General features: G+C 32.0%; 29 protein-coding genes, 2 long non-coding RNA genes, 1 other non-coding gene and 3 pseudogenes across 58 annotated transcripts; 13 read left to right on the plus strand and 22 right to left on the minus strand.

Annotated features, from left to right (window-relative positions):
- The first annotated feature begins 983 nt into the window (after positions 1 to 983).
- LOC100777802 (myosin-13) lies at positions 984 to 15,877 on the plus strand. The gene is made up of 39 exons (XM_006593877.4): positions 984 to 1,235; positions 3,588 to 3,716; positions 3,998 to 4,141; positions 4,253 to 4,398; positions 4,478 to 4,634; positions 4,801 to 4,859; positions 5,148 to 5,307; positions 5,423 to 5,572; positions 5,651 to 5,787; positions 5,883 to 6,029; positions 6,438 to 6,539; positions 6,613 to 6,670; positions 6,764 to 6,865; positions 6,965 to 7,002; positions 7,220 to 7,346; positions 7,460 to 7,630; positions 7,766 to 7,897; positions 8,019 to 8,128; positions 8,300 to 8,360; positions 8,919 to 9,096; positions 9,894 to 10,099; positions 10,206 to 10,325; positions 10,435 to 10,533; positions 10,643 to 10,864; positions 11,356 to 11,495; positions 12,137 to 12,254; positions 12,344 to 12,394; positions 12,493 to 12,573; positions 12,698 to 12,868; positions 12,996 to 13,151; positions 13,246 to 13,452; positions 13,966 to 14,103; positions 14,185 to 14,255; positions 14,338 to 14,437; positions 14,512 to 14,568; positions 14,652 to 14,708; positions 14,797 to 14,877; positions 15,018 to 15,100; positions 15,195 to 15,877. Exons 1-39 carry the CDS (start codon positions 1,233 to 1,235, stop codon positions 15,316 to 15,318), a joined length of 4,593 nt encoding a protein of 1,530 aa, XP_006593940.1. The 5' UTR covers positions 984 to 1,232; the 3' UTR covers positions 15,319 to 15,877.
- Positions 15,878 to 16,928: 1,051 nt separating this feature from the next.
- LOC100791853 (uncharacterized) lies at positions 16,929 to 20,700 on the minus strand. Its single transcript, NM_001255122.2, has 8 exons — positions 20,426 to 20,700; positions 20,213 to 20,314; positions 20,003 to 20,060; positions 19,791 to 19,891; positions 19,018 to 19,113; positions 18,837 to 18,930; positions 17,598 to 17,835; positions 16,929 to 17,412 (listed from the first exon to the last, which is right to left on the minus strand). The coding sequence occupies exons 1-8, from the start codon at positions 20,516 to 20,518 to the stop codon at positions 17,103 to 17,105; spliced, it is 1,092 nt and encodes a 363-aa protein (NP_001242051.2). The 5' UTR covers positions 20,519 to 20,700; the 3' UTR covers positions 16,929 to 17,102.
- A 1,539-nt stretch (positions 20,701 to 22,239) lies between these two features.
- Positions 22,240 to 26,304, plus strand: LOC102668341 (protein PLASTID MOVEMENT IMPAIRED 1-RELATED 1-like; annotated as a pseudogene).
- LOC100778334 (protein PLASTID MOVEMENT IMPAIRED 1-RELATED 1-like) lies at positions 25,428 to 26,368 on the plus strand (annotated as a pseudogene).
- A 1,110-nt stretch (positions 26,369 to 27,478) lies between these two features.
- On the minus strand, positions 27,479 to 31,237 carry LOC100500110 (PHD finger protein Alfin-like). The gene is made up of 5 exons (NM_001250016.2): positions 31,001 to 31,237; positions 30,803 to 30,835; positions 30,343 to 30,571; positions 28,579 to 28,714; positions 27,479 to 28,338 (listed from the first exon to the last, which is right to left on the minus strand). Exons 1-5 carry the CDS (start codon positions 31,095 to 31,097, stop codon positions 28,078 to 28,080), a joined length of 756 nt encoding a protein of 251 aa, NP_001236945.2. The 5' UTR covers positions 31,098 to 31,237; the 3' UTR covers positions 27,479 to 28,077.
- Positions 31,238 to 34,871: 3,634 nt separating this feature from the next.
- On the minus strand, positions 34,872 to 39,553 carry LOC100792376 (alpha/beta hydrolase domain-containing protein WAV2). Its single transcript, XM_003542301.5, has 8 exons — positions 39,049 to 39,553; positions 38,105 to 38,140; positions 37,918 to 37,996; positions 37,740 to 37,794; positions 37,533 to 37,649; positions 36,218 to 36,382; positions 35,669 to 35,912; positions 34,872 to 35,355 (listed from the first exon to the last, which is right to left on the minus strand). The coding sequence occupies exons 1-8, from the start codon at positions 39,284 to 39,286 to the stop codon at positions 35,339 to 35,341; spliced, it is 951 nt and encodes a 316-aa protein (XP_003542349.1). The 5' UTR covers positions 39,287 to 39,553; the 3' UTR covers positions 34,872 to 35,338.
- Positions 39,554 to 42,339: 2,786 nt separating this feature from the next.
- On the minus strand, positions 42,340 to 47,019 carry NF-YA12 (nuclear transcription factor Y subunit A-12). Of its 6 annotated transcripts, NM_001362826.1 has the most exons (6): positions 46,782 to 46,958; positions 44,822 to 44,883; positions 44,022 to 44,129; positions 43,875 to 43,946; positions 43,580 to 43,756; positions 42,342 to 42,945 (listed from the first exon to the last, which is right to left on the minus strand). In NM_001362826.1, exons 3-6 carry the CDS (start codon positions 44,091 to 44,093, stop codon positions 42,565 to 42,567), a joined length of 702 nt encoding a protein of 233 aa, NP_001349755.1. In that variant the 5' UTR covers positions 44,094 to 44,129; positions 44,822 to 44,883; positions 46,782 to 46,958; the 3' UTR covers positions 42,342 to 42,564. The 6 variants fall into 6 exon arrangements, with proteins under 6 accessions (XP_003542352.1, XP_040863735.1, XP_014620914.1 ...); XM_003542304.5 differs by lacking the exon at positions 44,822 to 44,883 and having other exon boundaries at positions 42,340 to 42,945; positions 46,782 to 47,016; XM_041007801.1 differs by lacking the exon at positions 46,782 to 46,958 and having other exon boundaries at positions 42,340 to 42,945; positions 44,822 to 44,898.
- Positions 47,020 to 53,839: 6,820 nt separating this feature from the next.
- LOC102667966 (stemmadenine O-acetyltransferase) lies at positions 53,840 to 55,174 on the minus strand. Its single transcript, XM_006595277.3, has one exon. It carries the CDS (start codon positions 55,172 to 55,174, stop codon positions 53,840 to 53,842), a length of 1,335 nt encoding a protein of 444 aa, XP_006595340.3.
- Positions 55,175 to 59,026: 3,852 nt separating this feature from the next.
- On the minus strand, positions 59,027 to 65,071 carry LOC100779225 (phospholipid:diacylglycerol acyltransferase 1). 3 transcript variants are annotated; one of them, XM_006593879.4, is made up of 7 exons: positions 64,111 to 65,071; positions 62,932 to 63,154; positions 62,560 to 62,843; positions 61,742 to 62,066; positions 61,051 to 61,310; positions 60,193 to 60,692; positions 59,027 to 59,306 (listed from the first exon to the last, which is right to left on the minus strand). In XM_006593879.4, the coding sequence occupies exons 1-6, from the start codon at positions 64,539 to 64,541 to the stop codon at positions 60,209 to 60,211; spliced, it is 2,007 nt and encodes a 668-aa protein (XP_006593942.1). In that variant the 5' UTR covers positions 64,542 to 65,071; the 3' UTR covers positions 59,027 to 59,306; positions 60,193 to 60,208. The 3 variants fall into 3 exon arrangements, with proteins under 3 accessions (XP_006593942.1, XP_006593943.1, XP_003541296.1); XM_006593880.4 differs by having other exon boundaries at positions 59,027 to 60,038; XM_003541248.5 differs by having other exon boundaries at positions 59,027 to 60,692.
- Positions 65,072 to 67,338: 2,267 nt separating this feature from the next.
- LOC100794109 (protein Brevis radix-like 4) lies at positions 67,339 to 73,007 on the plus strand. The gene is made up of 6 exons (XM_003542305.5): positions 67,339 to 67,731; positions 67,833 to 67,964; positions 68,049 to 68,431; positions 71,097 to 71,232; positions 71,808 to 72,208; positions 72,498 to 73,007. Exons 2-6 carry the CDS (start codon positions 67,863 to 67,865, stop codon positions 72,574 to 72,576), a joined length of 1,101 nt encoding a protein of 366 aa, XP_003542353.1. The 5' UTR covers positions 67,339 to 67,731; positions 67,833 to 67,862; the 3' UTR covers positions 72,577 to 73,007.
- A 6,622-nt stretch (positions 73,008 to 79,629) lies between these two features.
- On the plus strand, positions 79,630 to 81,180 carry LOC100779754 (protein BIG GRAIN 1-like B). The gene has a single exon (XM_003541249.5). It carries the CDS (start codon positions 79,925 to 79,927, stop codon positions 81,089 to 81,091), a length of 1,167 nt encoding a protein of 388 aa, XP_003541297.2. The 5' UTR covers positions 79,630 to 79,924; the 3' UTR covers positions 81,092 to 81,180.
- Positions 81,181 to 86,757: 5,577 nt separating this feature from the next.
- LOC100780292 (vacuolar protein sorting-associated protein 2 homolog 1-like) lies at positions 86,758 to 89,945 on the plus strand (annotated as a pseudogene).
- A 2,544-nt stretch (positions 89,946 to 92,489) lies between these two features.
- LOC102668213 (RING-H2 finger protein ATL52) lies at positions 92,490 to 93,032 on the minus strand. The gene has a single exon (XM_014765432.2). The coding sequence runs from the start codon at positions 93,030 to 93,032 to the stop codon at positions 92,490 to 92,492; it is 543 nt and encodes a 180-aa protein (XP_014620918.1).
- A 5,375-nt stretch (positions 93,033 to 98,407) lies between these two features.
- On the minus strand, positions 98,408 to 100,278 carry LOC100306717 (uncharacterized). 3 transcript variants are annotated; one of them, XM_026124798.2, is made up of 2 exons: positions 99,117 to 100,057; positions 98,408 to 98,982 (listed from the first exon to the last, which is right to left on the minus strand). In XM_026124798.2, exon 2 carries the CDS (start codon positions 98,931 to 98,933, stop codon positions 98,589 to 98,591), a length of 345 nt encoding a protein of 114 aa, XP_025980583.1. In that variant the 5' UTR covers positions 98,934 to 98,982; positions 99,117 to 100,057; the 3' UTR covers positions 98,408 to 98,588.
- A 4,413-nt stretch (positions 100,279 to 104,691) lies between these two features.
- LOC102668350 (uncharacterized) lies at positions 104,692 to 106,357 on the minus strand. The gene is made up of 3 exons (XM_006595279.4): positions 106,343 to 106,357; positions 105,736 to 106,102; positions 104,692 to 105,616 (listed from the first exon to the last, which is right to left on the minus strand). Exons 1-3 carry the CDS (start codon positions 106,355 to 106,357, stop codon positions 105,609 to 105,611), a joined length of 390 nt encoding a protein of 129 aa, XP_006595342.1. The 3' UTR covers positions 104,692 to 105,608.
- Positions 106,358 to 110,109: 3,752 nt separating this feature from the next.
- Positions 110,110 to 110,766, plus strand: LOC100780833 (stress-response A/B barrel domain-containing protein UP3). The gene has a single exon (XM_003541251.5). It carries the CDS (start codon positions 110,110 to 110,112, stop codon positions 110,764 to 110,766), a length of 657 nt encoding a protein of 218 aa, XP_003541299.1.
- A 3,518-nt stretch (positions 110,767 to 114,284) lies between these two features.
- Positions 114,285 to 115,901, minus strand: LOC106795471 (uncharacterized). The gene is made up of 2 exons (XR_001384089.3): positions 115,166 to 115,901; positions 114,285 to 115,077 (listed from the first exon to the last, which is right to left on the minus strand). It is a non-coding gene; the product is annotated as an uncharacterized lncRNA (long non-coding RNA).
- Positions 115,902 to 121,219: 5,318 nt separating this feature from the next.
- On the plus strand, positions 121,220 to 122,876 carry LOC100781908 (transcription factor MYB1). Its single transcript, XM_003541253.5, has 3 exons — positions 121,220 to 121,425; positions 121,528 to 121,657; positions 122,135 to 122,876. Exons 1-3 carry the CDS (start codon positions 121,293 to 121,295, stop codon positions 122,784 to 122,786), a joined length of 915 nt encoding a protein of 304 aa, XP_003541301.1. The 5' UTR covers positions 121,220 to 121,292; the 3' UTR covers positions 122,787 to 122,876.
- A 4,873-nt stretch (positions 122,877 to 127,749) lies between these two features.
- LOC100782982 (uncharacterized) lies at positions 127,750 to 131,578 on the minus strand. Its single transcript, XM_014765561.3, has 12 exons — positions 131,438 to 131,578; positions 131,231 to 131,298; positions 131,048 to 131,103; positions 130,881 to 130,956; positions 130,733 to 130,778; positions 129,535 to 129,648; positions 129,392 to 129,423; positions 129,195 to 129,255; positions 128,871 to 128,962; positions 128,557 to 128,793; positions 128,170 to 128,315; positions 127,750 to 127,996 (listed from the first exon to the last, which is right to left on the minus strand). The coding sequence occupies exons 2-12, from the start codon at positions 131,273 to 131,275 to the stop codon at positions 127,945 to 127,947; spliced, it is 957 nt and encodes a 318-aa protein (XP_014621047.2). The 5' UTR covers positions 131,276 to 131,298; positions 131,438 to 131,578; the 3' UTR covers positions 127,750 to 127,944.
- Positions 131,579 to 133,852: 2,274 nt separating this feature from the next.
- LOC100794645 (mediator of RNA polymerase II transcription subunit 20a) lies at positions 133,853 to 137,072 on the minus strand. Its single transcript, XM_003542306.5, has 5 exons — positions 136,915 to 137,072; positions 136,698 to 136,840; positions 136,448 to 136,626; positions 136,282 to 136,371; positions 133,853 to 134,214 (listed from the first exon to the last, which is right to left on the minus strand). The coding sequence occupies exons 1-5, from the start codon at positions 136,926 to 136,928 to the stop codon at positions 133,984 to 133,986; spliced, it is 657 nt and encodes a 218-aa protein (XP_003542354.1). The 5' UTR covers positions 136,929 to 137,072; the 3' UTR covers positions 133,853 to 133,983.
- A 9,173-nt stretch (positions 137,073 to 146,245) lies between these two features.
- GRF14 (growth-regulating factor) lies at positions 146,246 to 149,385 on the minus strand. Of its 4 annotated transcripts, none has more exons than XM_041008039.1 (5): positions 148,812 to 149,385; positions 148,146 to 148,629; positions 147,207 to 147,695; positions 146,654 to 147,118; positions 146,248 to 146,545 (listed from the first exon to the last, which is right to left on the minus strand). In XM_041008039.1, the coding sequence occupies exons 1-3, from the start codon at positions 148,999 to 149,001 to the stop codon at positions 147,209 to 147,211; spliced, it is 1,161 nt and encodes a 386-aa protein (XP_040863973.1). In that variant the 5' UTR covers positions 149,002 to 149,385; the 3' UTR covers positions 146,248 to 146,545; positions 146,654 to 147,118; positions 147,207 to 147,208. The 4 variants fall into 4 exon arrangements, with proteins under 4 accessions (XP_014620920.1, XP_040863973.1, XP_014620921.1 ...); XM_014765435.3 differs by having other exon boundaries at positions 146,249 to 146,545; positions 147,207 to 147,689; XM_006593881.4 differs by having other exon boundaries at positions 146,251 to 146,545; positions 147,223 to 147,695.
- A 3,424-nt stretch (positions 149,386 to 152,809) lies between these two features.
- Positions 152,810 to 166,117, minus strand: LOC100795172 (uncharacterized). Of its 8 annotated transcripts, XM_006593884.4 has the most exons (20): positions 165,705 to 166,117; positions 164,433 to 164,726; positions 163,939 to 164,127; positions 163,661 to 163,744; positions 163,004 to 163,063; positions 162,009 to 162,053; positions 160,767 to 160,966; positions 159,543 to 160,016; positions 158,904 to 159,030; positions 158,610 to 158,807; positions 158,379 to 158,465; positions 157,805 to 157,867; positions 157,216 to 157,290; positions 157,054 to 157,104; positions 156,476 to 156,553; positions 155,194 to 155,328; positions 154,760 to 154,867; positions 154,070 to 154,135; positions 153,083 to 153,173; positions 152,810 to 152,994 (listed from the first exon to the last, which is right to left on the minus strand). In XM_006593884.4, the coding sequence occupies exons 2-19, from the start codon at positions 164,718 to 164,720 to the stop codon at positions 153,105 to 153,107; spliced, it is 2,397 nt and encodes a 798-aa protein (XP_006593947.1). In that variant the 5' UTR covers positions 164,721 to 164,726; positions 165,705 to 166,117; the 3' UTR covers positions 152,810 to 152,994; positions 153,083 to 153,104. The 8 variants fall into 8 exon arrangements, 7 of the variants coding, with proteins under 7 accessions (XP_006593947.1, XP_006593945.1, XP_003542355.1 ...); XM_006593882.4 differs by having other exon boundaries at positions 152,810 to 153,173; positions 164,433 to 164,720; positions 165,705 to 166,116; XM_003542307.5 differs by having other exon boundaries at positions 152,810 to 153,173; positions 165,705 to 166,116.
- A 5,747-nt stretch (positions 166,118 to 171,864) lies between these two features.
- LOC100796226 (putative 12-oxophytodienoate reductase) lies at positions 171,865 to 177,303 on the plus strand. Its single transcript, NM_001354842.1, has 5 exons — positions 171,865 to 172,042; positions 172,156 to 172,296; positions 173,253 to 173,383; positions 174,902 to 175,084; positions 176,335 to 177,303. The coding sequence occupies exons 1-5, from the start codon at positions 171,963 to 171,965 to the stop codon at positions 176,994 to 176,996; spliced, it is 1,197 nt and encodes a 398-aa protein (NP_001341771.1). The 5' UTR covers positions 171,865 to 171,962; the 3' UTR covers positions 176,997 to 177,303.
- A 3,646-nt stretch (positions 177,304 to 180,949) lies between these two features.
- LOC100796758 (12-oxophytodienoate reductase 3) lies at positions 180,950 to 183,191 on the plus strand. Its single transcript, XM_003542310.4, has 4 exons — positions 180,950 to 181,196; positions 181,280 to 181,410; positions 182,003 to 182,185; positions 182,310 to 183,191. The coding sequence occupies exons 1-4, from the start codon at positions 180,988 to 180,990 to the stop codon at positions 182,951 to 182,953; spliced, it is 1,167 nt and encodes a 388-aa protein (XP_003542358.1). The 5' UTR covers positions 180,950 to 180,987; the 3' UTR covers positions 182,954 to 183,191.
- A 569-nt stretch (positions 183,192 to 183,760) lies between these two features.
- On the minus strand, positions 183,761 to 183,842 carry TRNAS-GCU (transfer RNA serine (anticodon GCU)). Its single transcript has one exon. It is a non-coding gene; the product is annotated as a tRNA-Ser (tRNA).
- Positions 183,843 to 185,369: 1,527 nt separating this feature from the next.
- LOC100784057 (germin-like protein) lies at positions 185,370 to 186,209 on the plus strand. Its single transcript, XM_006595280.3, has 2 exons — positions 185,370 to 185,378; positions 185,457 to 186,209. Exons 1-2 carry the CDS (start codon positions 185,370 to 185,372, stop codon positions 185,985 to 185,987), a joined length of 540 nt encoding a protein of 179 aa, XP_006595343.1. The 3' UTR covers positions 185,988 to 186,209.
- Positions 186,210 to 186,762: 553 nt separating this feature from the next.
- LOC100797284 (O-fucosyltransferase 35) lies at positions 186,763 to 192,645 on the minus strand. The gene is made up of 9 exons (XM_003542311.5): positions 191,959 to 192,645; positions 190,951 to 191,091; positions 190,721 to 190,793; positions 190,556 to 190,626; positions 190,385 to 190,473; positions 189,749 to 189,881; positions 189,088 to 189,320; positions 187,544 to 188,020; positions 186,763 to 187,416 (listed from the first exon to the last, which is right to left on the minus strand). Exons 1-9 carry the CDS (start codon positions 192,427 to 192,429, stop codon positions 187,224 to 187,226), a joined length of 1,881 nt encoding a protein of 626 aa, XP_003542359.1. The 5' UTR covers positions 192,430 to 192,645; the 3' UTR covers positions 186,763 to 187,223.
- Positions 192,646 to 196,139: 3,494 nt separating this feature from the next.
- On the plus strand, positions 196,140 to 200,513 carry LOC100797833 (leucine-rich repeat-containing protein). 4 transcript variants are annotated; one of them, XM_026124811.2, is made up of 6 exons: positions 196,183 to 197,124; positions 197,392 to 197,825; positions 198,153 to 198,314; positions 198,914 to 198,989; positions 199,700 to 199,855; positions 200,011 to 200,513. In XM_026124811.2, the coding sequence occupies exons 1-6, from the start codon at positions 196,798 to 196,800 to the stop codon at positions 200,155 to 200,157; spliced, it is 1,302 nt and encodes a 433-aa protein (XP_025980596.1). In that variant the 5' UTR covers positions 196,183 to 196,797; the 3' UTR covers positions 200,158 to 200,513. The 4 variants fall into 4 exon arrangements, with proteins under 4 accessions (XP_006593442.1, XP_025980596.1, NP_001387196.1 ...); NM_001400267.1 differs by having other exon boundaries at positions 196,573 to 197,124; positions 199,809 to 199,855; positions 200,011 to 200,509; XM_006593379.4 differs by lacking the exon at positions 199,700 to 199,855 and having other exon boundaries at positions 196,140 to 197,124.
- On the minus strand, positions 200,322 to 203,584 carry LOC100784591 (uncharacterized). Its single transcript, XM_006593887.4, has 9 exons — positions 203,399 to 203,584; positions 203,115 to 203,319; positions 202,951 to 203,000; positions 202,693 to 202,729; positions 202,551 to 202,619; positions 202,333 to 202,437; positions 202,095 to 202,248; positions 201,908 to 201,984; positions 200,322 to 201,796 (listed from the first exon to the last, which is right to left on the minus strand). Exons 1-9 carry the CDS (start codon positions 203,470 to 203,472, stop codon positions 201,731 to 201,733), a joined length of 837 nt encoding a protein of 278 aa, XP_006593950.1. The 5' UTR covers positions 203,473 to 203,584; the 3' UTR covers positions 200,322 to 201,730.
- A 1,361-nt stretch (positions 203,585 to 204,945) lies between these two features.
- Positions 204,946 to 205,870, minus strand: LOC100306012 (uncharacterized). Its single transcript, NM_001249339.2, has one exon. It carries the CDS (start codon positions 205,853 to 205,855, stop codon positions 205,223 to 205,225), a length of 633 nt encoding a protein of 210 aa, NP_001236268.1. The 5' UTR covers positions 205,856 to 205,870; the 3' UTR covers positions 204,946 to 205,222.
- A 926-nt stretch (positions 205,871 to 206,796) lies between these two features.
- On the minus strand, positions 206,797 to 209,714 carry LOC100798363 (uncharacterized). 5 transcript variants are annotated; one of them, XM_006593888.4, is made up of 6 exons: positions 209,558 to 209,714; positions 209,330 to 209,479; positions 208,325 to 208,477; positions 207,937 to 208,112; positions 207,600 to 207,729; positions 206,797 to 207,114 (listed from the first exon to the last, which is right to left on the minus strand). In XM_006593888.4, exons 2-5 carry the CDS (start codon positions 209,465 to 209,467, stop codon positions 207,627 to 207,629), a joined length of 570 nt encoding a protein of 189 aa, XP_006593951.1. In that variant the 5' UTR covers positions 209,468 to 209,479; positions 209,558 to 209,714; the 3' UTR covers positions 206,797 to 207,114; positions 207,600 to 207,626. The 5 variants fall into 5 exon arrangements, with proteins under 5 accessions (XP_006593951.1, XP_040863976.1, XP_040863977.1 ...); XM_041008042.1 differs by having other exon boundaries at positions 207,622 to 207,729; positions 209,550 to 209,709; XM_041008043.1 differs by having other exon boundaries at positions 206,797 to 207,123; positions 207,622 to 207,729; positions 209,550 to 209,709.
- A 4,259-nt stretch (positions 209,715 to 213,973) lies between these two features.
- On the minus strand, positions 213,974 to 214,846 carry LOC100785116 (uncharacterized). The gene has a single exon (XM_003541259.5). The coding sequence runs from the start codon at positions 214,844 to 214,846 to the stop codon at positions 213,974 to 213,976; it is 873 nt and encodes a 290-aa protein (XP_003541307.1).
- Positions 214,847 to 222,448: 7,602 nt separating this feature from the next.
- On the minus strand, positions 222,449 to 225,442 carry LOC100798890 (uncharacterized). The gene is made up of 2 exons (XM_006593890.4): positions 224,739 to 225,442; positions 222,449 to 223,087 (listed from the first exon to the last, which is right to left on the minus strand). Exons 1-2 carry the CDS (start codon positions 224,990 to 224,992, stop codon positions 222,637 to 222,639), a joined length of 705 nt encoding a protein of 234 aa, XP_006593953.1. The 5' UTR covers positions 224,993 to 225,442; the 3' UTR covers positions 222,449 to 222,636.
- A 17,523-nt stretch (positions 225,443 to 242,965) lies between these two features.
- LOC100799411 (serine/threonine-protein kinase RIPK) lies at positions 242,966 to 245,423 on the plus strand. The gene is made up of 5 exons (XM_003542314.4): positions 242,966 to 243,569; positions 243,832 to 243,967; positions 244,069 to 244,205; positions 244,318 to 244,441; positions 244,560 to 245,423. Exons 1-5 carry the CDS (start codon positions 243,198 to 243,200, stop codon positions 245,144 to 245,146), a joined length of 1,356 nt encoding a protein of 451 aa, XP_003542362.1. The 5' UTR covers positions 242,966 to 243,197; the 3' UTR covers positions 245,147 to 245,423.
- A 6,140-nt stretch (positions 245,424 to 251,563) lies between these two features.
- On the minus strand, positions 251,564 to 253,442 carry LOC121173299 (uncharacterized). The gene is made up of 2 exons (XR_005887817.1): positions 252,830 to 253,442; positions 251,564 to 252,046 (listed from the first exon to the last, which is right to left on the minus strand). It is a non-coding gene; the product is annotated as an uncharacterized lncRNA (long non-coding RNA).
- Between the last annotated feature and the right edge of the window lie 908 nt (positions 253,443 to 254,350).

The raw sequence follows: 254,350 nt of genomic DNA on the forward strand, positions 1-254,350 counted from the left end.
ACCAATAAATTAATTAACATTTATCGGTTAAAAAAAACTCAAATATTCTCATTCATGGATGGATTGTTAAAGAAAAACGGAAAAAAGGCAATGGTCCCTGGAAAAAGAAATATTGCAGATTAACCGATCGAGCCTATATTGCCATTAAACTCAAACTAAGCAACTGCTAAAACATAATCGATGGTAGTTTCGTGAATAAGACCAAATGAATGCCTTAAGGGACGAGGCAAAATTAAAACCATAATTTTGCCGTCCATTATTAAATATTATTTTCACCGTTTCATTATGTGTTTTCTTGTTATTTTTCAACAATAACGTTCATATATTTATATTTAACGAAAAACATTCATATATTTACAAAATATTTTATCTTTTATTTTTTGCCTCATTTTTTACGATATCCCATTATTCATTACTCTATAGACGTTTTGACAATTAAAGTGAAACTGGTTAAATTTCTTAAACAAAAGTTTTGGATTGAATTTTATAGATGAAAGATGTAGTTAGGAAAATAAATCTTATTAAAAATACCAAACTAAATTTTCAACAAAAAATAATTATCAGCCAAATCAATAAAATTTTCTCACTTAAGATAAAAAAGAAATAGTAGTATTACTTGTTACATTTTTTCATTTTTCTTTTCAATTTCTCACTAAAAACCTAGAGAAACTGCGAAAGACATTATTCATTGATTGGAGAGCAAAAACCGGCAACGTAGTGCAGACCACGAAAATGTCCAGCCTCAGCCTATACCCTCTCTCCTTCTCACTGGTCCCACATCACCATTCAGCCAACAAGAAACCTCAATATTTTAATTTAATTTGAAAATAAAAAAAATGAAAAAGAAAAGACAGAGAGAGAGAAAGAAGGAAAGAGAAGCTAAAACTTGTTCTTCATATATTTGTTAAATTATAATTAAATTTTAATATAATGAATAATTATCGTGTACAGTAGCTGTCCTCTTATTACCTCATTTCTTCAAAAAGGCTTTGAGAAGAGAGAGAGAGAGAGACAGAAAGAAAGCAGACTCAAGTCGCTCGCTCGCTCGCTCAATACCTTTGTTTTCTTCTTCTTTATCGTTTTCTCCAGCTTCTAATTTTAGCCTCTTCTCCCTCAGAATTGTCGCTGAAACTTCAAGCTACCGTTCTCTACTGTCCGATCTGACTCACTGAGTTCCCTTCTCTGCTCGACTCGGATGAGTTAGACCGGAAGATCGCGCCGCATTAATCGCCATGGTAAATTCTCCCTATTCTCTCTCCATCGCTTCGTTGCTTTTCCTCTGACTCCTCGAGCTGCTCCGTTGAATCTGTTCGACTTCGATTTTTTTTTTTTTTTGGAAATTCTTCCGTGTGACTATGATTTGTTTGGCAGATATTGTTTTGTTTCTAGACTAATTTTCTTTTTTTCTCCGCGTTTGGATGCTTCTGATTATTATTTTTTAATTTCTCGAGGTGAAAGTTATGTTAGTCGATCCACGCATTACTAATAAAAAGATCTTGTGAAATGGAGTTTGGCAAATATGAATGGTTGATGAATAAGATTGGGGTAATTTTGGTTAGGAAGTGTACATATTTGATAGCTTAGTTGCCTGAAGATACTATTTGATTAATTTAGTTATAGAGTTTTACGACATAGATTGGTCATTGGAGGGAAGTTGAATACTAAGAAAAATAAAAGTATTCGTTATTCAGCAAATGCTATTGAATATGTATAGATAGCTAGCTAGCTTAGCTAGGATGATTTGGTATCAAGGGAAGAGCAACCGTAATAAAGCCATCCTTGCGAGAAGTTGTTCTTTCATTATGGTATTTCAAACTGAAATTGAAAATATATTGACGAAACTCTGAGTTAGGTCCGATGGCATCTCTTTTGGCACTTGACTATTGCTTGACTATCAATGGCTCTGCTAGTTCAAAACTGCATGGTGGTCCAGTTACATGCACGACAACTTTGGTGAATGCCAACACTGTTGCTTGTCTTTGCACATGATACTTGTTGACAAAAAACAAATACAAAATTACATTAACTGATAAGCATCCAAGCACTCGTAGAACCCTCCCTTAAAAACTAGCTATGAAGGGGGAAAACCCTAGCAACTTTAGTACATCACTGAGCATCCTGTGACATGGGACTCAGGCACCCCATAATACCCAAGTCCTTATCATGGCACTGCCACTGAGAGCCAATGACGTCTCGGCAGCTGCACTCTACAATGCTTTACTTTGTCTTTCTGGTCAACCCCTTCGTAGCCTTTTCCAAGACATTAGCAACCTGCTTTGATACCATTTAATTAGCACCCAAACACACTGGCAAATTTTGAAACCCATACCTACGGCTTATGAAGCACGCACATGGTTGAGGTATTGGACATGTTTCCCACACTGAAACCTGTATGACTGGTGTCTAACACTCTTTATTAGTCATCCACTTGAAAAAAATGTGGATGGACACTTCAAGGACATTAGTATTATAAAAAAATATTGTATATATATATATATATTTTCTAAATTCAGAAAATGTCAGTGTAAAAGGTAATATAAAATATTATAAAATAATGTTTCTTAGTATGTTTTTGTGAGGCTCATTATCATAAATGGTTACAAGAATATACAAATCTCGATTATTGTTTTAGATCTTTTGTTATGTTGCTATATATATGTGTGTGTGTGTACTTAGAAAGCCATTTTATATGAGATTGAGGATTAGATATTGAATATTAGATCTTATCATGAATAATTAAGAATTTAAGATTAGTACGTGCAAATCATGTGGGTTTTTTAACAAGTCACAACTTTTTTAAGTGATCATTTGCCTTTAAAGAACTTTTAATTTTGGTAATCTAGATTTGCTTTTCTCACTCATAACAAACTTTCTCACTATACACACACACACACACACAAGAGTTTAATTGTCATGCACTGTTAGTGTAAAAAGTTGTACATAGACAACCAATCAGAAATCACTGCTAGTATGACTTTTAATGTATTTATTATAAAAGTCAACAAACTTACCTTAAATGGATGTTTGTGATTGAATGACAATGTAAAAATTGTTTTACACTATCAGTGCATATGCTATTTTTTCTATATATATTAGCTATGTTGGAGTATGTGTCAATGTTGTGAGCAGTTTACATGTAAAAGTCCATGCTTTTCAACAGTATCTATAATGATTATCATTTTGATAAGCAAGATATAATGACAAAGCCAGACCACAAGTGTGATAATAATTTGCAGTTTATCTTCTTGAAATTATGTAATTGTTTGCAATGATCATTTGCCATTATTTATTTATTTATTTATGGATCTAACATTTGCTACTTTATCTTTTTTTTATTATTTAAATATTTGTTTTTTTAATCGATAATTATTATTCCTGCTGTTAAATTAAAATAAACTAATGAAGTTAAAATGGTAGTATACATCTGTAAACTAAACCCTTATGGTTGGCAATGCCATTTATGGGCAGGAGCACATTTGCTTGCATTCATTTCCTCTTGTTTCTCTTCAACAACTTGGTTACATACAAGTATTGTTTCCCTGATTTAACATTTTTGCTGTGAATGTTCAATATGTTTGTCTTTGCAGTCTGCACCAGTGAATATTATTGTAGGTTCTCATGTCTGGATTGAAGATCCAGCACAAGCATGGATTGATGGAGAAGTTTCTAAAATCAATGGTGAAGAAGTCCATGTTCGCACCACAGATGGAAAAACAGTGAGTCAAACTGTCTGTACTGCATGTTTGTGAGATTGTTTGCATATATTCTTTGTTTTGTGTTATTGCAACTGCTTTTGAAGTACTCCTCTGTGATTCTAACTGTGTTATATCACTTTCAGAAATCTATAAATTTTTTCATATGCTATATGTCTTAACTTACAGAAATTCCAACTTCATTCCTACTTTATTATCTATATCCTTTTTGTTTGACCTGTAATAAAACGAGTTATGCTAGGGCTTACTATCATGATTGGTTAAGTCTGGAGATCTGGTTGCAGGTTGTCAAAAATATCTCAAAGGTTTTTCCCAAGGATAATGAAGCCCCTCCTGGTGGTGTAGATGACATGACAAAATTGTCTTACTTGCATGAACCAGGAGTTCTGCACAATTTGGCAACTAGATATGAACTCAATGAAATCTATGTAAGATTCTAAAATATATATCATTTCATTTTGAACCGAGATTGTTTATGTTAAGCAAGAATTGAAACTTATTAATGATACAATCATGCTACTCCTCCATCATCATTGCAGACATATACTGGAAATATCTTGATTGCAATAAATCCTTTTCAAAGATTACCGCATCTATATGATACTCACATGATGGAACAATACAAAGGAGCTGCATTTGGAGAATTGAGTCCCCATGTTTTTGCAGTTGCAGATGTTGCATACAGGTGACTTATAGATGTCAATGTCATTTTCTGTTTTATTCTTTTTGTACGATTTATTAATGTCTGTGTTTATATACATCAGGGCGATGATTAATGAGGGAAAAAGCAACTCAATCCTGGTTAGTGGTGAGAGTGGGGCTGGAAAGACAGAGACAACAAAAATGCTTATGCGGTATCTTGCATATCTTGGGGGCCGATCTGGAGTAGAAGGAAGGACAGTTGAACAACAAGTTCTAGAAGTATGATATAGTTGCATTTTCTTGTTTTGGTTACCCCTTTTTTTTGTGTCTTACTCCATAACTTTTAGTTCCTTTATATATTTTATTTTATTCTACATTTATAGGGTGTTAAAAAAAGTGTGCAAACTGTTTCCTCATACTTGTTTCGGTGTTAATTACTTTGCAGTCTAATCCAGTTCTTGAAGCATTTGGCAATGCCAAAACAGTTAGAAACAACAACTCAAGGTGAGTGTTGACAGCTGCATGGCATATCAAGTAAAATGAAAATTGTCATAAATTGGTTTAGGCAAAGTGATTGTGACTAAGTTACTTCATAGAGAGAAAGGAAGAAGAAACTGTGATAGACCAGTTCGGTTTGTCATCAGTTAAAGTCTATTAACTCTTATGATTGTGGGTCCTGTTTGTCAGCTATATGTTGAACTAAGCAGTAAAAAAAGATAATATATATTGTTTTCTTGTTCAAACATGATATAACATGGTGCTTGTCATATTCCTCCCAATTTTGAGATGCAGTCGTTTTGGAAAATTTGTTGAGATACAATTTGACAACAAAGGAAGAATCTCTGGGGCAGCTATACGGACATATTTGCTTGAAAGATCCCGTGTCTGTCAACTTTCGGATCCTGAAAGAAATTACCATTGTTTTTACCTTCTCTGTGCAGCACCAGCTGAGGTAAAGTATTCTTTCTTGATATTGAAATGCTCCCTTATCTCTATCACAAAGATAGGCTCCTATATGAAATTATTAATATATTCATATTCGATCATCATGACTCTCTATTTTATAGGAAAAAGAGAAGTATAAGCTGGGAAGTCCTAGCTCCTTTCATTACTTAAATCAATCCAAATGCTATGCGCTGGATGGAGTGGATGATGCTGAAGAATATCTTGCAACTCGAAGGGCAATGGATGTTGTTGGAATCAGTGAGGAGGAGCAGGTTAGCCTTTGTGAATCATATTTGTTAATAAATGGGAGTTTTTAAAAGTTGCTTTAATGATATAGCCCTGTATTTCAGGAGGCTATTTTTAGGGTTATTGCAGCAATTTTGCACCTTGGAAATATTGAATTTGCAAAAGGAGAGGAGATTGACTCTTCTGTCATCAGGGACGAGAAGTCTAGGTTCCATCTTAATGTAACAGCTGAACTTCTAAAGTATGCCCAACATAACCCTTTTATGCATTTCATATGCATTACTGCATTATCATTTCACCAATGTTGAATACATTTTAACATAAAAATTATTGTAGGTGTGATTGTAAGAGCTTGGAAGATGCACTGATCAAGCGTGTGATGGTAACACCGGAGGAGGTTATTACAAGAACCCTTGATCCTGTTGCAGCTCTTGGTAGCAGGGATGCATTAGCTAAAACCATTTATTCCCGTTTGTTTGATTGGTAATGAACCTTTAGCACTGCTTTAATGTATAATATTGCAAGTTCTATATAGATCCTCTCCTGCATTAATGTGTTGAAGGAAAGAAAGGACTATTGAAAAGGTCTATAACTTAAATTTATTATGTAGAAGAACATAAACAATTTATTCTTACTAAAGGAGTTTTTATTCACATTCTAATTTAACACATTTAATTTGACTATAAATTGTGAATTTTATTTTCCAGTTATAAATTACTTTAGAATTATGGTAATCACATTTATAATTGAAAGAACCACATAATAACATTCTGGAATTATTTGTTGTTATCAGTGGTCTCCAGGAACGATATGTGTGATTGGACCAAAATTGTTCTAGATTTCCTTTCTTCAAGGTGTCATATTCTGACAAATTCTCATTATTGCTTCCAGGCTAGTGGAGAAGATTAACAATTCGATTGGTCAAGATCCTAATTCAAAATCTATTATTGGAGTTCTTGATATCTATGGGTTTGAAAGTTTTAAGTTCAATAGGTAAGCTAATGATTTCATCTAGCACTTATGGTTTAGTATTTAGCCTTGGATCTCATAAATTTCTTTTTCTTAGTTTTGAGCAGTTCTGTATTAATTTTACAAATGAGAAGCTGCAACAACATTTTAATCAGGTTTGGTAATTTCTGGTTCAAATTTGTGGTCTGTATTCTATAATTTTTTCCTGGGTAAACGAGATTTTGTTTTTTCCCCCTGAATGACTGCAGCATGTCTTTAAAATGGAACAAGAAGAATACACCAAAGAAGAGATCGATTGGAGTTACATAGAGTTTGTTGATAACCAAGATGTTTTGGATCTAATTGAGAAGGTATTTTACTGTTGCTGCCTTATGACCAATTATACTTCCATTGTTTTCCAACTCAATAAATTCAGCTAATGATGATTTTCATATTCAATCTTTTTGCAGAAACCTGGAGGAATAATTGCACTTCTTGATGAAGCCTGGTATGTGGATGGGAGTGACTTCATTGCTAATTTAACATTGCTTTTAAGTTTTACACTCAATAGAAGCCACTTTCTCTAACTATTGTATTTTCATGCCTGTATGCTATTTCCAATTTGTTTAAAGTAGGATTTAGATAATAATATAAGACTTAATATCAGGCATTGCTTAAACTCTGTAATTTGGTTGGACTCATATTAGCCTCCCTGTGTGACACAGTATGTTTCCAAAGTCTACACATGAAACTTTTTCTCAGAAATTGTACCAGACATTCAAAAACAACAAGCGCTTCATCAAACCTAAACTTTCTCGGACTAGTTTTACAATATCCCATTATGCAGGGGAGGTAAATATATTTGGTGTTTTTCATTACGTCCCTTTTATGATTTTCTACGTATTTTTCAATTGTTACTTGAATGTTTTGCTTCCTTCTTTTTGACTATTTTTTGCTTTGTCCAGGTGACATATCTAGCTGATATGTTTCTTGACAAAAACAAGGATTATGTGGTGGCAGAACATCAGGATCTGCTCATAGCCTCAAAGTGCTCATTTGTGGCTGGTCTATTCCCCCCTTCTCCAGAGGAGTCTTCAAAATCATCAAAGTTCTCTTCAATAGGATCTCGCTTCAAGGTATTTTTAATTCTTACCACTCATTCTTAACTCTATTATAATTTGTTATTAGTCTTTGACATTCCTGTCTCAGATATCTGGCGTTTTGTTTTTATGTTATGCACGTAGTAAATGACACATTTCTGAAACATGTAGCTGCAACTTCAATCTTTGATGGAGACCCTGAATTCAACAGAACCTCACTATATCAGATGTGTGAAGCCGAATAATGTTCTCAAGCCTGCTATTTTTGAAAATCTCAATATTATCCAACAATTGCGCTGTGGTGTGAGTATATCATGGTCTTTCTTTGTCTTCATTGCCTTTATATAATTGTGCAAAGAAGGAAAAATATCTTTGGCACCTGTTGACACTTGATGATTGTTTGTCTAATTGTTATTTGCTTTAGGGTGTTCTTGAGGCAATTAGAATCAGCTGTGCTGGATATCCTACCAGACGGACCTTTTATGAATTTCTTAACAGATTTGGTGTTCTTGCCCCTGAAGTTCTGGACGGAAAGTAAAGCTCATCTCCTTTTTGGGCTGTTTTTTATCTTTAAATTGGACAAGTGCTTTTGGTTTGTATTTCTATGATTCTAGGGAAGTTACTTATTATCCATTGCTTAACTCTTAGCTCTCTTGCATTTTGTCTCCATTTACATGTTAATTGTTTTTACTTTTTCCTTTTCAGCTATGATGACAAGGTTGCGTGCCAAATGATCCTGGATAAAATGGGTATGAAAGGCTATCAGGTGATACTCCTTGGTCCATACAACTTGATCTGTTGACAATGGTGTGTGGGAGGGTCAGTTTTAGGAAAGAGGAACAGTGAGCCATGCCCTACTATTTTCCTAAATAAATGTCACCCTGCATTTGTATACCAATATCTGATTTGGTTTTTAACATGATGGTCAATCCATTGCCAAACATTTGCAGCTTAGATACTTTATCAAAATAGCAAAGAACATGGTTATGGTGGTGAAGCATTAAAATACCCAACTGTCTTAAGTCTTAAGAGGCTTGTGGAGCTTCTGAAACAACTTTATGCTAATTCTTGTAGACTATCCCCGGGAAAAAGTTTATTTGAAGACCAAATAGAAGTATTAGTTTATTGGCATATCTGCTTGTTTGATCCACTCAGTAACTTCTCCACAGTTTGAGTATAACCTGAAGTGACTGCTGAACTTCTTAATTAGAAAATTGCTTTATTTTTTATTTCATGAATATTACCTTTTCAACATGGAAGTCCATCTGTATGAATGGATTTTATAAGCTATGTAATCATACAGAGATTTATGATGGTTTACCAGATAGGCAAGACAAAGGTTTTCTTAAGAGCTGGCCAGATGGCTGAATTGGATGCAAGAAGAGCAGAGGTTCTTGGAAATGCTGCTAGAATCATCCAGAGGCAAGTACGTACCCATATTGCACGCAAGGAGTTCATTGAATTGCGCCGAGCTGCAATTTGCTTGCAATCTAATTTACGAGGTATCCTTATTCCTTAGTTTTATCTAATGTCTTTGGTTTGTTTTTTATTGCTTATTTGTGTGGTAGTTCATTACCATAACTGCATGTTTGGACTAACTACATTTCTAGAACAAAAATGTTTTTTCTTCCCATCCTTCAAAATTTCTCAAGGTAAGATTTTAATAGTAATATTTCTTGAATGCAAATTGAAGCTAATCCAAACATACACATAGACAATCTCTTGTAAGAAAAAGCTGTTGGTATTGATATGTATTATTTAGGAGTGTTTGCTGGCTAGATTCCATTATCTTTTAGTACTAATGGTAGATTGTAGATGGCAATCTACTATTGGTACTGAAAGGTACACATAGCTTTAGCTGGTGATGTCTGATGATATTACCTGAAATTCTTCCTCCATGGATAGGACTTGGATTATCAACTCATAAACTAAAACTGAAGTGAGACTGAATGGTAGTAAAAGGACCCATAGATCTGTCTACAAATCCCAAATCCACCAAATATGAAAGCTACCCATCTTTTCCCTTAAATGAAGTTAGGAACTAAAGGAAATATGATATTCTGACAAACTGGGCTTGCTATCAACATATAAGTCTTGTTTCTTTACTCATGAAACCTATGTTCTATAAATCCCCCTGCTGGTAAACCGTGTTAGTGTTTGTGGCATTCTAAAATTCATGCAGCCTTAAATCAGTTGGGATTTTCTCGTAATGTAGGTTTCTTTCTCATGGTTCGGTCTCATATAAACTACTTATCTTAATCTGATGCTGATTCTTATGGTGCTTTTCAATAACAAATAGGAATATTGTCCCGGAAACTTTATGAGCAGTTGCGACGTGAAGCAGGAGCTGTAAAAATACAAAAGAACTTCAAAGGATACATTGCCAGGAAATCATACTTAACAGGGCGATCATCTGCAGTTATACTGCAAACAGGTTTAAGGGCTATGAAAGCTCGTGATGAATTTAGATTTAGAAAGCAAACGAAGGCTGCAATTTACATCCAGGTGCTCTTGTTGATCTTCTTTGTAGTTAGTCTGTTAATTAAGAAAATGAAATCATGCAACCCTTTTACTTGCCTTACTATAATGATCTCTGTGTTTATCTCTTCAGGCTTATTTGCGTCGGCTAATTGCATATTCATATTATAAAAGATTGCAAAAGGCTGCAGTTGTTACTCAATGTGGTTGGAGGAGAAGGATTGCTAGAAGGGAACTTAGAATGCTTAAAATGGTTTGAATATAATACTTTCTCTGTTATGGTGTTTCTTGTGTAATATGGTGTACTTAATCTTGTTTTATAAAAAGTTGCCTTGGGAGTAATATTTTGTAACTGCATTCAGGCTGCTAGAGAAACAGGGGCCCTCAAAGAAGCTAAGGACAAACTAGAAAAGCGTGTTGAAGAACTTACTTGGCGTTTGCAAATTGAGAAACGTTTGAGAGTAACTTCATTATCATATACTTACTTGAATTTTAATTGCCATGTTAATCGCTGCTATTAATGATGCAACTTTTAATACCATAAACTTGTCTTATTTTAACTTGTTACAGACTGATTTGGAAGAGGAAAAGGCACAAGAAATTGCTAAGTTACAGGAAGCTTTACATGCAATGCAAATACAAGTAGAAGAAGCAAATACCAAGGTCATCAAAGAGCGCGAGGCAGCACGAAAGGCCATTGAAGAAGCACCTCCAGTTGTTAAGGAGACTCCTATTATAATTCAAGATACTGAAAAGATTAATTCATTATTGGCTGAAGTCAATAGTTTGAAGGTAGGGAATTGATCTTATTGACAATACATCAATAATTTCTAAATTCATAGCATTTTCTGATACAAATTAATTTTATGTTTCTTATAAAAAATGTTTAAAGAGGCAAATGGATTTTTTTTTAATATACAAATGCTGCGTACAATATCCCTCCCCCATACCTTCGCATAGCGAAGAGCCTCTGGGCAATGGGGTACGAAGTTTTATACAAATGCTTCTACTTTTTTATTTTTAACCTTTAACTTTGTTTCTATTGGGTCTCTCAAATTAATTTCCACGGAGTCCTTGGTTTTCAATCATCTTTCAAAAGATATTAAAGAAATATGAAAGTAGTTATAATTATATATTTTATGCTGAATTGCTCACAGATCATCCTGCAATCTGAATTCAATTAAAATTGGAGTTATCTTGTGTAATAGTTGTGGGGATATGATACATATTTACAATGAACAATTGTAAATTTATTGAGTACCCTTATTTAATCTCTCACACAGGAATCACTCCTATTGGAAAAAGAGGCTAAAGAAGAGGCCAGAAAAGCTCAGGCTGAGGCTGAAGCTAGAAATAAAGAGATGGTTAAAAAGGTTGAAGATTCTGACCGCAAAGTGGATCAACTTCAAGAATTGGTTCAGAGGTCAGTAATGTTTGAGGAGAAAAAAAGATCTATATAATTATGAACACTTGTTCCATAGTTTTAAATTATTTCATAAGAAACAGTGAACCATTTTCAGTTTCTGATGACATCCCTAATGTATCACATTTTAAAAAATAACTAAATTGTTAGGTATAAAACCATTCAAGTGCTTGCTGCCCCCATTCTTCTATATATATATATATATATATATTGAAATCAAGCACACTATAGGTGAGCCTGTGCATTATCTACACTTCAAGTCTAAAGAGCTCTTGTGTGAGGACTGAGGAGGCATGTTAAGTTGTTAACTATAAGACCATTCATGTTCCTTCACCTACCATTTTAAGCTTTTGAAGTAGTTGGTTTATGATACCTACCCTTAATATATTGAATTTCATATTTAACTTAAATTGACTTTTCAATCCCCCAACCCTGCAATGCATCTAGGAATTAATTATTCCTATCATAGTTTGTCTTCAACTGTTATCAACCATTCTCTTACATCTATACCTGTTTGTAACTGTTTTTTTTATGCTTTTGGATGCGTTATATAGTTATATGTTTCTCCTTTGCCCTTTAATAACCATCTATACCTGCCTTAATATGAAATCTAATCAAAATTTTCAAATTCTATTATGCAGATTGGAGGAAAAGATTTCCAATGCAGAGTCAGAAAATCAAGTTCTTCGCCAGCAAGCACTGGCTGTATCACCAACTGGAAAAACTCTGTCTGCAAGACCAAGGACAGTGATTATTCAGGTAAGAGAATAAAACACAAGGTCATTACTTGACATTATAGTATATGAAGAGAGATTTACAATGAGATTTATTTCATACACAATATGCAGAGGACACCCGAAAATGGGAATGCTCTAAATGGTGAAGCAAAAATTGGATCGGTAAGAACACTTTTATACAAGTTTATATCAACAATTAACTTCATTGTAATGGATGGTTTTGTTTAATTTGTTAAGTTCTCGCCTTCTATATGTTTTAGGATATGACTCTTGCTGTATCCAATGTGCGTGAGCCTGAATCTGAGGGAAAACCACAAAAATCTCTCAATGAGAAGCAGCAAGTGAGTGGCTACATAGATTCATTGAGTAATCTGTTACAGATAGTTAAAATCAAATTTTCAATTTAAATCTCCCTTCCCCCATTTTCTGGTTGATTCCTCTTAAAAATTTCACTTTCTTGTTCAGGAAAACCAGGACTTATTGATCAAGTGCATAACACAAGATTTGGGATTTTCTGGGGGCAAACCTGTTGCTGCATGTGTCATATATAAATGCCTTCTCCACTGGAGGTCATTTGAAGTTGAAAGGACTAGTGTATTCGACCGTATCATTCAAACAATAGCTTCAGCTGTTGAGGTAACTTGACTCTTTTGGATTACTTGTATATTGTTCATGACGTGGTGCTTTTGCATTTAAAAGTAGTTGTGTCAATTTCTCAAATACCAAAAATATGTTACTAACAGTGAATTCTGCACCATTGAAGGCCCAGGATAATACTGATGTTTTAGCCTATTGGTTGTCTAATACATCTACTTTGTTGTTGCTACTCCAACGCACTCTTAAAGCTAGTGGAGCTGCTAGCTTAACACCACAGCGGCGGAGAACAGCATCATCTTCTCTGTTTGGAAGAATGTCTCAAGTATGAAGCAACTGCATATCCTTTCTGAAGAAAACTTTACAGTTTGTGTGGATTTCATTCATCTTACAATTTTGGTTGCCTTTTGCAATTCCAGGGGCTAAGGGCGTCTCCCCAAAGTGCTGGATTGTCATTTCTAAATGGTCGAGGTCTTAATAGACTGGATGATTTACGACAAGTAGAAGCAAAATATCCAGCACTGCTGTTTAAGCAGCAGCTTACTGCCTTCCTTGAAAAAATATATGGAATGATAAGAGACAACCTAAAAAAGGAGATATCTCCATTACTTGGACTTTGTATACAGGTAAATAGATATGTTACATTTTTCTTGGAGGAGTGGGGGCGGGTGGAAATCAAAATTTTGTGAAATTCTCAGTAAGGGGCTTGAGCAGTTAACAAATTATACGTGGATTATAATTTTAATTTTGAGTGAATGATATTTACATTAGTTTTACGAGTCACAAGAATCACAACTAATATGTTCATTTGAATTCAACAAAATATATTTTTTAATAGAATATCAGACATGCAGGACACATTTTAAGGCGGCACTGTTGCCTGTAGCAACTGCTGAAGATTGATAATGAGTAAAGAAAATATTTTCTCCTTTACATGATTGATTAGAAATAAATCCATAGAAAAGAACAGTTTTCATCTGCTAATTGTAAATAAAATAAATTGTTTACAAGCGATCCCTAAATCACTAGTTGATTTTGTGCACGTCCTTCGGTCAAGCTACCCAGTAATTAACAAGGTTAACTCTTTGGGTGTTTTTATTTGTTTATTTATCTTGTTTTTGTGATAAAAACAATTGCAGGCTCCAAGAAACTCGCGTCAAAGTCTAGTAAAAGGACGCGCACAGGCAAATGCAGTTGCTCAGCAAGCCTTAATTGCTCACTGGCAAAGTATTGTGAAAAGCTTAAACAATTATCTAAAGATAATGAAAGCAAACTATGTGAGTTTCACTTTCAATGTCTGTATTTCCATTGTCTGAACATGGATATATGATCTTAACCAATGAAGTCTGGTTTAACAGGCGCCTCCTTTCTTGGTCCGAAAAGTGTTCACTCAAATATTCTCATTCATCAATGTTCAATTATTCAATAGGTAATCTCTCTCCCACCTTGCATTGCATGTCATATTGCGGAATGCAGACCCTTTCATGGACTTAATCTGATAATTACTGCAGTCTTCTGTTGCGTCGGGAGTGTTGTTCGTTCAGCAATGGGGAGTATGTAAAAACAGGTCTGGCTGAATTAGAGCAGTGGTGCATCGAGGCAACAGAGGAGGTGAGCAACAAGCAACTATTCAGATCATTTACTTTTTCCATTTTTAAAATCTTCACCCTGATCTTTCTGAACAGTATACTGGCTCTGCTTGGGAGGAACTGAAACATATCAGGCAGGCTGTTGGATTCCTGGTAAGAGTTACTTTTACACAAATTCAAATTCATTTCGTTATTGATTATCTCTGAAACTTCTGACTCTCATTCTTCAATCTCAGGTGATACATCAAAAACCCAAAAAATCCCTGAATGAAATTACAAAGGAGCTTTGCCCTGTGGGTGCTTCCTTCCTTTCTGCCAACTATTTATGACCTCACACTTCGCACTGATTCTCTTACTAAGTATAATTTTCTTCTGCTACAGGTTCTCAGTATACAACAGTTATACAGGATAAGTACAATGTACTGGGATGACAAATACGGCACTCACAGTGTGTCTACAGACGTAAGTTATCCTTGCTAATTTTTGTGTTACTAATCTGTTTGTAATATTTGTATTGGTTGAGTATGTATATCTTGTGAACAAATCCCAAGGTGGAACACCTGCAATGTGATAAATCTCAAAACATCTCTGATTATATGCAGGTTATAACAAACATGAGAGCTATGATGTCTGAGGACTCTAATAATGCTGTCAGCACTTCTTTCCTATTAGATGATGACTCGAGGTATGCTATCAACTTCAGCAGACAATTTAATGTTTCATTTCTTGTCTTGGTCTTTGCTGTAGCATTCCTTCTTAAACCTTGAATATGGATGCAGCATTCCTTTTTCGGTGGATGACATTTCCAAATCAATGCACCCAGTAGAAGTAGCAGACGTGGATCCTCCTCCGTTGATACGTGAGAACTCAGGGTTTGGGTTCTTACTAGCACGGTCAGAGTGATACAAATACCCAATGAATATTGTCTCTGATGCTCCATCTTGTGGCTATCCCCGGGGTATTGCACCAAGGTGCAGGTGCCAAGCTGTGCATATAATTTCGTTGTTGTCACGTGTATAGTATATTTTAGCCAACTCAGGCTTCTAATATTGGTTTGTTGCCCGGGTTAATTCATTTTTACCCCTCAAGTTTCATCAACACGAGGGGTTTTTTTAAGAAGCCATGTCACTATTGATGTGAGTCATGTGATAAATGGCGGTCATAGGTAAAGGCTGGTGGTGTCCAGGCATTCTGTCACACCTGCCAAGGTTCTTTTTTCGTATGGGTTGGTTTTCAAGTGTTATAGGTGGATGCAATTAGTGACTCCATGTATTTTATAGGTGGGCATATTTGTTTCATGCGATTGCTTTTTTGTATTTACTTGTGCAATATTCTTTCTTTCTTTTTTCAAAATTAAACTTAAGATAGTTTTTTTTTTTTTTTAAATACTGAGTCATAATGGAAGATGACTCAGTGCACCTGTACAGACGTGAGATCATTTATTTGAGTTTCATTTTTTTAAGAGTTAACTGTATCTTGAAATACCATGTTGAAAACTACTGGGAGGACCAGCGTTATGTGAACACCATCAGAAGTAGAAATTTCAACGTGAAATTTACATCTAGAAGTTGCCAGTTTCTATATCTCAGAACGCATTCACTTTCTGCATTTTTCTCCTTGGAAATATTTATTCAAGGTTAATATAAGTAACTGATGATATTGGTTGGTACTGAAAGCCTATTACATATGGAAAGTATGAAGATGTGAAAGAAGCAATGCACAATTAAGTGAATAAGCAAATCCTTTAGTTATAGCTGAAAGCCTTAATGTAGGTTTGTTTTGTGGTTATGACTATTCATTTCAGTCCATGCTTACCTTGCATAATATTTGGAAGGCGATGTTTTATTTTTAATTCCCTTCGTGTTGATGGATTCTTTTGATAGCTTTCCATTAATTCGTACTTTTCATGCTAAATAGTAAATAAGGCTGGTTTTGAAACTCAGTACTAACTATTTTAAGCATTAAATTTCGTCCTTTCCTACATGCCTTTCCTCCAAAAAGAATTTCTACTTTTTCCCCTTTAATCAACTTGTTTGTTAAAACAACGTCAAAAATGTATAAATACCTTGGATACTTAGTCTTTTTCTTTACTCAATCAAAACGCATAAAGACAATCTTCTACTTTATAAATAGTGTATCATTGTAAACCGATTGTAAAAATATTTATCTCTTTTTGTCTTTTTTTTCATCACAATTACATTGACGTGGATCACTATTTTTCACACTCTTTTTTGTCATCAGATAACATTAGTAATAAAAAATAAAAAAGATTCCTTAACCGGAACCTTATCAATTTTTATTGACTCTTGTTACTTTAATTGTTCATTAAAAAATCTATAAAATCTTTTTAAATCTTATAAATTCTTGTAATATAAATTATTAAAAATTCAAACTACAAAATCTTACCTTCCTTTAAAATCTTTTAAAATAAAAAAGATTTTATGTCAAAATAATCTTTTAACCAGTTTCAAGTTTATCAGTATGATTAACTGAGTCATTAATGAAGAGGTGGTAAAGAAAAAACAATTTTGATTTAAGACAACCAAACCCACGTCCCACCCTCTCAGTAAAAACAAATCAACAAATACAATTACAACTTCAGCAAAATACGTGGATATTAGTTGAGCAAGGAGTGACATGTCACAACAACATTGTTTTAACTTGCTATCATTTTCCATCTCTATTGTCTATTGATGATTGGATTGAGCTTCTTCAACAGGTTGCATCTCTGATTTCTTTTTCTCCTTAAGAATTGCCTGCCTAGGCATTACTTCCAACAGAAAACTTCCTCCGTTCCATATTGAGGCCGAAACCTTTAGTATTTGGAAAACTACATGCAATTCATATGACAAGAATATGGGGACAGTAAGAGCCATGGTTGCCACCGTAAATATGCCTTGAAGAAAAATGTACATCAGCATGCGATTTTGATCCCCAAGCAACCCACTTAGGCGCCACCATATGTTGTTTGCTTTCTGAGCCTTTTTTGAGAGTTCCCTACGAAACAATCAAAATCAATATAATGAGAGGTGAAGGGAAGATCTATTCTGCCAATACACATAAAAGCATCTTAAACTTTCAAGGTTTAACCCCCATCAGAACTTCTATATTTGAATAGTATAAGATACTATTTTGTTATGAACTTAGAAGGGTAGAGAAGTATATGCATATTCATTAAGTACCTGTAGGAAGTCATGACTTCAGGATCTCTTAAAAATCTTTGTCTGCGTAAGACGTTGACAATGAGGAAGTATAGAACCTGCCACAAAGTGTAAGCTACCAAGGGTACCAAAAACAGCCATGTCCAGAGATAGGATTTATCTTCGACGTAAGGCCACGTAGGTCTCCTAGCAGTTCCCTCTGGATGCATGGCTTCAAAGGTAGCAGGATTCCACCATCGAATAGTAAAGAAAACCAATCCTGGAAAGAGCAACAGCGTTAAAGGCATATAAAAAGCAAAATGGATACGATAAGAAACATAAAGTTGAGCATACCTCTTAACAATGTGATGTCAATGCAGTCAAACAAAACTACTTTATTGAAGGTGTGACTATACTAAATACTAAAATGGATATAGTAAGAAATATAGGTTTAGCAAATCTATCACAAGTTCAACCCACTGCATGCTTATATTGAACAATATGATATATCTATCAAGAAAATGGGATGAATGTCTAAATGCCTGAACGAGGACAGTGGGACAAAAATAGCACACTATGTCTCACAGGAAGAGGAGATAGAATAGAGTCTAAACAATCTGAAATGGATATTGATTTTATGTGAAGGATGGGATATTATGTGATATGATATTTTTTATATATTGTTTCTTCCTCAAGCTAAAGCTTATTTGGTTTTAAGCTTGTTACAAATGAATCCTTTAAAAATGAGAAGTATAATTTGGGATCCAAAAAGCATGGGGCTAGAAAGGCAACTCAAGGATGCTGTAGAAATCAGATAGATTAGCACTGTTAGAAATATAACTCAGTAAGACAGCTGGAATAATCATCAGCCCAAAGAGTAGGTTGGAGTGTTGCATGATCAAGGAAGAAGAGGCTTCATTGTAATGGTCATTAACAGCAACTTTGGCTAACAGTTATAAACAACAAGAACTGAAACTTCTCCGAATTTGTCAAAAACAGCATGTGGATTTCGGAAGCTTCATAGCAGTGAAAAAATTGGAAATAAAATTAGGTGTGAATGATGTTATATGATATGATGTCATATTTTTCATATATTCTCAAAAACATTCATACCATATACACTGAACATTGTTTTCTAGATAAAAAAGCAGAACCTTACACCCAATATTTGACTATTGAAGGTAGAAGACAACAATTATTGTAGAAGAAGCTTACAATTTCCAAGAATTTCTTTTTCTTGCTGAAAAAAATAGAGAAACTATAAGATGAAGTATAATTTACCAGGTAAAAGATGGATAAGAACACTGACAATTTTGTCAACAGAACTGAAAACCAAGCTGCAGCGCCAAACAATCAAAGCCCATGCTAATGGCCCCTGCAAAAGCTCTTGAATAAGACACAAAATAGACAGATGATTCATTCTTTGCCCAAGGAGTCAAATTACAATAGATAATGCTCTTACCTCAGCAAAAGAAAAGCAAACCATGAAAAGCTTCTCGTTCGATGAGTAAAAAAGAAGATCAACTAAGAATATTGTATTGGCATAATAGCAGAAGTCCTGAAACACGGGCAATCATGTAACTACTTAACTTTCATTGCAGGAAACTCATAAAACAATAATATCAGTACTGTATCTGCATGATATTGAATTAGTGATTAATGGGAACAAAGACACTATTCCAACTATTTTTAATTTTTAATTATTAATGCATGAAAACACAGTTCAAATTGACAATGCCCTTGTCATTACTGATAGAGTTTCCAGGTCTAAAAGATCTGACCAATCAGATTAACGTCATAAAAATTCATCCTTTCTAAATGTTCTCTAACACATCATAACCATGTTGGTAGTTGGCAATTCAATTAAACATTCTTTTCGCTAACTTCTCTATAGTTAAACCACATAAGAAAGAAAAATAAAATGATAAGCAAATATTTCTAATTCAACTAATCCTTCGTCTTAGTATTTAGGAATAACAGTGACACATATTCAATAAGATAGATGTCTATTACTCCTCAACATTGCAGTTGGCAGTTTTTCACCTCTAAGTTTTGACAATTACAGATTATTGATTACAGTGACTAGTAATTACAAAAACCTTGTGAACACTACAACAAAAACTCAAACTCGCCCTAGAAGCAAACATAAGCTTCCAGAATGAAATAATGATTCGATACACCATACAAGTACAGTGCACTTCAGGAACGGAATTTGTGATATGTCTGTCAGCTTACTAGTAGATAGTAATGCCATTTCTTGAACCTATAGTATATCCAACGAAGAGGAACAAAGATGACGTAGAACAAACAATATACATAGGGAATGTCTTGGGGTCCTGCCAAGAAAAAACAAAATGTCAAGAAAAGAAAGAACTATAAATTTATTTAAAGAAAAACATTCCATAACACTGCAAACGCATAAGTGTCAGTTAGACTTATCAACTTACTTGCCCCTAAAAGGAAGCAAAACCCACCAAAACCGAGGACCCCCACGAGATGCGTCACCTGAACATGTATGAAAAAGCATGTTCAGTATTTTGACTATCCAGTGGGTCAAAGTTACCATAATAAATCCATTGAATTGCTAAACACCCACCCAGATAGTAATAATAATTGAAAAAGAAAACATTTTGAAATGGGAAAACGAAAAAACCGACCTTGTTGATGAACCTTTCGTGTTCTTCAGCTTGTTTGGCAATCTTAACGGCCTGTTTGGAAAGCATTTGCTTGGTCTGCACAGCTTGTTTGGACAGCATCTCCTGCGTTGAATCAAACCAAACAAAACCCACATCGTAAAAATCAAGAATGAATCATGTATGGCGTCGAAAATCAAATGAAAAACATAACATGGGTTTTGGTTTTGGTTTTACCTTAGATCTGTCCCTGAACCTCTGTCTGGGCTTTGGAGGGGATTCGTCACCATTGGAATACTCTGATGCTGCATGGTCTTCTGTGTCAGACATTTTTTACTGCCCAGTGATGAACGCGAAGCGATCACAGAGAGAGAGAGAGAGAGAGAGATGGCGGTGTTTTTGTTTTGTTTTGATTGGTGCTATCACAATTCACGACAATCAAATCACAACTCAACCTGGCATTAAAGCTCTAACTCGTAAATGGAACTTTCTGGTTAATCATTTACACACACATCTTTTTTTTTTTTTTTTATGATTTTATATACCTCAACTTGAATAGCCATTACGTCATACGTAGTTTTCTCAGCGTGACACGTGTAAAAGAACTTAATGTTTTTAAATTAAATCATTCACTACTGTTATTAAATTAAATTTTTATAGGATTTTATTATCATGTAATGTGTCAAATTTTAATTTGGAGTTAGATTTGATTATATATAAATTTAAAGATTATAATTTTTATATTGATTATGTATATAATCGAGCTAAATGCAATATGTTTTTTTTAAGGGTTATTTATTTTATACAACTTTTTTTTAAATTAAAATTCTTAAAACTTATTTCTTGTTTTATTTTTTTATTTTTACTAAATATTCCATTAATCCCTTTTTTCCAAGATAATGGTAACTTTGAATTAACGACTAATATTGGTTAATGGTTTATTTTTGTATTTCTATAATGTAAAATTAAATATAAACCATGACTAATAATGAGGATTGATTATATTTATAATCTTTTTTTTCTTCCATCTTATTTTCACTCTTTTTCTTCTCAGTTTTCTCTTTATTCATCGCAACATTTATATTAATTTTTCTCTTTTTATTTATTTCCATCTTCTTTCTAGCTACCATGCATCCAAAAATTGAAGTGTACTGTAAACTTTTTTTCTTCTAATTATGATGCTATGAATATTCTCAGTCATATTCTATACCAAACCAGTATCTATTTTTATTCTTTTCAAGAGCAAAAGGAACGGTGTACGTAGAAGGTAAAAACTATAAACATTGATTTGGTGATGATTCTGGAATATTCAAGTACACCATCGAGGTCACATACCCATTAAATGCATACAATTTTTCCACGCATCCATAATTATTAGAGAAAACTTAATAATTTTTTTACAGAACAGTGTAATCCTTTTTTGACTAAAGAACAGGGTAATTCTTATAAACATAAAATAACTTCTACAATTATCTCATAATTCTTAAAAACAGTTCAAAATAACTTCTACAATTATCTCATAATTCTATTATATTATCATATTTTTTACATTAAAATTGATTTTTTTTTACAATTTATTGTACTTTACATTGATGTATATTGTAGTAATATAAATAAATTGAATTATATATAAAGAAAATTTTACAAATATTACATACATAAAAGTCCAAGAAAAAAAATGATATACAATACTATAATAATTAGTAATCATAGATGTTTCTTAATTGATAAATCAAACAATATTTGAATTTAATGACGATCTTTAGCTTGTCTGTAATACAATTAGATTCCAAATTTATGTTGCTGGCTTTCTTGTTTGTTTTTAACAAAACACAAGATAATTTGAAAAAACAGCAACGAGCAAGTAGAATTTTTGAAATTTGAAGAAACTGGGAATGGATAGCGTAACGCAACGTACACAAATAGAAAGTTTGAAAATAAGAATTGGAAATATGTAAGGGCATAAATTGAAAATAAAAATGAAGGAACAAACGACAACATAGCATTACAACAACAACCTCTTCTCACAATTCCTATGGTATGTTTTCAATTCCTTTCTCGTTTCTTCTTTCCATCCCCACCTCTCAATCTCTCTCCTTTTGGAATCAAATTTGGATTTTATTTTATTATTTTGGTTGCAGAGTTCGAATTTTGAATTTCGCGTCCAACTTCTTTTTGTGATGTTTTCGATCATTTTCTACGCTACCCGGTAATCTATGCATCAACCCATCATTTCCTTGTTCCTTTATGTGTGTGTATATATATATATATATATATATGAAATTCATTAATATGCTATATTTGATTGCATTTTCTTTTTCTGGGTTATGTTCTGTTCCGTGACATTTAAATTAACGTTATTTATTTTGTTTTCTGGTTTTTAGACAAAATATAATGTCGAAAACTGAAGGTGGGCAAAAGAGTGCTGAAGAGGAGAACGACGTGTTATTAAAAGACGTCGAAACCATAACAAAGCTTTGTACAGGGAGAAAAGCTCTTCCATGAATTCATCATCTTCAAAATCTGAGTTAAATGATCTCAAATCAAAGCCTAAAGCTAGCAAAGAAGATACTTTGCGAAAGGATAAGAAGTTCATGTAGAATTGGAAGCCATTGAAGGCACTTTGCCTCACTCGCAATAAGAGGTTTAATTGTAGTTTTTCTGTGCAAGTCCATTTGATTGAAGGGTTGCCTTTGAGTTTCAATGATTTTAGCCTCTGTGTGCATTGGAAGAGGAGGGGTGCACTTTTGGTGACCCCTCCAGCTAAGGTGATTCAAGGTGTGGCTGAGTTTCAAGACATTTTGACTCGCAATTGTTCAATCCATGGAAGTAGGAGTGGACCCCATAATTCTGCTAAATATGAAGCTAAGCATTTTATGCTGCTTCTTTCCTTGGTGCCCCAGGACTTGATTTGGGGAAGCACCGGGTGGATCTCACAAGGTTGCTCCCTCTCACACTGGAAGAGCTTGAATAGGAGAAAAACTCTGGGAAATGGACTACAAGTTTTGTATTATCAGGAACTGCAAGGGGTGCAGTAATGAATGTCAGTTTTGGGTATGTGATTGTTGGTGGATAATACGAGTGCTACCAGAGAAAACCATGGTGCTCCTCCTAATGTGTTCACTGCCAAGGAAAATAGCACATCTTTGATGGACCTAGATATAAATACTAGTCAGTTTGACAAAAGCGTTACACGTACCAGAAGTTTGCCAAGCTTTATTGGTCATAATTATTCATCTCAAATTGTAGAGGAGGTGGGGGATCTTCATGAGGTGTTGCCATCATCAGCATTATCATGAGCCAGCTCAGTAGGCATCTTATAAAAGGCATTCGATGAAGAGAAGAGCTGTAGTCCTCAGCATGGTAAACCTGAACTTGAAGTATTTAAAGAAAATATTGATTTAATCAAACTGGTTGTCTGTGATAGTGAAAAAGAAAAGCCAGAGGAGAATTCAGGTAATGAAGGAAAAACATGCAGTCTGGTGCATGTCAAACCTGAATTAGATGTGTTTCAAGAAATCCTGGAGACAGTTAAGCCAGATGATTATCGCTTACCTGATTCTGGAATAGAAAGTTTCAAAGAGCGTGAAGGTAATGAATTTTCTGTTATTGATCAGGGCATCGAATTTTCACCAAACAAACGTGTTAAACTAGAGGAATCTATCATAAAAGCTGTTGTTGATGCCTGTACTGTTGACAGTACTTGGGCCCTTTATACTGATGGTATTCAAGTATCTGTTAACGACAGTGCTAAACAGCATTCCTAGAATGAACTAAATGATAGTTCTTGGGAAAGCGCTTTGCTACATGAATTTTCTCAAAAAGGATGGCTTATGCACAAAAGAACTTCTACTGCAAGAACTAGAATTAGCTTTAAATAGTGTCTCAGAGTTGGAGACAGTGGCAATGGAATCTCCTAATATCATGGAAGCCAAATCTGAATACAAGTTGAGAAAGTCACATAGTTTAGATGATGTTACAGAATCAGTTGCCAGTGGGTTTTTAAGTATGCTTGGCTTAGATCATAGTCCAATGGGTTTGAGCTTTGAAAGTGAGCCCGAGTCTCCAAGAGAGTGCCTTTTAAGACAATTCAAGAAGGAAGCTCTTTCTGAGGGCTTCTCTTTGTTTGATTTTGGCATGGACAATGATAATGAAGCAGATGATGGCTATGATGCTTCTTTTTGGATCTGATAATTGGGAGTTCTCTACAGGTATTAAGCCATCATCCTCATTGCCAGATCTGCAGAAAGGGCATCTAATTGAGTCTGAGGATGTGAGGAGCCAACAAAAGGTCCAAATGCTAGAAGACTTGAAAACAGAAGCCTTAATGTGTGAATGGGGTTTGATTATAATGGTTTTGGAAATTCAATGTATGTTCTACCCGAAGAGCCTCTACCATTACCTCCTCTGGCAGAAGGGTTAGGTCCTTTTCTTCAGACCAAAGAATGGGGGGTTTCTATGGTCAATGAATCCCTCACTTTTCAGGAATAGTAGAAGTGGTGGGACATTAATCATGCAGGTTTCCAACCCTTTGGTTATGCTGGCTGAAATGGGTTCTGGGATAATGGAGATTTTGCAGTGTTTGGCTTCATTGGGAATTGAAAAGCTTTCCATGCAGGCAAACAAGTTAATACCTCTGGAAGATATCACAGGGAAGACAATGCAACAAATATCAAGGGAAGCAAAGCTAGTCCTGGAAGAAACACACAGGTCTGTCTGTTCCTTTTTTCAGCACTTATCTTGGAAGTAAGATTTTTAAAAGTCATTCCTTTAAATGATTTACTTACTGAATTTTGCTCCACTTTATGCAGACAATACCATTTGCAGCATGATTTGGTGACAGGACAAGATTCTATTTGCACACAAAGTGGCTTGAAAGGAACATTATCTGGTGGACTAGAGTCTGATAAGTTTAGTTCAAGTTCTATTGGTGACCAGAGAGGCTCGGAGTTTGTTTCGTTGGAAGATCTTGCCCCATTAGCTATGGATAAAGTTGAAGCACTTTGACTGGAGGGTTTGAGAATACAATCTGGGATGTTGAATGAGGATGAACCATCAAACATCATTGCACAATCCCTTGGGGGCATTTGTGCTCTCCAAGGCAACAAGGGGGTTAGTATTAGTGGATCCCTTAGCCTGGATGGAGCTGCTGCCTTGCGATTGTAGGGTGAAAAAGACAGCAGCAGTGATGGATAAAGTTGAAGCACTTTGACTGGAGGGTTTGAGAATACAATCTGGGATGTTGAATGAGGATGAACCATCAAACATCATTGCACAATCCCTTGGGGGCATTTGTGCTCTCCAAGGCAACAAGTGGGTTAGTATTAGTGGATCCCTTAGCCTGGATGGAGCTGCTGCCTTGCGATTGTAGGGTGAAAAAGACAGCAGCAGTGATGGTGTTGATGGGATAATTGGCCTTTCATTAACCCTTGACGAATGGATGAGGTTGGATTGTGGTGAGATTGATGATGATATAGACAATATCGGTGAGCATACTTCCAAACTTCTTGCTGCACATCATATCATGGTAACTCTTTTGACTTGATTCGTGGGAGTTCATGGCAAAAGCTCTGGCAGGAAATGTGGTTTGTTGGGAAACAATTTCACAGTAGCTCTAATGGTGCAACTTCGTGATCCTCTAAGAAACTGAGCCAGTTGGAACACCAATGCTTTCTCTTATACAAGTTGAGAGAGTGTTTGTCCCACCAAAGCAAAAGATTGATTGGCTGGTGTCTGAGGCGGGGAACAATAATGATGAGTGTGAAATAGTAGCCAAGGTGGAGTTGAAGGCCAACAAAGAAGATAAAAGTTCTGAAGAGGAGGAGGAGGCTATTCCTCAGTTCAGAATTACAGAAGTACATGTTGCAGGTCTGAAGACTGAACCTCACAAAAAGAAGGTTTGGGGCACTTGAAGATGACGACGACAACAACAGTCTGGTTCCCGCTGGTTGATTGCTAGTGGAATGGGGAAGAACAATAAGGATCCATTGCTGAAGTCAAAGGGTGTGTCTAAATCTAGTGCTAAAATCACCACCGCAAACGTGTAACCTGGTGACACGTTGTGGAGCATATAATCTCGTATTTATGGTACTGGAACAAGATGGAAGGAATTGGTAGTGCTAAATCCATATAAGAAATCCCAATATCATTATACCGAATAAAACTATAAGAGTACGTTGACCGGTAAGTGTAACAGGCGATTCAGTTGTTTGCTATAAAAGGGCTTATCCTTATGAGGCTATGTTTGGAATTGCTTGATTTGGCAATCCGATTCTAATCTCACATTGATCAAACAGGACCTGCTGTTGAATAATTGCAACGTTGTGTGAAAAGTGGAGAAAACAACGTAATGGATTTGACTGTGAAAGCCTTTTCTTGTAGCCATTTGTAACATCACATCGAATAAATTATATTGTAGTCCATGAAAAGGTGAATTTGGTTAGCATGAACAGAACTGGTGTATGTATATTATAACCAGTGTCCTTGTGGCCTCGTCCGTCTAAATGAAAATATTTGGCTTTTGTGGTTCCTTCCTAAAGAACAACGATTTCACAACCATGTTTACGCACTGATGAATTGACAATTCAGACGAGTTTGTTTTGCCCATTATGTATATGCTATAACAAAGAATGATGAGAAGAGAATTAAGGAATACTACCGTTTCAGAAACTGATCATTAAAGTAGGCTAGGGCATGATGCATCAGACTATTCCAACGGATCTCCTGTTCCACCCAACCCTACCATAATATTTTCCATGCAGTGACGGATCCTGATATTTTAAAAATATTTCATATTATTTTTAAAAGTATAAATATACATTATACTTGTTGTCTATGTTTTTATATTTTAAAAATAATTATAATTTTCTCATTTTCAATATTAGCAAAAATCTCTCACTCTAAATAATTTAACAATAATTTATATATTTTTCGATTTTGCATTTGATTTTTGATAATATTCAAGAGGATAACAAATGCAGTAGAAAAGGAATTGAGCATAACAGATAAACCACAATGCACACACTCTACAGAATTCGTTTTCAAATTTCAATTTAATATATAAGCTTCTAACTACCGTTAGAATGAGTCTCACAACAAGGAAAACTAGATTGAGAAGTAAATGCGGGTGAAATCAGTTTTGAAGTGATTTTCATTTTTTTAAAACTGGAAACAGATACAGTCCTTTACATTTTACTAAAAAAGACAAAAAAAATGCAATAATGAGAATTGAAATAAATAAAAAAAAAAAAAACGGCATATGTATTTCATACACACTTTCAATTTATATTAGAATTGAAATTGTAACTATACAATCATTATATTATGGAGGCAAAATACTACACGTAATGGATTAAAAAGGTAGTTGGGACAACTGCCCCCACTCTCTTAAAGGTGGATCCGTCCCTATTTCCATGTTCAAGTGGCTCGGGAGAGTTTAAGGAAGAACTCAGAAGTAGAACTATTTTAGTTTCATACACAACATTAAAAAAAAATCGTCTCTAATTTACACCTTAAGCCAACTCTGCCGTTCTTCCAAAGCTAACACAGATGCCACACTGCTACATTGGGTAGACCATAAATCTGATCAATCCAATGCGTCATGCTAGCAAATACGACATATGTTCAAACATACATGTATGTGTGCACACGTGCACTATCATATGCTACAAATATAAGTATACCAGTCAGGATGAAGATTGGAGACATATCCAGAACCTGCAAACTATAAATATTAAAAAAAAATATATCCACTAAGAAGTTCACAAGACCCAAAGTACTGAATACATATGCCCATCATGGCATGGCACAGGAATCCTAAGCCACTAACAAGTTAGAAGTCCAACATGATTTAGTTACAAGGGGTGAGAACTGTCCCACTCTCAACTATATCAAGGCCGTGCTCTCTTATTGCTGCATGAGGGGCACTTATACTGCTTGATGTGCTCGGCTCTGGCTGGAGTGATCTTCACACACTTGCCATGGAACCACTTCTCACATATGTCACAACAAATCCAGAACTCATCAGACGCATAGTTCTCTCCACATGCCCCACACAAAGTTTCCCCATGCTCCTCGTCATCTTCTTCATCCGGTACCTCTTCCTCCTCGTCCTTTGTTTGCTTTGAATACTTCCCTGATTCAGATCCTCGCTATTTTGTTCCAATAAGGAAACAATCATGCAGAAATGACATGTCAAAGAAGGAAACACAATTATAAGTATGTGGCACCACAACTCTACTAAAAAGCAAGAAGAAAACATTTATAAATTCAAAAAAGTGGAAAAGCTAGAGTATATGATGCATTACTAGAGTCCAAATATTTTCTAATAGAGCAATTATGACCATAAAAAATAATATAAAGGGAGAGTGAAGGTACTAAGATTTTTTTACCCCTTTTGAACCAGATTTTGATTTGTTGCTGGAGTGGTTTGAAATGGATGACTTTTCCTTAGTCTGTTTTTTTGCACTTCCAGTCACAATCTCGAATATTGTTGGTAAATCATTAATCATAGTGAACAGGCGTTTCCTGCAAAGAGAATTGCACGTTATCATAGGCTATGATAAAACACAGGCCATAGTGAACCTTTTATTCTCTGAATGAATCAATTTGTTTTACATTTATTATATCAAACAAATTTTGTATTCCGCCAACTTGTTCATCATCAACATCTGGAAACCAAAAAAACCATACCAAACAGAGACAAAAACATTTATACAGTAATACTTGTTAGCCAAATCCAAAAAATATGGGGGGTTGATATAAATAGAAATTTTATGCCTAACAGCTCATCGTATAGAATCAACTAAACACTGTAAAGGCTTTAACTCCCTTTTTAACCCATAGAGAGAAAAACTTAGAATCCAAAATGCAAATTCTGTATAAGACGACATCGTTCCTTTTTTATAATTACTAGAGCTGCAATCAGGTTGGGTAGCTTTTAGGGTGTTTAGAAGTTAAAACCAATTAAATAGTACTACTATCAGGTTAGGCTGGTTTCGGTTATGCATTTTTCAAGCAGACAACCTGAACCAAACCAAGTGGGTGGTCTCTATCAGGTTAGGTTAGCTCAAGCTGGGTACTCAGGTCTTATACTAGAATAGTGAAAATCTGAAGAAGAAAAAAATTTAAAATTAGAAAACTGAGAAGGCACCCTGGAATGATTCACAGATCTTATTCTTTTCGGGTATCCATCAGTCCAAACTCTTATGAAATCATCTCTTGCATGAAATCACAAACTCTTGGTCTTCTTCCTCCAAAGGAAACATAGAGCCCCACATCATACACAATTGCTGAAACCACTCCTTGGCTTCTCTGGTGATTGTGGGATTTCAAGCTCACTTGCTGAAACCGCCGCTTGGCAAGATCCATCAAACAGTAGAGACAGGTGAAGCCCCCACCCACCCAAACCAAAAAAACCCAACGCACAATGCTTCAAGACACTGATGTGGTGCAGAGATGCGGATGCAGATCTGGAGAAGCCATGGGAATAAGAGCCGGATAAATCCTCAAACTCTTCTGAAGATTGGTTTGGCTCAGGTTCATTGGACTGAAAATTTCAGAACATGATACTTGAACCAAACAAGATCGGATTGATCACCTTGAAACCAAACCGAACTGTCACTCAAACCAATGAGCAGAAACAACTTCAGGAGTTCCTGGACCCACTTACATCCTTAATAATTACACGACAAAGTATGGTCGTCATGAACTATTTATTAAATTGACCGTTAGTGGCATACATGTTGATACAGCACAAATAAAGGAAGAATAAGAAAGACTTTGGCACAAGAATATTGCCTTATGTTTTTCTTGTGCGCTTTACCCTTTTGCATAACAAACAATCTTGATATTCTAACCTACCACAACCAGCAGTAGACAAAGCGATTCGGAAGAAATGAAATACTGCAGAGAAATCCAAATAGCAGGAAAGAAAATCAATTGCTTAATCTTCTCCTCCAAACAATGTTGTTTCGTGTACCAAGATAAAATTATAATGTTTTTTCATTAACTAAATCAAAACAGCAGAGCCACAAATTAAAACAAAAGTTCATTAGTAAATGAAAAACGAAAGGCATCCGAAAAATTTCCCTGTCCAACCTAGAGATCAATTGCAAGAAAAAAACACAATAAAGAGTTAGAAAACAGAATCATACCTGTCAGCTTTATCAAAACCAAATCGTGCCCCAAAGTAGAAAGCCACTGCAAGTAACCATGCATCACTGTGAACGGCAACCAAAGACAGCCAGTCCTTATCCTGCATCCCATCCCTAGCAAAGTTTATGCCCAATGCAGGCTCAGGAAGCTCCGGAGGAACTTCTTCCGCAGGTAAATTAACTTCCCATTGCTCATTAGGGAACCCGTATAAACAAAGGTTATCCTTTTCTGGTGCACAATAAACACAACAGTTAAGGAATGCATCAGCATATTATCACAATGCAGCTCACTTGGATTGTTAAAAGAATTTGAGCATAGCAAACACGAAAAGTAAAATTTTAAAGAGCAAAATATCTTAGACATAGAAGGCGATAAATTATACTAGTAGTTACATTTACAGACTCCAACACAGAGAACAAGGTAACGGAGAATGCAAAGGCAAACAAAATAAATCCTAACCAGGATCGCACTGCTGGAAAAATTCTTCAACATCTGCGAAGAAAGGAAAAGGAAAGTTGGATATTAGAATGTATTAAAAACAGGAACAGGTAATTTTTGCAGAGGAGGCGCTAAAATTAATTGGCAAGAACAAAAGCGAGTGAGACACACTCAGTAGGAGTGTTTGTAAGAAGAAAAAGAGAAGAGTGAGATAGAGACCAGTGGTGAGAGCCTTGATCATGCCGGCTCTACGACCCTTGAAGTCCCGGAAAACCTCTTCCACAGTGCGAGGGTTGTAGTTCACTCCACCGTCCATCACCGACCCCACACCTCAAGACCTTTCTCCTTCTTCAACAATGGAAAATGCACAGACGGAGAGAGAGAGAGAAGTTGTTAGTGAAGATAACCGCGAGAAGAAGAAGAAGAAAGCAGCATTTCTAGTAAGGAGCAGAAAAAGCGAATAGTGTGCGGATATGATAATCAATTCACCCACTCATTATTATTAAATAAATTCAAATACGAACTGCTAAATTATTAAAGTCTATATTTAATTTTGGATGAAATATCGAATACGTACAAGATAACACATCCTTTGTGTTTTCCTTTTCTAATATAAAAAATAAATTAACAAGTATGGCAACAATAATTTTTACATATTATTAAATTTTCAACAAGTAAGCAAGCGATTGAATTGATTGAGTAATATTGAATTTAATTTTTAACGAAAATAATTTTTATTTAAATTTTAATTATTTTTTATGGAACTTTGAATTAATCTGATTTTTTTAAAAAATAAATCAAAAAATTAAAAATAACTTTCAAGAACGACTTCAATCATATGGTACAAAAATATATTCTCATAATTAATAAAAAAAAACTGGTAATTAATAAAATTAAAGAATGGTAGCAGCTTTTTGCACTTGGTGTTGCGGTGCCTTGAGAATTAAATTAACTAATTAACTAAGAGTGTGTTTGAATGAAATAATTTTAAACTTTAAGAATTTCAAATACTTCAATTTAAATTCCTTTATTTTTAAAATTTTGTGTTAGGATACAACCTTTCTCTTCAACAATCATAGAATTACCACCAAATCACTGAATTACCTTCGATTAAACCTCTCGGGCGACAGCCGCGCCTTGGGATCCCTGCACCTCAGTCGGCTCAACGAGAACGCCGCCACGGCTGCCACCCCCGACAACCGTAGAAACATCGAACTCACTATCGACTTGCTCCGTCGCAACAAGCTCCCCTCGCTACCGTACCTCACGCTCGACTCCAACAACGGGAAAAAAACCCCTCCTCCAGAAGAACAGTGACTTCATCCTTTATAATACCTAAACGAAAACACCCTCGGCTTCCCCAATGATCCGAATGGCGAAGACCGCTTGCTCCAGAAACTATTACTCCCTCTCCGGTACCGCCACGGCGACACCGTCGTCGGTTCCATCACCATCCTCTCCTACGCCAGACTTCGTTCAAATCCAAACAAGTAAGACCTCTTCAGCAGAAAATCCCTAAAACAATCCTCTGAGTTAACGTTCACCGAAAAGCATGTTGTTGGAGAGGTCGTTGTCAGAGAGGACAAGGTACTGGAGGTGCTGCCAGGTGCCGTACTCGGGAGAGATCTGGCCAGAGAAGAAGTTGTCGCCAAGGTGAAGGTGACGGAGGAGGAGCATGACAGCGACAGAGAGAGAAATTTCCAAATTCACTCCCATGAAGATAGAATTTGAAATTCTATTTTTTCAACTAACTAAAATCCCTTTTGAAATTCTAAAATTTTAAATTTCTTTTACTAAAATATTCAAACAATTACTTTTAATAAAAAAAGAATTTAATTCCCTATAAAAAAAATACATTACCTAGTTTGTGATGGAAGATAAAGAGAAATGTAAAGCGTACCTATAGGTCAAAGTAAAAGGAGAATCAAGCAGTATACTATGTTGCTTTGGAATCCGGAATTTAGAGGCATTGCTATGTGTCTTGACATGTTACTTTACATTCCCTCTCCCTGGGTTGGGTTCTGTTCCATTTCTCAGACCTTCCTCATGAGTACTAATATTAATATGGGTACCATGTGGTGTGGCCGGGCCAATTGTCAATACAAAAATAAAATTTCATTGCATGGTTCCTTTTGTGGTGCTGTCTCTCCTTTCATTTATGATTGAACTTACATGGGTGAGCAGCAGCACAAATAGCATGAAAAGGAAAGCAGGACAAATTTTTTTTAAAACATTAGCATTATTTCTTCACCAGTCGTATTTTGTCAGTAATTATTTTTATAATATTAATTGTTAATTTATTTTAAAAAAATTAGTAAAAATAATTGAACATTTTGTCCTTTCTTAATCATCCGATCAATCTTATATTAAAAATCATTATTTTTTAATGCTTTTAATACCATTTTTTAATTGAAAATCATGCTTTTCATTTAATCCATCCCTTCTTAATCATGTAATTTTTAATAAATAATAAACAGAAAGAATATGACAGAGATTGTACTGTTAACACTTAACACTTCTCAACACGATAATCGACCAGTGTCATTGATTCTTTACAATCAACTTTCAGGGTATTGCACTTGAACAACCCGAACCTTTTTATCCTCTGCCATTTTTGCACAATTCTTTCTTCCAGAAAAAAGGGGTTTTAAACTTAGATAAGTGAGGATTAGAGCAAGAGATGTCAAAGAAAATTGACGCCATACAGAAAATTAAAGCAAGAGATACCAAAGAAAAAATAGTTAAAACAAACTTTTGTTATGCCAAGTTGGTAGGCTGATATCTGAGTGAAGCGTTCAAACATGGGTTTTAAGCGGGACTCATGTATTTTAACATTTTTTTTTAGAATAATGAAACCTGTACTCTTGATTTCTGTAATAAAAAAAATTATCATTTTTCAATAACATCATCCTTCTTCTTTTTGTTTGACAGAATAACATCCTCCTTAATTCTTCATTTGTTTCTCTTTTTATTTTTATTTCTATCACTCGTTTTGAAAAATTATTAAAATAATATTACTCTTTTTAAATACTCACTTTATTATTTTAATTGAATTAAAATTAAAATAATACTGTTTTGAATTAAAATATAATAAAGAGAAAATAGAATATATTATAAGGATAAATAAAATAAGAAGGAAATAAATTAAAATTTTCACTTATTTGGAAGAGTGAGAAAAACGAAAATAAATAAATTATATTAAAAGAACATTCCTACATTAATTTAAAAATATTATATTTAATCCAAGACAAATAATCTTTTTGCTTCATTATTTTTTTTTAATTTTTCATTATTTAAACTTATTCATTTATTCAACATGCTAAGAAATAAAATAAAAGTCTCAAAAAGGAAAAAACTTCCTTCTTTTTAATTTATTTCTCAAACAAATAATAAAAATTTAATATTTCTATTTTATCTTTCCTTCCACTGATTTCCCCTGAAATAAACAATGGATATATGTCGAATGACTGCTGATAGGAGCAGAGGACAAAGGGAAACTCCTATTCTAAACTACTGAAAATTAAGTGCAAATTTCTCTTTTTCACCCTTATTACACCATTGCCTCCTGTTTATAGCATCTAATATGATAGCATTGTGCAGACAACTAACAGAAAATATCAGAAAATACAAATAACAGAATTATGGCTGACAACATGTCCCCTATTGTCACTAGTCTCTAGCCAACTCAGCAGTCTCTATCGGATTCTGTTAAACAAAATCCTAGGCTTGTGTTGTGCTCCTGCTGTATTTCCTCATTCCTATCAACTGCATAGTATCACTTGCCCGCGTAAGGGAAACGTAACTTCAAAAAGCGTGTAACACTTTTTTCTCTTCACATTTCCTAGGCTCTCATGCATCAACAGCACGGTGCATTATATATCGAGTAATTATCATCAATCTAATTTAAAAGTCCTATGGTTCTAAATAAAAACTCGTCTCTTCAATGTAACCCTTATATATCCGCGGGAGAAAAAATGGTGACAATTTATAAGCAAATTTTAAACTTGCTTGGAAACTATTACACGAGTATTCAACTAATCATGATCCTAACTCAAATATGTCTCAAATCCTCGTGCAAAAAGATCACGCATTAAATTAGACATTCAAACTTTCTATATAAAGAATCAATAAAAGATGACATTAAAGAAAATAGCAATCAACTGAGATGAAATATGTCTCAGCAGCGTGCATTAGTATGAAAGACATGAACCCATTCACTAAGAACATACTACATACACTACATGTATATAATATATAGCTTACGTGAATAATTATTATTCTACATATCATTTTGTCAAATTCGATCAGACACCCAAAATGTAGGTGCCGAACAATATAGGAAAAGGGTAAGCACAAATTGTCTGCGTATCTTCCAAGTTCTGGAAACCACAACCCAACCAAAATTGTTCAATAATATACCTTGACGTGGTGCAGCATGTCCCAGTAGGAAGCATCTTCTCACAGGGTGCTCTTACGGACTGCAACTTCAAAGGGCAGAAACTGTTTGAATCCTTAGTTAGCCAATTAGTATCATTGAAATAATTTAATGCCAGCCAATCACCTCGCCCCAATATCTGGCAGCAGTGTTAAAACAAGTAAGCAAGAGCAACGAAGGAAATTGCTAGCAGTAGTGCTAAAGGGGAAGACAAAAAATCAATTGCAACAATAGATGGATGATGTTAAGAATAAGACAAGAAAGACAAGTCGTAAATTCAGAGCCCTATGAAAAAGAAAAGGACAAAAAAACAAGAACAAGAAAACTTCCACATCTGAAAATACTAAATTGTATATTATTCATACAATTAAGTAAGCAAAAGCAATCCCACATTCTTAAACCATCCATCCTAGTTTTAAAACACAGTATGAACTATGAAAAGAAAAAATTACCATTTGCATTTTGGGATGATCTGTCTTCCTTTTGCTCTGGGGCATGCTGCTCAAGAAACTGCTGAATTGTTCTCCAGTACTGATCACCACCAGCCAGCCAAGTATCCATATGCATGCCAGTAGGAAAATCCACAAAGAGACACTGATTATTTCGAGCAGCTGCCTTAGCATATAGCATTTGCATATGTGATGGGGGGACCATCTCATCTTGCAATCCAGAGAGAAAAAGGATAGGTTGTTTGATCTGCAATGAAATGTTCATAAAAGGTGATGCACAAACACATGAATCCAGCCAGACACATACTTAATTGGTAAGAAACAAAAAAAAAAAAAATCTGCCTTTCTACACATACTGACACACAAGCAATATCCATAGAAAGAGAGACCTTAAAAAGTTTAAAATTAACATCCTTCTTGAAGACAGGATTAAGCCTCGTCGTCAACTATCCAAGTATTAATTGTGAAAAAAAAAATCATTACGCCCAAGTGACATAATTCTAATAGGTGCAAAAACTAGAAGGCGAAACTTAAATTTCCAGCATCCCTCACCTGGCCAACAACATCAATAGTACTCCACGGAGAACGTACAAGAAAATTGAGTACTTTAGGACCATTTGAAGAGCTTCCTCCAATAAACCACTTCAAAAAAGGTAACAAAACTCCAGCCATATCCAATATAGACGTGAATGTATTTTCAAGTATCAGTGCAGCAACCTTAAACACGGAAAGCAGGTCCATGAAGAATGTAGATTAAAGGTACACAAACAAATTTTGCGAAGAATAACAAGATGGAGATGCCTGGCTAAATTTCTAAATAGAAGATTGCAACAGTCTTTCTTTAAGCCAGTAATTTATATTAGTTGCAAAATTATTTTTTCATAAAAAAAGTGTCTGAAGAAGAAAGCTATTAACATGTTGCAGGGTAAAGCCTCTGCCTGAAAACTCACTTAAATTAATTAGTAAATACATCAAAGCAATAAAAGTGAAAATCTCCATACATGAACATAAAAAATCTGAAGTTAAGTTGAAAGGAAAATAAAAGGTTTAGTGACCATTTTCACAGCTCTTCAATTTCACTCAACAACTTTTTGAGCGCATAACAAAAACAATTGAAGCTAAATTTTTATTCAAAAAATAAAATTGAAAAAGATATTTCACCAAACTCTGCCAAAACTGCCCCCTTGTAGCCAGTTTTAAGGAATCTTATTCATGCTTGAGGACCAATAATGGTAGTAAGTCAAATGTGTCATGATAAATATTCCATAACAATACAAAAGGATCTGGTCCCTAAATTATTTCACAACAAATAGCAATAAGCATTACCTTACTATATGTAAACAAAGATATTCCTACTGCTATAAACCTATTCAAGGAAATTACTCATAGGACCACTTGAAAAGCAATACTATAATCATGAATTAACAACCCTATTTCTAACATGCATTTTGATTCCTGGTGTGTACTACGGGGAAGAGCAATAAAATTGACTCAATCATCTAAAACAACATTGAGTCAACAAATTCAATGTTCTTTTCTCACGTGATACCGAGTGTGTTTGGTAAGGCATTTTAGTAGCTTATAAGCTACTTTGACTGGCTTATAAGCTAGTCTGACCAAATTATATGTGGTTGTGCCATACACCTAGTTAATCTAGCAAGCTATAATACATAGCAATACATATATTATTAACATTCTAAAGAAACATTTATCTGCTGACAACTAAAATCTAGCAAGGCTATAATCAATGGCAACAACTGAAATCTAGCAAGCTAAAATCCACAGCAACAACTGAAACAAAAAAACTCATTAAATGTTAGCTAAGAAAAACATGAACATTAAAATATATAGTTTCCAAGGGGGATACCTTGTCAGGGTTATTTTTTGTTAGTACAGCTCCAACTGCACCCCCAAGTGATCGTCCAAACACAACTATTCTAGATGTGTCAATATCAGGCCTTTGGGAAAGATGATCCAATGCAGCCTGGGCACAAGGAGGTAATAAAATTAAAAAAAAATTGCAGAAAAGTTTGACGTCCAAAGTAAGGGAATTACTATTAATCAAAAAGCATACCTGAGCATCCTTAGTTATTCCATGCTGAGAAGGATAGCCATCACTTGCTCCATAACTACATAGTTGACTTATACATTAGTACCAATTCAGTCAAGTGACATATGCATTTTAAAGGCACGAATCTGCGGACAGAGTTACAAGGAAAAATCATGATTAAAGAGCCAGGGCTGATACATACCCTCGGTAAGAAAGCATGAAAACATTGCAATGTAACTGCTGCAACATTATTCGGACCATTTCTAGACGATGAGCAATATCTAAAAGTCAACGGTCAAGGCCTTTAAAAGCAGATTGAACCTACTCAAGTAAAAATATGTGAAATAATGATGATCACAACTTATCCCTAATATCTACAATCAGGATACTTCCAGCATTTTCTTGAAAAAACAAAATGGTCGGACCTGGCAATGGAACATAAGAAAGAACTACATTAGTACGACACCAAAGTACAAAAAATCACTGAATACAAAGAGCATATGTCAAAGAGCAAGTTCATTCATAGCAACCTTAATGAAGATATTGTACTCTCAATTCTCAAATAATAACCCGTCATGATTTGGCTCCTCTAAAGCAAGGGTTGCATTTTAAAAATAAAGTGCACGTACACACACTGATTAGAAAATCAGCAGTAGAGATTGAAAATTTGTAACAACTTTACTTCAGAGTTGCTATGCATGTACTTGAATTTTATTAGGAACATAAATTAGATGTAGTTCTTTAGGTGCTTTTGGTATTGTTCTCTAATCAGAATTGGAGTTTTACCTCGGTAACCCACACAATAAAGGTTCACGTCAAAGGTCAACATAGATTATAGAGATAAAACACTAATTTTGATTAGACAACAACACCATAAGCATCTATAGAACTGTATCTAAGTTTTGTCCTTTTATTAAAATATCATCCTTTGTTTTTTTTAATCAATAGTTGTATCCATACTGAATCCTCTAAAGTGCACTCATTCACCTTAGAAGAGCCAAATCCTAGTGTTTAAATCCGCTTATCATTCTCATAATTTGTCCTCCCTATCAGTAAAACAATGCTGGTAGGTATCAAGACAATAACTTCAAAAAGCACAGTCAAGACAACAATTGGATCAGCATCGTACTAAAAACGATTTAATTCAATTCACAACAAGCATAAAGCATCGAGTCTCACTCAGTCCATAGCAAATAATACCCTAATTTTCTTTACGATCTGCACTTCTCCCATGCGATGCCACATAGTTTATAACGAGTTCAACTTGAAACAAAACCTCAAGTAACAGTAACAGCAAAGTTCATGGTACAAGATCGAGAGAAGGAAATCGAACCTCGGCAATTAGGGAAGAGCTTGATGAACCAAGCGTGAAGGCGAACGCCATCGGAGGATTGGAGCCAGACGTCCTCGTAGATGAGTCTGAGGCGAGAGGGGTTAATGGCGTAGGACTTGGTGATGCCAGGCAACACCGGAACGTAGACCAGCTTCTCCTGAAACGCCACCAGCAATGCCATCCCCGCCACCACCAACCCTCCCACGCCGTACAGCAAGATGTTCACATACGAAACCATTCTCTCTCTTTGATCTTCTTCGCTTTGCCTTCGATTCAATTTCAACTCGCATGCATCACAGTTCACAGAAGAGATTGATTGATTGGGATTTGAGTTTCAAAAAATTGGGGCCGCTTTTTCTTTCTCTTTCTCGGGAAACACCCAGCCAATCGGAATCGATACCAATCAGTTTCCACGTCGCATGCCCATGGATTTTTTATTTATATCATACCATCACCATACATGCATATAATGCCATTAGTTTTACTACAGACCATGTCATCATCATGTGTGTGTATGTATTTTATGGGATGGTTCCTCTCTCTTTTTGACCTTTTTCCTTCTTGCATAATATACTGTCTCCGTTTTTTCTTCTTTTTTAACACTTAAAAATTAGTGTCAGATTTTTTTTTCACTTTGAATTTTTTTATGTATAAAATAAATCAAGGGAAAGTTTGACATGGATAAGTTTTGTCATGTCTCATAATCAAGAATCTGATCATGATTTTTGAATGAAATGTATTTGATTGGTTATTTAAAATCAAAGAATTATATATTTTTATCGATTATTTTAATTATTTATTTCATTATATAATTTAATAAAAAAATAACATAATACTTATATTATAATAAAAAAATTAAATTTAGAAAATTAAAATTTTTATTTCTTGAAAAAGTTTTCATAAAAAATTTATTAAAAAGTTACACATTATGTTTAGTTATTTATTACATTATATAATTTAATAAAAAATAACATAACACTTATATAACAGTAAAAGAAAAATTAAATTTAAAAAAGTAAAATTTTCATTTCTTTGAAAAAAAGTTGTGAAAAATTTATTAAAAACATTATTTTTAAAAAATACATGAAAACCAAAAATTTCTCTCCTAACCAACTTCTCGTAAGAGTTAATTATACTAGTACATTTTATGATTCTAAATTACACGGTACTTGGTAAATTAAACAATTATTTATTTTTTAACAAGTTGTAGATACTAACATTTAATTAATTAAACTTGCATTTAATGGATCCAACTACTTACAAAAAATTCTTACTACAACTTAAAAGTGTGTTTTGCTTAATGTTAATCTCTCTTTTTAAGACATGTTAAACATAAATCTCGTTTTTACGAAGGACATTGTCGCCTTTTTTGCCCATGTTTTTGCATCCTTCAACAACTGACTCTGTTTCTTAGTAAACACTGTAGTTCTTTATGTTTCATATCATCTCCATTTACAACTTTTGAACTTGGGATACTAAACTATTTTCAACGCTTTAAACCCATTGAAGTTCTCTTTTCATTTGCGAAGTTGGACTAAATTTATGATCAAGTTCGGCCGCGAGCGTTGATACCCATATCAACTGCAACATACTGTTACCAGATAAAAATGTGAGAAATAATTGTCTTTTCCGCTACCTTCGAGTCATTTATGAGGTTGATTTTATTTTTTTCTCTACAAAACAAAATAACCTTAAAAAGACGTTTTTTTATTATCAATAAACCGACCAACACAATTGGAATTGAGAAGGGTTGTTGGTGATCTGAATTTCACATCATACAAAATAAAGTAACAAAAGTGTATACAGATTGGGAGTTCCTGGACCTTTCAAATGGCGAAGGATCTCATAATAAGTGAATCACATTTATCATCATCGTCGTAAAAAATGTAAATGTGAATGCATAATTTTAGATAGTACTACTTGTTTTTTAGTTCTGCAAATGCATACAATAAATTAACTTGATAACTACGTCCATATGAATGGACACAATTTGGTAGGTATTGGAATAATTGAGTTGGATTGCCAAACACGTAGTAAAGCAATATAAATACAAAATCTAATTGAACTTTTAATAACTATTAATTATGTTAGAGATTCAAACAACTATTGAGTTTAAGTTTCATGTAGTAGGATCTGTATTCAGTAACTGATGTTACTTCGGGAATGCGGATCTCATCATCGCTGCACAAATCAAAACGCAAGTGGTTAACATTCAAAAATACAGAACATGATATAACATATAAAATATAGTCATACCTTAACAAATATATATAACCTGAAAGTACTTTAGTCTATTATGTCTATTAACTTTAAAAAAATGTAAATATCAATTGCTGGGGTTGACCTTCCTATAAATAAATAATTATTTTATTTTGTCCTTTCATAAATTCATACCATTCATGAGGTTGAATTTTTTTGTTTGTTGTCTTTTCTTTTATCAATAATTGTTTTATCAATTAATTTTATTTAGTTGATAAAAGAAAATTATTTTTATACAAAAAATACTATTTGGTTTCATTTTGAAATGAAAGTAAAACACCATTAGACCTACATTTATTTCAACAAAAAATACTATTTGGTTTCATTTTGAAATGAAAGTAAAACACCATTAGACCTACATTTATTTCAAAACTTTCACCTACCTTTCACCCACACTAAACATCGTTATCCTACCACTTTCATCATCTCTTTTTCAGCTGCAACCACTTTCATCCATGTTTCATCTCTCTAAACCAAACAATACCTAAATTGAGTATAAAAGTGATGAAAGTGTACACAAAACGAAAAAGAGCTTGCTGGAACTTTTTCTTTTACGCAAATGGCTACCTCTCTCATGGCCATAATCAGTTAGATGTTATGCATGACCATTTATGGGCATATTCATTCCGCCAGAGAATGAATTCAAGGCACTGTATAAACTAATGAAGCTTAATAATAATAATAATAATAATAATAATATATTTTTATTTAAAATATTAAATTCTGTTTTACCAACAAAATCACCTTAACTTAAATATTTCATTTTTTCAATTCATTTTCATCTATACCAAACAATCATTTTTCACTATTTTCAATCTCTCTTTAGTCTCTTTCCATCACTCACTTTCAATCCTTCTCATTCATCTATATCAAACACCAGCTTAGTGTATTTGTACGGTAAAACCAACTTCAATGTTCTGTGTTTACTTCATCCAAATACATGTTGACGTCAGTAATGAGCAAATTTTCATTTTCTTCTCTCCGTTTTTGTTTTATAGGAGTTGGACAAAGCAAGGACCATGCACGGACGGATAAAAAGTTAAATTTTCAAGCACAAACTTTCTGGTCCAGTTCAACAACAGAAACAAGAGCAACTTTCAAAATACATGGGAAAGCACTAGCAAAAGTCTGAGTGCTAATGCAGAGTCTTCCAAAAGACAACATTTCCGTAACAACACATGAAACACAGAAAGTAAAGTGACTAAGCCAAGGATGATTTGCCAGACCAGTGAACTTGATTTTGATTGGTTCCACCTCTCACCGGCCAACTGAAGTACATTGCCGAGCTCCACCACCAAAGGTGAGTCCCCCACTGCATTGCGACGATCCACCTATATTAGGAGAGTTCCCCAAGAAGTTGTGCTCAGGCCGCCTGAAACTGACACTGTTACCGGACATACTTGTCAAGCCAGAGATTGCTGTGAATGTGATAGATGCATTTTTTCCAGTTCTTGAGGGATGACTTTCTGCCTCAGATGCATCTTTCTTTTGATAAACATTGACAGGGCCCGGGCCTGAATGGGCATCGGTGACAAGTTCTGCATTAAACTGTTGAAGCTGTTTGGCACTAAGAAAGCGCCCCCCAGTTCCCCTAACCCTTTTCAATGCGTGGCGGTGCCGAGACTCATGAAGATATGGCTGCAATCAATTAGAAAGGGAGGGAAATCAGTGGAGTAACACTATTTCTTTTGGTCCAAAACAGATTCAAGAAAGCAGGCTGTACAGCTTTGCCATATGACTAAATGTAATAATAACATTTCACAGAATAATGCAACATGTAATTGTTATTCTACTGTATCACGGTTCATTTCTAAGTTCAATATTCAGAGTGATTCCTCCAATGCTCCCTTGCAATGATAAATAACACTTCTAGACTGTAGTTAACATGTAATTTAGCTGTATAGGCTTATATTCTAAATTTAATTATTTATCCAAGCGAGAAAGAAAAAAAAATACTCTATAACAGGTAAACAGGTGCATTTTTTTCTCCCATGTCATAGCTCAAATAACTTAAAATTGTATAGTATATAAAAAAACGAAAAATTATATAGAAAATGAAACTACATTTTATATTTTACACCATAGCAGGTAAACAGGTGAAAATATACATATACAACCAACCAAGCCCATCTCTTCCTCCTCACCAACATTCTTTCCAAAGACAACCCCCCCCCCCCCAAAACCACAAAATATAATGCATGACCATACACGAATAAGGTAGGATAAACAGGGTGAATCAAAATAATGTATAACTGTAATTTGTGAAGCATACCTTACGACTTTTGATGAGTTTGTTTTGAGCCTTAAGCTTTGCTCGTGACTGTCGCCTTCTCAGTATACCATGGTATTGTTTGGCATTGACATAAATGGGCCCATCTTCTGCAAGCTCAACTGGTAATGCAATTCTGGTGGATGCTAATCCCAGCATCTGGGGCACCATTTGTTGAGTCTAATAAATTTATAAATACAGCAACACATTAAATTATTATTCCATTAAATGAAAGTATACTAAAATCTCATCCAAATGCAAAGACCATGCACTACAAAATGTACTTGACAAAACTTACAATAGCCTGTGTTCCATAAGCAACTATTGAACTACCAAAATAAGGATCACCACAAGGATAAGAAGTATGAGCCTGAAATGGGATGATAACAACTAGTTAATAACTAAAACTGCAAGCAACAAATCCATAAACAGCAATTTTACATACCAGTGAATGACTACAATAAACTTGAGAACAATTGTACATAGTATCAGGATGACTCAACAAGAATGGCTTCATTTAACCTTTCCACATAGCAAATTTCCAGATCTTGACCTGACAGGAATAGTTTCAAGTTTGACTGGTTTAGAGGTGATGTAAGGTAAAGAATATCAAATTCCTATAAAATACAAAAGAGGAACAACAGCACGAGAAAGAACACATTTACACTCCTAAGGATAGCAACACGACATTTATTTCAAAAAGTTGGGAGAGACGGATGAAATGTTCCAGAAATAAGATATCTATAGGATGGATCAAAGATAGACGCCAAAAAAAGAAAAGAACATATCCAATCTCAAATCAGCTAGTTACCCGGAAGGAAAACAGAAGAGTAGAGTAACCAGTTTATCACATGATTATGTTTTATAAATTACAATTACCAAAGAGTACATGCCATAGAACTTGATGTTTCCATTTTCAATTTTCAGATAGTACTTCCACTCATTTGAATGGAAAATTCACAACTTTAACCAGATTAAAGCCCTTTTATTGTAAAATTTTAGGAGATATTTGTTTGACCAAGAATTTATCATGTAGATAAATCCAAGGCACCTATTTTCTCCATTTGAAAAATAAATAACCTATTACACTATACCATTGCCATAAGTACATTGTTCCTCAATCTACTTAAATCACAGTTATCAACAATACTATTTCAGCTATGGTAGGTAATTTAGAATGTATATCAGACTATTAAAAATGGATAATTCTAAACAAAAAGTATTTTAGGATGAAATATAGCATACCATTCCTTGAGTAGAATGTATACAATATTGCAGCCTTAGTTCCCAAAACCTTCAATTATATCCTACAAAATGAGCATCTAATTAAGCAAACAATTCAGAAGTGCTCAAAGGACATTCTTCTTTAGTGAGTAGTCATATATAAGGAGCTACATAAAAGACTCGAATATATAAAGCATAGACAACTTTCAATCTCCACCTCTTAAATCGAATTTAATATATTCTGTCTGGATCTTGGACAAAAAATGGTAGGAAAAAACATAAGCCTTTAAGAAAATATAGAAGTTTGTTATGACAACAAATTTATGATCTCCCTTTCCAAGTCTTTAATTATTTTAGAATGTAGTGAGGAATACAATACGACAGAAAGATGTCTACTCACAGACGAGACAGGGTACAATATACAAAATACAGCTTTTGAAACTTAAAAGAGTAAGGGTGTTCTCCACGTAATCCATGAACCTGAACCAACTAAATCCAAACAACCAAACAAACTGGTTCAGATTCAAGAGTTGTTTGGGGTCGAACCCAACCTGACCTGTACAAATCCAATGACTTTTTGATTGGGTAATGTTTTTTTTTTTTTAAAACCGGCCAACCAGATGATAAAACCCATTAATGTGCTCCTTATTAATTATTATTATATATATATATATATATATATATATATATATATATATATATTATTAGTATTCACAATTGTTTAGAAAATCTAAAGCAATATTTAAGTTTTAAATTTTTTTGAGTAAGCAGTCACTTTAGTCCCTGAAAATAAAATGTGCTCACATTATTCCCTAAGTCAAAAGATTTTATTTTCTTAAAAAAAATCTCAAAAACTGCAAATCAACAATTATATTATTCCAAAATTCAAAAAATCAAATGGCTTAAGTGATAATATTAACATTCGTTTAGGGACTAAGATTAACCTAAGTTTGAGAACTTATTTCAAGGACTTATTTGACATTTTTCTTAGTTTTAGGGATTGATGTCACAGCACCCACTCTCAGGTACTTACCACCACTTTCAGAGACTAAAGTGCCTGTTTACCCGCCGATCCAATCCAACCCAACTTGTCATTGATCGAGAGTTTAACAGAAAAAAATGTACAAAGCCGACTCACCCAAACCAAAGTATTTTGATCAATTTGGATAATGGGTTTAATCAAATCTGACCCAACCTGTCCAGTGTACACTCTAGCAGAAAAAGAGAGAGGCAAATGACGTACATTGGGCAAGGGGTCTTTTGTTATAGAATACCATATCGGAACCAAAATCAGGCAAATGCTATTCATAAAAAGAAAAATAAATAAATAAAAGACTATTTTGCTAACATGGTAGCACCTCAAAACTAAAACAATCCGAGACAACCAAAAACCCGAAGTAGTAGCATGTTTATGAAGAAAGTCCAAAATAGTTGGATCACATTATAATCCAGAGAATTCCAATGATAAAAATAAAAACAAAAACACAGAATACCAAAAAAAAAAAAAAACCATCAATTCTAAGTTGGTTGAAAAACTCTGCCAGAAAACACAATGCCCCATCAGTGCCATCACAAAACTAACAAACAAACTGAGAAGGTGATAATCATAAGCAAAACAATAGTTTTTCTTTTATTGACAAATGTTAGTATTTAATTGTTAGTTTTTTTTTGTTAGCGGGAAGAATCCATCCCACGACCTTTCCCTCCCTCCCTTCTCCTTTTACCCTTTTACCACCAAGTCAACCTTATAACTCCATAAACAGAACAATAGTAACAGCAACAAGTGTAGCCCAGAACTAGTTTCCAAATATATTAGTGAGTGGTGAACTTAAGAAGAACATAAGGTGAGCTCAAACTCCACATGCAAAAAGTAAACAACAATCTTAAAACTCACCAATAGGATCCCACGGTAAGGTTAGGAGTTGCTACTGGAGACAGGATAATGCAGAATAAATGAGAGAGAGAGAGAGAGAGAGAATACCTTTGGGATTTGATGAGGCATGAAGAAAGAAGCAAAGAGTAGTAATAGAATTGTCGGTTCAACTCGGGCATGTCTCCTCTGATAAGCCTAATGTTTCTCACTCTGGATTCTGGAATCTTCTTCTTCTTCTTCCTCCTCTCACTCTCTCTAATTCTTCATTTCTATGGCTTTGTTGTTGAAGAAGCACGCAGAGTCCATAAATAAATAGTCTCTCACAACACCCGCTCCAATTACGGGGTTTTCTGAGGGGCCCACCTCCACCCTTTCCTCAACCCTTGGGCCTTGGGCCTTCTTCTTCAGCACTTACCTCCCCGCCGCTTTTTACTGTTCACACTCTCCTCACGCGCCCCATATTCCACGTGCTATTTCCAACTCCCTCCACGCGCTACAAACACCCTAATATCAAACCCACTCAATCCAAGATCAATGCACGCCACCTTGGCTTCCACATTATAATCATAGTATAAATTAGTCATTTTAATTTCCAAAATTTCCCGCCACCTCCCACATTTGTGTTTTGGATAGTATACCAGAATTAATTTTTTTTCATAAAATCATAATTTTTTTTATCAACAAGCATTAATTTGTTAATTTTACTATAAATATTATTAGGAAAATTTAAATTCATGATCTTCTTTTTTCCTTTTTATCAGTCAATCTTATATTTTTTTTATAAAATCATGATGATACCATAAAAAAAATAAAATCAACTATTTGTTATTTCAATTGATTATTATTTGTCACCGTGAATCTAGTCCAAAGACACTGTTATGAATGTTGTAAATGACTAATTTGCCCCTTTATATACGCGAGTATTCTTTAACTCACTAATTCGGGTATTCTTCCTCGGAATCTCGGACAAAGATTGTGGGTAAGTGACCCAAACAGTTTTGGTGTTTTTCATTTTTTATACTTGGTTAATGATCAAAGGGATCATTATTGGATGCCACATGGTAATTTATTATTTCTTGTTGAAACTTGAAAGACATATGGTAATTTAGTAATATATGGTGGATCAAGCTTATCTAAAAAAGGACAAAGAAATCTTATATTAGTCCGATCAAGTCTATCCTCATACGATTCTAATGATATTTATTATTTTATTAAGTTAACATTAACGTTTGGTAACGTCACCTTTTCCACGCTTTCACTTCTCGTTGATTTCTTTTTAAAATAAATCACTTTCAATTGGTTGTGGATAAGGTTTCACTATGTAAAAGAGAATCTATCCTAAGGTTTCTATTCTTTAAAATAAAGGAAAGAAAGACCAAGTGCTGAAATGTCGGTAGAATGGAATTAAATAATTTACACCAACGATCTACGAGTAAAATATCATGCAAGGTTACGAATCATTTTCATTTTTAAAAAATGAGCAGAAAATTTCTCATTGCAAAAGTAAAGTTAACGTTCATTTTTTTTTAAAAAAAAAAATCAAGGATAAATACAAGAGAATAAAAAATATAAACCACATGTATGAAGAAAGAATGAGGTAATAAAAAAGTAAAACAGGGTGGGGGTAAGTTGATTCTTGGTTAGCCATAACTGCACAAAGAATGATATCGTTGTGATGGGAAGGCCAGCTAACGGAAAAGAAGGAAGAGATTTTAGATGAATTGTGATTCTTCTGAGGGAATACGATATCTTTTCTTAATTTATGACTTATGAGTTGTAAAGTTTTATCTTTTAATTTTGAGCACATTATCTACTAAATTAATTTGCTTGCTGTTTATCAAAAAATAAATTAATTGTGTAGTTAGACTAATATATTTTAATGGAAACTATCATAGTACCCGTGGCTCCGCACGGGTTACACATGTGGTATAAATATTTTATATGATTGATTTAAAACCAACTAAATAAGGTAAGATAGTTTTGTTGCAAGAATATAGAATAATAATAGAATTGGTAGTTTTCACAAAAATATAAAAGATATCTGTTTTTTCTAAAATAGATTTGAATTACAGTAAATGGATGAAATATGTATAGTGAAGAAAATATATTGATAGAGTGCTTTTGCTGCATCAAATTCCCCTATTTTATACTAAAACAAATCCTTGCTGCTTGAGTCAAAATTTAAAGTTGTTCTACTGCATGAAAATCTGCATTAGAATCAAAAGTTAGATAACTGAATGAGTCATGTACAAGTTCAAAAAAATAATTAATAGACTAATCGTAACTTTTCAAACACTTCTTTAAAAATAAGATTTGTTGTTTTGTTTATAGGTTTCCCATCATTGTCATGGATTAAGATCTTCCATCCTTTCTTTCTTTGGACTCAAAAAAATGCTACATATAATTGCCCGTAAATGAAAACTAGTTTAGGCAAATATAAACTCACATTCTACAATGATTGACCTTGAGATTTATAAATAGTCATAGCATATGATACAATAAGTGAAAACTATCAACAGACAAGTTTGAAAGGTCAAGGCAATTGTGATAAAGTTAATGATATTCGAGGGATGTAAACTAAATTGCCAATATTTTTTTTAGAAATCATCTTCGCTTCAATAATATGATTAACCAACCTATATCAACATTGTAACAGAACCTATCTTCAACAGATACTCTAGAAGATTGTGACATTTGTGTTAATTTTTCACTTTAACAAACAACATTGCTTTGACTTGCACTCAAGCTGGAAAAAAATATGTCTATAATCAATAAGAATCATGCATTCATATTCATGATTGATTTTTTATGACACAAAACATCCAAAATATATACCTATTTTTGAAGTTAATTATCTCAAATATATTTTCATTAATAAACAAATTTGGAACCATACATGGAGTTTTGTATTGTAAGTATGCAAAAAATATAACTTCATATAATATTCCATATGAGGTGAAACCTCCTCAATTAATGTATACAAATATTAATATTAATAATAAAATAGTTTAAATACAACACAAAGTCTAACCTTTTGATTCTTTGATTTTGGCCAGATGTAGCAGCATTACAACTGGTCCACTTTTATGGCTATCTAAATAAGATTTGAGTCTTTGAGCAAATGTCTCTCACAAAGTACATGTCACAGTAGTACCCTTACAGAAACACTCACATTTTCAACAAATAATTTTACATGGATATTGTTTTCACATAACATTATAATGCAACAACTAATATGGCTTACACACACTTTGTCCTTACGAATAAAAACGACTTTCTTCACCTTACTATCAAGATCCCATTGGACAATTTCAACAAGCTCACCAATGGCATCTTGCAAAAGAAAATTAAAATTTATCACACTTTTTCCATTAAAATATTTAAATATTAAAATTGAAAATATGCAAGATTATAAAAATGTATTAGGTAGTCAGGAGAAGTTGTTCGGTTGAGTATATCATCAAAAGCAGTGAAATTATAAACATATTTAGGTATTTCCAGCATATCTTGTTGTGTCACTCTGGTTGCTTTCATGAAGGCCAACCTATACTCATGGTCTGTTGCCCTGTATTGGCCTCTATTAGCATCCACTTCAAAGTTTACCATAATATAACAACTTTCTTCTTTTAGCTCATCTTGCCATTTTTCATAGTCTGCATTCTTCACTTAAGCACTAATTTTATCTTCCTACACAAATAAGGATGTTAGCTATCACCCACCGACGACACTATCGATAAATTTGATAATAAGGATTATACATTTAAGTACGACAAATATGTCCTGCCGTTAAATTTCATTTGTCACCATTAATAAAATAACCTACGTGGTACGGAGAGACAAATTTGTCACTAAGATGATTGTCAACGTGGATTGTCAGCATAGAGACATATTTGTCATAATATTTTTTTGACTTTTCGTTTTCCCACTCTGCTGACAAATACATTCCTGAATGATGAAAATATAAAATTTAGTCCCTGAAAGTATAAAAAGTGCAACAAATATGTCTAATTGTTAATAATAGATTGTGACTAATTATTATTATTATTATGTGTTTATAATTTACTACTCCTATGCATTTAGTATTTATGCAATATATTTTTTTAATTTCTTTTTAATATATATATTTTTATTATTTTGATTTCATTGTCAAACCTTAATCTTTACTGTTAAAAAAACTTTATCTTATATCTTATAATTTTATCAAATTTCTACTAAATTTCTCAAAGTATAAGATATAAGATAGTAGAAATTTGATAAAAAAATTATATCAAATATTGGAGAGAATTAGATTGTGTTAACGAAAAATTCTCTAGCACTTGATGAGATTAAGAGCCATAAGTTCAACCATATAAAATATAATATATAGTAGTAGAATAACAAATCTTGGAGATAATGAATCAAGCATGAACACCCAAAGTACGACTAGTTTTGAACGAAAGTTTTATAGCTTTAATGTGACATATATAAATGGTAGTACTATATACAAGCATTATAGTTGAACTTATGGTTCTTAAATTTCTCAAAGTATAAGATATAAGATAAAGTTTTTTTTAACAGCAAAGATTAAGATTTGACAAGGAAATCAAAATAATAAAAAGATATATATTAAAAAGAAATTTAAAAAATATATTGCATAAGTACAAAACGAATAAGAGCAGTAAACTATAAACATATAATAATAATAATAATAATAATAATAATAATAATAATAATAATAATAATAATAATAATTAGTCACAATCTATTATTAACGTTCGGACATATTTGTCGCACTTTTTATATTTTTAGGGACTAAATTTTGCATTTCATCTTTCAAGGACGCATTTATCAGCAGATGAAAAGACGAAAAGTAAAAAAAAAATTATAACAAATATATCTCTATGCTAACAATCCATGGCAAATATTTTATTAACGGTGACGGGCGAAAGTTAACGGCAAGACATATTTTTCACACTTTTTACACTTTCATGTATTTGTCAATGAATTACACACAAAGTGACTATTTACCCTAATATTTTTTATGAAATTCGAAAACTTACTTACATTTTTAAATACCTATGTCATAACCATAAACGTTATATAAACTTAAGGAAGTATCTTCATGTATATATATGTACAACTTATCGGGATTGGTACTTATTAAGTAATAAAAGAGTTTAATTTAATTGATTGATGAAAATGACTTGAGTTATTATAAATTTTTTATACTTATTTTTTTATTTTTATGGATTAAATATGAAGAAGTGAGAATCGATAAGAATTGTGTTCATCGAGATGTATTTATAAAAGAATGAATGTTGAAGACGTTGTAAAAGAATGAATGTTTTTAATTACCATTCAACATTTTTTAGCCTATGACTTATCCCTGTAATGAAAAAAAAACGTATTTAATTCATAAATATAACGATTTTTTCTTTTATATTTTTAAACACAACAATTAAAAAACTCCCCAAAAATTAATGGCAAATGGTTTTCATGCGTTGTTTTTCAATATTTTGTTAACAACAGTCATAATTTGTTGATTCAGATAAAAACTCCATATTTAAGCTAATACCGTATGTTTTTAAGGTTATCTTCATCATAAATTCAAACAAAAAGGCTTAGTTGTACTTTTGATTATCTTACTGTTGTTATTTCATATATGTGGTCTTTATTTTTTTTCTGCAAATTTGATTCTTTACTATTTTAATTATGTAATTTTGATCTATTCATTAACTTCACATTCAATATTTAATTGAAATACTCATGATAATTTAATAGAATATCACATCAGTGTGAATACAATCAAGTGTCCTGTTGGCATTTCCATTAAATATTGGATGCCACAAATAAAATAGTTGGAATCATATTTGTAAAATAAAAAATAACGATATTGAATTCGTGAAATACTGATACTAGATTGATAAAAATTGTGTTTAAGCCACCAAAATAAGTTGGATAAAGAAGAGTATCTCTAAAACTTTACACACTTTGTAATTTGTTTCTCGCAGGGACCATGGATAGTCAACCAAGGTGTTGGAATCCTAATATAGTGAACTTTTAAATCTTTTTCCTAAAAAAACTTAATTTGTCACTAAATTAGTCCTTTTAATATTCTTTTCTTTTTATCATTTTAGTTTTTTTTACAGGAATTATATATATGAACATCTTAGATCAACGAGGATATGGACCCAAATTTCGAGGAGATTTAGTTTAAGTTGTCCTATACCGAAAGATTTAAGATTAAATTATAATTTTATTCATCCTATTTTTTTAAATTCACACTTTTAGTATTTATATTTTTTAATTGAGACATTTCATATCTCACTTAATTTAGTAGGAACGAAAAAAACAGTGAAGATAAATTTATAAATAGGCTTATTTTTCAAAACAAAAATGTTTGTAATAAAAAAACAGTGGGAGGTGGAAAAATGACCATATCCAAATTTAAAATGAGAAAAGCCATGCGTGATCTAGTTGGCTAGCTGAGACAAAGGGCAGGTATCCCGAAGAACACCATTTGATCATCACAGGTTTTGCAATGAATGATTAGCTTGCCAACAATATACTTATCATAAGCCATTAAAAAAAACATTATTGAACATATAATCATCAAGAGGTAGGCATTTAGGGGTGGATTAGGTTCAAGTTGGTTTAGTAATTCAATCAATTTGAAAGATAAAATTCAGTTTAAAAATTATAAATAAATTTAATCAAAACACTACAAAACCACACACATGATGGTTTCCTTCAATCAAATGCACCTCACGTCATTCATTGTTTTATAAGTTTTATTTTATTGAAAATCTTAGAATTTAGAGTATGTGATCACGAGAAGAAAGACTTAACCTTTTGGTTGTAAAGATTCCGACAACTTAGGCAATTCTAATATACATTCAAATTCAATTATATATATCTTTGATAGATAAGTACAGTAATTTTAATCATTTTCCTGAATTTATATAAATTAAAGTTTGGGATTTTGATCATATATTTACAGCAACTACCCGAATTAATAAACTACATGTAGAATATCTTGCTCTCCTTTTATTGTTATTACAAATCAAAAATATTTTATTTTCATTTTGGGATAATTAAAGAAAGAGAAACAAAAGAAGCGTATTCTTACTACAACTTTCTTTATATATTGGGTTCACACATTTACTTTATTTTGCTGATTAAAATTACTATATGTTTGAAACACTAGGATTAACCAATGAAAATTGGAGGAAGTCCATATCATTTTCCAAGTTAGCTATATGTTTCTCTGCCATTGTCACCCATGCCTCAATTCCCTCTTTTGTTTCCATCAACACTACTGTGTTTGGGATAGTTTCTTTAGTACCTCCTCTTTGAGCCAACCACAAAGGCTTTCCCCTTCCAAAATCCACCTCGTTGAATCCCATATTAGCCCAACTTGTGAACACAAAGGTAATTGGGTTTTTAGTGGCTATACCTTCAAGCATTAGTTGTGCACACTCATCACTCCACAAAAATCTAGGATCATTTTGCACCTTTAGGAACAATTCCTTAGTGAGCTTTCCCAATCCTTCTTTTAAAACCCTAACTAAATCTCTAATATTAGTGTTCTTGTTGACATCCTCCAATAGAACCAATGCTGGCCATAACAAGTTTCCAATAGCACCTTTTGAGAAAGGCTCTCCCATCCTTTTCCTCATGTCCACAACATGCAATGCAACCATTGGTCTTTTTGTGTCACAACATTCCTTTGTGCATGCCAAAATCATATGCTTACACATGAATGAAGACACCGCTTGGTATCTTGTAGGTTTTGTTTCATCACTTGATGACATGGATTCTAGCTTATTGATGGATTTTGAATCAAACAAGAATCTTCTTGTGGTGCACTTTGCTTCCACATTTGAGTCTTTGTTAATATTTAACATGCCGGCACGTACACCAATGGTGTTCCTTGGAGGGAAAAAAGAAGAGGCAGAAATGAAATCTGGCCATGATGATATTTCTTCCTTTGACCCTTTGCAAATGGCAAACCAAGTTTTCAAGAAAGCACTACAAGAATATGCATCTAAGAGGATGTGGAGGTTGCACATTCCAATAGCTATTCCTCCACATTGGAAAAGGTTCACTTGAACAAGTAATTGGGGCAAGACTTCTTGGCAGGGATGGCACTTGTTAGGCTCACATGGAAGTAATTTGTTTAGCAATTCTAATTTTGGTGGGTTTAGGAACTCTTCCATGTTGATATTCACTGAGGCTTCCATGTAAATTGCACCTTCATCATTGCAATAAATGGAGAAGAAATCTCCTCTTCTACCTCCAAGAGGATAGAAAATAGTTAGTGCCTCAGACAGTGATTTCTTCAATTGAGTTGAGACATATGAGAATCCTTTTGCGTTAGTGGTATTATCATAAAAAAGGATTAATGGAAAATAGGTGTTGAGTTGAAACACATCAAACAAACATAATTTATGGGTTTTGAATTCTGTAGAAGTGGACAATGATGGTTTAATGGTTTCTCTTGATGTGATGTTAATTTCCATTCTTAACTACTACAATTACATAAGCTTGATTAAATATGAAGAAGTGAGAACGATAAGAATTGTGTTCATCGAGATGTGTTTATAAAAGAATGAATGTTGAAGACGTTGTAAAAGAATAAATGTTTTTAATTACCATTCAACATTTTTTAGCTATCCCTGTAATGAAAAAAAAAAGTATTTAATTCACAAATATAACGATTTTTTCTTTTATGTTTTTAAACACAACAATTAAAAAACTCTCCAAAAATTAATGGCAAACGGTTTTCGTGCGTTGTTTTTCAACATTTTGTCAACAACAGTCATAAATTGTTGATTAAGAGAAAAAAACAATCATGAATTGTTGTTAATTTGTTATATATATTTATTCGATTTTTTATGAAAAAGAATGGGGAGAAGGGGGGGGTGGGGGCAGTATCTTATCTAACATTGAGTGTCAAAAAAACATGCTTTTTTTTGTTATTGTCTTGAAATGAGACTATCGACTTCTATCTTCTCCCTCCCTTTTGCTACACTATTTTACCCTAATACTTTATACAACTCATTATTTATTTATTTATGTTAAAGAAAATAAAAATGAAAATTAAAAGAAAATATTTTTTTAAAAGTAAATAAATGTTTTAGAGAAAAATAACCACACTCTCAAAATCCTAAGATATCTCAAAGAAAATGGTACCAAGTTACGAGAAGGAGAAAAAATAAAGCATTTGAATATCATCTGTGAGAAAAAAATATCAAACACTAACTAAAACTAACATTTCTTACCAGTTATCCACATGCGTTTTGTGGTAGAGAGCAATGAGAGGAGTGGTTAAGAAGGAGGAGAACAAAAAATAGGAGAGGAAAAAGAGACAACTAGATAGAGAAGAAGTAGAAGAGGAAAAAAGCACAGTATGGGAACTGTAGTAGTGTTCATTTTGACTGCAAAAGTCAATTTTTTTTTTTATCTTTAATCAAATAGAGAAAACTTTTTTTTCTCTCTCAATTTTATCTTCCCCAAAAAAGTGAAAACTTTCTCTCTCTGCCTCTCAATTTTACTATGTAGGTTTTTAGTTCATTGAAAGGAAGATTTTTTTTTTTGAGAAGGTAGTAAAAGACCATTGGGTGGAAATATGGACATGTGGAAGACTACTTCCTTGTTTTATTAGAGGTGGTAGAAAAACATATTTCTACCATTTTTAAGAGATTTTAATAGCTAAAAAAATATTTATCGTTAAATGAGCTAAAATAAAATGCATTAAGCATAGCAATATTTTTCTTCAACAATAAAGCAATATAAAAATTGCCAATATTTGTATTAATGTCAACCAAATTGATGAATCTTTGGTAAAAAAAATCATTTGATAAAGAAGAATATCCAAATTATGGAAGAAGAGACACGAATAATGACAATTAGAAAATGCATCGAATTGAATAATAGTTTTGTCAATCCTTACAATTCAAAGTTGATGATAAAATCAAGCTTATATCAATAGACTTTTGTAATAAATTGAATTTTATGAAGTACTTATTTAAATATGTTGATAAGGAACAAATTCAATTCCGGTTGAAACGATTTTACAATAAGAAATGGGTAAAAAGATGTCTGTTATAGACGTGATCATTTAGTATTGTGAATCATTTTTTATTTACATCATAAATAGTCTCTAGTTCAAAGATTGATGTTCCAAGTTCTTAATCAGTAATCAAATATGTTAAAAAAATTATGAAAGGATTATTCATTTCGTGCACATGAATGGATATGTAAAACCAATGTTTCTAGCTCAAATGAAGGCGATCAAGATGTATTTGGAGAGTATAAATTTGATTTGAGACCAAATTCCTACACATTTATTGTGACAAGCAGAACCAATGGTTCCCAACAACAAAGGTAATTTATTTTGTTCCTTCGAGAACCAACAGTTGCAGTACATGGTGTCAAACAAGTCATACCTGTTATAAGAATAATAGTAAACAACTAAACATCTTGTAAGAAACATTGTCACACAATAAAGAATATGTCGATGATATTAAGAAGATGCAAAATTAGTTTCTGGTCCTTAAAAAAGTTATTTGTTACATTATTGGCATCAACAATGAGTAAGAGGGGTTGCTAGATGCATTAGTCAGATGGTTTCGTACATTCAATATTAAAACAAAATTTTAAAAAAGTTCATAAATGTTTTCTATCTTTATGAATTCTGACTAACTCAGCTAATAGATTAATTATGTTATAAAATAAATAGTATTGTTATATATAACACTAAATTTTTTAATGTATATTTAATGCACATGTAAATTTAAATAATAAATTTTATGATAATTTTGATATAACTCTTACGGATTAATTAATCCGTATGTTTTTTTAATTTATTAATAAATTAATTTTTTAAATAGTAAATGTTTTTTATTTATAAAAATATTATTTTGGTTTTTTTATTTTTTTTAATAAATAGTAATTGTTTTTTTTAATTGTAAATATATTATTTTGTTTTTTTAAATAGTTATTATTTATTTTTTAAATAAAAATAAATTATTTTGAATTATATTTTTAAACAATAATTGTTTTTTTAATTATAAATATATTAATTTTATTTTTGTTTTTAAATAGTTATTGTTTCTTTTTTAACCATCATATTAACATATTTATAATTTAAAAAAATAAAAAATTTAATATTTTTTAATTAAAAAAATAAAAATTCATATAACTCTTACGGATTAATTATATAAATTTTTACACTCATATATAACTCATATGGATTAACTAATCCGTAAAAATTATATGGATTTTTAAATTTTTTAATTAAAAAAATATTAAATTTTTGAATTTTTTAAATTATAAATGTTAATACGATTATTAAAAAAACAATAACTATTTAAAAACAAAAATAAAATTAATACATTTACAATTAAAAAAACAATTACTATTTAAAAACACAATTCAAAACAATCTATTTTATTTAAAAAATAAACAATAATTACTTAAAAAACAAAATAATATATTTATAATTAAAAAAACAATTACTATTTAATAAAAAATAAATACTTAAAAACAAAAATCAAAATAATATTTTTATAAACAAAAAAAACATTTACTATTAAAATAAATAAATAAAATTAATTTATTCATAAATTAAAAAAATATATGAATTAACTAATCTGTATGAATTATATCAAAATTAATTGTTATAAATTTACGTGCACATTAAATATAAATTAAAATTTTTATTGTTACACATAATAATATTATTTATTTTATAACATAATTGATCTATTAACTCAATTGATTAGAACATTACGCTAATAACACGAAAATAATAAGTTTGGCTCATGTCTGGACTATTAATTTTAAATTAATTCGTAAAATATATTTTTAAATTTTATTTTTTTAAAAAAAAACACTTAAAAGATATTTTTGAAATTTTGTTTTAATGCTGGGTGTAGTACCTGGTGCACCTAGGAACATCCATGAGTAAGGTGTAGTATGTGGGTGAACAAACTACAGAGTCTCAGACTTATGAATTTTTATTTTTTTTGAAAGGCTTCAGACTTGTGGAATTATATATAAGACCAAAATCTGAAAATCTTGCCACCAACTTCATCAATAATAATCTATTGTTTACACGATTTACAGTAAATCTATGAGCCATGCATTTATAAACCCATCATAATGGAAATTGGAAGGTACAACGTAATCTAACAAACAATATAACTAACTCAAGTGTTAGGATATAATAATAATAACAACAAATACCACTACGCCACTGTTATTCCTATACTTGAGGCTTGGGCTCGTAATCTGTTCAAAACTTTTGACCGACAAGACAATGTAGTCCGTGCAGCGCATAAAAAATTAGAGTGAAAACGGGAGCAGACTAACACTAATACACTGGACAATAATCAAATCAATGAATAGAATCAACAAAATTCTCGTCAAGCATGAATCATGCACCTAAACTAAGAGCTTGGTATAATTTTTTTCTTGGGGATGGGGGTCGTAAACAGATTCAACACTTTCCCAAAACGATGAAATTCTATAGATAAAATCAGAGTAACAAGCAAGCTCTCACTGCGACTGGTCTATCAGCTACAGATCTCATACCTTCAGCTCCATCTTAAAGCAGAGCAGTTGAAGCAGATAGGATTCTATCAAGTACTGAAGTAATGATGTGAGGATAGTAATCAGGTAAGAAAAATAGCAACGGTAAGTTTCTTGGAGAAATGTTAACACTGAAAACAAGTCAATAAGCCAACTGGCCGACACCATAAATTAAAGCTAAAATATTTTTTTGATCTTGGACCCTTGTTATCTGAAAGTCACATTGGACTCGCAACTAATTCAAATCAAGCCAAATGAACCTGTTTCAGAGGAAAAAGCTCTCCAAGTACTTCTCCCACAAACTAAAATCAACTTTCTTATTTCTCCCATACACCTCAATTTTTGGAAAAGTTAAATGAGAAGTGCATAAGTTGATTTTAACTCGTGATAGAAGCTCAATTCATTTTATCAACCTTTTTTTCCCTACAAGTGTTTATGATGAAGTTTATTCAAACAGGATTTAGACCAACAGACATTGGTAGTTTAAGCTAATAATATTGATTCCACTTTAATGTGATTCCAAAGCCAAAGATTTTATGATACCTATAAACTGGTCTCCATCAGTGTATAAAAACTTAAAATGCTGAGAGCACGGTTTTAAGAATTGAAAAAAAAAAAACTATCACTTGAACTGGCAGATCACGAACAGACTATGTCTCCAGTTGTTCAATCGTGGTTTAACTAAAAATTGAACCACAACCAGTTCAATCTCCAGTACATTTTATAAACATTGGTGGAAAGCCTTGTTTGGACTAGTAATCTAGCCACATGAGATGGAATACAAACATCCTGCGTGAATATCAGAGGCATCAAAATATTTACCCTGATTCAAGCATTTATAATCTAATTTTTCACTTAAGATAGGACAAAGAAGTTGGCCAAGTTAGACTATACTTGGGCCGAGGCCCACAATTAATGCCAAAAGGCCAAGGAGTCAACTTACCAGTTACCATGTGAATCTAGAGCTTCAAATTGATCTTTTCAGACCATTTGAAAATATCAGAGTGCACTCTATCTCCACCCAAGTCCTCACCAGAGGCTCCAGCTGCTACTCGTATAATATCTTCAAGTAAGGCAAAGTTACCCAATATATCAACATGAGCGCCACTCTGGGTTCCCCTACCTTCTAGAAGATTAGCTGGAGGGGCATGATCATACTCCCTTATGAATGTCCGGATTCCTGAAGGATTAAAGCGGGTTTTTCCTCGCCAACCTTTTGCACACATGAAACCAGCACTTAAAACAGGAACAGTTTCATCACCATCAGAACTGTAAACTCCATCCCTTAGACATGTGTACTCATTCCCACCATCTGCTGAGGTGTCAATCTGAAATGGAATGTGGCATTCAGATTGAGGAGTTAACTTGTAGACATAAGCTCTTTCAGTAGGGATCCCAACCCCATACATAGAGTAAATCTCCATATCTGGAGCATTTGGTAATCTGTAGCAGCAGGACAGAATATTAAAAATAACACAAACCACAGGCACGAATAATAGAAGCAACATATTTTCAAACATAGCATGATATGAAATTATTGATAATAGTTAAATCAACAATCTATTAGTTCCACCAATCCAGGTAACAAAATAGTTACACAGTAGCAAAGTGCTATGCAACAGTAGAATTCATTACCCCCCAGCCCCAGGGACCCTATTGAACTAGATTGATGTGCTTGCTTTGTATAATATTAAAAATGCTCAGAAGGCTTTTGATGAACGAAAAATAAATAGCACTCAGTTCAACTTTATCTTTTATAAGGAGTGAACCACAACAACAAAATCGAAGTAAAGAACCTCACCTTGTTTCCAAGGGGTTAGACCAATATTTGTAATGTTTGTATTTCTGATCATCCAAATTACCAGCAATCCCATAAGAAAAATGAGCATCCCCACGCTTCATCATCTTGGGGGCGACAAAATGAAGCAGATCCAAAATTGAATCGGCTGTGTAAGCTTTGTAATCTGTAACAGCTTTGATTCCTTCAACACCCATGTCATGGTACTCTGTCCACACATCACAGTTAGATGTGTTTGCAAGGTTCCTACCCTTAAGAGCACCCTGTCAATTTCAACAACAAACAATACATGAAACTCATAATGCCATTCGTAAAAACAATTGATGCTAATTGCACATGGTTAACAAGTTTCCACAGTTTGAGAATATTGGGAGACAGATACAGAGGAACTTCCATCTGAAAATGCAATAGACTGATAAAGGGCACTTCAACTTGAGGGCAAATGAAGGAACAGATAGAGAGCAATTTTTAAAATAGAAATTGATAAATGATAGAAAGTTATGTAACCATGAATATTCATATACAAACTGAAAGCTCAGCTGTTCAGCTAAATATAAATACTTAAGTTATATATCTGAGTTCTTGATATTTAAAAGGACAAATCAGGTATGTCTACAAATACTATTGTTCCAACATTAAAAAGAAGGATGGAGATTATAAACAAAATGCTCAATGTATATATTAGGAACATTACCCTAAAATCCAACCTCTCAAGCTTGGAGGAGTGTAACTCAGCTATATCTTTCCCAAACGATATGAGTCTCCCATAATTTATATTTTTCATAAACCCAAGATTCTCTTTGCCATTTTGAAATGCACTGTAAGTATCATTGTTCTTGTGCTTCTTCGCACTGCAGTTATAGGATACATCAGCTGACCAATCAAGGCCACCCCATATAGTATCCCCACCTTTTGGTATCATTGACATTGTTGAATCCCACGTTCGGGTCATTCGCATTAGATGCTGTAAAGTTTGAAGACCAAAAACATCCTTATCCAAAAAACCTGGTGCGAAAGTCCTGTATGAGGTTTAGAGATTCATGAATAAGGACTTCATTCTTATAGATTATGTATGTATTCACAGCTAACATGATTCTTTTTATAACAATATCATCAATAGTAATTATAGAAAAATTCACCCAAGCAAAACTTGAGAAAATCCTTATATATGTCAAGGAAACACAATTTTTAGAGATCTTAGAAACAGATCAACAGCATTATAAAATAGTTTTTGGAGGAATGATAGAAGTTTGTATAAAATTAACCGATGATTGACTTATTAAGAATATTGATCAAAACTTGAGCTTTCAAGGGGTAATAGAATACAGACACTAAAATAGAAACTTATTGTTCATTCAAAAGGGACAAAAATTACACAACCACTTCCTACAGATATATAATCTGTAAAACACGTTCCAAAACCTACTTGTCAAGAGACATAGAAGAAACTGTGGGTAAAAAAAAAACATATACAGAACCAAGCATTCAAATTTATAGTGGTGAGAAAAGAACCTGGCAACAGCAATATCCCTGGCTTCTATAGAGAAAAGTCCTGCGACAGATTTTGGAACACCAAGAAAAGGTCCCCCAATGTTCATCACTGCTTTAATATGTTTGGCACACCAATCTGACCCACCCCCTCCACCCATTGGTGCTGGTGCCTCAACCCATTTCATAAAATGCAAAAAGTACAAAACACCCATTGAATGTGGAATAACAACCACCTTATTACCACCATTTGTAGCCACCATGAGCTCTATATTACTTTTCATCCTGCTCAAAGTTCGATCCCTGACCTGATCAAATGAAGGGGAAAAAAAGTCCATCTGAAGGTTTACCAAAAATTAATACAAAAACAAAATACAGGAGGGGGCAGAGATCTACCTCTGTATTTTGAAATGAAATTCTCCAATCATAAGCAGCCATATACATGTTTTTCTCCTCATACCCAATGCGAGCTAAATTAGCAATTAGAACTGCCCAGACAAAATAACCAGGTGCAAAATAATCAGCTGCTACAAGTCCAGACACAGGCCTAACTCTAATGCCTGGACGGTCTAGTCCTGTTTCATTATCTAGTGACATGTGCTCAACCCAGCATAATGGTCTGCAGAAGGTAAAATAAAAATCATATACCATTATAGATAAATTCTATATGAGTCTTTAAACGTCCACAAAACAAGAACTTGATGTAAATATATTTGCCAATAAAATAAATGTGCTGCAAGACAAATGTTGTAATGGCTAAAATCATTGAACATTTGAATTAAACTCCCCAAACTCTGCCAGGCAGATGGACTTCAATAAGTGCCAGTGAAAAAGGTTCAGCCCAAAATCAACTTTTGTGTGTGTGTGTAAAACTTCTGCCTTACAATTAATGATACGAAGGATGGGAAATTCATTCCCTCTACCAAATGAACATAATATTACAAAACATATATATATATATATATATATATATATATATATATATATATATATATATATATATATATATAAAGGAAAAGTACAGATAACAGACATAGAGGAAATGCCTAAAAATGTCATCCTAACACAACAAATAGATAATGGTAGATCGTAATGTTGCTATTTTTACACCATCATGTTTCCTAACAAAAATCAGTAAACTTTGACAGAAGAATACAAGAATGAAAGGTACTTCAGAGAGAATATTGCCTAATTACTTTTCGCTATATCTTTCTGAGTTACAACAAAAGCATTGGCAGTTTTCAGGATCCAGTAAAGAAAGAATAGTACTTTTTTCATTTTACAACATCAAAAAACATGGCAGTTGATAAACAAGTAGTACCATGTCAGTCTCATTCCAACTCAATAGATAGTATATAACTGAATTCATTTCCCAAACACAAACTTACCCGTTGTTGTAAAACTCCACTTACATACTTCCCAATCAAGTAATACAACATTTTCAAACAGCTTTTCGAATTGTGGTAAGTGGAAACCACCATGCAAGCTCTCTTACTCAAAAGACTAATTCAAACAAACAAGCCACTGAAACATATTCAAATCACTATATAGCAGAAAGAGAAAAGGAAAAGGTACCTTTTGTACAATTCCCCAAAGGTGCCACCCCACAACCTCTTCCTGAACAGCCCATCCGCACACTGGCGACCCTCCCAGAGTTCTAACCCGCCGGTGACGATTCCGGGCACGAAAACCACCGGGTGCTTCACCGTCAAGCCCTCCTTCCGCAGCTTCACGCCGGGAGGATCCGGCAACGGCCCCGTTATGGCCTCCGCCACGTACTGAGGGAACGACGCCGGCATTGCATTGTACAGAAAGAGCAAAAACCACCAAATTGAACATATGAGTCCCACGAACCAACAACAGCTATCCACGCACGACCATCTCTTTATTGTTATCTTTTCGCCTTCGATAATCTTCGCCTTAATAACCTTTTTCTTATCCTTCTCTTTCTCCTCATCGTTTCGCACAGGATTCGCAGGGGCCTTTCTGCGTCGTATAAACGACATCGTGTAAAGGTATCAAAAGCGAAAAGAAGCTTTAAATGCTTTGAAAATGAAAATTCATTAATGGAGGACGAGGCTCTGAGCTGGCGGATTCCGTGACAGTGGCGTTTGAGCTTAGAGGCTTGGACGGAACCCTAGCCGCCGGTGACCGGAGAGGGAGAATCGCCGATTAGCCGTGGAAGGATTTGATTAGCTGTCGTCCCGCGGGGGCGTGTGTTTTTGTTTAAGTGTGCGGTGCAGTGCGTGGGTCTCGGACTCAGTGAGGAGAAAGGGATTTCAGATTCGGACACGTGGCGCGATCGTGAGGTTTCTGGATGCGGTGCCAAGTGTTGACGCTGCTCCAGCAATGAGCGGCAAAAAATGGCAACGGTGACGATTCAAGGGGTATGAACATGAACAAGTACGGTACTCAACCATTGCATTCAAAAGATTGAATGGTACTTTGGCTTTTGTGGGGAAGGTTTTCTTGCTTTCTGCTCATTTCCTCCAACTGCTACCAACCTGAAAGCCTCAGTATTTCAAACTGTTTGATACTAGTAGTATATGTGTATCATGAGAATATCCTTCTTTATGCCTGATCCCAAAAATAATACATATATATTATTTCTTTTTACATATACTACTACATTTGTTCATTTTATTATTATTATTTACATTTTTTATCAGTTATTATTTAGATTATAGTAGTCAAATGATTAGTTGTCACGATGGCTCTTAAATTTAGCAATGAAAAAAACCAATTAATATATATTCTATTCACTATACTGGTACAGTCTAAATTATATGTTCATATAATTTAGATGTGCAAAATCATTTTTAAAAGTTTACCCTTTTTTAGTATTGTAAGTATTTTTTTAAAAAAGGATGATTGTCACTTCCTTTCTATTATATCACAATGAAGAATATATTGTATTATTGAAGCTCATATTACTAGGGATTCATTTCAGTTATTTACTCTTGTATTAATTAGTTATTGATATCACCTCTTCATGTTATTCATTTTAGTGATGTTATAACTCAATTACTATTGATTTTAGTCCTATAATATTTATCCCAAAGCTTGTTAATTGTTACCAAAATTTGCAAGTTGTTTGTCAAACAAATTAAGGGGAACATAATTTTGTTACATGATACACAATAAAATCATATTTTTATTGTGATTCAAAGGATAAAGTACTATCCAATAAAATAATACTTTTATTATAATGACCAGGGTAAAAAAAATGTGCTTCAAAAGTATGTTTTTCTATTACATAATACACAGCCAAATCATACTTTTATTATATATATTTGTTTCTCATCCTATACGTTAAAACGAAAGTCTGATTCTATTGTGTATCTAATGGAAATGTACTTTTGTAGAAAGAGTATTTTTGGAAATTAGAATACAAAGTAGGTGGTAAGAATAACAATTTTGGGGTGATAATAGCAAGCCCTTAAATGTTTTTATCTGTGCCAAAAAAAACTTTGTACAAAAAAGATTTCATTTTTTATTTATTTTTCCAATAGTTGTCATTTTCATAACCATTTTTAATGTTTGGGCCTAAATAAATCACTATTTAGTTTTTCTTAACTTTGTCTAGTTTTTAGAATTTAAAAAATAAGGCAAGATAAAATACGATGTTCATGTATAGTTCACATTTTTTCACCACAGTAAAAATATCTTGCGAAAACTGAATCCTGATGCATTTATTTGCTAATATATTTTTAAAATAAATAAGTTAATGGTGATGAAATATTATAGTAATTCTTGAATTAATTGGCAATGTCTTGTTGGGGATCAAGTATTTTACCATTAGAACAAAAGTTATATCAAGATTCTCAAAGTCATAATCAGCTTAAGAAATTGCACCTATTATGCACTGAAGTCGAGAGGTTAAGTTAATCAAATCTTTAAGGTGACACTTGCTGAGTTGAAAAGCCATTTAAAAGCTAAATGTATTTAATGTCTTAAAAACATATAAAATATCCAATACTTATTTAACAAAGCAAGTAAGAGGATTAATGGGGGAGTGCCCTAGGATAATTTTAAATTATTCTTTCATTTAATTAATTTTTTGTAAAATATTATAAATGAAACGTAAGAAAATATGAAAAAAAAATATAACATCCCTTCTACCAAAACATATTGCAGCCAAAAAAATCAAAGGCGAGAAGAGACAGTATAAAGAAATGAAGTGAGACGGGAAGAAGAAGTTGAAGTGGTGCTGATGCAGGGAAAGTTCCAAATCCATCCATTTGTTGCATTTAAACTATTTTTGGCGTACCCCTATTATGATGAGATACTCTTATCTCACTTATAAATGTACTCTTTTATAGTTTGATTTGCCATTAAAAGTAATATTTCCATAAAACACATTCAATGTTGACTTAATTAAGATATACTTAGGGTTCATCGTGTGAAAGTAAAATGTTGTCTGTAAAAGCAAAAGATCCAAAAGATTTCATTAAAAACTGGTTCATATCTAGTTATATAAACATTTATCATATTTATTAATGTGGGACTTTCAATACTAATTGATGCTCTTAGGACAATGGTTTAGTAATTAAAATAAAAAATTATTTATTATATAAATTATAAAAGAGATTATGAACAACACAAATTTTTGTCTTTTAATAAAAATATTTTCTTTAACCAATCCCGTAAGATTCTTCTTCTGTAGTTTCACTTGTTGGGTTGTAATTGGGCCTTCAGTGTATGACGCTCAATGGGCCGAGCCCAAACCGAAGAAAGTGAGGACTAAAGTATCCATGAACACCGAGCAAGCAAGTATACCAAAACTTGAAAACACAGCAAGCGCGAGAGGTGCCACAGCCAGTTAACATCCGGTAACCGGTAAGCCCGGAGTACAAAAAAAAGTGAAATCCAAAGTAGCAGCAGACAGCACTCCTCTAGCACCATTATAGCTTCTACCGAACCAAGCAAAGCAATAAAATCACACCCCTACCTTGCCGCCACCGGAGAATCCACCATTGACTCCGACACCATGCCCCCTCTTCCCACTTTCTGAATTTCATTTTCCACAATCCATTATTATTATAATAACATTCCATTCCTGTCTCCACCAGAGATTCTCTGATCTCGTAATTGAAGTCGCACATTAATTAATGCATTTTGCACCTCGGTTTTCGCGCTTTATTAATCCTTCTTTTTCTTTCCTCACTGTCTCACGGCTTCACGCTCAGCTGCAGTGTAGGAATTCTCGTCTTTCTCTTTCAGATTCTGTAATGCTACTGTAGTGGAATCCGTTTTTTCTTTTAAAAAAAAAATAATTGTTATTTTTTTTTTCGCAGAGATTTTAACTTGATTATTAGGAAGCGAAAATGCTTACGTGCATAGCTCGTCCAAAGAAACCTGATGAGTCGGATCCAAACAACGCGACAAGCGCCGCTAAATCGCAAGCCGTCAAATCTCTCACTTCTCAGGTAGTGTACAAGTAGAAGCCACGAAATTGAATATTGAAAAGTGAAAACGATTGTTAATTTTTGGTTTTTTTATTGTTAATTTAGATAAGGGATATGGCGCTGAAGGCTTCGGGAGCGTACAAGCATTGCGCACCGTGCACGGGGCCAGCGACGCAGGGGCGATTTCGGAGCAACACCACCGAGTCGGACGCGGATTCGGACCGGTTCCGGTGGTCGTACCGGAGAACGGGGAGTTCGAGCTCGACGACGACAAGGACGTGGGGGAAGGAGATGGAGGCGCGGCTGAAGGGGATTTCGAGCGGGGAGGGGACGCCGAACTCCGCCAGCGGGAGGCGGGCGGAGCCGGTGGTGCTGTTTGTTGAAGAGAACGAGCCGAAGGAGTGGGTGGCGCAGGTGGAGCCTGGCGTTTTGATTACGTTCGTTTCGTTGCCACGTGGCGGGAACGATCTGAAGCGCATACGGTTCAGGTACGTACTAGACTGCGTTATGATATGTTTATTGTTATGTTTGGTTACGTTACGGGTTCTCGTCTCGTGCCGTGTTTGTAATGTGGTTGTTTTCGTTGGCGTTGGGGGTTTTGATCGGACGGTGAGTGTGCATGTTGGGTGACGATTGGTTGCTGTTTGGATCGTCTAAACAGTGATGATGACAATGACTGTCTTTTGCTACACCTCTCTAGTAGGGTCGCTTTCGCCTCTGCATACGCTTCTTAGGTATATCTGAAATGAAACGGCTCTGCATACGCTTTCACATCTGGATCTAAAATTACTTACATTAAATTTATTTTTATATGTTGGATTTTATATTTCAAGAAATTTTAAAATTAATTATAAGTCTATAAACTTTTACATTGAATCAAAAAGTTTATATTAAATTTAATTTTATAATTGAAACATTTAAACATAAATTATATTAATTTCCATACTCATTTAAACGCACATACTGAATTTTAGTTAAAAATATACAATAAATTGTTAAATGCATTTTCTAAGAATCCCAAAGAATTAGTCAAGTGGAACACTCGCACTCTTGGTATTTATGATAATTGTCATAACACAACTCTCATCGAATTGGGCCTGTATAACATCCAAAATTAGTCAAGTGTTACATGATAGATTCTCTCCCATCGACTGATCTTTTTCTTAAAATGAGATAAATGTAAATATCTCAAGTGTTCTTTACTTGAAGCTTTCTTTAATTTAATTATACTATACAGATGTAAACAATCGTTTTATAATATTAATTTTCTTAGGATTTATTTATGCATTTTTTTGTGTAATGTTAAATTGTAGAAATAAATTCCTTTAATGATAAATGATATAAAATTTTATTCCTCTGATTTTATGTGTCTCATCGCCTTGCATGCCTAAAATGTAATGTATTATAATAGTAGTTAAAATAAAATAACTACAATATGCAGAGAGATATTAAAACTTTCCTTCTTAATCTGGACAATACAGTGAAATGCCATTAAGTCGTATTAGTGAAATTTCGATTTACTCCTATGGATGATTTTCATGAGTTTTGAGGAGAGCAGTGAGTAATGATGCTATAATTGGCAAAATTGCCGTTTCCAGAAAATCATCCAATTTTTGGAACTTCATGCCATTCACACGGTATTATCTTTTGTTATTAAGTGGGAACGGGTTTGAGCGCTTCAGCTTGATCACAATTATGCATTTATGCTCACTTGTCGCTGCCAATCCAAGTATCCAAAGTCCAAATCCCCCAATGCTATAAATGAAAGCATGATTCCTCTCCGTAAATACTGCTATAATAGAGTAGGTTTGGACCCCACATTCCTCAGTAAAATTTCACGCCCTTGCCAAAAGCAATCAAAAAAGGTGTCCAAAAGAGAACTTATTGTGGCCTGTAAGTGGTGGTGGCCCTGGTGGGTCGTTGTTGATTGTGTTGGTACCTTTAAACCGAGTTTTGTCGAGTGGTCGGAGGAAACTCTTCTGCTTCCTTTTTTTTGTTTTCAAATTTCGTTGTGGCATGCCTGATTCAGTGATTCTTCGTCACCTTCAAACCGAGTCTTCGTCTAATACCAGTATTTTTTGTCTTTTAATCTGCAATATGCTGGGGAATGCTTCCATCATTGTCCACTCCCCAAATATATACATGACAAAAATATGAACCTCTACTCGTGGACACGAAATAATGTTAAAGATAGACAGTATAGGTTAAAGTCTTGTAGATATTCTTTTATCACATTTTTTCTTAAATTATTGTAGGATAGAAACGTGAATGGCACTTGGGTATGTTGGTCCTACTTGGTGACTTGTGATGCAATCCCAACCAATGTGGAATTAGTGTGTGGGTCTATGTACGCATGATTTTCTGTCTCTTTTATTTTGTCTTTTCCACAACCTCAACTCAGAAATTTAAGACATTTATTTATCTCAAGCTAATACAGCATCAAATTTAAAACACATTCAACCATCTAAATCAATTCATTTGACCAAAAAAATAAATCTAAATCAATTCATGTTTTCGTGGGTTTTAGTTGTGTATTTGTCAGTAATTACATTTGGACCCACCTGCTTGCGATTGTCAAGACAAACCACAAATGTAAGGTCAAATTTGGCTGTAGAACAACTTTATTCCACGCACCGAATGACCGGTTTTGCTTTTTATTATTCATATGAGAATTCTTTGTCAAAAAGTAATCAGTTGAGTAACTTAGCATGATGGATTACAGTGTCATAAACCACTAAAATAACTTGCAATTCATCTAAGAAAGCTATTTGGTCAACAAAATAGCATCATAATAACAGCAACAAACTGAAATTAGCTGAGGTTTTAAGCTATAGTCACGCGGACTCATACAGAATATGTTTTAAAACAATCTCGATTATCATTTAGCTTGAAAGAATCATTATTCCACCATTCTACCTGACATCACATACATGAAAAAATAAAAATAAGTTAAAAGAAAACAGGATGGGATGGGAAGGACAAAAGGGACAATTTAGTTTTAACTGTTTTATAATTCTGTTGCATTGCTCTTTTCCAAAATTCAGATGCTAAATGCCAATGGTGCTTTGTTCTAATGCATATAGTTCATATGATGACATCAGGACGACTAGAGAGAAGTGAATTGAATTTTGGTTTATTTTCTATTATGTACAGTCGAGAGATGTTCAATAAATGGCAAGCTCAAAGGTGGTGGGCAGAGAACTACGACAAAGTTATGGAACTTTACAATGTTCAAAGGTTTAACCGCCAAGCATTTCCTCTTCCAACGCCACCAAGATCTGAAGATGAGGTAATTTGGGTAGCTTATACACATGTAAAAACATATACAATTTACTAATTGGCTGCTGCATATTACTCGGGGCAATGCTTAGGCCGTTCAATTCATACAAGTAGGCATATAGAAATGGGGGTCAAATTACAGTATTCTAATTAATTGGGAGTTCATTGATTCAAACCTGTTTATTTAGGGCAGTGATTTTTAGTCCGATTACGCAAAATAAAATAAATCATCTAAGAAGTAAAGCATAAAATTAATCAAGTGTTATTAATTATTTTTTCATAAATTAAAAAACTTTTATCGGTCTCACATTAACATAAACAAGTGGTAATCCAAAACTACCTAATAATTTTTCCTTAAATTTCTCCTTAAATACAGTGAATATACTTTAAAAGTTCAGGTGCTTCACTGTGACAAACTAACAATCCTCCCTTTTGTTCAATGCCTTCTTACTAGCTTTGCCTTTTTCTTCAGAAACAATAATCATTTCAAGCAATAATTCTTTTCTCACTTTTCTCTTAATGACTGAATTCAAAGCTATTGCTTTACTGTTTTTAATTTTTTCATTTTACTTGGATTCATAACAGAGCTCAAAGCTTGAATCAGCTGAAGAAAGCCCCGTAACACCTCCACTGAACAGGGAACGGTTACCTCGTAATATGTACCGTCCAACAGGAATGGGAATGGGATACTCATCCTCAGATTCCTTTGATCATCAGTCAATGCAATCTCGGCATTTCTATGACTCAAATGGTATGAACTCAACACCGAAAGTGTCCACCATTAGTGCGGCCAAAACGGAGATATCATCAATGGATGCTTCTATCAGAAGTAGCTCATCGAGAGAGGCTGATCGCTCCGGTGATTTTTCAATCAGCAATGCTAGTGATTTGGAGACTGAATGGGTTGAACAGGATGAACCTGGGGTTTACATTACGATCAGAGCATTGCCAGGTGGTGCAAGAGAGCTCAAACGAGTCAGGTTCAGGTACTTGCTGCTAATTTTATGACTGGAAAATGCTCTTTAGCAGTTCATTACTATGTCAAATATCTAACCATTTAATACATTACGATTTAATTGGCCTATACTATAGTATAAGAATTAGGAAACAGGCAATGGTCAAATTTTTGTGCTGATTTGTCTATTACTGCCTTCCTCCCATTTTGTTCTCATGAAGATACACACACACACATATATATAGTGCTTGTTTTCATGGTAGAATTTTGATGTAGAAGTCAATGGAATTTATTTCTTGGTGTTCTCATGTGTTACACAGCCGAGAAAAATTTGGGGAGATGCATGCTAGATTATGGTGGGAAGAGAACCGTGCCAGAATACATGAACAATACTTGTGAGTTGTGAGATTTTACAAAGGGGGTGGTTGGTGTTGCTTATTAAATTGTTCCATATTTGTTTTGTTATACTACTACTAAGTCTCTTTATAGCTGTCAGATGAGGTGCTACTTGCACCTCTGCCTTTTTTTGGGCTATTTACATGTGATCGGTTCAGGTTATCTTCTCTTGAATGTGGGTCGTAAATATAGTTTCTAGTAGTTAAAGATACTGGTGGATAAAGAGCAGCAATGATTTACTTAAAAAGCTTAAGAAGTCTGGTGGGTGTAAATTCTATTACTATTCAAATTGGATACAAAAGATGAATCCACTTTCATTATTTTGTTGTTTTTTTCCTACACTTCTAGGTCCAGCACGCATCAGTTATGATGCACAAACATATGAAAAAGCATGTCACCAGGTTTATTTTTATTTGTTCCTGAGTTACACTTTATTTGTTTATTTATTTTCTTTATTCTTTTTGCATGCGTGCCCTAATATCTCTGCTCTTTCCATTCCTAATTCTGTACTCAGAATAAATATCATTGTAGTATTATTTTGCGTCTTGTAGAACGAAATATTTTTTAGGAAATATAAACATAAGCTCCACGCTTCCAGTGGTACTGAATTTATATCGGGCAAAAGGTACGATAATGAGCTCGTTACTTGGTCTCTAATTTCCAAGTCAAGTCCTTGGTTATATGACTGGTTGTGGAATTGAGTTGGTGAAAAATGAGGTTAATTTGAAATATTTTCATTCTACCACCTTTCACGCTATTATCAAATTTTAGAACAGTTGAGAGACAGATCGCCCCTTCAAGGGTTTCTTTTAGTTTTGCTAAGTTTTATGATCTTGTATATGCATTCCCCTATAGCATCTACAAATGGGGAATTGTTTAATGGATTGCTTAATAAAAAATATTATTTTGATGTATTATATGTGATTCTGAGTCTCTTAAAATTAGAGAGTTATTTATATGAATAATTATTGCTCATGAGTTACTTAACTTTTTGTATATATAAGAGAAAAATATAATATTTGTGAGTTAAGTAATTTATTAATAAAAATGTACATTAAAGAGAAAATTAGTTGAGTTGCTTAAATTTAATGTGACCAAAATTGGATTGATTATATCAAAGTCATTGAATATGCTCTTAGGGGACATGCACTTACAATATAAAATGATATTGTGTATACAACTTGTAAGGTTATCAAACTTGAAAGTTTACATGAATTCATGAGAGTTTCATAGATTTGACTCGTAGACTCATAGGAGTCCACTTCATATAAAAATAATAACAAAATATTTATAAATAACTTATCAATTAAACTTTTCAATAATATAACAAAGTCAAATAGTAAATCACAAATTTTATAATATTTAAATAACCAAGTCTAGTAATGCATCACTGTTAGGTAATAACTTATGCTAGGTAATAACTTACCGATGATGTTATAGTAGTAGTAGATAATTTCCATTAAGGATTTAATGTTATTAGAGAACAAAAATTTGATGTTATTAAAGGTGATTTTTTTTTATTCGAGAACAACACACTAAATGAAAATACGTTGAGCACTAAACCCATAGAAAACAATCCAACATGACTTATATTTTAGTTTAATTTTTTTAACTTGCTTATTCGTTGATTCGATGATAAACTTGAGAGTCTATTAAGTTTACTTAGAGTTTTTAGAGTCTACCCAGACTCTACTAAAAAGAAATTTTACACACAGTCAACCCGTAGAGAGTAAGCGGACTAGTAAGCTCGTAAAAATTAGCGAGTTAACTTAGAGAGTTTGATAACCATACTTATAACATTGATTAATAAAATAGTTTTACTAACCCTTATTTTAAGAATAGTGATTAAAAAGTGTGATGAAACTTATTAAAAGTATTTAATTGTTTTCAATACATGCATAAATTTTAATAAAAAAAATATTTCTTGATTTTTTTTAACTATTATACTTAACAAAATCGACAATAAAAAGCCACAAGTGATATAATGAACGGCTAAAATTTTCCCTTTGGGGTCATAAGTGGCCATCTGCAACTAACACCTTTGACCCAAAACTTCCATGGGCTTCAAAGCTTCATAGCCCTTCTATTAAGGTAGTTTGATAGTTTATATAGATATTTTGGACGAAAATATACATTCGGCCCGTGGAACCCAAAACTTATTTCCTTTATGCCAAAAATACAAAATTGTTTTATTTGAAACTTTTCCCTCTCTCCCTGTTTTATTGTGAGACGTCCGATTTCATGAAAAGAAAAATTACCCAATTTAGAATTATTATTTTAATTAGATTTCAGCGCTGTTTTGGTTTCTGCTGGCATTCATAAATGCTGTATTAAATGTTGCTAAGAGATAATCAAACTATTATTTGAAAAATAATCATTTCTTACGGTAAAAGATATACGGAAAGAAGAGAGAAATAAAAGGAGGGAAATTTGGAAAATAAAATCAAGAATTAAAATGACTTAGAAAAAATAGATGTGAAAAGATGAAAGTCTTACTACTAGCACAAAGGAATTCCTAACTTGATAATTTTCATATTTACTTATCTTATAGTCAAGCTCTACATAAACTGATATAAGTGGAATATGTTTTCAATTAAAAATGATGAGTGAAATATATAATATAAACATATTAATTAGTAAACAAAAATAAGGTGAAAATGATGAATAATTTTAAATAGTAAAAACACTTAGAACTATGAAAACCTAAAAATAATGATACACGAATTTATATGAAGCATTTTATATTTGAATAATTTATATTATCTAATTACAATTAATTCATTTTGTACACATTCACACTCCAATTATGTTAATTGATGTAATTTTCGGTCAATTTAGTTGTTAGTTTTTTAAAAAAAATTGATGTAATATAAATGAATATTAAACATTTTAAAGTATATGATTTCTGTGGTACATTTATTTTTGTACGTAGTTTATACTTTTTTATTTTTTTCTATTTTTATATTGCACATATATATATAATAAAATATTATTCAAATCAAACCAAAATAAAAAAAATGTTATTCTTAAGCTTGGTTTATATAATTTTTTGTGTTATAATGAAATTGTAAACACTCTTAAACATAATCTTAAATGTGGGAAAAAAATCTTAAATCATTTTATACATGGCAAGATTATATATGATATAAAAAAATGTAAGTGACACATTTTGTAATACATTTTTATTATTGTAGAGTTCTAAGCTAAAAGATAAGATATATTAAGGTATATTTAATATGGTGGGAATTGAATTTTTATCATTAAAGTTTATGTGGTTTAAATGTAAAGTGAAATATTGCATTTTAATAGATGAAACCTTATTTAAATGGATGCATTGAAAGTTGTTTTATTTCAATTTCTAAGATAACTTATTTATTATAGTTGGGGACAATATTCATTATAAATAGAAAAGAAAATTAGTGAAGAAGATATACATGAAGAGAGGATGTGTGAGAAGAGAGATTGTGAAACCAAGTCACTTTGTTGAAAGAAAAATATCTCTGTGTGAAAGTGTTATCATTTTTTGTAACTATTGAATAGGGTACTCGGGTTTGTAAAATTATATACAATTTATGATGAATTATAATCTTGTAATCAATTTTTTGATAGTGAAATACTTTTAAGATGGTTTCGTGGACGTAGACAAGAGGTGTCCAACCATGCTAAATTTTTGTGTTCGTTATTGTTTTTCCTAAGGTGTAATCTTTGTTGTGTTTTCACAATCCTTTGTGGGTGTGAGTAATTTTGTTTGAGGGAGAGTTGATTACCCAATAGTAGTATCAGAGCTATGATTGAGAGCACATATTGGTTAGAGATACCGTTATTTGATGGAAAAATAAAATTTATGATTTGCCAGAGTACTATTCAAGACCTTTTGGTGCAGTAAGGTATTGATCAAGCATTAGAAGATGAAAGGACGACTTCTATAAATGAAACCGAGTAGGCTAAGATCTAAAGAAAGGTTGTGAACACGATTTGGTTAACCCTTGCTCCCAAGATAAAACACAACGTGTTGAAGGAGACAACATCGAAGGCCTTGTGGGAGAAGCTCGAGAATATCTATGCATCAAAGTTGCTAACCAATCGCCTTTGTTTGAAGATGGAGTTGTATCAACTCAAAATGGAGATGGAAGGAGATCTCCATGACCACATCAACAAGTTCAATCAATTAGTAAGCCAATTGTTGAATGCAGATGATAAACTCTCTGACGAGGAGCAGACATTTTTGTTGTTGTTGGCCTCACTACCAAGGTCCTTCAAAGCTTTGGTTCAAACGTTGCTTGTGGGAAGATCAATTTTGAAGTTGGATGAGGTGACCATCGTTTTTAGAGAAAATGAGAAAACGATGAGAACTAAAAATGTTGATGATGAACACCATGCATTAGCTGTGGTGGAGTTTGAGCGAGAAAGAAATCATTCAAGGAGACATGATAGGCTAAGAGGAAGATCAAAATCGCAATCACGTCTACAATGAGACATGAGTAACATGCAATGTTACTATTGCGGTGAGAATAATCATGTGCAAACGAGATGCAAATAAATGAAGGAGGACTTGAATGAATTAAGATATATGAATAAAGATAACGCCAACCCTAAGCTAATGTAGTAACAAGTGTTGAAAATGAAGATGACTTGTTTTTGGAAACAAACAATGAGGTTGTTAAAACAAAATGGGTGATGGATTTTGTTGCCTCAAAGCACATTTGTAGAAATCGAGAGATTTTTTGCACTTTGAAAACCAATGGAGAATTCAACCATTTCAAGTTAGGGAATGATGGGAAAATGAAGGTTGAAGGCATAGGTAGCGTGAGGATGAAGTTCCATGATGGTGCTATTCGAACTTTCTCAAATGTGAGGTTTGTAACTTGTGTTGTTGTCAATATGATTTATAAGAGGGAGATGACATCACAAGGGTACAAGTATGTTGGTTCAAAGTGGGGATGCAAGGTGTACAAAGGGAGACACTTGATATTACAAAGACATAAAAATAAAGGTAACCTTTGTTATTTGGATGAACAAGTCTTGAAGAGAAACCACAATAGAAAAATGAAGAAGAAAATGAAGTTTTCCAATGTTGTAGAAGTGTTGGGAGATACTTTGGTTGGACGGAGAGTTAGTTCACTTTCAAATTGATCAAAGAATATTTATCTTTTGACTTTAGGGAGAGAATTGTAGTGTTTCAAGCCAAAAGATAAGGTGTATTTAATGCATAGTGAGAATTAAATTTTTACCACTAAGGTTTAAGTGGTTTAAATGTAAAGTGAATGATTACATTTTACTACATGAAATCTTACTTGAATGGATGCATAAAAAATTATTTTGTTTTGGCTTCCAAGATAACTTATCTATTATAGTTAGTTGCAATCTTCATTTTTAATATAGAAGATAATTAGTAGAGAAGATACACATAAAAAGAGAGTGTGTATGAAGAGAGATTGTAAAGTGTGAGAGCGTTATCATTTTTTGTAATTATTAAGTGGAATATTCGAGTTTGTAGAGTGATACACAATTTAGGGTGGGTTAAAATTTTAATAATGAAATGCTTTTGAGACAGTTATGGAGACGTAGGAAAGAGGTGTCGAACCATGTTAAATTTTTGTGTTTGTTATTATTTTTTCTACAAAATAATCTTTGTTGTATTATTATGATCCTTTGTAAGTGTGACTAATTTTATTTTAGAGAATATTGATTACCTAACAATTATATTGAATGAAATATATTGTAAATTAGAAGTGATCATAGATCAATTTGGTTCAGTTTTAAATTATTTTTTATATTAAATTCTTGTTTGATTTGATTTTTCTTAATTTTTTACCATAACCCGAGTTACACTAATACAATGTCATTTGATTTGGTTTGAATTATATTTCAAATAATAAAAAAAATCAAAATATTTTTTTAAAAAAACTCATACAAGTAACTACAATATCATTAAGTTTTCCGTAAAAACGATTACAACTCGCGGTAATAGTTATACAATGGTAGTAGTTAACAACCAGCACCAGCAACAAGCCAACAACTATAATATGTTTTTCAATATCAGTAAGTTTTCCAACAAATAATTACAACCTTCAATTATCTAAATTTTTCACAATGGTTTGGAAAATATTAATTTTAAGAAACTTGAAGAATAATTAAATAATTTATAGGTTCTTATAAGAAATCAGTGTTAAGAATCTTATTTGTTTTAAAAAATAATTTAATAAACTAAAATTTCTATTCGAAATGTCACGTTATAATAGAAATAAAAATGTTAATCATAATTTTTTATTGCTATCCTAATAAAAAATTGAAAACATAAAAAAATGAGGTAAAGTAAATGAGAGTTGTGTTATGTTTTAAAAATACTTAAAAAAGCAAAAAGTCTATTGGAGTGTGATATGAAAAGTCTGAAAAGATCACCCGCACGCGCGGGAGTCCCGTTCCAACTTTTTACACCCTGCTCTCTTCTGCTACACTGCTACGTCCTACTCTACTGCATCTTTTTGCAACCAATTTCTCCTCCAAATCCAACCTTCCTAATTCATTCCCATCAAAATCAAACCCCTTTTAACTCAGGGATAATTATCAATATATACTCTATTTTTTGGGTGTATAGGTACAAAAAAAAAAAAAAAGAAGATAGAAGATAATATAATTATAACATTTTCTGCAGATAAAGTGATAAAACAAAGAAAACACACCGATATACTAAAAAAAACCCAAAGAAACACACCTAATATTGCTAAAGAGGGCGTTAATAACATGTTAAAACTATCACTAAACCTCACTTAAAAGCTTACGAGTATTCTACATGCCCAAGAGTTCAAGACTTGAAGCCCATATCTACAGAGAAGATAGAAGTTGATACTCAATCCTTAACCACTTCACTTCAAAATGTATATGTAACATAATAATTACTCACTCCGAGTTATTCTCAATCCATTCCCTATGGCTCACCGCTGTCACCGTCTCGTATTTCTCACAACTCTTTTCTATTATTATTTATATTATGTATGTTCACCGAAAGCTGTACGTACACTTGTAGTGCCAACGCCTACACATGCTCTTGTACAAACACAATCCCAACCAACCCTGTCATTTGTCATTAAAATTCTCCCCCCTTCAACTCACACGCACATTTCTCTGTTTCAACTTGCATTATTTTCTATTCCCTCCTTCAACCCTTTTGACATTCTCTGCGCGGACAATGCCACAGCCTTTTCTCACTTTACCCTCTTAAACTAAACTCCATTGTCTTCTCTTCTCCCCCCCCATCATCATCATCACCTCTCTTCTCATTTTCACTATAATAAATAACTTCTTCTTCCCATTCTCTCTTCCCCTGTAGTAGCCAACAAACACCCCAAAAATGCACGAGAGATCGATGAAAGAAGCTGCTGGCACGTGCCCACAAAGGAGAAGAACCCCTTCCTTCTCCTCTTCTCTTCTCGACGCCATTTACCGTTCCATCGACGAATCAAAATCCAACCTTCACGACGATCAACAACTGGGTCTCCACCACCACGATCAAACCACACACAGTTTCACCTCTGAAAAAGGTGGCAAAAAAGAAAGAATGAATCTTCGCCGAGCCGTGATGTTGGAAGATTGGATGGAGAAGCACGGTTCCCATTCCCTCAATGCTCAGTTGCTAAACTCGAGTTCAAGCTCCTCAGAATGCAGCTCTGCAGGGGGCATATTCTCCTCTTCAGAAACAGACACAACAACAACCCTAACGTTGAAGAAACAAAGACCAGCAAGGCTCACATCGGAGAAGAAGAAGAAGAAGCAGGACCGTATTATGAGTTCAGAAAAGCAGAACAAAGAAAGTGGTTTTACAAGGACCAAGTTGAGGGCGTTGAAAATTTACGGCGAATTGAACCAGAGAGTGAAGCAACCCATTTCACCGGGGAGTAGAATAGCTAGCTTCCTTAGCTCCATCTTCAACTCACAGAACGTGAAGAAAGCCAAAATGTGTTACGCTGGAGCCGTTGAAGATGTAAGCTTCGAGCACAAATCAAATTCCCCTTGTTTCTCTTCCATCCCCTCTTCCTTTTCTAGAAGGTCTTGCATGAGCAAAACACCCTCTTCGGCTAAAAAATCCAACAACAACGAAGTCAAAAGATCCGTGAGGTTTTACCCCGTTAGCGTAATCCTAGGTGAGGATTCTGAACCACAATCTAGTTATCATAAATGTAACATCATTTACGAGAGTGAACCTAATCTTGGTGTGAGAAGTTCTTCCATAAAGGAGCTGAAGAAGAACACTGCTCGGGGAAATGAAAATGGAGCTGAAGAAGCAGCAGCGCGTGGTTTTGTAAAAGGTTATCGAAATTCTGGTCAGGGTGAATTTGATTTTAGAGGTTTTTATGATGATGATGATGAAGATGATGATGATGATGTGAGTTGTTCAAGTTCAGATTTGTTTGAGCTGGATCATCTTATTGGAGCTGCAAGGTACCAAGAAGAGCTTCCTGTCTATGAAACTACCAATTTGGAAACAAATAAAGCCATTGCTAGTGGTCTATGTTTGTAGTTTAGTTCTTAAAAAAAAAAACAACCATTAATTGTAATTATTTCCATAGTTTGTGGAACTCGTGAATTTAAAAACAATTCATTGTTCTCTTTTTATTTATTGTAAGCTAGCTAGCATTAATTTCATCTTTGCTTCCTAGTTGAGATTATGATATACTACTAGTCTTTATGCATGTTAGGGAGTTAATGCTAAGAATTTTAATTTGGATTGAGTTGGATAATTGATAGATGGAAGCAGTGCAGTAGTAACCTCATGTTCACTAGCACAACTTGTCAAAGCAAGCTAAGACAAACTGAAAAGAGAAAAAGTAAAAGCAGATTCATTTTTTTTTCCTACCCGATGAGAAAAGAAAAGTTGAAAAAGCTTAACACTTTTCCACTGGCTTAGCACATGGCCTCAGTGAGACATGGTAAAAAATCCCCACCACTTTAACGTCATAGAAGATTTAAATAAATGATTACAACCCACAACTTTTTGTGCGTTTGAAATTCGCGATTACAGGGTGATTTTGAACTGATATTCTTGGTTGTAAAGCCAAAATTGAAGCTAATCTGATCAGAACAAACTTTCAAACATACATAGCAAGAAAGGAAACATTTGTGTATACACAGCAGACAAGGTAGGGCCTCTGATTAGAAACTGGGGAAGTCAACATATATGGTAGGAAGATATGATCAAGCATAATAGCATGAATCCAAACCTACTTTTTGACACCGTAGTAGAAAAATTAATAAAAGAAAGTGATAAACCTAATCTCCACAGATGAATGATATGAGACACCATGGCCACTTGGTTGACCAAAACACCATCCCCCAATGACCGACCCTTTTGATCATGTAAAAAGATTAAAAATGAAAAAGAAAACTCATAATTTTATTTAATGCCAAAACATGAGAAAACTGATTAATATATTGAAGGGGATCATAGGATGTCATTTGAGTCCTTGTACATGCCATCATTGCCAAGGTCCTTGTAAATCTTGCATTTCATTAAAGACATGAGCAATTGAGGGTCAGTAATCAATTGTTCAAACGGTGCAACCAACCAATTACAGAGTTGGGATGTTACTCACCAACCAAGCTTTGGTACAACCTGTGCCACGTACTATACGAAGATTATAAATGCGTTGCAAGAGCATGTGAAAGCTCCATCCCATTATATATAGCTTAAGCCAAGGACCACATACCAGCCATATACATGGCTGCCTATACATATATGATTCCTTTGGCATTTTGTTGCCAAAAAATGGGTCCATACTTGAGCAACTTGGTCTATGACTGGTTTTTTTCATGAATATACTGTTGTGTTCTTTTTTTTTTTTTATGAAATTGATACATTGTACCTTTTAAAAATAATGATTAATCTTCGTCGAAAATACAAATTGTTATCATTTGGTTAAGGATATAATTAAGATTGAAATTTTAGATGAGTTGACTAAGAGATACAAGTGGCTATCAGTTATACCAACTAATGTTATGCTTGTATATCTGTATTTTTTTATTTCTTGGACTAATTTTTTTGTTTTGAAATATGGGATAAAACTAAAGAGAAAGAGAGGGAGGAGCAGGATTATGCCTAGAAATTTTTGAGATCTTGAACAGATTTTATACTTGAGTCATATTCGAATTTATAATTCATCAGTTTAGTTTTATTTTTATTCTTCTGACCTTTTGGATTTTATAATTATTAATTAAAGTTCAATAATTAAGCAATTTTAGCATCTCATTCAATGCTACGTAGTATATTCAATCACTGTTTTGTAAGATAGTTGATCTCAAATTATTTGGGAAAAAATTTAAATAATATATATATATATATATATATATATATATATATATATATATATATATATATATATATATATATGTGTGTGTGTGTGTGTGTGTGTGTGTGTGTGTAAAATAACGGTTAAAGAATAGAATAAGTACAATCAGTATGTAAACCACAACATGATATGCTGAGAGGTCAATGCATGCCGCGAAGTAATTTATGTCATTTGACGGGTCTAAAATGTGAGGTTAAATAACTATTTATGCCATAGAATTTTAATAAATTTAGAAAGAAAATAAAGGTTATTCTTTTAAAATGTTCTGTTTTTTTTTATGTAAATGATAATAACAATGAAATTAAAACTTTATACAAACTATTTAAATCTCTGATTACTAGCTCAACTTTCATGGATTAAAAATGTTTTTTACTAACTAGTATTTATTGTAAGAAAAAATTAACCAAAAGGTAACCATGTCGTGAGTAATGTTTTGTTTTTTTTGGCCAATAATTTGGACACCTCTTTGTCAAAGTTAGTTATATTTTTTCATTTAAAACATTTAGGGAGAGAAAATGACACGTCAGGTAACAAAAGTTTTTGAACTCAAAGAATTGAACATTTAGAGATATATACTTATATTTATCTCTCATCTCAAGGAGATCAGATGAGCTGAAATTTAAACCTACGATCTTTCTGGTATGAGACTCTGTCTTATTTTACTCAACTAATTTTTGTGATTTAAAAAACAAATACCCCTTAAATACACATGTTTTTTAAAATTTTAAAACACAATTGTATACGACTAATTACTTAAACTCAATATTGTTTACAATTGTTTGGCACTTCAATTTTACCTTATTCTGCACCAATAAAAATAAATTTTTTTTTTAGCTAGGGTGATTAAGATATTGTATCTCCCCTTTTAAAAATTTATTTTTAATAAATTTTACCTTTCAGTTTGGCGTGCAATTATTAAGGCTAACATTTATATGATTTGACATGTGAAAATAATTGGAATAGTATCAGATCAAGTTTGCTAGAACAATCCAATATTAAGTGAAAGGAATTTAGACATAAAAAACAAAATAATTATTAGTTGGTACAGCAGGGCACCTTGGCTGTGGGCACTGGGCAGTCCTGGTTGCTCAGAAGAAAGGTCGAGTCTGCACTTCAATTCTGTGGTGTAGGAGATAAATTGAACAGAAAGATATAAAAGAGGGATATATATATATATATATATATATATATATATATATATATATATATATATATAAATTTCTGCAAAATAATATAAATATTACTGTTAGACCCTTTACGTCAAACAATATTTTATCAGAGAGGATAGTATTTTATGTGTAAAAAAAATAATCACATAAAAATATTAATTTTACAAATATAATTTTTATTTTATATAATTAAAAATAAAAATTGTTAATTTTTCTACATTACATTCTTGTTATCTGTTGTACTAGTATAGCAACAGTTCTCAACATATATAAGCCGAAATATTATACAATATTCGATTATTTGGTAAGATTAGTTAATAAGTTAACCAATAAAATGACACAAAAAGAGATCTTTAGTTATTTGAGATAAAAATAAATTTTAAATAGACTAACGAAGATAAAAATGAGGAAAAAATATCTTAGTTTTTTAAACAAGTTAAAGTAACTTATGAAAATAAATTAAAAATTACTAAAATAATTTAGTTCATATATCTCTCTCGAAAAAAAGTTAGTTCAGATATTAAAGTAAATTATAAACTACTAAATATGGCCGCATACTAAACAAACTAATAAAGGATAAGGTCTTAGAATTTTATTCGTCAATAAAATTTGTAACGGATAGAAGATGAATAGTTAAATGAATAATTACGAATTATGATTAAAGTACTTTTTAAAAATGTTTCAGTTATTTTAATTTTTTTTAGTATATATATATATATATATATATCCACTTAATAGATATATGTATGAATATGGAAGCAAGCACAAGGTGAATTTTTATCTGACAGGATGAGTAGCAGAAAACTATTATTCATACCTGCCTCGATCCTTTCATTCCCATCGATCGCTCACTCTAAGTAGCAATATATGTTTAGAGACTTTTATTTGAAATAAAAAAAATGATTTTGGTGAAAATAATATTGTTTGAATATTTCAATAGATTAAAAATGAAGATACAATGAAAAAAAACTAGATTATTTTTTATTCATAAAAATTAAATTTGAGTATCACATCAAGTCGCATACAACCAACTCAGTTATACATTTTCAAGAGATTGACAATTTAACTATGAATTAGTGAAATGGTTATGTTGCCAAGAAAATTTAAGATAGTTATGGAATAAGAACTCAAATTTTTAAGAAATTTATGTCTTATTTGTCTATATTATATGATCTTTCTATATAATTTGAAATTTTATATACTTTTATGTTAACTTAATCTAAAATACTATATTATATATATATATATATATATATATATATATATATATATTTAACTATCACTTATTTGATCAGAATAAAATTAGTGAATCATCTAGGTGTGTGCAATATAAAACATATAAAATAAAACATTAAATATTTAAGATGTTTTTTAGAAAACATTATAAAAGAGGCACACAAAAATAATTTAGGTATGTTACACGATTTATATTAAGAATAAATGACATATAAAATTATAATAATTATCTGAATAATTGATTAAAAATAATCTTGATTTAAAATTTAAAGAATAAAAGTTAATTAAAACGTCCTTTAAAAAAATTAAAACGTGACATGTAATATTAATTATTTAAGACAAAATAGATTAAGTAATCAAGTCGTTACAAAGAAAGTAACGTTGTAAAAATTGCAGTGATCCTTAAATTTAATCTCATTCCATATATTGTTAACGTGTCATGCTATCGAATTAATATTCCAAAGAATAAAGTAAACTTTTCCTTACCTATTTTATGAATATCCGTACATTCCATGGTTCACGTGTTCACGTGCGTATGATTTTATTTTTTCTTCTGAAAGTGATTCTTATTTCTTATTCCTGCTTTTTATGGCTTATACCCGAGTAATGTAAAGTTACAATATACAAATCTGAACTCCTAGAAGCAGCTCCTTTCTTAAGACAACTTTGTCCCACGTTGCGTTAAAAAAATAATTATTATATCAATGTTTTCAAAGTTATCTTTTCAACTTTTTTATTTTCCCTTCAAATAGATTGAAAATAAAAGAAGATAAATTTCAGAAAAATCTTTCTTACTTTTTCTCTCCCTATATCCTAACATATAAGAAAGATACAAATACAATGTCACTCATATGTTTTTATCAATTTTTAATAAAGAGAAACAAAAATTAGGATTCACTTTTTCTATTTGCACTGTGATTTGTAGAAACAATTAGACGGGCTAAATTACCGAGAATGAAATAATTATATAATTATTAAAATATGAAAATTACTAAGAAAACTTATGTTCTAAAAAGATGTATTTAATGCAAAATTTAGAAGCTATATATTTACAATCCTGACAAAATGAATTTTGACTATAAAGTAACAGCGATTAAAAGAATGATTAGCAACTTAATGTGACAATCTTATAACTTTTCCTCACACTTCTTCCTCATGATCAAAGGAAAATTACTTAACACACCAATGTATTTGCTTCCGTGCATTCCAACTGCATTAGGCCCAATGGACAGAGGTCCAATGGATTTTATAGGCCCAAAATTGTAAGTAGCGAAGAGGCCCATGGAAGGATGCTTGATAATGTCATGGCATAACGCTTACAGCGCAAGAAAGCATACATACACATCAAATCCCAAACGCAGGACCCAAGCTTCTCAATCTCATCTAATCCGTTTCGTCGCAATTAACATTTATTAGATTCTGTTGATTAAGGCATCATGAGTTTCATCTTTGGAAAGAGGAAAACTCCCGCAGGTTCTTTTGTTCCCTCCTATAATTCAACTATTTCATTACATTCATTCAGAAAAATAAAATAAAAAATTCTAATTTTTTCGTGTTTTTTCTTTCGATTCTGTTGCTTAAATTTTACTTATGTCATTAAAGTTTGCATCTAATATTTTAACATTTTCTTCGGCATAATATCAAGTTTGCTCAAGTTACTCGTCAATTTTATTCATGTGTGAGTACAATGTATTTTTTGACAGCATGAAAAGTAACACGTTGAGGAGTTGTGTTGTAATTTTTGTATCTGTCACAATCAGAATTTTACTGAGCTATTTTCTATATGGCATATTGCCCATTTTATGCAAATGATGAACACCTTTACATAACCTTCATTGTGTACACTTTTAGGTTGACATGATGGTATTCAATGTAATGTTCATATACTGATGCACTCTCTGTTGATATCATTGTACGTGATTGTAATAAAGCTGTGGCTTTCAGAACTTTTGCGGGAAAATAAGAGAATGCTGGACAAATCAGTTAGAGAAATAGAATGAGAGAGACAAGATTTGCAGTCACAGGAGAAGAAACTGATTTTGGAGATAAAGAAAAGTGCCAAACAAGGCCAGATGGTATGGTGATCGTGTTTTGAACTTTTGCTACTATTTGTTGCCTTGTTTGCTTTAGCTTTTGGTTAGAGCACTCCCTATGCTAGCTTAGCTGTTCTTTATTGCATATCTATAATACCCTCCTCTGCCCCCTAAGGTGGAGGGTGAATTTGAGTTTTCTGTTCATCTGTTTTTTCATTAGTCACAGAGGGTATGCTGATGTTGGCTGTTCACTTCTGTTCATATACTTTCTATTTTCACGTACTCACTTTGCTGTGTATGTTACCAACAATATGTGTGGTTGTAAAAGTTGTTCTCCATGTGTTATAATAACAAACACGAACACTGGTATTCACATCAACGACGGGGATTAAACTTCTGTGGTTGTTGCTTACTCTTCAAACAACTGCTTTCCTAATGCTGTTGCAAGCTCAAAAGTCAAAGTATCCACACTTAGCTTCCAAAATGACATCTGTGTATTAAAAAGTTGAAGAGTGAGCCTCAATTCCTTGAGAAAAGCAATGGATGAGAATTGGGAAGTGTTCAAGTTAACATTGCTGTGTTTGATACTAGTTCTATTCTCATCATTCAATAAGTGTGCTCTTTAATTTTCACTTATTTAGTGCGTGTTTGATTTGACGTTGATTAATTGATTCTAAGCCTAAAATTAATTTTGGATACATTTCAACATGTTTGATTTCACATTGGAGAAGAATTTATAATTAATTATGGGTTAAAGCAACTTTGAATAACTTCTGCGCGTTGGATCCAAAGTTTTATATTAAAATTTATTCCTAATTTGATTTTATAATAAAACATCCAAACATAAACCCATCACTTCAAAATCAATTTTAACCCAAATTAATTCCATTCAAAATTAATTTTTCCAACGTACATCCAAACACGCACTTAAACGACTTACAAGCAAATAAAATTGTCATTTTATTACAGCGGCTCTCCACTTGTCTCTTTGTCTTTGGGATGTATCGGAAATTACCATAATGATAAAATGTGAAATTTAACCACATGTGATTCTTGCGGGTGATTGAAACTGGTTTACACATGATAATCTCTTTTCCATTTTGGATATATGCACGCTGTTTAATTCTAGTAATGTAGTTTGGTAAATGTTTTGACCAATGAACTGATTTCTATGGCAAACCTGATTTTGTCAGCAATTCACATCTATGCTTATAATTCTTGATATATGCTTTGCTGATGCCATATTTTATTTCATGTAACGTTTTCCAGGGGGCTGTTAAAGTGATGGCAAAAGATCTTGTTAGAACAAGGCATCAGATTGAAAAGTTTTATAAGCTCAAATCACAGCTCCAGGGTGTATCCCTCAGAATTCAAATATGTGCATGATGGTGTATCTGATCTGTTGGTTTGTTGTAGCATATGATCAATTATATGATTCTTCTAGTTATCATTTTCCTTGGAAACTGATTGGCAGCTATCATTGAATTGCTACAAAAATTTGATCAAAACTATTGCCTTTACTGAGTATATGAATGCTAAAAGCTGGTTTCTAATTTATCACAATTGTTCAGACTTTGAAATCAACACAAGCAATGGGTGAGGCAATGAAAGGTGTGACTAAGGCAATGGGACATATGAATAGGCAGATGAACTTGTCATCATTGCAGAAAATCTTACAAGAATTTGAGACACAGAATGAGAGGATGGAATTGATTACAGAGGTGACGAGAGACGCAATAGATGATGCTTTGGAAGGGGATGAGGAAGAAGAAGAAACAGAAGACCTAGTGAACCAGGTTCTTGATGAGATTGGAATTGACTAAAAGCAAGAGGTATGTATATTAATCCCTTGCTCGTTGCACTTCTTTTTTCAGCTGAAAGCTGTATGTATATGAACTAGTCACCTAACCAGTTCTGATTTGGTATGCAGCTTTTGAATGCACCATCAAATGCTGTTGCTGCCTCAGCTACAAAGACTAAGGTGCCTCAAGTTGGAACTGTTGGGAAGGATGCTGCTGCGATAGATAGCTATTTACAGGCAAGGTTATGCAATTTAAGAAAAATGCAATCTTCATTCTGATATAGGGACTCCAGTTTTACTGGGAAAACTGGAGCTCATTTGTAACATGCAGTGTAACCGTGTAAGTAATGAGCTGTAGAATTCATGATTACGAACAAATTGGATTTTTTTTTTTTTTTTTAATTTGCCTGTTCTTTGTCACTGTTGATTCCCTAAGCTGTGTGTCCTTTTTGGTTACATTTATGGGGCAGAGTATTTTTCTTAAGACTTTGGTAAGTTGTACAAACTCTTCTGATGTTCTAAACTATATGCTTGAATAATGCTTTGTCGAAACAATTTGTATGTGTCAAACTAGTACATTCGCGTAGATATGGAGTAATGTGTTTTTTGTGTGTGTGTATGTTCAATCAAGTCCTGCATATCATGTTCTAAACTAATGCTTGAAACTTGAATAATGCTTTGTCGGAACAAGTTGTGTAATAAACTAGTACATTGTAGATATGTAGAAATGTGTTTTGGTTTTGTGTGTGTGCGCGCAATCAAATCCAGCATATCATCATCATTTTCATGATACTTGTACTCTCCATGTGTTAGATCATTTTGTTGCCTTTAAATTAACTAATATTCAAACATGGTTTATCAAGAACGCTTGATTATTTTGTTCTACTTTTACATTTTGTAGCTAATTAATAATATTGAGAACGTAAGTTAGAAATGTTATCAGTCCATTAATCTATTTATATAAATTGTCAAGCAATAATTGAGTTCTTAATTTGTTAGTGTATTAACTAAATTTACTGCTGGAGAAATGGTGTACCAAAAGCATTTTCGTAATGTAGGTGTGTCCTACTGTCTTCTGATGTGAGTACGAGTAGATGTCTTAATCATGGTTGTCGTTATCTTTTGCGTTTCAAGGCTTTCTTTCTGTAGCAGTAACCTGCTATTTATGTTCAGTTACTTGTCCTTCGTCAAATTTTCAAGTGAGTTTTACATTTTTTTTATTTTAATTTAAACATTTTTTCTCTTTTCTCTTTTAATTTTTTCTCATCTCTCCAACCAAATCATTCCTAACAAAAGGAATTTGTAGGTTTCAATTTTCATTTTTTAATAATATTTTGTACTTTTTGTCATATTTTTTCAACTAAAAAATTTCCCAAAAATTTATTAATGAATTTCACAATAATGTTTCAATATTTTATATTTTATTATTCATCTTATTTTTAACTTAATATACTATTTGATTGTCAATTGTTAAATGAAAGATTTACTTTAAAATTTGAAATACATAAAAATATAATACAATTGTCATACAATGAGTTTTAATCATATAATAATTTTAATATGAAAAGAGATGCACCGCCACAGGTACTGTATGAGATGTGGTCATACACCATTGAAAGATGCAAACGGTGACAGATGCAAATAGAGAGATGATTGTATTAGCAACATTCATATACTGTGTTTACATATCAGCAATTAATTCAAAATAATATTATTATATTTTAAAATTTAATGTTTATACATCAATGATTTTACATATTATTTAATTATAAATTATTATTTAAATTATTTTAAAAAATAATAAATTATTTATATATAATAAATTGTCATCGAATAATTCTATAAAAAGAATTTAACCCCTTTTCTCTTTATCTTATCCTAAAAACAATATACCACATGATCTCACACTTCCATAAGAGGATCGGTTGTTTCACAAAGCAATTCAAAGTATAAGTAAGTCGTATGAATTATTCTTCAATAACATAGAATATTATTTTATTATTTTAAAGGATAGAGGAGCTTCATTTGTTGGATTATAAATGTGAGATAAAATTTCATATCGAAAACAAAGTTAAACATCATAGGAGTGAAAAAAAGACTCATAAACCTCACTTTTAAGATTTTGAATTAAAGTATGTTGTTAAATTTTTTTATATAATTACTCATGATTTATTAGTATAAATCTGTCTCATTTTTACTTACCATTGTCCTAAGAATGCCTTGTTTTTATTCAGTGTGACAAACAAAATTTTAAGGATACAAGACAATTTACATTTGACGTGCTATTCATAGAATAAATGTATAAACCTCGCAATGCTTCAGGTAAGCATAACCAAATTTTCTTTTGCAGATAATAATAATAATAATTTAAAATTTTACATAATTTGGCTTTCTTTCTGATTCCTGACTAGGTAATTTTAGTACCCAAGGCTTGTGCCCTTCGGATTTTACTACATCTCAAATTGTCTCTTGTTTTTCTTTTTTCAAGGGATAAACGCGATGATTTAAAGTTTAAATACACCTCAAAAGCTACAATCCAACAAACAAGAATGATATCGTACCAATCAGAATCGATGGACAAAGCCAGCCAGATAATAAATATAACAGAAAAATAGAAGAAAAAAAAAACACAACACAACAAAGAGAGAGAGAGGTATGGAGACGTGTTGAATCAAATGAATGGCCTATGTTCAACCAATGGATTGCAGAATATCAAAAAAGAGAAAAATGACCTTAATTTAGTTTAAGCCGAAAAATGAAAAATATAACTAGAATAAGAAATAAGAGGTGGAAATTTTTTTTCAGAATTTAATTTCCCTCGTAATAAAATTATTGAAAGATGTGACAAGTTATAATTAAATGAGGACAAAATTCCTTTTAAACTGAGTTTATTTATAAAGTGAATGGTAATCTTAATATGTTAAAATTCAAATTAGATGGTATATATTATTCTTTAATGCTCACTCATCTTAGACAGAAATAGTAGTATGCTGTATTTTAGAAGAAGAAAATCTGTATATTAGATGATAGCAGTATAATTTCACAATAATAGTAAAGAATCAAAATCAAAGTCTTTAAGTATTATTAAATATAGTTTGAGGTCCGTATTAAGGTATGATTATGAATGAATAAATTTAGCAGTAACAAAAATTTAAAGTGAGGAGTGACCTCTTTTGTTACGTAACATCAGAAACAAGGTATCCAAAGTTGGCTGCTTTAGCTCTCTATCTCTCTCTCTCACTCACTCACTCTGTTCCTTATGGAGAAAGTTGTGAAGGACTGAGTGGTCGCAATTCCACGCAACCGTAGGTCCCACATCTCCCATAAATCACATTCATACGGAGACGCCACCACCGGATTCCAGCAACTCCGGACCAGAATGGAAACGGTGGTAGAATTGCCCAACAGGTGTTCGACAAATTGGACAATCGAAATGGGAGTAGAGCCACATGTCTATGCATGGTGCGTGGAACCAGTGCTTGCACCGTGGCAGCTTCCTCACTTCTTCCCCTTCTTCAAAACCCGATAAGCAAACTGGGCATTCATCATCATAATCATAATCACCATCTCCACTTCCTTCTTTTGCTGCTTCTTTCTTGTACTTGAAGCTTGAGAGCAAGTTGAAGTTGTTCCTTTGGCAGTTCTCAATTCTACTACTTTCCATCGCCACCTCCACCAACCCATTTGCCCCTTCAGCCTGTGATTGCATATGGCGCCTTCTACTTCGCTTGATGATGACGAAGTTGTATAGGGCTAATGCCATGGCTGCAACCCCCACCACTACTAACCCATAGTATAGCATGGTTGTGCTGGACTTATCCGAGGAAGAGAGTGAAGGAGGGGGTGACACTATGAAGGGGCCTTGGAAATCACCCATTTCTGGTTTTTTTTTTTTCCGGGGGGGGAGGAAATTAAGACAAGGACAAACTTGGGTCGGCGAATAATCAGAATATGTTGTTGACAACTAGACATCAATCAAAGTAAATCTCATCTATTAGCTAGGGTATGGCTGATACAATTGTAGACATTACTTTTTTTATCAAATTAAATTATTGCAAAGTGGTTAATCTAAATGCCGTGGTGGTTATTGAAGAAGAGAAAATGATATATTATTTTTCAAGATATCAAAATATTTCGTGGAACAATATTTATTCTATTGTTTTGGGAGATGAGAGAAGATGAGGAATGCAGTAAACATATAATATAAATGACTACAGAGATAGTGAACAGAGATGAGCGAGAACCACCAGAAGTCTAGATAAGTCTGCTGTCCCTCTTGAACCTTTTCCCCCGTTGCCTGCGGGTATGGTAATACTCTGTATAGTTACTACTATATGTATTCGGTTTTGTATCCATTGAGAAAGCAGAATTGTATTTTATTCACCAGTGAACTAGGCTACCGTTCTACTAGTTTCCTCCTTGTAATGTCTATTTCCAACATTTTGATAAATATAAGGAAGAGAATTTTCTGTTCTTTCTTTCGTTTCCTTTCCTTTTTTATCTTTTCGTTTTCTATTTCCTTTTTGTTAAGGGACATTGAGTGTAAAAAAGTGCTTTAGGCCCTCAAGATGTGGAATTACAAAGATAACATAAGAGGGCATGTACTTTATTTTCCACATCATTTTTTGGTCAACGAAACTTTCACAGAATTCAATCCTACTCAATTTTTGTATAATTATTATGGACTCTCGCACTTCGTAATTTGATTTCCACATCTTACCATAATTGGAAAATAATCATGTTTCTATTCTTCTAAATATCAAATGATAGATAATTCTGGTATTGCCCTAACCCTAAATCAACCTCTTTTTTTTTCTTAAAATTCAAATACACCCATCCCCTCCCTTGTAACACAACATTCACTTGATCCTCCCTACTGCACAGCCACGAGTCTCTTCTCATCCGTTCATCTTCACCATTCTATAGATCATCTTCTTGGTGGTGTTGCCTCCCACTATTGTTGTCACCATGAGTATCCCTATCTCTCCAAATCATCGAAACAATACACCTCAATCAAACTAATCACAACAACCAAGGAAGAGCTTATTCAAAACAAAATGGAGGATGGTGTATGAAGAAAAAAAAAACAACAAAAGAAAAAGAAGTAAACAGGAGTAAGATTGGAATTTTAATAATTATGATGTGGTAGAAGAAGTTTTGTTGGGTGCTGGAAAAAAAAAATCCTAAAAATTAGGGGGCATAACACCTATATTTCAGCCCAAAAAGAGTGGAACATACGGTCAAAATCCAACCAACGACGGACTAAAACACAAAGTCTTTTACTTCTTGGACCCCTTTTTTGCTTTCTGCACCTCCAAAAGGACTCCACCAGAGTAGTTATTCCGTAGTATGATTTTTTATATTCCACAATAACTGTTCTGAAATAAGTTTTCAGATTAATTATCCTATTTTAAAAACCTATTCTAGAATAACTATTTCGAACTATTTGGGAATATGACTAACACTTTTCATATTCCAGGACAATCCTTTAGATTTAAAGCTCTTCTGAGTTTCCATTCTTCCTCAAGTATGAAGTTATTGTCTAAATTCTCAATACCACCGATAGGCCTAATTGAGAATTACTGTCTAGGTAAAGAACCATCTTATCTAGGTAAAGTTGAGATCAAACTACCATCTCCCCAACCCCAAGCATAACGGTTACCACTCCCTTTGTGCCCCCCGACATTTATAAGCATTCAACCTACATAGAAATTGCACCATGGCTTTTGTAAACGTATGGAGGTTGAACAGTTGCTCGGAAATTCTGCAGACTACAACCTGTAATTTGAGTTGGCCGATGAAAATTATTACCCTGGACGACTTCTCGGTTCTCCATATTGTTTTTAGGCAATGTTCCTGAGTTGCTAAGTCAAACTCCACTACCCCACTACCACAACAATCCATAACACGTCTCAATAATTTCAATTGTAATTTTGAAAAAAAAAATACAATTATTAACAAATTTAATGTTATTAACTAAATTAACTACTATTATATAAATATAAATGTATATGTATTAAATGAGTCCTGTATTAAAACAACATGAAAGGATCAAGCACAACGCAATCTACAGAAAATCAAAAGAAATAATTATGAATGTATGTTTGATTAATTGTAATATTTTACCAAAAATTATAATTCCAGTCATTCCATTAATTGATACAAGGGTTCAAATAAATGAAGAACATTTAATTTATAATAATTAGGGTGTTGGACTTATGTTTCATTTGGACCTACAGTTTTGGCCCATATGGAGATTTTCTCTTTTATTTAGTAACTTTGGATTTTGAGAATACATGTACACTATCACATGAACGTATTGGTAGACCGTTCGTCATTATCGATGGGCACGAAGCTCTCAAAAGTGTGATTAAACTGTCCAAAACCATTTATTGATACTGATGAAGCTACTCGATAGAAGTAGCATAGGATTTTGGACTGTTATCTCTCGTTATTATTATAATTAAAAATCTTACCCAGAACCTAGCCAATAGAGTCCTTGGGGCTGTTAATTCTCGTTATAACTAAGGTATCGCCGACCCAGTGATAATATTACTACTTTATTAGTCATTCCGAATTACAGACACTAATAGCAAGTTAACTTGGTACAAATTTATATTATTATTAATAATTAGTTGTTTAGGTTTTGAATATTTAAGCAAGCATTCACTAGCAATTAGACACATAAAGAGATTGTGATGTACTTTTCTGAAGGGAAAATAAAATTACGGATAAGTTTCGTTACCTGTTGGCAGGTGAAACTTCAATGAGACATGATCTTTTGCACCAAACTATCCAATATAGAATCACTGAAACGCAACTTTGCAACGTTAACGGGTCACCTAACTAAAGTGATGTCAACATTGTAAAGTTGATTTTCTTAAAGTATGCAATTTTCAAAAGTGTGTATGAGTGTCTTTCTGAAGCCACGACCCAATGGAGTTTGGTTTTATAAAAGGCATGAGAGAGAGGGAATAAAAGGATGATCGCATATTAAAAATTATCGTCAAATTATTAAAAAGTGTCATTAGGCCATAATTAAACATTTCCGGCATGGGGCGTGGATTATTATAGTTTGATTGCTGTAATTGGGTCCAACCAATGATGGAGATATCTACAAGTTCCATTATTATTATAAAAAAAAATAGCTTTCATTGGGAAAACTAGAGTTGAGCTCCTTTCCAATCTATTTGCTGGAAATGCAAGGAACAAAGGGAAAGAAAAGCAAAAGTAGATTCCCCCCGCACATGTTATGTACTACACAATGTCTAATTTGTCTTGGCCTGGTTAGGGTTTTTATATGAGATATTCTAGCCCTTGATCATTTTCTCAAACATAGCATACTTGTCATTTGACACTGCTCAATATAAGTACTAGCTAGGGATTATTTTTCTTCTGTTGGCTTATAATCCGGTTGATAATGCTTAACATATTTGAATATTCCAATATATTGCTATAGTAACAATTTCTCCCTCACTTGGTAATGAATCAGCATTTCATCCTTAGAAATGTTTATTTTTCACATAAATTTCTCACAACTTTTACAACGAGGAAACCGAAGAAAAAGGAAAGAGAATTATGAGATAAAATGAAGAGTGTGATAAAGAGATAGCGAAATGATAATAATAATAAAAACTTGTGAAAAATTATTATTATTATATAAACGTTATTCTAGTATCTTTGCTATATAAATGGATAATGAATTACATAAGAACCCATTAGTTCATGACTTCACAATTTGCCATAAGAATTCCACATCTTCATGGACCTCTATAAGAAAGTAACTCTTGCAGACATATTTTCTACAAAGATGTTGTTTCTACAAAAATGTCACATTGTATTTTACAATCTTGAGAGTTGAGAGTAACTACAGCATCTTGTGCGTGAAGCTTTATAATTGTATATGTAATAGAAGAATTAATATGTGACGGTCCAAAAAAGCCCCTGAGGTCATGGACAAATGATAGTCTAACAATTATCACCCTTAAGAAATGATGGTCTAACAATAATAGTTAGGTCTGAGTGAGTTAATTATGAATAGAGAATATTGACAAAGGTATGAATCTACCCAGGAGGAGGAAAAGGTCCACTCCTTCAAAATGCAAAATCTGAACCAGAAAGAAACAGGCCATCGTCAGCAATCACTCATGTGGGCCTCCTCTTCTAAGATCAGGAAATTAGGCTGCCACAAAAATGGGTCCACCAATAAAGACAGATATCTGCGCAATCAGGGAGAGTGAGAGAGAAATAAACCAGGGATAGGGAATTATCAAGTATCAATTAGAAATGTGTCATATGGGACATCTATCTATAATCTATAATAAGAGAATAAAAAGTAGGTTTGAGAAAATTGGAAAGTAAAAAGGAACGAACCTGAGTAGGAAAGGATAAGCATGGAGAAGTTCAGTTTCATCCCAAAAGAGAACCTTTGGGTCCCTTGTCATGTTGTTGGGGGTCACTATTTACACATATCTGCTTATGAGGACTGTAGTGTTTTGTTTTAAGCTGAGATATAGAATAGTACAATACTACTTTTAATTTCCCAGCCAATACCAGCCATTGGGCATAATAAAATAAAATTTTAAAAAAAATTAGTCAAAAGCTCCTCTCATCGCTTATCTGAGATTCTGTTCTTGTGGTGGTGTGTGATGGGGAACTAAAAAATATTTTATCTTATATTCTAAAGCTGCTTTCTTCCATCTGTTTCAGAGCATCTTCACACATATGTATGCAGTTTTCAGTTCTCAGTTGTCACTCCCACAGGGAAACACATGAACAGGAAAACCAGGTGTAGTTTTCTTGGTAAGGAAACTCTGGCTACATGGGCATAGGCCAAAAACAGTATGTGCAACCCCTTCTAACTGTCAGTTCTTAGCTAAAGTAAGAGCTAGCTGGGAACAACATTTTGGTTCAAGATATAAAGAGAATAAAGGTATTATATTATGAGTTTCCATCAAAACTGTCTTTAGCCCCTTTTGACAAGCAGAAACTCAAGAAAAGTTTATCAAAGCTAAAAGCTCTTATCTCTTGTAACACCTAATCGTATCATAGAAAAAAACATTTAAACAAGAAAAGGTCCATCTCATTTTCAAATCCAAAGGGAAAAACAATCACGTTGAATAGGAAAGAAAAATGGGTGGTTCTCATTTACCTTTAGAAAGACAGCAGCATGATTAAGTTAGCACACAAGCATGTTACATTACTATTAGATCCACAGTCACAAGGTTATTATAATAATATTGAGAAGAATTCTGGAAAATCATTTCTTTTTATTTGAAATGTAGTAAACAGTAAGTGATGAGCTAGAGAAAGTTCTGTAATACAAGAGGGCTTTTGCTACAGAACCCAATCTTGTTCTATCCCTCAACACAATTGTTATGTCGTGCATCCCCACCAAGCAAAAAAAAAGGACAGAAAAAAGAAAAAAAGCTCCCTAAAGAGGCCTGTGTCGCTTGTGGCCAGCTTTGCCATCAGATTTCACAGCACCACTTGAATCCCCTTCGGAAGAAACTTCCATGGATTTGGTGAAAGAACTTGAAAGATCCGCATAAAGGTCAACCACTCTTCTGATGTTGTTGTTGAGCTCCCTAATAAGTCCAACGTTTCTGCTGAGGTTGTCAGGGACCTTGGACTCATGATTCTGGTTTATCTCATTGATGAGTACCCGGTTCTGATCCAAGATGTTCTGGACTTGAACAAAGCTTTTCTTAAATGTCAGCAAGATCTTGCTATCAATCTGGGTACCATTGCCAAGACCAGAGAATGTGTCACCCTCCATAATTTTTCTCTTTTAAGGAGTCAAAAGCTTGATCGAGTCAGAACCAGCTCTGCATCATGGTCGAAAAGAAGATGATGAGAAGAAGGAAAGAACAAAAAAGATGTGAAAAATTGAAAGCGTTTGGAGATATTTTTTTAATTTATCCATAATCATATCCTCCTATATGTACCTGCGTGCACTAACCTAAACAGAGAGACAAAACATAAGCAGTTTTGGAATTGTTTAAGGCATTGGGCAGATGAGACAAGCTCTGTAGTAGAAATCATGACCGCCATGAGTTCCTTTTCCAGAGGAATCAGATTATAAACATCAATTATTATTATTGTTATATTTATATTTATTATCATTATAGGTATTTCTACTGTTGCTATTATTACTATTATTATTATTTATATTGATGGGGTAATTTAAAAAAAAAAAATGATGAGATGGGAAAAAGCCGATCCCATTTTTAAAAGGAACCTTTTTTTTAATGTACTCAGGAAATACCTACCTAAAGCACAGAGTTCCAAAGAAGAATCTAAAAGCCACCCCCCACCCCCCAAAAAAAAAAGAGTCAATGATGCAGAGGAGGTGATATTACGAAGTACTATTGCAGAGACAGTACTATTTACCTTTTTCAAGCAAAATTACGGAAAACAAAAAGTAAAAGAAGTAACCGTCCTAATAATGAAGAAAAACAAAATCCCATTTAATAATCTCAGATTGGCAAGAGTTAATAGTACTCAGCAAAATCCGAATTAACGTGTTAATATCAGGAATTAAAATGTTCCAACCCCGCTTCTTGGAAAACTTGCAGCAGCATAGCAAAAATTGCTTTCAGTAGGAAACAGAATTTTGGTCAAATAAAAACATTTGAAGCCCAAGGCATCTCAAAACCAACTAAATGCAATATCTGAGATCTCTTGCGAATATTTCAGAAGAAGAAGAAAGGAGAAGAGGTGATAAAATCAATGTCTCGGTGAAACGGGGATCAAGAAACTAATCATGAAACAGTGGAGGAAACGTTGTCAGATAGAAACAAAGACTAGAGAACAAAATTCACATTTTATGGAAGCATGGCATGGCAAGTTATTTATTTATTTGTTTGTTTTGCCAAATTCATATTAAAAGTTAAATTAAAAAAGTGATTCAAAAGGTGGTGGTGGTGTTGTTGTTAATAATATAATAATTGGTATGAATGGAAAATCGTACCTTGAAAATCTGGAACATTATATGGAGGGAGAAGAGACGGAGATTGAAAGGGGGGAGACGAGGGATTCCCGAGAAGCAGTGAGTAATAAAGATTGGCGATTGAATCGAATCTGCGGAGCAAAGGGGCTGTCCTGTGAATGAATTCAGAGAGAAGAGAGAGAACAGAGAATATGTAGATTTGACAGTCACACTCGGACCCCTTTGTGTCTTAATATTTAGTACTATTCTATAATGAATATCCACCTGTTTTCTCTTTTTTTTCTTTAATAAGATATAGCAGTTTACTAAAAGGTATTTCCAAAATGAAATTTTTTTAAGTGAATTTTTCAAGTTATTTTTTTATAATACTTTTTGATTCCATAATGTTATGTTGTAAAAAATTTATATATAATTTTGTTTTAATGATAAAAGATTCTAAGAAATTTCAATAATTTTTTTTTATTAATTATGATTTAATTGTGGTGTTATTATATGTTCGCAATATTTTAAATTTGTTTTATCCAAGCATATAATAAATAAAAATGTTAATAACAAAATATTTGATACATTATTTTGGAAATTTCTTGAAAATTTTAAAAAAATACGCCTCACTCTATTTGATTGCGTTCCTTTATGGTTTTATAATTTTCAATTAACATCAAATCATCAATCATTGATAGAGTGTGTTAAGAAAAATATGTTTTAGGGTATATTGGGAACAATTATTATGATATTATAAGGAGATGTTTTGTAGGTTTTTTTTAAAACTTTCCCAAGAATCTATGAATCTTATATTGTAAATTTTAAACTTTTACATTCGGTATGCATATTTTAAAGTTGATTCTCAGGAATCCAACACTTCTAATATCGTTTTTTAATTGAATTTCTATTGATTTTTTCACCAAAATATTCTCATGTGAAAGTGTGAGAATTTAATTTTTCCAAGTTAAAAAAAGTTTTAGTGTGATAAAAAATAATTAAAGTTTTTTGTTACTCTTATTATATTATTTAATTTAATAAAAATTTAAAAATTTTGATAGAAATATCATGCTAATATTTTATTTCCAAATATATTATATAAATATTTTCATAAATATTTATGACCAATAAAATAAATTTTAATAATTTATAGGAATCATAATTTTAAGAGTTACAATTTTTAGGAATCACGATCCTCGGGTACAAAATATTTTTTTCCTATACCAAACACTATCTATGTTATAGTTTAGGTTGTACCAAAAAAAAAAAAAAAATCAAAGTTTTAGTTTTTTTTAGTGCAATCAAAGTTTTAGTTGATAACATATTTTTTTTGGGTGAATCTAGTTGATAACATATAATATTGTAAAAATATGTAATATTTTATATTAGTTAGGGTTCTTTAAGTTTCATTGTTCAATATTTATTTATTTTTAGCGAAATAAAATAACACTTAAAGAAATTTAATTTACAAGTCCGTATATATAACGGAGAATATATAGAAAAAAAAATAAAACTTCTTGTATAAATTTGTGTCCTTCGGAAAATTAGTTGTTGATGTTTGACAAAAAGATACCCTGAGCAACGATAAAGAAATTACTCTATTTATCATTTGATGAAGAAAATTCAATGTGGATGAATTCTTATAAATTTTTTAAATATTTAAATTCAATTCATATAAATAAATAAAGAAAATCGCTTTAATCTTTTGGAAGACAAAATAATATGTATAGTGATAATATAAAGATTTTTTTTACCGTTATTCAATCATAATTTTTATGTACCAAAAGTTCATTTATTATTGTAATAATTATATTATAAACAATAGATATTAATATTATTAATTATAAAATGATTTTATCTGATTTAAATGAAATTATTTGAAATGAAAAAATATATGTAATTTAGACAAGATAAATATAATTAATAACAGTTAATTGATTATGTAAAGTTTTATATATATATGAAAATGAAACTCTTTTCAGAATAAAAAATTATATTTATTTTAAAGAAATTTCATTTCATTTGTTGTTTTTTTAATTAAGAAGTATGGGAGAAAAAGTCTTCGTCCGACGGAAGGAACACTCGAACGATATTTTTTGGTTCACGACACGTGGCTGGTTCATGATGTAGAGATTTCCATGATGAACCCTACTTTTGCCAGCAAACCATGTACCAATTCTTTCGTTAATATTGAGAATCAAACATATTATGATGCCCAATGACACGAGTTCAAAATATTGTGTCGGCCGTTTTAATATTTTATTTATTGTATTCTATTGATACTTTTAAAATACTCATTTATAATATGCCAATATCTCGTTGACTTGATTAAATCTAAATTTGATTTTTTAAATAAGATATTATATTTTTTATTATTTATATTAAGAAAAAAATCTTACTAAAAATAATCAAGTCAATTTTTTAAAATATTTTTTATGTTAAATTATTAATATTTTTGTTAAATTATTATCAACAAAAATAATAAACATTTTACATCAATATTTTTTATTCAAATTTACCCTCAAGCACTAAATATTAACAATGTTTTGGTAGCAACAAAGTAACTTATTTATAGTAATTTTTTAACGGTATGTTTGAAATGATAAGAAGAAAGTGAGCGAAAAAAATAAAAGTTTAAAATTTAAATTAAAAAAATAAAATAAACAGTTAAAATTTTCTTCCTAAAGTCAATTTTTCTTTTTTTCAACTATCCTACAGAAGATACAACATTATATTTTCTTTCTTCCCGATTAACTTAACATAAAAAATTGTACTAAATTATGAATTTAAATAGCTTATGGAAGTAAATTATTAATTTTGGTTTAAGGAAAAATAAATAAGAAGAAAGAGTGATGAACTAAAATATTGCCTAACAAATTAACAAAAATGATCGTCATCTATTTTTACAAATTAATAAATATTTTTATTAAAATTCACAATAAAAATATTTTTCTTTAATAACTTTTTAAATGCAAGGTTTAAATTTACTTTTGATGCTCATACTTTTACTGTCATACGATTTTCATCCTTGAAAATTTTTTCTTCTACATTTGATCCCTCACGAACAATTTTGAACCACCGATTATTTGTCCTTAACTTTTAACATAAAAATATTGATATAACATGTTAGTTATACTCACATGATTACATAACAAATAACAAGTAAATGTATAATACATAAGTGACAATGTGCTAATGTCAACACATATCAATATCACGTTAGAACACTGTTATGTAAACATGTGTATCCTCTTGTCAATATATTAGTACTATGCCATCATTAACTTGTTACATTAACAAGTTTTGTAAAAAAAATTGATGACAAACAAAGGATGAATCAAAATTGTTCAATTTTAAAAAAGATTAAATGATGGATCAAAATTATTCAACTTTAAAAAGGACTAAATGTGTGATGGAGGAAAATAAAAAACCAAAATTTCACAATGATAAAACGAGAGCAAAAGTGAATTTCAGCCTAAATGTTATAATATTTAATAGAAATTGTTTTAAACTTGTAACCATTACGTTAAAGATAATAATTAATGAAACTAATTATAAAAAAATAAACTCATTGAAAAATATATGAAACATGTACATATCTGGTTTACAAACAAATACTTTAAACTTTACTTTCTCTTAATTAATCTATTTTTTTTGGTAACACGACGAGTATACAATATCTTAATTAATGTTTAAAATAGTACTACAATCGATTGAATGAATCCATCTCTTAAATTTGGATTCTGACCTAACCGGAAAAAAAATCCTTGATTCTAAATTTATACGAAGAATCATAATCATTCTTCTAGTTCTATTTTCTATTTACTTTCCCTCACCTTTTAAAAATCTCAGAGTACTAGTTGAGAAATGAAAATAAACAAATAAAGCATGATCTGCTCCCTCAGTTTCCCACGGTCGGCTTCGCCGGGGAAGGAGGCACTAGAGCCCAGCGAAAATCACAACATTCCAACATATAATGTCTCTCTCTGACAAGAATCGAATAATTCTGCATTTTGAAATAGAGAGACCATGCCTTCTCTTCCTTCACTTTCCGTTTCAACTTCCATATTTCTCCCGAGTCATGCAACCGGAAATTGAGAGAGGTGCTCAATTCAATTTGTTTTATTTTGAACAACTAATAAATTTGAATATATATTCATTTATTTATTTTTTGAGGATAGTTTGGATATCGAGTATCCATCGACCGTCGTCTTCTATCTTGACTTGTTAATCCTGTCCTGACCTCTGGAAAGTTCTTTAACGTGAGAAATCTTTTTAACACCTCACTAATGTAATAAATACTGATAGCAACAATTTACATAATTTGATAATGATATATTAAATATTTTTTCCGTTGAAATAAATGAGAAATGCTTAAAAGGATATTTAACATGAGAGAGAGAGAGAGAGTATTTAGAAAATATGTTATTTTCAATTTATTTATTTAATTCAGTTACTGGAATCATTGAATTTAAATAATTGATTCGTGTGGTGGGCGTAGTGATGGTGATATGAGGTTTAATAAGATATTTTATGGTTAAGTTGCCTTCTGTAATAATTCCCATAAAAAAACGTTGTGCTTAATAATTGGATGGATACCGTATACTATAATTGTACGAGAAGTGGAAATCCAAACGGGTCAACACGAACGTGATTCTCCATACGGAACGGCGACGTCTAGCAAATGAGAGTTTTGTTTGGGTCTACAAGGAAATCTGGGGGCGAATGAGAGAGGCACACGTAGAGTGATGACTATTCTCCTAAGTGATTCATTGATAATGTGGGTCCCATCTCAGTTGGAGAAGTGTGTCACGCTCACGCCCAAGCCCAAGCCCAAGCCCAACTTGCTAACTGGACACGCTCCCCAACACAACATTCATGCGTCTGCCCCTTCACGCTACCCATTTTCCAAAAATATAGACGCCTTTTACCTTGTTTTTCCATGAATTTGAGTGATAAGTAAAATGTTCTTTTTGTCCTTTTTTTTTTTTAATTTGATAATTTGTTTTTTATAAAAATTATTTTTATCTTTCACTTTTAAAATCAATTCAAAATAGGTTTTTTTTTTTATCAATTTGAAATTAATGGCGTCAACAAGATATTATTATTAACCGTTAAAAGTCAGTCCCAAAATATAATCTCTTCCTCTTCTCCTTCCTCCACTCCCTCTTCCTTTTTCTTCTCAATCAACCCAACAGAGTTATTCCTAAACGAGATTGAACCAGAAGATGATAATGGACAAATCTAAGACCAAATCACAAATTGGAACAATAATTTTTTCACTTCACTATTAAAAACTTAATTGGAGCCACCGTAATATTCATCAGAACCACAATCAAGAACACAAAATTTTCCACTGCCAGAACAAGGAAAACGTAGACAAAACAACATGGTAGCACCAAGTCGGAGGCGGCGGTTCCCCTCTCACTAAACCCAAAACTGCCCCACACCACCACGTTCTCCTCCCCTCTCCATCGTTGTGTCTTATGTCGTCACCAATCGCGCGTCCTGTGTCGTTGTGGATCACACATCTGCAAAAAGACACCCAAAAATTTCAAACCCAAAATCGCAAAGGAAAAGATCAGACCAACACAAATAGACTTACACCAGTGGCGCAACCAAAACGTGATTGAAAAAACAAAGCAGCGACCTGCATACGACGAAAACCCATTCTGACTATAGCGGCGCAATTTGAAGCTCCGACAGTAAGGAAAGGTGCGAGTCCAGAACTGAATTTCATACATTTGCAGAGAATATGGAGTCAAAACCAAAGATGGCGCCTCCTCTTCCTCTTGCGTCAAAGTCACGGCAACCGCGAGATGTGAAAAGGGCGACAAGATGTAAAGGGCGATGGTGATGCAAGGGAGGTAAAAGGAACCACCGGTTAAGGAGAGGTAATTGGAGGATCTGGTGGTGAAGCAAGAGAGAATGTGATTTGGATTTGTGATTTTCAGTGTGGGAGAAAAGAGATTAGGGTTTATGGAGTTATCAAACCTTTTTCCGTATTGTAGCGACCGCTAGTATCTGAATATTAATTAACGTGTCACTCAAGTATAAAAATGAACTTTTAAAAAGATTAATGATCAAATTAAAGAAAATCAAAATAAAAAAATCATTTGACTAAATATATATATATATATATAAGGAGAAAAATACGGCGGAAAATAAATTAAATTAATTAATAATATATATTATTTTTTCAAAATTATTTTTAAAATTATTTGATCTCTTCATTTCATTTTTTTCTACTTAATTACTCCAATCCTAGTCATTTAATGCAAAAGATAATTTAAAAACAGACAAATAAATTTCAAAAAACTATCTTATTTATAGAAATAGAGTTAATAATATGATAAGAAAATAAATGTATAATATAATTATTTTTTCATTTTAATGTTTTATATATATTCTGTAAAAAAATTATATGAATCCAAATATAGAAGCATAGAAGCTTGCATTCTGTTTTTCAGGATATAAGCAAAATTATAAAAACAATACAATTTGAAGCTAGTAACGTTCTTTTCTGTCGATTTTGGAGAAAAAGTTCCGTTAATCATAATTAATTACTTTTTAGGAAGGCTAATAATACAATTTTAGCCTATTCTTTTGAATATAAATTTGTGATTCCAAATAAATTGTAATCAATACTAGAAAGAATATGTTATACAATGTACTGCTAACAATTTTTTTTTTTCTGATTGATCGCGGTTAATATTTATACATCATTTAATTCGTAACTAGCATCGTTTTTATTAATCTCCGTAAAAACAGATAAAGGCAGCGGTTGCAAGATTTGAATGCTACATTGACTTATTGTGGTCACTAATATGATGGAAAAAAAAACTTCGTCATCTCTTGATGTTAGGTTAAATGTAACCCAGAAAATGATATCGATAACGTGAATGTTGTGTAAGTAATGATCGTGCGAACTTAGAAGGGAAGAAAATGGGCAACCATTTAATTTTGACCTTGTTTGTTCTTTATCATCTTTCCATCATATCTGTTTTTTTTATTATTAAAAAAAACATTGGTTAGTTTCATTAGGATTGTCGCATTCAACTAGTCAAATTAATCAAGTTTAGATATTTTATTTGAGATTAAAGTTTATTGATGAGTTTTTAATTTTTTTTTAAAATAAGTACTTTTGAAAAAATATTTTTTAATAAATAGATGGGATTTTCTTCTTGAAATAAGCAAAAAAATTACATATTTTAAGTAAAAATAGTTTAAACAAACACATTAAAAAACATAAAATTACTTATTTTTTTTAAAATAAGTGTTATTTTGAAAAAATAATCTTAGACAAACTTACGCATACAGAAGTGTTTCATAGGCTACATCATTGTTTTTCAGAGTAAAATATTATACTACGAAGATATGGGTTTTTCAATGTTACGCGACTCCTATTTTAATTTCTGCATTTAACGAGATAAATATTGATTTTATATAATTAAAATTTATGAAGAATAATTTTTTTAATATATTATTTAGATTTTATATTTATACTGAATTAAATTATTATAATTTATTCTTAAAAATTATTAAATTTTAATTTATTGATTTAGATTAAAAAAATGGTAGTTTGAAACAGTTAAGAAAAATAAAATGGAAAGACAAGGATGAACGAAGAATAATTCGATATAGTTGAAAGATAATAAAAATAGCAGGAGAATATTTTAAAATATACAATGATATAACTTGTTAACACACTCATACTGCAACAAGGGTATATATGTTAATAAATGCTTGTGAGATTTACTAATCTATACATTATACATGATGACTCTTATTGATCCAATCATTGAATTTCTCTTTTATATACAAGACATATATTATGAGAAAAAACATCTTATATGAGAATGAGAATTAAATGTGAATATATTGAAGTCTCACATCCAACAAAGATAATACCAATATAAATTAAATAAGTGGGGAACAATCCTCATTTTATAAATTAGTTTTGAAGGATTAAGTTAAGCCCAAACCCATATAACTATACATAAAGATCAAAATTTAATATCATGTTACTATTTTAAAGATTATATAACTTTTAAGTATTAATTTTTAACCATTCATATTTGATTATATAATTTAGATTTAATTTTCTTATTTTGATATAAGATAGATTTATCTCACATCAACACGTCTTTTTTTTATATATATAAACAAAGGATGTATCAAAATGAAAGACACGTCAGGCAAAGATGGGTCTTCGAGTGACTGTATGTATATGGAGAATCCAATTATTCAGTGTTTGTACTAGAATTCTTGTATGTTGCTTTCATTTGGTGTGTAACATGATAAGTGTGGATCTAGGATGTGTAATTTTTCTGGCCTTCGCTAACAGGTCACAATATGGCTTAACTGTGCTGATAATTCGTTTGGGCTTTATTATTTGATGTGTAATCCACTTTTCCTTTAGCAGCTTAGGTTTCTCTTGAAAAAAGGGGATCGTACCCAATCGAGAAAGTGACGAGAGGGAGTGTATCTATAAGGGTAATGTATTTAGCAACTGCCAATGTTTAAAGCACAAATAAATAAGAATCTTTTAGAGGCAAATTCTTTTCATACCGTGGCAAAAAGAGATAAAACAATATGTTGTAGTTTATAGTAATGCTTGGTGAAGTTTTATTCCAACAAGTTTTAAAAATAATGTACACCTCTTTCTTTCTCTAGATGTATGATAGCATATTTATGTGTTTGTGAGACATTTTTCTATTTTGGAAGCTGAATTGGATGGGAGTCACAAGCTTAATGGGCTGAATGAGTCTTGACTCTCGAGGGGTGTGGGTGTGTAAATTGGCCAAAGTCAAAGTCAAACAATCAAAGGAGTGATTGATAAGTGTTTTTTGAAAACAGGAGTCCAGAGGGGGGTAGTGACAGTGAGATTTGACCAAGTGTGAAAGGCTGAGAGCAATCTTCCCTTAATTATCTATCTATATATTTATATACAAAAGTTTTGCAATAACTTTTCACTTTTGACATTAATCCACAGAAGATGTCGATCATCGAGCATGTGGTGTTGTTGAAGGTCAAAGACGACGTTGCTCATTCACCTTACAGTGGGGCCATTCTTGCGCGTCCGAACCTCCTCCACCTCCTTCAATTTCACTCACTTCATCCACGCGCTCGAGGAGTGAGGGACGGAAAAGAAAAGAAGATAGATTAATTAATGCACTATTATCATTTACTTAATTAAAAAAACTGATTACAAATGTAAAATAGGAAATGTTTGTTTTTCTTTCCTCTAATTTTTGTTTGCTTGTTATTAGTTTTTCTAAAATTAAAATATATCATTATTTAACTTAGAGTTAGGTTTGATTAACTCAAACTTAACATCCAACTACATTGTGACATATTTTCATTTTAAGAGAAGTGAAAACTTACCAGATTTTTTATAGGCACTGAAATCAAACTTTTCAATTTTTTAAGAACGAAATCCATTGAGTTGAAGTAAGGTCTACAAATTGTAAAAAATATCCTTTCCATTCCACCACTTTTGACTTCAAAACTCTTCCGGGTGGCCGGCTAGATGTTTATACTTCATAATATTAAATGCAAGAAAAAGATCCATAGTGATATAATGCTTATAGCCAATCACAGGGAAGGAAGATCCATATATTATGCAGGACTTCTCTGCTAGCTTGCACTATATATATCGTCGCCAGCGTGTTTGGAAATTCTAAGGAATCAAGTTTAAAAAGTTGAAAAGTAGTCTTAAAATCACACATGTAACGTGTAAAATCAAACACGCTGTAGTAAAATATGCTTAATAGAGTCACAAGCAATGGGCTATGAGACATACGGGATTAGGTGAGAGGAAATTAACGTCTGTGTAATTAAATTGGTCAAACAAACAAAGGAGATAGATAATTGTTTTTGGAAAAACTAGAGTCTAGAGTGAGGTTTGAGAATTTTTTTTGGGAAGGATGAGATCAATCTTCCCTTATCTATCTATTTATATACAAAATGTGTTGCAATAACTCTTCACTTTGTAACATTAATCCACAGCTAGCAACAGAAGATGTCGATCATCGAGCATGTGGTGTTATTCAAGGTCAAAGAAGATGTTGCACCGTCGGAGGCAGATACCATGGTGGAGCGTATCAACTCCCTAGCCTCGCTGGAACAGCTGCTTCACCTTACCGTGGGGCCATTATTTCGCATCCGAACCTCCCCCCCTTCGTTGAAATTCACTCACTTCTTCCACACGCGTTTCAACTCCAAGGACGACCTCCGCTCCTATGTGGCGCACCCAGCCCACGTGGCCGTCGTCAAGGCCAACACGCCCTTGGTCGACGACGCCATGGCCCTTGATTGGCTCGCCGAGGTTCCCGGCGGCACCGTGCCGCCGCCGGGCTCCGCCTTGCGAGTCACGTTCTTCAAGTTGAAGGAGGGTGTTGAAGATCGTGTAAAAGATGAGATTGTGGGGGCCATGAGAGGATTTCAGCGTGAGTTCAAACAGGCCATTCAGCTCACTTGCGGGGGAAATTTCTCTCCCGCGAGAGCCAAAGGGTTCTCCATTGCTTCCCTTGAAGTTTTTCCTGGATTAAGCGAACTAGAGGCAGCGAAGGAGCTAGGGGACTATCATAAGAATGAGAAGATCAAGGAGCATCTCGAGAGTGTGATGGTGCTTGATTATGTGGTACCATCATCATCCAAAGCGCACTCAGCATCTTAATAAGGAGGTTATTTTCATGTAATAATAATCAGTTCCTGTATGAAAACCTGTCTCATTTGCTTTACTACATTGAATAATCAGCATGCTTTATATGGAATGAGACTACTTCACAAAATAATAATGACTGCAAAATTTGGTATATTTGATGGCTTTGCTTTACGTACTAATTGTTTTGTTAAATTTTTATTAAATTGATTTTGTGCTCATTATTCTTTTGGTGTTACCGTGTTAGCTAGCTACTTTCGGTGGCTAGCTATATATATACGTTTAACGTAAATTGAATAGCCTCCTGATTTAATTACACGATTCTTGTGTAAGTAAAAAGGAAAAAAAAAAAAGGACACGTGAGACAAGGAACCAAGCATCGTTACACTAGGATTATGAGAAGATCTGTAGAACATATAAATGCGCAATCATTGTTTTAAAACGTTGAACTGATCTACTATTGCTTGTTATAATAATAATGTGGGAAAGAAATACTAAAGTACCATATATCATGGACAGGTATAAGTAGTCAGTTTTTCAAGTTTTGGTACACAGTTATATATTAATGAATGAAGTATTCCCTGACTACAAGTATGCATGTAGATAATTAACCATTTTCCAAAACAAAAGTCTGTTGTATAAATACCTCTAACTGTTTCTTAGTTGAGGATAGTTTAATTAAGAAATTTGGTAACATATATGTGAAGAAAGCCATTTATGCTTGCTGGTATAATAGATCAGAAGAAACTCGTATTGTGATATTTATGGTGATTTCAATCTTGAAGCAATGTATGGGTATATTCTTAATTTTTACCAGCCGTTGTATACTTATGCTGCAGTACTATGATGTAGTATCAGAAGAAAGTGAGGGAAGCCGTTGCTATGATTTTTCAAACACAGACAAATTCCTAAACAGCTGAACCAAAAATCTGGATCAGATTCACTAAGCGATGGGAAATTCATTTTGTCGGTGGATTGGATGAGGAATCTTGAAGTTGGTGTATTCCAGCCCTTCTCGAGGATGGAATCAATTTGCATGTTTATGCGGGAACTATGATCTTAGGTCAATTTGTTTAAACTTATTTATTAAAATAAACACTTCTTTTAATAAAATAAACAATTTTTTTTGGTTTTGTAGTGTATTTGTCTAAATTATTTCTACTCAAGAAAAATAATTTTCTGCTTATTTTAAAAAACAAATCTTATTTGTTTCTTAAAAAGCGCTTATATAAAAAAACATTTATTTTAAAGTTACTTTTTTTAAGTTTAAACAAACTCATCCCTTATGTATGACTTAGTATGTGTATACTCTTAATTGTATTTAAAATCTGTTGAGAAATCTAATATTTCGTATTTATTCATATTTATAACCTTTCAATGAATGAGTTGACAAATCCTTTTTTGTGGTGTGATGTAATTTCAATGAGTAGGTAACTCGAGATGGGTTCATGCCATGGAATGGTCTGGTCAGAAAGAATTTGCAACTTCACTTGAAGTTCCTTTTGTTGTTGATGGATCAGAAGCCGGATTATTGAAGAGGTATGGACCTCTAACTTTCCTTAAGGTATTTATTTTTCTGTCTTCACCCACATACACATATAGAGACACTTGAGCGGTAAAAACAATCAATAGCATCTTGAATTAGCCATACTTCAATATTACTTTCTGTGTGAAATACCCCAAAACTTCTAAAATGTACATACTCAGCTGTGCTAATTACTCCAATTTTAACATTATATACCAATCATTAAGGGTGATAAAGGTAGAAAAGATAACTAGTGCTTTTAATTCAATGTTAATGATCAGGATAGAATGTTAAAATTAAGGGCGATTCACAATAATGAATAGTATCTATTTTGTGTCTGCTAAGGTGAAATGCAAAATTGTGTTTGTGCAGTGCTAACAGCTAAGTTCAATATTTTCTGTAACAAAAACAGGTCCATGATGCGGGTCACATGGTTCCAATGGACCAGCCCAAGACTGCATTAGAGATGCTGAAGAAGTGAACTAAGGGAATCCTTGCTGAATCTGGAGCTGATAAGGAAAAATTGATTGCTGAGATGTGATCTCTTTTATTACTTATTTAATTAGTATAGAAAAAGGAAACATAATTGATAAAAGAAATTGCAGTGAAGTTTGACCACTAGGTAGTTTGTTGGATGTGATACTACTCCCAAACTCCCACTATTTCTGAAGTGACAGTGTACTCAGAATTACTATCATGGAAGAAAACTACTATTCAAAAGAAATTCCGTATTTTCTGCTTTAGATGCTTACTTTTGTTTCATGTAAGATCAGATTTCTGTGTGCAGTGTGTACTTCTGAATTAGAATTCTTATTTATTGATCATTTATGCTTGCCGTGAAGCATGTTATAATTGAGTTTCACTTATGATATAGTCTTGTGTTGACTCGAGACCATGTATATATATGAAATTCTGAAAGTTGGAAACTAGATATTTAGACAAGCAGTTGAGAATTGGAGCAGCATTCATGCTAAGTTAGGCTAGGAGCAGCCTCTAATTTAAAGGTTGATAGTTGATAACCACGAAAGCAAGATAAAATTGCATTTTTGAAGGGATATCAGATTTTAACTATATCGCAAGATAAATCTGTTTATTATATTTAGATAATTTTGCTGTATATCTTACTCTTATTGGATCTTTTTATTTTTTATTACATTACGTCACATTTATATTTCTCCCCCTTCTTTTTTTTTTCCTCTCTCTATCTCTCTTTTCTCCACTTATAAACCCCAACAAAAGAGATTACATAGTCCAAAATGTTCATTTTCTTTTACACTAACTCTTAGTAGGAAACGGATTAAAATCGTTTACAGTTGTGAAAAAACTGCATTGGTCCTTTAATTTAATTTATAAAATGATAAATATATCTTTAGAATTTAGTTTAATGAATTCTAAGGATGAGATTTAGAACTGCTGCACATTGCAGTTCATTTTTAAACTGCAGAGGTCCCATTCTCTGTAAAAAAAAGAATTTTCTTCCTCTGCTATTCCTTTCCATCTTGTTCGTTCATTTCTCAACTAGTTCATCCTAAGGAAACCAAAACTACTAATATATGAAATGAAGGACACTATATAACTAAAGAGACATATGACGGACCATTTTTAAATATATAAAACTCTATTAGAACTGCTAAAGTGAAGATCCTTATTCTTTGCCTACAAATTTACTTACGTACAATACGAAGGAGGAACTAAAGTTTATTCAGATGCAAACAAACACTAAGCCCAGAATCCACTGATATTATCTATTTATTACTTAAGCAAGTTAAAGGTTTATTACTCACCTGGCCTATGCTAATTACACCCAAACACTCCCCAATCCCTGCCTCAACTATTATTACACAATGGCTGGGAATTCTACAAACCTCAGCATTTGCAGAGAGGTTTACCCGGCTAGAAAACACAATGGAAAGACCAAAACCTGTTTCGGATTTATTGTGTTCCACCTTTCTCTTAACCACCAAGGGAAGAAGAGGAAAAGTAAAGGAAGAGATACAAACAATGACTATTTGTTGAAAATTATATTACTAATTCAAGCAAATGGTGTGCATTCTCAAGTAAACACACAATGATCAACATAACAAGCTTATTACACACCTTTGCTTGGTTGCAGTAGCAGTCCCCTTTCTCCTTTTTTCATATTAGTATAAATTAGAAACATTTTAAATAAATAAGAGCGACTTCAATCTTTATTAATTAAAAAGAGAAGCTGAGTTCCAAGAATAGTAGTTTCATCTGTATGGTCACCCCGGATACATTTTCATCATCATCATCATCATAATAATAGGATTGATGTTCTAGAAGCTGTTCCTCGTTATTAAATTTCACCAATCCATTTCTTTCATAAGTTTCGCTAATATCATCTCTTGTTGTAGAGCATATTGGAACAAGCACCCAATAGGAATGTTACTGGTAGACACATCAATAGTCTTAGTCCAAGAAGACAGCACTTTGTATTCTTTCATCACCCATATTTATGTATAATGGTTCGATCACACAACACATGGACTGAGCGATTCTCCAAGTACACCACCCAAATTACAAAGTTTAAAGTTGAAGTCCTCAAAATCAACTGATAAGGTACCTGACAAAAATAATCTATGTTCTGTTGTCTTCAAAAGAAAAGGCCAACCAATGAATGATACCATTCAAGTACGAACCAACTTCGTGTTAGGAACAGATGTAGACAAATAGCATCTTGCTGACGCTGAGATTAATGTCGAGAATAGGATGCTAAAACCACCACCAAATAGTAATCTGTTGATGGATCATACCCAGAACCTCGAATAAATATGGAGAACCTGAAACTCATAGTGGACGACTGAACAGGTGACCAATATACAAATCTGTGAACATCTGTTGACACTATTGGGGCCAAAAAGAACATACTTGCCTGAGCTGGTGATTTGTGAGACAGAAATGAGATTTTTCTTCAAACCAGGAACATGATAGACATCACTCAGTTAGCATCAGAGATGAGGGAAAGCCATGAGTTACACACGCGTTTGAAACGGAGAAGAGATTTCACCGGCAACCGCAGTAAAATTTCAATTATCAATTCCTCCGGTAGATACACCACGTTGTTCTGCGTTCTCCTTTCTCCCCCTAAGCTACTCTGACTCTGCATTTTAGGGCTCTTAATTTACCATGTTGCATAACTCAGATAGATATAGAGGAGCTATAGGATACAGCAAAGAAAACACAGAAACCGAACGCAATGTGTGAGCAGGCCCACAAGTTGGTCCAAGACAAGTTAAAGGATTACTATTAGTCCCAATAAAATTGCTCAGTCAAAGACAATTCCAAACTATCATTTTTTCACCTCATCCTTCTCACTTCCCCTATCTTTATTCCTCTTCCTCTTTTCCTTTCTTCATTCATTCTTCCTCTTTTTTCTTTTCCTCTGTTCCCACTCTTCACTCTCATACTGTCAGATTTTTTTTTTTCATTTTCGTGATCAAACGGAATCATGATTTTGTTAAAAAAATTTGCACAACAAAATTACGATTTTATTATTTTTTGTATTGTTGTTGCACCACAAAATCACAATTTCCTGATACAACAGACCATGTTGCACAAAAGAGTTGTGATTCCATGGTGCAACAATAACATTAAATACAACGGAATCATGATTTCATTATATATTGTGTACCAGAGTTATATATTGTGTACCGGAGTTATACTTCGTGGTATTGTCATATTTTAATCTTCTTATACAATAGAATCATGATTTGTTTATATAATATTTTTTGGGAAGAGATAACCATGGAATTTTGAGAAATTGTAGGACCAATAACAAAATCTATTGGGACCAATAGGAACTCCTCAAGTTAAACCATAGGATACAGCAAAGGAAAGACAAGGCAATATGTGAGCAGGCCCACAAGTTGGTCCAAGACTAGTTAAACTTATGTTATTTATATCCCACCTTTTAAAAACATACCTCCATTGAAAATGTATTACCCAGAATATCTCCTTGAAACCTGGTTTGGTTTGGCCAGCCGGATCGGTCAGGACCCGGTGGCTTAATTGGATCGATTTTATTATTGGATCCGTCACACAATTGACTCAGGATGATTCGGTCAAACTCGACCAGTTTTTCTTTAAAAAATGAACCACCTTTATAACGTCATTTTGATGTATCATTATTATTAATTGTTATTTTGAATTTTGGAATATGAATGAACTTTTTTTACTCAAATAATGATAATTATATATTTATATATAATAGATATATATAATTTTAAATTTTTAATATATATCGGGTTAAATCAGATTAATTACCAGTCCACTATCTCGACCGAGTCAATTATCCGGATTTTACAACTATGCTGTCTTTTGTGCTATTTGACAAAGGAAACTACATTTTTTAGGGTTTAGGTACAATCATAGCAGAAAAAGAATTGCGAAAAAAAATTAACAGTTGGGTTCTAGATGAATCCATACAACTGTAGAATTTATTTCTATGTGGTACAAAATTAAAATTTAGTTTTTATTCTTCTTTTCTTTTTGTTTGAATAAGGTGAATTGTAACGATGCTATTCTAACTAAGCAATGCCAGAAATCATCTATATTTCAGAGTATTCCAAAACCTTACGATAGTTTCACGCATTTTCGGTAACTCTTCGGCTTCAAGGATAAATTCTCCCCTTTGTGCCTCATAAAAAGAACTAGCATGCCATTTGATGTGAACCATTTTTTCTTGGAATTTATTTCAATCTCAGTAGGTTTTTGAGAGTTACTATCTTATTGATAGACTTTTAATATTAGGATTGCTACGAAGGAAACAATATAAAATCTCAAAAATGCTTTAATCTATATCAGTAAAGCTCTTCTAAGTTATCCCTTCGATGGTTCCTTTCTCCATATAACTAAGTGACTTCACATGGCATGACTTAATTTGCATAAACTTTAACTTGGTGATTACTTAAGGAAATAAATAATGAAAAAGAGAGTTAATTTATGTAAAATGTAAATACAGAAAATTGTACTTTCCATGTTAATGATAATATTTTTTATGATGTTATAATTTATCAAATTTAATTACATATTTTACCACTTAATTATCATAATTTCAAAAATTGTATCACCTAACCTTTTTTCCACACATTTTATCATCTAAGTTTTTTCTTTCCACATTTTACAACCAAGTTTTTAATTATGATGCATTTTACCACTATGTTTGTAACAAAATGTTGTTTTTGCAAGTCATTTTAAGGAACATGTAGGCACTTCGTTACACATTTTAAAAATTGGTAAAATACACGAAAATTAAAAAAAAAAAAAAAAAACATAATGATCTGGTTACGGTGAACTACAAAACAACTGAGGCACCGATGAATCAGGCTTCTCTACTTGTGGTAGCATGTTAATCACTTTTTTTTAGGATCTTTCTCTCTGTACTCTTAGGCTCCAACCAATTTGTTCCTTCGATGGGTTTCAGTTGTCTTATATATATATATATATATTTATATATATGATTAGTATATTTAATTATTTTAGAATCATTGATTTAAATATATATCATCAGTAACTTTTATTTTTATAGTATGTAAAATGTATTTTGATGATAATGCAATTGAGCTGTTATAATGAAGGTACATAAAAATATTATCATGTAACCTGCAAATGTTAAAATTTATGCTGCACAAAATATTTTTTTACAGCCTCCGTTGTTGATCTCATATTTTCAAACAGTGGTTAAATACAAAGAAAATAGTGTTATTTTTTTATTTGTATTTGTAATGCCCAACTAATTTTCAACATTGACGGAATTTTATCTACTTTAGTAAGTATATTAATTATTAATTAAAGTAAATTATTAGTATATTTAACTATTTTAGAATTATTGATTTAAATATTTAATGTAATGAAAAGTAAACCAGTTATAGTTAAAAAGCGGTCATATAATTGATTATGGATATATAGCTGGTTTTTGAATTTTTTTATATATTTAGTACACTTTTACAACCAATTTTATGCATTAATATAACAATCTTATGTTTAATTAAAATTGATTTTAAAAGTCAGAACTGAATTTTTAAAGGCCAAAACAATTATTAATCTAAGATATATAACCAATTATATAATCGATTATAGTTCTATAACTGGTTATATATTTATTTAATTTTCTACTAATAAATATTGTTAATTTAAATAATTAGCTAATATGTATTTTAACTTCTGGTGAAAGTGATATGATATCTCAAGCGGCTTTCAATCCTAAAATAACACAACTTATTTCAATTATAAACTTCACAGATGATAATATAGTAGTTAATTATTGATCAGCCATTATACAATCATTTCGTGATCTACACAATTTAAATCAATAAACCTTGAGAAAATCTATGGAATAATTCCATTCCAAGGAAAATAGATAACTTCCACCAGAATTGCATGCAACAGGGTAGGGGGCCATATCTAACTTTCAATCTCAAATTCTTAATGAATGGCAGTTGAGTTACCAGAATTAGGAGCGGAAGAGCCTGGTGTTTTACAGTTTGAAAGCAACCCTACCAATTAAGTTAAGGCTTTCTTTCTAGGAACTACTAATGTACGTAATCTCGGGGACCCTATTTAACGTAAGATCTTCGTCCCTTCTGCTCACTCATATTCGTTGTTCTGATGAAAACACAATGACACTGCCACACTTGCACCGTCGTTACTGCTTCTCTTCTGTCAAATTATACCCGTTTTTTTCATGCACGTGTTGTATATGCAACACTTTATATTTTTTTTTCTTTTCCCGGTTTTTTAATTTTATTATCATTTATGTACTCGTCGTGTAAAAATATAATGCGATTTTTATCCATATATACTTATGGGTCACATTCAATTATATTAAAACAAACAATGATTAACATTGGACCCCTGACGAGACTTGAGTTGCTTGTACTATATATACTTGGTTAATGGTTAATCATCGGTAAACATAACCAACGACGACCGGGAATTCCTTGCATGCATTCAGATGATAATACAGTATAGTACTCCTTGTATTTTATAATTAATTTAATGATAAATGTCAAGGCTATATATATATTCTTTTAATTTTTATTTAATCTATGTCATTACATATTTATAAAATTTTAACGCCCACTATGCCGTAGTATAAATAGTATAGTTGAAATATATTATTAATTTTTTAATTATGATTTCAAATGATAAGATTTAAGGATAATAAATTTTTTATGAGTACAAATAGTATTTAATGTGTATCATATTATTATAATTTTTATGTTTTTTCTGTTTAATATTATTATATTTAATATAATATATATTTTAGTTTATTAAAATGGATTGATACTGTAAATATTTTTCCAGTGTCATCAAATCATATATATAATCAGGTACTTTTATATTTAGGTGATTTTTAATTTATTGATATTGTAAAAAAATTATAGTGAATAAAAGATAAACATTAAAAACTAATTTACTTTTGACTGCTATTTGTTTAACAAAGTCACATATGGCAAACAGTGGAATAATAACTCTTGAAAGTGGACAATGCAGAGCAGTGTGACGTGCTACAAAAAAAGAAAGAAAATGTGATTAAAAAAACAAATGTGTGAGGAACACGAATGGTTGAAACATCTTCCGGGCCATCTTGGTCACGACCAAAAAAATAAGACTATTGAAAATCTGAAATGTGGTGCACCCCTGTACGTACCCTCATTTGAGAAGCCTGCCGTAATGCTTCACAGATTTGAGGAGGCTGCTGCAACAAACTTTCCAACACCAAAAGCTCGGTGAGAAAGTCAGTTTGAGTGTCAATTTACAATACCTAATTAGGTAGAGGGTGAGAAGAAAATTATCATAATGGTGCTTCCAATTTGGCTTTTCTTTTAATCATGCAGACTAATTAGTTGGATTCTTCATAATATTTTTGTGACGAGAAAAAGACGATAGAATGAGATGCAACATTTACGTATGATTTTTTTTTAAACTTTTAGTCTCTATACCAGATGCTACATTAGACTTTCATAGGTAGATATTCCTTTTATAAGAAGATATAGAGAAGATAAAATAGAATTTTATTCAAACATTCTAAAAGTGTACAAGAGATGTATATACAGAGTACAAAAGAATAATAAAATCTTAAGTTATTTATTAAATTATTTGTAACTTAAATTAAGTTTGAATTTACATGACAACAAACTAAAAGATAAATTAGATTAAATTTTTATATGACATCAAACTAAAAATAAATTTAAATTATCATGTAAGCAATTCCAATACGTAAATAACCCAAACGGTAAGGATGAAATATAATGTTAATTTCGAATTGGGATCAAAATTGTTAGGATCTTTTCATATATATAGGGACTAATTTATAAATGTGTCAAGTATGATTTTTCGAAAGTCGGCTAGAAAGTTAAAAACAGTGAAAAGTGCAGATTTTTCGAAATATTCAACTACCAAAGCAAAACTCGGAGAATCATATATGCGATCCATGGATAGTTTGGAAATGATGTAAGCCAAAGTGCTGTTCATGTTAGTTGTTAGCTAAAATTAAATATAATATATGCATAGGTAAAATGAATGATATATAGATCATGAAATTAGTAAATGAAATTTTCATTTCGCTATGATCATTTTCTCAAAAGAGTAGCAGACTCTCAAAGTTTTCAACACACGTAATTAATGATTTGAGTAATCATTGGGTCCAATTCTAACATTGCTCCGCGAGGACAAATTAAATGAGCCGGCCCAGTTGCATTTGCAACTGAAAGCCTCGAATCGATACATATTTCAACCTGAATGACGTATAATCTTTTTAAAATTATTTGAATCTCTTGTCACTTAGTGTCATTGTAAGAGTTGCGACCATATTAAGTGTGGACCACGTACACCAAAAATATACTATAATAAAGTACGTACGTAATTGCTATATATATAAGTATCCACACTGCAAAACACCCCACAGCTAGCTAGGGGAGAGCCAGTGAGGAGGAATCCAACAACAACCTTATCAGTCGGCACACAACACAAAAGGAGAGAGAGAGAGAGAGAGATGGGGAGAAGCCCTTGTTGTTCAAAGGAGGGTTTGAATAGAGGTGCTTGGACAGCTCATGAAGACAAAATCCTCAGAGAATACATTAGAGTCCATGGTGAAGGAAGATGGAGAAACCTTCCCAAAAGAGCAGGTATTCGTTATGCTACAAGATATGTATCTAATGATATATCTCATTAATTTGTGGTTGTTTCATGCATGCTAATTTTTTGTACATGGCTGGCCATGCATGCAGGTTTGAAAAGATGTGGAAAAAGTTGCAGACTTAGATGGTTGAATTATCTCAGACCAGATATTAAGAGAGGCAATATATCCCCAGATGAAGAAGAGCTCATCATCAGGCTACACAAGCTCCTGGGAAACAGGTCTCCATTTTCCCATCTTAATTAACATTTCTTTCTTCTTATAATAATTCTAAATCCTTCAACACATCTTCCTATTAATACTAAATGTATTTTATATTTCAAAGACATTAAATATATTTATTTATTTTTATAAATTAAAATAATCATGACGACAACTTATTCCAAATAAAGATGAAGTTAAATAATTTTATCGTACTTGATGTACAATTTTCTTACATATGTACTTCAAGATGAATGGTTGCAGGTATTAATTGCACCAATCAAGTACAATATGAGAGTTGTTTAACTTTATCTTTACGCGGGCTAAGCTATACAATCCAACCCCTAAATAATAGGAAAAAATGTAAGAAAATTGGTAGGAGAATATAACATTATTACTCTGGTACGTATGACATGGAGTCACGAGAAGGCCATGGTGTTTGATATAAATAGTAAGATGTTAATAGGTGATAATGAAATGTGTCATTTTCTGTGTAGATGGTCTTTAATAGCTGGGAGGCTTCCAGGACGAACAGACAATGAAATAAAGAATTATTGGAACACCAATTTAGGAAAAAAGGTGAAAGATGGCCACCAAACCACTGCAAACAACACACAGAATCCAATGCCCCATTTGGCCCCCATTCATATGGCCACTTCCTCAATCTCCCTATCTCCTCCTAAACTAGATTCTCGTGTTGTCCGTACAAAGGCTACCAAGTGCTCCAAGGTATTATTCCTAAACCCACCCCCTCACCCATCAATGCCGAACAAGTCCAAGACTGAGGCAGAGGCAGAAGCAAGGCTTGTGGATGGTGTAATTAGTAACCAAATGGAACACACTACATACGACAATGGGTTCCTGTCGTTTCCAGACGAAGAAAAAGAACTCTCAACAGATTTTCTCATAGATTTCAACGTGGGGGATGTTTGCTTGTCTGATCTACTCAACTCAGATTTCTCAAACACGTACAATTTCAGCTGCACTAATGTTAACCACCACGAGCAGTTATCGCCTTGTTCGGACCAACCTGATGCCATGTTCTCAGATGAAGTTCTCAAGGACTGGACACACAGCAATTTTGCAGACGAAGCGAATGCTTCCAACAACCTTCATTCTTTCATTTCGTTTGAGTCTACTGAGGAATGACTAGTGCAATGATAATGACAACAAAAATTGCACGTTTGTACTAATGTCAATATGCCTTCTCCAATAAAATTCGCCAGTTAAGTCTCTTTATTTTTTGAAAAATATTTGATGGACATATAATGTGTTATCTAACACCTAAAAAGAAAGTAAAAAAAACTATAAATATAACAAATTTATGAAGTGATAGAAAAATATAAGAGATATTGATTATGTGTTTAAAACTAAAAGAATGATTAGTGTCCGTTAGAATATATATAGGAGTATTTCTTTCTGTGCTTCAACGTATTTGACGTTTATGTAAAGCTAAATAGCATGGTGGCTGCCAAATAGAACAAACAAATAAATAAAATGTTAATCAGTGCTCACTGATTATAAGTAAAATTGAAAAAAAAAAAGTAAGATAAATTTCTCTGAGATCCATCATCCATCTAAGTTCAGATTCCTACTTCACATGTATGATTTGTAGCCGATTACTGCTTTCTTACTCTCTTTTTCGTGTATAACCTTAGCCAGTAACATTACTACGTTTTCTATTTTTATTTTTTTATCAAATAATCTAAAAATATATCTCACTTTTTATTTTACTTTTATTTTCCTGATGAACCGTACATATTAATAATGAAAATGTGTAGTTTAAAATCTCACATTACACTTCACTATAGATAGTTCTTTTAGTAACTCGATGTCTGGGTATAACTCCACTGTATAACAATTAACAAGTGAAAATTGAAGTACTATAATCAAAATCAGTGCGAAGTACAAGCAAATCCGTGGGCCTCGTTTTCAAATGCAACAGGGCAAACGCATAGGGCATTTTGTCGTATGGAATCTGTTGCATGGGCCAAGGTTCTTTAATTAACATCATGCAACATTAATGACTACTGAGATACGGAATTGTGGGGATGGAAAAAGAACACGTGATGGATGCTCTACATATAGAATCTGATGGTTACCACAAGGTAGGCCATTGACCTGGCCTTCAGTTTTTTTTTCCCACAAATACATGTTTATTTCTAATTTGAGTTCATCATATCAATACTAGATCATGTTCACGTATATAGCCAATAGGGAACTCTACATATATATCAACCTATCATCCCTGAAGTAGATGTACATATTATTATGCTAACACTTTTGTCAGTTTGTGTACTCGTAGAAGTTGATTAATGGAAATGCACACTGGGCGTACTAGATAACATTAGAAGTTAATTAAAGGACTGAATGTGAGAGTTCACATAAATTAATTGAGTGCACTGACTCGCTTGATAATAAATTAGAGACATAAAAACAAAATTTGAAATGATTAATCCTACCAATATTTTATACAGTATTATACAAATTAATTTCATTGAGTATTTAACTAATTTAAATTAAGTCGGATAACATCACTAAAAATAGTATTAATTCCCTCTTTCAAGTTTTACTATTTTTTTAAAACATAATTGCACTTCTAAAGACATTTGAAAGTCTTAATTAGTAAGTTAAAACAAATCTTTGGCAGTTGATTTACCTATTAATTCAGTGCTAATCACCTTCTCATTTTGAACATTAAAATGAAGAATTTTTTTTTTTTTTTGTCAAACTTCATTTTCGCTTATCCCTTTTTCTTGTCTTACCTCAATTCATTGAATTCCAAATCATTTCACTAAATGCATTAAACCAGACAAACAACAACTCTCCCACTTTTCCTCATTTTTAGCTTAGACAGGTATAAGTTCTACTCCCCTCCCTACTTTCCCCTCACAAATAGTAGATATATTGCGCTTGCGAGGGAAAAACGTCTTTTCTATTTCGCTGTAGTCGGATGTTGAAAAACTCTGAAAAAGTAAGCTCCGGGTCAGCTTAATCGAATCATAATCTTCACATATATATATTCTTTGAAGTGACTTGTTTTGAATTAAAAGTGAATTTTGTAAAACACTTATGCATAAAATGTATATTGGCGCAAGAACAAATAAACTTTATGTTGTAAGATCATGAATTTGAAAGTTCAAATATCATGTCCTAAAGACAGGTAGTATTCTCTAATAATCTAAATCGTATAAATTAAATAACATTTCAAGAGAAATATGTATAAATAGATAAAAATCTTGATTATGAGTTATATATCGTTTTTCCCTAATTTCTATTATAATTTAGAACTCTTAGTTATCAATTAATCGTCTAATACTATTTAATTTAATTACAGTTTATGGTCAAGGTATGAAAATATTCTCCCCCTAAATTAGTCTTGCATTGGTCATTTGAAATTCAATTTAGGGTTACTTATGAATGATAGAAATGTTTGTAAAAAGAAAATTCATGTCACCAGTTTGGTTATACAAGCTTTATGAACCATATCATTCTATAGATCAATTATGAGTAGATGATCACTAACAATAATTAACTACAAGTTAGAATGATCAATTCCAATATAGCAGTAAAAAAATATAATCAATTGAATAACATCAAAGAACTTTATTAAAATGAGGAACTAGAGTACATGATACAACTACATCACAATCTGAGCTATAAGAGTTTAGTCCATCATGATCACAATACAACCAAACATCATACAAATAAGCATTAAGGAAGAAAGAGATAAAAAAATCCTTACAAATTAAGACCCAATTGTCCTCTATAACTCTCAAAACCCTTATTGTGTATAACGGAATAAAAAAAACTCTTCTAACAAATGCCCCCAATTTCTATTTATACTACTAAAATTAAAATTGCAGCGTGGAGGTTAGCATGGGTCATGCTGGGTCAGATGTATGACGTTGATTCCAAATTTGTGAAAACTTGTGACGCCGATTCCAAATTTTGGCTCCTGAGTAGCATGGGCCATGTTGCCATGCTCAGGTGTATGACGTTGATTCCCAATTCTGGCTCTGGAATAGCATGGGTCTTGTTGTTAGTAGCACGGTTGAGCTCGGATGTGTGACGCTGAAAAATCAGCATGGCTATGCTAGAATAGTATGGCCTGCAGGTAGGGGTGAGAATAGGCTAGGCCGGCTTACAGGGGCCTACGACCTGGCCTACATAAAGTCTGGCCTGGTCTGACCTATTTAATTAAAAGGCTAGGCTCAGACTTTTTTAAAAGCCTATTAAATTAAATAGGTCAGGCTTAGGCTTATTAAAAAGCCTTATAAGACTGATAGGCCGACCTATATACACACACACACACATATATATATATATATATATATATATATATATATATATATTATATTTTTTGGGTACAATTAATATTATTTTTTAAAAAAACTAGCAGATTTCATTCCTATAATTAAGTAAAATTTTAATTACAAGGTGTGAGTTTCTTTATATTTCTCATTATTTTTATTAGTTTTCTTATTTCTGTTAACAGTTCCTTTTTCTATTCCTATTAGGTTTCCTTTATTCTAGAACAAATAAAAATCATATCCTATCATATTCTACATTCTTATACAAAAATCATATCATATCATATCCTATTACATTCCTATACAAAAATCATATCATATTATATCCTATTACGTTTCTATACAAAAATCATATCCTATCTTATAGTGGATATGGAGGAGCTAATGATGAAATGACGTTACTATTAATTTTATTGGTAGATATTTTATGCACCGGTTCTGTTCAAATAGAATGAAGATGTAGGCTTTATTTTTTTATTGTAATAATTAATATGTTGATTTGATAGACTTGGATGATACTACCTCACATATGAGGTTTTCTTTTGTTTTAGATTATTTTATATCATTTAGTGATTTCTGTTTATATTATTAATATATTTTTAGGACCACCAACTAAATTAACGTTAGATTAAAAATTAAGACAAATTATATATTAAGGTCTTGTTTAGCCTATTATAGAAGGTGTGTTATTTTATTTTATTTTTGGTAAAAACAACTAGGAATATTAAAGATTTAATGTGAAGAAGATTTTTAAATAGACTATCAGGCAAGGCTAGGCTTTTAAAAAGGTCAGGCTGAGCCAAAATAAAAGTCTTTGATAGGTTATAGGCCAGGCTCAGGCCTCAAAAATTAATCATTAATCGTAGGCTAAGCTCAGGCCTTTTAAATCCTGGCCTGGCCTGGCCTATTCCCACCCCTATCTACAGGTACAACATGGCTTATGCTCTTTAAAGATGTGCAAAATTTCCTCTTTTCTCAATTTATCAGCTTTGCTCAGTGGTTCATACTTAACACATATTCATAAGCTCTAATAATAAAATAAAGTTAAAACAAGATAAAATGGGAAAAGCTGGGGTTCAAACACAATCAAATAAAGGTTTATCAAACACCCACATATTTCTAGATTGTGATATCCAAGCAAGATAAAAAGACATTTATTTTAAAAAAATCTTTTTATATACCAAATGCAAATTAACTTGCTAATATTAAAATCTCTTAAAATAAATTATTTTTCAAAAATCACTTTTCTTAAGACACATGCTAAATTATTTCTCAAAAACCACTCTTTTTAAGACATGCTACAATAAACCCTTTTAATAGGTAGTTCACCGTGGATCATAATTTAAAATCATTAATAATATTACAATATAGTCCACACATAAATAATTACATATGAATAAAAACAATTATTCTTAGACTTTTGCACGTGTACTACACCATTTTTGTCTAGATCACATTTTTTTATGGGAGATGATTGTCAGTTAAATAGAATTATTATAATGATAAAACTTTCCATTCAAATATTTAACACAATTACATACTTAATAATTGACTTATTTCATGGATTTATTTTATTTTTCATTCTTAAAACATTTTAGATAACGTTTTAAATAGTAAAAAAATATTTTAATAATAAAAAAACATTATCTAAAATGTTTTAAGGATGAAAAATAAAATAAATTCATTTTATAATATAAAAAAAAAGCCTTAAATTCAGGTAAAGTATTTAAACCATATATTTCTTGTATAAACTTTTCATTTTTTTTTCTCAATCAATCATTAGGTGTAATCGTTGAAGGTTCGACTCATACTAAAAATAGGATTAAGATCACGTCACTGCTGCTACTGCTCTATTATTTTTGTCCGATACATTGCAACAATAACCCAACAGGCACCCCGTTTATATAGTCTCTCTGAAGAGGACGTGGAATACCAGATTCTCAAATATATGCTTCACGAACTTCCTCACTCAAAACAAAAGTCACCCCAGATTCTCACTTGAACGTGACACCACGTAAAACACACAGTTTTATAGGAACTTGACTCCTGAAAAAAATACAGAAAAACTTATTTCTATTTTCCTTTCTGAGTGACGAAAAAAAAACTTCAAACTTATTTTTTTATCCCTTCATTTTTCATTGTTTAAGACAAATTTTTAACAAATTTCGTAAATATGATGTAAATGTAAACTTATCCGAAAACAAAATGCATTGAATTACAAATCAGGCAAATTGTCAATTATGGCGTCTATATCCGGGGTTATAGAAACACGCTTGCTGATCTCCCCAATTGTGCAACAATGTTTTTGAGCGGTATTGATAGCAACCAAATCTTGGGCACAGGCACATTTCATACCCGAGGAAACCTGCAACAAAATTTTAAAATCAGAAACGTACAAGTTTAGCTTATAGAGAAACCAACATTACAATAATCAACCTTATTAACTCATTTAACATACAAAAGGGTAAGATCACTCTAGCAGTATGACTTTTGACGATGTTTAAATTTTATTTTCATGATAAAACATTGGTATTGAGTATTTAAAAAAAGATAGAATAACACTCGGGTCTGCATCCTGTAATTTATCTTGTGAATGCAATACTTACATCATAAAGGGTATCGCCAAGCTTAAGCTTGATTGCACCACTTTTGTATACAAGCATTTTACCCATGAAGCCAGATGATAACTCGTTCAACTCACAGAGCTCCTCCACGTTTTTTGAACCCCCATGAGGTCTAGACTTCACATTAACATCGCTGCTTCCAGCAGTAGCTGATTGTTTAATCATAGGCAATTTTGTAGGCAAATTAATAAAGAACATACTTGCCTCTGGGTTGTGCTCCTACCAACAATTTGTTCAAAACACTATTATAATAAGTAAAAGAAGTTAAATTGATAAATTTAAATTCTTGTACTCACCAAAAGGTCAAGCTCCATTGCTGAATTTGATGCATTTTCATCATAAGCTCTTGGCTCTGCAGCCTCCCCAAATTCTTGGTCATCAAGAAGAGCTATCAGAAAAAAACATGTGAAGTTAAAGTCACTAGCCCACTAGATATTGCAGAGTATACATATTGTATTAGTTTCAAAGTACCAATGAACTAAATTCTCAACTCCAGTGGGAAAAAAAAAAAGTAAACAGCTTAGATTAGAATCAATGAATGTAACTAAATTCGTTACAATTCTGCAAAGGAGCATAACAAGTTTTGTTACTCATTTCCAAGATAGTTCTTTCGAATATACCTGGGTTTCCAGAATAAGGCCTCCTCAAGGGAAGAGTTACTGGATAATTACTGTCATAGTCCTATAGCAAAATCCAACAACCAATACTTTAGAATAAAATAAGCATGAACAATTACATCTCCAATTAAAGACAAACCAAAAAAGATAAAAACATTAGATAAATTAGACAACATATTCGTTTCATTCAGTATACTCACCCATGGCTCTTGGTATTCTTTCTCTTTCGCCCCTGCAGTTAAAGCATCAACAGAATATAGTTAATAGGAGGAAGGATCGTGCAGCGAAGAGCACAACATCTTATAACAGTCTATAAAATGAAAATGTATTGATGGTGGCATACCATTAGATGCTGAACTCTGATTGATGTTGATACTGCTCCCACCCCTGGGAATACCATATGATTTCATAGAAGTTGATTCGCCACCATAACCAAAAGCAATTTGAGAAGCTAACACTGCATGCAATAAATATGAACTATGCCATTTTAGAAAACAGAAAGAATGATGCTATTCTTGCTTTAGTGAAAAGGGAGTCATGTCAAGCTTCATTCTGAGATCTCTTCATAGACAGAAAGATACTACGTATCCAAATTATGCTACTTCGACATTAATTTTAATTAATGAAGTGCAAGGAACTTGACATGTAGAGAACAAACATTTGAGAGAGTCAATGATAACTAATTGATTCTCCAGTAGTTTGGCATGGCATGAAACATATTCTCAATAAACATTCCTATCGGTATCAGAGAAGTTATTTGTAGCAACTTACTTAACCACCAACAACAATAATGAAACCGATTGACAGTAGGTGCACACAACATATGACCTATGACGAAGAGCTATTTAAGGAGTTTAACAGAACAGAAATGTGAGACTGTGAGAGTAGGCAATGGAGAGCGTATAATAATAAGAGAGGAATAGGAACAAAAAAATTGATACTAATTGTAGGGTAAACAGAGGAGTGAGAAAAAACTGACGCTCAAAACTGTATTGTTACCTTTTTTTTTATATAAGCAACTTTATTGTTACCATGATCTAAATAAAATACATAACTAAAGAAGCTAATAAATTTCCTAAAAATCAGAAATAGATAAGCCGAATAACAGACTTAGTCCGCTCCTAATTATGGGCAGGTTATAAAATAAGCACAATACATGCTCAGAGGGTGAATGAGACCTTACAAGTAAGAGCATTTCTCCAATAATTATATACCAAAACTGAGATATTGAATATTTATAAGTATCCCCATCTTTGACAATCTAAATATTCCCCATGTGTTGCACGGGTTACCCACACTAGTATTCTTAACAATGCCCTCGTTGTGCTTCTCTATTTAACACGGTCACATAAAATTTAAACATTTGTGTGCACATTCATTTTGAGGATTTATTTGAGAAGTAAGATCTGTTTTCATGATTCAGTTACCAAGAACAAAAAGATAAAACACCGCTTAAGATGATGAAATCAGAAAATCAATGCTGAAGACATAAAAGTCAAAGAAAGTTGGATCAGAGAATTTCAGCAAGTAACATATTAAACCTTTTTTCTCAACCTTGTACTTTGCCTTCACCGCACTCTCCCTCTCCTACGCACAATAAATAAAAGAACATTTCAATAAGGGAATATAAAGTCAGAGAAAAGTTGAATAAGGGATACCAATCAAATTAAAAGTTAAAACCATATATACATGGAAACGCTTCAGCAGATTCTCCTTAGCAGCATGTTCTGCATCAGCATCAACATCAACATCATCAGCCACTTCACTGCAGAAACAGAATAGTAAGAACTAAGAAGCAGAAGATCATTAAATTAATCTGCATTACACGAACTATTGTCAAACCAAATAATCCATACGCTTTAACTTCTTGCTTTATCACTCGACGAGGTGGAGCTCTTGGTTTAAATTTAAGCTGCAATGGCACAGATTATTTGGCAAGAGAACAACAGTAGATTAAATCATATTACTTTGTGATGGAAAACAAAAATTGTATTGATAATAATGATAAGTAATATATATTGAGCAGATTCAAGGCAAACCTTCCTTGGGACGCCGGCACCGTCCTTTCCAGACTCTGAAGCCATAAGAATCTAATGTTGATCTCAAACTGATAAAGAAAACAAATTCTGAATAAGATATGGCTAAACCATAAAAACAGAGAATGTTGTTCGGTTATTAAATGGAAAAAAAATAGTATGTAGATTTTCTGAAGACACTTTAAAAAGGATCCTTGGATAGATACATACAGAACACAACGTGAGACAGATGATGTTTGATGGAGAGAGGAAGCTATCTGTGTTTGAAAGCAATATTACGAAATACAAACTAATAAGCCGCTCTCGTTGCTTCGCCCCACTACTTAAAAACCTACCCGTCCACAATGAAACTCAACAAATGGAGAAATAGGGATTTTTATTTTGGTTAATGGGAATATTATATTCTGTTATTGAAAAGAAATCTAAATCTGTGCTCTGTATATTATTTATTTATTTTTACAAAATATACTTTATCATTATCTTTTTTATATGTCTTATCTTGATTATCATAACTTGGGACTTGAACTTTTTTTTTTATCATAGCTTGAAATTACAATTAAGTGAATATTTATTATTTATTACAAAAGAATCACAAAATATTTTAATAAGAGTTTAATAATATAATGTAAAATAATTTTAATTTTACATTATTATTCAATATAATCATATGACACTGTATAACTTATTTTCTCTTATGTGAAATGTATTATTCAAATGATTGTAAAATGTATTACTCATGTAATTGTGTTTGCTTCAATTTATTCTTATTGAATAAAATATTTTTCTGTTATAAAATTTTTCGATTTAGTTCCTCTAAAGTGAGGAGAGTGTGCTTTAGAGAATAAAGTACGCGCTGATAACCATTAATTAGAAAATCCAGGGTTATGATTGCTATAAATTTTAGATTTTGTTATACATGTATCTGATTTTATCATAATCTTCAATCATGGATTTTCTAATCAATTATTGTTATTGCGCTTTATCTTCTCTTTTTTTTTTTTTTTTTATAAAGTGAAGTGCACTTCCTCAAACTACTAGTATAATTCTCTTTGTATTAAGAAAAATATTTTTGTGAATATTTGATTTTTTTTAACTGTCTATTGTTTTAATTTTTAAAAAATAACCTTTTATCACAATCTAACTTGTTCATTATAAATAAAAAACATAATTCAAATTTTAATAATATAAAAACATTTATCTTGTACAATAAAGACCAAAATATTAGTTATAAAAGTAAACGTTTATCACATGCAATGCACAACACAGTAGATTAAAATATTATTTTTTAATAAATAATTTTATTTATCAAAGATGATATTAGATATGAATAAATTTAATTTATTTTTATGTATTCGAAAAAAAAATGGTATTGGCAAGAAACTTTATAGTTTACCTATTTTTTATCGTAAAAAAAATCAGAATCATAATAAATCTAAAAAAAGATTAGAAATATCTTTTGAATCATGGAATTAGTTGAATGAATTAAAATATTTTCTTGATATTATAAAATACTTGTAAAAAGTATCAATTTGTTTTATTTCATAATTTCTTGATGGTCTTATAGACTTGATCTATCCACGACTAGATGTGTTAATTAATTTGGACAAATTCAACATATATTCATCTATATATGAATGTTTTAGGCTAGGGAAAGAAAGGCAACAAAACTTTAGATTAAGCCAAAAAAAAAATGAAAAGCGGAAGAATGAAAATGTTATGCTGTGAAGGAATGAAAAAAAAAAATACAAAAAAAAAAAAACATGAACCTGAAACACTCAATTGTGGGTTTTGAAAGCTGACACTTAAAAGTATCGCCTAAGCATTTGCTTATAGCTTATTAAAATAAGCTCAACAAATCTTTTGGATCAGTCCTAAAGATATTTTTATAAACCCTCCGAACCACTCATAGCATAAGATAAGTCTCAATTGAGTTATTAATAAGCTCTTCCAAACGGGGTCTAGTAGGTCTATGAACTTTTACTCAATTTTTAATTTGATTTAACTTTTACAAAATAAACACTTACCAAACATTTGATTTATTGGATTTTCGGGAATGTTATTCCTAAAAAAATATTAGGAGAATGACATTTGGGTATTAAAAAAAATATGTTTAGTTAACAGTTAAAATTGGTTAGAAATCTTTTTTATATTCCTGCAAATATTTAAAATGTGTTTAGTTCACATTATTTTATCTAAGAAATATGTTATATCACAAAAATATCATTATATTAAAAAATTATTATATTTCATATCAACAATCAATTGTTTACAGCTTATCGTGAGTCCATGCATTACAATTACCAAAATCCAATATAAAAACTCATACAACACAATGATTATTAGGCAACAATATATATATATATATATATATATATATATATATATATATATATATATATATATATATATATATATATATATATATATATAAAAATTTCAAGTGTTGTTAGCTTTTTAAGATAGCCTCCTAACACACGCTTATTTAAAATAGAAATATGATTTAACTATAAATGTTACAATAGCAGAAATAAAATCAGAGATAAGTAGACACAGAGTGACATAGTGGGTATTGATAGTGAAGGTATAATAAAAATTTTACACAATAAATATGATTTTATGACCATCTCAGGAAATATTTTTTTATTACTTTCTAACAAACATTATTGAAATATATATTACCATCTCCACACTCACAAGAATCCAATAAGATTTCATAAAATAAATATCCCTTACATACCCTTCAAAGGTCCTAGTTCCTAGTTCCGTAACTGTGCAGATTGAATCAGTTGGGCCAATGCAGCAGCATACTGAACAGCTGTATGCTGAGAGGTATAATTGTCAGAAAGCCCATATTCTGCATAATTTGGTTCTGTATGCATGAACTGACCGGCTAATGATTTTTTAGACACGACTTCTTTCCATATATCAATGAACTCTTCCAAAATTTGCTTGGATTTTTCAACTGACGAGATAGGGAGATACTCAATCTGCAGAAAAAGAACATTGAATATTTAAATTATAACCTCCTCTAGAAGAAAGACAATCTATGTTTTAAAGGAGAAGAGAGAGTGACAACGGTCAAATTTGTAAGGAAAGACTAACCAGATCAAATATAAGGTCTTCTCGTCTTTAAGCAAAGAAGTCATCACATGAGAGAGTTAAATTGTTTTGAATAAAAGTTTTGTATTCATATATATATATATATATATATGAATATATATATGAATAATCTTTTAAACTTTTTAATTCATATATAATAATTAAATTTTCATCGAGTCTAAACACCATGTGGGATAAGGCTTTTTTGTTGTTGTTGAGTCTCAAGTAGAAGTTACATTTATCAAAACATTCTTAACTAAAAGGCACAAAGTAAAAATAATCACATCACATTGAGATACTATTGGGTATATTTTTCATTCTTCATTTACGTTGAGTTAGTTACCAATTTACTATTGCTATTGTAGCCACTCTAACAGAGCATCGTGCACACCATATAAGGTGCACACTTGTCAAGATGGGTTCACAGTATGCACCACCACACACACCACCTCCAAAAGAAAATGTCAAGATGCATCACTCCATTTGAATCCCAGAAATGAATTTCATTCCAATCTGAGTAAAATCTTACAACAAATCTGATGGAGGAAGAATAATCAACACCAGATAACACTGTATTCTCATGATGAACGAGGGGAATGACTAAGTGAACAAACCAATGAAGAAAGTCAACTGGATTTAACTTAAAAAATGAAGCTTTCAACAAGGGGTTATTATTCAAAGGTTTATTATTCGACTCCTTAGATTACATAAAAGAGTAAAAAACTTGGATCAAAAGGAAACCAAAGGATAAATAAATAAATCTTTAGGGTATGTTTGGGAGTAAAAAAAGAGGGGAGAATATTTTATTTTTAAATTAATAATTATAAAATATTTAGATAAAAGATTAAATAATTAAATTTATGTTAATTTATCATTTTATTTCTTTCATTTGGAAAAAAACAAATTAAAGAATATTAATTAGAAATGAAAAATTAATCCTCATTTCCCTCTCCATCCAAAAAATTAAAATCCTAAATATGTTTGGATTAATGAAAGAGGATGGAATAGAGGGAAATGAAATATAATGGCATTACGTTCCATTGTTTGGATTGGTAAAATGAGAATGGAATATAATGAAAAGTAATGGAACCTTTTCCATTGCTTACTTTCATTTTTTCCTGCCAATTTGGGAGGAATGACATGGAACAGGAATTGCTCCATTCATCATAACATATCCAAACCAAACAATGAAACGGAGGTTTTCATCACCTTCAATTTTATTCCATCCCATTTCTTTTCATCAATACAAACATAGCCTTAGTTTCATACATGAGTACTAGACTATTCATGCATTCAATTCTTGAATCACACATATAAAACACCATAAGCTATCTCAATATTCAGGAGATACTCGAAAAAGAGACTAGCTAGACACGAGAAAACAATCATGACAAGTTGCTGTTCTTATAACAGATGACATATGTGATGGGGAAGAAAACAACAGCAATGGATTCTGTACATTTCATTTCCAAAGTTTGATACAGGAATACTCAAAAGATGACACTTATTTAGACCACACATTTCAGTTTAGCACAGAGTATTTAAATAGCCACTATAGCATAACAGAAATCCTCCAATCCGCTATTGTGACTCCATTGCAGTGAGGCTCCCGCAAAAACTGTTATCGCAGCTGCAACAGACATCACAGTTTCGTGACTGGGATGCGAGAAAAGTCACAATGCCCCACTCCCCCATTCTTTTTAATGTTTTCATGCAGTTTATTTTTATCTGCATACAGCCGAACTTTTTAGCCACACATAATTGATTTATTTCAACCACTATGTGACTTTCACTATTTCCCCGCGACTCTATCCACTATATGATATAGCAGATTTTTGGCTTTCCACCATTTTCCACAATCTGCTATTTAATAACATTGGATCACCATACCATAATCACACCAAGAACAAGTAACGAACATGTATTACCACTAACTAGAATTCAGAGTGAGTCACCTCAATCATAATTCCTCTGAGACTCTCCGCTTGACTGGGAACAACTTTAATCACCCTGATCTGAAAGTCACCCAACTTATACAGCACTCCCTGAACCACCACCATCATCACACAGATTGAGCGAGCAAAAACAAAAACACAAAAACAAAAACAGCGGAAAACGGACCTCGAAATGAAGGGCGACTTTGGACTTGTAGGACTGGAGTTTCTCCATGATAAGCAAGATAGAAGAATCGGCCTCGAGAACAATCTTCTGGCCGCGAATGATTAAGTAGTATTTGTTCGGCTGCTCCAGCATCGATATCCCCAGAAAATCGCGAGGAAAATCGATGGTCACCGATTGGTCTGCGAAAGAAAGGGTTTCAGAGAAAACTAAAAACCCCAAAAACACAAAAGCAAAGAGGTGGTAAGGTAACCTCGTAAATTGGGTCTGTAGAAAGTGAGGGAGGCTTTGCATCTTCCTTCTTTGACGCCGTTAAGGCTTTCGACGCACTGCGAGATCTCATTCAGGACTTGGCTGTTCACAACGCTTCCTTGGTTCGGTTGCCAATGCAGAATACTAACAAACCAAATACCATAAATTAAATCACTTTTCAAAAATAACAAACAATTTGGGATTCATTTTGCTCATACCATCTGATGGGCATCCTCGCTTCTCGTTTCAAGCCTTGCTGAATGACTCTGTCTTGTGTTTTGTCTTCCTTTCAATTTCATCTCACAAGACCTTGCACTCTTATGATACCAACTCTATTTATAATTAGGTCATCTTATCAGCGTTGTTCTTTATTTACATTTAATTCAAATTATATATTTTTATCCCTCATCTAAAAAATTAGACATTATTTTTATAATTTTAAAAGACTGAAAACAAAATCAAATTTACATAAGAACTAATTCAAAAAAATCTTACTTTTTAATTAGATTTTTAAAAATCACTAATTTTTTTAAGCATGTTTAATTACTTATTTTTCCCTACCAAAGCTAATAGCAATTGGTGAGGTGGGTCAAACCATAAAAAGGAGACTTACCCCCGTAGGTAGGACTTTTGACTAACATCATCACAGATTTCAATCCGATTATAAGATTGATTTTTTATCTGTGCTTGATCATATTTAAAATTATTCACACGTTACTTTTTCAACCATTCAATACTTCAGAACTATAAGATGGGGACAATTAGATGACATGAATTGTTAGGCATGCGATGCACGTTTGACAACAAAGAGTATTTTTTTTCATCGGAAAATTTCGTTTGAACTCTGAGCAATCAAATAAAATAGTCATCTAATAATTAAATATTTATTTAATTAACGTTTGAAGTGAATGTAGATATCTATTAATTTATAAAGGAAAGAATGGAGTTCATATTTTTTGTTTACTTTATTTCTTTTCTCACACGTGGGTATGTGTAAACACTTTGATTTTGGGTGCACGCTAAACACAACACTTAGGTAATTGATATGAATTAGCAGGAGAAAGACAAACTCATAGGATGGATGAACAAAAATAGAGGATGATGATGACATAACCAACAAGGAGCCACAAAATCAAATGAATCAAGATATGATAAATTGATAAGGGCTAAGGAGAATGTTGAGAGGAGTTCTTGCCGCTGTTGCACGTACTCAAGATTCTGATGCAAATGGTGAGACGGTAGTTTTCTTTTTGAATTGGAATATTGACTTTTAGAAGCTCTTCATTTTTGTTATCCAAATACTATCCTCTGGTTGCCATATATATCTTGCCAACATTAATTAACAAAACTGGTTGTTAAAACATAGTATGTGGGATGTTTAACAAGTGTGTATCACTTAAATATGTTTTTATCTTTGATATATATTAGATTTTTAAATTTAATTTTTGATAAAAAATTTCTTTGAATTAATTTTTAGATATTTAAAAAGTTTTATTTCATATTTATATTGTAAGTTAACTAATGACATGTTCGGTTAATATTTAATAATATAATTTATGATGGTTTACAAACCATCATTATTTGTTTTAAAATAAAATTCTTTCTCTTTTTCGCCTCTCTTTGTAGTCTCCTCCACTCCTCGACCAAATTTAAACGAATATATCTGGTTACTCCTTCTCCAACGTCTTCCTCTAATGGTTGTACGTCTTCTCATGAACTAACTCTTTTTCAATCCCCTACCTAATCCCTTCAATTTACCCATTTCTTTTAATTAATCAGATCTGAGAAATCCTAATTTCTCTAACCCTAACAAAACCCCCGAAATGGAAGCGTACGTTGAAATGGAAGCCGCGAACAACATCCTCAGAGCACAGACCATGGAACTCATCGACCAATAGGTTTCTGGATTCCATTCTCGAGATAACCAATGAGGTCGACGGCAGTGGTGAATCCTTCGAGATTCTGCAGATTGCAATGGCGAGCTCAGTCGACGATAGTGGTGCAACCGTCAGAATCGGGTCGGGCCTCGACGGGCCCCCATGATCTCGATTCGGAGGATCCTGTTGGAGAAATTACTGTACCCGAAATTGGCATCGGAAGAGGAAACACTGCGAGAGTAATCGGAGGAGGAAGAGTTCATCACCGTTCCCGGGTTGAGTAGATCCGAATTGAAATCCTTCATCCTCTAAACCACACAACACAATCACCGCCCCCCTCCTACCTCTGCAACTGCAAGCAGAGAAAGGAAGAAGAAGAAGAACGCAAGCCTATGTCAATGAATGAATGACGGTGAAATAGAAGAACAGAAGATGCTTCTATTGTGTGTATTGAAGTTTCAGTGATTTGGTGCATGGTGGGACTTGTGTCTAATGAGCGTATTCAAGTTATGTCTCAATCAAACAATGGTGGGACTCGTGTGTCAATTATCTATGTTCAAGTGTCAATGATTTCGACTATTTTGATGAATTGGTCTATGTTGTATTATTTTTATTTAATTTTTGTTACAAAAACAACATAAAAGCACAAGTTGTGAATTCTAGCCTTTTATAAGAAAGGGATGATGGGGAGGCACATGAGGTGTTTGATGAAATGATCAACACAAGTTTATTTATTTATTTTAATTGATTTTGACGGCTTTTTAACTGTTACAAAATATAAATTTGATTAAAAAAAATTATTTGATGATTTTTGAGTCGTTACAAATATTTAACGGACATATTATTACTCAAAAGATCTAAAATAAAAAAAATTTAAATATCAGAGAGTCAATTTAAAGAAAAAATTTATCATGTAAAATTCAGATATATACTAAAAATAAAAACATATTTAAACCTTATTGTATTATCATTCATCTTGTTATTAATTGGTCCAACCAATTTATTATGATAATAAATAATTTTATTAAATCAAGGAGTGACAAAGGCTACACATGACATGAGATAATATTAGTGTTTCAAGTTATATGAACAATCCTAGTAAGACTCACTATTAACTGTCTCTTTGTTTGGCAAGGTTTTATTCCCATTGCTCTTCTTTTGTCTTTCTTTTTAGTAACAAGGCTATTTTCCCACCTACTGATGAACCATTGGAAAACAAATAAAGTAGTATAGATATATTGTACTCCCAGTGACCTCATGCAAAAAAGTTATTTCAAATATTACATATATAAATAAATCTAATTAATTTTACTCACATGATATAGTTTTTAAAATACTATTCATTTAATTGTAACTTTATTTTCAAGAGTTTTATTTTATTCATGATATTAAGTTTCAATAAAAGATATTTTAGAAATAGTTTTATTTTTAGTTAAGATTAATAAAATTAAATGATTTCAACTAATTTTTTAAATATTATAAAAATAAATATTTTTACTTATGGGTTCGTAGGGAGTAACTGTACAATGCTGTTCTAAATAAATAAGGTTATTTTATCATAAAATCGATACACTCAATATTTTTAAAAAAAATATGTACATTATCGTAAACAACAAATAAAATGGGTGGCACTTGGGAGGAGAGTCTTTGTAACCCATTCCCATTTTCTTCTCCAGGTCCTAAATTCAGAATAGCGGTCTTCATCACATGAATTTCTAATTTTCTATCACAGAGAGAGGGAGTGCATGAACTGCGTAAAAGAGAGCGAAGAGCCATATAAGTTTGGGGCTTAGTAATGGCATATGATGCAAGGCTGGCGCATTGGGAGAGGGTGTCGTAAATTTGTAGGGACCATCTTGAGAATTTTTTCAATAGCAGATTTCGTGATGACCCAGTGGCAAAGAACCTCATATATTCATTCCTCACGTGCAAGACCTGAATTCAATATTTGCCCAGGCTTACCTGTGTTTGATTAGAGTTATCACATTAAAATTTAAGTGAACTTGATTTTACTGGTACGTGAGGGCATGATCTACTTTTAGTTATTGGGAGAATTTGAGAATACTCTCTTTTAAATTTAGGAAAATAGTTTTCAGGGATTTTTCCTTTTTCTTTTTGGAAGATGGAAGATTGGAACAATTGATCAACCTATTGATATTGAAGGACTCAAATGATTCTTTCAAATGTCTAATTTTAGTCTAATGAACTTCTTAGGTATAATAAGAAGTCTTATCAAATAGAGATTTTTTCTTTCAATTGTTAATACAATAGATAAGGTCTGCTATTATAAAAAGTAGTACATAATTAATTGTGAAATATCGATTATTTGTTGAACCTTATGAATTATGTGAAAGTAAGATACTTCAAATTCACCAATATGAGAGTTTTATAAGATTCTCATTAAGTATAGAAATTTGATAATGCCAATAAAAATTACTTATAGACATTAAACTAAAGGAGATCTTATGATTAATGTGTAAATTAACTAGCGTATAATTATTTTAGCTTTGAGTTTAAGTAATGTATATATAATTGCATTAGTTTTGATGCTCATAATCATCTTATCCAACTTGAACATAATTTATCTTTAGTGAAAAAATAGTGTGATTTAGAACCACTATTTCATCTATGACCCCAATCAATAATTATGTGACACATGGACAATAAAAACATATATTAACTAAATTAAAGATATACTCAACTAATAAAAATTAAGTGTGTTATCCCTTAATTTAAGGAATCTTAATCAATTAAAATATTAAATTATTTGCTTATCACATAATAATTATTGGTTGAAATCATATATGAGTGATGATATTAAATACCTAATAATTTTATAGTATTAACCAATGATTAAAGAGAGACCTCATGACTTATTATTTTAATTAAATCGTGTAGACACTACTTTTGATTTAGATCGTCAATACATTAATGTTAAAAGTTTATTAAAATATGATAGTTAAAAAATTGTTTTAATTATATTTGTCCGGGAGTTGAAAAATAAGAAAACACTCTGAGTAAAGTTTAATCATGTTTGAAAAATAAAATAGTATTATAAATATCAAAACATTTACACAACATTTTTCAGTGCAAAAATAATTAAGAACATTCTTCTAAATTGGCTTTGATATCAAGTTTTCACTCAAATATGACTTTTTTCTCAAAATTATCAAATATGTTACATGAACATGCGTCATCAATGGATAACCGACCATCACACAAATAAATTTAATATCATATTTTAATTAAAAAATTTAAAACTTAAGTTTGTGATTTTTTTTTTCATTTATATCTAATTAATTTTTTTTCATTTCTACATGTGATTGTATTCTGACATATAAAGAAAATGTTTTTTATTCTTTAGTATAGAGAAAATAGAAGAGAAGAAAATTTAGTTTTGTTAAAATAACACTTACCTATTCACAAACCATTTGCTTATCATTATATTTAAAAGGATATAAAGTTAACTAAGACAATTAAATTTTTTTTCCTTCCCAAAAGAAATAATTCTACAAGAGTCAACAGTTTTCTTTTTATCATTTTTTCTTCATACAAATTTTTTTTCATTTTATTTACTTTTATTTTAGCATTCAAACAAAACATTGGAATGAAGAATATAATTTCGATCCATAAAATCTCATATTCCCATATACATCCATAAGTTTGGGATATGGTTATTAGTGAAATCTCAAATAAAGCCCACAACTAGTATTAACGTAAAAGAAAGTTATGTATTGATTTGGAGTACAATGGTTGGTTAAGAAAATGAGAAAGTATAATAATAAAGACGAGTGTTGAGAGTAAGCGTGAGGAATGAATATTGAATGTAATTATAATTTGGAGAGAGATTGTTTGAATGTCGGGTAGTGAGTGGTAACTGAGGGTGTGAGATCAGATGGTTCAATGCAAAGGAAAGGATAATAAGTGTACGTTTAGTTCTGTCCCTACTGATTTATATTTAGTGCTCAAGTCCTTCCAGGCCTGAACCCTGCAAGGCACTACTTACCCTTTTTTTGGACCACTCACTCAGAACTCTTTTTTGTTAAAGCTGACCCAAAGATATGGCTTTCATTTTTCTGACCCACTAGTAAGCAACTCATCACTAATCATCAGAGCCATGCTTCTTCTTTCTTACATCACCCTATGGTAAGAAACCAGAAATTATTGCATGTTCAAAAAATTTGAAGATTATTACCGTTTAATTGATTTGATATTTAGAAATTTTAATTAAGAATTTGAGATTTAATCTTGAGTTTAGACATAGAGTCGCACATTCAGAGTTATTATTTTATCTTAAAATGGATTGACCTCGTATAAGATAGTCTTCTTGGGTATTAAATATAAACTTCAAATACATATTAATTGTACATAAAAAAAAAGCTGATATTATGATCTTGACTAAATTAATTTAATTTTATCAAATTCTTTTGGTAAATTAAAAAGCTTTCCCGCATATCATGTAAAAATTGACTGAAATTATAAATGCATAGATCCTTTTGATGCACACTGAGTTACAATACAAGAAAATGTGTGTATTGTTTGATGAACAATGAAGCAAAAGAATATAAAAATCACCAAATATTTTTATTATTATTAATTATCTTAATGTGATTCATATTAATATTATTATTATCATTATAAAATAAAAAGAGTGCAGAAACGAGATAATGGGGTGGGAGAGAGAGAAAAGAGAATAAAAAAATGGGTATTTTAACCGTTAAAGTAATTTGTATGGAAAACAAAAAATTATCTCGTGACTAATTACGTAATAAATAATCAGAATTTTATTCCCTTCATTAGCATTTAAGTTGTATTGTCTCAGGATATATTTTAAAATCAAATATTAAATAACTAGAATTGTCCAATTCAATAAGACTTTTTTTTTTTCTTTCGAATCAAACGTGTATCCATAATCTTATACTCAAACTATGGAATAATTTGTGGTGGGATGGACTACTATTCCATTTTTCTTTTTTTACTTCAGAGTGAAGAGAATGGTATCCTTCCCCACCTTTCCACGGCATTATTAAAAGGTGAATCTGTGTACTTGCAGAGAATATGCATTATGGTTTATATATACATCCTAAATTTATAGTCTAGGAGGCCAATTTGAGTTTTACCTTACTTCAAAGGTTTATAATAAGAATTTGATGGTAAATCAATTCAACAATGAAATTATTTTAACTTAATTATAAGTTTTGAGTTTAAACATTAAATGCGTATCTATATTAAATATTTGGAATGAAATTTTTTAATCTTTATAATAATTTATTCATGGTTCAAACAAGATTATTTTCTTTAAAAGAATTTTATCATCGGTAAAAGATACATTTGGTACATGTTTGATTCGAAGGTTAAAATGTTATATACATTCCAATATAAATGTAACCAATAAAAATAAGAACTCAGACTGTTGAAAAAAATACTTTTACCTCAAACTTAATTTTGCACCTAATAATCAAACATGCACCTAGTTTTTTTTTTTTTTTTTAAAAAAATGGTTTTCTCTAATCACGTTAAAAGAAAAAGTGATAACCAAAGTCTAATAGAGTTAGCCCTTTTGGTTAGGCAGGTGAATGTCCAATCCTCCCAAGTGCCTCCACTTCCCCTGACCCTACCCATGTGGTAGGACTTTCTTTGATATTATTAAAAAAAAAAAGAATTATAGGATTTGGATAGGGGGAAAGTAGAATATTCTCCTCTTTTCTCTTATTTATCTGTAATGTGTACGAGAAATGGAAAATAGAATAAGAATATTTACATTACACTTTACGCAATACACACGTTCCCATATTTGAAATTAATATGTTTTGACGAGGATAGGATAATTATGTGTGTGTTAGGAGTGATTCACGTAATATATATTATGCCGATCGAGATTTACCGTAAAGATAAAATTATGTTTTTAATTTAAAAGTTAAAACTATTACTTTTATTTTAAAGATTACAAGAATATTAGGTGAGAAACAATTTTATTTGAGTTGAATATGATTATCAAGAATGACAAAATTTTATAAAGTATTTCATGTAATTTTATATCCAATATTCAAATTTAAGATTACTTATTAAATCAGCACAACTTGTTACTAATTTATTTACACGTTGGGTGATTACTTTGCTTATACTTATCTCCTTTTCTCTTCAATTATGGAGTGAGTGATTAATTATATATGTCATTACTCTGTTCCATTCATGTTTAACTTTTTTATTTCTTAAACAAACTAACTAACTAATACAATAGCATTTATCCTTCGTGTTTTGTTCATCTTGGGAGGGGAAGGGGTATCTTCTCTTAGAAATAAAGGTAAGACACTACTATTTGTGTTTTATTTTCTGTTTCTCCTTTTAATAAAACTGACAAGAAATGCGCTGATTTAAATAACACTAAATGTCTTTTTTTATCAATTATGTTTTAGTGTTTTTATTTTAATATATTAAATTTTAAAATTTCACCCTGTTGTTAAAATTTTCATTTTTATCTTTTATGTTTTTAAAAGTTTTATTTTGATAGTTTATTTTATTTTTTGCTAAAACATGTTAATACTTTGTTGATAATTTAAATTTTCAAATAATTAATTATTTAATTTAATTTAATATCCCATCAATTTTTTTTTTATATATCTCGACACTCAAATTCACTTACACTAATAGACTAAATCCTTTCGTGTACAGTACAGTATGATTATGCCCTTCTTCATTACCAGCGTTTCCAAAACTCTAACATTATGAATCGTTATCTCATTTTTAATTTTAAGTTATTTTTACACGACATAGTATTACATTTTAAGTAAATATGTGTGTGAATTATTCCATATTTAAAAGTTATTTAATTTTCATCCAATTTAAAATAAACCTTGGCATATTTGGGAAACTAAGCTCTGGAAACTTTTTTTTTAATTTCAATATTTATATTTGTTTATAAATCTATAGTAACATTGCTATAGTTTAAAAAATCAAAAAAATATTTCAAAGCATTTGTAACATTTTAGTATAAGGGTTTTCTTTATTCAATATTCAAAATAACTATATTTTTCAAGTGGCACTTTTATTATAACTTTTTCACAAATTACGATAAAAACCGCTTTACAATTAAGGATAGAGATTACATTAATTAAGCCTTATTTTAAATGAGCTTGACATTTTCTATAAAATAAAAAACATTGAAATTTATTTTATTTATTTATTTAATATATTTTTTTAACTCTGACTTAATTTTTTTAAAACTTTGATCTTATTTAAAAGTTTGACTCAACCTTTCAGTAGAATAATTTAATATACAAAAAATAAGTTATAAACATTTAAATAGACTATTACAAAAATGATTTAATATCTTATTTACATTTAAAATAATCGACTAGAGTTTCTAAATGAACAAGTAGTAATACGCAAGCCTGATCTTGGTTTGTTTAGATGTTCAATGAATCAATGGTAGCAATAGGGATATAACTTAAATTAAGCCGACTCTAGCTGTTGGCTTGATCTTTAATTATGTCCATTAAAAGGTTTAACATTGAATCATCCTAATTAACAGTATGCGTAAAAAAAACAGTTGACGTGATTATGCAACTAAATAATCGGCTCTGATACCATTAGAGAATGAATAATTAGAGAATAAATAATGTGAGAGACTTTATTCAATCCCAAAAATTAGCTTAATCTGAAATTCTTTTTAGCTGATCCGAGATTTGGATTATTTCTAACAAAAATTAACTCCTAATTAAGTTTAAAAATACAATTTTATTTTTGGTGCAAAGTTTAAAAAGACAATGGGTACTTATAAATTATAGCAACGTATTTTGGAGGGAACCAAAACATATATGGTAAGCATCAGGGGACACGATTTCCCCGAATGTAGTTTTTTACGTAATAGAAAATCTTGGTGTGAGCATCATCTCTGATCTTACTATTTCATTTGGATGTTGTCCACAGAACTGAGGCACATGCACCCAACCTTAATCATTGAAGGCCACTTCTGCTGGACGGTGAAGCATCAAAACAGCAACTAATTCAATAAAACGACGATAACAAAATCATTTTGGGCAATAGCAAAAACATTTTATTTTTGTTGCTATAATCAAACCTTGTTTCTTAATCATGCGTGTCTCCCCTCATTAGTTTTCGTTTAACCTTCAATAATGCTACCAACCATATTCAAAGAGTTTCAGAAGTGACAAACAAGCAAATCCTTTCCCTGGGACCATAAAAAAGCATCCAAAATAATATTGTACTACTCAACAGAGAATGATGAACAAGCAAAAAAGGACGTGTCTTTGAGTGTTAGCTCAAACCACAAAGAACACAAAATGAGAGAGAGAGAGTAGAAACAACATTGAAAGCAAATAGCACACAAACACATTGGATCCCTCCATGGAAACACAAATCAGCTTCAACAACATTTAAAAACAGATGGAAAAAGGGGGAGCAATTAAAGAGAGATCTCACAAATCACAACATGATGTGAACCCCACCATGTAAGTACATTTTTGGCCTTTGATTCAAGTACAAGGACTGAAGGACCCCACTGTTGAAAGCTAAACTCAACCATCTGCAAAAACAAAAAATGCAAGTCATAAACAATTCCCTAGCTACTGATGACCCCATAATGAAAAAGAAAAAAAGGAACAAAGACTTACAGTTATAGTTCATTACCTCGTTGGGTTGTTGAATTGAAAGTTGCAAAATCATGAGTAGAAGTTGGAATGGAAATTGAAAGCTGGGTGGTGGATGATTTATCATCCAAATCAAGCCACGATCCTCTGCTTTTAGGGGGCCATTCATCGAAGAAGCGATGAACGGTTTTCTGAGGTTCTTCTTTCCCAAGTTTCATGAATGTTTCGCACTTGACATCACTGCCTGATATGTAGCAACCTTGATCTTGTTGTGGCTGTTTTGAGTTGTTGCCATTGAGGCTCTGAAGTTGCAAGTAGGAGTACTCGTTGTTGTCATTGGATAAACCAGAGCAGTTCCTCTGTTTCGAAGAGGAAGAGGAGCTTATAGTCAGTGGTGTGAGTTGCCATGAATCTTCCATTGAGGAAGCAGAGAAGCTTCTCATAGTTCCAGAAGGTTCTGTGAAGAAGGCATGCTCGTCCACCTCCTCCTTCAGTCCATACACATACCTGTTCCTTTTTCAAGAAGAACAAAAACAAAATCACTCACAAAACACTCCACTACTTCATCAAGCCAAGCAGGCTTGTTAGTATAAACTTCTCAATAAATACTTTACATGTACGTATTTTATAAATTAAAATTAACTTACATATTTTAACTTTTATAAAAATAAAAACCCTCTTACTTAACTTCTTCAAAAAGTGAAGTAAATTAGTTAGTTTTAATTTATGAAACAAAGAATCATGTTAGTTTAGCTAAAAAATATGAAAGTTATGAGTTATTTTTTTATTAAACTTGGAAAATCAAGTAGAGAACGTGTAACCAAACATGCTAGATAGATGATTGATTTATTTTGCATTTTATGTTCTGCTTCAAGTACTTGTTGAGAAGCAGCTATGTAAAGAAGACCTATGTTATGTAATGTGTAGAGTACAGCTTTTTGTTATCAGAAAAAAAAAAAGAACCTGCAGTCAGTGTTGTTGTTATTCTGAGAGCAAGAAGCAGTGTCGAGAAACAAGGGGGCACTGTTGTCTTGAAATGACAAAGCAGCACCGGAAGAGGGCCTCGAAGAATGATGATAGAGGAAGGAGTGGGAGGAATGTTGCTGAGGGTGAGGGTGATGATGATGATGATGGTAAGTGTCATGAGAGAGAGAATGAGTGGTTGGGGAGAGTGCATGTGCAGGACTGTTTTTGGTGATTGATAAGATTGTTGTTGGGGTTGAGGCATCTGTGTTTGTTGCCACTGCTGCTGTCGTTGGTGTTGTTTTCAAAACTTCCACAGGCTTTCTTGAACGATTTTTCCCTCTGTGCATGTGCCTCTCACAGTACTTTGAATCTGGATACGCCTCCTTTGAGCACCTCCATTTCTTTCCATCTGTTCTTCTACACCTCCCTGGCTCCGGGTCTATTTTCCTCCCCAACCCCATTGGCAAATAGTTCCATCCAACTGCATGCACACCAACACCAAACAAGCACAAAAAAACTCAACTTTAATGTTAAGACCAAGACCATTTTTGTAAAATCATATGAATAATAGTGTATCCGCTAGTTTAGAGTTTGTTACTGATATATTGTATACTAAAAGAAGAATGATATTGATGCAGATAGAAAATGATAAGATGGGCTTACAGTGTTGAGGGTGGTGAGGCAATAGTCTTGAGGAGTCCAAGTGGGTTGTTCTTTTGATGGTGAAGAGAAGGTCAGGGGGGATGGAGATACCTGAAGCCATGTATTTGTAGATGAGAGCTTGGTGTTCAAGCTCTTGCCACTGGGAAGGAGTGAAAGGGAACCTGTTTGTGTTAACGTTCCTTCCATTCATTATCGAGCTGAGGGGAAAGGGAAAGGGAAAGAACAGGGAAAAAACTAAAAAGGAATCAAAGAGCACAAAGGCTGGTGCTGGTGGGTGATAGTAACAAATGAAACAGAAGCTAGCTATTTCAGACACACCTCACAGTGCAGTAGTAAGTTAAAGAGAGGACAGGTTTCAGGCTTAGGCTCAGGGAGAAATGTGAGGAGAGGAGTTTTGAGTGTTATTGCTTCTTGTTTGTTACTTTGGACCCTTGGAGTAGAGTAGGTATATTTATTTCAGGGACCATTGTGTTACAGTAATAAACTAATGGTTCTGATTACATAGCTGCATGCCAATGCACAAATGCACACACTCTTTCTCTCTCTCTCTCTCTCAGCTCCTATTAGTATTATGACTGCACCTCTCTGTTGCTACTGCTTCTGCGAATAAGCTGCCTCTCTGGCAGCCCTTGTCTCTGACATCTTTACGGAAATCCATAAACTAAAGGAGAGAGAAAGAAAAGCTCCTAAAGACAAAAAAGGAAATAGTTATTATTGGTATTATTGTATATGAAACTATTTAAAGAGTTGGTGTTTGAAGCCAATGCCTGGCTGAGAAGATTGTACGGTTGGAGCTTTTACTGCTACTAACTCATTTACTTTTTCTGTTCCTTTACCTCAGACTCAGACTCAGACCCCCTCCCTCTTACAATTTTTGACCTTTTTCCTTTCGAGAAAGAAATGTAGAAAATGAAATATGCACACTTGCACAGTACAGATAAAAAAAACACTAGAATTAGAATCCCCTCCCTGTAAATAATTTTTTTCAATAAAAAGAAAATGAAATTCTTACTAATTTTGCAGGTGTATGGATATTATTTAACTGGGGTTATTTTATTTTGTGTTGTCCTTTTGCTAGTTCCGTTGAAACAAGTTGGACGTTCTGTTAAAGCAAGGGTACTTAGGGAATCCAAGTTTCAAATATTTATTTGTACTTGTAGTGGTTAGTGCTCAGATACTGTGAACTTTATTCAGTGACTTGGTATTAGAACTTGATCCTCCGTTTACCCTGGAAGTTGAAGATCATTCCCATAGAAAATTTACACAGAAAACAAAACACCAAACTTTATGTAGGTCCGTACTCAAAATGAAACGGCCCTCACATGCTTAAATATGCGATATGCCACTTTTTTCTGTTTTATGTAAGACAGAAGAAAATGGCAGAAAGGAGGATTGTTTGAGTTTCATAACCAATGGGAAATTGTAGAAAACACGTGTTAACTATTTGGCTCATCTAGTCTAAGCTAATAAGTACCACTGTGTCGTGATGGTAACTTCTTATTATCAATAGCAGAACACAACACTACAATATGAACATAAATTGCAACGAAAAGCTGGTCAATAGTGTTAGAGTAGCCAACCAAACATGGTCCAAGTCAGAAGGTTTGATGGAGCAAAACCAATTCAACCAAAAAGGGGACACATAACTACGCAAGTAAAACGAGAGACATGGATTGGCACGACCATTTATGTTGTTTGGTTGCATTAAAACCTTTGGAGATATTCATGTGTTGTAAGTTTTGCAGTACAAGTGTGCGGTCTTCACTCTTTAGCACGATTTTTATCCCCCTAGTAAACACAATTGCCTAAACACATTGTCTCTACCTTTGTACAACACTCAACTGCAACCAGCCAAAAGAAAAAAAATATCCTCATTTGTGTCTATCTACTTTTCTCTTTCTTGGACGTTTATTAATTCTCAATTTTACACCATACCTTAATATAACATCTAACTCTTTTACCTTTATTTCGTTTAGATACTCAAACTCTTTGTCAACGTCAATGCTCACAAATTTTAAGTACCTAACTGGTTAACTGACATAAATACACCATGTCGCACTATATAATTTTGTTGATATAAAAGCATGTCGGAATAAAATGATATTGCACAAACCAAAAATATTGTATTTTATGTGCATTGAAACTTGCAAAGTGAAAATTGTGAGGTCATTTCACGTAAAAAAATATTCCCTTCTGATATACAATTATAGTGTATTACTTCTTATACCATGAATGTTATAAAAAGGTAGAATATCCTTTGATAATAGCAGCATATGTTAGCAACAGCATCCATTATCTTCACCAACAGTTGAAGAACGGATTAATATTGAAATTTGAAATTTATAATGTCAGCTAGATGATTCGATCATAACATTTATTAGCAATAGATTTACAAAAATGTTTCAATTTTAATTTTTGTAAACGAGAAAAAGTGGTGCTAGCTAGCAACACCTGTACTGGTTCCATTATTTGTTTCACTTTATGAAAACACAGGGTCTATAAGCATGCCATGTACTTTATATTTTGCACTCATTAAAGTACAAATGCTTAATCAAAGCTCCACAAAACTACCAAGTTACTTAAAACGGTGACACATTTAAGAAGTAAAAGGTCCCAAGCAGGGACACATCAAATGTTTCCATTAATGTAACAGCTAGTAGGGCAAATCCCGGCATCTTTGCTGTAGCATTCTGGTTTTGAATCAAGCAGAACTGCCATATCTTGGACTTCTTGGACCACTGTCTTGCGTCCACACAACCCATGTCCCCAACTTGCAATTGCAACTTGTATCTATGTGTAATGCCAAAACTCATCACAAGTGCAAATTCAAGACGTTAAATTTGAATACAAAACTTATGGTATGGCGTGTCCTTTAAGTTCGAGAAATTAGTGACCATCTCTTCTTCTCTTCTTTTTTAAAGTTTAGTATAATCAAGGGTTAGAAAATATTATAAAGTTTGACATTGTCAGCGATTCACTTTTACACTTATTTTAAATAATCTAGGAAACTCTTTAAGTATTTTAATTTGAAAATTATGTTCATATAAAACAATTTATGACAAGGAACAAGTTCAAAGAAGGTTATATCAACTACCCATTTGCTTTTCAAACATAACTTTTTTTCCCTCTTCAATTACTATTACTATAGTTATGTTTGTATAAAAGTTGAATTCCATTGAACAAATAAGTAAATTTTTTTTGCTCTCACGTTTGCTGCTTTGAAAAGTGAGAAATTGAAGCATAGAATGGAATTTTTAACTTGTGATTAGTTAAAGGCTTTGGTAACAGTTATTATTCAGATATTTTCTCAAAGCAATATATTAAATCTGGTTCATTTCGTAGAAACATTTTGAGAAGTTTACTTTGATTCATTTTTTTAGGATTTCTTTCAATTGTTAGTTGTATTAATTTCTTTTCACAAAAATATCCTTAATTGTATAACAATTTTATCCTGATAAAAAATAATAAATATAATAAATCAATTTCTTAAACCCACTCTCATTAGAATAAGAGATCATTAGCTAAAATTTTTTCTTATTTTTCTTAAATGAAAATGTTAGGTAAAAAGAAATTAAGAAAATAAATTTTAACGGTTTTAAAGATTTGAGAGTTATATAATATATTGAAAATTGAATAATATTAACTAAATTCACTATTTTTTAAAATTCTTGCTAAGTGATTACGAATCCTGTATACACTAGTAATTGATTACCTCAATAGAACCCTCTGCCTTAATTATATATTCAAACGCGTTAAAACTTCTAACAAACTATTAGTGGCACCGACATCTTCGGACAGCGTGAAAGTCAAGCATATTTAGGGGAAGGGCAAGGGGATACATCACTTGCCATCTCTAATATGAAGTTTTTTGCCACAATGCGCAAACACGGACTATATGGAATGAACTCACAAAAACAAACACTTATCAAATCTTTTAAACAAACTAACAAGACCCGAATCCGGATCTTAGTCTTAGGAGCATAAAACATTGGTCGCAATAGATTTAAATTTAGCATAAGATTAATCATCTCTTAGTCTTGTTGCATGGGGGAAAAAATTACATAGAATGAAACCCTTGTAACCCTTTTAGGCTTGAATACAACATTCAAATATATATTTACAGGTACCGCAGACACACAAAGCCTAAGAAAAAAGGGCCCGGGGACCGTTTTGGGGGCAGGGACTGCATAAAGGGGGGAAATTTTAACTCAATTTAGGAAAATTATAAACACTGAACTTGCGTTCAAGCTTGAAACTAAATATAATATTACCATAACGTTTTGCATGGCAGCCCTATTCCTTTTGTAAGAAAGAGAGAACAAGGTCTGTATACACAGAAAAAAGCTGTGTATCCACGAAAAGCTGTTTAGCACAAGGCAACAAAGGGGGGAAATAATACAAAAAACTGAATTAGTAGTCTGAATACAAATACCAAAACAGAAAGATCTCAGTTAATATAGAAAACGCTTTATCATCTAAATAACGCAAATTAGACAAAACCAGCTTAAATTGATTTGAGAATGCAACCATACGATGCATATGTTCAATTGACTTTGAAAATTTTGCTTCTCATTAAACACACTCACATGTGTTCTCACACATACTTATGGGTCAATGCATCTAATAATAATAAAATCAGGTTTGTCATTGCTGGAGACTAGCACAAACCAACTCCCTAAGTGAGTGTGCACTTGAGATGCTAGCCAAATGGTCCAACCATCCAAGTGCACAAAACACTCTTTAGATTTGTACTCAAGGTTTTGAAGAAACCTTATAGTGTCCAACTAGACTTGATGCGGTACATGAAGCTTGCCAGTGCACAATGATTTTGAAGCACCGAAAAAACAAATGATTGAACCAACTTACAGGGTCAACAGTTGAATATAAAGTCAAACCCTCTGCAATACTGCAGCTGATTAGGGAGACCTAGCTAGTCCCTACAATGTGATTATTCCAGTTAAACTCACTTAACAAATTCCACATGTTCTCAGCCTGAAAGGTAGTGTCTGCTTATTTTTTAAAAGACAAGGTTTAGCAAAATACAGCTTAGTGCAATACTTGTGATCCAAGAAATTAATAATCTGGAAGTTTCAATAACATTTACATACTAAGTGCAGATTTTGGAGTAGCACTCAACTACGGGAAATTAGATAATTTGCAAGTCTTCTGATCATTTTGAATTTTTACAAGAAAATTTGACTAAATTTTGCATATATAGTTTAGCACAAGGTATGGTGTAAGCTCAAGAAGAAACAAACCTTCATAAAAGGCCAATCACGATATGGGAATGAGTCAATGAAACTCTCCTTCAGAAGCAATGATACCTGAAGGTACAAACCACCATCTCAGATCTTCCTCATATTTACTAAAATATGTTATATTCAATGCATGCCAATGTTTATAAATGATGGGAAACTTTAATGCATGCCTTTCAGTTACAAATTTTTAAATTATACATAATCTTGTTTCAATTAACTTGAGCAGAAGGCAAAGCCCTGCATCATTATTCTGATAGAAGAGGTTAGGTGACAGATAAAGGTTGAGCATTAGATGCATTATCTATGGAGCACACCTAAGCTTATCTACCTGTCTCTAGATATTCTAGGACTTGGGTCACTCGTATCACTGAACTTGAAATTATCACCAACAAAGTATCATCAGCAAATCAAGGTGGTTATTGGAAACAATTTCACTCTGCTTTATTTGATCAAAGGAAAAATTATAAGTATGAACTGACTTGAATATGACACGTACAAATTTACCATCCATAACAGGGATTAATCACATAATATATAGTTGATCCTTTTTTAGGGGTAAACATAAGACCAAGTCCAAGTTGGTTCTAAATCACAATTCTCAGTCAAATCCTTATTTTCAGAGAGGTTAAAACAATTGAGATAAATATCAAAATGTCTAACTTGATTTGTTGGTGAGACTAAAATACAGACCTTATCGTCATTGGATTGTACATTGGTGATTGTGTGAGAACGGATGTTACAGCAAAGAGAATCCAAGTAAGATCTTAACACTGAAAGGAACCCCTTCGCAGCTTCAATCTGTAGGGAAACTAACACACATGAGAACACACTTAAATGTTGAGACAGTTTGACATTGCCAAGTGTGACAGAAACAACTGAAAAGTAAGAAATATCTGAGGATGCACAACATAATGAACTACTAAGAAACTGGATAAATGTTTATTGCAAAATAAATATTAAATCACTTTGACAAAATACATGTAAGCATGACTAATGTCTGTAATAATCATTAATCAAGATACCAAAGGAGGCCAAAAAGTAAGGAATGAGAGACACAGAGAGCAATAAAGAGGAAATCAGGAACAGTAAAATGGATAATGATGATTTCATTAAAATGAGCTCACCTGCACTTCTGTGCATTCATATACTGGTCTTCTCCTACCCAAGTAACTTTCTCCTACAAGAGTTTCATGATAAGGACGTAAAGAAGAGACTAGCTCTTTCTGTCTTGGCAGTTGGGGAATTGTTGGTGACTTCACCTATTGCAACATAATAGCAATGTGATAAGAAATTAAGAAACCATGTGAGTCTACATTGATGTTAGCAGATAAGCACATGAAAAGCAATTAATTGTGCTGTATGTGAAAATAAATGGCTAGCAGTCTAGAAATCGTAGAAACACAAAACAGCAATTCGAAGGCAGCTCTTTCTGTGATCTTCAAACCTGCAACAAATCATTAGGAACTTCAGATATAAAATATTCAACCCATCTAACCACTTTACCAAATCAATCCTAAGCTTTAACTCTAGCCTCCAAATTCTTAATTCTCTTCCTCTCATGGGTTACACAGTCAGCATATGAAGTATCATTTGACGAATTAATCAAACTTGCAAATTAAATTATCAAATTACAGAAATTGAATGGCCACACTACACAGGCTAAGCAAACACAAACTTAACTCCAAAGCTATAAACCCAAAACTTGAATAATGAGTCTTTTTTTACCAACAGCAGCAATCAAGCCTTCTTCCACTAAGTGGGGTTGCTTAATGGATCAAATGACATAATGGTCTACCATAAATCAAGTCTATAGACAAATTATTGACCTCTAAATCCTTCTCAATGGTTTCACCTATAGTTTTTCTCAATCTCCAACCTTTCCATCTAGCAATTAAGCTACCTCCATTTCTGATTTACTCTCCTTACTAGAGCTTCTACAAATCTTCTCTGCACATGCCCAAACCACCTAAGGTGAATTCTTACCATCTTTTCTACTGTAAGTCCTACCCTGTCTATTTCTCTAATCAACTTGTAAATAGAGAGAGAAAACAACAGACATTTGATGAATTCCATGTATTTGAATTACATGGAAGAGCATATATTCATATTAGGTGTCATAAATACAAGGATAAGTACACATAATTACAAGAATATACTGTTCTCTAATTAACATATATTCTTTCCTATTTACGTTATTACCCAAAATGTTAATTTTCCAACAGATTTATAAAACTTGAATGTAAAAAAAAGGAACCAAAAACATAAAACTTGAATGTATTTCACATGCAAACAGAACAAAACATTACAATACAGTAGAACAAAAATTAACAATAGGCAGAGTAATGCTTTCCTTCATTTGAAGCAATGGCTTTATAATTGTTGAGATAAAAAGGATTTGATTTTTACCAGGTTTCTATCGGCATCAACCAGAATAACATTGGTAAACTTTGACTGAACTTCACTGGTCTTGTTCTTAATACCGACCTATAAATTAATTTTGTAAGCAGTCAGAGACATCACAAATGGTATTATCAATTGAAAGATTAAGTTAAAAAACAGTTGAACTTGAAACCAAATTTAAAACTGCACACTCTTGTAGCAAATCTAATGTTTTTTTCCAATGTATGAAAGATAATACTAAAAGTTAGACCAGCTTCAATGTAATATATCCAATGAGAAATGCTAAGAATACACTCTCTCTTATTGGTTGAAATTTATTGAAAATTAACAAAAATTATGGGTTGCACATTCTATTCAATGATTCTCTCTCCTGATTTTGTAATTTTCAATAAATTTTAACCAATATAAGAGTGTGTTCCTAGAACTCCTCTATATCCAATACCCAAGTAATAAATTGACAAATGCAAGGGCAAGCTCTGAGAGTGTATTTAGAACAAAATATTTTAAAATGCAAAAGCAACCTCATAGCCCTGCTTCAAGCAGATAATATTCCTATAAGTTAAAGCAAAGAACTGAATACTCACTACATAAGGGACAGGTGCATCTAAAAACTCAAGCATGTCATTTGGTAAAACCTGGAAAAACATGTTCTCATCAAATACCATAAGGTACATATACAAATTAATAACATATTAACATGTAAAATTCACATTCACTTTAATAGAGAAAAGAGAAAGAAATCAAACTGGCATTAACAGGCTTTGCCACCGGTAAGGCTGGATTAGCGGAATAACTGATAAAACTGAAGCAGATAGGATTCCCTGATTATGAAAGAAAATTTTAAAAATTATAAATCAAGCCAGAAAAATTATTTCTAATATGTACCAAGGAAAAATATAAATGATTTTTGCACTTAAATTTACCAAATTATTTCCCTAAAGATTGACTGTGAAGCAAAAATGTCCATATTAATCCAGATAATTATAGATATGCATATTTCATTGAGAGTGACTGATTTGTAAAACTAGAGAATAAGAATTCTGTTGCAAGATAATCAAATCATGAACATGACTTTAACATTAAAAATAAGCTGCAAAATGAGTAACATATGCACAAGAACTTGTACCAGGCAAAGAAAACAATGAGAAGAAATAAAAATAAAAATATAACTACTAATGTTCCTAATAGAGCAGGGACCTAACAACAAGGGAACATATATAACCAATGACCATATAACTTTACAGAAGACCATGATGATGATTATAAACAGGATACATTAATCCGTAATCGCTGTCACAAGATCATTGTAAACTTAATTTTAGGTACAAGACATACCAAATTAGAACAGACAACAACTATCTGCTTCTCTAGTAGAACTCCTGCAAAGAATGTTAACACCTGCAGTGTGCAGAAGAACCACACAATCAATCAAACCAACTCATATACAAGCATTATGAAACTATTACACTTCAATCACTGCATTTCAACTTCAGGAAATGCATTATTGTGTCTCTAATTTAGCTTACAGTAGAGGTGATCAAGTAAACAATTTATACAAGATCTTCATCCTGAATATAGAAGCCATGGCGATTAATAAAGAAATAACTCCACAGATAACAGATTTTACATGTAAAAGATGCATCCACAAATTCCTTAAATGCTGAAATCATGATAAACTTAGCACTCATGTTACAGCTTGAGCAGAAGTCCTCCTCCTCCTCCCCCCCACCCCCTCTACCAACTAAAAACCCTCTACCTGCATATAAGCTCAACCTTGAAATGATGCTGCCAAATCTATTGCAGAAAAAATTAATAACACATATACTTGCAAGATCAGGCATGATGATATCAACAATATATGGAAACAAAACAGATTTCATAAAGTCTTAGACATAAGCATAAAACTTACATTTTCAAGTCTCAATGTACCGCACAAGCAAGCTACAGCCCATAAAGATAATGCATTTGCCTCTTCCACCAGAAGAGCAATGTGTGCCTGAGATTAACAAACAACAATGAAGTACTGTATTTACCATAAACATGTGACTATCAAACAAAATGCTCCTAGAATACTGAAATTTCAAATCTAAAGTTCAATGAAAGCAAACTTATCCACTAAAGATTCATTATGACAACATACATCAGCTAATCCCAGACCAGTACTGGACGTTTTCAAATCAACTGTTGAATCAGCAAGACGTAGAACTGTCTCAGCTGATCTGTGATATTCCAAGGGATGCAAGTGCTCCAAAGGATGAAATGTAAGTGATGAGCCCCTGGCAGGGCAACTTAAACGGTAAAACTCGCTTACAATTTGTAGTGGTCCATGGTTATTTTCCTGGGAATTGATAAATTACCGTCAGCTACAAAATATCATCATGAATGACAACTGACAAGTCAAAAAAAGCTATACATGCTTTGTCAAACTACAAACCTTGGCCCACTCAAGAATATCATTTAAGTCATTTAAATCCTCTTGGCCAGAGAAAGATGCTTCCTCTGTCTCATTATCATCAACATCACTCCTAAAATTTCTGTCTTCACAAGGCGAGCCTTGAAAACTGCATAATAAGGCAGAACATACCTTTAAGATGAATCACCTAGTAGAAAGGGACAATTATTTTATTCAGGACAATTGTCCTATATAAGATAACTGCAAAATCACCATAATTTTTTTTAATAAATTTAGAAAATTATTGGAAGGAAATAAATAAGAAATATAATGAAAAAGGAGAAAAAGTTATTCTCTGAAGAAAAAGCAATCAAATGATAAAGGAAAAAAAAGAATCACAAGAACAACACATACAAAGCAAGGACATTAATAAAAAAGAGCACTCCAATCCCTGTGCATGTCTGTCAAGGAGTTCCTACTAAGAAACGTATAAACAAAAATGAAGGGGGCTATGAAAGCAAGCTTTGGATTCAAATGTTTCCTTAAAAGAGAGAGAGATAGACCATTTCACTTCAATGAAAGATCAAACACACTATATATACTAGGGAAAGAGAGTAAACACACCAGAAGTAAAACAAAACTTATTTCTTAACAAAACAACTAAGCTCCAGAGACATGAACCTGCAGGAAGATTCAGAACTTTCATACTGGCAATAGCGCAGAAGGGGCAAAATAGCATTAGGTAAATGTTTGTCTTCTGATTGTTTGTTGGTTGCAAAAGCATCTCCATAGTGATCACTATTTTCGGAATTTGCAGGCCCAGAATCTTCTTTGGCTGTTGTCCTATCATTTACAGGATCAGTAAGCAAAGCATCGTCATAATTGATTCTCTCCTTATATGTCTGCAGCTCCCCATCAACCGTTAGATGCTCTGATTGACCATCATCCACAATATTTTCAGGTGTAGACTTTCTCACTCTTGATTGAGAAATTACTGTATTTCCACCAAGTCTGTCTTCTATTGGTCCATCACTCACCAAAACACTCTCCGAGTAGCCCTGTAGGTTTTCTTCCTTATGGTTACCTTCATCAAATTCTAAATTTAAATCTCCAACACCTTTTGTCAACCGCTCTAGCCTTTCTTGTGTGAAGATGCTACAGAGATATTAGCACAATGAAATAAGCAAAAATCATGAAACCACAACTTCCCATCATGCTAGAAAGTAAACAATTTTAAGTCTCATGCATAAGTAAACATCGTGTGAGCATATACTGTCCATAATCTGATGCTAAAGGGCAGACGAAAGAAAAACAACAAATAAAGCTCCTCTTTTTATAAGTTGAGTACTCATTACACAAGACCAGAAATTTGACACAACAAACTACATCGTGGCTCTTGGGGAAGCTTGTACTTTTTTAATTATGATCAACCAATTTAAACACAGTTAGTATTTCTTTATTTCCTGCAGAAAACTGTGTTAAGATGCATATGTGAGTGTGTGTGCACATGGGTGTGCATATTCTGCCCAAGTAGGCAAGTACATAAGTTGACCGTCTTTTAAATATCTTATTATGAGTGCATTAAACACTCACCTAGTTTTTAATGGATTAATTTGATGAAATGCAAATATTCCTTCTATTATGAGTTTATCTTCACATCAATATGCTTAGTTGAACAGGCTGACAATTCAATTTTGCAAAATACTATCATACATATAATGTTTCAAAGGTACTACGGATTAATACTTAACACTTTTTTACTGTTTTGATGCATACAGGGAGTTCAAAACAGATCTACTGTTTACTGACCATCCCTTAAAAATTAACTACATTAAGTGCACAAAGAAATTGCAAATATCTTCTGCATCTATTTCCATCTGATGACTCTTGATTACAGATACCTACCTATTCAATACACCAAAGTGCAATTCAAAAGCTGGGATCCTTGAAAGAATGCAGTAACATCTCTGAGTGATTAATATATGTCGTCTCAAAGACGAGTAAGAAGGCTGCTTATCAGAAATCAGAGATAGCAATCCAGAGGGCTTTTGCACTAGTTCTTCAACTAAGACACAACACCCATAAAGTGTTGAGTTTTCAGCACCCTTCAAAGGTAAAATAAACAAAAAGAAAAAAGAAAGTAACATTGTGAGGTAACCAATACAATTTCAACATAAAAAATGAACAAGGCATTACTTGGTAGGGTAGATTTGGAAAGAAAACAAAGGAAATGGTTTATGCATATATATATAAAGGCATTATTTGATCCGAGCCTCCTAGGAATTATCCTGGGTTACTTTTTCGTCTGCACTGTAGCATACATACCCCTCCCCACACTAGGTCTTAGACCCCCAATGCACATCAAGAAAAAGGCTATACTCCAAACACATCAACCAATATCCTTTCCTTTCTTTCCAAATTCACTCCACCAAATAGTGCATGCATTATGGTAAGAGAAATGTTAGCAAGACTCTCTCTAACACAGTCTCCATGATTGGCTGAAATTTATTGGAAATCACAATTTTCTGTGGGGACCACTTGTTATTTAATGAATCTCTCTCTTGATTTTGTAGTTTTCAATTAATTCTAACCAACAATTGAGTGTGATAGAAAAAATGCGTTGCTAGCACTCATCTTAAAACCAACAAATAAGTTACACTAGTAGCAAGAAAATTGTATTCTTGCATAAGAGAAATTGAGGGTTTATATCTTGGATGATGTAATGAAAACAGAATTAGCACTAGCCACTAGCAAATGCGAGGTTGATTTTTGCATCATATAAGGAGGTAGACATTATAACCATCATTAATACATAGATCAAGGGGATTAGGTCCAAAACTACTATGAAAGAATCCCTAAAACTGCTCCCGCAAAAAATCTCTTCAGATGGCTTGGTATCAACTAGTGCTCAAACTACTCTTAAGGGTATAATATTGTAACAAGGATAGATCCATCCAGAAGAAAGAGAAATGGAAATATATGTGAAGAGTACATTCCCACATGTAGTTTTAGAATACAATTTGAAAAGTTGCATGTATTCCAAATAACATCCCTAGAATATTTTGATATTACGAAAAACAGCGAAAGCTCACATAATGACCAAAAGAGGAAAATGTAACTGGCAACAAAGTAACAATAAGATTATACCTGTAACCTGAATACAAATGACAGATCCCTTTGTTTAAGGTGTTCCTGCAATTCACAAACAGACCTTTAGTTACCAATATTTAACAACTTAGATATTGATGGGCACCCCATAGTTGGTCCTGATAGACCCCCAGTTCAGGCACCAAAGAGGGACATAAATGACAAGGGTAGGATGGAAATTGAGGTGGAGGAGCCTGTTGGAGAGGGACCCTAATAGAATGAGCAGGTGGCAGCAGATTAGTGGCGAAGGGAGTGAGGGGAGCATGCGGAGTGGAAGGAATATGAGGGATGGAATGGGGGACCAGAGGAGGCATTGAAGCTGTAGGGAATTTCTTGTAGGCTTTTGCCTACGGGTAGAGTAGCATTCTTGCTTCTGAGTTATCTCTAATTTTTTATTTTCTATTCTATCGGTTATTCATATTGTTTCTGTTATGGTAAATACAAAACTGCTCTACACAAGTATACATTTCCCTTTAATCCCAGTGTAAAAACCAGGATCTATCTGATTCTATCAGATATCCTCCAACTGTGTCAAATACAAAGTTTGATAACACTTCAGAGTAAACAAAATCTGATTATAAAGAATTTGGATGCTCCTGAGTTTTAGAGGCCTGAGTCTATTTTCATTTTTTCTCTTTTTTAAGGGGGATCATTCTTTTGGTCCGACCTCCTTTTTTTATTTTGGGCTTTTTAATTTTTCTGGGCCAGTCTCTTTTTTTAGTCTTCAAATTTTCTGTTGGATACAGGCTTCAATACCATATTAGAATTTGCGAGCAGACCCTTGTCCAAGAGTGAAGGAGAGTGTGTATTAGTTGGTTTAACTTGAATGGCCTGTTTGTCTAAAAATGCTTTGATATTGGACTCAGTTAATAATTAGTCAATCATTCAAGAACAGAAGGAAGAATATAATCATGCATTAATCAAATATTAAATTAAGAAAATAATTTGCATAAATTAATATTAATCAAAGCTTAACATTGCAAGGAAAAAAATACCTGCCCAAAAAGAATTTCATTCAACTCACTCATGGAAGGGGTTCTCTCAACAGCACAAACCTAAAATAACATCAAACAAAACTAAAACCTCATTAGAAACACCACATAACTTATTCACATATGAAAATAAATAAATGTAAGACAAGACAGACAAATAGATGCCTGACTCCATAGATTATTTACTGTATAAATACATAAACTACTATTAATGCAAATAATTTAAATACAGGCAATATTGTCACTATTGATCACTCCGATTTGTCAGTTACTATGCTTTAATAACACTGCATACCCACTCTAGGTGAATGGACATAATTTAATATATTACACAAACACAAATGATGTTCTCTTACTCACCCTACCCTGACCCTACCCATTGCCACTTATGTCTTATGCTACACCCCAAGTGAGTAGAAGATGGAACCTCCAACATTGTCAGCAAATGCCCCAGTCTTACAGATGGGGCCAGTGCCAATGAAGCTACAAGCTCATTGACATCTATTTTTATTCTCAATTTCAGGGGAAAAAGAACTCAATGCTTGAAGTCATTTCTGTTTTCATCTACATATAGCTTTTATAATATTAATAATAATGATAATATTTTGACATAGAAAATGAAGGAAAAAAAGATTGAAGTTCATTAAGCATACATCTAACCTCTAAGCCTCCAGGGAAGCAGAAAGAAATAAGATCCTTGCATTTAAGAGGCAGCTGTTTTTCTGGAGGGTAAACAAATAAGACCTGAAAAATTGAATACTGTTCTTGGTCCATATATATATTTCAAGACAACTAATATTAAAGACAGTAGTCAATGAAGTTCTAGTAGTCATTGTAGTAAAACTTGAATGGTAACACAGTTAACATTAGTACTAGTACCATTTGGCAATGAGAATAATAATTATGAAAGTTCAGTATCTGCTACCAAAGATCACAACCTGAGGTTCAATATTGGGTTCTACACGAGATTGATTCTGATAACCGAGTGCACTTCTCAATTTACCAGAGCCTTCAAACTTTCTATCAACATATTGCCTTTGCAGTGCCTGAACATCACAATTAGGAGGAAGTCCAACAACCACCATGCTCTCAAACAGTTGTGAGGGCTCCTTCCAAGACCTATGGTCCTGTGAACTCAGATAAGATGGAGTGTATGAGAACAATCAAGGGACAGTATAGTTCATGAGATGAGATGTGCCCTAAGGCAAGAAGAAAATATATAGATCCTAAAAGCTTATAATGGCATTGAGAGTGGAGAGCTGAAAGTTCAAATATGTAACAGATGCAAGGGCTGAACTTCCAAGGAAGAGGAGCATTCAAAACCAAGTGTTTCAAGATACTACAATAACAATCAACTTAAGCTTTCTTTATAGTTCATACACAAAGGACTAGACATAAATCTGGTACATTGAAGCTGAACATTGTACCATACCATGTACTGCAACTGAAAGTTTGCAGCCCATTGACGCTTCAGACTAGTCAGGATTTCAGGATTATAATTTGTGTTTTCAACATTAGGAGGGTGTGAAAAACCTTTTAACATTTTTGCAACATGATACTGCAGCCTTTGAAGTTGGCTACCAGTGTTATCATCTTTTGATGACATTGGAGAGTTAACAGCAGCTGCAACAGCTCTAACCACATCCTCTCTTGTCTGCATAAAAAATGAAGCACCCCAACTAGGACCAGCTGACCCTTCTTCCTTTGACATTCCAGTCATCTGTGCCTTCAATAACATGGCATTCAATGACGCAAATTATCAAGAATTTCATGTAAGCAACATAAACTCTAATAAAGTATCTCTCAAAACTAGAGCTACATTAAGTCTAAAATCCATTCTGAAAGATGAAAATGGAGGAGAATAATTACAGCCAGGAACAATTATACTGATAAGCCACCAAAAGTTGAAGCTCTTGAGCACCGATTGTAGTATGCTAGCTCACAAAGCATTGTGTGGAAAAAGTAAAACTTTAAATTTATTTGCTATTTGTATCATTTACTACTCTTGTAGAACCGATCAAGTGATTACCACTAGGTCAGAAGCTATAGCAAATGGCAAGAGTGCAACTTTATTTCCTTAAGAATTCTCAGAGCTGCATCCAGTTTAAAGTGCTGCCCCCATTATTGGTGTCATAGGTTGGGATGTTAAGTCCAACAAATATAGTAAGGGGGTGACACTCACCAAATAAAGCCAACAACTCTTAAAAGACTTACTTAACTGATTAAAATTTATGTTAGCAACCTATTTATTGCTAGTAACTGCACCAACTGAACATACGAGACCAAATAAACAGTGAAAGTAGTCTATAATGGGTCCACAACTAATCATGGCATACCCCATTTTTCCCATGTCTCCATACAAGCAAAAGCTGCCACATAACTAAACATAATTTGGATTACTTATAAAATTAACTAAAAAAGATAAATTAAAAAAAAAAACTAAAAAAGAAAAAGCCCAAAGAGGAAGTGACTATCTTATACATCAATTTTCATGATCTTCTGCTCAGTCTGTTACACTAACTGAGAAACATAGAGGAAGAAAACGCGCGAATTGAACGAAACAAAACAAATAAAAAAAATATAATTGAATAGAAGCATAACATACAACTTGGTAACACAATGCCCCAGCATGAAAATAAAAACAAACAAAATGATATGAATTGAAGCGGTAAAAAAAGTTGACATAGAGAAATGGAAGATTGACCTCGAAATAGCAAAAGAAAAGAAGAAGCTGGAAAGCAGAGAGTTGGGGCGGCCGTTAGCGAAGCTTTAGGGTGATGAAGTAGTTCATTCAGGTAGTGTTGGGTTGCGGAGTGAATAATATATTATATTGGATTTGGAACAGAAAGAAGAAAAGGGAAATAAAATAATAAAAGGAAGATTGAAAAGTGGTACAAGGGTGGAACGAAAGGACAGACAAGTTGAGAAAGCAACGAAAAGAGGAAGAGAAAGAGAAGAGAAGAAGGTCAGTTTCTTATTTTGCACGCCTTTCTTTGTTTGCTACCCTCCTCCTTCTCTCTTTGGTTGGTAACAACCAATGCATCCTCTCTTTCCTTTTCTAAAGATATACTATCATAACTCTTCTCTTTGCCTCTCTTTTTTAATAAGTATCTCTCTACCAATATTAACAAATTTCAACCCAAATGACTGAGAGATTATTGCTAACATTCCTCCATTGATTTAGAAATAAGTTATTGGAAGGGAATTTTGAATGTTTTTTTTATTTGAAATAAGTATGGGTAATTTTAAATATATTAATCAACCAATCACAAATATTTGAAAAAAAACTCTAACAAGTATTTCGTAAGATGTTTTTCAACTTAAGCAATATTTCCATATAAAAAGTACCACCAGGAGTTGTGGGACCTAGTAAAGAAATTAAACAATTGCATTTTGACTGGTGTTTCTTGTGAGAAAAAGTGAACCCAATAATGTGAGGTAATTTATGGGACACATTCAATAAATGTTTTAGAAATAGATTATTAAAAACCTTTTTGTTCCATTCTTTTTTATATATAAAACCCCTTTTATTTTTTTAAAAAAATGAAATTTTGTGATGTGTTTGTTTGAGATTTAAAAAAATATAATCATTATCAAATAAAAGATCGTTTCTAATTTTTATAAAATCTGAAATTAAATATATATTTTTAGAAAACTTGATCAAATATGCCCTTATAGTCATAGAAAAGGGCTTTTTTTTTAAAGAAAAAAAACCTGAACCAATATGCTTCTAAATCTCAGGAAAGTTCACCATAATTTACTCATTATCAACTTATGGTTTCGATGAGAGCAACCACAGCACAAGCAAAAGGGACGAGGCCGTTTCTCAGGTGGCAAAGAGGTTGGTCGTTTCCGTGAAAAACTGAGAATGCACTCACAGCATGGAAGGTTGGTGGGGATGATAATAATTCTATTTTCATCTAATTGAAAAACCTTACTCCCTCTTGTCTCAAAAGCAATTGATTCATGGTAACCAATAAAATTAATTAATCGTATCAATTTTAATTAAAAATATTTTTTTAACTTATTTTTTGTTGGAATATATAAAAAATAAAAATAAAATTTATTTAAACTAAAACCTTAATTAAATGAATGATAATTTAAAAATAATAACATTAAAGATAAAATTAATTGAAATTTTCTTATATTTAAAATCAAGTATATTTTTCTTATATTTGAGATGAAAAAAACAACCGGAAAATTAGAGGTAGTTGTAATTGAATGGGTAATGTTAAATGCGAAGACTTTGTTCTCCCCAACCATACCAGATTATCTTTGGTCAAACGTGGAGGATTCAGCAAATAAAAGTTTCATTTTTTTTCTTTCTCTTTATTCAATTTTGGTAAAAGAAGTTTTTGAATTTCATTATTAATAAAAAAAACCATAATACGTGACTATTAATTACTAACAAGGGCAATTATTTTCTTATAGCGTTATTATAATCGTAATTGCCGAAAAGCAAAGTCCAAATTAGTTAGGATTAGTGAATAAAAAGATGGAATGGCTTGAATATGATGAAAGTGACCAAACTATGGGGACTTTTCTTTGCAGTGGTTATGTTGGTAGGGACCCATGGGGATTATCTTTCTTCCATGGCTGATGGCAAACATAATTGCATAATCTGACTAACAAATGTTGGGAAAACCCTGCTTTCATTTGTACTTGTACTGTGCATCTTCAGCTTGCCAGTGTTTTTAATTTTTTACACCACTTCGCTTCAGTGATTTGTTGAATAAAGGAAAAAACTATTCACAAATTTGGTCGGAGGAAAATATTATATGATTTCCAAATTTAAAGGAAGCCAATTTTTTTTTGTCATCCTTCAAATATTTAAAAAATGTTTTCTTTTTAATCTTTTAAAGAGAGGACAGAAATCATTATATTAAAATCCTTCAAAATTATTTTTTTCATTCTTATATCGACTTCTAATTCTAAAAGGCATTTTAAGATTAGACCCCTTATTAAATCATTTAAAAAAACATTTTTTTCTCTTTTGTATTTTTTCTATGATATAATTTCCTAATTATTCCAAGTATCCTGCGTTTACCGAACTAATTGTTATCAAAAGGATCTTTCAATTGTATCAAACCAATAATCTTTCAATTTAATTTAAAGTTTAATAAGCTCGTATTATCAATGTAAATTACAGGATCAACTAACAAAAAAATATTTTTTTTATAACTTTTAAAATAATTATTATAAAAATTAATAAATCAATCATAAATAAAATTTACCGTTAGATAACAATGTATCTTTTGTATACTATTATTATTTTTTTATTTATAGAGCGTTTCACTTTGATATCCTCGTCAAAATTTAGTCGAGAAATTCTACATTTGCAAGGATAGTTCTAAAAAAGTATTTTATCATGGGTCATTATTATTGTACATTAACTTTGGTTTCACAAATATATATATATATATATATATATATATATATATATATATATTTTTTTTTTTTTTTTTTTTTTGTTAGCAACCTTGTACAACATATGATTAAACATTAAATACGACATATCTTTTATAGCAAAGACTAAAGCCTTAATTCACCGCATACATTATGAAAGACTAATCATTTCTACTCGATCAACTCAATTCCCCTTAGTATCAAACATTTAATTTTACTTCCATTCCACTCTCACCCATTTTTTTTTTCATTTTTTGTTACATCATTTGTCATATTTACTAGTTTTTCTTCCTTCTTTTATTTTTTCTATTTATCTCTCTTTTCCTTTCCATTTTACACCCCATTTTTAAAGTGTACATGTAGCATTCTCTTTTTAGAAACTACATATATCGTACAAATTGTTAGATCTACTAGTTACATTCAATTCTAGCTTAATTCCCCCAGTCTATAATGGTTCCAACTTACTACGCTAGAACGAGTAAGAACTTCTGTAAACCTAGTTAGTTACACTAAAGTTGGATTTTGACTAGTATTCTAGCTTCGGAATATGCTAACTACACATGTTGATGGGAGCGTTAGTGATATGTATGATCATAAAAACTTCAGAGAAAAACATGTTTTGATATTGATTATTATCATCAACGGGCGAGAAGATGATATTTAATTAAAGCATTAGTCGAGGCATGCAGCAAAGATTTACGACAAAGTTATCAAATTTGGTCTAGTCATTGACTTGAACGAGGTTTAGTCATTGACTTGGATAAGATAATAAGTCAAGTGATCCAATCAGTAAATTAGTAATTATTCATTTTGAATCAATATATATATTTAAAATTTTAAAATTATACATATATCTATTATATATAAGTATATAACTGACATTATTTGATTAAGAAAAAAATTTATCCATACTCTAAAATCTAAAATATCAATTAAAGTATTAAAGTTGATAACATAAGTTCATAAATAATAATTCAATAACACAATTACATAAGTCTCAAATTTTTTTGGAGCGTTTTTTTTTGTTTACACAAAATGGATTTTAAAAACTGACATGAGTCATTGAGTTTATCCCATACAGGGTCTGGTTGGATTATCTCGGATTAAATATATGACCGATTCAATAATCAAACCGACCAGATTATACTACTAGACCTGGGTTAGACTAGTCTAATGAATCAATCGAGTTTTTAAACTATGGTAGAGAACCTTCATATTTTAGCCAAATGAAAAGTGAAAACCAATTAACAATGCTCTTTCGTTCCATTTTATCAATAAAATGTTTGAAAATATCATTTTAGTTTAGCCTCGTCGTCATCGTAAAAAGCGGCAAGCAACCCCCATACAAATATTGCAAAGATCAATTAAAACTTAACAATTCCACCAATATATATGGTTTTCTAAAATTGTATTTTTTTTTTTTGAGAGAGAGAGACAATTCACCTAAATGTAAACAACATGGTTTTCACATTTTGTTCTCATATATAACTTTTAATATATATATATATATATATATAAGGTGTTATACCTAATAGGTTAATAGTTTAAAGAACTGATAGTATTGTTAGTTTTAACAACCAATATTTTAAAACAGAGTAATCAAAGGCATACACAGATATGAGATTTAACAAGATTTGATAAATGTATTTATATTTTTTTTTGGCGCAGAACGATTATTTCTATTATTGACAAGCAAATAGGATTACATCAGCCACGCTTTGATTTTAATTAGTGTAACACTATTAAGGAGCATTAATGCCGTGTATACAGATGCTATGATGAAACACAATATCTATAGCACTTGAACCAGTTAAGTTTTTTTGTTTTAAAAGTGGGTTGTGAATACTTATGATTAGAACTGTCAAAAACAAGAACAAGTTATTTATGACTTTTTCCTTTCTGTTAAAAAAACTATCAAAATGATTAGAAGAAAGCGTTATTTTAGTGAAAATTGTGGGCGTAAGAGGTAAAGAAATTTTGTATGTGGTTGTAAAAAAAAAGAGGAAATTTTGTATCAATAGTCAAAGATTTTGAGAATATTATTTTAACTATTATGTCTGGCAGAAAAATTATACACACTAAAATGATTTTTAGAATTAAATAAACAATGACCATTGACCCGCCCCCCAAAATAAACTGAGTTGGTCTCATATTATTTGGGTTCACATATGGATGGCTGGAGTCCGAAGTCCAAACCAGTAACTCAAGCCCAATTCTGTATACTTATTTTCAATATTAATTCGCCTATTCCAATATATTTAAAGAACCAAAATGAAGTCTTACCTAGATTTAACTCGCATTATTACATCTGATGTCAACGTATCCGAAGGGGCACAATGCTCTGGTGTATTTAATTTTCTTCAAATGTAAACAAAACATTAGTGTTAAAAAAATTATATTGTTTGATTTGAACGGTAATGTATAATAATTTTTAAAGCATAAATATAGGTAAATAAGTAACATTCAAATTAGAATAGAAGTTGGATCCCGCCAAATAAAGAATCAAAATATAGAAAATATTTTATTAAAATGGTTGTATTGAAAATTATGAGAGGGTATTATCACACTTTTCAATAAAAAAAAATGTACTTTTAACTATTTAGCAACTATCTTTAAGTACTTATTAGTATTTTTCCAAAAAAAAAAGAAGAAGCGACTATATTTTATCATATATAATGAATATTATATTGAATAAATGATAATTATCTTATGATAAAGTTTTTTTTTATACACAATAATTAATTATTATGAGAGGAATGAATGGTGATTAAGTTTACCTTTACCCCGAAACTTAGGAAAGGCAAAAGCCTATATTAGAGCAACAAGTAGAGACTGTTGGTATTGGAAGAGGAAAGTAACAGGAGAAAGAAAAACAGCACCGGTCCATCATAGAATTGACCAGGTGGAAACATGCACGCCAACATCATGCTCCACTACTAGTAGTATGTGATTCTGAACCCATTACCCGTTCCATTTCTTTTTACTTTTAAGCCATCACCGTCCACTCACCCTACGAAGTCCAATTTATTTTAATTTTTTCTTTTACTTTGGATTTAGTTTTTATTTTTTATTTTTTAAAATTCATTATTTATTTTTTTAATTTGATTATCTAATTTTTAAAATTAATTTAATTTGATCTTTATCATCTAAATTAATTTAAGTGATTTTACTTGTCTAAATTTTATCCTATCGTTTAAATATATATTTTATGATAGTTTAAAATTGTCATTAAATATAATTTTTTAATATAATTGGTTCAGTGTAGATGATAATATCAAATTAAATTAATTTTAAACACAAAAAATTAAATTGAATTTAAAAAATAAAAAATAAATTAGTAGAGATAAAGTAATTTAATATAAAATTAATTAAATAAGAGATTGAAGCACGTGTAGAGATAATATTAATCACGTGGAAGGAACAGTCAAAGCAGCAGCATATAAGAATCCTTCAATAATTGAACATCAGGGACTCCCTCTTCTTAAGTTGTTCCTTCACCTTTCTTATATTCAGGAAAGTAAGATCATCTGCATCGCCGACGCTTCCAACAATAACAATGGCCGATAATGCAACAACGCAAGGAAGCAACACCCTATTTTCTCCTTACAAGATGGCCAAATTCAACCTCTCTCATAGGTCGTCACAGTCACACGCACTTTTCATTTAATTCTCTTGATCTTTACAATTTTCTTAAATCTATTCATTTTTACCCACAAACACATGAGCGATCTGACTTGGATTTTGTGCAGGGTGGTGTTGGCTCCTATGACAAGATGCAGAGCGTTGAACTGGATTCCACAGGCAGCGCTTGCTGAATACTACGCTCAAAGATCAACACCAGGTGGATTTCTCATCAGCGAAGGCACCTTGATCTCCCCCACTGCTCCTGGGTACTTTACCAATCTCTTTCCATTATTATTCTTTTCAACAATATCATAATAATATATTATTCATAATTTCATGTGTCTATATGTTTTTTTTTCCATCTCATTTACTTTAACTGTTGGTGGGAATATTATTTGTTTTATGATTTTTAATTATTAAATAAAAAAAATCACTTCATGATTTATAATGTTAAATATGTAATTCACTTTTATTTAAATATTAAAATATTATTGATTGCAAGACTGTGTAAACATTAGTCAATTGATAAAACATTTATTCCTTGTGCTTCAACGCAAAACTGTTTGTTTTTGTACTAAGTCTAAAATGCTCCTCTTTTTTTTTTTTGCCTTAATGAGATTGAACGGTCAAACAACGCGTCCTACGGTGGAACGAGTTCTACGTGGGTGCTGCTCGTGTTTAGTATCTAATATCGATAAATATTAATTATTAATTTTTATTTTTTTAATAAAATGGATTGAGCCCACAACATTTTTCTTATATTTTTTAATCACCCAAAAAAACCTTATATCTCCTGTGTACCATTGACTGCTGCAATTAACAGACTTTTATTTTTGTGTAATTGTTAACGGGCTAAGAAAAAAAAAGTTAAAGATGTATCAAGTAAAAGAAAAAAAAAAGTAGAAGTAAAATTAAATGTATACAAATTGTTTCATGTTGTATGAAAACCGATTTCGTAAGCCATTATTTTTAGGTAATAATTAAAAATAAACAATTTTTTTCATTATTTAAAATTCTTGTAAATTTAATCAAAAAGTATTTTCAATTTTCTAATCATTATTAAAAAATAATGATAAATAAAACCGTTAAAGAAGGAATACATTTTGTACTTATGGAATACTAATTTCTTTGTAATTATTCATCTTCATTTAGTATTTTCTTTAAGGTGTGATTAGTTTGGTCATGGTGGGACTGTTTAGTGGAGTGGTGGTTTGATATACAGGTTTCCCCATGTTCCCGGGATATATTCAGATGAACAAGTGGAGGCGTGGCGAAACATAGTGGATGCCGTGCATGCCAAAGGCAGCATTATCTTCTGTCAACTTTGGCATGTTGGCCGTGCCTCTCATCCAGGTAACTTGCCCCTAGTTCTCATGCACCCAATTTTGTGTTATTCTGGTCCTACTCCTCTAGGCTCTAGACCTAACCATTCCCTTTAAAGAGTAAACTAAGTAACTTTGATAATTGATAAAAAAAATAATCAATCACTAATATCTTGTAGAAAAGCGTCAGTGACACATTCTCAACATTTTTTTTAACATACATTTCGTCAAAAAGTTCATTCAATGAAAAATGAATTGAAACCCATCAAAATTTATAATTTTTAATATATTTTAACCAATAATAAAAAATATGTTAGGAGTGTTAGAGATAGGGGAACAACATAAAGAATGAAGTTTTGTCTTTTTACATGTTCAACTCTTTGAGTGACATTTGTATTTATTGTTGTATTTTAATCTTTATATTTTTACATGTACATTATGCATAATCATGTAGAGGTAAGAAAATTGTTTTAAAGGTAGAAACTTCTTCAATGCATAAAACTTCTTGTTTTAATCGATTACACAAGTGTTTGTAGCTTGCAATGAGATTCTCATTCCAGATACGGGAACCCTTTAATCAATTAAAATGATAATATAATTGATTACTTCTTTGAAACAATCTATTAAATTGACTATTTAATCGGTAGTTATAACTGTTTTCTCTATAAATAACCACATTATGGGCTAACGTTTTTGAAAAAGAAAAAGAAAAAGAGAAAAAATTGAATATTGTGTGCGACTCTTTGTTTTTTTTTTAAGCTCTCATGGTGTTTTTTGTGTGAAAATCTAATTCAGTTTGGATTAGATAACCCAATCATCTTCTCTAGATAGAGAGTAAATCGATGCAAAAATTGGTGTATATCTTTTTGAGAAAGAATTTTAACAATGGATTTTGTGTGAAGGGTAATACAAAGAATTTTAACAATGGATTTTGTGTGAAGGGTGATACTATCTTTGGAACAAAAATTAACTCTGATTATTTTTTTAGTTTGATTTGATTTAGAAATCAATTCACTCTTGTGAGTTCATCATCTTTTTTCAAGGACATTGTCTTATAAAATACTTTTCTAAAGAAAAAATTTAGGTGCAGTTTTTTTTAATCAGCATAGTTTGTTAGTATTGTTAGAAATGTCGGGAGGATTTGACCCACCACCTTTTCCCCTTTCCTTCTCCCTTTAGGTGCAGTTAGAAATGTCACCATTGAACCAATCTTATATCTCCATATAGGTGCAGTTCTTTAAGTATTTTTAATGTCAATCAACAGTTTGTTTTAATGCAAATATACATTACATCATTAGTCATTACTGAGATGAAATTCTAATTTTTATTAAAAAAAGCTCTAAATTTTTTTGAGAAACTGCACTTAAATTGTGTTCCTTACTTAACTCACTCTGCTTAACTTTTAGATTTTGGCATAGCTGATTTTAATGAATTGCACCGAAAATTATGATTTGTTATTTTCTTGATGTTACATTTCCTTTTCAGTTATCTGTTTGTTCAGTGATTCACTCATTTTGCACTTTCATTGATTGCTTTACTTGTGAAACAGTGTATCAACCTGGTGGAGCTCCACCAATTTCGTCCACCAGCAAGCCCATATCGGCGAGGTGGAGGATTCTGCTTCCCGATGGGTCCTATGGTGTGTACCCAGAGCCTCGTGCACTTAGCACTTCTGAGATACCTGAAATAGTGCAGCATTATCGCCAAGCAGCAATTAATGCAATTCGAGCAGGTTAGTTTCTTGAATTCTTACTAAATATTCTGAATTAAGATTATGTTAATGTATGTGTTGAAATGCAAGTGTCTTTAGATTGTCATTATGATATTATGTAAAATGTGTTAGAAAATAAAACAAAAATGAAGGAAAATAAATACGAAGAAGATGCACAGTGTTGAATTAAATAACAAAATAACAGTAGCAAATTAAATTTAATTGACTGCACATGAATAATGCATTATGTAGCAAATTAAATTTAATTGACTGCACATGAATAATGCATTATGACATACGATAAGCACAAGGGAAAATAAATTAGGGAAAGAATTAAATAGCCTGGTTGAAGCGCGTAAACGCTATCCTTAGAGAGAAAACGCCCCCTGCACAAATTCTGATTGCGCTGCGAAAGGATCCCCGAACGAACACCAATGCTCTCATAAAAATAAGGTTTTTATAGGAAAAGAAAGAGACAATCTTTGTTGGGAGTATATTCTTTTTAGAAAAGAGGGAAGAGATATATATATAGACATTTTGCATTAACAAAATATGACCGTTGGAGGTATGACCGTTGAAAAATCAACCTACAGTTATCACAACAAACATAACAAACTAATCGACTCGTTAAAACAAAATTTTAAGAAAATCTAAAATAAATATTTTATTTTATAAAATAGAATTAATATATATTTATAAATTTTAAATTAAAACACAAATATTTACCAACAAAATGTGTACATGATCTGCTTCCATTGCCTGATGTATTTTCCTTGTAACTTCTAAGAAAATTAAAGGAAGAGACATGATGGTGATTATATGCTGCGTTTTTAATTCTCCTTTCGTCTCATTTTTAAGGACTTTATAGTAGATTCCAATTCCAAGTGTAAAGAAAAGTAAAGTTGGCCTATCCACTTTTCTTTTTGTACAATGGTGGCAATACATTATTCAAAATTTCCACCACTAGCTGACTCTACTGGGTTAAGGTTGGCCTGGCAATGCATCTTAGTGTTATGTTCTTAGCACATATAATGTTGCATAACACCAGTTTCAATGCAGCTGGATGGAGATTAATTAGTCTACAGATCTATTGCTGTGGAGTTCTTTAGATTACTAGCTTGTGTTTGTGGGTTTGTTAAATGGAACACAATTCAAACCAGTTTTTAACATTTAGTTTTCAGAAGCTGAAGACAAAAAAAACTTTACCATCATTAGTTGTTGTTTGGCCATTATTAATTACGCATATATGATCGAATGTGACATATATACAGGTTTTGATGGAATCGAGATTCATGGGGCACATGGGTATCTCATTGATCAATTCTTAAAGGATGGAATCAATGATCGAACAGATGAATATGGTGGATCACTAGCAAACCGGTGCAGGTTCCTAATGCAGGTGGTTCAAGCAGTTGTTTCTGCTATTGGTGCGGAAAGAGTTGCTGTCAGAATTTCACCAGCAATTGATCACCTTGATGCCATTGATTCTGACCCACTTAAGCTAGGCTTGGCAGTGGTTGAGAGACTCAACAATTTCCAGAAAGAACTGGGCAGAAAACTCACTTATCTTCATGTTACTCAGCCTCGATACACAGCTTATGGCCAAACCGAGTCAGGTAGACCTGGGAGTGAAGAGGAGGAGGCTCATTTGATGCAGAACTTGAGAAAGGCTTATGAGGGAACATTCATGTGTAGTGGTGGCTTTACTAGGAAGTTGGGAATGGAAGCTGTAGCTGAAGGCCATGCTGACTTGGTATCCTATGGTCGACTTTTCATCTCCAATCCAGACTTGGTTTTAAGGCTTAAGCTTAATGCACCTCTTACCAAGTATAACAGGAAGACATTTTACACCCAGGATCCTGTTATAGGATACACAGATTATCCTTTCCTAAGCAAAGAAAGTGAGACAAAGGAGCCAAGGGCACGCCTTTAACTGTAATGTTCTTTGACTTTTTGAATAGTCATATTGTCGTCATATGTATAATTAATTGGAGTATCCCAATCTCAAGTGAATGTCTTCATTATGAAAATCTTATTGCCTGTATAGTCATCTATATTGCCTGCAAGCTGCATCTCTGTATTTATTGTTGAATTACGTTGTATAATAATTTTAATCCAATATCTGTCTGTCCCTTCTTAATATAGGGGACTATGTTTCTTTTTTTCTTTTTTCAGCAAGAGATTAATGATGTAACCAATGAAACCTGGGAAAATTATAATGCTATATAGCTTCTGTCTCAGTAAAAGCTCGATGCGGTCATGTAATTTTTTTTTGTAGATTCAGGTTATCTATATTTAATATACTTTATTGGTAAAGTAAGTATGTAATAACGTTAAGATCTGAAGTATGGGTGTAAGGAGATTGCACTCAACCCTTGAATTCTCTAACTCAATCGGACCCAATTATATTTTTAGAGAGAGTTAAGTCATTAGGATGAACTGGATTGAATTTTTTTTAATGCACTCAATTAGATTTCTTTTTTCTTTTAAGCAAAGGTAAATTTTATTAATACCACTTAGTTTAGCACAAGAAGTGCCTAACAAAGCCAAAAGCACCTTACATCGGATTGATCAAAATGACAAAAAAATAAAAAAAAATAAAAAAGAGTGCACTTAGTTGGAATTGGGTTGAGTAACATGTCCTTGAGTTTCAAACCGGTTCTAACCCAATCCCAATCCAACCCGATTACATATATACTAAAAAATAATATTTGTCTAATTTTTTCTAGACAAATGTTAATTAATACCTTTTGGATATTGTTTAAATAAATAAAAGGAATTTTTTTTATTGAGATGCATAAAAATACGTTATTCATAACTTTTTTTACACTTCCTTATGATCTTTATGATAAATATTTTCTCCTTTTAATTTCTTAACTAATATCTTAAGGCATGTTAACAGAATCCTTCTTCTTTTAATTTCTCCTATTATTATTTTTCATTCTATGTGTACAATTGAAATAGGATTTCACTGTACACTTGTATACCAACAAATTTTCGTTGTTGGCCCAAGATCCCCGACCACCTCAATCACCATCCAAACTCATTGACAACAACATAGATTCAACAAGAACAACATATTCAATCACAAAACTTGCAACAAAAAATGGGGGCAAGGGGTGTGCGAATCTCAATATGAGCATTGACATTGGTGGATCGTGCACAATGGACGAGAATGGGTCATGCTGCAATGGTTGAGGATGAGGGTGGGGTCACACACAATGGTGGCGGATGAGGGTGGGGGCACGTAAGGTGGTGTGAGTGTTTTGCATTTGGATTGGGGTGGGGGAGACATTCAAACTGAACCAAACTATTCGTAAACTCAGACTTGATCAAAAAAATCAAAAACCGCTTAAACTGCAAAACAAAAAAAAAAAAACACATTTTTTGTGGTTTGATTTGGTTTGTTATAAAAAACTGAAACAAACCAAATAAATTGCATATTATAACTATATTATTTTTTATTGTGATAATTGATGATAAGTATTAAATAATTTATTACTTTTTCTTTGCTTTATAACCAAGATGTATATTTTACTTTCATATGTTAAAAAAGAATGTATTTATATTGTTAAAAAAAATAGTATTAAATATCAAGTGAAACACAAATATGTTACAAAAAAGAGTTAGTGATATTATTTTATATTAATGCTAAATAAAAGTGAAAATAATATTTTTTAACTAAAATATTTTTTAAAAAAATTAATAAAAAATAAGATTCTTTTTTTAAAATAATATAGCATAATAATTATGTAAGTTTAGTTGATAAATTTTAAATTGTGATAATAGAATAAAAAATAAAAAATGGTCAAAATCCCAACCACAAAAGTTTGATTTAGATGTTATATTTAAACCGAACTAAATCCAACTGTAAACTATATTTGAGATTTCAAACGCAACATCTAAATTTGTTTTGTTTTAGATTTGTTTATAATTTAAGTATAATATACTTACTAAAATCTGTACATTTTTGTTTATAACTCTTCGTGGTGCAATTTGTGGGAAATGATGGTTGGAATCTTCCTTTAAACAAGAGTTATTATATAAAATATGTTATGTTTTGCTTGGTTTTGAAATCAGTTTTAACATCTTAATGTGAAATGTTGTATCTTATATTAATTTTAGTTCTCCTCAACTAAGTCCTATAATGTTATAACTAATTATAGTATACATTTAATTTTACAGTTTACTCGTGTGTTCACACGGTTACTGATCTAGTTTTATCTACAAATCGAATCAAATCACACTACAAACACTTTTGAATCTAAGGAGAAGGGATGGAGGTGTAAGTATTTGGTAGGTGGACAAAACAGGAATTCCACAGTGGTTGGTTGTGTCAATAACAATCTTACAAGGAGAATAGATGTTCCATGATTCACAAGATCAAAAAGCCCACAAAATCCAGTGGTTAGGCTGGCCCATGGACAAAAAAATTCTTAGTACATGCAATTATATAAAGCACTCTATTTGTAGTATAAAAAAATGCAATTCAAATCAAATAACAGGAATTTTTTTTATTGAGGTTAAAATAACAGGAAGTTAATTAAAGACCGGTTTGCAAGCAATTCGGTGAGGCATTGCGTCACGAGTTGCCAGAATAGTCACAGTAGACCATAATGTCAATGTCACTGATGGGGAAAATGCATCGGTTGATTTGACCAGAATAATGAATCAGGTCCTTACTGTAATGGAAAATAATGAAGGCACCGGGTGGGAAAAAGACAAAAGTCAAAGGAAGAAAACAGTGGGAAAGAAAAAAGCTGCAGTCACGTGATATATTTTTATTTAAATTTTTTAATTAAACTATTTTTAGTCATTTCAATTTATTAAGTTGGACGGTTAAGATTTTACTCTAACTTTTTTTCCCACCATGATTTTAGTCTAGCTTAAACACCTGCAAAATCCATCTGAATATTAGAACTTAATTTTTGGTTTGATGTATTTTTTGTTTCAACTATATATATTATTCAAGATAAATTGTGCAAGACTAATTATTATAAAAAATGCCGATTCAAATAGAAAGTGAATCTTATCCCCCTCCCTTCTCTATCTATACATAAGTTCACTGCTCTTTTTTTTTTCTCCAACTTTTCCTCTAAAGAAAGAGAAAAAACTAAATCAAATATTGGTGTATTTTTTGTTTAAAAAATTTGATAAAACATTGACGTTAAAAGAATTACTTTTTTGAAGGGTAATGTATAATCATGTTTAAGCATAAACATAGGTATGTACTTAAAAAATTTAAGAAATTAACAATGGATAAGTTATTTACTTTTTAAAGAGATTTTCTTTAAATATATTTGACTCAGCTTCCTATTTTAAAAACAAGGATAAAAAAGAAGAGAAAAAAGTAAAGTCAAACACTATTGTATAATATTTCTTTTCAAATTTTGATTAAAAAACATTTAAAATAATGTATAATAATTTTTAAAGCACAAATATAGGTATGTTTTTAAAATTTAATAAATCTGCTATGTTTAAAATTTCTATTATACTAAAAAAGGTAATTTTCTTATTGAATTTGAATTCAAATTTTTAGCGTAGTTTTTTTTATTTTTTATTCATTTATTAATTAATATCTTAAAAATATTATCAACTAATGACTCTTTTAGGATAGGTATTAGTACGAACCAGGAATTGATCAAGAGTTCCATATAAGGGTAGGTTGAGAGTTCAGGCACGTTTCTTTCAAGCAGTTTTTTGAGGGATGAAACTTATTTTGTCACCCCCAATAACATCATGCATGATGTCATGATAGGCAAAAGAATAGTATTTTGGCATTAATAATACGAAAGATGACATTTTGAACGTGGCAAACCGACCACACGTACGTGGAATACCCACTATGAATCCCATGCATTGCAGTATATATATAACAAAGTTGATTGCATAATTCAACATATCTCCCTCTTCTTAATTCAACAATGGCAGATAACTCAATTAGCTTATTTTCTCCATACAACAAGATGGGCAAATTCAACCTCTCTCATAGGGTGGTATTGGCTCCCATGACCAGATGCAGAGCGCTCAATGGGACTCCACTGGCAGCACATGCTGAATACTACGCTCAGAGATCAACACCGGGTGGATTTCTCATCACTGAAGGCACCTTGATCTCTCCAACTTCTTCTGGGTATTTTATTTCTTATTCCTTTACAGATCCAAGCTGTGATTGATTAGTAATTAAGTGGTGGTTTGATCACATGCATGCTGCAGGTTTCCTCATGTTCCTGGAATATACTCAGATGAACAGGTAGAGGCATGGAGAAATGTAGTGGACGCCGTGCATGCCAACGGCAGCTTTATCTTCTGTCAACTCTGGCATGTTGGCCGTGCATCACATCCAGGTAACAATATTCATCCATGCCCCTTATTCTAACTCTCAATTTAGTGTCCTTTATTTTAGATTAATTTTCACGTAACTCATTTTAATCGTTTATGATAATAATAATAATAACAATTTCATGACTTTTGCATTCTATGAAAAATTGATTATTAAATCTTTGTACATTACACCTTTGCAAAATCCATCTTGAGTCTAAAATTTATTTTAGATTGTTTTTCACATATTTAGTTTCATATTTTAAAAAAATTAAAATTAATTCTGAAATAAAATAACTTTAATTAATTTTTGGATTGGATAAAAAAAATATACTGAATTTTATTTCAAAACCAATTGTAACCAAAATTATACAAATATAGATGATACGGCTTCAAAATCAATTTTATTAAAAAACACATCCAAATCCACAATTAATATAAACCAAACGGGTTGGTGGTGAATTCCATTCTTAATTTTGCACACAAATATGTGCATATATCATATATAACATCCTTAATTATGTTTTTGATATGATATGACATTCAGTTTTCCAGTAATCTGTTTGTTCATGCACTCATCATTTTGCACTTTCATTGATTGCTTCACTTGTGAAACAGTGTATCAGCCTGGTGGGGCTCTACCCTCTTCGTCCACCAGCAAACCCATATCAGACAAGTGGAAAATTCTCATGCCCGATGGCTCCCATGGCATCTATCCAGAGCCTCGTGCACTTACCACTTCTGAGATATCTGAAATAGTGCATCATTATCGCCAAGCAGCTATTAATGCAATTCGAGCAGGTAATTCATTATTACTAGTTAATTTGTTTCACTAACATCTACTAGTACTTTTTTATATTATTTCTTACTATTAAATTATCAAGGCATGCATATACATATATGATGAAATGTGACATATATACAGGTTTTGATGGAATCGAGATTCATGGAGCACATGGGTATCTCATTGATCAATTCTTAAAGGATGCAATCAATGATAGAACAGATGAATACGGTGGACCACTAGAAAACCGGTGCAGGTTCTTAATGGAGGTAGTTGAAGCTGTTGTCTCTGCCATTGGAGCGGAAAGAGTTGCTATCAGAATTTCACCAGCAATTGATTTCAATGACGCCTTTGACTCTGACCCACTTGGGCTAGGCTTAGCAGTGATTGAAAGACTCAACAATTTGCAGAAACAAGTGGGCACAAAACTCGCTTATCTTCATGTTACTCAGCCTCGATTCACACTTTTGGCGCAAACCGAGTCAGTGAGTGAAAAGGAGGAAGCTCATTTCATGCAGAAATGGAGAGAGGCTTATGAGGGAACATTCATGTGTAGTGGAGCTTTTACTAGGGACTCAGGAATGGAAGCTGTAGCTGAAGGCCATGCTGATTTGGTATCCTATGGTCGTCTTTTCATCTCCAATCCAGACTTGGTTTTAAGGCTTAAGCTCAATGCACCTCTTACCAAGTATAACAGGAACACATTTTACACCCAAGATCCTGTTATAGGCTACACAGATTATCCTTTCTTTAATGGAACAACTGAGACAAAATTAAGTAACTAGCTAAGGCCATGCATGCCCTTTAATTTTAATCTCCATATGGCTTTTTGAATAATAATGTTCATAACATTCAAAACTCTTCAGTTGAGTTTATCCTCAGACAAACAAATTAAGTGGTTCATTCACTTGTTAGGGTATTTAGATCTTAGGTTAATTAGTCTCCGGCATTTTGATTTCATTTCAATTTGTATTCAGTCTTTCATTTTGAATAAAATAATATTAAGTTTTTTGCCTTAAAAAATATATAATTAATGGAAATACTCTTGTTTGACTATTGTACATTTCAATTTCTCTCTAAACCACCTGTTATCTTCTTTCAAGCTCTCGTATGAAATTAACTATAGTAAACTGTTAAAAGATTAAATAAAAATTACTATCTTAAAGGAAATTAAATTTAATAATTTTCTATAAAGAATAAAAATATAGAGACAGACAAGTAATGTCTGTCCTTCTGCTGGTACGTATAGTTAGAGTTTTCTAATCTCAACTGAATGTTTTATTATAAAACTTTTCCTTATATACTTAAAATATATTGCCTGACGTAATACTACTTAAACAAATTAATAATCTATAATTGCTGCAAGATGAAATTTTTTATGAAAAAACATTATTAGCAGGTAACAAAATTCTAGTATGAAGTTTTTATTTATTTTGAAAGAGTGACACAAACACTGTATCCTGTTATGGGGTTTTGGAGTTCTTGAATGATTCCGGTGAATAGGGTCACAACGTTTGGTTTTGGACCTTTGGCAGATGCGTAAGATAGCAAAGTAGTTTATTGTACCAATAACAAATAAAAAAAATGCTAAACGTCGCCTGAGAGATTCGAACTCTCGCGGGGAAACCCCATGTACTTAGCAGGCACACGCCTTAACCACTCGGCCAAAGCGACTAACATGTTATTTGAACTTATTCTCATTTAATTATAACTTTAGTCATAATATCTATCAGTCCATTCTTAATATAGTGAACTATCTTTTTCATTTTCAAGCCCGAGATTAATTATATAACAAATGAACCCTTGCAAAAATATGAGGCTATTTGATATTTCTCTGTATATTCTCGACTAAGGCAATCTATTATTTTTTTAGATTCAGATTAATTTAGATTAATTATTTCAATAGATTATAGATCGTTACAAATGAATCTTTTTTACACCATTTATACGTATAAATCGATATAAAAAATCATACTCGTAAATTTAAATGTAATTAAAAAAATGATATTTTAATTTTACAATGATGAAAAATGTTAAATTTTTTAAAAAATAAAAAACATATTGTAGTCTAATAAATATACCTCTCTTTCTAACTAGTCCTAATTGAATGTGGAAAACACTGTGACTTGTCCAAGACATATTAGTGTTATAGTACATGCACTTGTGGTACATGTACTCAGTACTCCACTTTTCCCTAATTAAGAAATAATTTATACATCCTCTACCTCGACGTCCTGATTTTTTATTTGCCTATTCAATCAATTTCTAATGTCAGTTACCGCATTATGATTTTCTTTCTGCTAGACAGTGGAATCACAATTTTTTTTTTAACTCAATGGATTTGAAAAATGTAAGACTTAGGTAAGGAACGTGCATGGCAGCTCATCAGTAATTTGTACACATGAGAAGCATACACCTTTTTCTTGAGAGGTCTATTTTGGGTTCATACATCTTTGACAATTTAGCAGTCATGCAATGGTTCTCTTGGCAATATCTCATAGACACAATCGACAAGGACATTCATGCTATGACAATGAAAGTGATATCAAAGCCACCTTTTTCTTGATTTTGGTAGGGAGTGAATGGCCACTGTTGATTCGTCAATGAGAACCTTATCCTTAGTATTTTTAGCATCCAACAAAATTTTTATGTAGCAGCTAGCTTTGCAATTGTAGGAGGGACCATTGACCAAGAGCAAGAGATGCTAAGATTATTAAATTACATGAAGATCTTTCATTCTTCAGTTGCATGTCAGGGGACACAACAAGTAGACTTTTTTTTGCCAGGTTCCCTAGAAGATGGGGGAATTTAAGGCAACCGCATATATATGTCCTTGCTTAATATCCACGCTAACACGCAAACAAGGCTTGCAGAAGGGATAGCTGTCAAAAAGTCTTTTTATGCCCTTAATTTCTTTCTTTTGCAATGTGGACCATATGTTCTTCATTTCTTACTACATATCCTGTACATATGGATAACCTTTTTTTCCATTCTTACTATAATAACACTGGTTTGGTCGTTTGGTAAGTGGAAAAGTAAAAAAGGAATGTCCTTTCTTGAGTTGGCTCATTTGGATAACATAAAGAGTAAGTGTACAGGATCTCAAATATTACATTTTTACTTTTACCCTTAAACCTCCGGTGCTTCTACTGTTATCTCTATTCCTCCATTACTAAGTTCTGCATAAATATCAATATCACCATGAGCATGGTTGTTCAATGTTCACTTAAGACATATTGAACCAGAATTAAAAAGAACCACATTAACCAGAAAGAGATTTAAGTTTAGGCCAGTACCAATAATCACTCATGCAAGAAGCCTGCAAAGGTCACAGCAGATGATTTTGCTTACAGTGGCCTTGGCATTGCTGGTAACACCTCAAACATTATCAAAGCTGCAGTGACCCCTGCATTTGATGCTCAGTTTGCTGGTCTCAACGGCCTCGGCATTTCCGTGGCATGTTTGGACTTAGCAGCAGGTGGAGTTATACCACTTCACACTCATCCTGGAGCTTCAGAATTACTTGTTGTAATAGAAGGGAGGATCCTGGCTGGATTCATTTCTTCTGCAACACTGTCTACATCAAAACTCTTGGGGGATGTTATGGCATTCCCTCAAGGTTTGCTTCACTTCCAAATCAATGCAGGTAAATCTTCAGCCTTGACAATTGTAAGATTCAGTAGCTCCAATCCTGGTCTACAAATTTTGGACTTTGCGTTGTTCAAAAGTAGTTTCCCCACACCATTGATAGTACAAACCACTTTCATTGATGTTGCTCTGGTGAAGAAGCTTAAGGGTGTTCTTGGAGGCTCAGGCTAAATCATGGGAAGTTATCCATGAAAGAGACTGAACTCAAGCATATTGCCTATTACCTTTAAGTTTATTTATCTCCTTGGTCTACAATTTGGATTTAGTATGCATGTGTAGGTAGGGCTCTTCTTTCTGCAAACTTTGTAGTTGAGTAATTAGACTTAAGCTGATTTGGTTGTTGTTGTTGTTATGTTTATTGTTATCAAGTTTCAGTTGAAGGCAGATGATTTCGTACTTGAGAATATTGAGCTATGAGATGAATTTAATATGTGGTCTTTTCTCGTGTATATTTTGTACGAGTAACGACTGTAAAACATTTTTTCTAGCCCACTTGCAGTTTTAAATTTGCTTTTTCAAAAAATCTATGAATCCCACTTCTTATTAAGTAGGTCTTACAAATATTTTATGCAATAATAAGGAATGTTTTGTTATCGTATTTTTTTTTATAAATTTGATATGAAATGGAGCAGATGTTTGAATTTGACCCAGTTTTTTAAAATAAAACACATGGTATGTCTTCAACTCACAAGGAAAAAAGAAATTCAATAAGCTGTTTATGTTTTTTATGGATACATCACTGTTGAGCACATGGGGTGATGTATTATAAAATAACTCGTATTTTCACCATACTATTATTTGATAAAATTTATATAAAGACGTTACTTCATTTAATGAACTCGATATGAATTTCACACGACAATAAACAATATATTAAAAGAAATATTTTAAAGAGTACATTGCTAGTATTACTCTTCTAAAGAAACCTGTTTGAAAGAACTTCAGATCAATAAAAACTAGATTTCTATTTTTTCATCTTATTGTACAACAAGAATACAACTTATTCAGTTCCATCCCCTTGCTATTAATACAGGTATTGGATAAAATATAATCAATAAAGAAAGAAAAAAAATCATTCAAAAGTGTGGTTAGAGAGATGAGGTTTGCTTAAAAACGCATGGTGTTTAATTTCTATTGTATTGACAGTGGTATATTCTGGCCTGCCCGTGCTTGATCCTTAAATTTTAATATTGTAGCTAGGAATCTCAGTTTCTTGCCCCCACCTTGGTCATTTGTCACCTTATCCCAACAGTCAGACAATCAATAGCACCTTACCAGATAGCCCAGCACATTGCTATCTCCTCAAGGCAGAAGGATTAAAAAAATATCGCAGCACAGCCACAATGTCTTTTGATAGCATTTGCAGTGCCATCATAAGACAGACAATCTTCAGGGGAGTCTCTACTACTATCTTGTTTCACAAATACATCCTGGTAGAGGATTTGCATAAAAACTTTCCTCCAGTTTTGGAAATTCTCCAGTCTCCCTTGGATATGGAGCACCAATCCGGTCTGTGTGAAGCTTTTTTACCTTGGAGCTGAACTTTTTCCATGAAATTTTTCCTTCGTCCAACTGATCAACAAGTTTAACAAAATTCATCCTACATCAACCATTGAAATCAACTATGATGAGAATGAACAGGAATCAGTTAACACAGGTCTAAAATGCATATCAATAAATCATCTTGCTTGAAGTAATGAAGAAGAAATAGGTTACGAATATATTACTTGTCTGGATTGATGGTCTTCATGAAGTTTTCAAAGCGCCTATGACCTTGTACGGCCTTTGCCATATTTCCATCATAAGTGTAAAGAAATACATCACTCTTAAGGGCAACAACATAGTCTATACCAGCCAACATGTTCTGATGATTCTTGAATGAATTCAACTCTTCTTCAGAGGACAGAGAGGAATGAGAGAAAATGTTGGGGAAATCGTCCTCAAGATATTTCATACTTCCTCTTCCATATGCTTCTCCAGCTACTAGATAAATCCTGGTGTGTGATGGAAAATCCAGTGCTCTAAGTAATAGGGAAGTCTCCCTTGGAGTTAACGGACAACCTCCAAGCAATCTCCTCTCGGTCCCATTAATCTCCTTTTCCTTCCAGTGACCCACTTCATATCGCATCTGTCTCAGTTCTTCATCTTCTTCTGCAGTCAAATTGTGACTGCAGCCTGTAAATGCAAGCATATCCTTCTCATATCTATAACAAATTGCGATAGCATAAGGTTAGAGGCATAACATTTATTTAAACTTGACAGAATACGAATATCTTTTATGAGTCGAGAAGTTGAGGTCATCGATTGAGTCCAAAACTAGGGTAACGCTTGGCACTCTTATCCATGAGACAACTTAGGGAATCTGATTCAATCAGACAGTTATTTAAACTATAAGTGCATATCATATGCAAAAATATAGAAGCAGTTCAAAACATCTGATTCAATCTGAAATGCACATTGATGATTAATCAAACAGCCAATAAGCAGCAAAAGAACTGTAGGGTCCAAATCTTCGACTTTCAATAAAAAAAAGAAGTTCAATATGGAAGCAGCTCTAAACGTAAACAAAATCTAGCCATGTCCAAAATTTTCATGATCATAATCAGGAAAACTTTCATGTCAATGGGTCCTTCACCAAGAAACATGCTATTTTACTTTGATCTTATTATAAATCCATGTAGGTTCAAGTGAGAGATCACTTTTCAAGGAAATAATAGATCATTCCATAGGCTCTAAACAGTTAACACTAGATCCAGCTTGGGAAAACCCAACAACAAAAGCTAGCATTTGTAATTGGAGAGCCTAAGGCCTTGTAAACCCCACACTAGAATTTCATTCTTCCAATGTGGGGCTCAAGTCCATACCTGGCAATTGGATCCTAATATTCTACCACTAACCTTTTGACTAGTCCTAGGCAGACATTGCTATGTCAATATCACCATCCATGCTCGTTTGCAACTAAGAGATACGGTGAAAAGCTCTAATACCAATTGATAAGAATCTTGGAAAAACCATACCACAAAAGCTAACCTTTGCAGTTAGAGAATCAGGGGCCTTATAAATCCCACAGAAAAATCTCGCACTTCCAATGTGAGACTCAAATCCCGTGTCTTCCAATTGGATCCTAACCCCCACCCCAACCCTTTCTTTTCCATCTTAAGATTATCTCCCACAAATTCATATGTATGCATAACAACAAAAAGTGAGAGAGAGAGAGAGGCAGAAATAAGATCCAGCCTTATTCGTATCAAAATATTAAATTGTAACTTGCCTCAAATGAAGGGCAAGATAAGGATTTCCATTCTGTTGCATTCTAGATACCAGTGTGTTTCCAAGTTCTTCAACTGGAGCTGAATATTTCAATGCTCTGTAATTTGCACGGCATCTTAGTTTCTGTATGGAACGTGGAATGTCATTGTTATCAAGCCTGGAATCGGTATGAGTGAAATACATCACTTTGTGCTGCTTTAGGAGGGGAAGAACCTCAGTCTTATAATAAGGAACCTGTAAATAAGCATTATGTATATATTCAATTATGGTTATTAGAAACATTATGAAAAAGGCACAAAATGATATGGTGTGCATAAAATAAAAGCATTATGACACAATGAGTATGATGGTACATATAAGGCTATCATTTGATAGTGATACTTTCATATTCTTAAAAACTCAACTGGCTACCTAAAAGACCAGGTGGATGGATGACTGACTTCAATAAAAACTTCGTACCCCATTGCCCAGAGGCTCTTCGCTATGCGAAGGTATGGGGGAGGGATATTGTACGCAGCCTTACCCTTGCATATGCAAAGAGGCTGTTTCCGGATTCGAACCCATGAAACAGCCTCTTTGCATAAGAATGCAGAAATCAATTAATCAGACATATCTTTCCAGATTTGAAAAAGAAGTAATTTGAGAAGACAGGTTATGTTGACCTTTGACCAAGATATTGGAGTTTTTGGGAAAGGCTCAATTCCAGCATAGGCAGGAGGTAATTTCTCAACTATGTGGACATCATTCTTCAGCATATTAATAAAATGCTTCCAATCAAACAAATCCTTGAAGCCACTGCAAATATATTAAAACAAATTAAGTTGTAGATCACAAAAAGTATTCAACAGGAGAATGGAAACCCATCACTTGATAACAGTGATAATTTGAAAAAATGATAGCAAAAGATATAATACATAAATGAGAGATTAGGAAAACCAGACAGATCTTTCTACCAACAGTACCCTTTCCATTAAAGAAATACTTGTGATAATTGTCTAGAAAAAGATGTTGATTGTAGGATTGCAATTGATGGCATACTTCTAAAAAAGATGCTGCAAAAGTACTAAAGGAGTAAAACTATATTCCTACAACATCTGTTGCACATAATTAATCATCCTGCAGTTCTATGCTATGCCATGATTTGAACAAGAATAACACTGTATCTTATATCAATTCATAGAGATAATCACCATTAATTGAAACTGAATATTATTTTAGGCTTGCAAGAAACAAGGACACTGTACATTTGTTAAAAGATCCAATTATCTAATTAGATATTAGGAAAGGGAAAAAAAAACCTGTCATCAGCCCAGTAGGAGGTGTGATCAAGAGAAGGAAGAACAAGTGTAGCCTTCATAATTTTAGCAACAGCAACCATATCACATATCTGCAATGAAATGTAGCGAAATTAGGTTATGCTTGCCACCTAACTTTCTAAAATTTACCATAAAAAATGAACACTGCCAGACCCCAAATCTCATCTGATTCAGGCCACCATTTGCATTTACGAGAATGTAGCCATTGGTCTTTGCATCTAGTTCTGCCAAAAAAGAATGTTGAAATTGAGAAGAGACAAATCTTGGAATAACCCATTGCATGACAAGAGAAAGTTGTTTGATAATAAAACTTCATACTTTTGTGATTACTTGGAAGATCTATGCATTTGGTGAAATTGTCACTGTTGGGTTTGGACCAGATCCCTGAATCCTGAATAAAAAGCAAACTTTCATAAACAAAGAGGCAAAGACGTATCTTTATAGGCCTATAAACAACCATTTTCTTTTCATGGAATATGCTTCATTGTTTTATTTGAGAACCAAACAAAATTAAGTCTAAAAACTTGAGATACACATTTGAGACTTACTTCAGTCATGGCAGTATGGCTCCCATCTCCTGTTGCTACTGTTTTTAATGTTCGTTCAACATCACTTGCTCCCCCCCTATATGCATAACCAAGGGAGCTTTTGTCCATTAGATTTAGACTAGCAATGGAGTCAGATAGTTCCTGATAAAATGGTAAAATAATTTACTATGTAAGATAGGAGATGCAAACACCACCCCACACCCCCAAAAAATATAGTAACACAAAAGAATACATGCACATAGTTTTGAAATCAGATCGTGATATATCTACTTCTTATTCCACCCCAGATATCTACATAGGCTATTTTCACAATTGGTGCAATATGAGTTACTCACTGTCTTCCGTAAACAGCAATAAATTCACACCCTGGTGCACAAGACGAGACTTCCATCAAGTGCATAAACTCAATTAAGTCGTGTAAAACTGTGGGACATAAATGATACAATATTCTGCAACAGTTTAGAAAGTGGGGCATTCCCGCCTCTATTCCAAACAACCCAGTTGCTCAAATAAAACCAGATAGTTCCAAACACAAAATTAAATTACCAAAACTCACTAAAGGACCCCAGTTTTAGAACAAAGCATTAGCACTAGCATGTTCATTCACAAATTAAAAGCCGAATAAGAAATCCCACATTTTGCAAAATTACATTTTTCGCACCTGAGAATTGAAGATTTGTTATAAATAGCGCCAAAATTTCAACAACAGATGTCTAGATCAGATGAAACTAAATCTAGTTTAAGGAACTAACGCAAACTTTCTGCAGCTACAAAAATAGATCCACAAGAAGCATAATAAAATAGACAAAGCCCCCACCTCCAGACAAACTTATGGATAATAATAATAAAAAAAAAAACACTCAGCAACTCCGAAAGTTAAAATTTTGACACCAGTCTTCCAAAAACTTGATGAACCGTTATCTCACTAAGAATCATAACATCATCAATAAATGTCGGTTAACAGTTGCCAGCTGGCAGAGTAAGATACTATGAATCTATGATGCTAACCTTGTTGGATTGAGTTCTTTCAATAGCAGATCCAAGCCAACCGGTGGCACATATCTTGAGAACACCCATGAACAAGCACACCCCACAGAACACTAAGAACATCCAGTGCCCAATTTTCTTCCTTTCCCTCAACCCCAAATCCTCAACGATGGATGCTAGGGGCTTCTTCAGCAACCCCCTCACGTGCACTCTCTGAGTCACGTGATGGTGGCTGTGCTTCCCCACCGGAACTCCCTCCGACGCTTCCTCCGATCTGGGCGAGTTGATTTGAAGCTCAACTTCGCCGGCGCCACTTCCGCCGGCGCCGCCGTGGGAGGTGGTGGCGGCGGTGTTGGCGGCGATGTTGTTGTTGTTACGTTTGAAGGAGTGGGCGCGGCGAGTCATTGGACCCGAGAAACGCGGGCTGTTGACTCGCTGGGAGACCCCATCGGAAGTGTTGTGATGGTGATTTGATTCCGAGAATATCGCCATTAGAGTTACAGTGAAGCTTTTTTCTGCAAAACTTGTATATTTGTACTAGTAATTCATTTTCTTCTCTTTCTCTCTCTCTTCTTTATTACGCGTCCCAAATTCGGGACATATGCACTCCACTGCTTCAAAGATTGTTCCTGGTCCTTTCTTTTCTACTTGTGTTGGAAAAGAAAAATTAAAAATAAAATGTCTCAAACTTGAGGATGGTAATCATTCGTGTTTGTGATAATTGACATGACTTGCTACTTATAATTAAGGAAAGGTGGTAAGTTGTGCATGTCTGTTTTAGGATGTAATTAATAATAGTATAACTTGAGTTTTCACTCTAATTTTTAAAAATATTAGTATAAATAACCAACAAGAATTGGTTTAATTGGTAAAAATCATCTTTCACCAAATATTTTTTTTGGTAAGAATCATGCTAATAATCTTACAAGAACACAATTGGAGTCAACAACAGTTTGAGTGTGTTTGGTAAAATTAATTTAATTGCTCAAATTAACTTATAAGTTAGTAAAAAAAATGGAATAAATTTACCAAGTGACTTATCAAACATACTTTAGATTCTATGATTTAATGTATAAATGCTTTTTTAAAAAAAAAATAGTAAAGAAAGGGAAAAAATGGAAAGAAAGAAAAATAGATAGGAAGTTAAATTATTTGGGAAAACATAAGAGGGGGAAAATGTAAGAGTTATTTTTTCTCTTATTTGATTGTATAAGAAATATGATAGAAAGAAAAAAAAATGTATATACAATGATATAAAATATCTCTAACACGATATTTTCATTTTACAAAAAGCAACCTTCCCAATGCTTTATTTTCAATTACTATTAGGGACGAATAAAAATTATGATGAATAAAAAAAATTCTTTCCATTCTTATTACAAGAGCAACCAAATAGATTTCAAGAGTTTTCATTTCTCTCGTATATATTATTTTCATTTTATGAACAAAGAAACCAAGTGGTAAAGTCTGCCTTGTTCCTGGTTAAGCTTCAAAACTTAATTAACAAAGCCAAACTTTTTTGTGGAAAAAAGTTATAAATAAATCTATGTTAAAATGTTGTATCATTATTCGTATTCACGGAAGAGAGAGGTTTATAAGCTTTACAATGTGAAAGCAAATAATAGATTGACGCACAATTTCACTAGTTAAACTGATTTATTTATTGATATAGTTTTCTAATCGTTGATATTTTCTTTTTGAAAACAGGTCTTTAATAATGTCGGTGAATGAATGAATATTGAATGATATAAAAAATCTAAGAAAATAAGATTTTGGAACCGGAAATGCTACCTGTTATTGACAAGCATTAATGGATTGTTAATCTGATTCTGAAATTATAGTATCGCGTTGTTAGCTGGATATATAAAAAAAGCTTTCACGCACACAAGAAGGATTGGTGTGCGTGAAATAATGGACATGTATTTTGACTGCAGAACAGATATTGACTTAAGCAATCGAGTTCAAAGCAATTTTGAAATTTTTACATGCATTTTTTATAATTACTTTGTGCTTCTTTTAAAAAAATTCAGAATTTTCTTTCTTTCCTTTCAAGATGAATGCACCACAAAAGAGTGTTAATGTGTAATGATCCAGATTCGAAAAGGAATTTTTCACACACTAGAGAGAGTGATTTAGGTATATATATAATTATTCTAAAAAAACAAGAATAATGAATATGCATTATATCTTTTTAAATAGTCAAAACTAAAAAGGGATATATATATATATATATATATATTGTATTTTCAAGATTTATATAGCATAAAAATGTGATTATTATTATCTTAATATATTTGGAGTTACTAAAATAAACCCATACATTAAGTAACATTATTTTGATAAAATTAGTTTCTAAACTAATCAAAATAAATTATAAATTAATATAATAAGTTATCAAACGCACCCTAAATATTCAAACCTATTTCCATCAATTTTTTATAGTAAATACTCGGCTCTCTGAACCCATTCACACTAAGCAAATATTTATCCTATTGATTGTGACTTGTGAATATATATATATATTTTTTTTGCGTACGCATTGGATATGTGTAAAATTGTAATCTCAAAATTTAACTCTTCATCTTGTAAATTATAATTTATAATATAAAATTAAATGAAAATATGTTTGAAATTTCAAATTGAGATAAATGGACATAAATGGTATTTAAGTAATTATCAATATAAACATTAGACTCATATTCGGGTATTGTTGTGTTGACTTTTTTTGTTGAATGTATTATTGTGTTGACTGATATTTTTTAATAGAATATTTGGAGATTATTAATTAAAGAAATGTTCAATGGATTTCATTTCTTAATTTATTGTTAAAACTAGTAATTATTAAATACTTTCATGTATCGTATTAAACACCTTTAATTGTTAAAATAAACATTAAATATTTTTATATTGGAAATATTATAAATAACATTAAATATTCTTTGAATCGATGTCTAAAACACATTCATTAAAATTCATTTACATATTGAATTTAATGATAATGCATCATTCGTTAAGAAAAATTAAGTTTAATATTACTCAAACTAATAATTTATTGATTAAATATTTTTGTATTAAGCATAAATAAATATGCATATTTATATATGATTTATCAATTTTTTTCATTTATTTATTTAAATAATACCTTAAACAAATAAAATTTCCAATAATGGTGTTGCTGGTGTGATTTAATGTGATTTTGACTTTAAAATTAAGTTGAATCAAATAGAGAAATTAAGTGCTGTTTAAATTATTTATGAAATCTAAATCAAATCAATTTTTTTGTAATTTGAAAACTCTACTGGCAAGTATTAAAAAAATTATTATTAACCGGATAAATTTAAATAATAACTAATTCAATCATTAATATTATAAATGGATGATAAAAATTTCAACAATTAAATTTAAAGTAAAATAATAATTATTTTTAATTCGTTGAATAATACTTGAATAATAATCATTTAACTTAATGAGATGAATTCTGTTTGATTTGATTGGGTTTTTGTGTTTTAAATTACAAACCAAATAGAAAAACATAATTTGAAAAATAAAAAGATTTTTAATTTATTTTTGATTTTAAGCTCGGGTTGATTGGATTCTTAACCGTAGTTGACAATGTTTTTTTGTTTATGTTTTATGAAATTGAAAGAATTGTTGTTTTTAGTTTAAATTTTGTTGGGTTAGTTTTATGGGGAAATGGTAGAAAGTAAAGAGAGAATGGCATATGGAAACATTGGAACGTGCGGATTAATTTGACATAATGAAAGGATGAAGGCGTGGCGGGAAAAAAAGCATAGCACATCGAAGGTGTACGGGACAAGTTTCTTTTCTTTCTTTCTCGCTCGGGTGGCCACCAACCAACAAAAACACCCAATCAACACCACTAACCACTCATGACCACCAATAGAAAACGATGATGAAAATGTGTTTGGTTTGATTTCTGAAAACATTTTCAGTGAAAATGAAAACAAGAAACAATTAGAAAATGAAAACAATCAATTTTAGTTTTCACATAAACCTCATTTTGGTTAAAATGAAATTGTGGTGACAATGAATATAGTTTTAAACAAATATAAAAATACAAAAAGACAATAAATCAATATATCATAAATTTTCAGTATTTTTATTTCATGAAAACAGAAAATAAGAAATCAAACCAAACATGATTTTAGAATTTAAATTTTTTGAAAATGAAAACAGTTTTCAGAAAATAAAAACAGAATGAAAATGCAAACCAAACACATCCTAAATTCTCCGGATTCCGATATTGACACTTTTCTCGAACAACCAAACCCTCAATTGTTGCCCTCTCTGCCTCACTACGGATCCAACCCCAAGAGAGGAATTGACCCCACCGCCGTTGATTATTTCGACGCCGCCATATCCTTCAAGCGTGGTAGAATTAACAATGCCACCCACGACGTTGATGATGGTCAACACGCCACCTTTGAACTTCAAAACCCTACTTCTCTCTCCCTGGATCCTGGAGGACCCAGCGCTATTAATAATGATAATCACAGAGGAGAAGAAAAGCAAGGGAAACGGCCACTGTTTCAAATTGATTTTATATCTAAGGCTCTTCTTGAAGCTGAATTAGGTTTAGCGCAGAATTCTGACGATAAGGCCGACATGGAGCCTGAGAACGAGAATGTTGATATGCGCTATGTACCAATGAGCTTTTACCGAAGGAACAGGAACATGGAACGTTTCCGTATGATAGCGAAGAAAAACGCGACTCACTATGCTCGATTCGACTCGGAGGTTGAAGATGAAGGGACATCATCATATCTTAACCCTCGAGGAATTGTTGACGGTTCCGAAACTCCATTTTCGGACGCGATGTAGGCGATCAAGGATCGAGCGATGAAGAAGAAAGTGTGTGACGCCTGGGTTCCCAAGAGGAATCAAAAAGGGGGGGAGAAGGGCTTTTTTTTTGTGCCCTCTCTTCAAGAACTCTGCCTTGAAATGCTTGCGGATAATGCTGATGCAATGGTTTCGCTTGAGGGTGTACCGGATGAGCTGATACGCAAGCTTTGCAACCTGCTCTGTGACTCAAGAAAGATGAACACCCGATTTCTTGAGCTTCTTCTCAGTGGCTCTCCCACGGAGATTCGGTTAAAAGACTGTTCTTGGTTGACGGAGGAGCAGTTTGCCAAATATTTTCAAACGTGTGACACTACAAGATTGGAGGTGTGTTTGTTGTCAAATCAATTTGATACCTGTTTAATGTTTCATACATGACAATGATACTTATATTAGTTATTACTTATTACTATGACATGACAGATTTAACTTTTGTTGTTGAATGTTGAATTCCATTTAGCATCAGTGAGTACATGACAATGATACTTATATTAGTTAATTTTTCTGAAAGATTTGACTAGCAACTCCTTCCAGGTTTTATTTTCAAAAATCTTGTCAATCTGACTTCAGGTTATTTATTTACTTGTGAAGTAGGTGCTGCAGCTTGACCAGTGTGGAAGGTGTATACCTGATTATGCATTACTTGGTACTTTGAGACAGTCACCAAGGTGGTTGCCAAAGTTAATTACACTGTCCCTCAGTGGTGCGTGCCGTCTGTCAGATAAGGGGTTGCATGTGCTAGCTTCTTCTGCCCCAGCACTGAGATCCATTAATCTAAGCCAGTGCTCCCTTCTCTCATCTGCCAGTATTAATATTTTGGCTGATTCATTGGGATCCCTTCTGAAAGAGTTATATCTTGATGATTGTCTTATGATTGATGCTGCACAAATTGTGCCAGGACTGAAGAAACTTAAACATTTAGAGGTGTTGTCATTGGCTGGCATTCAAACTGTCTCTGATGAATTTATCAAGGACTACATCATTGAATGTGGTCACAACATGAAGGAGCTTATTTTAAAAGACTGTCGGTAAGTACCATAATTACTCTATGGACTGTTCATGTCTGTAATTTTCCTGAGAACTGATGCTTTTATCAACTGACTGTATGGTTCAAATAATGTTTGGTTAACCATTGACCACTCTTTGAGCATGGATTAATCGTTATTTCTAATTTTGGTCAACTGTTAATCACTCTTTGAGAATGAGATAACCATTACTTTTTATAACTTTGTTAATTCTTCCTTACTTGGAATTACGTTTGACAGGAAATCTGAAACTCTGATTTCCTCATTATCTTTCATTTCTTAAAATTATTTTTCACTTCAGCTTGTTGATTTATGTTTCTTAACATGCAGAAAATTGACTGATGCATCGATTAAAGGCGTTGCTGAACACTGTCCTGGATTGTGTGCACTTGATCTTATGAACTTGGACAAATTGACAGATTTATCCTTAGGATATCTTACAAATAGTTGTCGAGCACTTCATACATTGAAGCTCTGCCACAATCCATTCAGGTGTTTTCTTGTTTTCTGCTATTTCCTCTGTCTCATCATACATTTGCATATTGCTTGTCCATAATCTGTCTGATCTTTGCAAGAGATGACTCGCTTATAGGAGTTTGTAGCTTTTAAATAAGATGGTTATCTTTGGTTTTGTAATAATATGAATTCTCTGTAGGAATGGTTAATGATTAATTTCCGATCCTTTTTTAACATTGCTTTGATGTATCATGGCTTCCAAGACTCGAGTTAGATTTCTGTTGTCCCTGTCTTCATTAAGATGCATCACATTCTGTAGCTAGGGATAGGGGCTCACATTTCTCCATAACCTATTTGTAGGGTATTTGTTATTTCTTGCCTGAATTGGTATTGGTTTTGTAGCCTTTGAAATGCCTCTGATTGACATTCCTTTCTTGAAGTCTTGGACTATCAATAGTCAAATATGGCCTTTGTATTTGGGGATTTGTGGACATCTATTTATCTCTTATTATTACCATTTATGCATGATACAATCAGCGTGTCCTGTGGAATGGTCATTAAGAGTGCTTGTATTCGTGATTTCTTATAAATTCTCATGGATGAGTAAATTAGACACAACTTTTTCTCCACTTCAGTGATGAAGCAATTGCTGCCTTCTTGGAGATTACTGGAGTGTCCTTGAAAGAACTTTCACTTAATAATATTAAGAAGGTACATTGCTATACTTGCCTGCTGACTTTTCTCTCCATTGGCTCGTGTGTTTGTGGATGCATGCACTGGAAAGGTTCTCTGTGCTCATAAAAGGATTAATTAAATTATTACCATTCTAGTCTAAAAAAAATTAGGTAATGTTTTCAAAGTGCATCTACTTCTCTATTATGTATTCTTTGATTGGTGATAATTTTACTCAAGCAGACATTTCAACATGTAGCTGCAATTTATTTCCTTCAAAAATTAAATTCATAAATAACAAAGTAACACTTGTATGATAATTATAAACAAAATATGAAAGTTCTTTGATGTGAAATGATGCTGTATATTATTTGTCTGGTTCTGTTATGGAATAATATGAAACAAATCTCTGCCCCCGATTGGAGGAAGACATTGCCGCTTCAATTGACACTTGAATATTACTTAACTAATTGAGGTCGCCACTAATCTTTATTCTATTTGGTTTTCAATTAGCTTCTTGGCCGTGATAAAAAACTTCGTACCCTATTGTCCAGAGGCTCTTCGCTATGCGAAGGTATGGGGGAGGGATATTGTACGCAGCCTTACCCTTGCATATGCAAAGAGACTGTTTCCGGATTCGAACCCATGACCAACAAGTCACCAAGGCACAACTTTGGCCGTGATGACAAACAAAATCTTATTTATAATATTTCATTTTCTGACTGGGTGACACATTTGGTTTAATCCAAGTTGGCCACCACACAACCTTATCACTTGCTAGGCATGCAAAAAATTTGCATATTCTAGATCTATCTTGGTGCCGGAATTTGACAGACAATGAGTTGGGTTTCATTGTAGATAGCTGCTTCTCACTGAGGTTGCTTAAAATTTTTGGATGCTCACTGGTAAGTATCTATCATTAAACCGATCTCAAATGCATTATGTGATGAATCTGTTGTGGTCATGGGAAAATATGTAAAATGGTCTGATTCAGAGACTTTATATAAAGAAATTAGATGATTTTGTAGGTAAAGATTTAAAAGGTTACATATTTTTGTAGGTGACAGATGTTTTTCTGAATGGGCACTCAAACCCAGAGATTCAGATCCTTGGATTGAAGATGTCTCCTTTATTGCAAAATGTCAAAGTGCCCGAACCCTGTCAAGGTCCTCTGCGTTATTCACCAGTTTCAGTAGATTTGGTATAAATTAGCATTAATAATATGAAACATATGGCATTACTTATGGTCATTTCTAGTTAAAGCAGACATAACTTTCTGCTAACATGCTGCTAACTCTAGAGGCAAGGAAACCACTGTGTTGCCTGTTTTACCTTCTGTTTTAGTGATGCCATTATGTACAGACTATTTTCTTTTATTAGAGTATTCATATTCATTATGTACAGTGGATATGTATAGAAAATGCAATTTCGTAAGCTGATTGAGGCAGATAATAAAGTTTCTTCCTGAAAGATGGAAGAAAACTTCAGCCCGGTCTCTACAGTGAATTGTTCTATGGAATAGAGATCAAAAAGAAAAATGCATATTTCTGTGCAAGTTCAAAATTGTGCGGTCATTTGGCAATTTCCTCTATTGTTATTTAACTTTGTTTCTGAAGAAGTAATGTTTGGAACATTTTAATCATATGATTGAAAAGAATCAGGACTGGCAAAAAAAATTGGCAGCCTGTGGTGTACCTTGAATTTGATTGCTCCAATCAAACTTTTTTTGTTCTTGAAAACGTATTAGATTTAGTTATAAGTTTTTCGTATTGAATTGAGCGTCTTAGATATCAATAAATTTCAAATTTGTTTTAATTCAAAATAATCTTGCAAAATCAAGGGCAAACATTGTATAGTTTGCAGTTGAACATGAGAGCCGGTTAAGAGTTTGCACGATTCGTTCGCTACATGGGTCAACAAAAGATTCGCAGTCAATCTGTGTGAGCACGTGACTGAAATCCGGAGTCAAAAACCTGTGATTAAGGGCTTGTTTGGGTGTAAGTTTCTCTAAAAACACTTTTAGAAGAAGAAAAAAATGAAATGAACTTCTCCATTAGTTAAAATGAGTTTTTCATTAGCTAATTTGTAAATGTCATCTCATTTTTTAGAGAAGTTATATTGGTGAGTTTCTAAAAATTAACTCATGAAAAACTTATTTTTGCTTATGGAAAAGTTCATCTCATCTTTTTTTTCTTCTTATTTTTTTTTAGAAGTGTTTTTAAAGAAACTTACTACCCAATGTACAAAAGTAAACACCGAATGATTTTGAGTCTCACATTTCTTTTCGTTATTTGAACTCAAGTTCATGCTAAGAAGCTACTTTTTATTAATGTGTTTTATAAAACTAGCTGTCTTTTTTTCCGTCTAATGCTTGTGTTTTATGACTAAGGATGACTTGAAATAACAGCAGATTGTTTTAGTTCATGGTTTTTCCATCTCAGTTTTGTTAAAGACAATATTAATTGATTACTTAAACGTTAAAAAGAGGAGACAAACGGTGGAAAAAGGACAATATTTCTTTGAAAAGAGAAATGAGTAAAAACAGAAATAAGGAACATCGGTATAACAAGGACAATATTTTGTTGAATCTTCTAAACAGATGTATGTCACACGGTAAAGTACAGATTTATGATTGTTGATTGAAGAATCAATTGTTGAAACTGTGATGAAAGCATGCAAGTGTGTAACAAAATATAAAATTGTGAAAATCTCTAGTAGTAAAGGAATTTGGAATTCAGGACTGTTCAGCTATTCTATCGAAGCACAATACCTTTTGTGCACTACATCTGTAAGCAAAGCAAGTATGTTTGACTTTTCAACAACAGGGGGCTTGCCATGTTAACTACCTGAAAAAGTAACAAGAGCGAAGAAAATGTGTGAATTATTATGCATTTTATGAATAACTATAATCCATTTAGAGAACAGGAAATATAGAATGAATAAACATTTTGTATTACCTCAAACCCCAAGTTTTGGTACAATATTTGGGCAGGTTTATTGTTTCTGTCCACATGCACATACACATGTGCCACACCTGCTCAATGAATTCAGAATAGATGGTAAGCGCGGCTTTCTTATTTTAACATGCTATGTAATATCAGACATTAGTTGTAAATGTTACTCTCACATTAATGTTCATATTACCACTAGATTTTGCAGACTCCACAGCAAAATACAACATGTTGCTGGCAATACCCTTGCGACGAACTGATTTGGCAACACACAAGTTTGCAATATAACCATATCTGCTTGATGGTGTTCGTTCGATTTTACAAAAACGAGGAGCATCCACCGGTTCCTGTAGAAATTATTAGTTAGAAATGCATTAAAACCATCAAAGAGGAAGAAAAAAAAACAGTGATATATATTATATATAGCATACCCCAGGAAAGGTCTCCCCTAGCCGCAAATATCGGATATTCAAATCAAGGGTTCCTACAACACTGCTTATTATTGAACGTTTTACATTCTTGTCCTGCTTCCTCACCTGATAAATTTGACACCAGACACCATGAGGGAAAGTAACTAAAGAGATGTTTTATCAAATAATCTTACCTTTGAAATGAATTATATGTCTGAATCTAAGAAGAATGTTTTTACCGTGATGATGCATGTGCTACTCTGACCGTCTTGTTGCTCCTTGCACCGCTTTTTTATCGCATCAAATTCCTATGCAAAAGAAACTCTTGTTAAGATCTTTCCATTACACAAAGTACACAAAGTAATTAGCATCAACTCCTACCTGATCAGCAAAATTCCTCTTGTGATTAACAACATATCTGGATAAAACATAATGAGAATTAGTGGCGCACAGCTTTTCATATATTTTGATTATTATTTTAATAATAAAAATGACACAATCGGTTGATCCAATTAAACCATATTTCTAAATAGTTTCACTTTCATTTTCTTGAATCTTTATCACTATAATGAAACAAATTATTTTAATTAATGATCTCTATTAAAGAAAAAGGAACTAAACTAATGCACCGTGTCATACAGTTTATGTGTTCGACTTGCCCACTCTTCTGCCCTTAGCCACGCTGCTGTCTGCACAATAAGAAGAAATGCGTAAACGTAGAAATAGCGGGAAAATAGCATAATGTATATAATGAATAGAGAAGATTAAAAGTACATAGAAAGAAAAGAAGAAACGAAACTTACCCAATACTCTTCGTGAAGCAGGGCTTGTCGTGCAACGAAATTGCCAAACTCAAATCTATTGTGAGGATCCAATTCGTCATCCGAAGGTTGCAAGCGGCCAAAATTGAGATCGCAGAACCTCACAGTGGAGACAGGTGATGTCAAACTCGGAAGTTGCACCGAAACTTGCTTCTTCTTCTTGGTCAAGAAATCAGTATCGATGGTCCTGACACAACACAAAGAAGCTAATAAGTAAAAGATCATACATTCAACGGTTTAGAAGAAGCAAGAAAAAGAAAACTGACATGGCCAGAGAAGAAATGCGGAAGAACGAACTCTGGAATTGTGGTGCGTGAATTGTGGAAGAAATGGAACGCATTATGATGATTCTTGACCAAGAGGGAGGGAGAGTTTGACACAAGAAGCAAAAAGCACGTGTTGAAACTTGAAACTACACCTATTTTTGTTATGCTTCTGCTCCTTCGTTTTGTTACATATGACATGGGTATTACTACACAGTTTTATTTATTTTAGGAGTACGTAACTAATGGATCCACTGCCTAAGGATTTTCTTATTATCTAATTACAATCAAACGATAAATTTATTCAATTTTATAATAATTATTTTTCATTTTATTGAGCAGAATAATTTATATTTTATAATGTGCCAATTGTTTTTGTTTCATATCGATGATTAATAATCATTGAACAATGTACAGACAAAAAGGAGATTTGTGGTTGGAATTGGTGGATGGCTCAATGGAGTTTGGACTGAATTTCATAGCATTTTGAAAAGAAAGTTGAGCATCGTTGAGTATAATTGAAATCCTTAGATGGAGATCAGCAATTCTATTGAATATGATAATTTGACAACAATATCTTAAGAATATATTTTTTAACACGTTTTTTATTAGTTAAAATTTATTAAATAAGAAGTGTAACTTATACAATTTTTTATTTCTAATAAATTAAAAAAATAACAAAAAGTGTATTAAAAAAATACTAGATATTTCTCGTATAAATTAGATCCACTCTTGCTTATCTTGCTTCTGCAGCCTAACATATGAAAGTTAGAGACGCAGAGAATGAAGTGAGGAAAACAAATAATGGAGAAATGAAGAAAACATTGAGAGAAATAGAGAGGAACGGATAGAGTTCATGCTGGAGAGAATCTAGACTTGTAAGAAAATTCAATATTTATTTTCTTATATAATACTATTCGAATTCAATATTGTTTGGTATACTGTTTAAGAAAAAGTACAAGACTTGAATTTGATGTCTTATTTAAAAATATTAAATGTGCACAATTCAAATTAATCACTCAATAATAATAATTATGTTTATTTATTTATTTATTTTAAATTCATATTATTTGGCGGATTATTTTTAAATCATTAGCTAGAGCAAAGTTTTGTTTGATCACAAATCGATACAAAATATGTCATCATATTATAATTGCAACTTTGGAAGCAAGAAATACTTAAAATTCAAAATCCAAAAGACTCTTAAGTTGTCTTAACAACTTGAGGTGACATAATCAATTTTTCAATACGTTATTCAAACAAAAATTACATTACAACTAACTCAAATTTATCCGAAATCAAATTTGTAAAATAACAGTGATTCAAAATTAATTTTACAAACTCGTACTAAATGTGTAGTGTGTCAGAAACTGTTAGCATGTTTGGTTAAGCGTCTTATAAAACAGATTCACGTCAACTCAGAAGCAACAAAACTCTTGTTTCTGCGTTTTCTCAAAAAAAATTACGCGAAAATCAGAGCATACGCACGTCCCAGACGTGAACACAAATTGCACTGTTGTTAAGAAAGGTATTGTATTTTGTAGGGAAGATCCATTTACTCACTGCATTCAGTAAAAAAACATGGCAAATGGGACTTTGCATATTGTTATTACACAACACGATGGATTTTCGTTAAACAACAGAAATTCCCAGGTAACTCGTACCTTGAATGGCTCACGACATTCAAATTCAATGGCCACACCCACAGTGACCCCAAACAACCAACACCAACAAAAGGAGAACAAATAAAAAAAACAATGATGCAAATATCTGCACTGCACTAGTACGAGGTAGAAGAAAGAAGACACAGTAAAATGTTGAGGAACCTCAGGGTTCAAAATCAGTCTTCACCCACTGCCCATACTTGCTTTTCATTTTCTCATCCAACTCCTTAGCTTTGATTTCTGCCATCTTGGTTGCATTAGCCATGGACTCCTCTTGCACCTCCGCAATTCTTCTACTCCTCTTCCTCGCGGAGGCCGCTTTCTCTGCTTCCAGTTCCTCATAATCCTTCACCCAGCAACTATGCACTGCACAACTCAGCATCAGCACCACACACTGCAGCATGCACATTGCCATCAATGCCCCACACTCCAGCCTCACCAAAACTTTGGCTTCTTTGGGGTCCCTTGGTGACTTCAGAAGGGACATGCTAGCTTTCTCTTTTGTGAACAAGGCTAATATGGTCAGCACTTGTCCTATTAATGAGGCTAGTAGAAGAGAAATGTGGGTGAGGAAACAGAAGTGTGTGAGTTGGGAGTAGAAGCCCACAAAAGATGAGAGGAGTGAGATGCCAGAGACCATTAGGAGAGCCATGCCAAATGATGTTGGGGGCATCTTTAGGAGAATAGTTGGTGCAAATGAGGAAGCAGAAAGTATGAAGATTGAGAAATTCAAACAGCTAAGGAGGAGGTTGGTGAAGGAACATGCCCTTCTGACCTTTGATTTAGAAGAAGCCATTTCTTTATCTGCTTTGCTTTTGGAAGAGGGTGGAGGATTTGAATTTATAAGGAGGTAAATGAATGGTGCCGTTAAGAATGGGTATAACGGCTAGCATAAGAGAGACCCCACTTTCTTTACTGGAGGGTGTGCAATATTCCCTCCGAAGGCATTCAAACCGTCTCGAATAAGGAGAAACTGTGCACTGCAAAACATAAGCTCCTGTCTCTGCCACCTGATGATGATTAGGAATCATACTTGGAGCTATGTGGTAACAGTAACTGGTAGTCTAGTACGCATACGAATGTGACAATAACGTATATATTACGCATAGCATTGCTCCTGACGCAGTTTGATACACGGGAATGTGATAATAACAAAAATACTATTCATAGCTGGCAAGATCAGTATCATGTGTTTTTGGCTCAACGTCCTCGAGTATTACATATTCCATACACATGAAACCAAAAGCTACAAAGATGAAAGAACAATCTAAACGCGCTCATCATGGAAAGTACCCAGCATGCAACAAATGTTCAACTTTCAGGGGCGGATATTTCAACACAAAGAAAATGGGATTATTGAAATGTTTTTAGGATTTGCAGGTATTAGTTTGGCATGCCATAAGTTTCCAACTGATGGTGTGTTTGGAAACTTATTAAAAAGGAAGAAATCACGTGTTAGATGTGAAAGTTATTGCTGTTAACTTCTGAAATTCACATCCGAAATATGAAAAAACACATCCATGAAACCAAACATGCTATAACATTGTCAAAAGAACCTTCTGTGTCCCTGCCCTGCCTCATGCAGTTTGCAATTGGTTTGTACGGCACACGGCACACGGCACATGCCCATCTAAAATCTTCAGTTAGTTAGAAAAGCAAACCACGATCGAGTGTTATATTTATGCAATCAAATTTCCACACACCCCCACACCCTTCTTCTCTCTGGCAAAGCAGGGATATTTGGGGACTTAATCAAGCAATTAGCAACGTCTCAAATCGGGATCTGAAACAAATACTAATTACAGCCACATGTACAAATTAATAAATTATTGCACGGACAAAACAAATTAATAACTCGACACTGTTGAAATAATGTATGCACAAGGCAAATAGCCCTTTGAATACATGAGTAGTAAAACTCCCTATCAGACGCTCCATAATTTTAAATTGGGGGCCATGTCACAATTTTTAATAACCATCGCGGTATCATCTTGACTCCATTTGAGGCAAGGCATTTCAGGCAGGTAGGACACACTTCAAAATTTGACTTACTCCCTGCAGAAACTATACTCAGATTAGGAAAGCCATCAATCTCAACAACTAGTAGTGACTAGTGAGTTTATCATGAAGCTATTTAATTTTGCTGTCACCAAAACAACCAGTGCAAATTTTCATAACAAAATAGTGTTCTGTGCTAATTTTTATTACAAAAATAATCTGAAAAAAAAGGAATGCAGCAAAAGCATAATCTGCAGAAACTTGGAAAAGAGGTTTAATTCTTAATAATTGATAACAATACGTAATTTTTTTTTCTTAAGTACAGTTTTAGATTCAGTGTCCACATAAATTGTCATTGTAGATATTTCTGATCTTAATATATTTTTCTTTATAAATTATAAGAGTAATAAAATGTTAATATATGTTTCTTCATAAATGATATGTTCATCTTTCACCATACATTTATTCCAGTGTCCTGTTTGCTGATGTTACTGTCTGCAACCACTACTTGGAACTTCTTTCAAAAGGGAATGGGGTCATACCTCGTGAACATTATCTTCTTACCCAAATCAAGGAGCATCAGTGTGGGTTAAGATGGCCTCAACTCTATCTAATGATGCTTGTAGCCGTCCTGAGTGCATGTTGAACATTGGCTCATCAGTACCCAATGCCCTGTTATGGATTAAAATTTTAAATAAATCATTCCCGAAACAGAACAAAAATAAAAACTAAAACACAATAAGAATCAGAAATTTAATAGAATAGCTCATCCAAAAATAATTTATCAGAGTATACTTTCTAAACACTGATAAATGTATTTTAGTTTCAAAGCTATTATTCTGATTATTTTTTCACTAAATGCAAAATTACAAAACTTACCCAGTAATTTCAGGAAGAACATAGTCTGCCCTCCATCCAAACCGTAAATCAAAACCGGGAAACAAGCCAACGGAAGTCTTATTTCGGATCCGGGATATACCATCTCCACCCAAACAAGTGGTGAGCTTCCATTTCCAACCAGTAGCATGCATTTGAAAATTGTGTCCTACACCAACCTGCACTGTTTATGTCAGTGTGAATCATTTCAAACGAAATTTTACAGAAAGTGGGAATGAACTTATCATGACATCAATAATAAAAATGTGGGAATCAATATATATAAGCACATGAAAAATGACACATTTAATACTATTTTAAACATTTTTAGCAATGACAAAAATAAATATAACAATAATGTCATGAAAAAGAAGCATAGACACCACTCAACCTGAAGATTAAGAAATTTAGTGATGGGGATCTTTTTTGAAAGAACACGAACATCTTGATGAAGGGGCTCATAGATTATCTTCCACTTCCATTCAGGTGTTAAAGGCTTCAATACAAGCTTTGCTTGATATTCATTGACTGGGGCATTATAGAACTGCACCCAAAAAAAAAAGGATCTCCTGAATAAGTAGTCATCACAGGTAAATAATTGACTAGTAAACAAAAACTCCACAACATTAACCTTTTAATTGACTAGTAGTATCATATGTATTCAAATAGTTAAATTTCATAGAGCATCAATACTACGAATTCTAGAGTTCTTTTGGGCACTTCATGTATGTTCGCAGCAGATGGTTTTAACCATGTAGGCAGGATTAAAAACAATAGTCAACAGCGGCCAAATTAAGGAAAAAAAATAATCTAATTCCCAGACCATGCATGATAAAATAACAAATGAAAATTTAAAAAATAACTAGTTTTCAAACCACTTTACAAACTTAAAAGTCTTAAGCTGTCAGAGAGCATGAATTGAAGTATGGTATTCTTATAGCCCCCCGTTCCAAAATCTAATCTAACAAGGTAATTCTTGGAACATTGATCATAAGGCAACAGACACGAGTAACAAATATGGATCTCCTACCTGATATCTTCATAAACAAAACTAACTGTTACACTAGCAAATTACACAAAAATAAGAATAAATTACAGTCTGCCTCCCTATGGTTTAAAAGAGACAAATTCCCCCTAAGCTTTGCTTTATTAGCCATTAGCATATAACCACCAGTAGGTTTTTCAGTTCAAACTATCCTTCATGATAAAAAAAAAAAAAACTTGACAACATGTATCTCGCTAATTGCTTACCAATTTCAAGCATGTTATATTATATATGTATAGAAACCTTAACTTACATTACATGCAACAAATAGTGAGTATGTAAAGAAAAAAGAAAAAGAGTTAAATTTGAATGGGTATGAAAAGAGTGAGTGTGAGTGGAATGGAAAAGAACCTCCATGTTGAGACCAACTCGAATGCCCTGAAGTTCTTTTCGGAACTTGAGAAATAACTCTGAAGGCATTAAATTGATGTTGTATAGCTCATCCCACGAAGTGGGTTCCTCCCCGTTTGGGTTTGGCACCGATTCCATTTTTGTTCAAACCTGCAAAAACCACTTAATGTTATTTCATCAATAATATTGTTGTAATTTTGATTATCCAAAAGCGGTTTACCCCAAAACCTGCACAGAACTGCACTGCACGGAGATGATGGAAGAGAACCAATTTGGCAAACTCTCGAACTCCCACTGCTACTCAAACCCCTTATTCTTCGTAATTGGATTTCTTTTTGTTTTAGTGAGTTTCACTCACCCTAATTGAATTGCTCCCAAATACCCTTGTGCTGGTTAAATATGAAAAATTAATTTTTTTTCCTCTCGTTAAAAGTACACAAATTAGGGTATTTGGGACACTTTCACTAACAAATGTCATCTGTCCTACACGTGATTATCATATAATTGTGACATGGCAAAAAATTAATTTTTTTATTTGGTTTTTAAATTTCACAATTTATTATTATTTTACTTCCTAAATTTAACTATTCACATTTTGATGGTTGAATTTTACTTTTAAAATATATAAATAATAATAAATAACTTAATTTTAAAAATTAGTATATTTATTTAATTAAGAATAAAATTAAAATGTAAAGAAATAAAAAAAATGAATCATTTTATTCAACTAAATTTGGAGATAAAATTAGATATTTTTATTTTTTCATCTTTTATTGTATTTTCTTTTATTTTGCATATTCCAACATGATTAATATAATGAGTAAATAATATTTTATACTCAATTTTGTATGTCATATATATTATATACTCCAACATAATAAACAACAATTATCTTTTTTATTGAGAATATAATTAATGAATTATATTTTTTACTCAATTTTATAAGTCATATATTTTTAGGACCAAAATAATAATACATAATTAAGTTTATTAACTAAGATGTTACTGGATAATTAAATTTAGGGACTAAATGATAGGAAATTATTAAATTTAAAGATTAAATAGAAAAATCAATCTTTTGACACCTGAACACGTAACAACTCTCACATCATTATAAAAATTATCACATAGGCACAATTGTTAGAGTTAATAGTGAAAACTAACCATAAAACAAAGTTAACAATAGAATTTTAATTTTTCATCGTTGAAAGACCTAACTATTAAACTATTAATGCCTAACAAATTGAACAACCAAAATTGATATTTATCGTTAACAATACTGAATTTTTCCTTTTCTAGTTAATTTCATTTAATTATTTCTTAACGGTAGGAATTGAAGTCTAAATTACTGGTTAAACTAAAACGAAAACTAAAACCTTTAGTAATTACTTATTAACATGTTCAATGACATCAAATTGTTTTTTTAAATCTATACTCATGATATAATTTTTAGAAAATACTTTAAATTTTTAATATATATAATTCTCATGTTTCCTATTTTCAAAAGTTAATTAATTCTTTAAGGTAGGTTCGGTTTAGTACAATAAAGTTTTTTTTTTTCACAATAAAGGAACTTGTTAGTGAATCCGGGACCATTAAGGACAGGTTCTTGCTGCTGCCACTTTCCTGGACAACCACTGTTATCAGCCTCAAGTAGCAGAGAGCTTAGCTTTTAAATGGAGCATTGAAATTGCAGACTATCTTTTAATTTGTTGCAGAATGTTGTTTATGAAACAGATTGCCTAGACCTTACAAATGCATGGAACAAGTCAAAGAACCAGAACTTCTGTTTTGCAGGAATGTTGTGATATGTTAGTGAATCCACATAATTTTTTGTTAGTTCATACAAAGAGAAAAGCAAATTCTATTGCACATATATAGGCTTTCTAGAATAGCTTTTAGTACAGGTGAAAGATACTGGGCGGAGGAAATTCCATCTCAGTTATTTTTTTGATGTACAGCATGATATGGATCTGTTTTTGGATCCAAATAGTTAATGATATGCTATCTTTCACTTAAAATAAGAAGGAACTTGTTCAAAAAATTTTCCCAGAGAAATTTATATTTAGTGTTAAAAAAATTGTTTGATTTTTTTAATGTCTGAAATGCTTTTAATAAAATACCTTTTATGAAAGTTGTTAAAAAAAATTAAAAACAATTTTCCAAATGCCAAAAGAATATACATTTTTCTTCAAATCTAATCGATTTTCTATTTTTTAAGAATCATAGTATTGTTTAATTTTTTTAGCGTCTGAAATGCCTTTTTTTTCGTTAATCACATTCATTTTTTTTATTCCTCAAATTAAAATGCGTACTTTTTACTCATTTAAATTTGAGCATATTTTTTTAATTGCTCCTCTTAAATAAAAAATTAATCTCTCAAATCTTGGTGGACTAAGAAATATATTTACTTGTTGAGAAGCTTTTTAAGGTGCACAAACAGAAGATGTAGTTTTCAGTTGTTTTTTTTTGGCTAAATGTGTTTAAAAAGTAATGTTCTCTTATCCTTTACTATTTTATACTAATATTCCAGTCAAAGACTTTTTTTTTTTAAAAAAAAATTCCTTCTTATTTTAAATAAAAAAAAACATAGTTCGAGCATCATTATCTAGCTAGAGTGAAGGATATCTATACTCTCAAAAAAGAAAATCAAAAGCCATTAACTAGTATTGGGATTTTTGTTAATTTTATATATATATATATATATATATATATATATATATATATATGCATCTGAAACTATGTGCTTGAATTGAAGGTAGCAATCCAGTAAAACTAGCCTATTATTAGCGTTGACTATTGACTAAAAGTATATATTCTTGTTATTAATGATATATTATTTGATTTGACTGATATATTATTTAAGTTAATAGTGATGTATATTAATTTAATAATTAATTAATATATCAATTAAGTCAAAAAATATTTCATTGAAAAGAGTACTTTTTCTCAAAATAAATAAAAATTGATAAATATTTTAAAATAGTCCGATAACATTTTCATAGATATCATAATATAATTGATTAGCACAAATATTATATTTAAAATCATTAATATATTATTAATTAACTTCGATATTGTATCTATTATTTAAAATAAACAGCCTTTTATCACCATAAAACATTTTAGAAAAAGAAAAAAGAAGACATGTCAGATATGGTGATTTTTTTTTTACATTGACATGATGACTTCTTAGATAGGGTTAATTCACTCAACTCTTTAGAATAATCAATGATGTTAATTTATGTGGCTCACTGTAAGTTGCCAACTGAATTGACATCTTGTACATGACAGATGCTTATATGGTACTGTATTTTTTTTTTTCATAAACATTTTTTAAATACATTGTTAATAATCTCGATTATGCAAGCGCTGTAAAAATGAATTTAATGGAAATAATAATACACTTTGCATTAATGCAACAACATCAAACGGTATGAAATTAGGACAGGACTTTTCGTAGAAAGGCATTAGCTTTTCTTTCTTTCTTTTTTTTTTTTTTTTGACAAAGAATTTATTTCCGGGTATATTTTAGAGAACGAATACATTTTTCAACCGTTTGTTAAAAAAGTAATAATCAAAATTACAATAAAATATAAATATATGTATAATAAATTAACCATAAAAGTTGTTACAATTTCAATTTAATTACTAAACATTAACTTAACTCCCTCACTTTAGAAGAGGCCTTTAAAGAAATGAGAAATGTAGTTTGTACAACATTTTTTTTTTATCATTTTTTACAAAAAAGAAGAAGATATAATTAAAGAGAAAAATTGAGTGAAATAAGATATAATTTGTGGTAAAAAGAGACAAATTGACATTATAAAAAGTATTCTTACCAAAACAAATTGTAAAAAAGTATTATAACTCTAAATGAATAAGATGCTTGTGGTATATGCCTTTTGTTTTCCGTTCTCGCAAAAACTCAAGTCAAAAAGCTTCTGACATGAGAGTTTCTTTTGACTATTTCACGAGCTTGGACAAAAAGCTTAATTAGACAAATTTGATAAAATTAAGATTTAAATATAATTTTCATCTTTATTAATAGAATTTTTACTTATTTTGTGTTAAATTTTTAATAAAACAACACTCTTTTTTTTGTCATTGATATTTTATTTTAGTTCCTAATAAATTAATGAATTTTATCTTTAATTTTAATAAATTAATAAATTTTATTTTAATTCTGACTAATAATAAATAATAAAAATTTATCAAGGATTAAACATAAAATTTTTTAATTTAAAAACTAAGAATAAAAAAAATTATTATTTTATTAAAAATTTAATGTAAAATAAAAAATTATTAAAAAATAAACATAAAAATTAAATATTTATTAAATATCAAAACATATGTAAACCTAAAATTAAAAACATATACAAACAACACCAAACACTTCTCGAAAAACCTTATAAAACTAAAAGAAACACATATATAAAATAGGAAAATATTTGATAGACATTCGGAATGCTATTCAACACATATAGAGAGAGAGAGAGAGAATATATATAAATATAATAGAATTTAAGATGTAATAGAAAGAAAAAATAAAAAATATTAATGAAATATTTAAAATTAAAAATAATTCATATATTATTACTAAATCCATTGGATTAAAAGCAAGTTGTGTCTCTAATCTAGGGTCTAGAGCGTTGTTGCAAGCAAAGTAGTCCTTATGGCGTTTCGTTTAGGCACAAACTTTCGAGCCCACACATGCTTCCCATTGATGATGAATTTGGCTTTGTTAGCCCCTCTGAGTATCATGTCAATGGTGGAAACGGCGCGGAAAACAATGCGAGCGAAGAGCGCTTGTTCATTTGGCTGCACTTCCTGCATGAACAAGGCCTCTATGCAATCCCCATACGCTAAAGCGAAGAACTCTCTCACTTCCCACTCTTCCACGCGATAACCCTTGGAGAACGTCACGAACAAAGTCCTATCTTCCGCTGGCCCAATTGACCCAAACCACACAAGCCCATGATGGTAATTATAATTCTCTGATGATGATGATGATGAACTACTTTGTCTTGTTGTTGTCACCACCTTTTGTGCTGCTGCTTCCGCTGAGTTCCTTATCATTGCTTGCTCCATGATGTCAGTGAATGCCCTCACACACACGTCTTGCATCACTTTAGCCACCCCTTGAAGCGCGCTGCTTCGGTTTTCATACACGAATTGAAGACTGATTTCCTTTTCCACCAGGCTCTGGAGAAGGGGAATCTCGCTGCTCTCAGAAGAGAATAAACAAGACATTAATAAGCTATTGTTGATGCAATTCAGGCACATGACTGTTTCATCTGCAACGTCGTTGATCAAGATGTTGGGCAAGGCCAATACCCTCTTCACCACGTTGCGAAACCCCACCCTCTCCAGCCACAGCCACATTGCATGGACTTGCATGGACTCCTCTGGATCGCGGAAAAGGCTCACCACAAGAATCTTGTAGAGTTCTCTGTCCATTCTGTGGAACAGATTGAACTCCTCTTGCGTGACGTAGAAACAAGACCCAAAATCCATATCAAAACAATGCAAACACTATAATATGATCCTAATAAGTATATGCCAATAGTTTGTTTTAGTGTCTTAGTTCGTAGCACTGATATATATAAATACTAGCAGGGAAAAGGCCCTTGGCACTACTTTGTGTGTGAGAACGAATGAAAAGGTATGACCATTGGTCATAAAACATGTGTTAACATGCATGTTTGGTGAGTGGGGTTTATGAGTTATGACACTTAAAAGTTGAAACTCTTGCCTATTTACCCTAATCGGTTTCAAGAAGACCATATGAAGGTTGCCTACCTCAGATCCTCTACGATGTATAGCGAGAAGAATGTGAAGTATAAGCAAGAACAAAGAAAAATGAGACTGAAACCGATAGTTTCTGGGACAGTGTGCCAAGAGCATTCAGAGTGGCACTAATATATGTTTCAGTGCTAAACAATAAAATTAAACGGCTGATTTTAGTATACAGATGTGCAAGCTCAGAATCAGTTACACACGGTTTTGGTCATCATAAGAAGCAGAAAACTAGTTAATTTGGTCAAGGCATTGGTCAAGGAACCTTTTAATTTTATTCATAGTAATCATAACACAGTTTGAATCACAAAATACAAATACTGCATATATTTGGTCTCCAACAAGTCCAAATACTCATAGCAAATTAATCCTACTATATAATTCTATTAATTACTTTTCTTAATACTTTATAAAAAAAGTATTAATTACAAAAATATCTAGGAAGTCATATAATTTTTTTTTATTTTTAAATTACATGATTAAAAGAGTTGAGTTTAATGTTATTGGGACCAATTTTGAATTGCTTATAGATACAAAAACTTTTTACTACATACTTAAAGCACTTGTATACAGTATTACGACCAATCACTTGTTGAGATTAGCATATCTATATTTATATATAAGTCAAATAAATTTGAGAGAAAATATTTAATATTATTAATGTAATATTTATATAAATATATAAATTAATAATTTATTCTTATATAGATCAAATGACACATTGTTTCTAGTTAATGAGTTTTTTAAAAAATTAGTTTATAAGATTATTAAAACAAGCTTCAAATTTATATTAATAAAACATATAGAAAATAATAAATAAATAAGACTTGAAAAAATATTAATATAGAATTAATTCTATTAATATAATATTTATATAAATACAGTAAATAAGTGGATTTTTCATATATAGTATAGTATGACATAATTTTTTATTTAATTAAGATTTTATAAAAAATAATTTGTAAAATATATTTAAATAAATAAAAATCAAATGAGTATTAGTATAATATACAAAATTGATTTTTCATAAAAAAAAATTAGGAGAAAAGGATGGCATGCAAGACCATGAATTCTTCACTAGATCTTGAGATTTAATAGACGAAAATTAATCAATATTTATAAGAAAAATAAACTTAAGAATTATATATATATATATACATATATAGGGAGAGAGATATTGATATAATATTTATAGACATGTATAAATATTTTTTTTCTTATATAGGATATGTTAGATAAAACTAGATAGAAATTAAAAGATGAGCTCAAAGTTAAAAATTAAAAAATTAATTTATTAGATTATAAATGTTCGATAAAATTAATTATTAAAGTGGTTAAAAAGTATAAAATAATCAAAAAATAATAATAAAATTGCAATTATTTAAAAAGGAAATAAGGAAATTTGATAACTATAATGTACATAAAAGAGGAATAAAATAAAAAAAATTATAAATTAATATTTAAAAAATATTATTTTAAGTAATATTTTAAAAAAATATTAGAAATTACTAATAAAAATATGTTTATGAAACTGTTAAATAAGTTTTTACTTAATAAATGAGAAACTAACTGAAATATCTTATGAAATGTAGTATGAAATAATTTTATTTATAAATGAATATTTAAAAATTATAGTTTACGAAATATATTTTAAATATCTTCATATATAGAGAGAGAAAGAATTAAAATATATTTGATGATTAAAATCTTTGTACTTTCTCATGAGTTGATTGTTATGCCACATAATAATTGATCAACTTGTCATACTTTGATCATCAATGTTCTCCAACTTCGTATTTGTAATTGGTTACTATAATTTTTTTAACTCTCAACTGAAAATACTTTAACTACTCCAAAAATATAATTTATCTATTTTTCTATTAAAAAAACATTCTTTTTCTTTCATTCTTATCTAATAGTATTATAAAATTTGCCTAGCTCTTACCACGTGTCCAATGTGTTTAAAAATTATTTTAAATATAACTTTCAAAATAAAATTGTGATACATAACCGTCTATAACTAAATGCCAGCATAAATATATTTATTACTATCATTTTAGTTAAATTCTCTCTCGGCCAACAGTATTAAAGAAACAGCAGGTGTGCAGCAAAGTGAACCTTCAGAAGCATAAGCAATCTAAATCTAACACCTCGGAAATTTCATAGAAACAACGTGCAAGGAAAGAAACAAATCCAACTACGTATTCAACGGAATTAAGAATTGAGTATGCCCCTGCCATTAGTCATATATGGAAAGATAGGATTTAATTCAAAATTAATTGGTTTATTGTTTCTATAATCACATGCATGTTATTTTTTTTATTATAGGAGAAAATCAAGCTTTATCATTATTACTTTAATTCTGTTTAAATTTGTTTTCTTGATTTTGATTAATGGCGGCCGCTTATTGTTAGTACAACAACTATTTAATTTTTACTCTGTACATGTAAAAATATATACACAATATAAACAATTCTTTTCTTTTTATATGGTATCAAATTTGCCTTAGCCTTACAACACCTTAAACACGATTCTTCTATGGCACCCACCACTTCCACTACCACCAATGAGTTAAAAGAACTCATGGAGTTCAACAACAATTTTCAGTTTCCAATCAAGCTTACTGCTACCAATTACCCTGCCTGGTACAAACAGGTTCATGCTTTACTCATTGTTCATGACCTTGAAGGCTATGTTACCGGAAAAAAAAATTTGTCCACCTGCCACCGTTGGTTCTGGCGATGCTGCAGCACCAAATCCTGCATATTCCTTATGGATTCGGCAAGATAAGCTCATTTATCTTGCTTTTCTTGGCTCTTGCGATTCTGAAGCACGATCTGTCATGGCTGTTGCCGACACTTCTTGCGATGCTTGGGTAGCCCTTGCACGTGCATTTTCTAATCGATCTCAATCTAGAATCATGTCTCTCAGAGAATGTCTCAGTTCTATCACCAAAGGCACCTCCTCAATTTTCACTTATCTACTGTCGATTCACAATATTGTTGATGAGTTGGCTCTCATTGGTAATCCAATTGACGACCTTGAAATGGTCATACATACTCTGTATGGTCTAGGACCAACATTTCGAGAGTTCACTGCCTCCATTCGCACTCGTGATTCACCAATTGCCTTCAATAAGTTATATGATAAATTGGTGGATTTCGAGATGTATTTACAGTGTGAAGAACGCCTCTCAACTCCCATCCCCGTCACTGCCAATGTTGTTCAGTGTCATCAACATGGTCAAGGTCGTGGGCACTCTTTCCATGGCCGCCAACACAACCATCATGTTCACAGTTCTGTTTCCTCTTGCAACAAGAAACCAACCAATCCGATCACTTGTCAGTATTGTGAAAAGCCTGGTCACTCAGCAAAACAATGCTATAAATTCATGGTTATCCAAACAAGCCACACCAACCAACTACTAATGTTGCGCAAACAACTTCATCTCACTTACCTCCACCCTCATGGCTCTTTGACTCAGGGGCATCTCGTCACATCGCCAATGATTTGACAAACTTGACTCTCAAGGATGACTACCATGGAAATGACAATCTTCAAGTTACAAACGGTAATCAACTTCCTATTACTTATATTGGCTCCACCAATATTCCCACTAATGGTTCTCCTTTAAGGCTTTCAAATATTCTTTATGTTCCAAATGTCACCCAAAATTTGATATCCGTCTATCAACTGTGCCAAACTAACAAAGTTTCCATTGAATTTTTTCCTAGGCATTTTGAGGTAAAGGACCTATGAACGAGGGAGCTTCTTCTGCAAGGATTGAATGAAGGTAAAGGACCTATGAACGAGGGAGCTTCTTCTGCAAGGATTGAATGAAGACAATGTGTACAAGTTTAACCCAACTGCACCCAACCCATCTGCCTCCTTCATTTGTTCCAATTCATCCATCAAATTATGGCACCAACGACTTGGTCACCCAGCATCCCCTACTCTCCTACATGCACTCCAATCCAACCACATTCCCTTTTCTGGTTCATTAGACAAATGTCCAGATTGTCTTTCCAATAAAAGTCATAAGCTTCCATTTTCTAGGTCCTTTATCTCTAGCTCGTATCCATTAGAAATTGTGTACTCTGATGTTTGGGGGCCTGCTCCAATAAATTCAATTGATGATTTTCGTTATTATGTCATTTTTGTGGATCATTTCTCCAAGTATGTTTGGCTCTATCCATTAAAATTAAAATCTGATATTTCAATAATTTTCCCAGTTTTTAAAAACTTGGTCGAAAGACAATTAAACTCCCAAATCAAAACTCTATACTCTGACAATGGGGTCGAATTTATTAAACTTCGACCATTTTTACAAAATCATGACATCTCTCACATGACAACCCCACCTCATACCCCTAAATATAATGGTGTTTCTGAACGTAAACACCGTCACTTAATTGAGACTGCTCATTGCCTACTACACCATGCATCCCTTCCTCCCATTTTCTGGACCTTTGCCTTCCAAACAACAGCCTATCTAATAAACCACTTACCTATACCAGGCCTCAATATGACCACACCACATCACATTCTATTCAAAACACCTCCAAATTACAACAAACTCAAAATCTTTGGGTGTCTTTGCTTTCCTTGACTGAAACCATGCACAAATAATAAACTTGAACCAAGGTCAGAACCATGTATATTTCTTGGATATAGTCCAACACAAAGTGCCTATATTTGTTTCAATTTTAAAAATAATAAATTTTATCATTCTAGGCACGTTCAATTTGTGGAAGATGTTTATCCATACTCCTCTAAATCAAACATCTCATCCCTTAATTCAAATTAAAATACCCAACCAACCTCCTCCAATTCTCTTCTATTAATTCCATTAATTTTCATTCCTCCCTTTCCAAATGAAAACCCACTTAACATTCCCCAGTCACGTGATTCAACCCTGAGTCAAGTCATTTCTCTCCCCAATAATAACTCATCTCATACCACCACTTACTCACCCAATATTAGCCAACCCATCACAAATGAACAAGTGACTCATATTCATAACCCCACTAACTTCCCTCACTTCACTCAAGCTTCCACCCCACCCACCATTAACTCACCAGATGGCACACCTCAACATCCTGACTTACCCTCTCCCAAACCTGTCCATGTTTCATCTTCATCTCAATCACTTGCAGTGGAATCACTCTCTCGGTCTTCCACGTCAACTATATCTCAACATCCCATGGTCACACGTGGAAAAGGTGGAATATTCAAACCAAAGAAATTATTCTCTTTGAGCAAACATCCAATTCTGCCAGTTGAAGAATCAACTAGTGTATCCAAAGCACTACAATGTCATCAATGGAAGCAAGCCATGTCGGAAGAATTTACCGCTCTCATGAACAATGGTACATGGTCTCTAGTCCCCAGTCAACCTCATTTTAATGTCATTGGAAACAAATGGGTGTTTCGTTTGAAAAGAAATCTAGATGGATTGATTGTTCGTTACAAAGCCCGGCTTGTAGCTAAAGGGTTTCATCAACAACCAGACATTGATTATAAAGACACCATCAGTCCAGTTATCAAACCTCAAACAATCAAAATAGTTTTGTGCATTGGGCTTTCTAAGGGTTGGAACTTAACACAAATGGATGTCAATAATGCCTTTTTACATGGAGCTATATCTGAGGATGTTTACATGTCTCAACCTTCTAGCTCTATTCATCCATATTTTCCAAATCATATATGCAAGCTCCATAAAGCATTATATGGTTTGAAGCAGGCACCTCAGGCATGGTACCAGGAATTAAAGTCCTTTGTTGTTGCCTCTGGATTTTTCAATGTTAAATATGTTTCTTCACTCTTTATTTATAAACAAGATCATGTCATTGCTTATTTTTTAGTCTATGTTGATGATCTTCTTCTTACAGGAAATGATGTCACTTTCCTGGCCAAATTCAAAGCAACTCTTGCTACAAAATTTTCTCTCAAAGATCTTGGGACGCCGAGCCATTTCCTTGGTGTAGAACTTCTTCCTACCGCTAATGGCATGTTCTTATCTCGAGAACACTACATTCGGGATATCTTGCAAAAAGGTAACATGATTGATTCAAAGCCAATTGGAACTCTAATGTCTACTACCTGCTCGCTTAGCTCACACAATGATACACCTAATTGTGATTCATCTTTATTCTGCAGCATCATCGGATCCTTACACTATTCATCCATCACCAGGCTAGATGTTGCATTTGCGGTAAACAAGATGTCGCAATACATGCAGTCACTTACAACTACTCACATGCAGGCACTCAAACGTATCCTACGCTACCTCAAGCATACCATCTCACATGGTCTACAACTTGTTTCAACCAAAAACCTTGATTTCACTGTCTTTTGTGATGCAGATTGGGGTGGTGATACAAATGACAAAAAGTTTACAGGTGTCTATATTGTCTATCTTGATCCAAATGCTATATCTTGGTCTTGCAAGATACAATCCACAATTGCAAGATCCTTAACTGAGGCTGAAAATCGCATCATTGGATTAATGGCTTCTGAACTTCTATGGCTACAACAACTACTATTGGAACTTGGCATCAAATTGACCAAGCAACCAACTATCTTTTCAGACAACATTGGTGCCACATATCTTTGTACGAATCCAATTTTTCACTCAAGGATGAAGCACTTAGCTATTGATTACCATTTTGTTCGTGACATCGTTGTCAAGGGTGAACTCAAAGCGTCTCATGTTCCTTCCAGTCATTAACTAGCAAACTTGCTAACTAAGCTGCTTTTCCGACCACGCCATGAGTTTCTCATCACCAAGATTGACGTCGTTGACTCCTGCTCCATCTTGCAGGGACATATTAGTAATAAATACAAATATAGGATTTGATTCAAAATTAATTGATTTATTGTCCCTATAATCATGTACGTGCTGCTTTCTTATTATAGGAGAAAATCAAGCTCTACCATTATTACTTTAACTCTGTTTCACTGTTTCAATTTATTTCCTTAATTTTGACTAATGGTTGCCGCTTATTATTAGTGCAACAACTATTTAATCTTCAATCTTCAGTCTGTACATGTAAAAATATATACACAATATATATAGTTGTTTTCTTTTTATAGCCATAAATTCGACAATTCAATTGCAAACATGTTTTTATTATCTTCGGATCCTTTTTTTAAATTGTCAACTGCTGACAATGTCTTTCAGTAGCAAACAACAAAAAACAAATCCAATTATGAAATCTTGAGATTCTCTGCAATTCTGATTATTCTCAACCTGTTAAAGTATGTTATCTATGCAAATTGTGATTACTCTCAACTTGATAAGCAGGCTTGCCGCACGAGTAAAAGATAACCAAAGGCTGAGATATAACAATATACAACACTCTAGTCAGGTGGGTACACATAGGACACTGAGAAGTTCACAAAGTACTGTGCCGTTACAAACAAACTCAAATGTGAACTAAACTCGCTAGGCACTGGACACTGGCTATGAACTAAAAGCTTATATTGGTGCCAAAAATTCAGTGCACTTAGTTTCCACTACAAATAGCCAAACCAGATATATCATGAGCCTCAGCAACAGAGTGCAGATCAGTCCAGGAATATGACCTCCAAGGAGGATTTCGTGCGGTTGAAGAAGACGGTTGAGGCAGCGATGACCTATTAATGACGCGCGGATGAAGAGGAGGAAGAGGGCATGGAGGAGATATTGAAGTGGAGCTACTACCCTCTTCACTACAGCTCAGAGTGAGACAAGATGTTCCTCCTCGACCTATGTTTGTGGGTCGCTTTGATATTCCACCAATATTTGCGCAACTGCGACTCCTCTCAATTGAGGAGTTACGAGCTATTAAGTTCTTGCGTTTCTTGGCATAAGGATCCTCTGGCTTCACAATCTCTTCCATAGAACTTGCAGCTGCAGCATCTGCTAAGCTTGTGAAGGACCTGGATTTGCCACTATAGAACTTGGATATGCCTTTCCTGAATTACACATAACAATATTACATTCGTTAATAAAAATGTCACTCATTATAGCCCATTACATACAACTCTTGACATCTTAGGAGTAAGGGTGACAATTGAATTGTGTAGGAGTGCTAATTTTTAATAAATTTATTCATAGAACTTTAGGATTTTCAATAAATTATAGCTATAATGAAGAGTGAATACACAAAAGAATACGTTAAAAGAGTATTTTGGATTCATTAATCCATTATCTTTTTTTTTTGCTGTAGCATTAATCCATTGTCTATCCCCAGTACATACATCATATCTACATTCAATTATTATATAAATAAATCAATGACTAGAAGTAGTTTTAGACTCTTAGGCAATAGGTAGTTAGTGATCCAACCAAACTATGTAGTGGATATCCGCAAGGTACAAAGTCAAAGAGTGAAATGTATTTGGACAAAAGAGTCCAGATGCATCAAAGTATTTCGGAAGAATGAAAAATCGTTGGATAGAAGAAAAAAGAAAAGAAATATCATTGGATAAAGGAAACTTTAAATGCGTCTATAAGAAACCTTAGTTAATTTATCAGAGAGAAGTGATTATTTAGTAAACAAAGTATGATTTTAAATGGTGGTTTATCGGATTGGGACGTGGATGAGTTAAATGGTTTGGGCCTTAAACTGTTCCTATAAGTAACTTAAAAAAAATAAGAAAATAAAATGAATTAAACTTTTCGCATAAGCTAAAATCAACTTATTTTATGCACTCAACCTTTATAAAAAAAAGTCTTTTCTTTTAACTTGACTAAAAGCATAAGTTGATTTAATTTGTGGAGAAGTTCAATACTTTTAAAATTTTTTTATTTTCTTCTCTATAAGTACGACGTTGATAAATTTTTAATGAACTCTAAATGCATTAGTGGTTTATTTTTATCCATCAATTTTATATTAATTAAAAACCCATACAAGTCCATCCATTTGCCATCGCTTAGAAGCCAATATATTATGTTGTATAGTTCATGATCTACTCTACAAATGCATCATTATGTAGTATTGTTTAATTTGTCTTCTCAAAGAAACAAGCTCACCGTACAGCTATATTAGAGATAACAACGCCCTATAATATCTAAACACGAACTTTGCCCTTTTCCCCTTAACGCACCAACATTATATAAGATGCTCTATCTCAACTCACCAATCTTTTGGTGGTGGTGATCCATTATGCTTTTCAATTTCAACACTCCTTTAAGTAGACATGTGGAACTATATATATATATATTCTGTAAACCACTAACCCCAACCACAAAAGCATATCACTAAATTAATTAACGCATTATCTTATCTTAAGTGAAAGAAAATGGAATACAACTGTGTGGATTTTTTCTCAAGATAAATAATAGCCACAAACCCACGACCTAGATGCTCCTTCCCGTAGTGGTTTATCAAGATAAAACAAGCGAACTGAATCATCACCAGTTGACATCGCTGGTAATAGTCCGAATCCTTCAGGGGCAAAACAGTCAATTTATAATCCCCTAATGAACCGATTGATTAAGACAAAAAAAACTGAGCAACATAACAGAGGCCCAAGACCCCAAATCAACGATACTCTATTACCAACGCGAAAAGTTTGAAGCTTTTGGAACACCCAGAAAAGAAAAACAAACAAAAAAACTTACTTGACGGGTAAATCTTCCTCTAGATCGTTGATGGTATCTAAAGGGCCTTTGAAGGAGCTCTGAACCTCAACTTCGCCGGCGTCTTCCCGGTCGGAGGAATCTTCCGACGAGGTGCTGTTCCTTCCGATGGAGGAGTCGGAGCTGGAGTCGGAATCATCCGCCGGAAAATCCCGATCACAGATCGCGACACAGTGGGCGAAGGAGGACCGTCCGATCGTAACTCCTCCTCCGTTATTCTCCATAGCAAACGGCATCGTTTTGGCAGAGACGATAGAAGAATGAAGAAAGGGAAGGGATCAGTGTGAAATGAAATGAAAGACGCAACGCAACAGCAGAGAGGAATGGAATTAGTTTGTGGGGGTATAAATAGCGGGTGTATAGCACATGGATTTCAGATTTTTCTCGCCATTGTCGATCACACATAAAAAAATAGAACAGTGATTGATAAATCAATTTTTTAATCAAAAGTGTTCAATTAAATTTATAAGAAAATAAATAAGGAATAAATAAAACCGTGAAGGACGGTGACATCTTATCCTCACTGAGTTTAATAATAATAATAACAGCATAACAAGTTTCTTCTTCAGACCATATGTTAGTTAAAATGTGCTGTAAAAAAACTATTATTAAATATTTTGTTTTAAACATAATAGAATATATATTGAATAATCCTAAACTAATGTGTTTTAATTCTTCTATAAGATTACTGCATAGAAGATAGAAGATTATCCGTTTGCAAAATAATAAAGCGCACTTATTTTTCTTTTTCTTTGTTTGTTTTTAATTGGATGTTTCTAGTGAGGACCGAGAAATGGTTGACTGTGGACCGTTTGATTAGGGATTGGATATGATCTTCGAAATGGATCAAGTGGATCCCACATTTCTCACCCACCATTTCGTGTTTATTCCCTCCTTTCTGCTTTACCTTTTATTTAAATATTTAATTATAGAATATATTCTCTTAAGCCATTTGCCCTTCTCACTGATTAATGATTATAATTGGTTTTCCCATAAAAATCAACATATTTCGCCTTTATTTAAGTGTTGAGAAATTAAGAATCTGGTAAACTCATTAAACTTTTATCTTGAAAAAAATTGACTTTATGCTTGTATATATTCAAATAAAAGTTGTATTTCAGAATAAAAAAATGTCAGAATAAAAAATAAAATTTGTATTTATTTTATGCAACCGTTAACAAGTGTCCTTACATATTAGTTAAGAAACTTAAAAAGAAAAATTTTCTTACATATTAGAAACTTAAAAGAAAGTTTTTTATTTTTATTGAAATGCTTAAAATTTTATTGTTCATAATTTTTTTTTATAATTTTTATGATAAATATTTTTTATTTTATTTCTTTAATCAAGCTCCAAAACACTGGTTAAGAAGACCATTTCTTTTAACACCTAAGCATCTTATAACTAATATTTATAGGACGAATTAAATAATTCAAAAAAAGTAAACATTTTAATCGTTAATAAAAAACGAAGGAATTTTAATAGTTTTATAATTTATTTTTTTAGAGAAATGATAAACGTCCACTCTATCTTATGGTGGATTAGGGTTGAAGAGAAGAAGAAGAAAAAGAAGATAAAAGTGAGTTGTAAAACACTAAAATGTATAAATATCATAACTTTTTTATGTGTATATAAACAATGTCGACTGCTTGTTATTAACAATGTATACACTGTTTTAGATGAAATATATCCGTATTGCGCAAAAGAGCTTTTATATATATATATATATATATATATATATATAAAGCTTATATTTTAGTTTTTGTCATTCAGATACAAAAGGCATTTCATCTGGTCTTCAATTTTAAAATCTTTAATGATATTTTTAGATAATCTTTAATAATACAAATATACTTGAATTGCACAAATTTTATTGACTGAGCTGGATGTATGTGTAATCTTACAGTAAAAGCATTTTACCAATGCTTTATTTTATTTTTTGTTCAGTATAAGATTGGTAAAATTTTATAGTAAAACTCCATTTGTCTATTTTAGCATTATAATTTATTATAAGGTTGGCATTTATAATAAATAAATTAGGAGTAGTGTGATTGGCGGTAATGACTAATTTTTTGTGGTTGATTTTTATTTTATAAAATTAATAAAAATACGTGGAAAACATCAACAACGAGGAGGGTCGCACGTTGCTGACAGAGGAGTGGGCGGCGGGAACTTGTCCCAAGAGCAGAAACATAAGGATTACGCCACGTGTCTCCCAAAAACATGGATTGTGACACGTTTCGTTACAAACCCATTCTAGATAAGGTCTGCAACTAATTCTCTCTCTCACACCCACACAATTAAATATAATTATACAATTTTATTAGATATTAAAGAAACTTTATTACACTAGGAATAATTAAAGCTCACATTATTTAACTGTTATTATTGTTCTTATTTTCTTTAATTACTTTATAAAAAATAATTAACTAAAGCTATATTATTAAATTTGTAAATATTTATATAATTTTTACAGTTGTCTTTAAAATGATTTGAATTTATCTTCACTTTAAAAAAATATTTTAAAAAAAATTAATATAGTAAATAGTTTGAAAAAAGTATAAAAATAAATTTTAAATTTATATTAAAGCATGCTAATCTTTTTTAACTTTAAATAATCCAGATCTAGTAAACTTCCGCCCTTACATAGAAACGCTGAAGCACGAAAAAATTGTCGGAGGCCCAGACCCTCTCTTTTGCCGTTTATCTATTTGCTGAATGCACTTCTTCCGGGAATATGGCAAATTAAAGTGAGTTTTATTAAGATGAGTGTTTTTTTTATCCGTTATTAAGATGAGTGTAAGTAACTTTTTTTAATTGCTTTTTAAAAATATTTTTATCCATTAAACTTTATATAAGTCTTACAAGTTTAAATATTGATAAATTCAATGAGAAATAAAATTAATAAAGTCAAAAGTTCATCATCAATAATAGTAATAATAACACGAAGCAAAATTTTATTATCCAAATTCCACAGCAATGAATAAAAATTTAGATTATTTATGCCCTTTCTATTTTTTTGTTGGATGTATTTGATGTTTCAACTTTCAACTATTTTTGAATATTACGATGGAATATTAACTATTAAGGGTTATTATGGTTATATTTATATTATTTATGTTTGCCTACATTTTTTGTTTTCGGTAAGTCAATCTGTTGGTCACCCTCTTATAACTTTTTTTTTTCTTTTGTTTTTTGAAAAAATTAAAACAAATCAACCCAATCTAATGATTAAGATTTTCAACCCACTCTAAAAACAGGTTCAATCCAACTAACACAACCTACTCTCTAATAGGTTTGAAAACTAATGGTTAGCATAATAACCCAGTTTGTCATTCATAATTAGTATCCTCTTTTTATATAGAATTAAATTCAAATATTATGAGATATATACCAATTCATATATATTACTTAACCAACTAGGCGACTGTTGCCTAATAATGTCTTCCTTTATACTATCATGTCATTTTGCTTGTAAAATAAAAAGAATTGGCCTTTAGGCTTTAACCATCCCAATATTAAATTCAAGTTGTTTTTATATTATTCATATAATAATTTTATAATATTTTAATATATTATTTATGATATTATTTTTTATATCTTTATTTTTTTTCTTCTGACGTAACTTACCTTTTCATATACTTTTCTTTCTTTTTCCTTTTGTTTAAAATGGAATATAAACGTGTCATATTAAAAGAATATTCGTGCTTAGAAAAAACGTACTCTTGCAGCATTGTCAATAACTCCACCGGGTCCTGTAAAAAATACAAAAAAAGTAGCACCACCACTCCGTCAGGGCATCTTGGCAAGATGTTTTGGGGCCTGACCGCCATAAAGTTCCGTATGGTGTGGAAATTCAACTCATCACATAAAAAATGGCATCCATGGCATATACTATGCACTGCATTAAAAAAAAAAAATCTTCTTTATACTCATTTTCATTTTATTATGGCAATGAGTTGCTTTATTTTAAATTCAAGCGTAAGAGCGTTAATCACTGATATTTGTGGCAATTGACCAAATAAACTAAAAGAACTAAAAAAAACACCAAAATTGTCTCTAAAATGCTGCAAGTCTTTTTTTATACTTTTTTAAATAAAAAAACTAATCAAATTTAAGTGTGAAAATATTATTAAATCAACTGAACTAAAAAGTTAAATAAATACCGTATTACTGATATAAAATGAATCAATGATGATAATTTATTTTTCTTTCATTATTCACAATTATGAAATCATACAAAATTCAGTTAAAACATATTTAGATAATATCACATATATTGATATTTTGATCATACTCTAAAATGTGAAATTATTTATGAATTTCATTTTAGAAAAAATATTTTACATCACATACATTTTTAAAAACATTTATATTACACATTATCAACCAATAAATTATTGGTACAAATGATATTAAATTCGATTTTTTTAAATAAGATATTAGGTTAATTTTTTTTACATGTTGTGAATATTAAAATCTAAAGAAAATTAGGTTCTATTAAAGTTATACGCATTTGTCAAAAAGTTAAATATATAAAGTTATACGTTCAGTTTTTTTATTTTATTTCCCCTTTTTTCAAATCTACTTTTAAATAGTAATAACACTAAGTTTAATAAGAATGATGAGTTCAGATTCTTTAAATAGATTCGAATTACATGGAAAAGAATATATAGATGAATGAGGGATTTCACATAAATATATTGTATTTTTTTATAGGTTTAAATATATATTTTTATTTAATTTTTTATTTATTTTAGTATTTGTAAAATGTATTTTTTTATTTTTTATTCTTAAAAAATTTTAGAAAATATTTTTTTTAGTGTTCAAAGTATTATATAGAGTGTTTTAAAAATAAAAAAATAAATATATTTTATAAGAATGAAAACAAAAAAATTACAAGGACAAAAATAAATAAAAAACACTAAATTGGAGAAAAAAATATTTAAGCTTTTTTATACAAAAAAAACTACATTTAAATCAGCTTATAGTATTTGATTTGAAATAAAAATAAAAATAAACTATTAAAGTATTTCTTTCCAAAATGCGTATTACTTGATTGATACGATAGATTCGTTCATTAATTGCACGAAATGAAGCAGTAACAGTAGAGTTGGCGAAACTACCTCGTCAGGAAGAAGCATCAGTGAGCCCGTGGTTGCCTTTGAGCGTGGCGGAGCAATTCTGAGGAGCACAATTTCACATCAAGTAATAGCAACACTGTTATGGATGAAGTGTAGGACAAACAGCATGGGCACCACCACTTGTCCACTAATTCTGTTATAACAGAAAGACATGCATTCTGTTATTTCTTTTCTTTTATTTGCTCCGTGTTAATGGAAAGACAGAGAAGAATTATGAAAGTACCTGTTAGTGTAGTTTAGTATAGTGTAGCTTAGCCTGGTTCCTAACATCAAGTCTAAATCCAAGTGAGAAAGAGAAGAGAGTAAAATAGTGAATCAGTGATTGATAGCACATACGATTGACGCCGAGCGTGTAGGTGAGAGACCTCCTGTTGGTGGATCTGATGAGTTTATGATTATCTGAGAAGATCCGGAAGCGGTGGCGGATCTCGTCGACGGAGTGTTAGCGCTTGCCGTGCCGGCGAGAGAAGCGGGCCAAGGAGAGAGCGTGGCGGCTCTGTCCGATCACGTCCAGCACCTGCGAGTCCAAGTCCGACGCCAAACGGATAGGGTTGGCGTCGTCGAAGGGGGAGCCCGCGGCGGGGACGGCGGCGACGCAGAACGCGAAGATCAGCAGTGTCAACCGTACCATCTGTTGGCTTCTTCAATTTGATATTTATTTTGCTATCGCTCTATTGGCTGGTTTTAAAGACGACGAGGATTGGCCACAACTTCTATGCGAAATGACCGGATTATCCTTCACTGAATTTCGGCATTGCTTATCTTACATCAGTAACATCGTTCTCGTGAGACACAGGAGGGTAAATTTATTGTACTAGAGTTAAATGCTTCATTATTAAAATGGATATGAACTTGTTTATTTGGATTAAATTATATTTAATCTTAACTTAAAATGTCACCCTTCAAAATACTACTTCCATCATTAAAGTGTGATATTTGAGAAAAAAATTTATTCTAAAATAAATATTTGATTTGATTTTTTAATATAATATTAATTATTACTTCTAATAAATAATAAATGTTTAATTTTTTAATATAATATTAATCTTAAGGTTAGTTTTATAAAATTATTATTATTTCTTATCTATTTATTAATTTTTTTTATTTTTTATAAAATAATTTAAGACGGCATTTATTTTAAGATAGGAAGTATAATGCTTTTTAAGCTTTCTATAATGTATTTCTTTTTAATAATCTTCTTTTTATAATAGACATTAAATATTATTTTTTATTTAATAATTTCTTTATAAATTGTTAAAAAATATATTTATATATAATTTCCTTCTTGGAAATGTCTATTACTAACCGACGGCCAATCTTTATATAATAAATATATTTGCTTTTATTAGTGATTTCTTTATAACTTTCCAAAGAGATTGATAACAATACTAATCTTTATACCGTAAATATTAAACATGTTTATTTTTGTAAAAATAATAGTATGTGATTAAATGATAGTATAAAACTATTTAGACTAGTGAATATCTTTTTCTATTTTCTAGGATATCTTATTTATTTAAAAAAATCATTCTAAAAAAATAAATTTATCTTTTTATTTAATAATTTGTTGGTAAATTACTAAAGAAAATTAACGGAAAGATGTAGTAACATTCTTCTTGAAAATGTCTATCAGCTAACCTCCCTACAAACTTTCATATAGTTACTTATTTTTATGTTTATAAAATATTAAATATTTAAATTTTATTTAATAACTTCTTTATAAATTACTACGTAGATTGATAAAAAAAAAGGTATAACTTTTCTCTTGAAAATTTATATCAACTAATCGCCCTACTAATATTTATATGGTAAATATTAATTATTTTATATTTTAATATATTAAATATATTTGTAATAAATTACTAAAAAATAGAATATATATATATAACTTTCCTTTTGAAAATGTCTATCAACTAACCACGGCACTGCTATCTTTTTTTCTCTCTGGCTATAAGATATTCATAACTTATCAAATGAGTTTACACGCAGTCATTAACATTATAAAAGCTTTTATATTGTTGTTTAATTAAAACATATTTATTGTATAATTTATAAAATAGTTATTATAAAAATTATTAAATGTTGTGCTATGATTTTAATTTTTTTTAACTCATTCAATACGTGAAACTTGTTATATTAAATTTATTTATATAAAATTATGTAATCTTATAAAATAAATTACAAATTCATAAACATTATAAAAAATTGAAAAGTGAATCCCAAAAACATATTCGACATCAAAATTGAGGGGAGATTATCTTATTATCGGATTTGTAATTTATAATGGTTATAATAATCATAGGGCTATTTCATTATGTACTCCCACTATTGCATCGTGCACCTCTTACTGTATTTCAGAAAATTAATTTCGAAATATAAACTCATTCAGAAAATGGACTTTTTAAAATACAAATGGGAGGCACAAGATGTAATAATAGAAGTGCAGGAAACAAATGCCTCAATAAGCTTAGCGGGCCTAGCTATGTATAATGAGCTGGTTAGTTTGACCCAAAATATTTGTTCACTCTATCTCTTTGGGCCGTAAGAATAAACTTGTAGTATCACACGACACCTGCTTTTTACACTCCATATTTGGTAAGTACTCCCCATCCCTCCTTTTTATATTTTTTCAACTAGATTTTTCCTTTTAAACCATTATCGTACTCCTCCCATGTGCTGTTGGTTATGTACCTCCTATCTTCATTATTTTTTAAATCTTAATTTTGAATCATATTTTTGCCCGATATTCATTATATAATATTACATTAAAATAGTGTCATATCATCAAATAATCAATGACAATGACTCAAAAGCACAAGTTTTAATATATTAGGATAAAACACAACTGAAAATTTTATTAAGGTCCAAAAAAGATTTATAAAAAAATCTCCAACATATTTAAGAGAAAAAATAAATCAATATATTTCATTTGTTGTTACACACATTTTAATGTTGATATGGTAAATCGTGCTGGTTGATTCACCAGACAATTACCCAAATGCACTTAGCATGTCTAAGATTTAATCATGTTGGGAATTTTTCATAAAGTAAAGTTGAGTATTGTTGTGACAAGAGGAAGAGGAACACTTGAGTTTAAAGATATGGAAGATCTATTAGATACAAAGCATGTCTAAGATTTAATCATGTTGGGAATTTTTCATAAAGTAAAGTTGAATATTGTTGTGACAAGAGGAAGAGGAACTCTTGAGTTTAAAGATATGGAAGATCTATTAGATACAAGACATGTAAAAGTTTAGACATAAAAGAAAAGAAAAAGAAAAATTAGGAAACTATATATGACCGATATATCGGGATAAAATTTTTAAATAATTAAGAATTATACGTACCTAATATTTTTATTATTAGAAATTGCTTTGATACCTATTTTATTATTATTTTTACAAGCATATTATTTGAGTTGATGGTACAAATATGACGTGTTAGTGTCTATGTCTATACACTATTTCTGACGCCTTGTGACAATGATTCCTCACAGAAGGAGAAATTGCTTCCATTCAAAGAACAAACAGTCTGAAGATGCCAAACCAGAATTCCCATCTCGGTATGAAATTGGATCGTAGAAGATGGCAGAGCTATCAAGCATGAAAAGAGATCACCCCAATCACAAACTAAATTCTATTTTTGATATTCAATGATCTATGCACACGCACAATGAATGTTTTCACCAAAGTCATTTTCTTCACAAAAACAACATATTTGACCACATGATATCAATACTTTTGAGTAAATTAAAATAACTAATATATTCAGTGTTATTTAGAAATATAACAGCTGAGAGATTTAAGAGAACAAACAAACAAAAAAGAGGAAGCCATGTGAACTTGAAATATTCGTATTTTTTGTTGTTTCCAAAGAGAGAAGAAGTGTTAGGGTAAAAAATTGTCCACAATCATTTAATCACAATTTATTATATTTGTTAATTTTTTAATTAATTATCTTAAAATAATTCAAATAATAATTTATAATTGATTAATAATGTAAAATTATTTTATGCTATCATTCTATAAAAATTAAAATCTTTTGAATATTCATATATTATATACGTACTTAGAGTCAAACCTTATCTTATTTAATTAAATAAAAATTGTCCTATAGCTTTTATTTTCCAAGAGGTGGAATGCATTAAAATTTTACAATTTGACTCCAACCCTAACCGTTCTGGAAATGATTGACCAATTATTAAATAGAGTTGTCTTTATTATAGCAAAATCAAAATTCCGCTGTGGATGAGAAGCAAATTTCTGGAGATTTTATTTAATTCAACAAAGAAAAATAGTACAAATCAGCCGTAACTATTAGCTAGACACGATTTATAATTTACAGATAATCAAATTGTTATCTAATCTTTACTAATAAAAAAACTACCGTCGGTCATGTGTTAGTTAGACAATAAATTGAACTCTAGTAAATCATACACTCATGTATAAATGATCAAAATTTAAAGTTAAATTGTACTCAGAAAAAACTATAGACTTGGTTTTTTTTTTATTTATAGTTTTTCTTATAAGAGAAAACTTTAAATTTTATTCTTTACAAGTACATAGAGTTATGTTTTGATCTAAATAGTCAGCACTATTAGTCAGTCACATGGTTGACGGGGTGTTATTAACCCTAGCACAAGAACTTTCTAGCCATGTCAAACAGCAACAAAATTTTGGTTAAGTTAATTTTTTTCCTATTTAGTCTTTTAATTTTTAAAATTGATTTTTTTTAAATATAAATTTTTTCACTGTGTAAAACCATTTAGTGACGATCTTAAACTGTCACAAAGCATAATTTCTTATCATTTAAATCGAAGAATCAAATTGAATAATTTAAAAAGTTTGAGAATTAAATTGAATTTAAAAAATTAATTTAACCCAAGATTTTTTTTAGGTGAAAAACCAATAAAAAAATTAATTATTTTTGGCAGGAGTAATATTTTGTCGTAAATTTTCATGGCAAAATATGTGTTTAAAATTTAGAAAATATTTTTTCTTAAAAATATTTTAAAAAATAGACTCAAAATTAAAATAACAAATCAATGTTTTTAATCCTTTTATGAAAAAGAAAACACAATCACACTTTAGCTCTATATATATCCTAAATATTGAAAATTTAAAAATAAAAAGAGAAAATAAGCAATCAAATGAAGCATTATCTTTTCATTCTGACTGCCCAATTCATTACAAGAAAAAAAGCTCAAATTAACCTAATTGTTTACAGAAACCAAGTTATTCAGTTATTCAGTCGTAAAAAACTCTATCCATGCTCATCCTTGTGCGGAACCATGAATCCATGGTGAAACAGCCGAAATCTTAAGTCGCTGGCCAAACTATACAGAATTATTGCTTTGAATCTTAAATGCCTAACCCACAACTAACATCTTCGGCCCGAAACCAATTCATATTCTACCATATATATGTATCCAATCTGGTAACCTCGCAAAGCTTGTGAACCATAGTGGATCTTGGGACCCTAATTGAATTCGATAAGGCATACGATTTCCGCAAGAAAAAAGTGTTGCTTGATAATTATATATGTCGATTGTCGACTACCTCATGAAAAGTCAAAATGTTAAGCTTTTGTAATGATGGATCGGTATACATGACCTACGTATAGTGCTTTCGACTTTCTAATCGTAATTCGTTTATTATTAAAGAATTTGTGTGATTGTAACCAAATAAATTGTGTGGAGTACGTTTAATCATTATGCATGACCATGGTGATATGGTAACGTTTTAGCTAAATTTGGATTTACAAGGCATTTTTGTTTTTGCGGTTCAAATTCTACCATTCTTTTTTACTAATTTTGGAGCTACATGAGAAAAAGAAAATATGGTTGATAAAATGCATGTGCTCACCTTGACATGTGACAATATGTTTAGAAATTTTGGGACCTTAAACAAAGTTACTAGAAAGACTTGGCTATATATATATATAAGAACAAAGCCAAAGCGTTTCGGACCTTAGTTTTTTTTATATGTGTGAACTTATGAGGATATTTTTTACTAGAAGTTAAAGATTAACCATTCGAGTTATCGATAATTATTTAAATAACTAATATTTCCCTCAAATAAGATCCATTTCGAGGATTGTAGTGATTAATCCTATGCATCCAGCTAAACGAGGGAGAGAGCATCTGTTAAGGGAACTCTAAGTAATAAAAATTAGCATCCTCTGTCCACCGTTCTTAATTAGTTGAGAAGTCTGTACAACCTTATCAAAACTCTTCATATATATCCTGAATTTTTCTCATGATGAGTTGATCACACAACATACTTGTGGTGATTATTTTATTAAAGTTGTAACATGAATAAAGTCTCACTATATTATTTTTTTTATTTAATCATCATAATTAGGATTTTTTACTCTCTAATAAATTTTTAGAGTATTTTTACATATTTCGATCATTTGAATCGATTATGAAAATAATTTTCTATCTAAAGCTTAATCATACTTAAAAAAATTTCATCTAATATGATCAAGGTTACACGCTAATCGCTGTCCTCTTCAAAATAATCATAATTCATAAAGCTCTACAAAAGGTGACGTGATGATGACCAATAAAATCATGCAGTATTGTCCACATAAATTCCAACATCGATATCAAGCTAAAGCTATCGGAAAAAAAATTAAGATCAAAGTTATATTATATATACTTAAAGAAATTAGGTTACCAACATTTATTGGTCAGAGACTTAATGAAAAAGGTTTAAATTCTTTGTTCAATTTTAAGATTAATGATGTGTTTGAAGAAAAATATTATTAGAAAGGTTCCACTTCGCATTCCAATTCAATTTTAAATGGTGAATTTCATTGAATGATGATTTAGTCGTAGGAATTGGGCACTAAACTATTCCATAATTTTGGTGCCAGCGAGTTTTTAATTTTGCTAGGAGTAATTAGGATATGTGGTCCAAGAAAGACAACTACAATAGCATGGAGTACGTTGACACGACCCAGTTCATTTGATCAGATCAAATCAAAACCATAGTGTATTACAAGTCAGCACGCGCAAGAACGCATCCAATTCTTTCTCTCTCGTTTGTCGTTCAAGCTCACTAGTGACAAAATTAATATAATGGGTATGTTTAAGCACGTTATATTATTCTCTGAAATATATTTAAACTTTGTCTTGTTTTTTTATTATTTTATTCTTTCTTTTTTGGTCTTATTTTCAAATTTTAATATGTATTGAATACTTTATGTTTTAAATAAATCAAATGCACCAATTAAATGATGTATTTGTACACAAAAGAATTTTAATTTTTTTTTATCTACTTTTCTTAAATCTTCTAAACATTTTTTCTTTCTATTTTATATTTTTATTGTATTATTTAATTATTTTTATTTTAGATATAATGATATTTAAAAAATATTTTACTTTTCCTTTATATATAATCTTTATTCTGGAGATAATAATATTTTTTTAAACAATTTTTTTTATTCTCTTCATTGTAGACGTAACTGAATTTTTTAAAATAAGATATTTGACTATTATTTATTTTAATGATTAATAATATTTTCATTTAATAATATATTTTAAAAATAAAAGATTGTATTTGTAATTAAATGGATTTATTAATATTCTTTAAATATTATTTTGATTGTAATTAATTTGAAAAATAAAGACTATATATTAAGCTTTGTTAATAGAACAAGCTTACGAACATTGTGTAAGGAATTCACAACTTAAACTTTGAGATGCACTTATAAATATTTTCTCTTGTTAACATTATTAATTATTGTATATATTTTTTTTATCTCATGATTCACATTTGTAATTCTTTTAATATTTAATTTATTTTGTGAAATTAATGTTTTGAAATATATCATTATAAATATTTTATATAATTTCCATTTATATATTTATTGTCATCTTCTATTATATATATATATATATATATATATATATATATATATAAATAAATAAATAAATAATAGAAAATTAGAAAGACTTTAATTTACTTTGTGCAACAACTTTGGCTTTGGCTTTGCCCTGCAGATTTGTGCATTTCTTCAGTCCTACTATATCCAATTCTCAATGGCACTTGCTCTACGATATTCAAAAGATAAAAATTCTCACAATTATGGTTTAACTTGTTTTAACTTTTTGTTTTCATTATAAATGAGCTGAGGATAATAAGAAAGGGCCACAACACAATTAATGACTCACAAAGCCCAACAAGAAAAAGAAAAATTGATTACCTTATAACTAAAATTTAATTAACAAAATATAACATTCAGTTTCTATTTTTTTTCATAAACAAAAACAAAAAAGATTCTACTAACTTTACAATTTTGCAAGAAGTCAGTGGGCTAAGGCTCCTCCACTCTAACACCTACCTACGTCCCTGTCTATAACAAATATTACCTAACTATCGGGAAAAAAAAATCAAGTCAAAATAGGTTTTTGTGTAAGTACCAAGATAAAATGCAATTCACTAAAAATAAGTTAAGAATCTTATTTTTGTCATTCTAGTAAAAATGAGTTAGTATTCTTTAATTATACATGTGTAGTAACAAAAGATCAACGAAAAGAGAGTTAAGAATATAATTTGAGTTCTTACATTAGTTATGGTATAAAAAATTCATAAACAATTTTAGAAAGAATATTGCTATATCTTCTTATAAATATTTCTTTTACCTTATAAAAAATATTTAAAATAAATAAATATATGTAATTTCTTAAAATATAAAACTCATTAGCACATATTTATTATACAAAGTAAAAAGATTAGCAAAAGAATATAATTTAGTAAGAAGATTTAGTGTATATATGGATTACACTTTACAATTTTTTTTCTGAAAATATTAAATATATTTTTTTAATCTGTAAGAATAGAAAATAATATCAAAAAATTTAAAATTTATAATTATTGATGCACATATTTAACCAATTAAGTTAGACTTTTTACATGTGAAACATAATTTTGAGGATGGTAAAATATGATTCGTTAATTTTAATTACAAACATAATTTGAGTGTGAATAAGTTATATACACACTAAAAATTAATCTTATATCAATCTAAAGGGTAGAAATTTATGAGGGAAAAAAAAGGAAATTCTCTCCTGAGGTCATACTGCATTACTGTAGAACCTGCGGTCATCATTTAAAGGTGTAAATTTTTTTGAGTTATATTTCACTTAGTTATTTAAAATAAATAATTTATTTTGGAAGACTGAGATTTGCCGTCAACATAATGACTGCATAGAATCCATTTCCCTCTCTCACGCTTTTTGCTTCAAATTTTCTGATCGATAAAAACGCGTCGTTTGTCCTTTCTACCAAAATCATTCAATTGCGGCTCTGATATTCGAAAAGAATAACGATTGTCTCGCACGCCAGGGGAGGAGATAAAGTGTAAAAAACAGAAATAAAGAAAGATATAATGAATAATAATAAAATAAATAAATATAAAAAATGCAAGAATATTCGAAAAAGAATTTAATTTAAGTTTGATAGACTATTATCTAATTATAAATTATTATATAAGTAAAGATTGCTGCTTTTTTTTTATAAGAATAATGCTATTTAATACTAAATGAATCGATACCAAACTTTGCAAATTTGAATCTTACGGTGGAGGCTAACATCACCATTCAAAAGAGAGAATAAAATGAAATAAAAAAAAAACTTTCAATTGAAATGGAATTCATCTCACTTGTATTCTTTGGCACAATCAATTTTTGTACTGAATGTTATTATTCTTTTAATAGTTACTTATTATATTTAAAATGATTTATAATTAAATAACCATGTTTTTTTATACATACAATATATAAAAATAAAACTCTTGGTTTTATACTCAATCATCGTGATTCTCTAACTGGGGACTGTACTACAGTGTACACTCTCATGCTTGCTTGAGAATTTCTGACAAATAAAACGCGTCGATTGACCTTTCTATCCAAATCTGGAAAAAATAATATTTTAACAATTATAAAAACTATTATTTATCCAACTCAAAGTATTTATCCAAATACCTATTCCTCAAAGTATTTATCCAAATACCCATTTATTAAAACAAGAGAGAAATCGGCAATGGGATTCACAATTTCTTAACTAATTTATTTTAATTTATAGAAGTTGTAACTTTAATTATTTTCATCTTTTCAATTTTTTTTCAAAGTTCCATTGTCACCCAAGACAACAACAATAATTATGATAAACAATTATGACAAAGGTGATATTAACATTTGTAATAATAACATTGATAATAATTTTACTAATTGTGATAATGACACGGGTGGAGATCGATCGAAAATAACACCAATTATAATATCAGAGATAATAATAATATTAAAGGTCATCATAATAATGTTTGTGATTGACAATAAAGATATCAAGGATAATGATGATGATGATCTCTATAGTGTTGACCATGACGGTGATAATAATAATAATGATATTTTTAAAAAAATATATAAGATATCATATAGAGATAATTGGAGGAGATGATATTATGAAAGAGAGAATTTATTTATTTTATTAAAACTATTAAATGAATTTTTAAGATTAAGACAAAAACAATAATTTTTTTGAACTAACAAGTATATTAAAACTCCCAACATGCTATATAAAAATTGTGTTCCAAAAAAGGAAATAAGGAATGGGGAAAACGCGGACTTAACCATCGTCATGCTAAAATCATGGAGAGACCAGGACATCACCTACCCAAACAGACCCATATCTAAAGGATTGGGCGGAGTTGTTCGCACTAATTTTACTAAAATTGCAAATAACTTCTTTGAGTACACAAATACAGAATAAACAGGGTAATACTTGTTAATTGTAACCTGTTAAATCATTAAGACCATTCAATTCAATGGATTGGACACAAAGTTATTACAGGTAACCATCTTAATCTTAATTAATTAGAAATGGATGGTAATTATTTATTTGTGTGATTTTTTTAATTATAAGAATTAATTGATTAGTGTTTCTTTAAGAAAATATTGAAATTTATTAATATTTTTATAAATAGAAGTAATTGTGAAAAGTAGAAATGTCTAAGCTAAAAAAAGTTGTAAATTAAAATAGAAGAGATATGAACAAACTTCTAACAAAATAAACACATTATGAAAAAGGTACGTAACACTTTTGTTTTAGTCATTATCTTATGTTAATATATATGCATGTACTAAGTTTGTTATGGCTAAGTATATGCTATCAGAATTATTTCAATAACTTGTATTTATTGATCATTAATGTATATATCTATACTACTTTAAGTCTTTAATCAAATTTGGAGAAAATATGTACAATTAATAATTATCCATTCCATCTTATAGTCATTCAAAAAGAATATGCACCCCTCCAAACTGGTCAAATTATCATCAATCAAATATTTCATTTAATCTTAATATATTATCATTTCCAATGTTTAGTAAAGTTAATTTTAAATTATAAGTGTGTGATAAAATTAACTGTTAAAATAATTGAAAAGTGTAAATAATAGAAAGAATAATAAAGTTAAAATTTATTTAAAAAGAATAACTAAAAAATTTAATAAATATATTGCGGATAAAAATGAAGAGAATATAAAAAGTTAAAAATTAAAATTTCAAAACTTATTTACCAACCATTAAACAAGTTTTTTGACAATTAAAAAATTAAAAATTAATTGAAATATTTTATCGAATATAGCCTTAATATTTTTTAATTTTATTCATAAAACTTGTAATTTTTATTTAATATAATAAATATTTATTTATTAAAACATTTTCGAAAATGCAAGCAAAAAATATTAAATTATTTTAAATTTATGTTTTTCTTTCTTTATAATTTTTTTCCCTATTACGTGATGTGTTTACATATTCCATGTGAAATTTTTTCCAAGAGAAATAAATTGTTAAACATGCAAGAACATATATAAACGGAGTTGTCTATTTTCTTTAATCTGAAGTATCAACGCTGATAACACAGAGAAGAAACAAACGATGTATTCAGTACTCACACATTGTTCTAAAGGAATGCATATATAAATACCCCATTTGCTATACACTTGAAGGGTCCTTGTTATTTGTGTGCGCTTGTTTCGTTTGTGTTTTGGAGTTTTAAGATATCACGTGAACAAACAAAAACTTGTATTAAAGAAAGAAAAATGTCAACGAAAATCCAGGAAAAAAAATAATTAATGTAGGGTGCTAGCTTTTAGAATTTGGATTTTATGTTCACTGCTCAACCTTAAAAGTTAGTTTATGGAGTGAAAAATTAAAGATTATCCCTTCATTATATGTATTGTTTTGACCCAATCTCTACTTAAGGTCCATCCAAAAACACATTCTCTAATATTTTTTCTAATACTTTTTTTAACAGTAGTATCAGTTAAAATTTATTAAAAATTATAAAATCATATTAAAACTAATTCAATAAAAATTGCAGCAGTTTAATAATTTTAACTACTGATAAAGAATGTGTTTAACAGAATTTAAACAAAAAAAGAAGAAAAGGAAGTAGCAGAGGTTGCAATACACTACACTCGTTTAATGATAATTACTAACTAAAGTTTTATATAAAGATAGAATTTTATTGAATTTTTAATATATTTTTTAAAGAAATCTTCTAATGTTGTACTATTTTATTAATTTAAAGATTCAAAACAAAGATTAAAAAATAATTGACGTAGTTTGGATTTTTCTAAACGTCAGAAAATCTAAAACAAAAATGTTTTAAAGAGAGAAGCACATTAATCGTTCTGAAATTTAGAGCAATTTTTGGAGCTATTTCTGTGCAGAAAATGAAAGAGCGCATTCTCGAAGCCACGAAGGTGCTTAATGCATTCCAAAGCCGAAGAAGTCCTTTTTCCAAATTTATCAGCACAGAATGCTGCAAAGTCAAGCCCAACTTAGACTTGGGATACTCGGTTCCCCATTAATTAATTAATAAAATCAAATAGTAAATGAATAATTATACTACTTCAATTCTTTGGTCTTTTCACTCTCACCAAACAGCAACAACCACCTTTTTCCCTCTCTCTCTCTCTCTCTCTCTCTCTCTCTCTCTCTCTATATATATATATATATATATATCTAAACAAAGATAAAATTATTTCCATTTATGAAAGAAACTAGACAACTAGTAATAAAAAAAGAAAGCAGAGGAAATCAACACGGCTAGAAAAGCCGATCAGTTGAAGATTTTATATCTATGCTACCCCTTTAAAATCTTCAACCACATCATCTCCAATCATTTCCCATCTACTTCTAAACCTTCATCAAACATATCTCTCTTCCTATAGAAACATAGATACTTGTGCAGCATAGGACTTAATAGATTAAAGATAATTCACATGGGATCGAGCTTCTCTAGTTGTTATGAGGGTGAGTCTGTGTCACCTTCTCCGAAGCCAACCAAAGTGGTGGCTACAAAGGGTGGTTCTTCTTCCAACAGGGTCTCTATAACGGACTTGAGTTTCCCTGGCTCAACGCTTTCGGAGGATCTCTCCGTTTCTCTAGTGGGGTCTAACCTGCATGTGTTTTCGCTCTCGGAGCTCAAGATCATCACGCAGAGTTTCTCTTCGAGTAATTTTCTCGGCGAAGGAGGTTTCGGACCCGTGCACAAGGGCTTCATTGATGACAAGCTTAGGCCTGGTCTCGAGGCTCAACCGGTGGCCGTCAAGCTCTTGGACTTGGACGGTTCTCAGGGCCATAAAGAGTGGTTGGTCAGTTCCTACTTCTACCCCTTTTGCTTTTTCACCTAACGCATATATAAAATGCCATCAAGTGCTCATGAGAAAATAATAGTGATTTTTATCAGGGCATAAAAATGTTATTTTTAGCAACATTGACTAGTATTAGTAATGTGGTACCATGGTTTAATTACATTTATTGCTTATGATTTTGTTGATTAGTTATGAAGAATCCTTTTCGCAATGAGTGCTTTTGAGTTGAGTTCTGACCATCCCTTTTGTTTTTTGACGACAGACTGAAGTTGTGTTTCTGGGTCAACTAAGGCATCCACATCTGGTGAAGCTGATTGGATATTGCTGTGAAGAAGAACACAGGCTTCTGGTATATGAGTATTTACCACGAGGCAGCTTAGAGAATCAACTATTTAGAAGTAAGATTTCTATAATAGCATAGTAATTAAGAACACTTGTTACTTTTATTTTCACTTTGCATAGAGTTAAGGACTAAACGTTAATTTTTTTTGGATTACAGGATATACAGCATCGTTACCATGGTCAACAAGGATGAAAATTGCAGCTGGAGCTGCAAAGGGTCTAGCCTTTCTACATGAAGCGAAAAAACCAGTCATCTATAGAGATTTCAAAGCTTCAAACATCTTGTTAGACTCGGTGAATAATCAATTACTAGTCACTTTCTCTGGCATACTCTAATTAATGCTCCGTTTGAACAATTTCATTCCGTAATCAATTTTTAACTCACTCTCTTCATTCATTCTTCCAGGATTATAATGCAAAGCTTTCTGATTTTGGCTTGGCAAAAGATGGTCCCGAAGGAGATGACACACACGTTTCAACTAGAGTCATGGGCACACAAGGCTATGCGGCCCCAGAATACATCATGACAGGTAAATAATTTCACTCAAAAAGTAAAAAAAAACAATGACACATGGTTAACTTGGACTTTAATTTGATTCATTGCTAGCTCAATTCTCACATGTGTACACTTTTTTCTTCTTCATATAGGACACTTGACAGCAATGAGTGATGTGTACAGTTTTGGAGTTGTGCTCTTGGAGCTTCTAACAGGAAGAAGGTCAGTGGACAAAGGGCGCCCACAAAGAGAACAGAACCTCGTGGAATGGGCCAGGCCTGCTTTGAATGATTCCCGGAAACTTGGCAGAATAATGGATCCAAGGCTTGAGGGTCAGTATTCTGAGGTTGGGGCGAGAAAAGCAGCTGCATTGGCTTACCAATGCCTCAGCCACAGGCCAAGGAGTAGACCCTTAATGAGCACTGTGGTTAATGTTCTTGAGCCACTTCAGGACTTTGATGATGTTCCAATTGGACCCTTTGTTTACACTGTTCCAGCTGAACAACACAATGAAGTGGCAAAAGAGAGTGAAACACCTAAGGAGAGGAAGAGGGAAAATGATCATCATCATCATAATCGGCATCATCATCATCATCGCCACAATGGCCATAGGCATCATCCACTTAAATCTCCCAAGACACCAATGTCATCAGATCAGTCACAGAATGATGAACACCGAAATGGTAGAAGAAGTGGGTCTAATTCACCTGACACATCCAATGCATCAGAAGCGCAATGAAGCATGCATGGGTTAGTAGACACACATAGATCTTACTGTAAATAGGTATTTACTGGTCAATTATTAGAGTTCCATACTGTGCCACGTACTAGTACTAAGTGCAACGAGTCTTCAAGCCAATAAAAACAGAAAAAAGATGAAAAGGAAAATGAAACAGAGAAGAGAGTGCCCTTGTAATGGTCCTTGCATGGAAAACATGCTTCAGTTCTATTTTTTTTTTTTTAAATTTGTTTATTTGTTCAATTTCCGGAGGAAGTTAATTATTTTGAGTTGTGTATACAATGATGAATTTTTTCCTTGATGAATCAAAACAAAAGACTAGTTCAATAAATAGACAATTTCCAACTACGATCGAGTTGATTGAATTTTAAAATGATCTGCAACAAAAGAGAGTACAGCTAAGTGGTTTGACCAAATGTCACGTAAACAAAATCCAATATTGCCAATTCCATATGATAGTAATTAATTTGGTCAAAGTGCAAGACAGCAGGAACGCCGCCCTCGTGATTTTTTATGTTCACGGCGTATGAAAGTATTTATTTTATTTTTCCTTATATATATATATATATATATATATATATATATTTTATGATGAAAATTATGAAATAAATAAACAACTAAACAACGCTGTATGAAACGGCAGCATAGTTGAAAATATTTAATGGATCAACAAATAATAGCAATTGGATATCTTTTGCATATTGCATCATATGGACTACGGGGCTGGTATTATTTAAAGGGTGATCCATATATTAATCGTAAAATTAAGTAATGATACGCCATCGGACTATAGTTTCAAAATTTCATTTATATGAACGAGTAGAGAGTAGAGTAGAGTCTGATAAAAACTATTCAAATCAGTAGACAAAAACACAAAATATGAAAATATAGGCCGAAGTTTTATCATCATTAATTATGACCATAATTGACTGAAAAACTTGTTACTGTAGCGTGATTAAATCTTGAAAGTGCGAACAGGCTTTCTCTTCCACTGACACAAAATTGTTGTCAAAGTGGTCCTCGCATATAAGGGTAGGGAATATCAATTATACAAGATGACGTAATGTCACTAACTTCACCATAGTGCGCAAGAGGGAGGAAATCAGATGTTTTCGATTCAGACTGAAGCAATGAGCCCGATATCCCGTCGACAGAGTCACAGAACCAAACAGCACAGCTAATTGATGATATTTTCTTGATCAGATTAGATTTGCCATAATGAACAAGACAAAATAATGTAGGACAAATTATACAATATATGAATGTATGTAATGACCTTAATTGGTATATTTGACAATATGGACAGCTTCTGCAAATTATATAGGTTTTAAAATGTACGTGACAGAGAATACATATTTAATTTAACTTCGTTGATTGTTATCCATCATTCATTAAGATGACAAATTAACAATAGTTTGGTACTATTTGCAAAAAAAATTCCACATTAGAGTGCTGCTGATTGTCAAAATATTTAGGCGTTTAGCCTTAGCTAGCATTAAGTACTAGTACTTTTGAATTATTATAAGAGATCAAGTGGTCATAAATCTGAAGACTATGTATTGAGGCAAAATTATAGAATAGTACTAAACTAAAGAAATTGTATTTAAAAAAAGAAGGGACAAATTCATAGAGCTCCTTTTTTCTTTCTTGATAACATATCAGTTAATATTACTGGTCAAGATTATCTGCAGTACCATGACTCTTTCCAGGTAAAAAGATGAAATAAGTTGGCCTTATGAAATGGTATGCCGTCAGTACCTTAATTTGATGCTACCTACTTTTTGAACATCTTTTAAGAATGAGTCTTTTGAAATGATGGGCTATTGAATTTAATCAAAATAAGGCATTAACTGGAGTTGGTTTTCTTCATAACTAGGTTTTTATTTTTATTCTATTGTGCAATAGTCTTGTGATTGCATTAAACTATATATATGTAGTTAGAAGAGTTGCATAATTGTTTGGTTGTAAATATGATGGACCTCTTGTATTCCTTTATTTTAGTTGGCTTATTATAAGAAATTAAACAATTGATTTTCTTTTAAAATAAATAAAATTATTTTTTATTTTGAACCATGATGATAATTTTATACTATACTTGGTCTCTTACACACTCGGAAGGAAGATTTTGCATTCAGATTTAAAGAATCTTTTGTTGTCAGTTAATCCCATTCAAGAAGTTTTGGTAGTTAGAACGTTTTGGGAACACTATTAATCTTACGCGGCTATTTAAATGTGGCTATATAAGCAATACTCTTCCCCTACAGAAATTTGAAATTTGTCACATTCAGGAATTTATATTATCAGATCCTTTTCTAAGTGCTTAGCCGTTAACAAATTTCTCTACAAGATCGATTGGATTCCCACGCGGTAGATCTAATTTAGCAGAGAAGAGAAGGAATTAATGAACTGATAACCCAACAATTGTTATAGGTTGAAGATTCTATCTTTTGCTAAGATGTGAGTTTGCACAGTTGACATGGTCTCCCGTTTATGCTTAGTTGGGTTTGAGATGAATAATCATTCAACGTTATTACAAAAAATATATTTACATATAAAATCTATATTCATTTTTAAAAAACTGATGTAATATATGCTATGCTGACATTTTTATAATACTGGAATGATAATTATAGATCTTTTTCTATAGAACTTATCTAAAAAGTATTTTCTAGATTTTTTTTAGTACAATATATCAAGATTATTATGAACGTTGTTCATAACTTTTGGAATGTGTTTGACAGCGACAAATTTACTATAGAGAGTTAGTTTTAAAAACTATTTATTAATAAGTCTGTTTTTAAACTTTAGGGGTCTATTCCTGCATGGATGCCGTCAAAAAAACTGGCGACATAGCTGTTCTGCCATTGCAGATGGCGAGAACGATGCTGAGGAGGGTATATGTTGGTGTCGTCATTAAAGATGACATGATGCATGATCCGCCAATGCAGTTGGCGAGAAGCGCTGAACGTATTTTTTTTTTTTTACATTATTATTATTGTTATTTTAGTGTATGGTTGGTACAGAATAAATATTTTTTTATATAACTAAATAAAAAAAATAAAATCAACATTGTGCATGAAATAAATGGACTGAAATAAAAACATTTATCTTATATATTTTCATGATTTTCGATAAACATTAATTACTGTTATAAAATTACTTTATACTAATATCATATTTAAAAAAATATCATTTGAAATGAGACAGGTTTTATAAAATTACTTGTTATTTAAACTTGTTATTAACTATTTAAACTTGTTATTAGCTATTTAAACTTGTTATTCAAGGTTTAAATATAATGTAACCAATAGCTCAATTGCGCAGGGATATGTTTCTGATACTTTATGTTTATGGGTTTGTGATACCCCCTGTACTCATTTTAATACATGTTTTTGCTGATTTAAAAAAAAAAACATCAAAAGAAAAATAAATAAAGTGTGTCATTAACTCCCGCACACATGTAAGATTAAAATATATATATATATATATATATATATATATATATATATATATATATATATATATATATATATATATATATATATATATTATCAGCAAATAAATTAGTAGTTATTTGTTATTTGAGAACACTGAGAGGTTTGAGACTGAAACCAAAACCAGCTACACCACATGCCAGCTATACCATGCGAATCCAATTGAAGGAGGATGAGTAAATAGAATATACAGGGATGTGCAAGCTAGCTTTTTATCTTTCTATTAAATCGTAAAAAATGTTTAAAAAACAAGTAAATTAATCTCAACATTTCATTTGATTCAGAATTAAAACCAAAAAAATACAACGAAGATGAGAAATTTACGAGATACTTCAATTGAATTTAACAATGAATACTTTTTTTTTTCATTTATTCACAATAAATATATGCTTTTTTATCTTATATGACAAAAATAAAATCACATAAAAAATATTTGAGTTACGTGACAAAAATTTTTTATATATATTATTTGATGAATAATGGATAATATAAATAGAATAATATTAATTTTTATAAAATTAATATTATTTTATTTGTATGAAAACCCTCTTCCTATGCATTAAATTCTGTTGGTTAATTAATGGTTACACAAAAAGATCATAAAAATACAATAAATATTACATCTTAAAAAAAATAATAACAAATATAAGAATTTAACATGGTTTGATACTTCTTATTTACGTACACTGAATCATCTCAAAAACTCGTAACTCACCCCAAATAATGTATCATTCTATAAACTCAAGTACCTTATTCAATGGTTACAAGAAATGATAACACTCTCACATAAAGATATTTTTTTTTCTCAACAAAGATTTTGTTTCAGAATCTCTCTTCTCACATACTATCTATTCATGTGTTATTTTTCTTCACTAATTCTCTTATCTATTTATAGTAAAAATTGCCACAAATTATAATAAATAAACTTTTTTGAAAGTTGAAACAAAAATAAATTTCAATACATCTATTCAAATCATCTTTATCTAATAAATTGTAATCTTTCACTTTGCATTTAAACCACCTAAAACTTAATGATAAAAATTCAATTTTTAATATACATGCAACTTATTTTTTGACTTGAAACTCTATAAATTCAACACCAATTATAAAATTTCAGAAATGAAAATTTTAAGAATAGAAATAAAAAATAACATCATAATTACTACAGATTGGTTGAGGAAGATTCTTAAAAAAAAAATCGATTTGATTTTCTCTCTTAGTCTTATCATGCGTTATCGATTCTCAGCTAAAATTGAGAGTGTAAGAGTAACTTAATATAAATGTGTTGAATACTCTTATAATGTGTAGCATAAGTCTCCTCTCTTCTTCTTTTTTTTTTTTAAAAAAAAAAGGAAGAATATCCCATTTAATATAATTCTATTGGATTATTGAAAAAAGTCATTTTTACTTCATGACATTAAGTTTGATAAACACACTTTTAGTTAGTAGCCAGCCTCATGCCGGCATGGACTTAGGGGATTTGGCTCTGAACTACTTGACAGTTGCGGGATGCTGACCAATAAATCTGGACAAACAGTGTTGTGCTTTTGCAAAATATATGTAAAAGAGCGGAAGAGTGGTAGTGTTGAAAAAGATAATGGTTGCTTTTGCAAAATCTGTGGGTGTTGTTTGAACAGACCTTATGATTATCGTCAATTCATCAAATAATAATAACTAGTAAGGATAATGATTCATCATATTTCAACTCCTAATCATATAACTTAAACATAGCTCTCGGCATGTGTATGCTTTACATTCCTTAAGTTTTAAAATAACTTGAAGTTAATCTTGATATCTAACTTTCTGTTGGCTAGCTGGAACCATTGTGTGTCAAAAAGGCTATATATAATATATTCAAGCAACTCCCACCAAATCATAATGTACACCATAGCATATTGTCTATGCATCATTTATTTTTTAATTTGTACAGCTGTTTAAAAATATTAGAATCTTACAATAATTACGATCATCGTGATCTCTAGCTTTATGTTTGGAATCAATTTGTATCAGAAAGGCTTAAATTTATTCCACAACACAAAGAAAACATATCATTGTTGCCCACAGTCCCGTAAGCTTTTTCTATGGATGACATGTTAAATATGATCTTAATCTAGTTACTAACTTTTTTTTGTAAGCCAACAAATAATTATATTACTAAACACAGCACCAGAGGTACTGCTACAAACAAAAAGAGAGGAGTTATAAAGAGAATTCCAAACAATCATTCTCTACAATGATAGCCTAGTTACTAACTTTGATAGCTTAAAAGTGGATTAGCAATGAATGAATTGTTCCATAAATTCAATTCTTGGTCGAAACATGACATTCTAGGAGTAATTTATACACTTGTACCCAGGATGATTTGTGCTTTTGTTACATTCATCAAGTGGCACAAGCACTGATTCTCATTAATTTTACTCGGATCTAGACTCACCATTGAGTACTGATGTATTTCTTGCCCAAAGTAGTCCTACTTATAACGCTAGGAACGAGGTGATATATAAATGCAGGCCTTTCTTCCTTACGAATGTACACAGGCAAGATTCGATTAAGCTTCAGTTGGGGCCACTCAGCTAACTGCTTATAAAGAAAAGTATACAACAGAAGTTAACTTGAAATAAAAAGAAGAAACAAAACATCTGCTATTAATTTCATATTAATTAATTGTCTTGCGGGACGAACAATTAAACTTTTTTTTTACAAGATATCACAGATATATTTAATTTATAGGAAATAATTCTGTTTGAGGGAGAAAAATTGCAATGGACCATAAAACTTTCTCTTGAAATATATAATGCAATTAATCATATATTTAAGATTTAAACTCAAGACAAATTAATAAACTACAATAAATTCGTACTAATTAATCCCTGAGCTCCATGAATGAACAATTAAACTTTGGATTCATTAGATGCTAAGTTCATTATAAAAAATAAGTCGATATAGTTGATCTTGTATCTTGTGTACAAATATGTACAAAGCATTTAAGTAATGTACATAAAAGTTTAGTGCCTTAATTCATAACTCATAATATGGAAATTCCATCACTGATTGTGTGATATTTGTGAACATTTTAACCGAATAATATACTAACAAAACAAGTCAATCGTAGCTACGTAAGATCTTCACCAAGGGCACAAAAGCTGCTAAAGTGTGTAGCTGCTATAGCAAAAGGTTTGCCTGACTGCAAATTGGAGTTGCATGCACATGGGACAAAATCAAACCATTATGCTCTGGAGTAGGTTTTGGCATCCATCCATCTTAGGTGCTCCTCCCTTCCCACTTTTCGTGGTGTGATGTATGGTGATCATTTCGCACTGAATATTCATTCAAAGTTAGACCATTTCTAAACCACAAGCAGGTGATCTCTTACCCTCCTCATCAGTCATCAGCCAATCAAAGAAAACTGCAGAAGAAAGAGGAGGAGCCAAAAAAGCAATTTTAATTAAAATGTTTATTCATTTCTTTGACTAGTTGAGCATATCACTCATCTGTTGCCCAATATATACTCCAAGGTATTTGGGTACTAAAAACTAAATTAATCCGTATAGTTTACTTAATTTTACATAAATAAATAAAAATCGAATTCGACATAATCTACCATTCTTTTTGCACTCAATCTAACTAATTGCAAAGATTAAATAACAAGAGGAATTCATCTTACTAGAAAATAATGAGTTCATCAGCAAACAAACAATAATCTCCATGTGTTAAAGGGATTTAGTTAAATTGGTCAAGTAAAATATGTAAGTTATTGTAAATTTTTTGATATTTTATTGGATTTTAATTGATAAAAAATAATCTAATATTAGTCTTCCATGCCAAAACTTCGTCACATACTAAGTTTACCACGACCAGAATAAAGTTCCCTAAAGTGAACCCATCAATAACCCAATAAGCAAAGCAAAGCTCAACCTCATTCTTCACGAAACCAAGCAGAGTGCAAAGTAAATAAAAAGTTAATTAATTTTAGGGGTATTTTCCAGGAACTTGTTGTGTTCTTGACTGGAAACAACGATGTTTTTTCCCCTGTAATAAGCGGTTTACAAAACCTACAACTATATCCTGCAAGTGGTTTATGAAAAGTTGAAAACTACTACTATTAATTAGCCAACCTCTTTCCCCTTATGAGATCATTTTCTACTTCCCTCCTTTCTTCTATGCACGCTGCTATAACTAGAAACCTAACCTTGTTTTCCGGCGTGGGATTTGTGCAGAGTTTATAATAAGTGATGAACCGGGACAAGAGTATAGATAGAACAATGAAGCCGCAAAGGCGTGATCCCAAAAGACCAAGAAGCAATGTTGGTGGTGGCGGCAGCGGTACGGGGGACCACCATAGTCCGGTGTTAGGTCTATGTCGCTTTCTTATCGTGGTAATCGTGTCATTGGACTCGGCGGATCAAGTTCCATGCACTTTCAAACATTGAGAGGAAAAGGCTCAATTAGGGTTAAATTTCATCAAGTCAATTGGGGGGTTTCTATTTGGTGATCTGGGAGGTAAAAAGGGTACATATGATGGTGTATTGATCGACCTTGATCCACTGGTAAAATAGTAGTATACCTAGATCTGATAATTTAAGTTTGTATTTTGTTTACTATTATTACCTGTTAATTTCAGCAGGTTTCAATGTGAATTCACTTCAACTAAGTGTTGTTTAAAGTATTAACAATGTCTCGAGGGGAAAAGAAGGGACTCAACATGCATATATATTTGTTCGTGAATATTAGGAATTAGGAATAATATTTTTGCCAAAAAAATGAATAAAGAGGAATCATATTCAGAGTTCCAACCTTTACAAATTTACCTTCGGACTCAATTAGCTAGTTAAGCTGTCCTCTCAATAAAAATATGGAGCAGTATGTATTTTATGTAATATCTTAATCTAATTCAGAATTCAATTATTTGGTCCCCATCATCATTTGATAGGGACGTGGATATATAAGGACGCAATTAGATAGCGAAAAGATATGATACATGAGATGCTAAATACCCTATTTGTTAGACAAATCAACATAGAACCCACGCAAATAAAAGGAGAGAGGAAAATCAAAAACCCTATTGATGCATCTTAGAGGGGGTGAATTCAATCTACTACAATATGCTTCACTAATTTTTCATTTTCTTTTATCTTCTCCCTCCTTTTTTTTTTATATATAGAATTTGTTGTAAGTCTCTCTTTAAACAAAAATGATTTTTTCTTCAAAATAAATATAGAAAAATGTATTTTCTCAACTTTTAGAAAATTAAAAAATGTTTTTAATGAATTAAAGTAAGTTTTATTTATTCACTTTAAAAATAAACCCACTTTAGAGTATTCTTATAATTCCCCTTTGAAAATAATCTCTAACCAAATGAATTAATAGGTCAATTATGTTATAAAATAATTAATGTCGTTATATATAATTTTTAATATATATTTAATACACATGCAAATTTACATAATAAAATTTATCTAATAAATAATTTATTTACATATATAAATTTTTGTGAAACTTATGATTTTTATTTAAAATTTATATATGAAAAAAAATATTATTAAATCAAAATTAATTGTAATAAGGTCAAAAAATACATTAGTATATTTATATTAATAATGTATTTTTTTTACATATATAAATTTTTATTAAACCTATAATTTTATTTACAGTTTATATATGTAAAAAAATTAATTATTAGATAAAAATTAATTGTCACAAATTTATTATG

This window comes from Glycine max, chromosome 13 (genome assembly GCF_000004515.6).
Source record: "Glycine max cultivar Williams 82 chromosome 13, Glycine_max_v4.0, whole genome shotgun sequence".
Taxonomy (NCBI): Eukaryota; Viridiplantae; Streptophyta; class Magnoliopsida; order Fabales; family Fabaceae; genus Glycine; species Glycine max.

Excerpts from the sequence above, each read along its gene's own strand:
- LOC100777802 (XM_006593877.4), top strand. Across the intron at positions 13,453-13,965 it reads TACTTGGACTTTGTATACAG|GCTCCAAGAAACTCGCGTCA; the intron begins GTAAATAGATAT and ends AAACAATTGCAG. Across the intron at positions 15,101-15,194 it reads CTATTAGATGATGACTCGAG|CATTCCTTTTTCGGTGGATG; the intron begins GTATGCTATCAA and ends ATATGGATGCAG.
- LOC100791853 (NM_001255122.2), bottom strand. The coding sequence starts at position 20,518 with ATGTCTGACACAGAAGACCATGCAGCATCAGAGTATTCCAATGGTGAC. Across the intron at positions 20,061-20,212 it reads ACGAAAGGTTCATCAACAAG|GTGACGCATCTCGTGGGGGT; the intron begins GTCGGTTTTTTC and ends ATACATGTTCAG. Across the intron at positions 19,114-19,790 it reads AATGGCATTACTATCTACTA|GACTTCTGCTATTATGCCAA; the intron begins GTAAGCTGACAG and ends CCCGTGTTTCAG.
- LOC100500110 (NM_001250016.2), bottom strand. The coding sequence starts at position 31,097 with ATGGACGGTGGAGTGAACTACAACCCTCGCACTGTGGAAGAGGTTTTC. Across the intron at positions 30,836-31,000 it reads GATCAAGGCTCTCACCACTG|ATGTTGAAGAATTTTTCCAG; the intron begins GTCTCTATCTCA and ends CTTTCTTCGCAG. Across the intron at positions 30,572-30,802 it reads TTTCCAGCAGTGCGATCCTG|AAAAGGATAACCTTTGTTTA; the intron begins GTTAGGATTTAT and ends ATTGTGCACCAG.
- LOC100792376 (XM_003542301.5), bottom strand. The coding sequence starts at position 39,286 with ATGGTTTCGTATGTGAACATCTTGCTGTACGGCGTGGGAGGGTTGGTG. Across the intron at positions 38,141-39,048 it reads GCTCTTCCCTAATTGCCGAG|GTCCGACCATTTTGTTTTTT; the intron begins GTTCGATTTCCT and ends TTCCATTGCCAG. Across the intron at positions 36,383-37,532 it reads CAAAAAATAACCCTGACAAG|GTTGCTGCACTGATACTTGA; the intron begins GTATCCCCCTTG and ends TCCGTGTTTAAG.
- NF-YA12 (XM_003542304.5), bottom strand. The coding sequence starts at position 44,093 with ATGAAGCCATTCTTGTTGAGTCATCCTGATACTATGTACAATTGTTCT. Across the intron at positions 43,947-44,021 it reads TTTATTGTAGTCATTCACTG|GCTCATACTTCTTATCCTTG; the intron begins GTATGTAAAATT and ends ATCCCATTTCAG. Across the intron at positions 42,946-43,579 it reads AACTCATCAAAAGTCGTAAG|CCATATCTTCATGAGTCTCG; the intron begins GTATGCTTCACA and ends AATTGATTGCAG.
- LOC102667966 (XM_006595277.3), bottom strand. The coding sequence starts at position 55,174 with ATGGAAATTAACATCACATCAAGAGAAACCATTAAACCATCATTGTCC.
- LOC100779225 (XM_006593879.4), bottom strand. The coding sequence starts at position 64,541 with ATGTCGTTTATACGACGCAGAAAGGCCCCTGCGAATCCTGTGCGAAAC. Across the intron at positions 63,155-64,110 it reads TTTGGGGAATTGTACAAAAG|ACCATTATGCTGGGTTGAGC; the intron begins GTACCTTTTCCT and ends TACCTTCTGCAG. Across the intron at positions 61,311-61,741 it reads TTGAGAGGTTGGATTTTAGG|GGTGCTCTTAAGGGTAGGAA; the intron begins GTAATGTTCCTA and ends TGAAATTGACAG.
- LOC100794109 (XM_003542305.5), top strand. The coding sequence starts at position 67,863 with ATGCTTACGTGCATAGCTCGTCCAAAGAAACCTGATGAGTCGGATCCA. Across the intron at positions 67,965-68,048 it reads TCAAATCTCTCACTTCTCAG|ATAAGGGATATGGCGCTGAA; the intron begins GTAGTGTACAAG and ends TTGTTAATTTAG. Across the intron at positions 68,432-71,096 it reads CTGAAGCGCATACGGTTCAG|TCGAGAGATGTTCAATAAAT; the intron begins GTACGTACTAGA and ends TATTATGTACAG.
- LOC100779754 (XM_003541249.5), top strand. The coding sequence starts at position 79,925 with ATGCACGAGAGATCGATGAAAGAAGCTGCTGGCACGTGCCCACAAAGG.
- LOC102668213 (XM_014765432.2), bottom strand. The coding sequence starts at position 93,032 with ATGGGTGATTTCCAAGGCCCCTTCATAGTGTCACCCCCTCCTTCACTC.
- LOC100306717 (XM_026124798.2), bottom strand. The coding sequence starts at position 98,933 with ATGGAGGGTGACACATTCTCTGGTCTTGGCAATGGTACCCAGATTGAT.
- LOC100780833 (XM_003541251.5), top strand. The coding sequence starts at position 110,110 with ATGTCGATCATCGAGCATGTGGTGTTATTCAAGGTCAAAGAAGATGTT.
- LOC100781908 (XM_003541253.5), top strand. The coding sequence starts at position 121,293 with ATGGGGAGAAGCCCTTGTTGTTCAAAGGAGGGTTTGAATAGAGGTGCT. Across the intron at positions 121,426-121,527 it reads AAACCTTCCCAAAAGAGCAG|GTTTGAAAAGATGTGGAAAA; the intron begins GTATTCGTTATG and ends CCATGCATGCAG. Across the intron at positions 121,658-122,134 it reads CACAAGCTCCTGGGAAACAG|ATGGTCTTTAATAGCTGGGA; the intron begins GTCTCCATTTTC and ends TTTTCTGTGTAG.
- LOC100782982 (XM_014765561.3), bottom strand. The coding sequence starts at position 131,275 with ATGGCTTCAGAGTCTGGAAAGGACGGTGCCGGCGTCCCAAGGAAG. Across the intron at positions 129,649-130,732 it reads GTACAAGGTTGAGAAAAAAG|TGTTAGCTTCTCAAATTGCT; the intron begins GTTTAATATGTT and ends TATTGCATGCAG. Across the intron at positions 128,316-128,556 it reads TTGGCGATACCCTTTATGAT|GTTTCCTCGGGTATGAAATG; the intron begins GTAAGTATTGCA and ends ATTTTGTTGCAG.
- LOC100794645 (XM_003542306.5), bottom strand. Across the intron at positions 136,372-136,447 it reads AAGTCGCCCTTCATTTCGAG|GGAGTGCTGTATAAGTTGGG; the intron begins GTCCGTTTTCCG and ends GTGGTGGTTCAG. Across the intron at positions 134,215-136,281 it reads TCAGAGGAATTATGATTGAG|ATTGAGTATCTCCCTATCTC; the intron begins GTGACTCACTCT and ends CTTTTTCTGCAG.
- GRF14 (XM_014765434.3), bottom strand. The coding sequence starts at position 149,001 with ATGAATGGAAGGAACGTTAACACAAACAGGTTCCCTTTCACTCCTTCC. Across the intron at positions 148,630-148,811 it reads GCCTCACCACCCTCAACACT|TTGGATGGAACTATTTGCCA; the intron begins GTAAGCCCATCT and ends GTGTGCATGCAG. Across the intron at positions 147,696-148,145 it reads AACAACAACACTGACTGCAG|GAACAGGTATGTGTATGGAC; the intron begins GTTCTTTTTTTT and ends TTCTTGAAAAAG.
- LOC100795172 (XM_006593884.4), bottom strand. The coding sequence starts at position 164,720 with ATGACTGGAATGTCAAAGGAAGAAGGGTCAGCTGGTCCTAGTTGGGGT. Across the intron at positions 162,054-163,003 it reads ATGAAATTCTTTTTGGGCAG|GAACACCTTAAACAAAGGGA; the intron begins GTATTTTTTTCC and ends TGTGAATTGCAG. Across the intron at positions 153,174-154,069 it reads GTGATTGGCCTTTTATGAAG|CTTTTCGTGGATACACAGCT; the intron begins GTTTGTTTCTTC and ends TGTGCTAAACAG.
- LOC100796226 (NM_001354842.1), top strand. The coding sequence starts at position 171,963 with ATGGCCGATAATGCAACAACGCAAGGAAGCAACACCCTATTTTCTCCT. Across the intron at positions 173,384-174,901 it reads TGGCCGTGCCTCTCATCCAG|TGTATCAACCTGGTGGAGCT; the intron begins GTAACTTGCCCC and ends CTTGTGAAACAG. Across the intron at positions 175,085-176,334 it reads AATTAATGCAATTCGAGCAG|GTTTTGATGGAATCGAGATT; the intron begins GTTAGTTTCTTG and ends ACATATATACAG.
- LOC100796758 (XM_003542310.4), top strand. The coding sequence starts at position 180,988 with ATGGCAGATAACTCAATTAGCTTATTTTCTCCATACAACAAGATGGGC. Across the intron at positions 181,411-182,002 it reads TGGCCGTGCATCACATCCAG|TGTATCAGCCTGGTGGGGCT; the intron begins GTAACAATATTC and ends CTTGTGAAACAG. Across the intron at positions 182,186-182,309 it reads TATTAATGCAATTCGAGCAG|GTTTTGATGGAATCGAGATT; the intron begins GTAATTCATTAT and ends ACATATATACAG.
- LOC100797284 (XM_003542311.5), bottom strand. The coding sequence starts at position 192,429 with ATGGCGATATTCTCGGAATCAAATCACCATCACAACACTTCCGATGGG. Across the intron at positions 191,092-191,958 it reads AAAGAACTCAATCCAACAAG|GAACTATCTGACTCCATTGC; the intron begins GTTAGCATCATA and ends CCATTTTATCAG. Across the intron at positions 189,321-189,748 it reads CTCCAATATCTTGGTCAAAG|GTTCCTTATTATAAGACTGA; the intron begins GTCAACATAACC and ends GCTTATTTACAG.
- LOC100797833 (XM_026124811.2), top strand. The coding sequence starts at position 196,798 with ATGAAGAAGAAAGTGTGTGACGCCTGGGTTCCCAAGAGGAATCAAAAA. Across the intron at positions 197,125-197,391 it reads GTGACACTACAAGATTGGAG|GTGCTGCAGCTTGACCAGTG; the intron begins GTGTGTTTGTTG and ends CTTGTGAAGTAG. Across the intron at positions 198,315-198,913 it reads CTCTGCCACAATCCATTCAG|TGATGAAGCAATTGCTGCCT; the intron begins GTGTTTTCTTGT and ends TCTCCACTTCAG.
- LOC100784591 (XM_006593887.4), bottom strand. The coding sequence starts at position 203,472 with ATGCGTTCCATTTCTTCCACAATTCACGCACCACAATTCCAGAGTTCG. Across the intron at positions 203,001-203,114 it reads TGCTTCACGAAGAGTATTGG|ACAGCAGCGTGGCTAAGGGC; the intron begins GTAAGTTTCGTT and ends CTTATTGTGCAG. Across the intron at positions 202,438-202,550 it reads GTAGCACATGCATCATCACG|GTGAGGAAGCAGGACAAGAA; the intron begins GTAAAAACATTC and ends CAAATTTATCAG.
- LOC100306012 (NM_001249339.2), bottom strand. The coding sequence starts at position 205,855 with ATGGCTTCTTCTAAATCAAAGGTCAGAAGGGCATGTTCCTTCACCAAC.
- LOC100798363 (XM_006593888.4), bottom strand. The coding sequence starts at position 209,467 with ATGGAATCGGTGCCAAACCCAAACGGGGAGGAACCCACTTCGTGGGAT. Across the intron at positions 208,113-208,324 it reads CTAAATTTCTTAATCTTCAG|GTTGGTGTAGGACACAATTT; the intron begins GTTGAGTGGTGT and ends TAAACAGTGCAG. Across the intron at positions 207,730-207,936 it reads GTTCTTCCTGAAATTACTGG|GGCATTGGGTACTGATGAGC; the intron begins GTAAGTTTTGTA and ends AATCCATAACAG.
- LOC100785116 (XM_003541259.5), bottom strand. The coding sequence starts at position 214,846 with ATGGATTTTGGGTCTTGTTTCTACGTCACGCAAGAGGAGTTCAATCTG.
- LOC100798890 (XM_006593890.4), bottom strand. The coding sequence starts at position 224,992 with ATGCCGTTTGCTATGGAGAATAACGGAGGAGGAGTTACGATCGGACGG. Across the intron at positions 223,088-224,738 it reads GAGGAAGATTTACCCGTCAA|GAAAGGCATATCCAAGTTCT; the intron begins GTAAGTTTTTTT and ends TGTGTAATTCAG.
- LOC100799411 (XM_003542314.4), top strand. The coding sequence starts at position 243,198 with ATGGGATCGAGCTTCTCTAGTTGTTATGAGGGTGAGTCTGTGTCACCT. Across the intron at positions 244,206-244,317 it reads CAAACATCTTGTTAGACTCG|GATTATAATGCAAAGCTTTC; the intron begins GTGAATAATCAA and ends TCATTCTTCCAG. Across the intron at positions 244,442-244,559 it reads CCCAGAATACATCATGACAG|GACACTTGACAGCAATGAGT; the intron begins GTAAATAATTTC and ends TTCTTCATATAG.